Source organism: Chiloscyllium plagiosum, unplaced genomic scaffold (genome assembly GCF_037043375.1).
Source record: "Chiloscyllium plagiosum isolate Xiang-an unplaced genomic scaffold, Cpla_swu_hap1 HiC_scaffold_48, whole genome shotgun sequence".
Lineage (NCBI taxonomy): Eukaryota > Metazoa > Chordata > Chondrichthyes > Orectolobiformes > Hemiscylliidae > Chiloscyllium > Chiloscyllium plagiosum.
In genome coordinates this window covers 233,987-470,035 of record NW_028270186.1, presented here as the reverse complement: position 1 = coordinate 470,035, position 236,049 = coordinate 233,987, and the positions used below count along the sequence as shown (strand labels likewise).

The 236,049-nt window shown below is 43.9% G+C and overlaps 6 protein-coding genes across 11 annotated transcripts; 5 read left to right on the top strand and 1 right to left on the bottom strand.

Annotated features, from left to right (window-relative positions):
• Window positions 1–1,777: 1,777 nt before the first annotated feature.
• On the top strand, window positions 1,778–15,505 carry pdlim2 (PDZ and LIM domain 2 (mystique)). 3 transcript variants are annotated; one of them, XM_043681154.2, is made up of 9 exons: window positions 1,778–1,923; window positions 8,445–8,596; window positions 10,118–10,187; window positions 10,952–11,103; window positions 12,447–12,516; window positions 12,844–13,001; window positions 14,473–14,618; window positions 14,807–14,903; window positions 15,231–15,505. In XM_043681154.2, the coding sequence occupies exons 2-9, from the start codon at window positions 8,529–8,531 to the stop codon at window positions 15,397–15,399; spliced, it is 930 nt and encodes a 309-aa protein (XP_043537089.2). In that variant the 5' UTR covers window positions 1,778–1,923; window positions 8,445–8,528; the 3' UTR covers window positions 15,400–15,505. The 3 variants fall into 3 exon arrangements, with proteins under 3 accessions (XP_043537089.2, XP_043537088.2, XP_087840357.1); XM_043681153.2 differs by lacking the exon at window positions 1,778–1,923 and adding an exon at window positions 2,007–2,132; XM_087984231.1 differs by lacking the exon at window positions 1,778–1,923 and adding an exon at window positions 7,025–7,648.
• A 3,867-nt stretch (window positions 15,506–19,372) lies between these two features.
• On the top strand, window positions 19,373–28,011 carry LOC122543219 (uncharacterized). Its single transcript, XM_043681694.2, has 6 exons — window positions 19,373–21,215; window positions 23,430–23,591; window positions 23,696–23,912; window positions 24,353–24,468; window positions 25,665–25,780; window positions 27,590–28,011. Exons 1-6 carry the CDS (start codon window positions 20,883–20,885, stop codon window positions 27,609–27,611), a joined length of 966 nt encoding a protein of 321 aa, XP_043537629.2. The 5' UTR covers window positions 19,373–20,882; the 3' UTR covers window positions 27,612–28,011.
• A 1,137-nt stretch (window positions 28,012–29,148) lies between these two features.
• On the top strand, window positions 29,149–101,972 carry LOC122543000 (cell division cycle and apoptosis regulator protein 1-like). Of its 2 annotated transcripts, XM_043681150.2 has the most exons (23): window positions 29,149–29,229; window positions 35,903–36,019; window positions 36,867–36,937; window positions 38,918–39,027; window positions 39,453–39,567; window positions 42,205–42,340; window positions 44,900–45,023; window positions 45,948–46,088; window positions 53,234–53,459; window positions 54,267–54,380; window positions 56,296–56,462; window positions 58,289–58,499; window positions 61,499–61,582; window positions 64,065–64,265; window positions 69,716–69,907; window positions 70,808–71,131; window positions 79,446–79,557; window positions 80,984–81,057; window positions 83,896–84,042; window positions 96,389–96,515; window positions 97,495–97,686; window positions 100,458–100,663; window positions 101,241–101,972. In XM_043681150.2, exons 2-23 carry the CDS (start codon window positions 35,983–35,985, stop codon window positions 101,271–101,273), a joined length of 3,144 nt encoding a protein of 1,047 aa, XP_043537085.1. In that variant the 5' UTR covers window positions 29,149–29,229; window positions 35,903–35,982; the 3' UTR covers window positions 101,274–101,972. The 2 variants fall into 2 exon arrangements, with proteins under 2 accessions (XP_043537085.1, XP_043537086.1); XM_043681151.2 differs by lacking the exons at window positions 38,918–39,027; window positions 39,453–39,567 and having other exon boundaries at window positions 29,151–29,229.
• Window positions 101,973–106,669: 4,697 nt separating this feature from the next.
• LOC122542999 (caspase-3-like) lies at window positions 106,670–113,285 on the top strand. The gene is made up of 4 exons (XM_043681149.2): window positions 106,670–107,780; window positions 108,115–108,287; window positions 111,098–111,245; window positions 112,899–113,285. The coding sequence occupies exons 1-4, from the start codon at window positions 107,558–107,560 to the stop codon at window positions 113,138–113,140; spliced, it is 786 nt and encodes a 261-aa protein (XP_043537084.1). The 5' UTR covers window positions 106,670–107,557; the 3' UTR covers window positions 113,141–113,285.
• A 10,494-nt stretch (window positions 113,286–123,779) lies between these two features.
• LOC122542998 (uncharacterized) lies at window positions 123,780–132,236 on the bottom strand. Its single transcript, XM_043681147.2, has 4 exons — window positions 132,002–132,236; window positions 130,977–131,794; window positions 127,777–127,860; window positions 123,780–127,649 (listed from the first exon to the last, which is right to left on the bottom strand). The coding sequence occupies exons 1-4, from the start codon at window positions 132,132–132,134 to the stop codon at window positions 127,644–127,646; spliced, it is 1,041 nt and encodes a 346-aa protein (XP_043537082.2). The 5' UTR covers window positions 132,135–132,236; the 3' UTR covers window positions 123,780–127,643.
• A 58,780-nt stretch (window positions 132,237–191,016) lies between these two features.
• LOC122542996 (transcription factor 7-like 2) lies at window positions 191,017–235,055 on the top strand. Of its 3 annotated transcripts, XM_043681143.2 has the most exons (12): window positions 191,018–191,267; window positions 191,426–191,486; window positions 191,623–191,753; window positions 205,075–205,152; window positions 206,179–206,311; window positions 206,399–206,501; window positions 214,677–214,763; window positions 216,439–216,561; window positions 216,912–217,071; window positions 226,660–226,767; window positions 227,223–227,277; window positions 233,086–235,055. In XM_043681143.2, the coding sequence occupies exons 1-12, from the start codon at window positions 191,055–191,057 to the stop codon at window positions 233,478–233,480; spliced, it is 1,647 nt and encodes a 548-aa protein (XP_043537078.2). In that variant the 5' UTR covers window positions 191,018–191,054; the 3' UTR covers window positions 233,481–235,055. The 3 variants fall into 3 exon arrangements, with proteins under 3 accessions (XP_043537080.2, XP_043537078.2, XP_087840550.1); XM_043681145.2 differs by lacking the exon at window positions 214,677–214,763 and having other exon boundaries at window positions 191,017–191,267; XM_087984424.1 differs by lacking the exons at window positions 191,018–191,267; window positions 191,426–191,486; window positions 191,623–191,753 and adding an exon at window positions 194,080–194,895.
• Window positions 235,056–236,049: the final 994 nt, after the last annotated feature.

Genomic DNA, 236,049 nt, shown 5'->3' with positions numbered 1-236,049 from the left:
CTGACCCTGAATACTTTCCAGGTACATCAGTACTTCACTTGACGACAGAATAGCGCTCCGAAAGCTCATGATTTCAAATACATTTGTTGGACTATAACCTGGTATTGTGTGATTTCTGACAGGTACATCAGTAACTGTCAGTATCACTGTTATTTCGTGCCCTCACCCAAACTATCAACTTTGCTTCAATGTCTACTCTTCCTTCACCTTCCAAGGGTCCATTTCTGATTTCAATCCTTCCCTTCCTTCACTCCTCCACCTCCAATTCTGAAGAGACATTCTCAGTCCTGCTCTGACCTCTCTTTCCTCAGTCCTCACATTTTGCCACTGAGGCTCAGTCTCAGTTTGTAGAGCTCCCCCTTGTCTTTCCACCGTTCTGGAGTCAACATGGAGTCCAGCCACTTCAGCTGAAGACCAGCCCCATCAGCGTTGTTAATGGCAGCTTCTGGTATATAGCCAATTCTGCTGTTGCCTGTTAGCCCTTGCCTCGAACCTCCTCTTGTTTCTTACATTGTCCCATTCCCATGATGGGCCACACCACTGTCCTTTTTGGAATTTCGTCTTCCATAAGGCCTTACACCTTATCACAGACCACCATTCCTGTGCCTCCTGGTCTTGAGGACATGTCCGCAGTCAGAAATGTTTATCTCTTCATGGATACAGCTTGACCTCCTGAGGATCTCCAATACTCTCTGTTTACAATTCTGACACATGTGTGGTTTCCTAATGTTTACTTTTAATTGGCTGCTGGAATGTGGGTGGAACTGGCAAAGCCACATTCATTGCCCCTCCCTAACTGCCTGAGGGCATCAGGAAGGAGTCAGGTACATTGTGTGGCATCGGAGCAAGGTGAGGCCCAGTTCTGTCCAAGTTCCCTTCATGCAACGCTGCTTTGGGAAACAGTTGGCCTTTCCAGCAATCTTATGAGAAAGCAATTCGTGCTTGATCAGGAGGGCTGTGGAATTTTAATTTTACAACCTAAGATCTGAATAAAAACCAAAAGAACCGCTCACACTGTGAATCAGGGACAAAAACAGAAGTCACCGTTCCTTCAGTGTCGCTTAGTTAAAATCTGCAATTCCCTCCCTGAGGAACATTGCAAATCTACCTCCAGCACATGGACTGCAGCGGTTCAAGAAAGCAGCTCACCCTACCTTCTCAAAGGGCAACTAGGGACCGGCAATAAATGCTGACCTGAGGTCTGAATTTGTTCAGCGTTTAGAAGGTGGGGACAAGTAGCACGGTGCACTGGGAGCTGCTCACGATTGGCTTTGAGCTGAGTTTAGCCCTCAGCACTCCCTGTTTCTCCACATTGAAAATGAACAAAACCTCTCCACAAACGGGGGACACTCAGAGGCTGCTGGAGAGGTTTCAGAAGGCCTTGGAACAGACTGAAGAAACTCCATCTACCTGCAGAACAGACTCAATGGGCTGAATAGCCGAACTGTGCTCCAAGATCTTGTGCAAGTAAATATTGAGAGAGAGAGCTGTGGGGAGTGAGTTGAGTAACAGAGACAGGGAAAGGGAAAGACAATGGAGGGATTTCATCACCAGAGCAAACATTTAAGAATTGTGGTATTTGAATTGGAAGAGGACTGAGGAATTGACTTCTGGTTTTTAGGAGATTAATGATGAAGCAACGTTTTGGGTTTTGTGAAAGTGTTCCACCTACAACAGGGCTCGGTCAGGAGCAAGCCGAGTGGCCGTCTGAACTCTACATGCTTCCGCCTCAACTCCCCTTGAATGGAGACACGCCTGAAATGGACGGCTATTTGACTGTGGACGGCAGCACAGTTCAACTGCGACTCACCCTGTTCCTGGTGGGAGCTGGGTTGATGGTTTGTGTCTCAACCTGAGTCAGTGAGTGATAGCTCTCTGAGAGCAGAGCCAGGAGATTTGGGAGGATCCGGATTTCTAATAAAGGTGAGCAGGCAGGAGCAGCGGGAGGGAGTGTGTGACAGAGGGAGGGATATGGAAGGGTGGAGCCGGAGGTTTAAGGGGCGGGCGCCCGTCTGGATAGTTTGCAGACGCGCAGCGAGATGTCTCGGACGGTGAAACTGTGTGGCCCCGGACCCTGGGGATTCCGTATTACCGGCGGCAGAGACTTTCACAAGAAAATCACCGTCTCCAAGGTGAGTGCCCGGGGACCTTGGGGGTGGATCGAAGCCTTTTGTGGGGTGGAATTAGGCTGAGTGAGGGGCACTCTGTTGGCTGGCTCTGCTGGAACGTCAGGTACAGTGCGACTTGGGCAGGGAGTCACGTTTGCTGCCTTTGCGTAGCGCCTAGTTCACTGCCTCTGCTCTGTGTGGCTCATGGTTGAAATCTCATGGCTAGTAGGAGAGCTCTAATTGTGGAAATGGGAATTGTTGGATTGGGATAAGGTGACTTACCAGCAATGCAATGTATGTGCTCCTGGCTGGAAGAGCTAGCTCAGTGTTTAATGTGGAGAAGGATATGGAAGATATAGACTGCAGGGAAATAGATGGTGACATGTTGAAAAATGTCCATATTACAGAGGAGAAAGTGTTGGATGTCTTGAAACGGGTAAAGGTGGATAAATCCCCATGACCTGACCAGGTGTACCCAAGAACTCTGTGGGAAGCTAGAGAAGTGATTGCTGGGCCTCTTGCTGAGATATTTGTATCATCGATAGTCACGGGTGAGGTGCCGGAAGACTGGAGGTTGGGTAATGTGGTGCCATTATTCAAGAGAAGTGGTAAGGACAAACCAGGGAACTATAGACCAGTGAGCCTGACCTCAGTGGTGAGCAAGTTGTTGGAGGGAATCCTGAGGGACAGGATGTACATGTATTTGGAAAGGCAAGGACTGATTAGGGATAGTCAACATGGCTTTGTGTGTGGGAAATCATGTCTCACAAACTTGATTGAGTTTTTTGAAGAAGTAACAAAGAGGATTGATGAGGGCAGAGTGGTAGATGTGATCTATATGGACTTCAGTAAGGTGTTCGACAAGGTTCCCCATGGGAGACTGGTTAGTAAGGCCAGACCTCATTGAATATGGGGAGAACCAGCCATTTGAATACAGAACTGGCTCAAAGGTAGAAGACAGAGGGTGGTGGTAGAGGGTTGTTTTTCAGACTGGAAGCCAGTGACCAGTGGAGTTCCACAAGGTCGGTACTGGGTTCACTACTTTGCGTCATTTATATAAATGATTTGGATTTAAACACAGGAAGTATAGTTAGTAAGTTTGCACATAACACCAAAATTGGAGGTGTAGTGGACAGCGAAGAAGGTTACCTCAGACTACAACAGGATCTTGACCAGATGGGCCAATGGGCTGAGAAGTGGCAGATGGAGTTTAATTCAGATAAATTCAAGGTGCTGCATTTTGGGAAAGCAAATCAGAGCAGGACTTATACGCTAAATGGTGAGGTCCTGGGGAGTGTTGCTGAACAAAAAGACTTTGGAGTCGCAGCTAGATAGGATAGTGAAGAGGTGTTTGATATGCTTTCCTTTATTGGTCAGAGCATTGAGTACAGAGTTGGGAGGTCATGTTGCGGCTGTACAGGACATTGGTTTGACCACTTTTGCAATATTGAGTGCAATTCTGGTCTCCTTCCTATCGGAAAGATGTTGTGAAACTTGAAAGGGTTTAGAAAAGATTTACAAGGATGTTGCCAGGGTTGGAGGATTTCAGCTACAGGGAGAGGCTGAACAGGCTGGGGCTGTTTTCCCAGGAGCATCAGAGGCTGAGGGGTGACCTTATAGAAGTTTACAAAATCATGAGGGGCATGGGTATGATAAATAGACAAGGTCTTTTCCCTGGGGTCAGGAAATCCAGAACTAGAGGGCATAGGTTTAGGGTGAGAGGGGAAAGATATAAAAGAGACCTAAGGGGCAACTTTTTCACACAGAGGGAGGTACATGTATGGAATGAAGCTGCCAGAGGAAGTGGTGGAGGCTGGTACAATTTCAACTTTTAAAAGGATGAGTCTGTGAATAGGAAGGGTTTGGAGGGATGTGGGCTGGGTCCTGGCAGGTGGGACTAGATTGAGTTGGGATATCTGGTCAGCATGGCTGAGTTAGACCGAAGGGTCAGTTTCCGTTCTGTACATCTCTGTGACTCTGACTCACTCACCCCCCTCAGCACTTTAGATTTCAGTTCTCCAATTTCTAGATGTTCCTCTGGTCCTCCCATTCACTCTGTCGTCTCTTCACCCCCACCGGTGAGGCATTGTCTTTTTATCCCCACACTCATTTATCCATGGTCTCTGTCTCCCTTTCCTACATTCCCACCCTTAATGACAGGCACCATGTCTCTCACCTGCATTGAAGAGGTCAGAGACTTGGAATACCACAGTGAATAACTCCCCAAAGCCTGCTCATCATCTGTAAGGCACAAGTCTGGAGTATGATGGATTACACCCTACTTGCCTGGACGGATGCAACTCCATCAACACTTGGGAAGCTCGACATCATCCAGGACAAAACAGCCTGCTTGCGTAGCACCACATCCACAAGCATTCACTCCCTCCACCACCAGTGCTCAGTAGCAGCAGTGTGCACTATCTACAAGATGCACTGCAGAAATTCATCAAAGATCCTCAGGCAGCACCTTCCAAACCCAAGACCACTTCCAATCAGAAGGACAAGGGCAGCAGATACATGGAACACCAACACCTGCAAGTTCCCCTCCAAGTCACTCACCATTCTGACTTGGAAATACATCACCATTCCTTCAGTGTCTCTTAGTTAAAATCCTGGAATTCCCTCCCTTAGGGCATTGTGGGTCTACCTCCAGCACATGGACTGCAGTGGTTCAAGAAGACAGCTCAGCACCACCTTCTGAAGAGCAAGTAGGGACAGGCAGTCAATGCTGGCCCAGCCAGTGATATCCACCATTCACATTTAAAACAAAAGAGATAAATGGGGTTGGACATGATTGAGGGACATCAGAATGATAGCTTTGGCATTGAACTGCAGAGTCAGAGAGTACAGATACACACTGAGAGAAAGCAGCTCAAGCCTTGGGGCCTATGTGGAATAAGTCAATAGAAATGATTTCTGAACAGCCTTGAACATTCTTGCCCAGTCCCATGTTAAATACTGTTCCATCCTGTCCCTCTGTCGTTCCCTGTGCTGAAAGGTTTCTTCATATTTTCCTTTCTGTTTTCAGGGAGGAAGCTTGATTCTGTTTCCTAAATCATGAACCAACAGGAACAGTACTCCCTGGCCCCTACCTCTCTGATGCAGTGAATGGCCAACATTAACCCTTGTTCTGAGAGGCTTCTCATAATCATATTTCACTAGAGCCTCATTGAGGCTTTGTCCATATTCACTATCCCTTCCTGTCCACATGAGTTCTCCCTGTGTCACTGAATGCTCAGTGTTGGAGTTGGTCAGCTGGATATTTGGGTTTTGGCAGTCAGTAGAGGTCAGTGTCGTGGCCCATCCTGTTTTGGTTGCAGGATGGTACATCTCGGCCCACTAAATTGGGAGTGTATGGGTGCTCACTCAGTCTTTCCAATGTCTGATATTGAGGTTGAGCTGGACTTTGTGACAATGACGTGCTGCTTGCGAATGAGCAGTTTTCTGGGGTTTCTTGCTGTACTATGTCTCCTTCCTCTTTCCTGTTTATACGTTCTCTCCAATTTCCAAATCAGCTCGACATTAAATATCGCACTCTAAATTTTCCCTTATTGCCGATTGGTAGTCAAAGTGGTTAGTCTGTCACCGCTCAGTTCTTCAACCTTTTCCCTCCTCTGTAGCTCCAAACGAGGAAATTTGGTGGGAGCTTTGTTGAAGGCTGCCTCCCTGTCTCATCCTCCCGTCCCCGGCGATGTCTAGTCCTGTCCTGACCAAACACTAAATAATCCATTCATTTATCAGCTCATACTGTCAGAAAAGGTACAAGGCATTTGACACAAAGTAAAGCTTCCTCAACACTGTCCCATCAAACATTGCCAGGATTGGGGCAGCAAAAGGTTAGATTCAGAATAAAGCTCCCCCGACACTGTCCCCTGTCAAACGCTCCCTGGATGTGGGCATCCCTCCTAAAGCTGATTGGGAGGGCAGTTGAAAATTAACCACACAATGCAGAGGTGACAAAGATAGAAGCTTTGCCTCCCTCAAGGATGTGAATGGGTCTGTCAGTTCTTGCAGCAGTCTGATGCTTTGCTGACAGTGGAACTTAACATCAGGTTTTCAGTGTCGCTGTGACCCCTAGTGAGGGTGATGGTGGGGTGTTGGGAGGAGAAGGTGCATTAAGACCAATGTTATTGATTGGGGAGCAGCATTTTAGTGTCAGTGTTTAAGATGAGATTGTCAGCTTTCCTTCTCTGGGCAGACACTACAAAAGTAGCTGTGTGTAAAGGAAAGCATGACTGACACTGGCTGGACCTCATCTGGAGAGAGATGCTCCATCGAAGGAAGCAGACACTTGAGATATCAGAAGGGATTCCCTCAAATGGAGCTGGAAATGAGGAATTACACAGACGTGGAGGGCTGGGGAAACTAGCCGGAGTCCGGGGGATTGGGAAGGATGAGGAGAGATTTAATTCCGAGTTCTCAGGTCAGGATGTTTCAAGCAGGGTTGGAGCTGAATGCTGTGCTGTGCACGTTGCCCCATTTGTGGTATCAGCTGAGCCCTCGTATTGCTGCCCTGCACTCACTGAAGCCAGTTTCTGAGACACGTCAGCTGCCAGTGTTTATTTTTAAGTCATTCCCAGAAAATGGGTGTAACTAGCAGAGCGGCATTCATTAACCCCCTCCCTGCATTAGCCCTGAGGGTATCAGGAGTCAGTTGTCTGGGACTGTATGGGGATTGCTGTCACGTGTTCACAGCAGGTGGAGTTCACCAACCAGCAGTGTTTTAACAGCAGTTCCATTGGTTGACAGTCACTGCATGTTCATTTGCTCATGTACTGGGATGTGGTTAATACTTGGGGCGTTGAGATGATGAGCTCAGAGCCAGATTCCATCAGAACCCTCGATACCATTGACCTTTTGAGAGCATTTTAATCCTTCCGCTTCCAACCCTCTTCTCTCTCTCTCTTCCTGTCTGCCTGCTTCTCTGTTTTTGTCACTTCTTCTCTCTTTCTGCTATCCCTCCATCTGCTTCTCTGTCCTGTCTCTGTTTTCACGTTTTCTTTTGAAACTCTCTCACTTTTTCCCTCCCTTGTTCTTTCTCTCTGCCTCCTTGCTATCTTTGTGTCCTTTTGCCGTCCACCTCTCTGTCTGGTCAGTCGAGTACTCTTGGCGATTGAGATCTTGTTCCACCCTTTGTTAAAATGTGGAAACTGAGCTCTTTTGCTGTAGGACGTTGGAATGGTTTCTGGGTTCCACCCAATCTGAACAATTGTCACCTTGTCCTTATTCTGGCTCCTCAGTTTTGCTGTATATATTCCCACACCTTGTTTCCCTATCAATGGCAGTAAAGAGCCAGTATAATTTTGAACTGGGGTTGAAACAAAACCTTGCCTGTTTTGCCCTTTGATACTGTCTCCGCATCGATATTTGTTCACATTTCTCAACTGTCTTACCGTTGTCTGGTTGTGAGCCAGTTTGGATTCTGACTCCTACTGGCTGCCTTTACATCTAATATTTTGGCAAGCCCGTGCGGTTAAGTGGCACATGAGTGGGGCCTCATGCTGGTCTATATCCTGTCTCTGCAGTGCTGCTGAAACCAGGTTTGTTTCAACACTTTCCTGCTGGCCTACCTGTGATTGTCACCCAACACAGATCGCAGCTCTGGCCAAGCGTACTACTGTCCCTTCACCATAAAGATCTCTGGTCCTCTGTCACAATCACACTGTGCCCTGCCCCACATCATGAGGCAACCTGTGTCCATATGCTGTTTGCTGGACAATATCCAGCTTGTATTGATGAGGGGAAAGTTACACAGACTCCACACAGAGCCAGGCAACGAGCATTTGAGACGGAATCTACTCTTAAACTTCCCTTTCACATTCAGTGGCATTACTGTCACGGAATTCCCTACCGTTAACCTCCTGGGGTTTACCATTGACCAGAAACTGGACTGGACTAACTATACCTGAGCAGGTCAGAGGATCAGAATACTACAGTGAATAACTCAAGTCCTGACCATGCAAAGGCTGTCCACAATCTTCAATGGACGAGTCAGGAGTGTGATGGAGTACTCTCCACTGGCCTGGATGGGTGCAACTCTGACAGTGATGATGTATTTATCTAATTCTCTTTTGAAAGTTTTTGTTTCAGCTGTTTCCATCACTGTTCCTTTTAGGCAGCATGCCTGGGATCACAGCAGCTTCCTCTGCAAAACGAAAACAAATTTACCTGCGTCTCAATCTCTTGTCTACGCCCTACAGCCCTGCTCCTCATGCCAATTATCCGGTGTCCATAATTCACCGATCCAGCTGGCACTGGGCACCAGAAGTAAAGAGACAAACAGAACTCTTTTTTTTTTAGATTATGAACCCCTCTCTTTACCTTCTCTACTCATAGGTCACTAGTGGGAGCAAAGCAGACTTAGTGGATCTCCGGCTGGGAGACCTGATCACGAGCATCAATGGGACTGAAACCTCTGACATGCTCAACATGGAGGCTCAGAACCGGATCAGAATGTGTGAAGGGGATCTCATCCTCGACATTGAGAGGTGTGTGGCTGTGAGAGATGCAGAAGTTTGGGGACGCGGTCTGAAATGCCGAACTGTGGAAAATTTCAGATGAACAACACCAGTGTACAGGCTGCTGCCTGCCACTGAGTGAGGCAAGTCGTCAGCTATGTCTGTCGATCAATCCTGTGTTGACTGTGGCTGAGGATCCACTTGGAGGAGAGGTAGGTGAGGGATACTCTGGTGGTCATCTCTCCCTCAGTCTGACTCTGCGCATGGACATGGAGTATGTTCCAGTACCTCTGCTAATGCAGGGACTAAAGGAGAGGACAGGTTTTCTCAGTTCCAGGCTGGAGAGGAACCAGGTTGGGCTCAGTGTAATTTGGGTAAACCGTGTCTGTAACTACAACAAATGGAGCAGGAATCGGGCAATGTTTCAGCGACTTTATGACCTGCCCTTCCTTCTGTCCCATTCAGAGGCTTCGGGGGTACGAGACCTGTTAGTGTCTGTACGTGTGTTTGTGTGTCTGTTGAACTCTTCCTCTTCACCCACCCTTTCTAAATTCCCACTGACCTGATTGGCTATAACTGGGGCTGCTGCTTTAAAAGCCAGTCTGCTCCCTTTCTCCCAGTGCCTTCCTTCAGGGTTTGGGGGAAATGGGTAACGGGGTGGAATAGGCCAGAGGGGGAGATGGTTCAAGCTGATGAGGGAGGAGAATATAGACCTTAGGGAATGGGTTGAGATGAAAGGGGTGAAGGGTTCTGGGAGACTAAGAGGGAGTTGGGTCGGGAGGGTAATGTACACTGAGATGGTCTCGGAGTATTCCTCAGTTGGTACCTACGAGAAATGGTGGTAAATGCTGTCTGGCCCTATTGCATGTGGGTTAATGTGAGAGGGTCTGTCCCAGTGATTTTTGCCCAAACAGGGTAATGACGAGCAGGCCTGTTGTATCATACCCAAGTCTCGGTGTTTTCCATATTCCAGATCCAAGAGTCGGACTGCTGTCCATTTTACCCATCACTTCCTGAATCACTGGAACCTGGTCTGTCAGGTGGACATCCGGCCAGTCTGAGTCCACCCGGTCACAGTGGGACATTCTGGACGAGAATAGGACTCCTCTTCCCTGGAAGGGGAGGAGTGGGGCAGTGATGTGAATCTGGGGCCTCACTATCACTCGGGTTTACCTCTCACTGAAATTCTCAAACAGCAGCTTTCAGGATTTGAGCATGTGTTTCCATAGGTTTGTTTCGTCCATTAATGAACTCAATACTTATTCTATGTTCTCTCATCCATTTGTTCATGTATGTTATTACAGACCTTGAGCAGATGGGACATAAACCCAGGCCTCCTGGTCCAGAGCAAGAGTTGTTACCACTACCCCACAACAGCACCTTACTGTAGCACTGATAGATTTGAGTGAGATGGGGGTAATTGCAGATTTGAAATCAATGTCTTGTGTAGGGAAGTTTAACTACAACGGCTTGGCCTTCCTAATGATGGAAGTAATTTGATTTTCAATGCTGTGATGTCTCATTGTGGCTTTTTTTTTTTGTTTGTTGAAGGCCAGAGGCAGGTTCCCCTGGACCCCTTGATGGATCTCCCACAAACACTTTCCTTGCACAGAGATTCGAGGTGAGTATTGGTTGCAGGGTACAGAGGGGGTTCCAGTCTGCTTCAGCCTTGCTCCACAGTACTGCCAAATCACTTCCATTGCACAGAGTACCACACTGGTTCACTGTCTGCATTTACTCTGCCTCCAGGTTCCTCTAGATTCATATGCACTGTGTTTGGGCTGCACAAACTTAAGATGGTAACATTGTGTCTCTCCCTGTCTCTGTCCAGGTATTTCTGAATCTACTTGTATAGGGGTTGTACAGGTGGGACATGAACCACAGCCTGCTGGCTCAGAGGCAGGGATGGTACCAAGCAGCATAAACACCTTTACCTCTCTCTGTTCATCTACCTCTCAGGAATCTCGGAACATTCTGACAGTACTGACCTGGGATTGACCCCAAACCTTCAGCTGGAACATCAGGAGCAGGAAGAGGTTATGTGGCCTGTGGGGTTTTCTCTTCATTCAGCAAGATCATTACTGAGCCACCTCCGTCCCCCTTCCCAATCTATCCCCATACCAGTACATTCAGAGAATCCAAATATCACCTCAGTAATACTGGATTGCCACATTATCAGAGGGGAGGTATGGTGGGAGTACCACACTGCCAGAGGAAGGCTGCTGTGAGCAAGTTGATTGATATTGCCTACATTTTAAAAGGGAGTGTGTTGCTCATTGACTGTTAGACTATCATAATGCAGATGTTGAATTAAGGCTTGGGAGGAAATTCTCACGTTTTGAGAAATTGGACTAATTTTCCCTTTTCCTCTTTGCTCTCTCCAAGAGTGTCCTACACACGGACAAGGATGAGAATAAGAACCTTGTCGAGAGAAAGTGGAGTGCAAGCAACAGTCCACGATCCCCAAACCTCACATCTGTCCGATCCCTCTCTCCTGCACCTGATCAGAAATCCATCTCTCCCAATACTAACATGAGGTGAGTCCACTTCTGCATGGCCAATCTCTGTCACTGTTCTGAGTCAGTTGAAACCTTTGGAGGGGAATTCTATTTGAACATGTCTGTCTCCTCTGGGTAAGGTGTTTGTCCTTTGTCTTGTACAACGTCATCTTTTCTGCTGCTGTCAAGAAAACCGAGAACAATATGCATTATTTACTGCTCTCTGATTCTCCTGCTCCTTGGATGCTGCCTGACCTGCTGCGCTTTTCCAGCACCACATTTTTCAACTCTGGTCTCCAGCATCTGCAGTCCTCACTTTCTCCTCCCTGCTCTCTTCATCTGCCAACTTCAACGATCTCTGCACATAAACATCCAGTCCCTATATTCCTTCATAAAATAGGGGGTACAATTCTATTGTCTTTCACTGGTTTTCTGACCAAAGTGCACCACCTCATGCTTCTCTGCATTGAACCTTGACAGTGGATAACATGCAGACAGGATAGTGAAGAGGCATTTGATGTGTTTACTTTATTGGTCAGTGCATGGAATATAGGAGTTGGGAGGTCGTGTTATGGCTGTACAGAACATTGGTTAGGGCAGTTTCGGAACACTGCATGCAATTCTGTTCTCCCTGCTAATTGAAGGATGTTGTGAAACTTGAAAGAGTTCAGAAAAGATTTGTGAGGATGTTGGCCAGGATTGGTGCATTTGAGCTGCACCGAGAGGCTGGATAGGCTGGAGCTGTTTTCCCTGGAACGTCACAGGCAGAGGGGTGACCTTATCGAGATTTATAAAATAATTCGGGGAATGGATAGGGTAAACGGACAACGTCTTTTCCCTGGAGTGGGGGGAGTCCAGAATTAGATGGCACAGGTTTAGGTGAGAGGGGAAAGATTTAAAAGGGACCTAAGGAACAACTTTTTCACACAGAGGATGGTGCATGTATGGAATGAGCTGCCAGAGGAAGTGTTGGAGGCTAATACAATTACAACATTTAAAAGGCATCTGGACAGGTATATGAATAGGAAGGGTTAGAGAGATATGGGTGAAGTGCTGACCGCTGGGACTAGATTAATTTAGGATATCTGGTTGACATGGACAAGTTAGACCCAAGTATATCTCTATGACTATAACCTCATCTGCCACCTATCTGCCCACTCCAACAACTTGACAATGATCTTCTTGAGTTCTACACAGTCCTCAAAGTTAATAATTCTTCAAAGTGCATGTCATCTTCCAACTTTGAAATTGTCCCCTATACATCAAGATCCACGTCATTAATATATATCAGGAAAACAAGGATCCAAATACCCTTCAATATTTCAGTATCTGCAATGGTGCGAATGGTGCTGAACATGGATTGAATTCTCATTTGATTCCAGGACTGTATCCCCAGCTTGGAGCTCAGAAGAGAAGGAGGAGACAGCATTTCGGGGAAATATGGTGCCGAAGGTGAGTGATCCCAGGACCCTGGATGTGCAGAACTGCTGAGAGAGAGAGAGAGACAGAGACTATGTATGTCAGTGGGGGTAACCCTGGATCTCTGTGACTCCTGTTGAGTCTCAGGATGTCTTGCTGGTGCTCAGACACTGAAAACAGTGAGGAAGGATGATTTAACGTGGACACAAGCAATTTTGTGAGCATCAAGGCCCAAATGTATGGAGGATATCTCTTTGTTCCCAGTCTCCTGGTGAGGGGCAAAAGGCCTTTCTCCTCTTGCCCTCAGTCGGTTTGATGCTTTGGTGTCTTGATCCTTGCTGCTTCTGATTGCTTTTTCAGGGATTCCAAGCAGGGATTCAGGTCCGCAGGAGCCTCTCTCCTGTCTCCAGTTCCTACTCTGTGCCCAGAGTGAGCCACTCCACAGACTCGAGTCCCTCGGAGGTAAGGCATAGGACTGAAAGATCACACTCTCCCAGCTCTGCCGCTCTGAGCAACAGGTACGTGCCAATGTGTCCGCAGCATGCCACACACCATTAACATAAGGACTAGCTTTTCAATAGCACCTTTCACTACCTCAGGAGATTGTACAACCAGAGAAAGACTTTTCGCAGTTGATGAGTGATGTGAAAGGGGCCGGTTCAGATAGTATTCTGGGGGGCAGGCTGCGACGAGCAGAGTACGGCAAGATATCACAGGCAATATTCCCTCTCCCATCAGAGACTTGGGCCCTTCATTTTCGGATTTGCGTTTTTGGAAAGCTGACTTCCTCCTTGGTGTTTGCTCATCTGCCTCAATGTGGTGAACATCAAACTTTAACCGTTTGTGTTCCTGTGAAGGGTCTTTTGACCTAAGTGTTAGAATCCAAGAGGGGGCCATTCAGCTCATCAGGTCTTCACTGGCTCTCCAAATGAGCATCATGACACTGTGCAATTCTGCTGCTTTTTCCCCATTTGCCTGCACACTATTTCTATCCAAGTAACCATCTAATGCCCCCCCCCCGAATGCTTCAACTGAATCTGCCTTCACCACATTTCCAGCCTGTGCACTCCAGACCCTAACTACTTGCTGTGTGAACAAGTTTTTTTTCTCACATCACCCTTGCTTTGTTTGCACATAGCATTAAATCTATGTCCCTCTTGTTCTTGTTCCTTTTACCAGTGTGAATACTTTCTCCTGATCTACTCTGTCCAGCCTGCTTGTGATTTTCAAAATCCTCTCTTAAATCTCTCAGCCACCTCCTCTCTAAGAAGAACACCCCAATTTCCTTCAACATCACTGAAGTTTCTCATTCCTGGAACCATTCTTGTAAATTGCATCTACACTCACTCTCTCGTCTGCTCACTTTGTTCCTATAATGTGGTGTCTACAACTACTCACAGTACTTCAGCTGAGGTATTACTATTAAATGGGAGACAGTGAGGACTGCAGATGCTGGAGATCAGAGTCGAGAGTGTGTTGCTGGAAAAGCACAGCAGGTCAGGCAGCATCCGAGGAGCAGGAGAATCGATGTTTCGGGCTGGAGCCCTTCATCAGGAATTGAGGGCTCTGGCCCGAAAAGTCGATTTTCCTGCTCCTGTGATGCTGCCTGACCAGCTGTGCTCTTTTACTATTAAATGCACTGTAGCAAAGCAGTTTGCAAATATTGATTCAAACTTTTAATCCCATTACTCCTGAACCTGCAGCTATTTGTGTGCTGCTTGATCCAAAGAGGTTTAACAGACGGCCTGGGTGGGTGGTGGTGAGGTGGGTGCTGCTGGGCGGGGGGTGGTGAGGTGGGTGCTGCCCGGGTAGGTGGGTGTTGAGGTGGGTGCTGTCTGGGTGGGTGCTGCCCGGGTAGGTGGGCAGTGAGGTGGGTGCTGCCCGGGTGGGTGGGCGGTGAAGTGGGTACTGGGGCAGGTGGTGAGATAGTTATTAAAATGGGTTTTGACTGATTTTTGGCCACATCCCCATTTGTCCCACTGCCCCCAGGGTCCCAGATCGGCGTTCCTCAAATCATATCGACAAAGACTCGGAGGTTTATAAGATGATCCAGGAGAACCGAGCTGCAAAGGAACCTCCTCGACAATCCAATCGTTTCCGTCAGCTTCAGGAGGCACTGGATGCAGACCAGGACGGTGAGGAGGGGCAGAGCTGGCTGGTGGAGGTGGGAGATTTTGAGATGTTAGGAGGATGGTGTGGAAGAGACAGAGAGAGGCTACAGGAGCAGGGGAGCATATGACGGATGGTGGAGCTGGGGAGGGAGGAAAGTTGTTCGCTGGGTGTGACAAAGTCTCCTTTTCTCCTTCGCCTCTACCCTGACCAGGAGCAGTAGTTCAGTTCCCGGGAAGATTCTCTCCCTCCGCCCCAAACACACCAGTGCCCAAATATCGTGTGTGTGAGAAATGTGGATCAAGCATTACGTGAGTATTGTCCAGCTTGGCTCAAGGGATTGTAATTAGCCAAAGGTGGAAGGGGCAAGAGGAGGTGGGTGCGCAAAAAACAAAGCTACACGGGAACAGCAAGAAACCCACGCTGCCTGTTCTAGATCCAGTTCAATAACACATCAGCAATGGTTCCTGGATCCCAGACTAAACCACTCTGTCTTCGCAGCCTGGGATCAATCCATTTGACTTGTATGGGATGAGCCAGGGAAGGTGTCCCACTTTTCCTGACCTGCTGTAGGGGTGTGTGACTGGAGGGACAGCAGTTTAAGATTCTGTCATTGTGTCATTTCTATCGTGTCACAGGACGGAGGTGGTGAAGATTCGAGACGGCTGTTACCGGCACCAGCAGTGCTACGCCTGCACTGACTGTGGCCTGAACCTCAGCATGAGAGGCCATTTCTGGTTTCAAGATCAGATGTACTGTGAGAAACATGCTCAGAAACGGTTCCAGGAAGCAGAGGGGAGCTCATGAGCTGGTCAGATGCAAGACTGACCTCTGAAACCCTCCAGACAGCCAGTGTGGATCCCCTTTGTCAAATACCTGCTTATTTGATTGATTTAATAAAGGAATGATGGCATTTTGTGGATTAATCTTTGACCCCAGCCGAACAACAAAACAAAGATTGCAGGTTTTCTGAATCTTTGACCTGGATTTGTTTGGGGCTCTTTAGATTAGCCATTGTGAAGTAATTCTTCCCTCGCAGAATGTGAACAGTGTCACCTTTTTTATTTAAAAGGGAAATGTACGTTCACTTGGGCCTTTCATGATTGTAGCACCTCTTCAAATTGCAGGCACTGCTGTCACTGAGGAGAGACAGCAGTCACGGTCGCACAGCAAGATCCCACAGACAACACTGCAATAGCATCCAGATAATCTGCACTCAGCCTTTAATTCCCCTATTCTGCCCATTGCCACTGGGAGGTTAATTTATATGCCTGAGGCAGGTGGTACGTTTTTGTGTCCTTTCCAGAAATGTGGCAGGACAACATTCCTGTGATATTATACTGGGAGGGTCAGTCTAGGTCAGCTATTAGAGCTTCTAGACTGGGTCTTTAGACACAGGGTGCTTGGAGCAGTCTGACAGGACCATTCCCTGAGCTTTGGCACCTCACCATGATACAGGGCCCATATTTATGAGCTTAGATCTGCTTTATTACAAAGTGTAATTGGAAATCGTGTCTCTGAGAAAAAGAGTTAAATACCTTGGTCTGAGTCTTTTCAAACACACCCCAACTCTGTGTTTCATTCTCCAAAATGAATCCAGCAATCTTATCTGAGGAAAGACTCACTGGTTACAGACTCAACAATGGTGAGGGTTAGAAAAATACAGTGGGGAGCAGGCCATTCTGTCCCCTGAATCTGTACCACCATTCAGTAAGATCATGGCTAATCTTTGGTCCACATCCACGTTTTCCATCTGATGTCTTTTTGTGCTCCACATTCTGTCAATCTCAATATACTCTGTGACCCTGCACAACTTTGGTGTCAGAATTCGGAAGGCTCCCTATCACTGTTGGGATTTCTCTTCATCTTCATCTGCAGTGATTGTCCCTCTCAGCCTGAGACCCTGCCTCCCTGTTCTCGATTTCCCTGTAATCTCTCACTGCCTCTCTCTCAAGAGCTTACTGTATCATGCCTCCTTCAGGGATATGTATCTCTGAGACTGTCATCTTCTAAACTGCAGAAAGCACAGGCCCAATGTACTACCCCCTCATCCCCGGGATGGCACTGGCTAAATCTGCCCTAAATTACTCACTGTGATAGTTTCTACGTGAGCTATTCGACTGCAGTCCTGCGCCTCCCAGTGGCTGGGCATTGATAGCAGCCAGTGCCATATGCTGGCCCCTATCAGCCTCTGCTGGCACATCTTGGGACTGCAGGGCACTGTTTTCTTCCTCACACGTGACACATGCGTGTCACAGGCTGGGCCTAGCATTTGTTGCTCATCCCTAATTGTTACTTAAGAAGGTGGGGGTGAGCTGCCTTCTTGAACCGCTGCAGTCCATGTGCTGTAGGTTGACCGACCCACAGTGCCCTTCAGGAGGGAATTTTGGGATTTTGACCCAGTTGACAACAGTAATCCTAATGTTGTGCCATGAACATCCACCATCTCCATGGCCACATGAATCCCAGTATGATCACATCATGGGGTTTTTGAAGTTGGATTTCTGTTATAGGAGAAGCTTGTGCTCAGGATCTGATATTGGGGCCTGTCCTCTAATATCTACACACAAAACAAAAACACTGGTTATATGGTTCCTGATTGAGAGGTGCTGAGGGTGTTTGTACCTGCTTCCTTCTCTGTACCTTCAAGTGCTGTTTACACCCTTCCCACTTTGAATGTGTCTCAGAAACTCTGCTCCTGCAAGCACTCACATCCGACTCATTACCTATGAGCAGGTTCAGAGGAGAAGGAAGCTAGAAACTAAGCGCAAAAGAGACAGCGCTTCGAAAGTTTGTGATTTCAAATAAAACAGTTGGACTATAACCTGGTGTCGTCTGACTTCTGACTACAACTATGGCTCATGAGAGTCAGACTGAGCACAAGTTTCATTTCTCTTTCTCTCTCACACTCATTCTCTCACTCACTCACACTCTCTCTCGCACACACACACAGTCTCTCACACTGTCTTCACACACTCATGATGTGGAGGTGCCGGTGTTGGACTGGGATGGACAAAGTTAAAAATCTCACAACACCAGGTTACAGTCCAACAGGTTCATTTTGAAGTCCTGGTCAGGCAACTCCCAGACGAAAGAGCAGCACTCTGAAAGCTTGTACTTCCAGACACACCTACTGGCCTATAACCTGGTGTTGTGTGATCTTTAACTTCACACACACATTCAGTCTCTGGCACACGCGCACACACTCACTCTCCCAAACTCATGCACACCCTCACACTCGCTTCCACTCTCTCGCTCTGTCTCAGAATTTACTACCCCATCCCTGTTTTATTTCTCACTCTGGCCATCAAATGCTTGATTGCAGTGATGATTGTAATTCTCACATTGAGAGAGGTGACAGTTCTATTTTGCCCTTTCCCATCCTCAGCATAGTCTGGGTACAAACATGCAGCAATCCCAATCCCATAAACAAGGTGACAAAGAGGAAATACCAACAATAGAGCAAATGCTCAGTGACTGGAGTAAGAGCTGAGTCACCTGTATCAAGGATTCATTGTTGAGTTTCATCCAATTATAGAGCAGGTATAAAGAGACTGAGTGCTTGAATGATGAAGTGTTTGTGGCTAAATTGCCAGAGCCCATTGTCTGCTGCAGATGGTGTCATCAACTGAGATTAGCTCTATTGTCTTTTGGAGCAGGTTTCACATTCCACACGGTTCTGTCAGGTGAGCTGTCGTAACATCCTGTTTCTGAATGAAGAGGGTGACAGCACAGGACAGCCTGCCTGAAACCTGCACAGTAAGTGAAGAATACACGGCAAGTTCTCCAGGCCATTGTGTCTCAAGGTCAGTACACCTGTGAAAGCACGTGACCCAAGGGTCTCAAGATCTGAGTTGCCTTCTCAGAAAGTCGCCAGATTACAGAAAGCATGACACCCGATTGGATGTTGGTCACTCTGTGTAACCTCCTGGTTCACCAGGTCACTAGGTGCTCAAGGCATGGAATTTTTATGTACAATAGTGAGTTGCAATAAATGTCTGTTGGAATCTTCAAAACCATGATATCCACACTCAGATTCTGATGCTACAAATGAGAATATGAGCATTGCATCAGATACGACCACATGATGGAAGCAAACTTGCATCAAAGGTGACTGTCAAACGTTGATTGCTCCTTTGCTGAAAAGTGTGGTATTGGAAAAGCACAGCAGGTCAGCAGCATCTGAGTAGCAGGAGCATCGATGTTTCGGGCATAAGCCCTTCTTCAGGAATGAGGCTTGTTTCCCTGAATGCACAATCCATTCCAGACATTAAGATTCAAATACCCCCTCCAGGTTCGAACCAAACATTTCAGGACTGGAACCTTCACACTAACATCCCTTGCACTGGTGTATTCTATTTCCTAATTTCTCTGAACTAACTCCTTTTCGAGATTAGATTAGATTCCCAACAGTATGGAAACAGGCCTTTCGGCCCAACAAGTCCACACCGACCCTCCGAAGAGTGACCCACCCAGAACCATTCCCCTACATTTACCCCTGACTAATGCACCTAACACTACGGGCAATTTAACATGGCCAATTCACCCTGACCTGCACATCTTTGGATTGTGGGAGGAAACCAGAGCACCTGGAGGAAACCCACGCAGACACGGGGAGAATGTGCAAACCCCACATAGACAGTTGCCCGAGGCGGGAATCGAACCCGGGTCCCTGGCACTGTGAGGTAGCAGTGCTAACCGCAAAACTATATCGTGCATCCAACTTCAACCAGGACTTCTGTAAACTGAAAGCAAAAACTTTCCAAACCTCCCCCCCGCCCTGTGCTTTTCCAGCACCACACTCTCGACTCTGATCTCCAGCATCTGCATCCTCATTTTCTCCAAAGAAAAACCAATCCTGATCTTCCCAACTTGAGAGCAGGATGATGGTCTTCAATGTTTACCCTGTCCTCTCGTAAAGCTTTCCTAATGAAATCAAATTCCCATTCACCCTCAGGAACTTTCTGTCACACTAATTTAAATAAGCTACAGCTCTAAGACTTTGATGATTTCAACATTAGTAGTTCATACTGCTGCCTCCTAGCAATAGGGATCGGGTTGGATTCCAGCATTGAGTGACTGTGTTGGAGTTTGCATATTCTTCCCGTGTCTGATTGGGTGTGCTCCGGTTTCTCCCCACAGTCCAAAGATGTGCAGGTTAGGTGAATTAGCAATGCTGAATTGGCCGTAGTGTCCAGGGATTGTGCAGACTAGGTGGGTGTGACATGGGAAATGCAGGTTACGGTGATAGGGTAGATCTGAGTTGGGATGCTTTTTGAAGGGTCAGTGCAGACTTGATGAGCCAAATGTCGTCTTTCTGCACTGTAGGGATTGTATGATTCCAACTTCCTTCTCTTGTACATACAGGCCAAGACCCATCTACCATGATCTTGCTCAATCTCAGTTAGTCTCAATCTCACATCCTCACATTCCAGCAAACTTCTGGTATAGATGGGGATATGCTGGGATCCAGTCAGTAGCCAAATGGTCACAACCTGCCAACCTGAGAAGGACCCATTTAATCCTACTCTCTGCTTTCTGCCTATTAACCAATCCATCAACAGGCTATCACTCACTATCTCCTTTCCCACATTCCCTGTCTCTTCGTTCACATTTTCATTCGACTATTTCTTGTGTTTTTTTTTCTCTCTCTCTCACACACACTGTTTGATTCTTTCTTTTTCTGGCTTTCTTGAAAAATCTGTCCTTGCTTGAGCTTCTACTCTGGCTCTCAGGCGTGCCCCGTGTTACTGTTTGACTCAGTCCCTTTTGTCAGCCCTGACCCCTTTCTGTCTCCGTGACACTGTCACATGTCTACACATGCTCCCTGCCCTGTCAATCTCTGAAGTTAAACCTTAGTCTTTGGTTGTGAATGAAGCAGCGATTGTTTGACCAGCTCTGAGGGTGTGTTTCTCGTACAGCAGGAGGGTTGTGTAAGATGCTGTGGGTGTGACCTGCCTGCTCAGAAGATTTCAGTCAGCCTTGAGGAATTTACATTCTCCAGGTTGCAGTGACTTCAGGACACAACATTTGACTGGAGCTGCATGTATCGACAGCCTGCTGCCTACCAGCCCTCTGCTGTTTCTAGTTCCTCGGAGGAGGACTGTTAGATGGGAGAACCCTGGGTTGACACATCAACCCTCTGTCTGATGGATCCTTAGAGCGGCTCAGACAGAAGTGATCTGTCAGAGACTTTCGTCATCATCAAGTCCCATTTGGAAGAGTCTGGAGTGAAGCTCAGGCACGGGACAGTACAAGTTGTCAGTCTGTGGTAAATCCCCCAGGATCCCATGGCCACTCAGTTTACTCAGTACCAGTCGGAGCTGGAGATGAGCCAAGACTCAGAGGGGGGTGTCCAGAGCAGCCCTCTGCCCCCTCTGGAGCCAGTCCATCCGAACCTGCAGCGAGTGCTCCAGAGAACATTATCACGGAAACGGGGAGAGGCAGATCAACCCTGGGAGCCTGAGCTTGGCCGAGTCAACCACCGACACTCACTCTTGTTACTGAGGCCCCTGGCCCAGTCACAGCCTGCACTGTCCAGCTGCGGGAATGGGGCTGTGTGGAGGTCTCATTGTCTGCTTCAGAGGACCCCAGACACTAACAGCATCAATCGTCACCTTGAGGTAAGGACCACGGGTAACAATGTCAAAAAATGGAAGTGGCACTGGACCAGCAGCCATTAGTAGATGGGTGGGCACAGCAGGTGATGGGTAGGTGTAGGACTTGATGTGAATTCGGAGCCAGCATCATGGTGTGGGAGAAGTTGAAATGTTGGAAGGTGAGGGGCTGAGCAGGCTAGGGTCATCAAACCTGGCAATTCCCAGGGCAGTCCCAGATGGTGAGGTCAGAATCAGCATAGTCACAGGGCTCACTAAGAACTGAGCTGAGAAAATTGAGCTGGACAAGTTGTCCAGCTCTGCTTCCTGTAGGAGAGGTCAATATCGAAACTGCTGATGGCACTGTGCAGGAGTTTGGATGCCCAGCTCAAAGTTGTTGCAGGCAGGGCAGGGAGAATATAAACATTTTCAGGGCTGGTGGAAAGAAGGGGTTTGTATCTTACTTCTTGTCTATCATTAACACTGCATAAAACCTGCTTTAATTCCCCCCGTTTGAAATTCTTCAAGGTCAAAACCTCAATAATGGTGAACTCTTGTTGAGAAATTAACATTTCCAGAGCACCATCAGTGAGTTCCTTAAGTCTGTAAGGATTTAAGATCTGGAACGTTTATCAGTGCTGTCCCGAATACAACAAATAAGGCAGCCAGCTTACACACAGCAAGATCCCAGAAAGAGCAATTGAACATATCATCTGACTTTTTTGTGTCGTGTGGACTGAGGGATAACTATTTGGTCCAGTATATTTCACTTACTGTTCTTCCAAACTGTGCCAAGGGAGAGCCCTGAAACCAAATGCTCTCTGAGAGTGAAAACAACAAATGCTGGAGATCACAGTGGGTCAGCCAGCACACATGGAGAGCGCGAGCAAGCTAACATTTCAAATCTAGATTTATTCCTACTGTGTGAGAGTGACTCCCTGCTAGAACCAGCTTCACACTGTTTCAGTCCTTGATTGCTGGAGCTCTGACTAATCCAAACCCCTCAACCAGGGTGCACTGATCCCTCTGGAAGGAATATGGGAGACTGTGGAATCTTATCTGATCCCAACTTGCATGGTTCACATTCCAAAGACACTACCTCAACCAGGAGAAATGTTAGGAATTTCAAATGGCACTTTGTCTAACAGAGTGTCTCCCACAGCACTCTGTGTTAACCCTTCACCATGACATTTACTCCATGCTCTGATTCCACCTTGATATGTAATGATGTTTGCAGGAGCCAATGTTTTGGTAGATCAGTGTTGTATGAGAGTGTGTGTGTCTCTTATTTGTTCTTGAGATGTGAACACGCCAACATTTCCTTCCCCTCAATCACTCGGTTTTGCAGAGCTGCCTTTTTGACTATAGCCCACTGACTCCCTCAGCCATTTCAGACAGCAGGATAACAGTCATTGCCGTGGCTCTGGTCTCACGTATCGTTCAGATAGGACCAGTGTTGATTGAAGAGCAATCGAGTTGAATTAAATTTATTGTCACGTGTACCGAGGTACAGTGAAAAGCTTTGTTTTGCGAGCAATACAGGCAGACCACATAGTAAAGTAGCATAGATAGTAAATAATCTAATAATATAAAAATAGGTAGACAGCGGCAAAAACAAAAACACAGGTGCAAGCGAATGTTAGGAGTTTGTGAGTCCATTCAGTATTAAGTTAAAAAACACACAACACCAGGTTATAGTCCAACAGGTTTATGTGGAAGCACTAGCTTTCGGAGCGCTGCTCCTTCATCAGGTGGTTGTGGAGAATAACATTGTAAGACACAGAATTTATAGCAAAAGTTTACAGTGTGATGTAAATGAAATTATATCTTGAAAAAGACCTGGATTGTTTGTTAAGTCTCTCATCTTTGAGAATGACCATGTTGGTTTCAGTTCTTTCTTTTGTAAATTGCAAAACTGTTTTTAAAGTTACATTCTCAAGTGAACTTTAACAATTAGTGTCATGTCGGCCCAGATAACGTATTGAAGGTGTTAGCTTTCCTGTGTGGGGCTGTCTGAGCCACAATCGTCAGACTGTTGTTTTCTGGGTGTGTATCTGGGAATGCAAGTTTAGTTGCTGGATTCAGAGATAGGTCACCTCAGGGTCTCACATGTTAGTCTCTCCTAGTTGGAGCCGGCTCCAGAAAGGCCAGTACTTGTCTGTCTGCCTGTACTTGTCCCCTCTCCCTCTCACACTCTCAATCTTTGCTCTCTGTCTCTTTCTTTCTTTCTCTCTCTCTCAGGCCAGAAGGGAAGGATCTGCCTTAAGGGTTCCCAGCCACAAGTATCTGGAGCAAGTTTGTCGTCTGTTGGACAAAATCGCTGATCTTCAGGAAAGGAACTCACTGCTGAAACAAGACAAACTGCAGATGGAAGAGAAGCTGAGGCAGAAAGAGAAACAACTGGTAAGACATACAGGAGTCCTCAGGTGAGAGGGAGAGTTCAGTTCTTTGCTGAGCTTGGTGTGTGTGCATTCAATGCAGTTTGTGATGTTTTCTCTTCCATCTAGGAGCTCCTTCAACAGTACTGCAGCTGTGGCTCAGCGGCAGTTTTCCTACAATGGGCAGGACAACCTGGGCAAGAGGACACTCAACTGCTCACCCACAGTTTCACAAGCCCTGTCCAATGCCAACTCCCTGACTCATTGCAACATCCCAGGCACCAGCAACATTCCTCCTTACAGAAGAGGTGGGCATCAGACTCAGGCACGCTGTGGCCAGGCAATGGTGAGAGGTGAATGTGTCATTGTCCCACTATGCTGATCTTCCTCCTAGTACACTCCTAGTCATAGGGATCGGAGACTGGGCAGCCATGTTGGGCGGAAGGTTGTGCCTGAGGACAGACGAGTCTGAGGATGTACGAGACGAGATGGGTGGAGGGAGTGGGGTGGGGTGGGGTGAAGGGAGAGGAAGCCATTAAATTCCCGATAAGCATTACAGAAAATTCAAAGCTATTGGTCTTATCTCAATGTGACGTGCCCACAACCTCACCTTCAACCTTGCACACAGCCTCCTTACACTCCACACAGTACCAATGGAATAGAGAGAAACCACCACACTGTAACAGGGTCAGTACTGAGGGAATGTTACACTATCGGAGTGTAACTAAAGGCCGGACGGTGTTGTCTGTCAGGTCACTCTCTGCTGTCATTATGTTTGCCTCACAGGGAGCAGTGTGTTCCCTCTCGATGAATGTGATTCCTGTCAGTCCGAGAGTAAGGAAGATCTGACCAGTGATGTTCATCAAGGATCACAGACACACAACATTGGACAAGATACTAAGGTAACGTCTCCATAATTCACCTTAACTCCCCTGCTGCCTGCCGGGTTTTCACAGACATTGTGACCATTCTGCCCATTGTACCTCTGCTGCTATCTCTTCTCAACCCTTTTGTGGACTATTTTACAAACTGGCTTCTCAGGTTTTTATGTCCAGTTTAATAGATGCTCCATTTTCATAATCCACTAGTCATTACCCCTTTTCTAACTGAATATTGACCTGTGTGAAACCATTCCTCCAATAATTCTCCTCAATTATTTGCTCCTTGGCACTGACCTTCCCTTCTCTGGGACCTCTTTTTTTCTTCCCTGTCCCCTTACAAAATCCTTTTGAGTGTTCAACTCCTGTATGAACTCTCTCACTCAGGTTCTACAATTCTGGATTTCCCCAGTATCACCGCTGATGTTCATCCCCTTCCTGTCGATCCAATGCTAAAATCCCACCTTTGCTAATTCTGGAATATTCCTCCAATAACAGAGTGGCCTGAAGTGCACAATACTACTGCTGATGCTGCTGCCAAGACTCGTGCAGGAATTGCATCATTTTCTATCCAGTCCTCATGTCTGGACAGCAGAATTATGTTAGTCTTTCCTAATGCCAGAGTTGAAGATTCTATATTCCTGTCCCTCTCTTGTACTCTCTATTCTTTGTTCCTATTTCCCCATTTCCAATGCTATCCTTTTAACTGTCCGTTACCCAAGAGGCATGGATTTCACACCTGTACTGAACTGCATCTACCTCCTGTTTGCCCAGTCCACCCTGTTTGCCATAAAGGAGCAGCATTGGGCCACTTTGCCCTTCCTACCTGCTTTGCCATTCTCTCACATCATTGCCTGATCTTTCCTGTCTGTGTATGACAAAGCCATGAATCACAGATCTCAAATACATTCAAATAATCCATGGACGTGGACGTAAAACCTCTCTCTCTCTCTCTCTCTCTTTCTCTCTCTGTCTCTCTGCCTGTCTGTCTCTCTATCTCTCTCTCCCCCTCTCTCCCCCCTCCCTCCAATCTGCACATTGAGACATTATTGATTCTGCCAGCCAAGGCTTCTTATTGGACCAGATTAACAATTGGGGAGCTCAGATTCTATGAGGTCTGCCTGACTGACCTTGTTCCAATCATTACAAGGAGCACTCACCCACTTTGAGTTGTATTGAGGGTACTTATTGTTCTCTCAATGTTCATTTGTTTGTATCAGGCTCCCCAGGCTGGCTGGGGTCGGATGAGGGAAATCCTGCATCGTCTGACAGATACGTCCAGGACAAGGAGGACTTTTGTGACCAGGTTTAAAGGCTCTACTCATCAGAACCACCGGTAAGATATGAAGGAAGCTGACAGCATAGCTCCAGAGAGTTCCCATTGCTTGACACACAGGTCATTGCCCAAGCTCTCAGAGTGGTGCTGGGCCTGGGTTCAGTCCCATAGACAGAAGCTGCTGGAACAACAGAAAGAATTCTCTTCAGGAGATTTGTGTTTCACTTCAGTGAGGGAACTGAAGCTGATAATAATTTGCAGAAAAGGAAAGAAGCTCCAGGAGAGCACTGTGAACAGACGTCAGAAAAAGTGGCAAAATCCACTATTAATTGGCAGTAGTGTGTAGGTAATGCAGGTTTGAACAGTCCCAGTTGTGGGAATCAAAGGCACAGAGACAGCAGCTCCTCTTGTCGTTCTCCAGCAGCAGAAGTCCATCTCACTGCTAGTTCCCCAATTGATCTTCAATAGCCTCCTTCAATGTTCACTATACCACCAATTTTGGTGTCAGCCGCAAACTAATGAACCATGTTTGGCCTTACTCAGGAGTTTTTACGACAGTCGATTGGAGAGTTCCATAGTGACCGAGTTGAGACTTTGCTAACAGTTTTGATCTTAAGTGAAGTTCCAAGAGCTGCCTTGGTGAAATTTGAACCCATATCCCGAAAGCTGCAGACAGGTCGAGAGGAACAAGGAAGAGAGTGTGTAGTGGATGACGCTGTAGGTTCTGATAAAATGAGCCAGCACAAAAGGAGGTCTTTTAGCCATTGTGTCTGTATTGGCTCCTTTGATAAAATAATTGACTTTCCTGACCCTTGTCCCATTCAATATCACAGGTCTCTCACTGGCACCGTCCTGTGGCAAGATTTCAGAGCTGTACCTATTGTGGGGAACACATTGCTGCCTGCTGAGTGCAGCTCCAGGGCGCTTTATCAGTGGATATTTAACCCTCCCCTTTTGAAATTGATGAATGTTGCGAGTATGGCCCTCCGCAATCTCCGTTTCAGTTCCAAAGCTGCATTCACTCGACAGAGACCCCGAGGTTCAGTAAACGAATACCATGAACAGTTCCTCCTCCTCCTAAGTGTTGTCTGAGTCCTCAGGTCTCCCTTCGTCACTATCTGTGTTACTGACTTGAAGGACAGGCAGAGTGTAATGTATCCACATGTACTGATGATACAAAAATAGGTGGCAGGGAATATTGTGATGAGGACATGAGAAATCTACAAGGGAACTTACAAAGGTTGTGAAAGGGCAAAAACTCGGCAAATGGAGTTTAATATAGGAAACAGTGAAGTCATGCATTTTGATGGGAAGAATCACACGGATGATATTATTTAAATGGAGCGAAACTCCAAAAAGTGCAGTGCAGAGCGACCTGGTGTTTTTGTGCACAGAACACAAAATGTTAGGCAGCTACAGAAAGTAATATGGAAGACAAATAGTATGTTGACTTTTATTGCTCTGGGATTGGAGTTTAAAAACAGAAAAGTTTTGATACGACTGTCTGGGGAGATGGTGAGGCCACACCTGGAGTAGCACGTATAATTTTAGTCCTTGTATTTCAGACAGGATGTCCTAGCATTGGAGGTGAAAGAACTAGGTTGACTCCTGGTGTGCAGAAGTTGACTTGTAGAGAATGGCTAAACAAGTTAGACCTTTAGTCATCAAAGATCATAAAAATGAGAGGTGATCTTCCTGAAACAGAAACAATTCTGAGCGGCTGTTTCCACCATTGGGGCTCTGGGGACCCACTGACAGAATAAGGGGATACTTCATTAAAACCTCTCAAAGAGTAGTGAGTGTTTGGAATGCTCTTGCCCTGGAAAGTGATATCTCTTCCATCTCTATCTCTCCATATGGAAAAAATAGACAGAAAAACCAAGAAATTTAAAAGAGGGCTTCCAACCAAATAAGACCAAGGTCCACCGATCAACTATGGAAGTGAAGAACAGCCACAATTTCACAGACAACATTGCTGAAGTGAGAGACAATTTAACCCACACTTGTGATCTGGACTTTTCATCTTCAGACTTTCATCCCCCCTTTGTATTTTTTTTACCCATAACAGCTGTGTCAAACTGTCTGTGATTTGTCTGTTGTCATCATAAATGTCTGTTTATGTATGTTTGTATATTTAGGACTTTTGTAGAATATGATTGAAATCACATTGTTGTAGATTAGTAATCCTTATCTCTCTTTTTTATTAAAGTTGTGTGTGTCCACCCCAATTCAACACCAGCTCCTCCACATCATGGTTCACAATAAATAGTTATTTTCTGTGAAAGGTAAAACCTGATGTGAATTTTTTTTCCCTACATGGCAGTCATTCAGGTAGATTGCTCATATGTGTGGGTTACTTGGGTTTTCATATATTTAAGGGGTGCTTGCTGCTATAGTGGTAGTGTGCCGGGGGCACAGGTTCAATCCCACCTACTTCAGAGGGTGTGTCATAACATCTCTAAACAGGTTGATGAGAAAACATTGATTCCCACATTTGGGACAGGCTTGTGGAATAGTGGGGCTGATGGGGGGGTGTTAGAATGATGAAGTGAATCACTCAATATTCAGGTCTACTATCAACTGGTACCTGAGACCCACAGATCCAATGAGATGGGGCTGGGGTCTTTTCTTCTGAAGTGGCCTCAGGTAACTCAGTTCAAGGGCCAAGCAGGGATGGGTGAAACAGAAGAATAGAATTGTTCTGGTACAGAAGAGGCCATTCAGCCTACTCTGGTTCTATCACCTAGTGCCAATTTCTTGGCTTTTCCCATATCCTGCAAACCATTTCTATCCAAAGTTAAAAATCACACAATACCAGGTTATAGTCCAACAGGTTTATGTGGAAGCACTAGCTTTCCGAGCGCTGCTCCTTCATCAGGTGGTGGTGGAGTAAACTTCTTTACATTCTCAAAAGTGACAGAATTCTGGGATTTACAAATGAAAGAACTGAAACCAGCACAATCATTCTAAAAGATGAGAGACTTAACAAACAATCCAGGTCTTTTTCAAGATATAATTTCATTTACATCACACTGTAAACTTTTGCTATAATTCTGTGTCTTACGATGTTATTCTCCACAACCACCTGATGAAGGAGCAGCGCTCCGAAAGCTAGTGCTTCCACATAAACCTGTTGGACTATAACCTGGTGTTGTGTGATTTTTAACTTTGTCCACCACCAGCACCTCCGAATCATTTCTATGCAAGTTGTTATAGTGAACAACTGAGCAAATGCTCGCCCTGGCAGTGACACCCAAAGCCTCTGCAGGAAGAAATGAAACCATCGAGTATGTACAGTTCTTGCTTTTGGCCTCTTGTGGTTTCTGCAGAGTCACCTGCAGTAGCTTTAGGCGCCACCAGAGGGAGGTGCAGGTGGTGCTGGTACGCTCCGGGACGGAGGAGGCGTGGCGTTCTGCTTGGCGCAGGGCACACTCCTCGGTCTTGGAGGAGTCCTCCAGCGGCAGCGGGCAGCGCGTCAGGCGGCGGCGACGACGGATCGGCTTCGGGAGGTGAGAGGCCGCCTCCAGGCGTCGGGCCCTCGGAGGAGGCGGGAGATGAGGGGACGGGCGGCAGGGAGCAGGCCTCGGGCGGTTTTATTCGGGGGGTTGGAGAGAAGCCTCAGGCCCTCTCCCCGGGGAAAAGGGCGCGAGAATTGGGGCCTAGAGCCCGAGGCCCGCCTGCGGCTTCCCGCCCGAGCCCAGGGCGCCGCCGCCGGTCGAGGAGGAGGAGGAGAGTCAGAGGCTTGCCGGGCCCAGGCTCTCTTCCCGACCACGGCGTCGCTGTTTCGCTCCCGTCGCTCGGTGTCGGCCTGGCTCGTGCTCCCCCTTCTCTCTCTCTCTCTGGGCCTGGGCCTGGGCCTTCAGGCTGCGGAGCTACAACACGATGTGGGATCAGTGAGAGTAACAAAGGAAGCGCGGGCTCATGGTCATTCCTTCCCCCAGCAAATCAAATCAAAGGGCGAAGTAAAGATAAGGGGGTCTGGAAAGATCGTGGGTAAATAAAGCTAAAGACACATGGTTGCAGAGGTCAGGGTTTGTAAGGTGTGGGCTTTGCAAGATCATTGCAATATTCGTGGAAAGTCGTAATCTTCACCTCCTATTAGACTCATCAAATTGGTAACGGGGGTATATAAGTTCGTCGAATGCATTTAGAACAGTTTCTCAGCAAATACCTTATGGGGGAGGGTGAATTGATGATTTCTTGGTAAAGGATTCTCTGGGCAAGAGTGATCATAACATAGTTTCGCATCCAGTTTGAGAATGAGGATTGTGTGGGTGGGAAAGTGCAATATTACATGTTAATAAAGGTATTCAGACAGTTTTGAAGAAAGAGTCTGAAGAGGAACGAGACAATAGGTTAAAAGGTAAATTGGTAGAGAGGCAGTGGCAGATATTTCGGGGGCTGTTTTGGAACTCTGAGCAAAGATGCAGCCCAAACAAAAAGAAAGGTGTGTGAAAAGGATAACTAATTGAGGTTTTGGGTGACATCAAATTGAAAAATATGTTGTGTCAAGAAAAAGTCAAAAAATTGGGCAAATTGCAGAAACTACTAAAGAATGACAAAAAAATGCAAGCAAATAAGACAAAACAAATGATATAAAAATGGTTAGTTAGAAATTTCCAAGAACGTAGGAGCAATTAAAATAAATCCTGAGATTTGTTTTAATTTCTGGGGGATTAATGATTGGAACGAAGGAAATTACTGAAATTTTGACAGTCATAGACCCAATAAGATGCCGGAGAATTGTCAAGAGGTAGAAACAGGGAAGACTTTAAAATAATTGTGAACAATAGAGAATGAGCATTAGGAGCAGAATTGCCACTGAAGGCTGACAAGTCCAAACGTTTGTGAGGCCCATGTGAGGGTCTGAAAGGAAATCAGTGCATTGGCTGTAATCATCTTAAAATTCCTAGATTCTGGTAAGGTTCCAGTGGATTGGAAACCCCCAAATGCAACACCTGTGTTTGTGGAAGGAATGAAGTGGAAATCGGAGCCTTTATCATTTGAAAATGCCAGGGTCTTTTAGGAAGGAGGTAGTGGTACAATGTATGGAACACTCACTGTATAATCTGGCCGTGTCACTGTGGTTTTATGAGAGGGTTCTGTGGGGGGACATAAGCAGTGGAGGGGTGACTGAGACCCAGTAGAAGTCTTGATTCAGATTTCCCAATGGTGCTCGATATAGGAACATGGATATTGGATTGGTGAAAGAACAGCAAACAGAATCCAGATAAATGGATCAAACTGTGACAAGTGAACTGTTGTTGGAGTTCATGCTGGGGCCACTGCAATTTGCAAACTGTGTTTGCTACTTGAATGAATGGATTGACTGTATATCAGACAAATTTGAGGATGAGAAAGAGTAGGGAGCAAAATTTGAGTGGGCACGGAATTTGCAGAGCAAATTACTTAAGGTAAATGAGTGGGCAAGAATTTGATAGATGGACCACAGTAGTTTTTATACAGTTGATGGATGCATTTTTGTGTGACCCCGTGTAAGAGAAAAATCACATTTTAGAAACAGCGCTTACAGTGTCGGCAATGTAATTATGTTACGACCAACACAAGTTTTAAAATTTGGGTTTTAACATTCCCAATTCATCAATCGTGTTACAGCGAATTTGCCTTGACAAAACACGTTATAGCAGAAAGACATGTATAATGTTGGGGAATGTAATCTTGTGCACATTGTTCAGGGAGAATAGAAAAGTAGAGAACTATTGAAATGAATGTTGGCTTTTATTGCAAACAGTTAGTACTAAAGAAGGGTTTTCTTGCCTCAACAGTACGGGTATTGTACAGTTGTAGCAAGGCTATTGGTGACTTCACACCTGGAGTACTGTCTTGTTCTCCTCACTTCAGGAGGTAAGTATTTGTAATGGAACTTTCCGAGAAAGTTCCTAAGCACAACTCGTGGAGTGAAGGGGTTGGCTTGGGAGGAACTGTTGTGCAGCTTGGGCTTGTCGCTCTTGGAGTGTCTGTTGATTTGCCAGCATCAGGTAAGAGCATAAGACATAAGAGCAGAAATTAGGCCATTCAACCTATCTAGTCTATTCTGCCCCATTCAATAATTTCTGGTAAGTTTCTCAACCCCATTCTCCCAGTACTCTTGATCCCTTGATACTCAAGTATCAATCTATCTCAGTCTTAAATACACTCAATGACCTGGCCTGCACAGCCTTTTGTGGCAATGAATTCCGTAGATGCACCAATATCTGGCTGAAGACATTACTCCTTATCTCCATTCTAATACGTCTTCCCTTCACTCTGAGGCTCTGCCCTCGGCTCCTAGTCTCTCTGACCATTGGAAACATGTTACCAACATCCACTTTGTCCAGGCCACTCGGTGTTCTCTGACACCCACCCTACCTGATCGTTCTAAACTCCAAGTATAGACCCAGAGTCCGCAAACGTTCCTTATCTGTTAAGCTTTCATTTCTGGGACCATTCTCGTGAACCTCCTCTGAATAGGCTCCAGGGCCAGTACATCCTTCTGAAATATGGGGCCCAAAACTGTGCACAATACTCCAAATGTGATCTGACCATATCCTTACAGAGCTCAATTCCTCTCAAAATAAATACCATTGTTGCATTTGCCTTCCTAACTATAGACTCAACCTGCAAGTTTACCTTGAGAGAATACTGGGCTAGAAGTCCCAAGTCTTTTTGCACTTCAGACTGCTGAAATTTCTCCCCATTTAGAAAGTAGTCGTGCTTGTATCCTTCCTACCAAAGTGCATGACCTCACACTTTCCCATGTTGTACTCCATCTCCCACCTCTTTGCCTTGACTCCTGACCTGTCCAAATCCTTTTGCAGTCTCCCCACCTGCTCAATAAGACATGTCCCTCTACCTATCTTTCTATTGTCTGCAAACCTAGCCAGAATGACTTCAGTTCCTTTACCTAGTTCATTAATATATATAGTGAAAAGTTGTGGTCCCAGCACTGAGCCTTGTGGAACACCACTTGTCACAGCTGCCATCCTGAGAAAGACCCTTTTATCCCCATTCTCTGCTTTTTGCAAGGCTATCTATCCACGCTAGCACCTTGCCTCTGACCATGGGCCTTTATCTTACTAAGCAACCTCCAGTGCAGTGCCTTGTCAAAGGCATTCTTCAAGTCCAGATAGATAACATCCATCGGCATTCCTTTGTCTAACTTTCTCGCTACTTAAAAAGAATTCTGACGGAATTCTAACCCCCCCCCCCAGATGAAACAATGCTGACCATGCCCTAGTTTCCCATGCACTTGCAAATATTCAGAAATCCCATCCTTCACAATGGATTGCAAAATCTTGCCCACGACTCAGGTCAGCATAATCGGTGTATAATTTTCCATCTTTTACCATACTCCCTTTTTAGCCACATTAGCGATTTCCCAGTCGTCTGGGACCTTACCTGATTCTAGCATTTCCTGAAAGATCGCTACTAACTATCTCCAGTATCTCTAAGATCGCCACTATCTCTTCAGCTATCCCCCTAAGAACCCTGGGTGTAGTCCATCTGGTCCAGGTGAGTTATCTACCTTCAGGCCATTCAGTTTTTCTAGCACCTTCTCCATACTCAGCTCTGCCCCCTCACTCTCTTAAATTTGTGTGATATTACGTGAAGTCTGATACAAAGTAATGACTCAGTTCCTCAGCCATTTCTGTGTTCCCCACTAATATCTGTCTGGAGTCATTATCCAGTGGTCCAATGTCCACTTTTGCCTCTCTCCCCTTTATGTATCTAAAGAAACTCTTCCAGTCTTCCTTTATATCCAGCAACGTTGCACTCCTATGTGAATTGAGAACATACTGGTCAAGGAGGTTCTCATGAGCACAGTTGACAAATTCTTTGCTCTCCTTACCCTTGAATGCTGCTCTGACAAAGATTTCCAATATTCTGGATCTCGGAGTTGTTATGGTGCAGAAGGAGACCATTCGATCTGTCATACTTACACCAGCTCTTCAAACAGAAGCATAATCTCATGCTAATCTCCTCCTTTCCAACAACCATGCACAACATTTCTATCCACAAAAAAAATCTGATTCCACTTTGAATTTCTCAAAAGGTATCATTTGTGCATATCTTTGATTTCCCTGCAGATATGCTTCTTTATTTCTCTCCCTCTCATTAATCCAAGCCCAGCAAAGATCCCAGTCGTGTGAATCCTCCTTGCTTTCTGAAATCTAGCAAAATGGATCTGCCCTTGCCCTTCGAGGGCACACTGTTTCCAACATTATGCTGACTTCCCTCATCAGTGCTACCACCCCATTTCCTTCTCTACCTCAATTATCTTTTTGAAACACTTTCTGTCTTAAGATATGAAGTTCCCAGTCCTCACTGTGTTTCACCCTGTTTCCATTTTTTCTGCTTTTTGTGCTTGTAGTTCATGAACTGAATTCAGCACACTTTGTCCGGTTATACAAGTGCAATCAGAACCTGTTTTTGTATTCCTCCATCTGTTCCAGTATTAAAATGTCCTCCTTCCTTTTTCTTGACTGTTCAACACATATTCCTCCTTCTAGGTTGTTTATTCTCTGATTTATCTTGTTTCAGCCCCCCTTCACCAAGCAAGTGAACTTCCCTGAAAGGACATTGGTCCCAGTCTCTTTGAGGTGTACACTCACTGTCCTGTGTTGAGTAATATGAAGCCTTCTATCTTTACCATGCCTCAATCCACACGTTAAATCCTCACTATCTTCCTTCCTATATTTTCAATGGTGCGTGGCACTGGGCATAATCCAAATATTAATTTCTAACTTATTCTATATCTTCAGGGAGACCCCTCTCTCTCAAACCTATCGTTTTTGAAGTCCAGTCCTGCTCAAGGTATCAAGAGGATTTTTCTCTTGCTAGGAGAAGGAAAAAGAATTTTGTTCAAAATACCCTGAAGCTCTGATGATGGCTTGATCGCTGAGCCTGTCCCCAGAGGTTGGAGCAGGATGGCCAGCAGACTGGGGTGTACACTGAGACTGAAACCTGCCCTCCTGGCTGTGCCAGTGATCCTGTTTCCCACACACCCCTGTTGGGCTGACAGCAGAAAGTTCTTATTCCAAGGTGGCGATATTTGAAATTTCTGCTCTGTTTAATTTGGCCAGTGCTGCTTGTCTAGAGTGTGGTGCTGGAAAAGCACAGCAGGTTAGGTAGCATTCAAGGAGCAGGGGAGTCGATGTTTTGGGCACAAGCCTTTTAGCAGGGCTCATCCAAGCACCACACTCTCTACTCTAATCTTCAGCATCTGCAGTCCTCACTTTGTCCTCGTGCAGCTTGTCTGTCCTGATTCTGGCAATTGAGCTGTTTTCCTGATGTCTTTGACAAAAATCAGATGGAGATAGGGTTTGACACAGGCAATGTCAGAGGTGTTGTTAGGTTAACTGATCTCACTTTGCATTTGTACCTCTCACTGTGATATACACTGTTCCTTTATAGAGTCATAGAGATCTATAGCATAGAAAAGGTCCTTCAGTCTATTGTGCGCACACTGGTCAAAACTAACCACTGAACGATTCTAATCTCATTGTCCAGCATTTCACCATTAGATTTGTGTGCTCGGCTTTGCAAGTGCTCATCTTGACACTGTTTAAACATGATGAGGGTTTCTGCCTCTCCCACCCTTACAGGCAGTGAGGTCCAGATTCTCACTCCTCTCTGGGGGGAAAAGGTTTTCCTCACATCTCCTCGAAATGTCCTACCCCTTAGTTTAAATCTCTGCCTGTGGTGAGTGATTCCTTCGACAAGAGGAAAGGTTTTTTCTTGTTTCCCCTACCTCTGCTTCTCAAGTTTACACATTCTTATCCCATCTCAATCTCCTCTGGTCTTCCTAAGGAAACCAATCTGTCCAGGTTCTTTCTTAATTGAATCTCTTCAGCCCAGGCAACATCCTGGTAATTGTGAAATTTATGGAAAATCTCAGCAGGTCTGGCACCATCTGTAGAGAGAAATCAGCGATAATGTTTTGGGTTTAGTGATCTCCCTACCCCACCCTACCACTGTCATCATTGGCATCAATGCCACCCTTTCGAAGCTGCTGTCAGTTCTGAAGAAGGGTCTCAACTTGAAATGTTAACTCTGTTTCTCTCTTTCAGATGCTGCCAGACCTGCTGAGTTTCTCCATCAATTTCTGTTTTTATTGGTTTTAGATCCTAACATCAGCAGTGCTTTGTTTTATTTTTGTCTTTGATTCCTTCTGTTACCCAGGTGAATTTTAGCTGAATTAAACACGAGCTTCTGAAGGATTAAATCCTGTGCTTAGTTGGTGAAGAGACTCTACTAGATCAATGTGGGGAAATCAGTTTCAGTCTGCAACTAAAGCAGGTAGGTCATTGCTAGTGAGTTTGCGCTTCTGTGATCTGCTCTTGCTCTGTATGATTGATATTAACATAGACTCTAGAGTGCACTGTGTAGCATTTTTAATTCATTAAATCAGGAAATTCTCTCTCCAATCCAGCATCACTTGTCTATTTTGATCTCCAGTTCTTAGTTATTCATTCACGTCTCACCCTGAGCCTGACTTGCTGCCGAGTCCTCCATGCCTGTCAGATTCTGGTCCCAGGCTCCTTTCCCTTTCCCTCCCTGTCCCAGGCTCTCCATGCTTTGACTTAGCCCTCAGGGTCCACCCTGACATGCTGCATTCCCTTGTTTTGTCAGTCATCTTCCGATTTGACTCTGGCTTCTGTGCCGTGCTGTCCTCCTGTCTTGGCTAATGTCCCCCAGGCCAGGTATTAGTGGTCACATCCAAACTCCTGGTTCCTACTCTTGCCGCTAATATCTTGTCCTGTTCTCTTGGACAAACTGATTGCTTCAGTGTGTTTACACTTGAGGCATAAGCTGTGGATACCAGGTGCTGTGCTCACCTGAAGTAGCTATTGTGGGGACATAAAAACAATAGGAGGAGGCCATTTAGCCCCTCAATCCTGCTGTACCATTCGAGAAAGTCATGACTGATCTGATTAAGACTTTCAACCTTGCGGCCTGCCCAGATAACCCTGTCCTCCTCTCTGGGTTCTAATGGATGCTGTTCCTTAAGATCACAAATTTAAGGGTGGATGCTGAAATGATGCAGCCATGTCTTCACACCCAACACCAGTGCTGCCCTTGTTTATATTTGTCTTAAAATTCTGTGACAGTGACTAGAATTAAAATCCTGTGTTCCTCCTTGTAGGCGTTCATGGCGGCCAGCAACAGTCGCTTCTGGGGCCTGGGCCACCATCCTTACAACAGGCCTTGCTGCAGGTGAGAGACATTGTACTGACACTTTGGGTGGTGACAGTGACGTGGAAGGATGGGAGGTTGAGAAATGTCATTTCTGTGCGCAGATAGGATTGTCGGGAACCATAGTCACTGTGAGATGGATGGGAGAGGTGGGTTATGTAATGTTGGGGAATGCTGTCTGTTTTGTGAACAAATTTGTTTTGCTGCCACAGGATGACTTCAGAAGCCGTTCAGGCTCCCGGACACTGGAATTACTGAGTTCTCCCAGTTTTACTGCATGCAGATAAAATGCAGAAGGATCCTTTGTGTCTTTGAGTGGGTGAAAAGATATGATTTTCTGCTTCAATTGTGTTTCCTTTCTCTCCAGGTTTTTGTGTTCAACAAGGGGATGAGGTGCTGGTTTTGGGTCATGGAATTCCTCCCTTTTCAGGCATCTAGCCTTAGCATCAGACCCTGAATGCAGTGGCTATCTGATAGGAATTTTACACTGGGCTGGAGTAGACACAGCTCGTCTCCACAGATTCTCTTATGCAATTTCTCTTTGCAATCTTTCACCTCCTCTGTCTGACCGTACTCCCTCGCCAGAATGCGCTTCTCTTGACTGGTTTCTGTTTGATTTTTATAAAGATGTAGGTCTCAATGTGCCAACTGCCACTGTCAGATTAAAGCAAGCTGAATTCCACCCTTGTAGTTAGCCATTTCACTGAAAGCATGGAACTCTGTGTCGATAGTTTGCAAGTTAATGATCCTTGCATCAAAGCAGGACTAACAGGATTATTATATTTGAGCTGTGATGGTCTTAGCTCATCTGTTGCTGGTATTTGCCTCAGCCTCAACTATTTCAGTGATGTATTAACAGGTTCCCTGTCTCTCATTCATTGTGAAGTTCTGTGTATCCAGACCTGTTTTGTCTGTCTTGGAACTCAGTTTTACAATTCTCAAGCTCTTCTTCACATCCCTCTGTCACCGTGTCCATTTCTCTCTCTGTTTTTCTCTGTCTTACCACCCCACCCACCCACCCACTTCTGACTCTTAGAATCATCCATAATCTCTGAGCTCTTCGGTTCTGGCCGATTGACTAATTCCCATTTCCTTTGGCTGACCATTTAGAGCCAATAGCCTTCAGCTGCCTTGGCCTCAAAAGTCGAGAGTTCCTCCACAAAACCCTCTACTTTCTAGCTTCCTGTTGAGGCTAAAGTGCTTTGATGTGAGTTAGTCACATTTAATTTGGTTACCCTCCTGTGTGAAGCACCTTGGAACCTTGCATGAATGCAAGTTGTTGAAATAAAATTGCACTGTCAAGTCCTCAAGACCGTAAACAGCTTCATAACCAATTATTTGCTGATGAGTGTAGCCTCTCCTTTTACAGATCCTTTGTGCACTACAAGGTACACACAATGAATTCAGGTATTTTGTTGTTATGTTACTTGAGGGATCAATCTTGGTTATTACACCACGAAGAACTGATGAGCTGTTCCACCAGTGGATTTGGATCCTACATACTTAGTTGCATGGACATCGAGGACCTTGCCCTAATGTATCAGCTGAGCTGCACAGATCGAGATTCAGTGCCTACTTTGAATTGTGTAGAGACTTAGTTTTGAATGTTTATCAAATCGTGTGCTAGCTGTCGTCAGGTTATGAGGTCTACACTTAGTGTCCAGATCATGAATTACAGACAGATGTTGCCTGGAGTCTTGTTGGATTCATATGCCTTGAGATATCATGTCTTGGATTAAGTTTCAAGCTGGTTAGTGTTGTTGGATGAGAGTAGGATCAGACTCAGTTGGAAATGTTTTTGCAGTTGAATATCTTGCTGCCAGTTGGACAGCAGGCTTCTATTGGAAGGTAAACGTGGAGTCGTGCCATTGTGTTGTACAGACCAGGGGTGTGGGTTGGCTGAGGAAAGATATTACATTGTATCTGTCCCAATAGGGGGTCCTGCTGGGGTTTTGCTGTCCCTTGTAATCATAATGACACTGGTTATGTTGCTGTTGGCAGGGCCATGGGCAGGCGGGCCAGTCGCAGAAGCAGCGTGTGTTCACGGGAGTAGTCACGAGTCTTCACGACTACTTTGGGTTCATTGATGATGAAGTGTTGTTCCATCTGAAGTAAGTGATGCACGAATCAATAGAGAGTGCACTGATTGAATTCTCCATGAATTATTATTTCCTATGGAGCTGTGTGGGTGACAGTTGCTTGGTCACTGGTCTCAACCACAATTTGCCCCAGTGCTGCTGGGTGAAAATAGTGAATTCTATTTCCCTCAAATCCTGCTCCAGCTTATTGTAACAACTAGTTTATTATTGGTTAACCTCAGCTGGTGATGCATTCTGTCATCATATCATTCCCATGAGGAATAACCACTTTGGTGAGGTGCCAGAAGCCCTCCTACCTGTATTCCCAGCACTTCCTGTTCCATTCCCACTTGGGAATGTCCTAGGTATCCCTGAATTGTGTGTGACACGTGCTGGCAGTGCTGAGCAGTTTGAGCAGCGTGTGGAAGAGTTCTGATCTCTATGTCTTTATGTTGCAGTGTGGTGAAGGGACGGATACCCCAGACTGGGGAGCGAGTGCTGGTCAAAGCTGTTTACAACCCCAGTCACTCAGTGAAGTGGAATGCACTGAAAGTCCAGGTGCAGCCTACGCAGGTACAGGCTTTAGTGTAGTAGTAAGGGAACCAGAAAATAAGTGAAGGGCAGGTTGTCAACATCAGTGTACTTTGCTGCTTCAGTTTCCCAATGTAGAGAGCTCTCAAGGCAGTGAGGCAGGGCATGATACTGAACTTTCTAAAATTCCCCATCCCCCAAAGACCTTTTCTCTGCAGACTTTTCCTCTCTGAGCCCCCTTCCCCGCTTTCCCGTCTGTGAACTTGCTCTGACGTTTTTTCTGTGAGCACACTTGTGCGCGCTTCCATCATTTTTCTCCCTCTGTCTCTCCATCTTTTTCTCTCTCTCTCAAATTGCAGTGTGCAGGCGGGAACACATCTTCACACTGTGACAAACTGCACAGTTTCACCTCAGTATTGGGACCCAGGTTTTCCTGGGATGTGAAATCAGTTTCTCTTGGAGTTTGTTCATATTTCACTCTCAGCTAATTTCCAGCTTTGTTCTCCCTCTGTCTCTTGATGTGTGTGTCCGTCCATCTACCTAAATGTGCGTCTGTCTGTCTCTCTCTCTCTCTCTCTCTCTCTCTCTCTCTCTCTCTCTCTCTCTCTCTCTCTCTCTCTCTCTCTCTCTCTCTCTCTCTGTGTCTCTATCTCTTCTCCCCTCCCATTTTGTCCATCTCTCTCCCCCATCTTTGTCTATCTGCTTTCCCCCTTTTATCTCGCGGCCCCCATCGATCCCTCACTCACTCCCTCCACTTGTCTCTGTCTCTCGCCTACCCCTTGTCTCTGTCTCTCCCACTCTCGCTCTCTCCTTATCTGCCTCTCCAGTTTCCCCCCACCCATCTAACTTTCTTGCTTTCCCCCTCACTGCCCCATTTCCTTCCTTCTGCTTCCCTTCCCACACCTCCATCTCTCTCTGTGGTTCAAATCTGACCATGGCAGCTCATATAATTTAACCTTGATTAATAAAAGCTGGTTCTTGCTAGCAATGCCTAGCTATAAATAAAAGGAACACATTTGGAAATCATATTTTGGCTTTTACTCATCTGGCACATCCTTCTCTTTTGAATGTCTCACCTTGTCCAACGCGTTGCACTTCTGCTTTGATCAGCCTTAATCTTTGTAATCTGTCCTGATATCAATTTCTGTTTTATATCATGTTTACTCTCATCTGCGGTCTTATTGCCTGGAAATCCCCTTCCTTTATTTTCAGCCACCGCCTTGATTTTGTTATTTATAATTATCTCACTACTCTGTCTGATATGGCCATTTCTCATCATTTCCTGGTGTTAATAATTTGCATCCTCTTTCCAAAATCCAACCCACCACCTCCTGCATCTTTCCTGCAAAGCACTATACCCCAATTCACCTCTGAACTGCACTTGCAAAATTTCAAGTCATCACCCTTATTTAGAATATTTTTGCAGCCTCTGAATTGCTCAGCCTCCTTGGGACTTTACTCTTCCCATTCACCCTTAGCTGGTCTTTACATTCTGCTGGTGTTTATCCAAAACTCTGCTACCTGTATCTGAACTGAGCACAGATCCAATTCACTTGATATCCCTATACTCGTTAACCGAGGGATGCTCTGTCCATTATTGCTTTAATCATAAAATTCTCATCCTTGTTTTCAAATCCCTCTATTGCTTCACCAATCCCCATTTCTGTCATCTGCTTCAGCCTGTCAACCCTCGCAGATCTCTATGCTCCTTGAATTCTGGCCACTTGTGCGTTAAGTCCTCTCTCCGAAAGGCGTCATGCCTCCAGCTCTCCTGCAGTATGGCATACCATCCCAACAGCTCTCCATTAAAAGTGCCTGTTATTTTTTTAAACCACTTTTAAAGCTAATTCTTTAACCAAGCTTTCGGTCACCTGACCTCATGTCCACTTTTGGTTCCATGTCAAACTGTGTTTTGTGAGGTGACAAATTACAATATAATCAAACTTGTCCGATCGGGATAGGAAACTGGAATGAATATATCTTGAGTTGGTGCTTTGAGATACTGGTGGCCAGTCACACTCTATTCTCTGGACTCTGAGTCTTTTTCTCTCCCTCTCTCTCTCCCCTTCCCGCCTCTCGCTCCCCCACGTGTGCCCTGCCCCTCGCTGTCTCTTCCTCCCCCAGCTGTCTCTTTTCTCCCCCCACCCCCTTCACTGTCGCTGTGTCTCTTTCTCTCGCTCTGTCTCTCTCTCTCTCTCGCTCGCTGTCTCTGTGTCTCTTCCTGTGGTGTCATCATTATACAGGCTGCTAGACTCTCCTGAGGCTTGACTGTGCCCAGCCTCCACCCCAGCTGAGATCCTGGGACTGCTGTCCCTTTGTGCCCCACTCCCCTCCACGTTACCTGACGATGATCTCTGACCCCATTCACATCATTAGAGTTCCTGCAGAGAATCTCTGACTCCATCACCCTATAACACTCTAGTCTGGGAGGCCCTCTACAACCTGTCAATTTGGGCTTGATGGGCTGCCCTCCATTTTGTGGGGTCTCAGTTGTAGTTCCTAAAGGACTGAGGTATTGGATTTCCTATCATTTGAGCTGGATCAGGTCCTTCATCACTGCCCACCATAGCTGACTGAGATTCCATGGCACTTGCTAAACCTTCCTGGATTAGGCTTTCTGTATATCAGGGACCTGAAATTTCTCCTTCATACTGACTACTTCTGTGATTTTCTTTGCAGAGTCCATCGCATATGTTGTCTGGTCAGAAGCAAGGCATCCTTGGAGCTAAGCCACAGCCTCAGCCACTGCTTCAAGCTCCACGCATTCCCTCCTTGTTATCCTCCCAGCCACTGCTGTCTCAGCTCTCTCATAAACGTGAGTATGCATCAGTCATGCTGGTATACTGCAAGAGATTGCTTTGCCCACTGTTGTCAACAACTCAGACATTGCCCAAGGGTGTTGTCCACTTACCCAGTTTTTGAGGGAGACCATGAGTTCCATTCACAGAAACCTCATTTAAACATTGCTGAAAGGAGACAAGATGCTGATGCCCTTATCACAGGTAGGATGCAAGGATCAGATGTGAACAGAGGGACATAATTCAATTCAGCATGAAAAAAGGGTGCTGCATTTTTGGGGCATCATTGGAATGGCGACTTAGTAGGACCTCTTTAGCACATCCAATTATCTCTCCTCTCTGCCTTCGTGTACATAAACACAACTACAACACAGAAGCAGGCCTTTAACCCAAACAGTCAGTACCCCTTGTCACAATGAAATAGTCCAAATCATACTTGCTGTGTTCTTTAAGTTCCTTTCTCATCATGTCTTCATCTAAGCTTGTGTTGAACAGTTTATGCCACTACCTGTGCAAGTGAACCCCATTGCCCATTAACATGCTTTCTTTATGGAGACTTCAACCCTGTATTTTAAGTCTCTCAGATTTAATTTTGTATTAACGGCCTCTCGTTCACAAATTTTGGAGACAGTCTTCTGTTTGTGCATTTTAACCTTTCAACAACTCGCTGCCTGAAAGGGTGATAGAGGCCAAAACCCTCGTCATCCTCAAGAGCTATTTTCCCTGGAGAGAGGGAGGCTGAGTGGTGACCTTAGAGAAGTCTTTTTCCCTGGGGTGAGGGAGTCCAGAACGAGAGGACATAGATTTAGGGTGAGAGGGGAAAGATATAAAAGAGACATAAGGGGCAAACTTTTCACGCAGAGGGTGGTACGTGTATTGAATGAGCTGCCAGAGGAAGTAGTGGAGGTTGGTACAATTGCAACATTTAAAAGGCATCTAGATGGGTATATGAATAGGAAGGGTTTGGAGGGATATGGCCCGGGTGCTGGCAGGTGGGACTAGATTGGGTTGGGATATCTGGTCGGCATGGACAAGTTGGACCGAAGGGTCTGTTTCTGGGCTGTATTTCTCAATGACTCTATGACTGTATTTTAAGCACTTGTATCATATTGTTCTGTTGCCAACGGTCTTTAGAATCCCCCATTCTTCTCATCCTCCTTCCTATTTGTGTTTGTTCAGAAACAAGCTGTTTCTTCTGTAACATCTCTAAAGTCTCAATCAGGCTGGGAGAAATAATTTAAACTGCTATTTCAAGGCTCAGTGTCGTCTTCCTAATCAAATGGAGATAACGTGAAGTTTTCCCTCAATGTGAGGTGCTACCTTCAATGTTTTGTGAATGACGACCTCAAATAAGTTAGAAGCTGAGACAGAGATAGCCAATAATGAACATTAGTTTGCATTATTGGCAGCAGGGTAAGTTAGTTAAGGTGGTTGAGAGGCACATCGGACACTTCAAGGTGAAGGACAGGTTTAGAGAGAGTTTGAAATTAATTTTCACCGGACGGTGATGGGAATCTGAAATGCACCACCTTGAAGGGCAGCAGAGGTAGGAAACCTCAGAAGCTTTAAAAAGTATATGATGAGCACTTGAAATGTCATAACATTCAAGGCTATTGACCAAGTGCTGCAAAGTAAGATTAATGTAGATAGGGTAATTCAGACTCAATGGATCCAAGGTCCTCTTGTGTGTTATCTGACTCCATGAAGGGAGAGAATAAGGATGGGGAAATGTGATAGAGCACAAATTAAAAACTAGCATTAAGGTCTTCGAGTTTGTGTTTGTGTATTTCTTAGTATACATTCCTCTGTCCTTACATAGCACTTCCATTGTTTAATGCTTCACAATATCACTTTCCATCTGCTCTTGTTCACCCATTTTCCCTTTGTAGTCAAAATCCTGTCCATTAAAATACCAACACATGGTTCGGAAATCAGTTCTGTGGTGTCTGCAGGTTGGGTTCCATTGACTCAGTGCACCATTCAGCAGTCATCCAATCTGTGACATTGCTGTCAAATTGATTTCTTATTGACTAGATTTGGATGTTCAGTGGTAAGTGATAACATAGAATTGACAGAATAGGAACAATATCCTTCAGGTGCTGGGATCTGTACTGAAAACAACAAATGCTAGAGATTACGGTGGGTCAGACAGCATCCGCAGTGAGAGAGAGCAAGCCAGTGTTTCAAGTCTGGATGACCCTTCAGCTCTGAAATGCTAGCTTGGTCTCAAAACATTGGTTGAGACATTGAGAATTGGTTGAGTTTCAGATTCCCTTTGTTTTACCTGTTCATTTTTCAAATTGATTCCTGGATGTTAGCTGTGACTGGAAAGATATTTTGTTGCTCATCCCGAGTTTCTGTTGAGCAGATGGTGATGAGCTGCAGTCTTGTGGTTGAGGTCCATCCACAGTACATTGGAATTGGACCTCCTGATAATGAAAAAACCGTGACAACTCTCAAGTCTGCATGGTGTGAGAACAGCTCCATGTATTGGCTGCTTGTCGCTGTACTGTGGCCTGTGTTTACTGATAACCATGGTGTCTAAAGAGCTGTCTTCTCTCACTCTATCTCTCCAGCTGGTTTGCTGCAGCCTTTAGTTCACTTGGGTCCACATGCCCAACTTGGCCGGAGGCTGGATTTGGGACTGCGTTCAATGGGCCGCAATGGACGAATGGACATTGGTCGAAGAGGTGACAGGAGGTAAGAGGGTCTACACTGTGTGTTGGACAAGTACGTGTGTTATTTTGAAAGGACTTGCTGATGGAATAGGATGGTTTTAAGCAGGTTGGGGCGCTCTTCCAATCCTGCTGTCCTCTGTGCCTAGATGGATTGGAAGTGTTGAGAGACCAATGAGGTGATTTCTATACTGTTGACTGTTGAGCAGTTTGGGCTACCGGACCCTGTCAATGGGTCAGGTCATGAGTGCACTTGGGTGGTTTGTGTTAGACAGCTATTTGATTGTGGCAAAAGTAAGAACTGCAGATCGTGGAGATCAGAGTCAAGAGTGTTGTGCTGGAAAAGCACAGCAGGTCAGGCAGCATCAGAGAAGCAGGAAAATCGACGTTTGGGGCAAAAACCCTTTATCAGCATTTTCCTGCTTCGATGCTGCCTGAGCTGCTGTGCTTTTCCAGCACCAGACACTTGACAGCTATTTGATTGTGGCTGGCATCATAGCTGAGGAGGTGGAGGACTGAAAGATGATTGCTTCAAAGCATCAGTTATCTGTAGGAAGGCAGCATCTGAGTTTGGATGTGCTCTTGGCTGACCTAGTCACCACTATTATGTTGTTTTTCTTGAAAAGAATTTGAAAAGGTTTGGATCTGCCCTGACTTAATGTTAGTTTAACAAAACTATGCTCAAAAAGTATGATGGTAACAGGGACAGGTACTTGTCACTTTTGAGCTGCCGTCTTGGTGTGTGGACATAAGCTCAGCCAGTGCTGAAACTGATAGGGATGTGAAGGTTTTTTTTTATACAGAAGTTAAACTTGCTGAGCAATTCTCAGGACTTAGTCTTGACAAACTTCAGCAGATTTCTTTTTGTGGTTTCATGTTAGCCAGAGGAGAGGTGTGTTACATTTGAAATCTGTCTTTGGGTTTTTACATTCTCTCTTTTCTCGTACAGAGACAATTACAAGCGTCTCGGTGGCCAGGGTGGTTCCCACAAACGATACCAGGATATGGGATCAGGGGAAGGACCAGCGAAAAAAGCACGGCATTACATCCCTTCATACAGTGTGCAGTACTCCCGCTTCTCATTGGACAGGTACTATCTCTTTAAGTATGACAGTGTGTGTATAATTGATTTTGCTGAGAAGGTGAGATGAATCTGGCTGAAGGTATTGAGCCCTGATCCAGTGAATTTTTGTATCTTTCTCAGTACTTGTACAGCTGCTTTTCACTTGTATGAATCGTTGTTTTCATAGCCCGTCGCCTCTTTTCATTGTGAATTGTCAAATCCCTAAAAGCTTTGCACTGTTCAGTGTCAGATTCCTCACATGGTGATGGGGCAAGAGTCAATTTCTAATACTGTTATGATTGCGATGGGACCAATTTGCTCATAATGAAGCCCCACTTCTCCCCCAGGTTGCTGCATGTTGGAAATGATACTGTTTCCCAGATGGCTTCTCTTCTGTACCACTAACAAAAATGAAAGAATCTTGAATAAATTGAAAATAATTATTTATTTTAACAAAACCTACATTTAGAGCCAGTAGTAAACTCTGGTTCACAGCGAATTGATTCTGGATTAAAGCAATATCCCTTTAATCCCACTGCAGACACACTTTTAAACAATTCAAAAAATGACAAGCTTCTGCATAGATGATGGATTGTTTAAAAAAAACAAGCGGAGAGGACAAAACCTTGTTGGCCAATGGGGCTGGAAACTCAGCACAGATTATGAACATATACAAGGATATGAATCAGGAACAGGAGAAGGCTATCTGGCTCCTCGAGTCTCCTCAAACATGAAAGGATTCAGCTAAGATTTACAAGGATGTTGTTGGATTTGGAAAGTTTCAGCAATAGGGAGAGAATGAATTCACTGGGGCTATATTCCCTGGAGTGTCGGAGGCTGAGGGGTAACCTTATAGATCTTTATAAAATCATGAGCATGAATAGGGTGAGTAACAGAGATCTTTTTCCCAGGGTAGAGGGGTCCAAAACTAAAAGAAATAGGATTAAAGTGAGAAGGGAAAGATGGGTGGTGCTTGTCAAAGGAAGTGATGGAGGCTGGTACAGTGATAACTTTTAAAAGGCACCTGGATGGGTATGTGAATAGGAAGGGTTTTTAGGGATATGGGCTAAATGCCAACAAGTAGGACCAAATTAATATAAGATATCTGGTTGGCATATGCAAGTTGGACCAAAGGGTCTATTTCGGTGTTGTACATCTCTGATTCTGAGATCGTGGCTGACGTGGTTATAACCTCAAGTCCGCATTCCTGCCTGCTCAGTGATAACAATGGTGCTGAAGAGCTGTCTTCTCACTTTCCCCATCTGTCCATCTGGTTTGTTGCAGCCTTTAGTTCACTTGAGTCCACATGCTTTCAAACCCTTGAACAAGGGTGTGCTTCTGCATTAAAAATATTCAATGACACTGAATTCACTTCCTTTTCAGGAAGAGTGTTCCAAAAGGTCATGGATCCTCTGAATAGGAAAAAGTTCTCTTCACCACCTCTGTTTAAACGGATGACATGTAATGTTTAAACCATGTCTTCCATTTCTTGATTCTCCCATAGGCAGAAACATCCTCTCCATATTCACCCTGTCATGACTTTCCAGCGCTTGGTTTCAATCATGTTGCACCTTGCTCATGTAACCTCCCGTGGTTACAAGCTGAACTTGTCTAACCTTTCCTCATTTTAAAAAAAAAACCCTGCACATCACAGGCATGAGTCTGCTAAAACTTCACTGAACGACCTCCAATTTGCATGGAAGCATAAATGATTGGAGCAATTCAGTAGCCTAATCCTGCTTTTCTCGCATATCCTTTAATCAGTTTACTCCGTTATAATCCAATTCCTTAAAATCATGCAATGTTTTGGCTTCAACTTTCTGTGATCGCAAATTCTGGCTAACCACTCTTGGTGAAGAAATTTCTGCTCCTCTCAGTCCTAAATACTTTGCCCATACCCTCCAATTCTGGATTTCTCCACTATTGGGAGCATTCTTCCTACATCTACTGTGATGAGTCCTGTTCACATTTTATATTTGATGAGATTCCCCTCCCCATTACTCTTATCTTGAGCAAATATATAATCTTAACTGATTCAGCCTGTCCTCACAGGTCAATCCTAGGAATCAGTCTGGTAAGCCTATGCTGTACTCCCTCCATAGCAATAGTGTCCTTCCTCAGACATGAAGACCAAAACCACTCTCACGATTCCAGGTGTGGTCTCAGCAAGGCATTATATAAATGTAGCAAGACACCCCAGCTCTTGAACCGGCTATGAAGATCAACATACCATTTGCCGCCTTTGCTGCCTACTGCGCTTTCTGCACGAGGGCACCCAGGTCTCATTGTACATTCCGTGCTGAATTTATAGCCATCCAGATAATCTGCCACCCTATTTTTGCTAACGAAGTAGACAACCTCATTTATCCACATTAATCTGCATCTGCCATACATCTACCCATTCTCTTTGTCCAAATCACAGTGCAGTATGTCTGCAATCCTGTTTACGTCGCACCCTCTCACCCACCTTTACACCATCTGTGAATTTGGGGATATTGTATTTAGTTTTCCCGTCTAAATCATTTCTATATATTGTGAATAGCTGGGGTCCCAGCAATGATCTCTGCATTAACCCAGTAGTCACTCTGTTCTGTTTGGAAAAAGTCCTGGATCTCCCTGCTCTTTGTTTTGAAAGTGCTAACCAATTTTCTATCCAGTTCAATTGGCTTGTCATGCTCCCTCCCCAAAGAAATCCCATACACTTTACTTTTATACCGTAATATCTCATATGGGTCTTTGTTGAAAGCCTTTTGAAAATCCAAACAAACCACCTTCATTGGCTTCCTGATCAATAAGCTACATCCTTGAAGAATTCCAGTTGAGTTGTCAAGCATTATTTCATGAATCAATGTTTGCTCTCTCAGATTCTGCCACTGTTGTGTACATCCCTCCTTAAATAAGGTGGCTAGTATTGTATATCATATACCAGACGTGGTCTCACTGGTATCCAGTTGTGGTCTCACCGATATACTGTGTAATGGAAGCATAACCTCTCAACTTTTGTATTCAGTATCACAAGTGATAAACATTGTATTAGCTTTCCTGATTACATGCTGTACTTGCATAATTATTTGTGATTCATACACTCGGATACCCATTTCCAAATTTATCTGAGTTCTGCAATCTCTCCATTTTGGTAGCTTGCTTTTTATTTGTATAGGAGCAAATTACTGCAGATGCTGGAATCTGTGCTGAGAAAGCAAGCTAACTTTGAGTCGAGATGACTTGTGCCAGAGCTGAAGTCTGTGATGTCCAGCATTTTTTTGTTTTCAGTCCTTTATTCCTACCAAAATTGATCATTTCATGTTTTGCCCATTATGCTGCTTTTGCCATCTTTTATAGATAATAGACAATAGGTCTGGAAAATGTGTCGCTGGAGAAGCGCAGCAGGTCAAGCAGCATCCAAGGAGCAGGCGAATCGACGTTTCGGGCATAAGCCCTTCTTCAGCTGCAGGAGAATCGACGTGAAAAGACAATCGGTGCAAGAGTAGGCTATTCTGCCCTTCGAGCCTGCACCACCCATCATTATGATCATGGCTGATCACCCTCAATCAGTATCCTGTTCCTGCCTTATCTCCATAACCCTTGATTCCACTATCCTTGAGAGCTCTATCCAATTCTTTCTTAAATGAATCCAGAGACCGGGCCTCCACTACCTTCTGGGGCAGAGCATTCCACACACCCACCACTCTCTGGGTGAAGACGTTTCTCCTCATCTCTGTCCTAAATGGCCTACCCCTTATTTTTAAGCTGTGTCCTCTGGTTCAGGACTCACCCATCAGCGGAAACATGTTTCCTGCGTCCAGAGTGTCCAATCCTTTAATAATCTTATACGTCTCAATCATATCCCCTCTCAGTCTTCTAAACTCAAGGGTATCCAAGCCCAGTTGCTCCAATCTTTCAACATAAGATGGTCCCGCCATTCCAAGAATTGACCTCGTGAACCTACGCTGCACTCCCTCAATAGCCAGAATGTCTTTCCTCAAATTTGGAGACCAGAACTGCACACAATATTCCAGGTGCGGTCTCACCAGGACCTTGTACAACTGCAGAAGAACTTCTTTGCTTCTATACTCAATCCCTCTTGTTATGAAGGCCAGCATGCTATTAGCTTCCTTCACTACCTGCTGTACCTGCATGCTCGCCTTCATTGACTGGTGTACAAGGACACCCAGATCTCGTTGTACTGCCCCTTTACCTAACTTGACTCCATTTTAGGTAGTAATCTGCCTTCCTGTTCTTGCCACCAAAGTGGTTAACCATACATTTATTTTTAAACGCTCACCTAACCTATGCCTTACCAGTACCTTTTTGGCGCCTATTAGTATCTGCTTCAAAACTGATTTTGCTATCTATTTTTAGGTAAGTCATACTGCAACTCTGAGACTTTGGTCAGGTCTTATTTGAGGGACTGTGCGTAATTCTGTTTGCCACACTATCGGAAGGTTTTGGAAAGGACGTTGAAGAGGTTTACTGGAACGTTGCCTGCAGTATTAACTATAGCAGAGGGTGGACATGCTTGGATTGGTTTTGTTCGAGTGATGTCAACAAAGCAGTGACCTGATAGAAGTATATAAAATTATAAAAGGCATTGGTAGGATGGACAGTCAGAGTCTCTTTCCTCAGATGGAAATGTGAAATACCAGGAGACAAAGACTTAAGATGAGAAGGAGAGGTTTAAATAAGTTATGTTTTTAGTAAAGTGTTTTACACACTGGATAATAGGTGCCTGGAGCGTGTTAACAGGGAATGTGGTAGATAGCAAACTTTCACAGGCATTTAGAAAGGCACACGAACAGGCAGTGAACAGAGAGGTGCAGGAAGACTGGATCATTTTAGAAAAGCATCGTGATATAGAGGACATGAGGCCCTGTTCCTGTGCTGTACTGTTGTCAGCATGAACCAAATTTGGCTTCGTGTAAATCATTTGTATAAATTATAAACTCTTGGGATTGCAACAGTAATCCCTGTGACACACCACTCATTATATTTTGCCAACTTGAGGAAGGCCCATTTATCCCTACACTCTCCATACAGCTCTCATTTCAATATGCTGTCTCCATGGTATCAAGATGAGCTGGCAAGATGGATACAAAAGTGGCTTAGTCATAGGGGACAGAGGATAGCGGCGGAAGGATGCGTTTAGGAATGGAAGGCTGTGACTTGAGGTTCCTCAGGGGTCAGTGCTGGGACCTCTGCTGTTTGATCGAAATAAATGATTTGGGGGAAATGTAGCTAGTCTGATTACTAAGTTTGTGGACAATACGTAGATTAGTGGAGTTACATTTATTGAAGAGGATTGTCAAAGGTCACAGCAGGAGGCATAGAGTTGGAGGTATGGACAGAAAAATGGCTGACAGAGTTTAATCTGGACAAATATGAGGTGATGCATTTTGGAAGGTCAAGTGCAGGTGGAAATTATACAGTGAATGGTAAAAACCTAATGATATGCAGAGAGATCTGGGTGTGCCGGTCCACAGATCACTGACGGTGGCAGCACAGGTGGATAAGCTAGTAAAAAAAAGGCCAGTGGCATGCTTGCTTTCATTGCAAGGGGCATTGAGTATAGTGATAGATAAATTAGGCTGCAGCTTTACAGAACTTTAGTTGGTTCTGGTCATCACACTACCAGAGATGGTACAGAAATGTTTACCAGGATGTTGCCTGGTACGGAGGATTTTAGGTATGAAGAAAGGTTGGATAAACTGGGTTTGTTTTCACTGGAAGACATGAAGTTGAGGGGCAACCTGATAGACGTTTATAAGATTGTGAATGGCATGGATAGGAGAGAATGGAAAGTATGAGGTTTTTTCTCAGGGTGGAGAGGTCATTTACTGGGAGACACAGGCTCAAGGTGCTTGAGGGAAGGTTTAAAAGAGATGTGCAAGGCAAGTTTTTCACGCAGAGTGGTGAATGCCTGGAACATGGTGCCAGAGGAAGTGGTGGAAGCAGACACAATAGCAGCATTCAAGAATGAATATAGGAACGGAATGGAGAAGTACGGATCCTGTAAGTGAAGACAGTTTTAATATGGAAGCACAGAATGTGTCAGCGCAAGCTTGGAGGAATGAAGGGCTTGTTCCTGTACTGTGTAGTTCTTTGTTCATACTGTGAGTCTTTTACTTTCTACAGTAATGTTTCATGGCGTACCTTATGAAATGCCTTCAGGAAAATACAGTACATTCACCAGTTCCTATTTGTCCACAATGCCTGTTACTCTCCATTTGTAAAACAAGTTCCATTTGTTGCCTTCCAAATAAATGGGACTATCCACAAATCATGGGAATTTTGGAGAATTAGAATCAGTATGTTGATTATCTCACCAACAACTTTGCATGTAATGACTTCTCACACCAACTGTTTCCTGTTGGCAAAAGCTGAATTGCTGACTGCTGTGGATTGATGGTAATTATCTATTAAACACGGTCAAATTTTCAGGGTTTATCAGTTAGGAGGCAAGTCGTATTATTTGGGAACTTGTATCACTTCCCAGAGACTTCTGCTAAGAGGAGGATTTCAGGGAAGACTCTTGAGGCTGCCGTGGTATCGTTGTTACATTGCCCATTGAGTGCGGAGAGAGTTGAGAAACCATTATTAGCATAGAGGTCGCCAGTCCTTTTAAAGCCAAGCTTTCGCAGGAAATAAGGTGATTGGCCCCACCTTTTAATTCCTTGTAGTTTAATTGTTTATCCAAAGTCACTTGATTTCCAGGAAATACAGACAAACCACTGCGCACTTTACTAGCTTCAATTACAATAAATTGCATGGTTAAAAACTTTCCAATTCAGACACTGTCCAAATTGTTTCAAAATGTTCCTTTTTTCCCCAGCTTATCATGAAATATATATATTCCAAACAGTGCTCCATATGATGGTTAGGTGATGATCAGTGTGATTTTCCACAGAATGTTGGGACATGAGTTATTACAGGAGGACAGAAAACAAATTTGAGAGTTCAAAGCTGCTGGTTTGGAATGTGAATGAATTGTATACCGTTGAATGACCAGTGGGTTGGCCTTGTGGAGAGGGCTATTGTGAGTGAGTGTATTTGGAGCATTGTCTTCAATTGTTACTAGTATTTTGATGGAAGCAAGCTGCACTAAGGTCTTGGTGCTATGTTTAAATCACATAGCCAGTCTTTGTAGTAGCAGTGTTTTCTCTTTTGTTTTCCAGCTCTTCTTGTGATGCGATCGAGGTCCAGCGCCGATATCCCTGTCTCCACATCCCTGATACATTCTTTGATAGCAAGATTTGCTGGGTGAATACATTCCCAATGAGTGAGCCTTTACAATTGGGACAGAAATGCGTTTTCCATGTGATGGAGGAAGAATCGAGCCTGGATGAGGAACAAGAGACTCAAGTGGAACCTGCTGATGCAGATTCCACCTACAGTGCCAAGGTGAGATCTCTGGCAATGTGCACTTTAATTGTCCGTCAGAGTGCATATGAAGTGAGTACATATCCTAGTGCACTTGTCTATGGTATTTCTGTCTGTTGGCTCGTTTTTATTCATTCATGGGATGTGGGCACCCCGGCTAGGGCAGCATTTATTGCCCATCCCTAATTACCCAGAGCGTAGTTAAGTGTCACCCAGATTGCTGGGCCTATAGTGTTACATGTAGGCTAGACCAGGTAAGAATGGCAGTTTCTTTCCCTGAAGGACATTAGTGAACTGGAGGAGTTTGTTGGACAATCGGCGATGGGTTCGTGGTCATTATTAGACTCTTAATTCCAGATTTTTATTGACTTCAGATTTGACCATCTGCCATGGTGGGATTTGAACCTAGGTCCCCTGAATATTCTCAGGGTCTCTGGATTAACTGTCCAACAATAATACCAAAAGGCCACTGTCTCCCCCACACATGCACAGTGCTGTTCCCTGTCTCTCCCTCAGAAGCACTAACACAGACAGCACAAGTTCCCAATCTGTTCAAGTTGAAATTGAAACTGAAGGTTGCCACATCACTATGTGAACATTAGTTCACAAAACTATTCAGTAGTATTGAGTTTATCTATCAGGAAAACAGAGCAAGTACATGGTCAAGTTGTGCAGATTGCTCCAAGTGACGAGTTAATGCAGTTTGAAGAACCAAATGTTTGTTTCTTGTGTTGTAATTTCCCACTGATAACCTTGTCCGAATTTGAACTGTGAAATGAGTGTTGTTGCTTCCAGCCTTTTCACTGCTGAGTCTGATTGAAATTGTAGGTGATACTGTTGCAATGCCCTGACCTCCAGAAGCTGTATAGCCAGGCATGCACATTGGCTGAAGTCCCAAAAGAGACAGCTGATGTTCCTCAACATCCTAACAAACTGATCAAGGTAGGTTAACAGTCATGTGTTTTTGCAAAAGGGCTTCTCTCCTGTGATCTCGTGGGGATAGTGACAGCCTGCTGGGGCATATGCTCCTTTGCATCAGGAGTAGATGGAAGGTTATGTTTGTGTGAAATTAACGCTATCAGCTGTTACAGCAGAGATGTTTAAGTCAGATGTTAACTCCAGTCCTGTGGATCACCCATGTCCTATTGCTTAGGCTTGATACTGGATGGATAAGATGTGAAAAAGCCAAGTCATACTCTCTGGGCAGAGAGGTAAATTTCAGCATTCAATTTCTGTCCAGATCAATCCACCCACAAGTCACTGGTACACATTTTTGGATATTCCTTACCAAGATACAATAGTTTCTGATCTTGCTAATTGAGGTACATAGTTCAGTGCCACCAGTTGTCATTAACAACAGGTCATTGACACTATTAGGTTCACAAGAATGATCCTAGTAATCGAAGGCTGAATATATGAGGAACTTTTGAAGACTTGAAGTATATGCTCGATGAAGTTTAGAAGGATGACAGGAGAGCTCATTGAAACTTAGAGAATTGTGAACAGTTTGGATTGAGTGGAAGTTGGGAAGATGTTTATGTTGACAGGAGACACTATGACCCGAGGGCACAGCCAGAGAGTGATGAATCTATGGAAATCACTGTCCGAGAAGGCTGTGGAGGCCCAGTCATTTAGTATATTTAAGACTGAGATAGATGGGTTCTTGAGTATCAAAGGGGTCAGGGGTTACAGGGAGAATGAGGTTGAGAAACTTAGCAGCTATGATTGAATAGCGGAGCAGAATTGGTGAGCTCAATGGCCTAATTTCTGCTTCTATGTCTTATGGTCTGTACTCCATGACAACAGATCCACCACTCTGAGTGTCAGCACTTATAGAGAGCCACATTGTTGGAGGGTCAGCACTGAGGGAGGCCCGCACTGTCAGAGGGTCAGCACCATGTCATCAGGAGAGTTTTCTAATTTGTGGGGAGATAAAATGATTTTTTGTCTATGCAAGTCAATTTTACTGTTGAAGGAGTGAGTTTGTTACATTACTGAATCAGTGGCACCAGGATTTATGGAGCTATGGAAACACTGATGATGGGTCTCAGATTGCTCGAGCTACTGTTAGTTTCAGAGCAGCCCATAACTTCCAGATCCACAAACAAAAAAACACGTTTCTCTGTACCCCTCTGTTGGTGTGAATGCAATGACAGAAACATCAAGAAATGTAAAAGAGGCATTCCACCAGAAAAGACCAAGGCTCACTGATGAGTTATTGAAGTGAAGAACAGCCATTATTTCACAGACATAGTGTGTCACCATGGCTGAAATGAGAGACAGTTTTTACTCACTCTTGTGGTCTGGACTTTTCATCTTTGGAATTTTGTTTAGTCCTGCATTATATCAGCCCAACTGTCTGTGTCTTTTGTCTGTTTTAATCATGAATATCTGAGAGTGCATGTACATTTGGGATTCTTAAAGGGTATTGTTTAAGTCACAGTAATAGATTAGTAATCTTTGCTCTGAAATTGATTGAAGTTGTTTGTATCATTTTCTATGAATGACAAAATCTGGTGTGAATCTTTTGTCTACAATTCCAGTCAGTCATACAAATTGGTCACCCTTGGGGTGTGATTGGTATTTTATACATTTTGGGACGTGATGTGAAACAGTGAGGTACGATTATTCGTGCACTCTTCCTGGGTAGGTCGTGAAAAGTGCAATGGCTGCTACGTTTCAGGTATGTTCCATGGACTGTGAAGCTTTTGCGGATATCTCAAGATGTGTAAGTTGCTGTATAAGTGCAAGTTTATAGTCTCTTCACCAAGGTGCAAGTTGAGCTGCCATTTCTTCAAAGTCTGTTTTTTGGTGGATTTCATTCTTGTCATTATTTCTCTATTGTTTCATTATGCAGTTTTTGGTGGGGATGAAGGGCAAAGAGGAGGCTGTACTGATTGGAGGGTCATGGTCTCCATCCCTTGATGGCCTCTGTCCAGAGAAGGATCCTAGGGTACTCATCAAGACAGCCATTCGAACCACCAAATCCTTGACTGGCATTGATCTGAGTGTCTGCACTCAATGGTGAGTTTGCATCCAAGCATAGCAGGGTGGGGAGCATGGTGGGCATAGCTGCATGTTGCTTTATGTAATGGTGAGGTCACCCTGATGAGTGTGAGAGGAATTTCATTGAAATGAACGCCGTCCATCATCTTGAATCGCAGGAGGAAAACTAGTTCAGCTGTGCACTCAGTCATTCAGCGCTGGGGCATTGCAGGGCTTGGTGAATGAACCAGCTTCACCCATCAGTTCAACACCACATTCAAGTGTGCAGCTAACAGGAAAGATGCAGAGTCTGCTCATGATATGGCACAGAATCAAGGAGAGATGTGTCCTGTAGGGTAACACATGCACACCACAGAGGGGCCATGTCTTAGAGTAAAGTCAGATAAAAGCATCAACTAAAGCATGAGCAACTGAGTGAGAGACTGGGCAGCTGTGATGATAGTTCTTCAGAGCCATTACCCGAACAGGCATCAAATAGAATTTCATGTTTTTTGGTTTAGAAGAACACAAGGCCATCCTTGCAGTGGGCTATGAAATTGTACTGATGTCCTGTCACCTGATGTATGATGTTTCTGCTGTAAGCAGCCAGGAGGCTGACCCCTTACCTCTGGTCATTTGCTGCTGTGACCTTTGTTTGAACAGCCTCTGTCAATATTCTGAATGATAAAAAATTGTTTAATGCTGAAGAAATCCCAAACGTTCTTCAAAAGAAAAGCCCAGTTTGTTTCTGTTATGTTCAAAATATCCAACCTACTTAGAGTCTCAGTTGCGTGTTTGTAAATCCAGAACTGAAAGGAGCTCTGACAAGGAGAACATGTTGCTTCACTTGATGGCCCTGCTGGATTTGCCCAGCAGTGCAAGATGGTTCAGGTCAGCAGGTGAAAATGGCATGGGCTGTCTTGTTCTCTCTCTCTATTTCACACACCATCCCTGTTTTTCTTTGTCTCATTCACTGGCTTGTTCATTTTTTTTGTTTCTCACCGTCTCTTATTTTCCCACTCTTCCGTTCTCTCTTGTGTATTTGCACTGTCTACATCACTTTTGCTTGATTTTAGTTTTCTTCAAGCATTCTCTACCCCTCTGTCCCATGTTTTTTCTCAATCTCCATGTTCTCTTCCCTTCTCCCTCCCCTGCCTCCGTCCCCGCTCCCTTCCCCGCCTTCACTGTCTTCTCCCTTCCCAGTCTTCCCTCCTCTCCCTCCCCACCTCTCCTTCTCCCCTGGCATCCCTCCCCGTCTTCTCTCTCTATCCGTTTTCTCTCTCTCTCTCCGTTTTCTCTCTCTCTCTCTCTCTCTCTCTCTCTCTCTCTCTCTCTCCCTTCCCCCCTTCCCTGCCTTCTCTCTTTCCCTCCCCCCACCTTCTGTCTCTTTCTGTCCCTCCCTCCTCCAGCTGCGTGTGTGGTCTCTCTCTCTCTCTCTCTCTCTCTCTCTCTCTCTTTCTTGCTGACCGCAATCCCTAACCCAGAGTGTGTTAGAGAGGTGGATGGTGTTCACTCATGTTCACGTCTGTGTTCTGTGCAGGTGGGAGCCAGAGTTCCCAGTCTGTTGAGAATGGACAAGGATTAGCCCGGGTGCAACTAAATCAAGTCCTCAGATTCTCATCAAGTAGCTGTTGCCCAACTCTGAAGTCAGTGGTCCCACTTGTGCTCACTATCTCTTGAACTGTCTAGTAACTCTTGAGCTGAGTCTGTCTGCAGCTGCTGAAGAGTGCAGCAGGAAGTGAACATTTCTGGGAAAAGGGGGTGAAATTGAAAGCTGGGGAGATGATGCGGGACAGTCGACTGTGAGCATTGGATTTCTGGTCGTGTGTGCTGCTATATCCAGTAACATTCTTCCCTTGTGACAGGTTTCGCTTTGCTGAGCTTCGCTACCATCAGCCTGGAGAGCTCCGTGAAGGGCGGCTGCTCCCAGCCCGCGTGGAGACTGTGGTTGTATTTCTGCCGGATGTTTGGCATTGCCTCCCTACTCGCTTGGAGTGGGACGCACTGTCCCTGGGATACACGCAACAGCTGACTGACAGGGACCAGGCAGAGCACAAGGACACGGACCGAGATGAGGCATTTAATCTTTTTTTATTACTCCATTCTCTTACACAAACACTGACACAAACATTCCCATTCATACACACACGTGCACAGTGGTACCCCTCCACTACCATAGCAGGGATGACCAGTAGCACTCAGATGACGTGACCATTTGACGTCCTTAAAAGATTTTGTCCCTGAAATTTTCAGATGATGGAGCGGAAAATTATTGTAGCTCCTCTCGGCACTCTGTGTGAATGTGGAGGGGGGTGTCATTCTCAAACACAGCAACTGTCCATGTCTCAATTCCTTAAACAGAGTCAGGGTAACAGCTAGCATTGTAATTTGCACAGAACACCACCTGAAGGATGATTTAAACCCTCCTTCCTGGAGTTAGATTCCAGGACAAGGTTGACGTTTGTACTTCGTCAATCTATGACTCTTATGTCGTGAAGGAAACGTAAAGGGAACTCCCAGTAATGCTCAATGCTAACACAATTTGTCACTGTTTCTGGAAGGAGCTGAAACTGAATTTAAGGATTACAGTTATACTCAGCACCTTCATTCAGCTCTCAGGATGTGGCAGTGCAGTTGGATTGAACATGGTTCAGTCTGTGTTTCCCCAGGGAAATTGGGTGAGGGTCAATCTCTGGTTCCTCACAACTTAAGAGGACGTAGATGATTTGCTTGTCTTCTGCCATGATGTGACACGGACTGAGGTATATTATATCTGTCCAGTGTACTGTTGGTGCACAGTGGGGTAATAGCAAATCTGCACAGAGAATGTAAATAAAAGCCAAAAGAACTGCAGATACTGAAAGTCAGCAACAAAAACAGAAGTTGCTAGAAAAGCTCAGCAGTTCTGGCAGCATCTTTGGAGAGAAATCAGAGCTAATGTTTCAGATTGAATGACTATTCCTCAGAACTGTTTTAATTAGAGAAGGCAAGATCAACATTTACTCACTGTCTTAGAGCCGTGACTACATATTGTCTAATCTGAATACCAGACTGTGTATTTCTGCCTGAAGACTAGAGAACAAACATTTCAACTTCCAAAAAGCTCTGTTTAAGGAAATGTGAGGTGGCATGTGTGCAGAACATACGCACGCACAAATACACACCAAACACCACACCTTTGCCACACACACGCGCGCACATACAAACCTATATCTGTGACATCCTCAACACTTTCTTTAACACTGTTTATGATGCAGTTTTCCAGACAATTTATTGTTCCTTCCCCTGACGGGCTCTATCCTTTCAGCTCCCAATCTTCCATCCATGTAAGGAGCAACTGCTCTCTGTGTGTGTGTGGCCCATTTCCACATTGGATTTTCAGTCCAACACTTGCAGTGTAATTTCCATCTCATTCGACGAACCAACACTCCAAAGACTGTTACTCAGTTTTTCCAAAAGAATCCTGCTCCCAGGCTGGTGTCCATTCAAAACAGAGCTTTATACTGGTAGAGCAAGTAGTGAGTTGGGAACAAGTAAGCTTGTCCTGTTGTAGCGTTCACAGAAACTATAGACGAACATCCCGTGGACTAGGGATTCGATACATTATTAAAATATGACCTGACAACAAGAGTTCTGCAGTGATGAGAAAATGGCATGTTGGCAGATGAAGGAAGTTCATTCACCCAAAATTTGAACACTGGCTCTGAGCTTAGCAGCCAGAGGAAAAGTAATAATGAATGTGTGGGGCCATCTGTTGGCAAATTCAGTTGTGGCATAGCAATTGTTGGTACAGTATTCATAACAGCAAAAGACTGCCCCATCAGTACCGTATCACAATGATCAGCAGAGACAGCCCACTTGTATATCGACCCAGAGCTATACAGTGACCAACATCTCCCATCAGTACTGTAACCCAGTGTCATACAGTGATAGACCTGTCCCCACCAGTACTATATTCTAATGTTATACAGCCTTGTCCCCACCAGCACTATACCCCAGGGTTATGTCGTGACAGACCTGTTACAACCACTACTGTATCCCACTGTTACACAATTAGCATGTTCAACTCAGGCTGTAGTTGGGTGAGGCCTACACCTCAGCCTGAAGTTAGGATTTGCTCTACATGAGATCAAATGGTGATAGATGTTTGTCAAGTGACAAAGCTGTGGATGCGCATTGTTGAAATGCACTGTGTAGTAATCTAGCATCATGCCGATATGGCTGTAACTACTAGAGCTGCTGGATGCTGTTTGGACCATATGACCTAAAATTTCTAACAGTCAAAGTTCTCCCTGACTGTCTCAGTGCTGCGAGCAGATAGCAACATCTTCTCTGCCCCATGCGCAGAAAGATTTCAGTGATGCAGTTCAAATGTGTCCTCCTTTGTTATTATCTGTGTTCCATGTCCCAGCCAATTAGTGCTCTGGGAGCGCATCTACATCTGGGAAGCAATGGAGGAGTTGGAAGCCAGAGCAGGGATGGGGAAATGAACACCCTGATAACTGCAGATCTGTCCTGGGTCTGTTTGGGGACAGTGCATGGAGAGCTTTACCCTGTATCTAACCCTGTGCTGTAGCTGTCTGAGAAATGTTTGACATTACTTTCAGCTGTTAGAAATATGTCTCATTCCTTCACTCTGAAGAGCAAAGTTGTGAAGCATAATTGCACAAAGAGGGCTTGGTTCCCTGATGTGCACAACTACAGGGTAGGGCAGAAGGGGAGGAAAATGTGAGAAGCAGGCTGCTTTATTGATTGGATAAAGACATGGAGTTTCATTCTTATGTGTGCATGCGTTTGTGTTTGTGTGAGCACTTCAAGTTATGAATCTTCCCTTCCATTTCTGTAATGGGCCTCTTCACTAGGGAGTAGATCTCCTTGTTTAGGATGATTATGCAGACGATCTCACGTTCCAGGTGATGGCTGTTCCAGACCGTGCACAGTACAGGGACATGTCCAAGTCTTGTATGTGGCTGGTTGGTGCAATGACAATCTAGTCTGTGATATTTGATAAAAGAAGGAACTTAGTCAATATTGTTGGCTGCTCGGAGTAATGTAAGGCATGTTTCTCTCCTCAGCCTGAAGAGAAGATGGAAGAACAGGGAGAAGACTCCCTTCCCACTCCAACCCAGTGGAGCAGTTTGGACCTGAAGACGATGAAAGTGAGATGTGCTTCTGTATCACAACCCTCTGTCACACTCCTCTCTGCACGTGCCACTTCATAATGCTGTCATCATTTTTTGTTCTGGATTTGCTTCAAATCCCTTTTGATTTGTTCAATCCTGTCTTTACGTCCTAACCCTGAAACTCTGTCTTTCATGGCATTGATGGCATACTACACACAATGTTCAGTTTCAACGTATGTCACCGCTAATTGCGAAGAACTCTCAAGTCAGGAAGCTGTGGATTCGAGCTTCAATCCACTACCATGAACGCAAAGTTAAAAATCGCACAACACTTGGTTATAGTCCAACAGGTTTACTTGGAAGTACAAGCTTTCGAAGCACTCCTTATCTCAATTTTAAATGGAAGTCCCCTCACTCATAACGGTTCCTCTTTGTCTTAGTCTTGCCCAAAAGAGAAAGCGTCCTCTGGGCATCCACTGTTGTCAAGTCCATTCAGTCCTTGCATATTTCAGTATGACCACCTCTCATTCTGGTAATCACTAAACCAACACAGCCCAACCTGTCCAATGTTTCTTCATCTTCAGCAACCTGTGAAATGTTTGACCCACATTTGGTGGGTCTGTTGGCTACAGGACCTGGATAAGTGACATTAGCGCTACATGAAGGCAAGGAAGTGCCGGCCTCCCAACAAGAGAGAATCCAATCATTTCTCCGTGACATTCAATGACATTGGCATCGTGGAATGCTAGAATGTTACAGTACAGGATGAATTCATTTGACCCATCATGTCTGTACCGGCTCCCCCAAGAGTTTCCTGGCTTGTCCCATCGTCTAGCACTATCTCTGTAGACCTGTAAATTCATCACTTTGAAATATATATATTGCTCTTTTATCAAACTCCTATGGAATCCACTTCCACACTCCTAAGCAAGCACATTCCAAGTCCAAACAACTCACGAGTTAGGAGTTTTCACCTCATCTCATGCCTAATCTCTTGCTGACAGTCTTGAAATTGTGACCCCCCCCTTCTCGTCACTGACATACCAACTTGTGGAAGCAATGTCCTTCTTGACCCTGTTAAAATTGTACATAATTTTGAACACCTCAGTGTGGTCATCTTTTAATATTATTGATGTTAATATTGTGGGTATTACCGTAGACCAGAAACTCAACTGGACCAGTTTAGAACTGAACTGTGCAAGTACTGTGGCTACAAATGCAAGTAGAGCCAGTGAAGAGCTCACTTCCTGATTTCTCCAGTGTCAGTCTGCCAAGTGCAAGGCAAACATCAGGAATGTGATGGAACACTTTACTTGTCTGGATAAGCACTGCTTTAGCAACAACACACTGAGATTAACAGCATTCAGTTGAATCAGCCCCTTGCTTGGCACCTCATCCACCACCTTCCAAATCCACTCCTTCCGCCACCAATGATCAATAGCTGCAATGTTTAGCATCAACAAGTTGCACTGCAGAAATTTATCAAGTTTCCAGAGATAGCACCTGTCAAACCCACAATCTCTTCCATCCAGAAAGCCAAGGGCAACAGGCACATTGGAACACCACCACCTGCAAGTTCCCTTCCAAGCTACTCACCATCCTGATTTGGAAATATTTGGCTATTTGTTCACTGTCACTGACTCAAAAACCTGGACCTCCCTATTTTATGGCATCAGGGTGATTCAGAAGTAGCTCACCATCACCTTCTCAAGGCCAACTGGGACAATAATTGCTGGCCTATCCAGCAGTGCCTAATTTCCACAAATGAAAAAAATCAGTCAAGTCAATCTTGTCTAAACTGAGTATCATGGGTTCATTAAGATCTAGTATAACTAGCAAATGATCACTATAAATGCTAATTCCCTTGCAATACACCTCCCTACTTGCTGGACCTGCGTAACTAACTGATTTGTTTCCCAAGCTATTTGATCCCCTTCTACTCACTTTAAATGAAATGCTTGCTTTCTGCCACAATGGACAGGTTGACATTTTGTCACAATATATTTCATCTGCCAAATTACTACTCATTCATTTACCATATTTATATCCCTTTGTAGACTTCTTGTATCCTCTTTCTAACTTCCTTTTCCAACTGTCTTTGTTCCATTAGAAACTGTACATCTGGTCTCTTCATTGGAAAGTAATGGGTGTTGCTTTGAGGCCACAGCTGTGATCATTTGGCATTCCATTTGTTACATACTGCCAACCTGAAAATCATCCACTTATGCCTCCTGACTGATTGATTGCTGTTAGCTAACCCATCCCTGATCCATGTTCCACCCAACACTGTGAGCTGCTACTTTGAGAAATAACTTCTGTGGTGACACCTTGTCAGATGCATTGAGTGTGTCGACCTCTACAGGTTCCTTACTTTCTGTCTCCTCTGTGGAGGTTTCCAAAGTAAAGTTACTTGCTGTGTATGAGATGAAACTTGTATGGGTATCAGTGCATGAGCAGCAGAATGCTTTCCTGGATTCAAACATCAATCAGGCGCTGACAATTTTTCTCAAAATTTTAGGTGGAAGATTTCCGTCGAGAGCTGAAAGCAAGGAATCTGAATTCCAAGGGAACAAAGGCTCAACTTGTGAGCCGTCTGGAAAAAGAGCTGGAGGAGGAGGCAGCAAAGGAAGAGATTGAAAAGGATGAAACTGCAGAACAGAAAGAGGCAGCAGTGGAAGCTACGGAAGAAGAAAGTTCACCTGCGGAGGAGCAGAAGGAGGTGAGAATATTGACGAGGTTGTATGTATGGGACACAAATTTGAAATTTGCACATGGTTCTCAATTTAAAAGCGTATTCAATCTTGAACAAGAAAAGTATAAAAAGAAATGAACACCACCTGAATGCACAAATCTTCGAACATGACTGGGTAGTCCACATGGCATTTGTTGGAGTACAGGCATTATTAATGGAGGTACAGCACAAAGTTAGGGGCTGTGCTGAAGCTTTTTAAAACACTCTTTCAACCCTGCTTAACAAAACACAGATCAGCTTCGTGTACGCAATAATTATTGCTTATTGCAAATAAATAGATTCCAACTGCAGGTAAGCAGAAGTGGTGGAAAGAGAAATGGGGAAGTTGTGTTTTTTAAGGCTAGTATCACAGCAGTGATCAGAAATGAAATAACTGAAGAATCATCCACTGATGCTTTGTAGGTGGAGCTAAGAAATAAGAAAAGGATGGTGTTTTTTGGACCAACCCAGATCCCCTCAAAATATTGCAAGACGGCAGCCCAGACCCTAACTTTTCAAGTTGTTTTAAGCAGGTGTGTAGAGTGGATGTTCCAGGAGTGATACAGCTGACCCAAGCACTCAGTTTGTTTAAATCAAATTGTGTTTACAGACTACTGAATGAATCGTGAACCAAAGAGAACCGAATTTAGAATAACTTAATCTAAGTAAAACCCCAGTCGACTCTATGGCAACTTAATGACGCTGTTCCAAATATTTGCAAGATCCACTTAAACTCCCGCTTAGTAATAAAATGGTAAAACCAAACCTCTGTTGAATCTGGGAACTTTTCTCCCCAGCTCAAACTTGACCAGCAGCTTCAAACAGACTGCTTGCTATCACCAAACCAAATCACATCCTGAACTGGGAGAATTTGGTCATTCCCCTTTCATTGTACAAATGTTTTCATAGAAAGACTTAAAAGCTTGCTCAAGTAGATATTTCCAGACATATCGGAACCTCCGCCTTTATGACCCCTCCTGAAAAAAAACCAAGGGCAACATGACCTTGTTAAAGGGGCAGCACGGTCACAGGTGACATTATTGGGGTTTCACCATAGACCCCCAAATAGTCAATGGAAATTAGAGGAACAAATATGCAGGGAGACTGGGTACACTTGAAGGAGGAATAGAGTTGTCATAGGGGATTTTTATTTTTCTAATATCGACTGGAGTGCCGTGGCTTTAAGGGCTTAGATGAGGTAGACTTTGTTGAGTGCATTTAAGAAAGTTTCCTCAGGCAGTGTGATGATCACATTAGATTCCCTATAGTGTGGAAACAGGCCCTTCGGCCCAATCAGTCTACACCAACCTTCTGAAGAGTAACCCACCCAGACCCATTTCCCTCTGACTAATGCACCTAACACTATGGGCAGTTTAGCATGACCAATTCACCTGACCTGCACATCTTTGGACTGTGGGAGAAAACCGGAGCACCCAGAAGAAACCCACACAGACATGGGGAGAATGTGCAAACTCCACACAGACAGTCACCCGAGGCTGGAATCGAACCTGAGACCCTGGTGCTGTGAGGCAGCAGTGCTAACCACTGAGCCACTGTGCCACCCCTAGCGAGGGTCCTCCTCAGGAACGGGCAAAACTCAACCTACTCTTGGCAGGACAGGTGATGGAGGTGTCAGTGAGGGAGTATTTTGGGAACTATGACCATAGTTGTATTGATGTTAAAATAGTTATAGAGGGGGACAAAACTAGCCCTCAGGTTCTAAACTGGGGCAAGGTGAATTTTGATAGAATTAGACAGGAGCTTGGAGGGGTTGATTGGAGTGGTTATTGGCAGATCAAGGGTCTCCGGCAAGTGGGAGGCCTTTAAGAGTGAGATAGCTAGAGTTCAAGGTCTGTATGAGGGTGAGAGGCCAGATTGACAGGAATAGGGAACCCTGGATGACAAGAGATATTAAGGCTTTGACCAGAAAAAAAGAGGAGACATGGCTCAGGTATAGGCAGCTGGAGGTAAATAGATATACAAGAGCTTACTGAAAAAAGAAATCAGGAGGGCGAAAAGGGGGCACGAAACAGCCTTGACTGAAAAGATTAGGTGAATCCAAAGAGCTTATTTAAGGAAAAAGAATGACGAGAAAGAGAGAGAAAATAGGGCTCCTTAAGGACCAAAGTGAACATGTATGTGTAAAACCACAGGAGATGGGTGAGGTTCTCGATGATTATTTCTCCTGTGTTTACCGTGGAGAAAGACATGAAGACTTCGGAAGTTAGTGGTCATAGCTTGGAGACAGACCATATCACATTAGAGGAGATGTCGGGTCTGTTAGAATGTACGCAGGTGGATAAATCTCCTGGTCCTGACCAGATATATCCAAGAACACTGCCAGAGACGAGAGAAGAAATTGCGGGGCCCTGGCTGATTCATTTCTGAATCATCGTTAGGCTCAGGTGAGGTCCCGGAAGACTGGAAGGTAGCGAACGTTGTGCCCTTATTCAAGAAAAACTGCAAAGAAAAATCTGGGAGCTATTAATCAGTAAGCCTAGCATTTGTGGTGGGTAAGTTATTTGAAAAGATTCTGAGAGAGTATACATGCATTGAAAAGATGGGGTTTGTTGAGAAGCAATTAGCATGGTTTTGTTCATGGGAGATCATGCCGCACAAATTTGTTGGAGTTCTTTGATGAAGTGACGCGGAAGGTTGTTGAGGGCAAGGCAGTAGATGTCGTCTTTCTGGATTTCAGTACGGCCTTTGGAAAGTTTCACGTGATAGGCTGCTCTGGAAGGTCAAATCGCATGGAATCCAGGGAGAGCTGGCAAATTGGCTTGATGGTAGGAAGCAGAGAGCAATAGTGGAAGGATGCTTGTCGGACTGGAGGTCTGTTGACTTGTGGAATACCTCTGGGGTTGGTGCTGGGTCCATTACTGTTTGTTATCTATGCCAATGATTTGGGTGAGGATGTGCAAAGCATAATGAGTAAATTTGCAGAAGGCACTAAAATAGGCAGAATCATGGACAGTGAGGAAGATTATCAGAAATTGCAGTGGGCGGCACGGTGGCACAGTGGTTAGCACTGCTGCCTCACAGCGCCTGAGACCCGGGTTCAATTCCCGCCTCAGGCGACTGACTGTGTGGAGTTTGCACGTTCTCCCCGTGTCTGCGTGGGTTTCCTCCGGGTGCTCCGGTTTCCTCCCACAGTCCAAAAGATGTGCAGGGTCAGGTGAATTGGCCATGCTAAATTGCCTGTAGTGTTAGGTAAGGGGTAAATATAGGGGTATGGGTGGGTTTCGCTTCGGCGGGTCGGTGTGGACTTGGTGGGCTGAAGGGCCTGTTTCCACACTGTAATGTAATCTAATCTAATCTAAGACCATTATCGGTAGTGGGATTGAGTTTTGGAGCCATGAGGTCATGTTGCAGCTGTACAAAACTGGGGGGTGCAGCTGCACTTGGAGTATAGCGTACAGTTCTGGTCACCGTATTATAGGAAGGATGTGGAAAGGTTTCAGAGGAGATTTACTAGGATATTTCCTGGTATGAAGGGATGGCCTTATGAGGAAATGCTGAGGGACTTGAGGCTGCTTTTGTCAGAAAGAAGAAGGTTAAGAGGGCACTTAATTGAGACATACCAGAGGATCAGAGGGTTAGATAGGGTGGACAGTGAGAGCCTTTTTCCTTGGATGGTGATAGCAAGCACGTGGGGACACAGCTTTAAGTTGAGGGGTGATAGATATAGGATGGATGTCAGAGGTAGTTTCTTTACTCGTAGTAAGGGCATGGAACGGCCTGCCTGCAACAGTAGTAGATTCGTCAACTTTAAGGGCATTTAAATGGTCATTGGATAAACATATGGATGATAATGGAATAGTGTAAGTTAGATGGGCTTCAGATTAGTTCCACAGGTCGACGCAACATCGAGAGCAGAAGGGCCTAAGGTGTGCTGTAATGTTCCATGTACTATGACCTTGATCAGCTGGGAAGGTGGCCTGAGAAATGGTAAACTGAGTTTAATTTGGATAAGTGCAAGGTCTTCCATTGTGGAAAGTAAAATCAAGGTCAGTGTTTCATGGCAAATGATGGGCCCTTCAGAAGTGTAGTGGAACAGAGGGACCTTGGAGTTCAGGTGCACGATTCTGTGAAAGTGGAGTCACAGATAGGGCGGTTAAGAAGGCTTTTGGCACTCCGGCCTTCATCAGTCAGGGCATTGAGTAACGAAGTTGGGAAGTTATGTTGCAGTTGTACAGGATGTTGCTCAGGCCGCATTGTAGTATTGTGTTCAGTTTTGGTTACCTTGCTGTCGAAAGCTTGATACTAAACTGGAAAGAGTGCAGCAAAAATTTACAAGGATGTTGCCAGTTCTCAGTGGTTATCCGGAGAGACTGGACAAGTTAGGACTTTTTTCTTTCGAGCGTAGGAGACCGACAGAAGATCATTTTGAAGTGTATAAGATCATAAGAGGCATGGGCAGGGTGAATGCACTCAGTCTTTTTCCCAGGGTTGGGGAATCGAGAACAAGAGGGCATCAGTTTGAGGTTAGAGCGGGGGAAAAGAATAAAAGGAAACCTGAGGGGAAACTTTTTTTACACAGAGGGTGGTATGCTTTTGGAATGAGCTGCCAGCAGAAGTTGTTGAGGCGGGTACATGAATAACATTTAATAGGAATTTGGTCAAGTACATGGAAAGGAAAAGTTTAGAAGGATATGGACCAAGTGTAAGTAAATGCTGTTCGCGTAAGTAGACTTTTTGGTCAGCATGGACTAGTTTGGTTCAAAGGGCCTGTCCCCCTCCTATCGACTCAATGACTCTATCTGTCAACCTGGAAATGAAATGCAGCAACTGCCCCCACTGCTTGAAGAAAGAAGAGTGCAAACAGCACTTAAAGTGCTAGTAGTTTGCTTTTAAAAATTGCAGCAATCCCTTCGTTAGCTTTGAATCAGTTCTTTATCTATTTCACTGCACGGTCAAAAATACCGAAGCATAACAGATACAATGTTTACATGGAGTAGACACATTTCAGGCATTTAGCAAGAGAATTAGAAGTGACCTGAGCTAATATAAAGTCTCACAGTGAGTCAGCAGGATTTTGAAGTTACTTCTGAAAGGATGCCTGAAACGCTTCTAGTTGAAATTTTTAAAAGTCAGTTCGCGTAAAGTAGATTGTTCTCCCACATATGAAATTCTATGTGCACTTGAACTAACTGGATTATTCTTTGGAAGTGCAAACATACATGAGATATGCTGAATGGAATGTTTCTGGGTCTCTTGCAGAAAATCATTCAAGAGCTGGGCACCAGCCCTCGCCTCTACACTCCTTGCCTGTACTCTCTCCCATCCAAACCCTCGCTTCCTCTTACCCCTCCCCCTCACTGTGCCCCTTCTTTCTATCTTGTCCCTATTTCTCCTCTCCTGCCCCCCACCACTGTCCTGAAAAATTGTGCTAGTTTATTTATACTTGGCTAACCTGAATCTTGTTGCATTTCATGTAGGATGTCGAGGGGAAGCAGCCTGAAGATCCTGCTGTCTCGTCGAAGCAGGAGCCCCGTTGCCCCCTTCCTGCTGAGCCCGCTGTGCTTGTTCGTCCGAATTGCTCTGCCATGGGGGGTAATTTTGGCTGTTCAGTCTTATCCCTGAGTATGTTACGAAGCTACCGCAGTGATTCCAAAGGCTATTCCTTTGAGGTAATCAGTTTGTGATGGAAAATGTTCTGCACTTTTCTGTGGCTTCTGACATCAACACTCGGGTATAATGTTCACATCTTGCAGGGGGAGCTTTACTCTGTATCGAACTCCGCGCTGTCTCTGTCCTGGGAAGTATTAGATGGGGATGTTTTTAGAATTAGCTTTACGCCATGCTGTCTCTGTCATGTGAGTGTTTGATGGGGACTGTATGTAGAACTTTACTTTCACTTTAAAGTAGTACTGGGAACTTTAATCTGTCTGGAACTCCATGCTTTCCCAGCTTGGTGGGGACAGTGTTGAGGGGGCTTTACTTAATGTTTACTGTCAGTTTGAACAGTGGAGAGAGCTTTACTCTGTATCTAATCTCATGGTGTAACTGTCATGGGAGGGTATGATAGTGATGATGTGGAGGCAGCTTTAATTTTGGTTTTAAAGATTAGAGGGAGCCTTACTCTTCATCTAACCCTTTGCTGTCATTCTCCAAAGAGTGTTTGGTGAAGGTGTTTTGGAGGGAATTATATTTTCAGTTTCAAAGAGAAGAGGGGGGGTTTACATTGTCTCACCTTGCCCTTGTGCTGGGAATGTTTCATATGGACATAGTTGAGGAATTTTTACTCTGTATCCAACCCTGGGCTGAATCTGTCCTGGCAGCTTTTGTCCGTATCTAATTCCATGCTGTACCTTTCCTGGGAATGCTTGGAAATTGTGTCAAGGGGGTTTTATGCTGTATCTGTCGCCATTCTGAATCTGACCTGGGAGTATTTGCTCGGGAACTGTAGGGGGGCATTTGCTCTATATCTAACCCCATGCTTTAACTGTTTTACCATATCGGTTTTCTGCTTGGGGTGGTGTATGAATTGGAGAAGGAAGATTTATTAGGCTTTTGTGTTTTGTTCGTAGGTTTTGTGGCTTGCGGAGCTGTTTGGTGAGATGCTACAGAGGGACTTTGGCTATACCGTCTACAAAGCCCTGCTTGCATTCCCAGAGAGGAAGCCAGAGGAGGTAGTCGAGAAGCCAAAGGCAACCAGTGCCAACCAAGAGAAGGAGAAAGATCAAAAGGAAATGGAACAAGAAGAAAAGACAGATGAACTGAAGAAAGAAGCTGAGGAGGTGAAGGAAGTGGACGAGTTGATGGAAGCAGAGGAGATAAAGGAGCCAAGTGATGCACCTGCTAAAGCCACCGCAATGGAAGAGGATGAGAATTGGGATTGGGAGCTGACAAAGGTATGAATATACAATTAAAAAAGGAATTCTCCAGGAAGCCAGTGTGTTACTGTTGAGTGGGCGAGACCACCATGGATGAGACTCACTGGGTCTGATTGGAGTGAGTGGTACATCATGATTTTAGCCAGAGCCAAGTTCATGGCAATGGGATTAGCTCAGCAATGTCAGCAAACACAAAGAAAACCAGAAGATCCTTAATGGTGGGAGATTTGTGAAAGGGGAATAGGTACATAAATGCTGTGGACACAGTTATCAATCCAAGATTAATTGTTATTTCGCAGGTGCCAAGGTTACAGAGCAGAGATAGAAGGGAGAGTTAACAACCAGCAGCTGTAGTCCACATTGGAACCATTGACATGGGTCGGAAGAGGATCTGATACTGCAGTCAGAATTTAAGGAGCTACGTGGGAGATTATCATTCAGGACCTCAAAAATTTAATTTCCAGATTCAACCTTGTGTCACGCACAAGTGCATTTAGGAAGACAGGTTTAAGACAGTGAATGCCTGGTTGGAGAGATGGTGCAGGAGAGAGCTTTTGATTCTTTGGACGTTGATAATGATTGTGGGCAAGCTGAAACAGTTACAGATTGTACATCTTGCACCTGAGCCGACCCAGGATATTTAGTTAGTACTGTTAGGGTAAGTTTAAACTAATTTGGCAGAGTTTTGGGAACTTGCCAATAATATCAGAGAGGAATCTCAAAGTGGACAAAAGTTCAGGGAGAGATGGAGAGCACAAACTTTGGGGATAACAAGTGAATTTGTAGGGTCAGTGACAAAATATAAGTCCGAGTTACCGTGACCATATGTGAATACACACAGTGTGCTGATTCGGATTGTTATAGGTACGGATTACGATGAGAAGAAACGAGCAATCAGCATAAAAGGGGAGAGCAACATTTTTCTCATGTTGTAGTGATAACCGAGATCTTGCTGAAGTAAAACAGGAGTGGGTGTTAAATATTCCTGGATGCAAACTGTTCAGGAAAATTAGGAAATCATGTTAAGGGGAAGTGGTGGTGATAAATAACGAGAGCATTGCAGTGTTGGAGATAGAGGGGAACTCAAAGGGATCCAGGGAAGAATTGATTTGGTGCGAACATAGTACACCACCGTAGTCGACAGGCAACCAGATAATGGGAAGGATGAACAAATCCGCAAGGAAGTTGAAGGAAGGTACAAGAACGATAGCTGAGTTACAATCAGGGATTTCAGTGATCCAAATTTAGATTTGCCAAGTGTTATCATCCACACTAATGGTAATACTGGCCATTCAGGCTCAGTGTGTAACCTGGCTTTGGATTAGGCAAATCTTCAAGAAGCTACCACAGTAATTATAAACAAGAGCACCTCCAGTTTGCATACACAAGGAAAAAAATTGAGCTAACTTGTACCATACAAGGAATTACTTAAGATTGAATTATTTTACCCATAACAATCTTACCCCATCACCTTAAAGGTACTCAAACCTCATTGAAATTGTCATTCACTTTGAAGGTCCTTGGCAAATTTTAGCAAACCTCATTATTACCTTTGCTACTACTTTAGTAATTGATGTCTGGCTGAGACCCTTTAACAAACTGATCATGCAATTAGCCTTTTTCTCTACATGGGTTCATTAAACACTCCCTCCTTAGCTGTCTGTTTCTGATTTCTTCGTGGCATTTAACTATTCAAGACTCTGTTTCATTAGCTCTGACTGTTAGAGAGACTGCTATCTTAATGCTGGGCAGCAGGCCGTTTTTTTTGCTCTCTTGTTTGTAACATTGAATTGTTGATCACAAAGGTATTAAAAATCACATTTAAATGCATGTACAATAATTTCCAGACAACACAGCACCACTCAAAAAATAAAATGAGCTGTGACTCTGCCTTGGAATGTGCACCTATGGAATTACCTTGCAAAATTACATGGTTCTGCCCATTTCAATGCTGTATCTTTGAAACTTCAACTCAAAAAGAAGAATTTGCTCCCGAGGCCATAGACAGATGTCAATGCAGATGCTTGATTAGTTTAAAATGACAGTGGTGGTGTTAGTGGACAAGTTGTCTGGATTTACATTTGATAGGTCAGCAGAACTGAATGAGATGCAAACAAGGATGCTGGGGAAGTGAGAGTGGTAGTTCCAAAGCTACAGAAATGACTGAGTGGCAGGAAACTGAGATTAGTGGCTAATTACTGATTTTTTACATGGGGGCGATGTTTGTGGCCCAGTTCCTCACGCTTCAGTTTGGGACCCTTGCTTTCCCTAATGTGTCCTGGTCACCTCAACCATGGTGTACAGGGGACACATTTCAAACTGTGTGGATGAAATAAAATTTGGAAGCTTTGTAAACTGAGGAGGACAGTGGCCAACTTGAAAGGAGAAGACCTGTTGTTGGACTGGGCAAACAGGTAGTAGTCGTGGGGAAGTGTGAATGATAGTATAAAACATCTCTAAAGAGGTTAGAGAGGCGCAGTACACCTGGATATATTGTGTGCAAGTCTTTAAAGGTAGCAGTCAAAAAGTGTGCTTGAAAAATACAGCAGGTCAGGCAGCATCTGAGGAGCAAGTGAGTTGATGTTTTGGGATTTACCCCTTCATCGGGAATGTTGGGGGTGGGAAGTGGGCTGAGGGAAAGGTAGCTGGGAAGGCAATAGGTAGATGCAGGTTGGGGGTAATAGTGATAGGTCGGGCAAGGTGGAGCAGATAGGTGGGAAAGAAGGCGGACAGATAGAACAGGTCAAGAGGGCTGTGCCGAGTTGGAGGGTTGGATCTGGGATGAGGAGTGGGGAGGGGAGATAAGGAAACTAGTAAAGTCAATATTGATGCTGTATGGTTGAACCAAACAATCATCTCCCAGACATCCACAACCACATCACCTCAGGGGATGTCCCATCCATAGCCTCCAAGCTCATAGTCCCAGAAGCCCACACTCCCCAGTTCTACCTCTTAGGCAAAATCCAGAAACCTGACTGCCCTGATCGACACCCACCGACCCCATAACACCAAAACGAAATCCCCTCCCACCCGGTAAAACCGCTATCCCTTATTACCAAATTGTCCACCTCAGCCATATTTGCTCTCAGGAGGAGCATTTCCACTCCAAGACATCAAGGACTGCAATTTCCCCTCCCATGATCAGCAATGCCCTCCAGCACATCTCCCCGGCACCTCCGCCCTTGAACTCAACACTTCTGCCAACTGCAACTAGGATAGAAGCCCCTGGTCCTCGCCTTTAACCTCACTAATCTCTGGAAATAGTACATTATCCTCCATAATTTCCACCACCTACAATCAGACCCCACCATCAGAGATATATGGTTAGCTATTGTCCTCCTCACCCTTATCTGCATTTTTCAGAAACCATTCCCTCCATGACTCCCTCATTAGATCTACAATGTGGTTGCCTTTATATTGGGGAGACAGGATACCAGTTGAAACATCTCTGGGACATATGCACCAAACAACCCCACCGTTCTGTGGCCAATCACTTCAACTCCCCCTCTCAGTCTGCCCTGGACATGCAAGCCCTGGACCTTCTCCAGCGCCAAATCCAAGCAGCCCGACAACTGGAGGAAGAGCGCTTCCTCATCTGCCGAGGAACCCTTCAACCATATGGCATCAATGTCAACTTCACTAATTTCGTAATTACCCCTCCTCCCACCTCACCTCAGGTCCAACCCTCCAACTTGGCACCGCCCTCTTGACCTGACCAATCTTCCTTCCCACCAATCTGCTCCATGTCGCCCACTGACATGTCACTCTTACCCCTCCCCAATCTGCATCTGCCTATCATCTCCCCAGCCACCTTCCCCCTCCGCCCACCCTCCTATTTATCTCTCAGCATCCTCAAACCACCCCTCCAGTTTTGCTGATGAAGGATTTATGCCCGAAATATCGATTCTTCTGCTCCTTGGATGCTGCCTGACCTGCTGTGCTTTTCTAACAGCACACTTGTCAACTATGACCTCCAGCATCTATAGTCTTCACATTTTCCTTTAAAAGGAAAGCTGGTGAGGGTAGATAATAAAGCACACAGTCTCCTTGGGTTTTTTTTTAATAGGGGCCTAGACCACAAGAGCAAGGCAGTGATGTTGAACTTGTTTAAAAGACTAGTTCAGTCTCAGCTGGAGTATTATATCCTGTTTTCGGAGCTCTGTGTAGGGAAGCATGTGAAGACAATGGCAAGAGTGCAGGACAGGTTTACAAGAATGGTTCCAGAAGTGAGGAATCTCAGATATGGAGACAGACTGGAGATGATGAGACTTGGGGAGAACGGAAGCCTTCAAAATCATGAGGTCTGGGAAGAGTAAATATGGAGGAAATGTTCCCTCTGGTGAAAGGATTGAGGATGAGAGGGTGTAGATTTGAAGTAATTAATGAGAAACAAAAGTGATTTGAGAATATCTTTTTAATGAAATATGTGGTTAGGCTCCAGAATGGACTGTCTTGTGAGGGTGGTGATAGACTCAAGTGAGGCTTTCAAAAGGAAGACTGTGCAGAATGACGGAGAATGACAGAGTGGGAAGCTCATTTGGAGAGCCAGGGCAGATAGATGGCATTGAATGGCTTCCATCTGTCTCCTAACAATTGTCATACTCTGGCATGTTCAGCAATTCCTAAAGAATGAAGCTGCTGAGTTTTTTTGAAGTTCAGGATTTTCTGCTAAATTGTGTATCTTTTTTGAATGTTGCCATTTTACAATAAGTGAATATAGATTTAATTGAGGTGGGGGGATAAGTCTCTGGGTTCAAGTGTTCTTCACCTTGGATGTGACTCTCCATGTTTAATGGAAGATTTTGACTCTGAAGGAAGTGTAGTTCCAGTTTACTCTCATGCATGTATCACAAATTTTGGTGACATGAGAGTTATGTAGTTGCTCATTCAAATGCAAGCCGTCACCACCAAGTCTGATGACATCCTGACCTGAGACCCAGATATGAGCACAACTGTATTGCAGACTCCCACGCAACCAGAGCAGAGATGCAAGTTCTTGAATTCACTATGACAGCAGGCACTCTGTTCCCAGTGACCCAGTGTATTCGGGACTATGGTTCCTCCAGTGAGTTGTGGCAGTTCACTGATGATAAGACCTTCACCCCATTCAGCCCATATTGGTGTGTATTTCCCAGAGTCAGCGTTCAAGTCTATTCCACTAATGCCCTTCCATTTGTCCCTTGACCCTCCTTCAATACATATCATATCTGTTCTTAAATGTTGCCCTGATCACTGCTTCAGTCACTAACTCTGGGAGTGAATTCCACAGACTCCCATCTGTTTGTTTTTAAAATCTTTATCAGCTCCTCACTATGCCAAATCAAATTGTGCAAACATAGGAACAAGAGTAAGCCATTCAATCCATTGATCCTGGTCTGATATAATCCCCGAAAAGGATGAGAAGAACCTTGGTTTGTGTGCCCATAGACCCTTGAAGGCAGCCAGGTTAAGAAGCCATATGGGATACTTGCCTTTATATGTCAATTATTTAGAATACACTGAGTGGCATGGTGGCTCAGTGGTGAGTACTGCTGCCTCACAGCACCAGGGACCTCGATTCAATTCCAGCCTCGTGTGACTGTCTGTGTGGAGTTTGGACATTCTCCCTGTGCCTGCGTGGGTTTCCTCCGGATGCTTCCGTTTCCTTCCACAATCTAGAGATGTGCAGGTTAGGTGAATTGGCCATGATAAGTTGCCCATAGTGTTCAGGGATGTGTAGGTTAGGTGCATTAGTCAAGGGTAAATGTAAAGTAATGGAGCATGCTTTGGGTGGGCTAGTTGGTGTGGACTTGTTGGGCCGATGGGCCTCTTTCCACACTGTAGGGATTCTGTGATTAAAAAAGTAAGTAGGTCACGATAGCGCTGTGTTTAACATTTGTTTGCCCCCACATGGATAATGGTATGCAGGTCTTGTCACCACACTCAATGAAACATGTTATTGAACTGGAGGGGGTGCAGTGCACATTCACCAGGATATTTCCTAGGCTAGAGATATTCAGTCATTGACAGAGGAGTTAGGCTGCAGTGGTTTTCCTTCGAGCAGAGAAGGTTGAGGGGGGTATCTGGTTGAGGTGTACAAAGCTCTCATCCGCAAATACAGGGAGAAACATTTCCTCTAACTAGAAGGCACCATTTTAAGGTAAGGAGTAGGTGGTTTTCAGGGGATTTGAAGAAAAATGTTTTGAATGAGAATTGTATGTTTTGGGAACACTCTGCCTGAAAGGGTGATAGAGGCCAAAACCCTCATAACCCTCGAGAACTATTGAGATGACATTTGAAATGCCATAGAATACGGCGCTTCTGGCCAAGTGCTGGAAAGTGGGATTAGCATAGATGGATATTAAACGGCCACTGTGAACACGATGAGTCTCCTGCGCTGTTTGAAAAAAAATGTCTTCAAGGATGCTTCGCTATGAGAGGCAGGCTGCTTTGATCAGTCCCAATGATTTCCTTGATTTTGAATATGATTCAGTTATATCTTAATCTCTTAGTTCTAATTTCAAGGCATTTTACTCATACGTGAGGAATAAGAGAATGATCAGGGAGAAGGGAGGGCCAATCAGGGATAGCGGAGGGAACTTGTGCGTGGAGTCAGAGCAGATCAGGAAAGACCTAAATGAGTTTTTTGCTTCGGTTTTCACCAAGGAAAGGGAACGTGTTGGAAATGAAAACTTTGAGGAGCTAGAATACAGTCTTGACCAGATCAAGATTGATGTGCTAGAAACTTTGGAAATATTAAGATTGATAAGTCCTCAGGGCCAGACCAGATTTATCCTAGACTGCTCCGGAAAGCGAGGAAGGAGATTGTTAAGCCACTGGCAAGGATGTTTGCCTCCTCACTCTCCACAGGAGTCGTACTGGAGGACTGGAAGGAGGCGAATGTTGTTCCTCTTTTCAAGGAGGGTAATAGGGAAATCCCTGACAATTAAAGGCAAGTCAGTCTTACATCTGTGGTCAGGAAAGTCTTGGAAAGAATTCTGAGGAATAGGATTTATGACTATTTAGCAAAACACAGCGTGATTAAAGGCAGTCAGCATGGCTTTGTGAGGGGTAGGTCATGCCTCACAAATCTTATTGAGTTCTTTGAGGAGGTGTCAAGACAGGTCGACGACAGTCGAGAAGTGGATGTGGTGTATGTGGTCTCCAGCAAGGCATTTGATAAGGTTCCCCATGGTAGGCTCATTCAGAAAGTCAGGAAGTATGGGATACAGGGAGATTTGGCTACCTGGATTCAGAATTGGCTGGCTGACAGAAGGCAGAGAGTGGTTGTAGATGGAAAGTATTCTGCCTGTTGAGTGGGGTCACACAGGGCTCTGTTCTTGGGCCTCTGCTCTTTGTAGTTTTTATAAATGACTTTGATGACGAGGTTGAGGTTAGAGATGTCGTCGATAGTGTAGAGGGCTACTGCAGGCTGCAGCGCTACATAGACAGGATGCAGAGCTGGGCTGAGAAATGGCAGATGAAGTTCAACCTGGAGAAATGCGAAGTGATGCATTTCGGATGGTCGAACCCGAATGCTGAATATTGGATTAAAGACAGGATTCTGGGCAGTGTGGAGGAACAGAGGAAAATGGGTGTGCAAGTACATAGGTGGATCAAAGTTGCCACCCAAGTGGATAGGGCTGTTAAGAAAGCATATGGTGTTTTGGTTTTTATTAACAGGAGGATTGAGTTTAAGAGCCACGAGGTTTTGCTGCAGCTCTACAAGTCCCTGGTGAGACCGCACTTGGAATATTGTGTCCAGTTCTGGTCACCCTACTATAGGAAAGATACAGAGCTTTTGGAGAGGGTGCAAAGAAGGTTTGCCAGGATGCTGCCTGGCTTGCCTTATGAAGAAAGGTTGAATAAGCTCGGACTTTTCCTCTGGAGCGGAGGAGGAAGAGAGGAGACCTGATCGAGGTGTACAAAATAATGAGTGGAATAGATAGAGTCAATTAGCCAGACACTTTTTCCCCAGGGCAGGATTGACTGGTACGAGGAGTCATAGTTTGAAGATATTAGGAGGAAGGTATAAAGGAGACGTCAGAGGTAGGTTCTTTATGCAGGGAGTTGTGAATGCATGGAATGCGTTGCCAGCTGTGGTGGTGGAAGCAGGGTCATTGGGGCCATTTAAGCGACTGCTGGACATGCACATGGATAGCAGTGAGTTGAGGGGTACGTAGGTTAAGTTACTATATTTTACATTGTGATTAAACCTCGGCACAACATCGTTGACCAAAGGGCCTGTTCCGTGCTGTACCTTTCTATGTTCTATGAACCACAAATGCCCCTCCTCCATGGCCATTTCTTATTCAAAGTATGGTTTACCAGATTTTTCTGATGTTGCTTGCAGCCAGATGAGGGCGAGACTAAAGAAAAGGATGTGAAAGGGAAGGATGCTGATGATGACACACTCCTGCAGATTGACGATGTTCTGTTCTTGGAGGAAAACGAGGAGGATTTTGGTGAGGATCATTTACTGTGAGAAAAATGCAACATAGTCCCAGCCAGCCTACAAAGCAGCCTGGCAACTGCTAGACAGTCCACCAACTGGTTGTAAATGATTCTGGGTGAAGTGTAAGCCGCTCTCAGATCAGCAATTCATTGAATTTGAGGACAGTAATTGGTTTGTCACTTGTGTACGTACAGAAACACAATGATGTTTTCATGTGGTCAAGTTAGGAGGTTTATATTTTCAAACAACTTGTTCAAACTCATCATGGCATATCTTTGAGACAAGTGGGACTTGAACCTCTACCTTCTGACCCTAGAGGGACTTGACCACTGTGCCACACGACCCTTAACTTCGGAATTATGGACTGTCATTGTTCATTTCACAAATTAATTTAAATCAGGTGAAAATTGCCATTTCCATCTGTCTTCCTCTTGTCAGATGTATAACACTCAGTGCCAATCTTTGATCTTGCCAATGCCATACTATTGGCTATCAATAAATTGACCATTTCTGAATAAAACCAACGCTACGAGGCCAAAGTACATAGCACTGTGGCTTCTTGAAGCACTGTCATTTAGACAGATGGGATCTATACTCCTCCTTCCTAGAACTGTGCTCCAGAATGCCAGGCAATGAAGTGTGGAACTGGAACCTAATTTTCTCTCACTTGGAGTTCTGATTGCAGAGACAAATATTACATTTATTAATCCAATAATTGCAATTTCAGACTGTTGATGTAAGGGGTGGCACAGTGGCTCAGTGATTAGCACTGCTGCCTCTCAGCACCAGGGACCCAGGTTCTATTCCCACCTTGGGCACCTGTCTGTGTGGAGTTGGCACATTCTCCCTGTGTCTGCGTGGGTTTCATCCGGGTGCTCCGGTTTCCTCCCACAATCCAAAACTGTGCAGGTCAGGTGAATTGGCCATACTAAATTGCCCATAGTGTTGGGTGCCTAGTCAGGGGTAAATATAGGGGTTTGGGTGGGTTGCTCTTCGGAGGGTTGGTGTGGACTTGTTGGGCCAAAGGGCCTGTTTCCACACTGTAGGCAATCTAATCTAAATTCAAGTTCCGGCTGACCATCTGAATAAATCTGAACACTCAATTACCAAAAGGACTGTTTCTGAGAACCCTCTCAATCTATAATGTGTGTGTTAGGGGAGTTTGTAAGGAGATTGGAGTTTTAACTAATTGTTTATCTGTAACTGGAATCTATTTGTTTGTAATAAAACTGTCATTATTAAGGACAGAATCCTGGTTTATGTTTTCTGTCAACCTAACTCTAAAAGAGTACATGGGGCAGTTGTGTGTGCTTCTTAAAATCTTTGACTTCTGCAACAACTTCAGGAATATTGCGACTTGATTTTTCCCAGTGAGGTGAAAGAGCCACAGTGGCATCTCTTGAGTTTAAGCTAATGTTTGGTTCTGTCTCCTGCAGGTCTCTCCAGCACTGATGAGAAAAAGTCAGTTGGCAAAGGGAATGAAGCGGAAAGTGGATCAGTTAAAGAGATGGTAAGAAAATATTACAACATGAGACACACTGGGCAACCCAGACCTTTGTGGATATTGCAGACAATGCAAAAGCTGTTTAATACGGAGAGCAGTGATTAGTGGGATGGGGCAGCATGAAAAACAGTGATTTGGGAGCAGTCCAGTATTTAGTAATGGGATGTGGGTGTCACCAGTTTTTGCCCATCCTTAATTGCGCAGAGGGCAATTTTAAGAGTCAGTCTCATTGCTCTGGGTCTGGAGTCATATGTAAGTGGGAATGGTTAAGATTTCTTTCCCTAAAGGCGCATCATGAACCTGATGAATTTTGACAGCAGCTGAAACTTTATTGCTGGAACAGCACAGCAGGTCAGGCAGCATCTAGGGAACAGAAGATTCGACGTTTCGGGCACATGCCCTTCTTCAGGAATGAGCAGAGAGTGTTCAGCAGGAGAAGATAAAAGGTAGGGAGGAGGGACTTGGAGGAGGGGCGTTGGAAATGTGATAGGTGGAAAGAGGTCAAGGTGAAGGTGATAGGTCGGAGTAGGATGGAGGCGGAGAGGTCAAGAAGAAGACTGCAGGTCAGGAAGGCGGTGCCGGGCTGGAGGGATTCGGCTGAGACAAGGTGGGGGGAGGGGGGATGAAGAAACTGGTGAAGTCCAAGTTCATCCCCTGTGGTTGGAGGGTTCCTAGTCGGAAGATAAGACGCTCCTCCTCCGACCGTCGCGTTGTTGTGGTTTGGCGGTGGATGAGTCCAATGACCTGCATATCCTCGGTGGAGTGGGAGGGGGAGTTGAAATGCTGTGCTACAGGGTGATTGGGTTGGTTCGTCCGGGTGGCCCAGAGGTGCTCTCTGAATCGCTCCGCAAGTAGGCGGCCTGTCTCGCCAATATAGAGGAGGCCACACCGGCTGCAGCGGATGCAGTAGATGATGTGGGTGGAGGTGCAGGTGAATCTGTGGCGGATATGGAAGTTTCCTTTGGGGCCTTGGAGAGAAGTGAGGGGGGAGGTGTGGGTGCAAGTGTTGCACCTCCTGCGGTTGCAATGGAAGGTGCCGGGAGTGGAGGTTGGGTTGGTGGGGGGTATGGATCTGACAAGGGAGTCGCGGAGGGAGTGGTCTCTACGGAAAGCTGATAGAGGAGGGGAGGGAAATATATCCTTGGTGGTGGGGTCCGTTTGGAGGTGGCGGAAGTGACGGCGGATGATGCGCTGTACATGGAGATTGGTGGGGTGGTAGGTGAGGACCAGTGGGGTTCTGTCCTGGTGGCGGTTGGAGGGGCGGGGCTCAAGGGCGGAGGGGCGGGAAGTGGAGGAGATGCGGTGGAGGGCATCGTCGATCACGTCGGGGGGGAAATTGCGGTCCTTGAAGAAGGAGGCCGTCTGTGTTGTGCGTATTTTGAACTGGTCCTCCTGGGAGCAGATGCGGCGGAGACGAAGGAATTGGGAGAATGGGATGGCGTTTTTACAGGGGGCGGGGTGGGAGGAGGTGTAGTCCAGGTAGCTGTGGGAGTCGGTCGGTTTGTAGTAGATGTCCGTGTTGATTCGGTCGTCTGAGATAGAAACAGAAAGGTCTAGGAAGGGGAGGGAGGAGTCCGAGACTGTCCAGGTGAATTTGAGGTCGGGGTGGAAGGTGTTAGTGTAGTGGATGAACTGTTCAACCTCCTCGTGGGAGCACGAGGTAGCGCCGATACAGTCATCAATGTAGCGGAGGAAAAGATGGGGGGTGGGGCCAGTGTAGTTGCGGAAGATGGATTGTTCCACATACCCTACGAAGAGGCAGGCATAGCTGGGGCCCATGCGGGTGCCCATGGCTACTCCTTTTGTTTGGAGAAAGTGGGAGGATTGGAAAGATTCAGAGAGCACCTCTGGGCCACCCGGACGAACCAACCCAATCACCCTGTAGCACAGCATTTCAACTCCCCCTCCCACTCCACCGAGGATATGCAGGTCATTGGACTCATCCACCGCCAAACCACAACAACGCGACGGTCGGAGGAGGAGCGTCTTATCTTCCGACTAGGAACCCTCCAACCACAGGGGATGAACTTGGACTTCACCAGTTTCTTCATCCCCCCTCCCCCCTCCCCCCACCTTGTCTCAGCCGAATCCCTCCAGCCCGGCACCGCCTTCCTGACCTGCAGTCTTCTTCTTGACCTCTCCGCCTCCATCCTACTCCGACCTATCACCTTCACCTTGACCTCTTTCCACCTATCACATTTCCAACGCCCCTCCTCCAAGTCCCTCCTCCCTACCTTTTATCTTCTCCTGCTGAACACTCTCTGCTCATTCCTGAAGAAGGGCATGTGCCCGAAACGTCGAATCTTCTGTTCCCTAGATGCTGCCTGACCTGCTGTGCTGTTCCAGCAATAAAGTTTCAGCTTTGATCTCCAGCGTCTGCAGACCTCACTTTCTCCTCGAATTTTGACAGCAGTCATGTGATCACCGTAAGGTAGCTTGACAAATTTGAGTCGCTTTTCTTAAAACGGTTTCTGGATTACCAGTCCAGTGACATTAACACACTGTCACCACCTCCCTTCTGCTGACTGTCAGTGCAGAGGGCTGTAGACTGCGATGGTGCAGTACAGGCTGTGTTCAGACTGTGAAGAAGGGAGAATCTGAGAGGGTTCCAAGAAGCTAGCAGTAAGGTTGGTGAGGGATTTTCTGGCAGACAGGTGACTGCAGGCCTCAACCTATACTTGGTGTAAACTTAAGCACGGAACTGGGTGTCAAGTGGGACTTGCAGTGTTCCTGGTCCATGGTCCCAGCCCAGATGGTGTAACTGGCTTATGTAAGGACATTCTTGGTGTTGAGAATTGGAGTGATTGTGACATGACTTGGTTTTAATCTGTGTTTATGGCACAGGAGAAGGATATCAGTCAAATGGTCTCACTACGCAAGGATGTGCTGCTTGCCTTCGTCTATTTTGATCGCAACCTCTGCAACTACATTTTGGAAAAAGATCTGGAGCAAATCATCTCCACTTTGGGGCTTCATCTGTCCAGAGTTCAGGTACACCACGTTTACACCATATATACAAGTTTCCTTTGGCACTTGCACAGGTCTGTTATAGCTTCCTGGTCCCACTGGATGCTGGTCTTAATCCAGTTTAGATTGCCTTCCACTCAAATGACAGTTGTGTGTACTCTATCATCTCTCGTCATGATTTTGCTTTGAGAATGAATGGGAGGAATGATTATTTCACTGAGTGGCATCAGCCAAATTGTCATCTTTTGAAATCAGAAATCATGTCTTTGGCAATGGGAACCCTGTCTGATTTCCCATGTTGAGTATCACAACTCCTCAAAGGATGCCTAGTTTAAATCAGTTAACTGAGCAAGCACTCAAAGTTTGAACTCTCACTGTTCAGTTTGAACAGAGCAGGCAATTAGAATTTATTCTGAGGCTTCTGTAATACCTGACTCGAACATTCTTCTCAGCAAATCTGGCAGCATCTGTGAAGAGAAATTAGAGTAAATGTCTCAGTGACCCTGTCTCAGAACTGATGGTAGCTGGAAAAATGGTGGTTTATCTCCAGAAGATAGGGTAGGGAGGGACTCAGGAGTAACTGATAGCTGGGCATAGAGCCAAAAGTGAGAGAAGACAGTTGGAAGGCCAAAGGAGTGGACAGTGATCTGGCTGGGATAGCTATTCATTGCCACTGTTCATGACTATCAGTACGTGGTGTGTAATAGCAGACTGTGATAACAAGACCTGATTTGTGGGGTAGTGGGCTCGCACATAGGCGAGTTCAAACCCTAAAATTATCGAACTCAGTCTTACGTCCAGAGGGCTGCAGGGTCCCCATGTGAAAAATGAGGTGCTGTTCTTCCAGCTTGCGCTGAGCTTTGCTGGAGTACTGCAGCAAGCTCGAGGCAAAAATGTTGACCAGGGAACAGGGTGGTGTTCTCAAATGGCAGGCAACTGGATGCTCAGGCTCTTTAATGTGGGCCGAACTTTGATATTCTGTGAAGCAGTCCCCCATTGCAGAGGAGACCACATGGTGAGCAGCGAATGCAGTAAAGTAGATGGTGTTGAGAACAGGTCAGGCGTTGCTTCACCTGGAAGGGATGTTGGATTCTGAGAAGGGAGGATGCAAACAAGCAAGTGTTGGACCTTTGCCAGTTGCAGGGGAAGGTGCTGTTGGGAGTGAAGCAAGAGGAGACCAGGGTTTCTTGGAAGGAATGGCCTGTTTGGAAGGAGGACCAGGGAAGGGAATTTTCCACTTTGGGACTCTGCAGCTTTCTGGACTCAGTGTCTATTTTGTTCATTTTAGGGCTTGAACTCTCCTGTGTCCAAGCCACCCCACCCCACACACCAGGCTTTGTTGATACAATCTGCCATTACAAAGGACATGGAACATAACAGCGCAGTACAGGCCCTTTGGCCCTCGCTGTTGCACCGACACGTGAAACTAATCTGAAGCCCATCTAATCTACACTATTCCATTATCATCCATATATTTATCCAATGACCATCTAAATGCCTTTAAAGTTGGTGAGTCTACCAGTGTTGCAGGCAGGGCATTCCACACCCTTACTTCTGAGTCAAGAACCTACCTCTGACATCTGTCCTTTATCTATCACCCCTCAATTTAAAGCTCTGTCCCCTCGTGCTAGCCATCACCATCCGAGGAAAAGGCTGTCACTCTCCAACCTGTCTAATCCTTTGATCATCTTGTATGTCTCCCCTAAATCACCTCTTCACCTTCTTCTTTCCACCGAAAACTGCCTCTAGTCCCTTAGCCATTCCTCATAAGACCTTCCCTCCATACCAGGCAACATCCTGGTAAATCTCCTCTTACCAATGCATCCATGTCCTTCCTATTATGTGGTGACCACAACTGTATGCAGTACTCAGAGTGCTGCTGCGCCAGAGTCTTGTACAGCTGCAGCAAGACCTCATAGCTCTAAACTCAATCTCACTACCAATAAAAGCTAACACACCATATACCGCCTTAACAACCTTATCAATCTGGGTGGCAACTTTCAGAGATCTATGCACATGGACACAGAGATCTCTCTGCTCATCCACACAACCAAGAATCTTACCATTAGTCCAGTACTCTGTATTCCTATGAGTCCTTCCAAAGTGAATCACCTCACACGCTTCCACATTAAACTCCATTTGCCACCTCCGCCCAGCTCTGCAACTTATGTCTATCCCTGTGTAACTTGCACTGTCCACAACTCCACTGAATCATCTGCAAATTTACTGATCCATTCTTCTACGCCCTCATCCAGGTCATGTATAAAAATGACAAACAGTAGTGGCCCCAAAAACCAATCCTTGTGCACCACTAGTAACTGAACTCCAGGATGAACATTTCCCATCAATCATCAACCTCTTGTCTTCTTTCAGCTAGCAAATTTCTGATCCAAACTGCTAGATCACTCTCAATTTCATACTACTGTATTTTCTGCAGTAGTCAACCGTGGGGAATCTTATCAAACGCTTTACTGAAATCCAAATACACCACACCAATAGCTTTACTGTCATCTACCTATTTGGTCACCTTCTCACAACTTAATAAGGTTCATGAGGCACGACCTGCCCTTCACAAAACTGTGTTGAGTATCGCTAATCAAAGTATTCCTTTCTAGATGATTATAAATCCAATTTCTTATAACCTTTTCCAACACTTTATGCACAACCGAAGTAAGGCTCACACGTCTATAATTACCAGGATTGTCTCTACACTCCTTGAACAAGGGGGCAACATCTGCTATCCTCCGCTCTTCGGGCAAAATACCTGTAGACAATGACGATCAAAGCCAAAGGCTCTACAATGTCCTCTCTAGCTTCCCAGAGAATCCTTTGATAAATCCCATCCGACCTAGGTGGCAAATGGAGTTTAATGTGGAAGCATGTGAGGTGATTCACTTTGGAAGGACTCATAGGAATACAGAGTACTGGACTAATGGTAAGATTCTTGGTTGTGTGGATGAGCAGAGAGATCTCTGTGTCCATGTGCATAGATCCCTGAAAGTTGCCACCAGATTGATAAGGTTGTTAAGGCGGTATATGGTGTGTTAGCTTTTATTGGTAGTGAGATTGAGTTTAGAGCTATTTGCAGAATTGCTTGCACCACTCTTTATGAACCTCCATCCCAACTAGTCTAATAGCCTGTATCTTGGTATTCTCCTCGATAACATTGGTATTCACACTGGAAAAAGACAATGAAAAATAATCATTTAGTGCCTCTCCTACCTCTTTGGACTCCACGCACAACTTCCCACTACTGTTCTTGACAGGCCCTACCCTTACTGTAGTCATTCTTTAATTCCTGACATACCTATGGAAAGCTTTATGGTTTTCCTTGATCCTACCTGCCAAAGACTTCTCATGTCCCCTCCTGGCTCTTCTTAGCTCTCATTTTAGGTCTTTGTTGGTTAACTTGTTACTCTCAAGTGCCTGAACTGAGCCTTCATGTCTCATCTTCACATAAGCCTCCTCTTTCCTGTTGACAAGAGATTCAACTTCTTTAGTAAACCACAGTTCCCTCGCTCTACCACTTCCTCCCTGCCTGACAGGTGTGTACTTGCCAAGAACCTACAGTAGCTTATCCTTGAAAACGCTCCATATTTCAATTGTGCCCATCCTATGCATCCTCAATATTTCCTAATCACATCATAATTGCCTTTCCCCCAGCTATAACTCTTGCCCTGCATTATATATCGATCCCTTTCCATTACGCAAGTAAATGTAACCGAATTGTAGTCACTATCACCAAAGTGCTCTCCTACCTCCAAATCTCACACCTGGCCCGGTTCATTACCCAGTACCAAATCCAAAGTGGCCTTGCCTCTTGTTGGCCTACCTGCATACTGTGTCAAGAAACTCTTCTGTGTACTTTGGACAAAAATCAACCCATCTCATGCACTGGAACTATAGCATTTCCAGTCAATGCTTGGAAAGTTAAAGACCCTCATAATAACTACCCTGTTACTCTTGCTCCTATCCAGAATAGTCTTGTTATCCTTTCCTCTACACCTCTGGAACTATTCGGCTGCCGATAGAAAACTCACAACCGAGTGACCTCCCTTTTCCTGTTTCTAACCTTACCCCATTTGGCCTCAGTAGATGAGTCCTCATGAAACATCCTTTCTGCCACCATAATATTGTCCTTGACTAACAATGCCACACTCCCCCTCTTTTACCCTCTTCTCTATTCTGACTGAAGCATCTAAACCCCAGAACCTGCAACCATTTCTGTCCCTGCTCTGTCTGTGTCTCTGAAATGACCACAACATTGAAGTCCCAGGTACTAACCTATGCTGCAAGTTCACCCACATTATTCAGGATGCCCCTCGCATTGAAGTAGACACACTTTAAACCACCTTCCTACCTGTTGGTACACTCCTGTGACCTTGAAACCTTATTCAGGACCTCACCCCTCTCAACCTCCTGTACAATGGAGCTACAATTCAGGTTCCCACCCCCCTGCTGAATTAGTTCAAATTCTCCCAAAGAGCATTATTAAATCTCCCCCACCCCAGGATATCGGTACCCTTCTGGTTCGGGTGTAAAGCATACTGTTTGTAGAGGTCCCACCTACCCCAGAATGAGCCCCATGTACCCAGGTATCTGAATCGCTCCCTCCTGAATCGCTCCCTCTTGAACCATCCCTGTAGCTAAGTGTTCAACTACTCTCCCTATTCCTCGCCCCTCAAGCATGTAGCATGGGTAACAAACCAGAGATGATACTGGATTGTTCTAGCATGAAGCTTCCACTCTAGCTCCTTGAATCTTTGCCTTATATCCCCATCCGTTTTCCTACCTATGTTTTTGGTACCTATGAGGACCACGACTTGGGGCTGCTCTCCATCCCCCTTAAGGATCCCGAAAACGCGATCCGAGGCATTACAAACCCTGGCATCTGGGAGGTAATGCACCTACTGCGAGTCTCTTTTGATCCCACAAAATCTCCTATCTGTCCCCCTAACTGTGGAGTCCCCAATGACGAATGCTCTGCTCATCTCCCCCCTTCCCTTCTGAGCAAGAGGGACAGACTCTGTGCCAGAGACCCGTACCCTATGGCTTACCCCTGGTAAGTTGTCCGCCCCCACTGTTTCCAAAAAGGTACACTTGTTATTGAGGGGAATGGAGACAGGGATCCCTGCACTGTCTGCCTGTTCCCTTTCTGTCCCCTGACTGTAATCCATCTTTTTCCTGTACCAGAGGTGTGACTACCTCCCTGTAACTTCTCTCAATTGTCCCCTCAGCCTCCTGAATGATCTGAAATTCATCCAGCTCCAGTTCCCTAACGTGGTTTCTAAGGAGCTGGAGTTGGGTGCACTTCCCGCAGATGAAATTAGCATGGACACTCGTGGTAACCATTAACTCCCACCTTCTACAGAAGGAGAATGCAACTGCCCTAACATCCATACCTGCTGTTCTGAATTCCCAAAGAGACTATTGAAAAAAAAAACTAGTAACCTTGCTAAATCGGCATGCAGAAACCTTTTTTTTGGTTAGAGGAGAAGGATGGCTGAGAGACACTACCTAAGTAGGGTTTCAGGTAAAGCAACACCGAAATATATTACCTCACTTACTCCGCCGTCCCACGTCTGCTTCGCCTATTCATGAGGTACGTTTTCAAAGGATTAATTTAACTTTCCGGCAGCCCCCGTCCTCTCTCTCACTGCTCCCGCTGCAAACACGCTAGCTGTATCCGTTAACAGCTATTCACCCTCCCAGCCAGATCATTATCTACTCCTTTGTCTTTCCAACTGTCTTCTCTCTCTTTGGGCTGTATCCCCACCTAGCATTTACTCCTTATCCCTTCCGTTCATCCATCTTCTGCATGTAAACAGACATTTTCCTTGCTATCATCAGTTCTGAGGAAGGGTCACCGGACACTCAATGTTAACTTTGATTTCTCAGATGCTGCATGGCCTGCTGAACATTTTCAGCAACATTTGTTTTTGTTTCTGATTTACAGCATCTTTTGTTCTTTTGCTTTTTATGGAGCACTCTTTGTATTCACCCACGTTGTCTGCAAGGCACTTGGCCTAAATTTGCAAGTGTGCTACTGAATAATTATCACGTATAACAGTACAGCGCAGTACAGGCCCTTCAGCCCACCAAGGTCAACCTAACCTACACACTCCTCAATTTATTGCCATCCATATACTTGTCCAGCAGTCACTTAAGTGTCCCTAATGTCTCTGACTGTACTACCACCACTGACACAGTGCATTCCACGCACCCACCTCTCTCTGCATAAAGACCCTACCTTGACATCTCCCCACATCTTCCTCCAATCACCTTAAAATTATGATTCCTCCTGACAGCTATTTCTGCCCTCGGGAAAAGTCTCTGGCTATCTACTCTCTCTGCCTCTCATTACCTTGAACACCTCTATCAAGCCACGTCTCTTGCTTCTCTCGTGTGGAAAAACCCTAGCTCACTCAATCTCTCTTCGTAAGACAAGCACTCCAGTCCAGGCAGCATCCTGGTAAATCTCCTCTGCACCCTCTCTAAAGCATCTACATCCTTCCTATAATGAGGCGACCAGACCTGAACTCAATATTCCAAAGGTGGTCTAGCCAGGATTTTAGAGAGCTGCAGCTTCATAAAATAAGCTTAAAAACTCAATCCCCCGTTAATGAAAGCCAAAACAGCATACACCTTTTTAACAACCCTATCAACTTGGGTGGAAACTTTAAGAGATGTATGTCGGTGCACCCTCAGATCCCGCTGTTCCTCCACACTGCCAAGAATCCTGTCTTTAACCCTGTATTCAGCATTCAAATTCGACCTTCCAAAATGACTCACTTTGCATTTATCCAGGTTGAATTCCATCTGCCACAACTCAGCCCAGCTCTGCATCCTGTCAATATCTTGTTGTAGTCGAAGAGTGTGGTGCTGGAAAAGCACAGCCGTTCAGACAGCATCCGAGTAGCAGGAGAGTTGACATTTCGAGCATCAACTCTTAATCAGGAAATAACCTACTTCTGACATCTCCCCATACATTCTTCAATCACCTTAAAGTTATGACTCCTTGTGACAGCTATTTCTGCCCTTTCCTGATGATGAGCTTATGCTCAAAACGTTGACTCTCTCACTCCTCAGATATTTTTCCAGCACCACACTCTTCACCTCTGATCTCCAGCATCTGCAGTCCTCCCTTTCTCCTGATGTCTTGTTGTAGCCTGCAACAGCCCTTGACACAATCTACAATGCCACTGACTTTTGTACCATCAGCAAACTTCCTAACCCACCCTTCCACTTCTTCATCCAAGTCATTTATAAAAACTGCAAAGTGCAGAGGCCCAAGAATGGATCCCTGCAGGGCACCACTATTCACCGACCTCCAGGCAGAATACTTTCCATCCACTACCACATGCTGTCTTTCGGCCAGCCAATTCTGTATCAAGATAGCCAAATGTCCCTGTATCCCATGCCTCCTAACTTTCTGAATGAGCCTACCATGGGAAACCTTATCGAATGCCTTTCTGAAATCCACATACACCACATCCACTGCTCGACCTTCATCAGTTTGTCTCGTCACATCCTCAAAGAATTCAATAAGACTTGAGGCATAACCTACCCCTCGTAAAGCCATGCTGACTATCTTTAATTAAACTATGTTTTTCCAAATAGTCAAATCTTAACTCTCTGAATCCTTTCCAGTACCTTGCTCACCGACGTAAGACTAACTGGTCTGTCGTTCCCAGGGGTTTTCCTATTCCCTTGAATAGGAACAACATTCACCTCCCTCCAATCAGCAAGTACTACTCCCGGGGAGAGTGAGGATACAAAGATCATCGTTAGAGGCGCAGCATTCTCATTCCTTGCTTTCCGTAGTAACCTTGGATATAATAGGTCTGGCCCTGTGGACTTACCTATCTTGATGCTTGCCAGAATTTCCAGCACATCCACTGTATTAATTTCAATCTGTTCCAGCCATTAACCTGGTCCACAGTGTTCTCGCCATCAACAAGATCCCCCTCTTTGGTGAATACTGAAGCAAAAACTTACATAGGTCTCCCCTACCTCTTCAGACTCTTGGCATAAGTTCCCTCCACTATCCCTGATTGGCCCTTCTCTCTCTCTGATCATTCTCTTATTCCTTGTGTACATGTCGAGTGCCTTTGGCTTTTCTCTAATCCTTCCCACCAAGGCTTTTTCGTGACCCCGCCAAGCTCTCCTCAGACCATTTTTTGAGTTCTTTCCTAGCTACCCTGGGATCTTCTAAAGCCATGCTAGATCCTCTCTTCCTCAATCTTAAGTAAGCTTCCATCTTCCTCTTGATCCAATGCTCCTTCACCTTACCATTCCTTGCCTGTTTCAGTGGAACAAAGTTATCCAATTTATACTCCATCGTTCCTGTCTAACAGCAGTATAATTTCCCCATCCCCCATTAAATACCTTCCCAAACTGTGTGTTCCTGTCCTCCATGGCTATGGTAAAGATGAGGCAGTTGTGGTCACTGTTACTGAAATGCTCTCCCATCGAGAGGTCTGACTCTGACCCGATTCGTTGCCAAGCACCAAATCCAACGTGGCCTCCTCTTGAGTTGGCCTATCTACACATTGAGTCAGGAATCCTTCTTGGGCACACCTGACAAAATTTGCTCCGTCTAGACCATCTGTATGAAGGAGGTTCCAATCAATATTGGGGAAGTTGAAGTCACCATAATAACAACTCTGGTATATCTACCCCTTTTACAAGATCTGCTGTCCAATCTGTTCTTCTGTGTCTCTGCTGCTGTTGGGAGATTTACAAAAATTGACTGCTCATTTCCTGTTACTGACTTCCACCCATTCTGACTCAGTAGGCAAACCCTCTTCAACAACCTCCTTTTCTGATGCTGTGATGTACTCTCTAATTAGCAATGCTACTCCCCTCCTCTTTGACCACCATTCCCCCTCCGCGTTCTTTTTAAAAGATCGAAACACTGGAACATCCAGCTACCATTCTTGCGAAATCCGTTTCTCTCTTATGGCCCCAACATCGTAGTTCCAAGTAAAGATCCATGCTCTAAGTTTGTCACTCTTATTTAGAACATAGAACAGTACAGCACAGAACAGGCCCTTCAGCCCACGATGTTGTGCCGACCACTGATCCTCATGTATGCACCCTCAATTTCTGTGACCATATGCATGTCCAATAGTCTCTTAAATGTCCCCAATGACCTTGCTTCCACAACTGCTGCTGGCAACGCATTCCATGCTCTCTCAACTCTCTGTGTAAAGAACCCGCCTCTGACATCCCCTCTATACTTTCCTCCAACCAGCTTAAAACTATGACCCCTCGTGTTAGTCATTTCTGCCCTGGGAAATAGTCTCTGGCTATCGACTCTATCTATGCCTCTCATTATCTTGTATACCTCAATTAGGTCTCCTCTCCTCCTCCTTTTCTCCAATGAAAAATGTCCGAGCTCAGTCAACCGCTCTTCATAAGATAAGCCCTCCAGTCCAGGCAGCATCCTGGTAAACCTCCTCTGAACCCTCTCCAAAGCATCCACATCTTTCCGATAATAGGGTGACCAGAACTGGACGCTGTATTCCAAGTGCGGTCTAACCAAAGTTTTATAGAGCTGCAACAAGATCTCATGACTCTTGAACTCAATCCCCCTGTTAATGAAAGCCAAAACACCATATGCTTTCTTAACAACCCAGTCCACTTGAGTGGCCATTTTAAGGGATCTATGTACCTCCACAGCAAGATCCCTCTGTTCCTCCACACTGCCAAGAATCCTATACTCAGCTTTCAAATTTGACCTTCCAAAATGCATCGCCTCACATTTATCCAGGTTGAACACCATCTGTCACCTCTCAGCCCATCTCTGCATCCTGTAAATGTCACGCTGCAGCTTACAACAGCCCCCTATACTGTCAACGACACCTCCAACCTTTGTGTCGTCTGCAAACGTGCTGACCCATCCTTCAATCCCCTCACCCAAGTCATTAATAAAAATTACAAACAATAGAGGCCCAAGGACAGAGCCCTGTGGAACACCACCCACCACAGACTTCCAGGCAGAATATTTTCCTTCTACTACCACTCACTGTCTTCTGTTGGCCAGCTAATTCTGTATCCAGACAGCTAAGTTCCCCTGTATCCCATTCCTCCTGACCTTCTGAATGAGCCTACCATGGGGAACCTTATCAAATGCCTTGCTGACGTCCATATACACCACATCCACAGCTCGACCCTCATCAACTTTTCTCGTGACATCCTCAAAGAACTCTATCAGGTTTGTGAAGCATGACCTGCCCCCCTCAAAGCCGTGCTGACTGTATTTAATCAAGCCATGCTCTTCCAGATGGTCATAAATCCTATCCCTCAGAATCCTTTCTAACACCTTGCAGTCAACAGACATGAGACTGACTGGTCTGTAATTGCCAGGGATTTCCCTATTTTCCTTTCTTGAAGAGAGGAATTACATTTGTCTCTCTCCAGTCCTCAAGTACGACTCCAGTGGAGAGTGAGGATGCAAAGATCTTCGCAAGTGGCAAAGCAATTGCATTTCTTGTTTCCCAAACCAGCCGAGGACAAATCTGGTCCGGGCCTGGCAACTTGCCAATCTTAATGTTTGACAAAATTTTCAGCACATCAGTTTCCTCTATCTCTATCCATTACAGCATGCACACCTGCTCTTCAAAGGTTTCATTCACTACAAAGTTTGTTTCTTTCGGAAAGACAGAAGCAAAAAACTCATTTAGGGCTTCCCCTACCTCTTCGGACTGCACACACAAAATTCCCTATGCTATCCCTGATTGGCCCTACTCTTTCTTTGACCATTCTCTTATTCCTCACATACATGTAAAATGCCTTTGTGTTCTCCCTAATCCGTTCTGCCAAGCCTTTCTTGTGCCCTCTCCTGGCTCTCCTCAGACCATTTTTGAGCTCCTTCCTCGCCTGCCTGTAATCCTCTAGAGCTGAGCTTGACCCCTAGCTTTCTCCACCTTATGTAAGCTACCTTTTTCCTTTTGATGAGAAGCTCCATCGCTCTCGTCATCCAATGGTTCCTTTATCTTACCACTACTTGCCTGTCTCAGAGGGACATATTTATTCATCACTTGCAACAACTGTTCCTTGAACAGTCTCCACATGTCTATAGTGCCTTTACCATGGAACAATTGCTCCCAGTCCATGCTTCCTAACTCATGTCTAATCGCATCATAGTTACCTCTTCCCCATTTAAATATCCTCCCATTTTGCCTCATCCTCTCCTTCTCCATAGCTATGTAGAATGTGAGGCAGTTGTGGTCACTATCTCCAAAATGCGCTCTCACCACAAGATCTGATACCTGCCCCGGCTCGTTTCCGAGCACCAAGTCTAGAATGGCGCCTCCCCTCAACGTACTGAGTTAATCTGACACTCCTTGCATTGAAACTGACGCACTTATACCCATCCCTTTTGCCCTATCAACTGTGCATCTTTCCTGACATATTCTATACATTCTATTTCTGCCTGTTCAACAACTACCTCGAGTCTGTAGCTCTGGTTTCCATCCCCCTGCCAAAATGGAGTTTGAACCCTCCCAAAGTGCTCTGGCAAATCTCCCGCCCAGGACACGAGTGCCCCTCCAGTTTAAGTGCAACCTGTCCTTCATGTACAGGTCCCACCTTCCCCAGAAGATTCCTCAATAACCTACGTATCTGTAGCCCTCCCTCCTGCACCAACCCTGTAGCCACGTGTTTAGCTGCACTCTCTCCCTGTTCCTCACCTCATTAGCACGTGGCACCAGTAGTAATCCTTAGATTACTTTGCTTGTCCTGTTTTTTAGATTCCAACCTAACTCCCTGAAAGCACTTTTTAGATCCTCATCCCTTTTCCTGGCTATGTCATTGGTGCCAATGTGCACCACTTTTGGCTGCTCACCTTGCCCCTTTGGAATCTTGTAGATTTAATCAAAGACTTGCCGGACCCTGGCACCTGGGAGGCAACCTACCTTACGGGAATCCTGTTCACGGCCGCAGAATCTCCTGTCTGCTCCTCTAACTATTGAGTGTCCTACCACGAGTGTTTTTCTATTTTCTCCCCTTCAGAGCCAGGCTCAGTGCCAGAGACCTGGCCACTATGGCTTTGGTATCACGAGTGTGCAAAGGTGCATTGGTGTCATTGCATCTTGTCACTGTGGATTATTGAGGTTCATTCACACATTCTGTTCCTTTGGTATACTCAGAAAAGCTATTGTGACAGACGTGGATTGTTCACTATGCAGTGGGTCAGCCTCTGATATCTCTCAGGACATGAGTCACGCATTGGTGCCTCAGTGATCATGGGACTGTCTCTGAAACTGCACAGGGTGCAGAGACAAGGCTAGGTAAGTGATTACAATCAGTCCAGATTGCTGGGGCACCCATATCGAAGAACTGAAGTTGCATGTTTGTATTACAGATTAAGCAGCTACTGAGCAAGGTGTGCTCACAGAACATGTGTCTTTATCGAACCCTCACTGATGGCTGGGAAGGAGATCTGGAGAAACTGGAGAATAAAAGCCTCATAACTGAGGACATGCTGCTCGGTAAGAGTTTTACTATTGCTGTGTGTGGTTTTGACAATGGAATAGCTGCTAGAAAAATGAAGGACTGCAGGAGTTTAATTAATTGCCTTGCTGTCTTTCACTGGTCTCAAACAACTGCTACCTGCAGTTATAATCATCACAAATGGGACTGTGCTTCAAGTCTCTGTGCTCCCTATTTTTTTTCCCCATATTCCTTCATGGGATGTGGGCATCCCTGGCTGGACCAGCATTTATTACCCAGCCCCAATTGCTGAGAATTGAGAGTCAACCACATTGCTGTGGGTCTGGAGTCTCATGTCGGCCAAACTAGATAAGGATGGCAGGTTTCCTTCCCAAAAGGACATTAGTGAATCAGATGGGTTTTACTGACAGTAATGGTTTCATGATCATCATTAGACTCTTAATTCCAGATTTTTATTGAATTCAAATTACACCAGTTGCTGCAATGGGATTCGTACCTGGAGCCCCCAGAACATACGGGGCTCTCTGGATTAATAGTCATGCAATAATGCCATTAGGCCATTGCTTCCCTGTTTAACTGCAGTTCGCATCCTGCAGTAAAAATGCTCAGTCATTGAAGCTGTTCAGGGCCAAAATTGAGACATTTATATCTGAGGATTCACTGGATTTGAACATCAGGCAGGAAAGTGGAATTCCGACCAAAGGGCCTGCCTGGCCTTTTCCTCTTTGATTCATGCTTGTGTCTGCTAGAGACCTGGCACAATATGTCCTCCATTGCTCTGGAAGAATAGGCAGCTGGATAGCTGGTCAGTCCATCAGAGTCCATAGCATCCTGTACTTTAAACCTGCTGAATTCAGTCAAACCAAAGTTTTCTCATCCCCACCCTTCAAATCACTTGTTCACTTCCTGTTATTGTCCTGTTGCTGGGACAACATGGTGGGTTATACTTGTGCTCCTTGACTGCTTGTTCAGAGAGGGGCGGAATTTAGGTCTTTGATTGTTGTGCTTCTCCTTCAGGGAACCAGTATCTATTGCCATCTTGTCCCAGTGTCCCTCCCAGTAAGCCAAGGACCCGGTCTGGAGACAACACCCTGGTGGAGTACAATGGTAACATGGTCAATGTTGGCAACTTGATTCAGAAGCTGGAGCGAGATGAGAGAAACCGTGCAGACATGGAAAACAAACTTCAATCAATGGAGACCCAGCTTGGTGAGCACATAAAGGAATCTGGGTGAGAAGGATGTGATACTCTGGGGCCCGCAGCTGATAGGAACATACCAAGAGGCAAAAGCTAAGAGAGCTGCAGGAGAGATGGCAGAGATCTTCTCCAGGGAAGTTGGAGAACCTCAAGTTGATTTCCTGAGAGCAGAGAAGTACAGAGGAAGATTTAACCAAGATCTTTCAAATATGAAGGGTCAGTTGAGCAGGTCTTATCATTGGGAGGAGGGTCATTCACCACGCCACACAGATTGAAGGGAATTCAAGTTACAACCAAGACACATGCACGCACCCTCCCTCCCTTACTCTCTTTTGCCAACTCATTGCATAACAATATTCATCCACGATCGAGGGTTGACTGACTGGCAGAGAGTGGGGTAAAGGGGTCCTTTCTCAGGTTGGCAGCCGGTGACAAGTTGGGACCACGTCTGCAGGGGCCCATGCTGGGACGGCTCGTCTTCACATTAAACATTAACGAGATGGAGAAAGGAACTGAGAGCATTGTTGCTTAGTTTGTAAATGATACAAAGATGAGTGGAGGGACAAGTAGTGTTGAGGAAGCCTAGAGACTGCAGAAGGACTTAGACCTATACAGGTTGGAAGAGTGGTCAAAGAAATGACAGTACAGTGTGAGCAAGTGTGAGGTTATGCACTTTGGTGGAAAAACAGAGGGAATGGCTATTTTCTAAATGAGCAGAGACTTTGGAAATTTGAAGCTCAGTCTTAGGAGTCCCAGTGAAGGATTCTGTTCAGGTTAACATGCAGGTACAGTTGGCAGTTAGGAAGGCAAATGCAATGTTTCAAGAGGGCAGCAGTGTAAGAGGGGTTTGGGTGGGATGTTTGGTGTGGACTTGTTGGGCCCAAGGGCCTGTTTCCATACTGGAGGAATTCTATGATTAAAAGATGTGCTGCTAAGGCTGTTTCAGGCTCTGATCAGACTGTGTTTGGAATATTGTGAGCAGTTTTGTGCTCTGTATTCAAAAACAAAACATGAATTGGTGTTGAAGGGGATTTGCAAGAATGATCCCAAGGAAGAATGGCTTGTCATATGAGGAACGGCTGAGGACTCTGAGTCTCTACTTAATGGAGTTTCAAAGGATGAGGAATTTCATTAAAATTGAAATAATAGTGAGAGACCTAGATAGAGTGATATTGAGAAAATGTTTCAGCCAGTAGGACTAGGACTTGAGGGTGCAGCCTCCATGAAGGGATAACCGTTTAGGACTGAGATGAGAAGGAATTTCTTCAGCCAGGGGGCAGTGAATCTGTGGGATTCATGCCACAGAGGGTTATGGAGGTCAAGTCATTGAGTGTCAGTAAGGTAGAGAGAGGTTCTTGTTGAGTAAGTGGATCAAGCGTTACAGGGAAAAGGCAAGAGAATGGGGTTGAGAAACATTTCAGTCATTATCGAATGGCGGAGCATTGGCCGAATTCTGCTCCTGTATCTTGTCTTATCAATGCGATTTCTTTCATAAACAAAATTGTTGATTTATCAAGTAAAACCTATCCAATGTAACTGCAGCATTGGTTAACACAGAATTTGTAATGGCGAAGTACAAATGTGCAGTGATAATCTTGTGCACTCTCACTCTCTGATACGCACTTCCGATAAAGGCAGGAACAGATTTATCACAAGTGATACTTCAAGAAGAAATAAACTGTCTGACCAAGTTCTTGAAGTGTAGAATGTTCCAGAATGCCCCATTCTGATTTTCTGGCATGCACGCTTAAGTCACAAATCACACAGTTGTCTCTGGAATCTTAACAGACCCAAATTAGGAAATCTGATGTTCAGAAGTTCAGTCCCTCTCTCAGAAGAATGGGTTACATTTCACCCTGATGTCTCAGCTGAAGGTTCTTGTCAGAAACAGAAGAGGTCAGTTGGGTAGCTTTCCATTTGGATTCCTGTCCCCAACTAATTTCACACAGAAACAACTCTTCAAGCCATAGACTGTCGCAAACAGTAAGCTATTAAATGCACGCAGGCCACATCTAAATTATCTGAAGTCATTTTATTCCCAAGAAACTTGTTAATTTCACCAAAAAATCTCAGTGTCAGAGTTTTCAGTGTATTATTTGAACCTGATTTGAAGGTGCCAGTGTTGGACTGGGGTGTACAAAGTTAAAAATCGCACAACACCAGGTTATACGTCCAATAGGTTTAATTGGAAGCACTAGGTTTGACAACCACCTGATGAAGAAGCAGCACTCCGAAAGCTCGTGCTTCCAATTAAAACTGTTGGACGTATAACCTGGTGTTGTGCGATTTTTAAGTTTATTTGAACCTGGTCCAGATATCTACGTATGACACAAAATGGATCCCAGTTTTCAAATTCTTCAAAATTCAAGTCTTCCGTGAAATGTTAAATATGGAACTGCTTTAGAAGTTTAAACCAAAACACCAGAAGAGTGATAAGAGTGTCTTTAATGCGGAGATTGCTGTTGTGAGATGAGCTGCCTCAAGAGGCCATGGAAGCAGATTCAATAATAACTTACAAGTTGGAGTTAGATAAATAGTTGAAAAGGAGATGGGCGCTTGAAGGGGTTTGGAATAAGCTAGGAAGATTGGGGTGATTGTTTTGATTCTTTTCTGGGGCTAGTACATGAACGACACTGAACCAAATGGCCCTCTTTTCGACAATCAGATGCTATAATGCGGTTAGAATGCAGATGTTAGATTAAGTCGGGTTTCAGATGTGGGCAGGGTTTGGAGATAGGAGTACAGTGCTATGATTAACTGTTGAGAAATGTTTCCTACACAGCTGAAACTTTGGGCAAGTTATCCTCAAATGACAGTGTAAACAAGTCGCTGAGCTCAGGGATGCAGGAAATGCAGAAACAGGTCTCTGAGCTGGAGGATCGGGTCAAGGCAGCAGAGAAATTGAAGGTCTTCTATGAACTGCGGCTTCAGGATAACACCAGGAATCTTAACTCCATGATTGAGGACATCCAGCGCATCATTAAAAAGGTGAAAGACATTGAGCTGTTGTCCAGCTCTTTGCCCAAATCCCCTTGTGTTGTCCATCACCCCCTCATCCAACCTCCTCATTGGTCCCAGTTCCTTGATACACTGCAATGGGTAGTCATTTAGTAGGTCTGTGCCAGAGGGGCTGGTTTTTCTGGTGACAACACAATGTCAGCAGCACTTTGTTTGCCAGTGGGGCTCACTGATAGGGGCTGTGTTTTGAATGAAGGTGGGTGGGGGGGGGGGGGAATGGAGTTGTGGGAGCAGGCGTCACAGTTGGCTTGGGTGTGATCACTGGGGTATTTGGATTAATGGGCTATTTTGGAGATGTCAGGAGGGCCTGTGGGCTGGGGGACACTTACAGGAGAAGTGTATCATCGGAGAGTCTGTAGGTAGTGTGCTTTGGAGAGAGATTGTAGGGGAGGGGGAGGGTTTCAGAAGGTTGGTGGGTTGTTGGAGTGGAGTATTTTAGGGGTGAGTTCGTGGGGTGTCAGATATATCTGACTGAGGTGGGTGGTGGATTAGCTTGATGGTGAGTATTTGTTGAGTAAATCTGAAGATTTTATTTTTAATTTCACAGAACAACGCCGTGACAGAGAAGAAGGAGAAGTGAGGAGAGGGCCTCGTCCCCAGAGATTGAGAGTGTGGAATCCCTGATAGTATACAGTGAGCTAGCATCAGATTCGTATATTGTGACCTGCTTGAACCCTTGCTTTCCTAATCTTATTAAAGGCCTAACTCTCATACCAAGTGACTCCACAAACTGCAAGTTTGCTGAACTGTGCCGTGTGTTTTAATTTTTACATCGGTCCTGTGCATCATATTCAGGATGTACAATTGGGGAACAGAGACCGATGTGTATATTTGTGTGTAAACATCCATGTTGTAGTAGCGTCCTGACAGGGACCTCCTCTCTCTCTCTCTTTTTCTTTCTCTCTCTCTCTCTCTCTCTTTCTCCACTCACTCCAATTTCTACTGTTGGAACCAGGGGGTAACAGCATGGTCTGGGCTTTGCCCAGTCAAAGTGAGTCTGTTGAAGTTTCCTTTCTTTGTCTAACACATGGCAGGGTCATCGGAGAAAATATCATTCCCTGAACTCTTCCTGGGTGCAGGTGATTGATTGTTGGTCCTGGCCAGTTGGCAAGTTAACAAAGCAATCAATTTCAACCCCTTTCCATTTCTCCCTTTAGACTGAGGCTTGTGGGCATCTGTTTCCCTCCACAACTGACTTCCTTTAGATTCTTGTTGCCCCTTCCTCTATCAGGATGTCACAGTATTTACAATATAAAGATTCTTCACTGTTTTTAAAATGTTTGGTGTGTGTTGTGTCCAATTATTCCAAGGTTTGTTATTGACGAAAAAATAGAAGCAGACTGAGGTTGCTTGACCATATGCTGTCAATTGCACCTGAGCACAGAACATTGGTAACATGGGTGCCTGCAGCAGCTTTGGCTCACAGTGAAGAGAGACTCATTTTGTGTTCACACAAGCATTGTCTCTCCCTGTGGCAATGTCTGTACATTCTGGGCTGGGAGTGGAACAACTGCTCCACGAGAGACATAAATCCCACCTCTCTACAGGGCTGGGTGACAATTTACTGGTCTGGGCGTTATAGATTGGTGAGTGGGTACTGATTGCAGTCACCGCTCTAGTTAGTCTGATCTTTGGTGGAGCAATGTTCACCGAGCATTTCAAACTGTCCAGAGCCAGAGCCCTGAACCTCAGCTGAACTTGGGATCCAAAGTCAACAAGGATCCTCCTCATCAGCTCAAACTGGGCCACAAGTCCTTATGGTTGCATTGTGTGATATGTGCAATCACAGCACCATCCAATTAATGTCAGTGGGAGCTTGCTTTGCGTGAGTAAGCTGCCATATTTCTGATGTGCTTCACTGTTTGTGCAATGTGGTGGAACATTGAGAAATAGTCTGGAAGTGCAGGTTTTCTTCATGTGAAGGGAATGGGCAATACCACCTCTCTGCTGTCACCACTGTGGACTGGACATTTCTTTGTCATTCCATCATAATTCCAAGATTTTGAACCAGTGGTGTGTGGGAGGATCTTTAGCAGATGGGCTGTAGTGGTTCAAGAAGGCAGCTGCAAGTTTGTTAAAAGACAGTTAGAAATGGGCAGTTAATAGTGGACTTGCCAGTGACCCTTGCAAGCTATCAATGGCCTCCAGTGAAGCTGTGTCATGTGGGATGTTGCATTTTGAGTATTTAAACAATTAAGCATTAAACATCCTGCTCCTTTGGAGTTATTGTGCAAAAGCTGCCTCACCGAAAAAGAGAGCTCAGTTGACAGTATGTAAGTAATGACGTTAATGAGATTGCACAAGGTGGGTCAGTCAATAGTGTTAAGCAGTGAGTTTAGCCTATGCAACAGCTGACACTGGGATTAAATATGAATGTGTTCACCGATTGCAAATTTGGGCGTTGCTGTTGACAGGTTGAGGTGTTCCTTCCAGATGGTGGATTGTACCTTAACCAGAACTTTTGTTCGACCTTCAACTCAAAGCTGATCGGATTCTGTGCTCTGACTTCAGGCTAGCTCACACAAATATGAAACTGCCAGTACATTGAGCTTGGGTAGATCTTTGATACTAACTCTTGTATGGCATCAGGAATTGTCCCTTTGACTCCAACTATGGATTTACTCAGCTTGCTTTATATAATGCCTTTGTCATGACAGAGTGCTGATAAAAAGCTACCTGGGGTATTGGTATGTTGTAATTGAGGACATTTGGGGGAGAAGATGATCTTTGTGGAGAATGTGATTGCTTCCACTGTCGAACAGTGGCTGTTACCAGCCTTTTTGTATATGATGCCTATTTACTCATGTAAGTTGGTGCCAGGCAGCCCTGCTCAGTTTTGAGCACAGTCTCCTCAGAATGAAAACTGCTTGTACAGGTCCCATTCCAGAGTCTTTGGTCTGTAAGCCAGGCCGATACGTCAGGCAGTGCTGCGCTGTCAGAGGTGCTGTCATTCAGCTTTCTTTCACCTTCACGTGGATGCAAAGGACCACATTGCACAAATTGTGTTCGGCTGATAGTTCCACTCCATCAACATCACAAAACGTGGTGCTGATGTAATGATCACACTGTTGTTTATGGATCTTTCTGTGCACCAAGCAGCTGCCAACTTTCTTCAGTATTGAAATACAATTCTAATTTTGTGTGATCAGCTTTAATATGCTTTGGGGCATCCTGAGATATTTCAAGGTAACAAAGGATCTTTTGTTCACACAACGCTGTTTATTTTCATCTATCATACAATCTAATGCAAATATGTGGTATCCAGAAACAGGGCATTCAGCCCAAGCAATGCTTGCTGGTGTTTACACAGCATTTGTTGCATCTCCACTCTTGCCATCTGAATCTAATATCTTAACCCTGTATTTTCTTGCCCAATGGAGGCTTGTCTTGTTTCCCTGTAAATACATTTATACCATTCTTGGAGGAAAGAAGCACCTTGAATTTCTTCCTGCTTCACTCAGCAGTAAACACAGCATGCTTTTAGTGTTGAGAGTTTTGTGCTGGAAAAGCACAGCAGGTCAGGCAGCATCCGAGGAGCAGGAGAATCAATTGTTTTGGGCATAAACACTTCTTCAGAAATTCAATCAGGACAGCATGGTTTTGGTGTTTAACAATGGACGCAGCTGTTCACTTTATATATTAATGATCTGGATGAAGGGACTGGGGGCAGTCTGGTGAAGTTTGCCGATGATACAAAGTTAGGCAGACAGGCAGGTAATACTGATGAGGTGGGGAGGCTGCAGAAAGATTTAGACAGTTTAGGAGAGTGGTCCAGGAAATGGCTGATGAAATTCAATGTGAGGTCTTGCACTTTTGGAAAAAAGAAAGCAGACATGGACTACTTTCTAAACGTTGAGAAAATTCATAAAGCATAAGTGTAAAGGGATCTGGGAGTGCTAATCCAGGATTCTCTAAAGGTTGACTTACAAGTTTGAGTCTGGTTAAGAAAGCAAATGTAATGTTGTCATTTATCTCAAGAGGGTTGGAATATAAAAGCAGCGATGTGCTTCTGAGACCTTATAAAGCTCTAGTTAGGCCCCATACCTCAGAATAATTGTGTCCAGTTTTAGACCCCACACCACAGGAAGGACATACTGGTACTGGAGTGTGTCCAGCGGAGATTCACACCGATGATCCCTGGAATGGTAGGCCTAACATACAATGAATGGCTGAGAATCCTGGGATTATATTCATTAGAGTTTAGAAAGTTGAGGGGAGATCTAATAGAAACTTGCAAGATAATGCATGGCTCAGAAAGGATAGACACTGGGAATTTGTTTCTGTTAGGCAGGGAGTCTAGGACCCGTGGGCACAGCCTTGGAATTAGAGGGGGTTAATTTAGAATGGAAATGAGGCATTTCTTCAGCCAGAAAGTGGTGGGCCTGTGGAATTCATTGACACTGAGCACAGTGCAGGCTGGGGTGTTTAAATGTCTTTCAGCAGAGTTCGTGATCTTGCAAGGAATTAAGGGCTACGGGAAGAGTGCGGATAAGTAGAGTTGAAATGCCCATCAGTCACGATTAAATGACAGAGTGAACTCGATGGGCTGAATGATCTTATTTTCACTCATGTCTTATGGTCATATTATGATGTTTTGCAATGTGATGCCATCCTATCCAAACAGTGTCTAGTTTCAGGAACATTTGAGAGGCAATGCCAATACTTTTTAAAGCGCTCCACATACAGAGTCAAACCTCAGACGCTGTGGCTCAAGCATTGTCCTTTAGTGACTCTGATTCAGATCCCACTAGATAGAGCTTGACTAACACTTGAGGACACCTGTGCTGTCAGGCATGTTAAAACTGAGGCACTGTCTGCCCAATTTGAGATAGATGTGAAATATCACATTGCCACTCCTCCCTGGAGAGGGTAAATTCATCTCTCAATTGATATCCAAACAGTTGATCTGATCATTTATTTAATTAGCTATTTGAGGGAGCTTGATACATGCAATTTGGCTGTTGGGCTTCGTACCTTAAGACAGTCTTCACAAATACTTAAATGGCTGTGCAATATGTTGACATATCCAATTTGTGAAAGGTGTTTCAGAAATGCAATTACCTGCACTTTTGTAGCTGAATTACAGGGGTAGGATCTGAATCATCAGTGTTTCTCCACACAATCGGCCTGACTGTGAGAGAAGGTAATCTTGTTATCAGGTTGAACTGTGAACTATCAGCAGGGTGATTGTGGTTACGCGTTGGTGATGAACAATTTCTGTTATACAGCAAGTTTAAGGTAATAAAAAATCGTAACATGTTTCACAAGGTTAAAGTAAAACATAACACCAAACCGTGTGAGGAGCTATGAGAGCAGATTGCCGAAAGCCTGTTTTTTAAAAAATAGGCAATGGGGAAGAACATGTTCCAAGAGGAAAGAGGTAGACATAATGGGGTCAGGTTTGGAATTCTTGGATGGTTGAAGGCATGCGCTGTTGCCAACCAGGAATTTGTAAAGTCTAAATTTCAGAAATGCAGTTCCCTATTAATGGGAGGTGAACGTGCACTGGTATTGGAGGAGGTAACAGGAAGGAAGGGGAGGCCATAGAGGAACCTGAAAACAAAAAGGATGAGCATTTCACAATTGAGGTCGGCATTGCCAAAGGGGATCTGGAGGAGGTCAAGTAGCCCAGGGCCATGGGTGAACAAGTGTTTGGTGTCACTGAGGACTCAGGAAGTGGTTGAGATGGTTTGAGAGAATAGAACATGTGAACCTGCTCATAACAAGTTGGAATAGTCTCCATACTCCTGGACATTAGAGGACACTGAGCACTGAACTGGGTCGTGGTTCCCAATGCTGTCCAATCGGTTCAGCTTCCCAAACTGAACAGTTTTAGTGACATGTTGATCCAGATGATATTAAGGATACCGACATCGAATATCAATATGGACAATTGATATTGTTATGAATATTGATCTAGATTCTGGTGATACTGATGATCCTAACACTATTGATGATTTTGAGGACACTGATACTATTGTGTTTGGGATAGAGATACTTCAAAACCCGTCCAGTTTGAGTGATTGAATTTTGAACTGTTGAGCTGTTGACTGCTTGGCCAGGTTAATCACAGTGTTATCATATGACCTCTGCTGCCACAGTAGTACTAAGATTTGGGGCAGAGTCTTCATGTGACCGAAAGTGAAATGTGTCTGCAAGCAGTCAATTTTGGTCATAAAGTAATGCAGTTGTTATCTGCAATAACTAACCTTATCAACTGCACCCTGTCTGTGAGTCAACGTCTCAGTGCAACTGGAGGAATATTGCCACATCAAATAGTCAAGACCCACAGGCCCCCATCACACCAAAACCAGCAATTGGTAAAAATGTCATGGTTTCTGCCAATCCAGATTTTTTTTTTGTAAAGAGTACAACAGACTGGAAATACACTGCAGGTGAAGTAGCAGCTACAAAGAAAGCATCAGACTTGGTGTAGTCAGAGCTTAAGCTTTAAGCATTAGTCTGATAGGAACACTTCTTTCTCTCTCCACTGAAGTGTCTGACCTGTTCAGTGTAAGCAGCTTTCTATTTTATAGGTTCCATGTTTTAGGTTCTTCTGTAATGTTTTAAATATCCAGGTTGCTAGTTCGAGATGTTTGTTTAAAGTAGCATGTTTTGCTGAAACATCTGATGACTAGTTTATCTTAACCACTGCTGAAACACACCTGGACATTTGCAGAAACAAGGGCTGCATTTTCTCTGTTCACAAACTTTAAAAAAAAACATCTGACTAAACTTTATCCTGTTGTCAGCAGTATCCCTTTAAATTACAGTGTACAGGGCGGAGCCACAAATTACCTGTTTCCTGTGTTTCCGAATTGCACCACATTGAACTAATTGATTACTGTAAACTGTCTCCTGTTAATGGCTGAAATGACAGATTCTCAGACTGGTTCAGGGCATTGCCTCAAACCCAGAGTGCTGATTATAACAATACAGAAATTCAATTCACACACAAACTTCACAGAACGGGTTGGAGCTTCAAGGGACACTAAGGAACTTCACAAAGTGCTGTCCAAACTGGGCTTCCAGGTGACGTTTAAGATCGATTGCACAGCAGAAGAGATCCTGCAGGAGTACAAACAAGGTCAGTGACTAGAAGAAATGGTTAAACTGGTTGGGATATTGAAATGTATACGGACAGTGGGATTAGACAGAGTGGTACATTAATGGGTGCGACAAGTCAGAGGGAGAACAGTATTAAGACTGAATGGGACATTAAGTGAGAGGGAGAGTGGGATTAGATGAGATGAGACATTCATGGGAGTGGGTGGGACATTAAAGGATCCAGGATGCAAGAGAGTGAGTAGGATAACACCAAGTGGGATTTTGGAGGATGTGGGAAGTGAGAGGAATGAGTTGAAATGGTGAATGCATCTTGTTTGGGATTATGCTTCAAAGATAGCTTTCTCTCTCTTCAGAAAGCTTTCGCAATCATGGATCCTACTTTATCTCAGTAATCTCCAGCCACGGTGCAGAAGGAATAATTTATGGATCAGACGGTTGTCCTATAAGGCTCTCAGAGATTTATTCCATGTTTACACCACAGAGCTGTCCCACGTTGGCTGGGAAACCGAAGATCTTCTTCATCCAGGTACATGTGTGACAGAGTCAAACACCTGCCATTTCTCCTCTTCCTGTCACTCCATCCTGCGCCGTCTCGCATCTCTGTGCACTCCCACATCTGAAAGTATTTTACAGCCACAAGATAGAACAGACAAGTTGGGATGGGAATAGAGCCCCTGAAGAGGCAGACTCAATAAAAATTCCAGGTGGCAATGGTAAAACAGTAGAAATATTAATATCTGAAGGATTTGTCAATGAACTAACGGGTAGACATGACATTAGGAATGAAATTTTTCATTTAAAAGAGAATGCGAAGCTGTATTTAAAGGATTGGTCATAGAGAAGGTATGGAATGCTCTCTTTTGGAGTGATTTTGGGTCTTAAAAAAACTTTAAAGAGGTCACTGCGATGATCAGATGTGATCATGGCAAATGTCAACTATCATTATTGGACTTTCAACACTTGGCTTCAGTACTAGAGATTTATGTGTCCTTTTTAGGAAAGGACAAACTGACCTGAAATGGTGGTGCTATGTTCATCGAACAAGATAGAGCCAAGCTCCTGAATCCATCAGTAAGCATGGATCAGTCTGACCCGAAGTAAATCACACAACACCAGGGTTATAGTCCAACAGGTTTAATTGAAAGTACAAGCTTTCAGAGCACTGCTCCTTCATCAGATAGCAGTCAAGGACATTTGGCCTTGGATCTTTGGGTAACTGTCCTCCAAGGCCGACTTCGAGACAAAAACAATGCAGAGTCGCTGAGCAGCTGCCTGGTATGAACTATAAGGAGAAGCTAGAAAAACTTCGGTTGTTTCCTGTGGAGCAGCGGAGGCTGAGGGGAGACTTGATGGGAGTCTATAAAATTATGAGATGCTTCGATAGGGTTGATGGTCAGTCTTTTTCCCAAGTTGAAATGTTTAAAACAAGGGGGCATGCACTTACGTGGAGGGGGAAAGTTCAAAGCAAATGTAAGGGACACAATGTTTACTCAGAGAGTGGTAGGAGTCTGGAACGCGCTGCCAGATGGTTGAGGCAGATACGATAGGGACATTAAAGGGACTTTTAGATAAGCACAAGGATATGCAAGGAATGGAGGGATATGGACCAAAGGTAGGCAGAAGGGATTAGTTTATAGATCAATAGACAATAGGTGCAGGAGTAGGCCATTCTGTCTATTAAATTTGGTGTCAAGTTCAGCACAGCATGATGGGCCGAAGGGCCTGCTCCTGTGCTGTACAGTTCTATGTCTAATTTATTTTGTTCTTATTAATAGATCAGGCAATTTAGCAGCAAAAGTTTATTGAAGGAGTGAAATGAAAAATAGTGAGCAAGTAAAAGGAAAACACAAACCACACAGCTTTTGAAAGGGAACATCTTTCTTGAATTCATTCATAAATTCATTGCCCGCTCCAAAGGGAAGTTTGCTATTTAGCTGAAGGATTCATACTTCGGAATCAAAAGTCCACTTCTCAAATTGACAACAAGATGTCAATGACAATAAGTCACTGGGTATTGAGGGAGGGTGACATGATGATACAGTTGAGGAGGACCACAACAAGCCCATTCATCAAGTTTCAGAATGGACAGACTCCTGGGAAATAGGTTTCAACATACATAAATGTGACTTTTTAGTATTTCACTTCATATTTAGTTTTATGAAGAAAAGGAGAATATAAATGAGGATCTGGGAGAACAAATATAGTATTCCCTATTAATTGTGATGCAGGACATGAAAAAAAGCCAACCAAACGCTCTGGTTAATTTTGAGGTGGAGAGAATTGAAAGAAGGATAAAATTATTCAAAGCATATGGAACCTCGGAAAGATCACAAAACTAAAAACAGGGTGCTTTGGATGTGAAATCTGGTACAATCACAATTGGGGTATAGTATTCAGCTCTGGTCACAATTGCGCTAAAAGAATCTGGAAGTCCAGGAGAGGATGCACAAAGGTCGACACAGGTATTACCAGAAATGTAGAAGGGTAGGGTAGGGAATGATTGTGACGAGATCTGTCAACTAATGTGAAAAACTTTGATGGAGTTGCTGCAGTGAAAGTGCTTCCACTCACTTGTGAGAAAGCATGAAATTCAAGGCCATCACTTGGTGACCTTATAGAGGTTTACAAAATTATGAGGGGCATGGATAGGATAAATAGGCAACGTCTTATCCCTGGGGTCGGGGAGTCCAGAACTAGAGGGCATAGGTTTAGGGTGATAGGTCTCTTTAATATCTTTCCCCTAAGGGGCAACTTTTTCACGCAGATGGTGGTACGTATATGGAATGAGCTGCCAGAGGAAGTGGTGGAGGCTGGTACAATTGCAACATTTAAAAGGCATTTGGACAGGTATATGAATAGGAAGAGTTTAGAGGGATATGGGCCGGCTGCTAGCAGGTGGGACTAGATTGGGTTGGGATATCTGGTCGGCATGGACGGGTTGGACTGAAGGGTCAGTTTCCGTGCTGTACATCTCTATGACTCTATAAATCCAACAGGGAATTCAGGAGAAATATCTTCACCCAAAGATTAGTGAGAATATGGAACTCAGTACCATGAGGAGTAGATGAGGTGAATAATTTAGACTCATTTGAAGGAAATTTAGATGAGAGGATGAAAGGACTAAATGGATTTGGGGGGGGGCAAAGCGAGCAGAAAAGATGGGACAAAGCTGATGTGGGGATTCAATCCTAGCATGCAGCTGTTGGACCAAATGAATGGTTTATGCTCTTTAAATGTTGTTTTGAATCCCACATGCTGATTAATCCTGTAACCCAAAGTCTGTGCTTTATTGGCCTGTTTCTACTGTGGTTGCTCTAATCTGTGTGTCTGTCTCAGGCCTGTAGAGGGTTGCAGCTTGATGACGGTGTCTATCTCGAAACTGATGGAGTAGTGGAAACAGACAGTGGCTGCTCCACACAGAGTGCCTACTCACATTATGAAGCAGTGCCTGAAGACACCACGGTCCATTTCTCCACCAGTTCAGGTGGGTATCTCAGAGTAGAATACACACATTCAACAAAAACTGCGGTGGGGGCAAGAGCAACAGTGGACAAAGTGAAAAAGACAAAGAGAGAGGGGAAAAAATTGGGAAAATGAAAAGAGAGAGAAACTTGAATACAAAGTAAAGCAAATAAATGACAGCGTCTCGCATGCACTCACACCCAGTCTCAGTCCGTCCAACATTCAGCCTTTATTCAAACGCGCACAACACATTTGTATTCTCTCTCTCACTCATTGGGCTGTGGGCTAGTAGTTCTTCTGGTCCTTTCGATCAGTAGCTTGATCAAATGGAGATGATGAGCAGGACTTGAGTTTCTGAATCAGTTTCAAATGGAGTTCCTGGTGCCCCCAAACTATGTTGGGGAACTAGCAGCTAACAGTGTTGTCTACCTGAGGACATGCTAATTTGCAGGTGAGGAAGGCAGTGGGGGAGGGAGAACAAAGAAAATTTACAGCTCTTCGGCCCTCGACGTCTGAGCCGATCCAAATCCACTGTCTAAACCCGTCACCCAAATCCTAAGCATCTGTACCCCTCTGCTCCCTACCCACTCATGCATCTGTCCAGACGCATCTTAAATGAATCTACCATGCTTGCCTCGACCACCTCTGCTGGTAATGCATTCCAGGCACCTAACACCCTCTGTGTAAAGTACTTGTCGCATGTATCCCCCTTAAACTTTTCACCTCTCATCTTGAAAGCGTGACCTCTTGTTATTGAATCCTTCACCCTGGGCAATGGTTCTCTCTATCTACCCTGTCTATCCCCTTCATGATTTTATAAACCTCAATCAGGTCCCCCCTCAATCTCCTTTGTTTGAATGAAAACAAACCAAACTTACTCAACCGCTCTTCATAGCTAGCACCTTCCATACCAGGCAACATCCTCGTAAAGCTTCTCTGCATCCACTCCAAAGCATCCACACCTTTTTGGTAATATGGTGACTAGAACTGTACACACTGTGTGAAATGTGGCCGAATCAATGTCTTGTACAATTTTAACGTGACTTGCCAGCTCTTATGTTCAATACCCTGTCCGATGAAGGCCAGCATACCATAGGCCTTCTTTACCACTCTATCCACCTGCGCAGCAATCTTCAGGGTACAATGGACTAAGCGTAGAGATTTGGAGGTACTCTCGCATGGAAGGCATTGCAGCCTGCCATTTTGGAGGGGAAGCGTAGAGAGAGAGTGAGATGTAAAACTCACTATCAGCATCTTGTGAAACATTTTAGTTCTAAACAATGGTCACAGTCACAGGACCACCATCACAGAATGTGAATCCCACCCCAGACTTGCCCAAAGCCTTAACTATAGAAACAAGGCTGGAACTTGCCCTGTGCGCTGGCCTCTGGTGTATCACCAGGCTCCTCTACTATCTCTGACACAGACTCTTAGATTGACTGGAGCATTACAGGTCATTGTTCTGAATTGGCCTTGAACTTCAGCTGATATGGCTACCAGCCACTGACTGGAATTAGGTGCTTCCATTTTCTCTCTCTCTCTGCTTATGCCTCTGGGAATTTCGTCAAAGCTGAGTGATGATAATAAACTGATAGGTTGGCGAACAGCACAAATATGAACATTTGTCCACCCCATGATCACAAACCAGGCTAAGATGACGTCTGTGTAATTTCAGATCATGCTGCTTTCCTCCGACCTGGATATGGCTCCATCTTCCTGCAGAGTCTATGTAAGATGCTGATGGGGGAACAGAGACACTGGGAGCTCCTGCGGATCATGACTCGGATTAATGGGCTGGTTGCCTGGAGCTTTGAGTCCAGAGGACTGAATTTCGGGGGCAAAAAGCAGATGCCTTGCTTCGTTAGTAGGATGCGACATGAGGTTTTTCCATTTTCCGACAGACTGACTCCAGCCTGATAACCACTGTCATCCAATGAATGACCACTAATTGTACTAATGTTTCATCCAAAATCTACTTTCACTTATACATAGCATTGTTAATCAATTAAAACATCTCAAAGCATTTGACAGAATCATATCAAATAAAGAGACAATAAAGGAAGACATTGGACAAGTTGATTTAAGAACTTTACTAAGAAGTTTAGGGTAAGGACAGTGCTTCCTTAATGCCAAAATTCCAAAGAGCAACACTCCTTCAGTACTGACTGTTAAGAAAATCTAGGAGATATGTCCATTACGGTCAACAAATACTGATTCCCACTTTTTGTTTTAGATAGGTGTCCTATGCAATCAATTAAGACCTCTGCAAATGTGGGAATAAGTATTAAAGGTGCTGGTTTTATCACTGCCTGAGATTTTCTAATTCCCTGACACAGATGGCATGTCTAGGAAAATTCACCCACATACCTGTGCAGTCCAAGCCAAAAAAAAAATTTGTATTTTGGCTTTAGCTTTCCTTATTCCCAAATGATCTCCTACTGTTAACTCACATGCCACCCTCAACACCACTTTTCTATAACTCACGTGTAATACAGTTTGAACTTCTGCCCATTTCTTGACCACCTGAATATGTGATGATCTCCATTTCCTCATCAAGAACTAATTGTTAAGATAGTAACATTCCAGCATACACTCAGATTCTTTGGTGTATAATTTTTGATTCAATTGCTTTAGAGTCATAGAGATGTACAGCATGGAAACAGACCCTTCAGTCCAACCCGTCCATGCTGACCAGATATCCCAACCCAATCTAGTCCCACCTGTCAGCACCCTGCCCATATCCCTCCAAACCCTTCCTATTCATATACCCATCCAAATGCCTTTTAAATGTTGCAATTGTACCAACCTCCACCACTTCCTCTGGCAGCTCATTCCATACACATACCACCCTCTGTGTGAAAAATTTGTCCCTAAGGTCTATTTTATATCTTTCCCCACTCACCCTACACCTATGCCCTCTAGTTCTGGACTCCCCCATCCCAGGGCAAAGACTTTGCCTATTTATCCTATCCATGCCCCTCACAATTTTGTGAACCTCTATCAGGTCACCCCTCAGCCTCCGACACTCTAGGGAAAACAGCCCCAGCCTGTTCAACCTCTCCCTGTAGCTCAGATCCTCCGACCCTGGCAACATCCTTGTAAATCTTTTCTGAATCCTTTCAAGTTTCACAACATCTTTCTAATAGGAAGGAGACCAGAATTGCACGCAATATTCCAACAGTGGCCTAACCAATGTCCTGTACAGCCGCATCATGACGTCCCAACTTCTGTACTCAATATTCTGACCAATAAAGGAAAGCATATCAAACGCCTCTTCACTGTCTTATCTACCTGCGACTCCACTTTCAAGGAGCTATGAACCTGCACTCCAAGGACTCTGTTCAGCAGTTTTTCATCTTTCAGGTGTAATTCAGTTAATTTCTCTGAACTAAAAATATCAATATCCACTTTGTCCTCACCTGTTCTTAATTTTTTCTCAACTGTATGCTTTGTTTCCAGGAACAGAGTCAGAGGGAGGAGTACAAGAGTTACTAAAATCAAACTCAAAAAGTAACTTCACAGGAGGTTTGGTGACCAGATGGGCTGATAGGAAATCTGGCCTAAATTTGAACAAGCAACACTGCAAAACTAGTTCATAAATGAGTAACTAACCAGGGATTAACTAAGTAATTTAACTAACAAAGTAGAGATGGCCGGGCAGGTGACGTTTTCCAGCTGTATGATGTGGCAGCTGGCTGATCTCATTGTGAGCTGCAGTGACCACATCTGCAGCAAGTGTTGGTTGCTGGAGGAACTTGGGCTCAGCATGGATGTGCTGGAGTCCACACTACACACATCAATGAGGGGGAGAGTTAACGGAATGTTTTGTTGCAGGAGGTGGTCATGCCTGGGAGATTAAGTACCACAAATTCAGTCAGTGGCCATGGACAGCAGGGTGTGAGGGATCCTGTATTCATGAAGAGAGGAACCTGTGCTCATGATCTTATCCAACAGGTACAAGGTCCTTGCTCCCTGTGTGGATGAGGAACAGAGCTGTAGGGAGAATGAGCCAGCTGACCATGGCACTGTGATACAGGGGACCATTCAAGAGCGGGAGTGAAAAGACAAGTGGTAGTTGTAGGGGAGGAGATAGGATACTTTGTAAGCAGGATAGAGAATCCCACACCGTCTGTTACCTGCCTGGTGTCAGAGGAAGGGACATGTCTGACTGGCTTGAAAGGATATTGGAGAGGGAGGGGGAGGATCCAGTTGTGCTCCATGTCAGGACAAACAATAAAAGCAAGACGAGAAAACAGGGACTTGTTTAGGAATCATCAGGAACTAGGAACCAAATCAGAGAACAGGCCCTCAAGGGTTATAGTGTCCGGATTACTACCTGAGCCATGTGCACCTTGGCGGAGGAGCACGAGAATAAGGTCAGTAAACACGTGGCTGAAAAGAGGGCTTCCTTTTCATGGGGCACTGGTATCAGTATTCGACCAGGAATGATCTGTACCATTGGGATGGTCTCCACCTGAACCAGGTTAGGACCAGTGTTCTGGTGAATAGGGTGGTCAACACGACTTTAAACTAGAAAGTGGGAGGGAAGGAAAAGGTAATATCAACAAACAGAGTTCGACCCCATCTCCTATCCCCTGGGAAAAAAGAACAGGAAATGACATCACCAACCCAAACATATAAATAGCAGGAATTATCCACAGTGCTTCGCCTGGATGCTCACTGAAGATGTTACCTAGCAGGGTGACGAAACGACCCTTCCAGCTCAGCGAGCAAACCTACATCCAGAACCTCAACCTGCGCTACAAATCTTCTCAAAACTCGGTTATACGCCAAATAGTTTAACGGCCAATGGGAAACAAAGCTGCAGATTAACATCTATGGGGCTGGATTCGACCGCATGAAAATGTATCAAAAAGTGAAAAGGAAGGACAACTCAGGAGCAGTTATTAAAGTGTCCAGAACACAAAATAGGATGGAAGTATTTGGAAAGGGTTAGGCATCTAACATCAGGCACACTGGCTAAAGGGATGACAATGAGAAGAGGGGCATTAAATACAGGACTGTAGATGTTATGTTGGAATGCACAGAGTGTATGAAATAAGGTAAATGAGCTTATGGCACAGTTCAGAATTGGCAGGAATGATGTGGTGGGCTCTACATGTAGCTGCAAGGGGATCAGGACTGGGAGCTAAATATCCAAGGATATGCATCCTATCGAAAAGACAGGCAAGTGGTCTGAAGAGATGGGATTGTGTTATTAGTAACAAATAAAATTAAATCAATAGTACGAAATGATGTTGGGTCAAATGATGTAGAATCTGTATGGGTAGAGTTGGAAACAGCAAAGGTAAAAGAACCAGAGTTGGACTTATGTGCAGGCCTCCATACAGTAGTTAGGATTTGGTGCACAAGATATACCAGGCGATAGAAAAGATGGGTAAGAGAAGCAAGGTTGCAGGGATCATGCGGCATTTCCATACACTGATGGACTGGGCAAACAAGGTGGGCAGTGGATTGCAAGAAAAGGAATTTATGGAATGTCTTCGCGATGGCTTTTTGGAGCAGCTTGTGGTGAAGCCCACAAGGGAACAGGCAATTCTGGATTTAAAGTTGCGCAATGAGGTAGACTTGATAAGAGAGCTTAAGGTGAAGGAACCGTTACGAAGGCAGTGACTACAACATGTTAGAATTTCCTCTGCAATTTGAGAAGGTGAAGGTGGAATCAGATGCAATGGTATTACAGCTGAATAAAGGCAACCACAGAGGCATGAGGGAGGAGCTGGGCAGAATTGACTGGGAGAGGAGCCCAGCAGAAAAGACAGTGAAAAGCAATGGCAGGAGTTTCTGGGAGTAATTCAGGAGACACAGCAGGAAAAGCAGCATGATATAGGGAGGATGGGGCTGACTAGAGAAGTCAGGGACAGTACAAAAGTGAAAGAGAAAGCATATATTGCAGCGAAGGGCAGTGGGAAACCAGAGGATTGGGAAGCTTACAAAGACCAACAGAGGGCAACAAAAAAAGGGAGAAGATTAAATATGAAGATAAACTAGCCAGTAATATTTAAGAAAATTGCAAAAGTTTCTTTACATATATAAAGGGCAAAGATGGACACTGGGCCCCTTGAAAATATGCTAGAGAAGTAGGAAAGAGGAACCAAAAATGGCTGAGGAACTGAACACTTACTTCACGGTGGATGAGACGACTAACATCTCAAAGATTTAAAAGAGTCAGGGCCATCACCAAGAACAAAGTGCTAGAAATAACTTGGACCAAATGAACTACACCCCAGAGCTCTGAAGGAGATACCTGAAGAGATTAGATTACTTTTTTAGATTACTTACAGTGTGGAAACAGGCCCTTCAGCCCAACAAGTCCACACCGATCCGCCGAAGCACAACCCACCCAGACCCATTCCCCTATATTTACCCCTTTACCTAACACCACGGGCAATTTACCTGACCTGCACATTTTTGGATTGTGGGAGGAAACCGGAGCACCCGGAGGAAACCCACGCAGACATAATGGTGGAGGCATTACTGGTGATCTTCCAGGAATCACTGGAATCAGGGAGGGTCCCAGATGATTGGAAAATTGCTAATGTAATACCCCATTTAAAAAGGGAGTAAGTCAAAGATGGGAAATTATAGGCCAATTAGCCTGACCTCAGTTTTTGATAAGATTTTGGAATCCATTGTGAAGGATAAGATTCCTTAATACTTGAAAGAGTATGATAAAACAGGGCAAAGTCAGCATGGATTCATCAAGGGGAGGTCATGCCTGACAAATCTTCTAGAATTCTTTGAGGACATAACAAACAGGTTAGACCAAGGAGAGCCAATGGATGTTATCTAGAAGGCCTTTGACGAGGTCCCACACAGGAGGCTACTGAGTAAAATAAGGACCTCTGGTGTCAGAGGTAATGTGCTCCCCTGGATAGAAGCTTGGCTGTCTGGCAGAAAGCAGAGTGTGGAGATAGAAGGCTCTTTCACAGAATGGCAGCCAGTTACAAGTGGTGTTCCGCAAGACTCCGTGTTGGAACCACAACTTTTCACTTTATACATTAACGATCTCGATGACTGAACTGAGGGCACTCTGGCTAAGTTTGCAGATGATACAAAGATAGGTAGATGGACAGCTAGCATTGAGGAGGTGGGGGAGGCTGCATAAGGATTTGGACAAGTTAGGAGAATGGGCAAAGAAGTGGAAGATGGAATATAATGTGTGGGGTCTTGCACTTTGGTCGGAAGAATAGAGGCATGGACTATTTTCTAAATGGAGAGAAAATTCAGAAATCTGAAGTGCAAAGGGACTTGGGGGTTCTAGTCCAGGATTCTCTCAAGGTAAACGTACAGGTTGAGTCAGTAGTTCGGAAGGCAAGTACAATGTTAGCATTTATTGAGAGGACTAGAAAATAAAGGCAGAGGTGTATTTCTGAGGCTTTATAAAGCTCTGGTCAAACCATGTTTCGAGTAGTGTGAGCAATTTTGGGCCCCAAACCTCAGGACAGATGTACTGGCCCTGTAGCATGTTCACATGAGATTCATCAGAATGGTCCAAGGAATGAAAAGCTTAACATATGAGGAAGGCTTGAGGACTCTAGGACTATACTCGATGGAGTTTAAAAGGATCGTAAGTTCATTAGACATAGGAGTGGAAGTGAGTCCATTCGGCCCATCGAGTCCACCATCTAATCATCACTGATGGGCATTTCAACTCCACTTACCCGCACTCTCCCCGTAGCCCTTAATTCCTTGCGAGATCAAGAATTCATCAATCTCTGCCTTGCAAGACATTTAATGTCCCAGCCTCCATGGTGCTCCATGGCAATGAATTCCACAGGCCCACCACTCTCTGGCTGAAGAAATGTCTCCTCATTTCCATCCTAAATTGACCTCCTTTAATTCTAAGGCTGTGCCCACAGGTCCTAGTCTCCCCATCTAACAGAAACAAATTCCCAGCGTCCGCCCTTTCTAAGCCATGCATTATCTTGTAAATTTTTATTAGATCGCCCCTCAACCCTAATGAATATAATCCCAGGATTCTCAGCCATTCATCATATGTTAGGCCTACCATTCCAGGGATCATCCATGTGAATCTCCACTGGACATGGTCCAGTGCCAGTATGTCCTTCCAGAAGTGAGAAGCCCAAAATTGGACACAGTATTCTAAATGGGCCCTAACTAGATCTTTATAAGGTCTCAGAAGCGCATCGCTGCTTTTATATTCCAACCCTCTTGAGATAAATGACAACTTTCTTAATCACGGACTCAATCTGCAAATTAACCTTCAGAGAATTCTGGATTAGCACTCCGAGATCCCTTTGCACTTTGCCTTTATGAATTTGCTCACCGTTTAGAAAATAGTCCATGCCTGTATTCCTTTTTTCCAAAATGCAAGTTCTCGCATTTAGAGTCATAGACTCTATGACTCTGTTTATTTTTGTAATCTTCCCAATCTTCTGATTACCCAGTGTTCTTGGCCACTGTATAGGCCCTCCCTTTCTCTTTGATACATTTCCTGACTTCCTTGGTCAGCCATGGCTGTCTCATAACCCACCGACCCTGGATAATCTTTCTTTTCTTTGGGGTGGACCTCTGTACTGTGTCCTCAATTACACCCAGAAACTCCTGCCAATGTTGCTCTACTGTCTTCCCCACCATGCTCTGCTTCCAGTCGATTTTTGTCAGTTCCTCTCTCATGCCCCTGTAATTACCTTTACTTAATTGTACCACCATTACATCCGATTTTGCCTTCTCTCTTTCAAACTGCAGACTGATCTCGACCATATTATGATCGCTGTGTCCTAAGTGTTCCCTTACTTTAAGATTTTTTACAAAGCCTGGTTCATTACATTGCACCAAGTCCAGAATAGCCTGCTCCCTTGTGGGCTCCATCACAATTGTTCCAAAAAGTCATCTTGTAAACATTCCATAAATTCCCTTTCTTTGGATCCACAAGCAACATTATTCACCCAGTCCACCTGCATATTGAAGTCCCCCATAATCACCGTGACCTTGCCTTCCTATCTATTTCCCGGTTCATGCTGCGCCCCTGGTCCTGACCACTGTCAGGGGGTCTGTACATAACTCCCATTATGGTTTTTTGCCTTTGTGGTTCCTCAACTCCACCCACACAGACTCCACATTATCTGACCCTAAGCATTCAGTGCCATAGATTTAATTTCATTCTTAACTGACAAGGCAACCCCATCCCCTCTGCCCACCTCGCTATCTTTTCAATAAGTTGTAAATCTTTTAACCCCCTGCAACCACATCTCTGTGATGCCGACCACATCATAATCATTCATGATGATTTGTGCTGTTAATTCATCTACTTTGTTTCAAATACTACAAGCATTCAGATAAAGTGCCTTAATGCTATTTTTTTTATCCTCATGATTTCTAACATCTCTTGTAATATGTCCTAAGTTATCCTTCCTTTTTGCTTCATTCCTAGTCTTCCCTTGAACTTAAAGCCTGCACACATGCTAACCTGCTGCTTATCTTTCTACTTGACTCCATACTCCCTGTCGATTTCCCTTTCCCTCCACCCCGACTCAAGTTTAAAGTTCAAGTGACCACCCTATTTATCCTTTGCGCTAGAACACGGGTTCTAGATTGGTTCAGGTGGAGATCGTCCTATCGGTACAGATTCCCCCCCCGATTCCAAAACTGATGTCAATGTCCCGTGAAATGGAATCCCTCTTTCCCACACCAATCACTTAGCCATGTGTTTACTTCCCTAATTTTCTTACCTCCAGAGATTATAACTCTCGAGGTCCTGTACTTCAATTTCCTTCCTTGTGCTTAATACTCCCCAAACAAGTAGATAGGAATTGGATAGGTAGATGAAAGTGGAGTTGATTGATTGGAATGGAAGGTGGACCGGATAGGTGGGAAGGAACTTGGACAGGTAGGACAGTTCAAGAGGGTGTTGCCGTGTTGCCCCCCTACCCTCCTCTTCCCCCCCCACCCCCCACCCTCCTCTCCCCTCCTCCCCCCCCACCCTCCTCTCCCCCCACCCTCCCCCCCCAGGTTAGATCTGGGATAAGGTGATGGGAGGGAAAATAAGGGTAGTGGGGTGGAAGGTGAGGACCAGGAGAGTTCTGTCCTTGTTGCAATTGGAGGGGAGAGATTCGAGGGTGGAGTTGCGGGAAGTGGAAGAGATGCACTGGAGGGCATCGTTGACCACATGGGAGGGGAAATTGTGCTCTTTGAAGGAGGTGACCAAATTTCTGCTCCTACGTCTTTTGGTCTTGGAGACTATTAATTTAGAACAGTTCAAAACTTCACTCCCTGAAATAGTGAGAATTCATGTGGAAGAGCAGAGAGTTAAGACTGCAAGATTAGCAGCCAAAATGGCAGATGATTATAAATTGGTTCATAAATCAAAATTTGGCTTCTGACGATAACTTCAATCTGTGAGGAATGAGACATTTGGAAAAGAGAAATGCTCAGGTATTAAGGGAAAATGAGATCTCACTGAAGATAGTGAAGATATTTTAATCACAGGGTAAAAAGAAATCCCATTTCAGGAAAAGAGAAGTAAAAAAGCTCCGATGTTTTTCCTGCAATAAAGTTGGCCGCATAAATTTGCAGTGTTGGCGGTTTAGAAAAAGCACTGGGAAAATGGATGTGGGAAAACAAGATACACCAGTGAGTTTTGTTGAAAATACAAAAGGAAGCCAAGAATCTGCAAAAGAATGTACAATCTCATGAGGGGTTAGTTGAGAAGTAAATGCCAGATCCCTTGAAATAATTTGCTTATGAGGTTAAGGTTTACTCATATACGCCAGGTAAAGAAATTAAGATTTCAAGAGATGTGGAAGTCAATCTTTGGTGAGAGATGTGTAATTCAGGAGTATTGCCACAAAAGGTGATTATATGTGGAATTCACAATGAGAAGAACAATGTTCCATTATATAAAGTGAGTTTGGAGAATCTAATGAAAAATGGTGAAGTGATGGTAAGAGTAATAGAGAAATTCTGGATTCCAGGAATACAGTTTATCCTTGGTCATGATATAGCTGAATCACAGGAGGGAGTGATGCCAATGGAAAATAACTCAATTGAGGTGTTACACAAAGTATTCCATGGGATTTTTCCTGACTATGTGGTAGCAAGGTCAGATGACCATAAGACACAGGACCAGAATTAGGCCATTGAGTCTGCTCCACCACTCAATCATGGCTGATAAGTTTCTCAACCCCATTCTCCCACTTTCTCCCTGTAACCCTTGACAATCAAGAACTTATCTATCTCTGTCTAAAATACATTCAATAACTTGGTCTCCACAGTCTTCTGTGGCAATGCATCCCATAGATTCACCACTCTCTTGCTAAAGAAGTTTCTCCTTATCATCATTCTAAAAGGTCTTCCCTTTATTCTAAGGCCTGGGGCCCTAGTCTCTCCAACCATTGGAAACATTTTCCCAACATTCACTCTATCCAGGCCATTCGGGATTCTGTCATTCCTGTTGAAGGGTTAATGCCCGAAACGTCGACTCTGCTCCTTGGATTCTGCCTGACCTGCTGTGCTTTGCCAGCAGCACGATCTCGACTCAATATAGACCAGGTTCCCTCCTTAGATTCCTAAAACGTCTGTAGGCTTCTGCTGCTAGCTCAGATGCACTGGAGATGCATTTTCCACCTGATCATATTCCCTAGGTAACTCTTCAGATAGAGATGCAAATCTCTCACTAGCTTTACCCATCACCTTTGTTTGGATCAGCTATACCCACATGGTCAGCAGCCATTACATTAGTTTAGCCACTTCTCAAATGAAATGAAAAAGGCTTCTACATCTTCTTTGGTAATGCTTGGACATATTTGAACGGATTCTGGATTAGTGGTGCTGGAAGAGCACAGCAGTTCAGGCAGCATCCAAGGAGCAGCGAAATCGACGTTTCGGGCAAAAGCCGCACCAGGCTTGTGGCTATGATGGGATTGCTCCATCACTGTCCTCGGCAGTACTCCAACAGTTCACCTCTACCTCCACCATTTTCAGTTCCAACCTCTGAAGTTTAAAAGCTCTCTCCCTTTCTTCTGCTTTTAATCGTAATTCAAACTGTTTCATTTGCTTTTCATGTTGAAGCTGCTTAAGTTGCAATTGAATTTTGGCTATTTCCAAAGATTGCAATGACATTTCTGGCCATTATAAATACTGTGTGATTGCCACAATTATCTCTTCTTTCCTGCCAGACACGGGCAACTCAACTCCAGCTTGTTTACCAATCCCAAATGCTTTGCCTTGCTCACTTTCTATGAAACTTGTTAAGTGACTTCTTCCACCCCCAGGCACTCTTAGTGACTGCAAGAGCCATTATCGCACAAGGCACACCCTGTTTAAACCAACCGAATGCAACACCCAAAATAAGCAAACCACCAACCCTCATCACTTGCTGCCTCTGAGTCCAACAATCCTAAACCTAACCGAAAATTAGAGATTTTGATCCTGACAAAAACCCCCAATTTGTTATGGACCAAACCAAACCTCAAAATTAAAAATCTAGCTGAGACCCTAACTTTTACTTATTTTAAAGGCCACTGCTAGGCGTTGTGTGCCAGTTGGAATTTGATTGGTCAAACTATGAGCCTTGAAGCAAAACACACTTTATTCATACACTATAGTTAAAATACAACAAAAGAAAGAAGAAATTGGAATAACTGAACTCTATTGGAAAGCTTAACAGAGTAATAGATTATTTAACTAATAAACAGCAATTATTCCAATATAGTAACATCCCTTGGCAAAGGCAAATTCAGTAAACCGGATTATCTCACATACAATTCTCCAGGCCAGGAAGGAAAAATTCAGAGAGAGAGAGTAGCAGGGAAAGATGTCCTGCAGTTTCCAAAGCTAGCTTAAACACCCCAGCAAATACTACCAAAAAAACTGAAATTAAAAATCCTGGTTCTTTGGGAGTTTGACCCCACCCATTCAAGCTGTTTTTATTGTTCCAACTTCTTAAAATAACCCTAAAGTCTCTCAAATTATTTATTAACTCTAAATAGATACATCAGCACCTCTGCGTGAACCTTTCTTCACAATAAAAAACAGAAAATAGATCTCTTAAAGCCATATCATCACATGACCCTTCAGCCCACTCCTTCAGCACTGACCATCTTATCGATAGCCTGAAAGTACCTAACAGTTTAATCTACTCGATATATGCACACACTCATGACAGAATGTATTACCTTGAACTTCTCTGTACATTTGCAAACCAATAATCTCACTGCCTTGTCTTTACGTCAGAGACTTGGGCAGCTGGCACTTAGAGCTTTATCTCAGGTTCTATGGCCCCTCATGAACCCAGTCCAATGGGGAAAGTCCAACAAGTGAGACAGAGTCTTGCTACTGAAACTATTCTGGTTAAGTGCAATGTCACCATTTCATAGGACTTTCAGTACTTTTCTAGACATTCCATTGTGCAGAAAACAAGTTGAAGACATCTCCAGGTGGCTCTGTGTTAACTACATAAAAGAATACTTCTTCTTGACAATCAACCCTATGCAGATTACTCCCAATCAAAACAGGCTGTTTTGGACACCAGGTCTATCTTTATGTATTTTTTTCCATTTTGATTCAATTGCTATTTGTCATGTCTAATTTAACCTTAATAATTAACCCTTTATGGTCTGGTTTGGAGGTATCAATTTTTAAACCCAACACCACACCTTCGACCACTGTGGGACTCTGTCAGTGCAGCACTCTCTTGGTACTGCACTGGAAGTGTTGCCCTGCTCCTGTTCATGAGTCTCTGCAATGGGATATGACATTATAATGAGCTGACTGTGAAAGCTAGTGTGGGCTCTCTGAGCAATGACCACAAGTTAAAGATATCTGCTGGGGCTGTGATAACTATTACTGTGCCAGGACATAAGCATCGAGTGTCAGACGACATGATTCGTGATCTTTCTTTCAGAGAGATCACAACCTGCTGTTTAACTTGCAAGTATAAGGGGTGAAAAGTTGAAGAAGGTTGTAGTTCTGATTTTAGTTGGTTCTGGGCTTGCTGTCAAGCCATGACTTGGATCAGTGGACTGCTGTCTGTTGGGTTTTTTTTCTGCAACACTCCAGTGGAGAGCCAAGAGGTTCTCTGAGTTCAGGAGATTTGCTAATTGGTGAAAAAGTGTCCAGACCGGTCAGTTTGTATGTGTGCTCATGTGGTGTTTACAGAAGTGGTTCAGGTGATGTGTGATAGTTCATGGCAACTATGACACTTTTAAAACTGCTAAAAGGTGGTGTTGCTTTCCACAACTTGGTCACTTCACAGAAACTGAGGGACAGCAGCCAGTGTCAGAGTGGACGTAGTCTAGGCTGATTCCAACTCGGGATCAAGTGATACAAACCTGCATTTTGAAAAGACAGCGCCCACTGTGTTTTTTGAAATATTCAATCTTTCATATTACACATTCTCACACCACTCAGGAAAAGAATGCTTTGCAAAACAATGCAGAAATTAATGGAAATACTCACTAGATCAGAAAGTATCCACTGAAATCCACAGATGCTGAATATTTCCAGCAATTCCATTTTCTATCCATGTTTTTGTCGTGATGTTAATTTCTTGTCATCTCTTCCAAGAATGCTTAAGTTGTACAAGCTCTGCTCATCATTTATGGGATTTCAGTTTCTCTCTCTTATTCAACTTTATCGCTTACCGTTTCCCTTTGATGTTTAATTGCAGTATCTATCAAAACTCACTTTCATGTTTCTTGCTGAGCAACCACCTTTACATGAGGAAGAATCTTGATGAAGAGTCCAATCAGATTTGAAATGTTTCTTCCTCCAAAGAAACGTTCATTAGCAGAGGGATTGAATTCAAGAGTCGTGAGGTGATGTTGCAGCTATACAGGACCTTGGTAAGGCCACATTTGGAGTACTGTGTGCAGTTCTGGTCACCTCACTTTAGGAAAGATGTGGAAGCTTTGGAGAGGGTGCAGAGAAGATTTACCAGGATATTGCCTGGAATGGAGAATAGGTTGTACAAGGATAGGTGAGAGTGCTAGGCGTTTTCTCATTGGAACGGCGAAGGATGAGGGGTGACTTGATAGAGGTTTATAAGATGATCAGAGGAATAGATAGAGTAGACAGTCAGAAACTTTTTTCCCAGGTACAACAGAGTGTTACAAGGGGACATAAATTTAAGGTGAAGGGTGGAAGGTATAGGGGGGATGTTCAGGGGTAGGTTCTTTACCCAGAGAGTGGTGGGGGCATGGAATGCACTGCCTGTGGGGGTGGCAGAGTCAGAATCTTTGGCGATCTTTAAGCGGCAATTGGATAGGTGCGTGGATGGGTGCTTAAGCTAGGACAAATGTTCGGCACAACATCGTGGGCCGAAGGGGCTGTTCTGTGCTGTATTGTTCTATGTTCTACGCTGCCAGACCTGCTGAGTTTCTCCAGGGTATTTTGTTTTTTATGTTGGAAATTGCTTTAGATTTTAGTATACTGCATTTCATCGATCATCAGAGAGTATGTAAGACTTCCTCTCCCTAATGTCTCAGTATAGATTTTCCATGATCTGATTTCTAACAGGAGCACTAACTAGGCATGAGACAACAAGAAGTGATTGAACAGCCATTGAGTTTAATGCTCTTGAGAGGGATTGCATGATGGTGCGGCTGGGTCACCCCATGTTGGGTACAGCCTTCTGCTACAAGAATTTACAAACATTTCCACAGTGTAAGCAGAAAGAGACTGAGTATTACCGAAGAGATTAGGCCGCGTGCAGATTAGTCCTTTACTTGTCACAGTGACATACGCCAAGGACCAGCTGACAGACCCACATAAAGATACTCCAAACCTCCCCTGGACTTATGGCTCAGCTCCTGCACAAACCCCTCAACTCCCCTCCACCTGGGTAGAGGCTTGAGGGAGCATGAGATACTCCCAAAGTTGGTTCAGAAATTAACCTCTAAATGAATCTCAATTGGCCTGACCTGGCCTTTGGGAACAATTTCCAGTCACACCTTCTCTCACCGCAGTATTATTTTCAAGAGAAACACGTTCACTTGACCTCCACTCATCTCGAGTGACCGCCATTCACCCACTCCCAGCCACACGCACCCATCAAATCTGCCCAAACCTACTCCCAGCCCAGACCCTGACCAGCCCAACATTTCCCCACTACACGCCCCCAGCACCTGACCCTTCCCTAACCAACCCCCTACGTTGAAAATAATCAGATAGTCATCAGTTAAATCAGGATTGTCTCCCTCTGCATCCCCATCTCCCACAGAAACATATTACAAACAGGGAAATTCCATTATTCACATTGAGCAGACTGCGATCTGGAGTCGTGAGGTTGTGGTTCTGGGTCAAACTGTCTTTTGATCTGATATTCGGTGCGCTTAAAGAGACAGTCCTTGTAATTTAGAGGAGAAGATGGGTCGATGGTGGGGAGGGAGTGGAAAGAAAGTTCCTCTGCAGGGGTCCAGCCTTGTCCAAAGGCTCTTCACAGCTGGAGAGACAAAGAGAATTGGAAATTAAATTGCAGCCTTCTGTGGGGGAAGGTATAAACAGAGGGCGAAGGGAACAGAAAGGTTGGTGGACAGAGGCCAAAAGGGGTTTTGGGTAGGGCACAGTACCTTCTGTTCCAGTCGCTGGTAATCTGCTGACTTTGGGCGTCGATTGGTCTTTGACCTTCGACCTTCAATGACAACAGCAATAATCTGCAACAGAAAACCAGAATTAAGTACAGCTCTGTTGTGAAATAAAGTCCCCTTCTCCCAAACATTGGAATAACCTCACCCCAACCTTACAGGGACAAACATTCCTCCTCTCTCTTTCTCTCCCTGTCCATTCTCCAAAGACAAGCTTGAAACAAAAACAGAAATTGCTGGAAAATGTTGGCAGGTCTGTCACCATATGTGGACAGATATCGGAGTTAACATTTCTGGTCTGGTGACCCTTTTTCAGAAGTTTGACTTTGCCAGAGGAGGGGAACATGGACCAATGGATGATTCTTATTGGAAGCACTTTTTCATCCTGAGACCCAGACAACTTAAGAAATAAGAACAGGCCATTTGACCCACTTCATTTTCCTGTCTTTCTTCTGGAACCTTCAACTCCCCGCTCAATCAAAAACCCTGTCTAACCGAACCTCAAATGTATTGCATGATCTAGCATTCCCTGCTCCCAGGTAGAGATTTTTAAAGATTAACTTCCCCCAAGAGAAATTTCTCATCTCTGTCTTCTAGATAAAACTTTTATTGTTAAAACATGTCCCCGAGTTCTCAATTCCCCCTGCCCCCGCATGAGAGTAAAACAGCAGCTATCTTGTCACCCTCTTTCTGAGTATTATTTTAAAAAGATCACCTCTCATTCTTCCAAACTCCCATCAGTACACCCAAACTTGCTCAACATTTCCTCATAAGACAGCCCCTTCATTCCAGAGTCAGCAAGTCAATCTTCTCTGAACAGTATCCAATGGAGAAACACCGCATCATAGTTGTTGATATCCATTTTTAAAATTAGTCTGAAACGGTGAAACTTCTGCAGACATACACAACACTGCGTGTCCAGGTCCCTGAAGAGGTGTTTTACGATGGGTTTCATCATTTATATGAATGATTTGGACAAGAATGTTTAGTACGTTTGCAGGTGATGCCAAAATTGGAGGTGTAGTGGACAGAGAAGAAGGTTATCTCAGAGTACAACGGGACCTTGATCAGATGGGCCAATGGGGTAAGGAGTGGCAGATGGAGTTTAATTTAGATAAATGCGAGGTACTGCATTTTGGAAAAGCAAGTCAGGTCAGAAGTCACACACTTAACAGTAAGCACCTGGGGGGTGCTGCTGAACAGACAGACATTGGAGCAGGTTTCAAAGTGGAGTTGCAGGTAGATAGGATAGTGAAGAAGACATTTGATATGCTTTCCTTTACTGGTCAGTGCACTGAGTACAGGGAGTTGGGAGGTAATTAGTGCGACCATACAGGACATTGGCTTGGTCACTTTTGGAAGATTGTGTGCAATTCTGGTCTCCCTCCTATCAAAAGGATGTTATGAAACTTGAAAGGGTTCAAAAAGGATTTACAAGGATGTTGCCAGGGTTGAAGGGTTTGAGCTACAGGGAGAGGCTGAATAGGCTGGGGCTATTTTCCCTGGAACATCAGAGGCTGAGGGGTGACCTAATAGAGGTTTATAAAATCATGAGGGGCATGGATAAGGTAGATATACAATGTCTTTTCCCTAAAGTGAGGGAGTCTAGAACTAGAGGGCATAGGTTTAAGGTGAGAGGGGCAAGATTTAAAAGGGATTTGAAGGGAAACTCTGTCACACAGAGGGTGGTACGTGCATGGAATGAGCTGCCAGAGGATGTGGTGGAGGCTGGTACAATTACAACATTTAAAAGGCATCTGGATGGGTAGATGAATAGGAAGGGTTTCATGGGAAATGGGTCAAATTCTGGCAAATAAGACTTGAATAATTTGGGATGCCTGGTTAGCATGGAAGAGTTGGACTGAAGATATATACAGCACGGAAACAGACTCTATGACTCTATATCTCCTTAAGGTTAAGAGACCAAGACAATACATAGTATTGTCTCATCAATGTCCTGTATGGTGGTAGCAAGGCAACGCTACATTGATATACTCCGTCACTCCTTGCAAAAAGGCAATGTCCCATTTTTCTTTCTAGTGATTTAAACTGCATGCTAACTTTTTGTGATTCATGTACCAGGATACTCACTCACTAGGACTGTAGTGTTCTTCAGTCCCTATATTATGTTCTGCCTTCCTAATCTTTCTGCCAAAGTGAACAACCAGGTGTTCTCTCCATGATTTGCTCAATAACTTATCTTTGCAAACTTTGCATGTCCTTCTCACCAACATGATTTCCTTTGTAGAACCAGTACATTTGACTACATAAAAACAGACCCTTTATTCACATCGTTAATGTGGATCATAAATGGCTGAGACCTCTGCTTACAGTTTGCCAACTTGAAAATTAGACATTAATGTCCACTCTTGGTTTCTTGTTTCTTCGCCAGTCCTCTGTGCATGCTTAAATAACAGCCCAACACTAGAAGCTCTTCTTTGTGCAGTGATCTTTTATGTAGATGTTTTCAAATGCTGATTGGAAATTTAAATACAGTACATTTACTGGTTCCCTTTCATTCATCCACGCTGTTGTTACAATCAGAGAAAACGACAATGTTTCTGAATGGAGACATATTTTGTGGAAGTTTTCTATTTGGCGCTCAAGACAATTCACAAGAATACCAATTTAAGGGAAGACTATTGTCTACACTGATAAGAATGCTGAGTGGTTGGTAAGTGCATGAGTTGTTTTCATGAAGAATGTGCCAGTTAGTGATGACTGACAGTTAACTACCAGCCCGCAATAATCATGATCTCCCTTTCTCAAAACCATGTTGACTTTAGCTAATTGTATTTTATGATTTTTTTCTAAATGTCTGCTATAATCTCTTTACAAACAGACTCGAGCATTTCCTTGTTGGCTTAACGGTTAGGCAGCAAGGAGGAAACTTTCTTCTACAGAGCTGTTAGATGTTTCTGAATTTGGAATATTAAGTCTAATGCACCCAGTTCTTTTAAGAGCCAGGACACAGGGCAGCAGAACTTGGGCACTTCAGCTGCATTCATTATCCCAGCTAATAGTGATAAGATAATCCTTTTGAAATTCCTCCCTCCCTTTGTCTCATGATTACAAATTCTTCAGATATTTTGGCTGGAAGACCGATACAAAATACTTGTTCATAGTCTGCTATAACCTGTTCTATTGTAGAGATTTAACAGGTCAGGATGGCCCCCACCTCTTACCTTGCGCTTGTTATGATAAGCAATGTAGAGCACAGCAACAATGACTGCTGTGGTCACCAGATAGGCAAAGAAGTGGCTGCTCTCTGGCTCGTCCCTTGGCACTGACTCAGTATCAATGTTCGTCCCAGCTCCAGCCTTCACTGATCCTTCAGCAACTGCTGCGCTGTCCCCAGCCTCCTCAGGGGTTTTTGTGTCTCTATCTGCTTCTGGTGTCTCCTCATCATCCTCAACTGGCTCAGCATCATCTTCCTTGTCCTCCCCCTTATTGCTTTGGCTGCCTGCTGGCTTCTCACTGCTCCTCCCCTCAGCGTTTCCATTCTCAGACTCGGTTCCTTGCTTTTCAGCTTCTTTTGAACTTGGACCAGGACTGTGGATTCTAGTGCCAGGACCTCCTGCCTTGTCCTCAGGCTTGTCCATGTTACCTGTTCCGCCATTGCTAGTGTCAGCATCGCCAGTCCCAGTTTTGCTATTTCTGGCGTTCCCAGCCACAGCACTGCCATTCTTGGTGGTGCTAGCCCCAACGTTGCCATTCCCGGCATTTCCAGCTGCGGCACTGCCATTCACGGTGCTGCCAGCCCCGGCGTTGCCATTCCTGGTATTCCCAGCCATGGCACTGCCATTCCTGGTGATGCCAGTCCCAATGTTGCCATTCCTGGTGGTGCCAGCCACAGCACTGCCATTCCTGGTGGTGCCAGTCCCAATGTTGCCATTCCTGGTGGTGCCAGTCCCAATGTTGCCATTCCTGGTGGTGCTATTCCCGGTGTCGCTGTCAGGTTTTGTAACGGCCTCTTCCCGGTTTAGATCTGGTTTCAGTGAAGCTGATGAGATAAAGAAACAAGAGATGAATGTACCATCGGGAGGAAGCGGCAGAGCCCGGCCGCCTGGGGCTGACAGGGGAACGCTGCAGCCGGGGATACACGGGCTAAACCCGGCGTCTTTCCAGGATCCTGGCCCCGGGACATGGCTCCGTGTCTGCCCGCAGACCCCTGTCCCTCTGATGGGGGGACGGGGGGTAGATTACTCACCGATTACTGTGATCCACAGCAAAGGTAGCAGCAGCCGCACCGGCCCCATCCTTCCGCACAGACCCGGAGCGGAGGAGATCCCGGAGTGGAGTCGGCTCTGGAGCAGAGTCGATCTCAAAACGTAGTGAATCATGGAGCTGAGTGGATTCTGGAGCAGTATGGATTACACAATGGACTGGATCTCGGAGCTCTGTGGATCTAAAAGCGGAATGGATCAGACATTGTGTGGATCCCTGACAATGAATGGATCCCACAATGTAATCGACCCCAACATGGGATAATCCATGAGCAGACTTGATTGGGGAGTGGTGTTCATCACAGTACAGAGTGGATCCTGGAGCAGAGTTAATTCCAGAGTGTAGTGGATCCTGAAGCAGAGTGTGTCTTGGAATGGAGCAGATCCTGGAGCAATGTGGTTTCATGAGTGCAGAGGGTCCTGGACTGGACCCTGGGTATTGGCATAAATTAGGTTGCTTGTACCATCATGTAAATGTCAGCTCCTTTCTCAAGAAAGTCCACCAAGACATGAACTATGGTCTCAGTCCCGAGGTTACTTCAGATCAAGGTGAAGCGGATATCTGTTCATCCAAAGGGGAATGGGATCCTAGCACTGGGAATGATGGAATATGATGAACTTGGTGAATCCAGCAAAGACCTATGAGGGACTGATCATGACTGAGTGGCTAAATGTCATTCTAACTCCATCACCAAATTTGCTGACAACACCACCGTTGTACGCCAGATCTCAAGCAACAACGAGATAGAATACAGGAAAGAGCAAAAAGCTAGGTGGCGTGGTGTAAAGATATTAATCTCTCCATGTTAGCAAAATGAAACAGTTGGTCACTGACTTCAGGAAGCAAGGTGGAGGGCATGCATCAACAGAGCTGAGGTGGAGATGATCGAGGGCATCAAGTTCCTAGGAGTGACAATCACCAGCAATCTGTCCTGGTCCATCCATGTTGATGCAACGGTCAAGAAAGCACAACATTGTCTCTACTTCCTCAAGAGGCTAAAGAAATTCAGCATGTCTGTAAACATTCTGATCCATTTTTATAGGTGCACCATAGAAATCATTCTGTTGAAATGTATCATGGCTTGGTGTGGCAACTGCTTTGCACAGGACCGTATGAACCCACACAGAGTTGTGCACACAGCCCAGTCCATCACACAAACCAACCTTCCATTCATTGACTCTACCTTTCTTTCCTGCTGCCTTAGATCATCAAAGACCCCTTCCACCCCAGTTATAATCTGTTCTGACATCTTCAGTCGGGCAGAGGATACAAAAAGTGTAGAGGTGTGTGCCAACAGGCTCAAGTACAGCTTCTTCCCCACTGTTATTTGTCTTCTGGGTAGACTCTCAAATATTGAATTTAATATTGACTTCACTCTCTGTGCACCTTCTCTTCAGCCATATGCACTTGCGCAATGTATGACCTGCCTGTATTGTGTGTAAAGCAAAACTTTGACATGTATCTAGGTACATGTGACCAGAACAAATGAAACGATCTCTCTCTCTCTCTCGTGCCTCAAGGGCTCGGTGTTATTCCTGATCCATGTAATTCCATTCCACAGTTTATCACCTGCTGGGGCGGCCATCTTTATGAGGGGCAGGCGGCCGGATGTGACGATATTGCGGAGCGGAAGGCCTGCAAGTTGGAATGACGATAGTCGCTGTTTCAGGTCAACGACCATTTTGTTCAATTAATAATAAAAGCAGTTAATTTTTTTTTCTGAAAAATTGGCGGAGTGGGAGATATGGGAAGGCCATTCAGGGGTTGCACCATTCGGCCCATCCTGTGGCTGCTGGCTGGAAACCTGGGCTCAAATCCAATCAAATCAGGGGAGGGGCTTCTCCAGAGGTTGGCTTCGAGAAACTTCTGCCGCTTCCACCCCTCCCCCAAACAACCCCAAAAACCTCCAAACCCCCACTAAACCTCAGAGAGTATTCCATGCAATACACAATTTAGATCAGCCCAAATTCTGCTCCTAATTCACAGGCGATCCATTCAGTCACCACCATCAGGGATCACTGATTTACTTTGACCTGTGGTCTGAAAAGAACTGTCTTCAGGTATCTCCATGATATCTGTGACACAGGGGCTCAGTGGTTGGCACTGCTGCCTCACAGAGCCAGGTACCCAGGTTCCAATTCCAGCATTGGGCCTTTGTCGGTGTGGGTTTCCTCCCACAGTCACAAAGATGTGTGCAGGTTAGGGTGGATTGGCCATGCTAAATTGCCCATAGTGTCAGCTGCATTAGTCAGGGGAATATGTGGAGCAATAGGGTAGGGGAATGGGTCTGAGTGGGTTACTCTTTGGAGAGTCGGTGTGGACTTGCAGGGCTGAGGGTTTCTACACTGTAGGGATCTTTGGAACTCGTCCTCCACCCAAACCGCCCTTATTCTCACCCTCACCCTCTTCCTCTAGTCACCCCATTCCCTCTCTTTCCAGCGACGATGCAACATTTGGATGACAATGGTCATTGGTTGGGTTCTATGTAGTTGGAGAAAGTGAGGACTGCAAATGCTGGGGATCAGAGGCGAGAGTGTGGATAAGCACAACAGGTCAGGCAGCATCCAAGGAGCAGGAGAATCGACGTTTCAGGCATACGCTCTTCATGAGGAAAGTGGTCATTGCTTGGTCTCTCCGTTACCAAGACGATGCTCCTCTGATCCTGCAGTGAGCGGATGTTATCTCAGGAGAGAAGGATTAGTCAGTTTAGATGAGTTGGCAAGATGGCTGATTTGCAATGCAGAGTGATGTGGTTACAATGGAGAGGGTTCAAAGAGATTTACTAGGATGTTGCTGGGTATGGAAGGTTTGAGTTAAGGATAGGCTGGGATTTTTTTCACTGGCATGTAGGTTGAGAGGTGACCTTAAACTTTATAAAATCATGGGTATAGACATGGTGGTGTATTTGCCCTAGAATGGTGGATTTCAAGACTGGGGCCACATTTTTAAGGTGTGATGAGAGAGATTTAAAAACGACATGAGGGTCAAATCTTTTATACAGGGTGGGTTTACGGTGGAATGAATTTCCTGACAAAGTGAATGTGGGGACGATTACAATGTTTAAAAGACATTTGGATAAATAAATACATGAACAGTAAAGGTTTGGAAGGATATGGGCCAGGAGCAGGCAGGTGAGACTAGTTTAGTTTGGCAACATGGTTGGACCAAAGGGTCTGTTTCCGTGCTGTGTGACTCTCTGCCTCTCCTACTCAATCTCTCCCCTGACCTGAGGGGTGGTGACCCTCGGACTACATTCACTGGCAATCGTCGCTTTTTCCAATGAATGAGCAGATATGGGATTACGGCGAATTAATTGATCTGATGAGTTACAATTGTGGCTGAGAACACGGCAGTGAGCTTGCACAGTTAGCAACTTCCATTGGCAGGAAGGTCATTGGTGAAGACAAGGAGGAGCCTCCTTGACAGTGACACCTTGTATAAGGAGGAAAATGACAGCAGTGCCCAGCAGCATGAGGTTGGCATAAAGGGGTGAGGTTGAGGATGATTGGGCCACACACACTGCCTTGAGGAACATTTACAGCAGTGACCTGTGGATGAAATGATAGGTCTCCAACAAACAGAACTGTCAGAGGTTGTGCATTGGTCCATTCTTCTTGACCTGAGTAAGGCACAACAGAAAGAAACAAGGAGAATTATTTTAAAATGGAGTAGAAATAGAGACTCAAATATTTTCTTGCAAGGATTCCAGAGAGTGTGTTTGAAGGAGGACTTATTCTGAATGTTGAAGTCCGAGTCAGCAAGCTGTTGGGCTCCAGGTAGCTATGGGTGCGGACAGAATGGAGCAAAACTGACAATGGTCAATGCAAGGATTTCATATGCAATGAACTGAAGGAACCAGTAAACAGGACTTCCTGCCACTTCACTCTCCTGACTGGATTGTAACCCAGCATGTTCCAAGGGGGCTCTGATGTGCACTGGATTCAACGTACAGAGGAACCTCGATTAATTGGCATTCAATTACCCGAACAACGGATTATCCGGCAAGATCGCAAGGTCCCGATGCTTGGCTAAACTGTGTTATCCAGCATTCAGTTATCCGAAATTCGATTAACTGAATGAATTGCTATCCGCCTTTGTCCTTAGGATAGTCGTTCTCTATACGCTAGGTGGAGCCTTCTGCCACAGTAGGAAAACTGGTTGTAATTACAGCATTGAGCCACATGATGGCACTGCCAACTACCACCCAGACTTCAGCCACCAAACTTCATCTTTGAATTTTGATAGCACTGAAAGTGGCCCTTCGCCCACCGTGTCCACACCAATCATTCAACATACATCTATTCTAATCCTGATTTCCAGCATTTGGCCTGTAGCTATGAAATTTCAGTGACTCATCTCAGTAATTTTTAAAAGTCTTCGGGGGTCCTGTCTCTACCCCCCCCCCCCCCCCCCTTTAAGGCAGTGAATTCTGGATACCCAGAACCTCACAGAAAGGGAGGGTAATAGGGGCTAGAGGAGGTTACAGGAAAAGGGATGGTAGAGTGCTCGGAAAGGAATTGAACAGAAGGATGAAAAGTTTTAAAGTGAGGGATCTCCTAAACAGTAGTTCATGAGCAATTGAGTCGGTGAATGAGATTTGGGTTGATTAAAATAAAATAATATTGGATAAGCTCAGTGTTCAAGACTTGAAATCTGTTCCTTAAATGCCAATGGCTGCTTAATCAACAATGAGTTTTTGATCTTAAACTGATCAATTCTTGTTCCTTCTTTGGCTCAGTATCATCTTGTCTTTCAGGGCTCTGTGATGTTTCTTGTGAAGGGAGAGAGGAGAATAGTCCCTTAATCTCACTGTTCGATACTTTGCTCATTCAACCCAAAGTGTTCTTTGCCACTCCAACTCCCTGATCTCTTTGACTCTTACACTTAGTCGACTTTCATCCTGCTTTTCATGCTATCCCACTCTCCGTTTCTGTTTCCCTCTCTCTTATTATTCCTATCTCTCATGTTTGTAATTCTCTTTGATTGTCTCTTTCTCCCAATTTTACTTACTCACTGTTTCTCTCTATCTCACTGTCTCTATTTTTGTTGCTCACTGTCTGGTTCTCTCTGTTTGTTCCTTTTCGCTTCTCTTGATGGTTTCTGACCTGAGCATTCTGTTTCTGTTGCACTGTTTCCCAATATATTTCTGTCTTTCATGATGTGATTCTCTCTTCCTCACTCTGTCACTCTGATTGACCCTCTGTTTGTTACTGTCTCCTTATTAGACTCTGTCCCACTAACTTTCTGACCTGCATTTGCTTCTTTGACTGTCTGTGTCTGTCACATCTTTGTCTTTGTCCACTACTAGAAACAAAAGGACATTGTTTGGCTCCTTGAGCCTGCTCCACCAGTCAATGATTTGACATTCCTCATGTTCTCTGTCCCACCCTTTCTGTGTAACCCTTGATTCCCTGACTGATCAAGAATCTATCCATCTCAGAATAAATTATACACAATGACTCTGCCCCACAGTTTTCTGTGGCAAGAAGTTCCAAAGACACTCAACCCTCTGCGAGAAGAAATTCGTCATCTCACGTCTTAAATTTGCATCCCTTTATTCTGAGACAATGCCCTCTGGTCTGAGACTGTCCCATGAAGGGAAACACTTTCTCAGCATTTATCATGTTAAGCCCCTTATGAAAACTGTTGTAATGAGTTCATCTCTCATTCTTTTAGATACCAGCGAGTAGGGTCAATCTGTTTAACTTTTGCTGGTAAGTCAATTCCTCCATCCTCTGATCAATCCTAGTAAACTTTCTCTGAAGTGCGTGCAATGAAATGATTTGCAGACTTTTCATCCCCTGTCTAGGTGACATCTTCAGTGCTTTCGAGCTTCCAGTGAAAAGCCTTGCTGTGCTGTGTCTTCTAGAATTTATTTGGTTCCATTCCTGCCGCTTCTGGTTGCTAGTTCCAGTTGTTCATTGCAGTGGTCTGTATACTGGGTCTAAGTCTAATACAGAGTCATTGTGTATAATTTATTCTGAGATGGATAGATTCTTGATCAGTCAGGGAATCAAGGGTTACACAGAAAGAGTGGGACAGAGAACATGAGGAATGTCAAATCATTGACTGGTGGAGCAGGCTCAAGGAGCCAAACAATGTCCTTTTGTTTCTAGTAGTGGACAAAGACAAAGATGTGACAGACACAGATAAGTGCCATACCTCCTGAAATTCTCTGACTGTCCTCTGTTTAGCTTGTCCTATAATCATAATGTTGTCCCACTCAAACTTATGGTCCTTGTCATCTGTGTGAATAGCACAGCTGGTTGTGGCGTTTAATGGCTAGTTGGTGTACATGGATGCGGATTGCTAGTTGTCTGCCTGTTTGTGCAGTCTTTGCATGAAACTTTGTAAACTACGTTTGTCTTTCAGATGATGAGTATTGGGTCTTTTGTTCTAGTGAGTTGTTGTCTGAGCATGGCTGTCAATTCATTGCCTGTCATGAATGCGAGTGTGGAGAACACACAAATTCGACTGGGACAACACTGTGATAATAGGACCAGCTAAACAGAGGACAGCCAGAGAATTTCAGGAGGTATGGCACTCATCTATGGGCTCCATCAATAATGCATTGACTTCGACCCAATATACAGACGACTGCAGCAAACAATTGGAATCAGCAACTGGAAGCAACAGGAACAGAACCAAATAAATGTCAGAGGAGACAGCACAACAGTGCTTCACAGGAGGTTCCACAGCACTGAAGATGTCACCCAGACAGGGATGAAACGTCTGCAAATCAACTTCCCAACTCAACCCATACGCACAACGATGGCAACTGGTGTTTAGTGGCTAGCTGGTGTTTGTGGATGTGAATTAGTAGTTGTTTGCCTGCCAAGTTACAAGTCTTCACGCAAATGTTGAATGAAATAAGAGGACCAAAACTGCTCTCATTACTTCAGATGTTGTTTCACCAGCACCTTGTACAGCTGCAGTAAGACTTTCCTACTCTTATACTCCAACCTCCTTGAAATAAGGGCCAACACTCCATTGGCCTTCCTGATTACCTGCAGCTCTGGTGTGTGGGTTTACTGTGTACCCCCAGTCTCTTGGTGTTGCAATTTTCCACAGTTTTTCTCCATTTAAATCATACTCGATTCTTTTGTTTTCTTCTAAAATGAACCACCAGAGGACATAGGTTTAAGGTGAGAGGGGAAGAATTTAAAAGGGACCTAAAGGGCAACCTTTTCACGCAGAGGGTGGTGCGTATATGGAATGAGCTGCCAGAGGAAGTGGTGAAGACTAGTACAATTACCATATTTAAAAGGCATATGGATGGGTGTATGAATAGGAAGGGTTTAGAGGGGGCAAGTGCTGGCAAATGGAACTAAATTAATTTAGGATTTCTTGTTGGCATGGGCGAGTGGGATTGAAGAGTCTGTTTCATTGTTGCACATCTGTATGACTCTATAACTTCATATTTTCCCATATTCAATTTGCCAGCTTGTTGCCTCTTTACTTAAAGAATTAATTTCTCTCTCTAAACTTTGTATCACTTCTATGGGCTCCATCAGTAACACATTGACCTCAACCCAATATACCGACCACTGCAATCTTTTCATATTTTTGTGTCGTCTGTAACATGGCCACAGTACGTTCACTTCCTTCCTCCTAGTCATTAATATATGTTGTAAACAGTTGTGGTCTCAGCACTGAACCCCACTGGCAAACAATCTGAAGAAAGTCCCTTTATCCCCACTCACTGTTACCTGCCCTTAAGCCAATAGCTTATTTATGCCAATATACTACCTCCAATACAGTGAGCTTTTATCTTCTGGCTTCGTCTTTTTTTGAGGTATCTTGCCGAATACCTTCTGGAAATCTAAATACAACACATCCACTGGTTCTGTTCTGTCCACTCTGGTTGAGACTTCCCGAAAAGCTCCAATAAATTAGTTAGACATGATTTTCTTTTCATGAAGTCATGTTGACTCTGCTTGATTAGATTGTGATATTCCAAATGTTCTGCTATCACTTTGCTAATGATTGATTCCATAACTTTTCCAAAAATAGATATTTGGCTAATTAACCACATTTTGTTTCCTCCCTTTTTGAATAGGGGTGTCATATTTTTGGAAAACTACAATCAAGGCATCCATCACCTTTGTAGCTACCACTTTTCAGATCCTAGGATGCAAGCCATAAGGACCAGGAAACGTATCTGCCCTTGGCCCCATTAGTTTGTCTAATACGAGTTCCCTTGTGATGGTGATGGTACCAACTGTTGGGGGCTAACACTGACTTTTGCCTCCTTATATGCTTTTTCTTTAAACTTAATATTCTGCTGAAGGCCATAATATACAGGAGTATATTATGGCCCAATGAGTCTGCTCTGCCATTCATTCAAAGCTGATGTGTTTCTCAACCTCATTCTCCTACCTTCTCCCCATAACCATTGAGCCCCATACCAATCAAGGACCTATCAATCTCTGCCTTAAATACACTGAATAACTTGGACTGCACAGCCTTCCGTGCCAGTGAGTTTCGTACATTAACACCCTCTGGCTGAAGAAATTCCTTCTCATCTCAGTTGTAAAGGTTCGTCCCTTCATTCTGAGTGTGGGCCTTCAGGTCCGAGGCTCACCTACTATTGGAAACATCTTCACCACATCCACTCTATCCAGGCCTCTTAGATTCCTGTAAGTTTCAATGAAATCCTTCCTCATCCCACTTTACTCCATCGAGTACAAATCCAGAATCCTCAACCACTTCTCAGGTAACAAGCCCTTCGTCCTGGTGTGAATCTTGTGAATCTCCTCTGGGCTCCATCTAACTTCAGCACTTCCTTCCTTTGATATGAGGCCCAAAACCAGGGTCTGATCAGAGTCTTAACTCATTCCTGAAGAAGGGCCTGTGCCCGAAACGTCGAATCTCCTGTTCCCTGGATGCTGCCTGACCTGCTGTGCTGTTCCAGCAATAAAGTTTCAACTTTGATCTCCAGCATCTGCAGACCTCACTTTCTCCTCTGATCAGAGTCTTCTACAGCATCAGCAATACATATGAGCTGTTATTCTAGCTCTCTTGAAATGAATGCTACCATTGCATTTTCCTTCCCAACTGCTGCCTACAAAATCTATTTAGATATAACATTGAACACCATTTCCATCTAATATAAGCATTTTTCTTTTAAACTCATGATAAAGCATCTGTGATATTATTATGACCTGCAATATGTACAAGCTGCAAATTAAATGCTTGTAAAATGAGACTCAAATGAAATAATCTGGTGTTCTTGTCCCAAAATCTTTCTGGAAATGTCAAGGATTTTGATTGGGGTATACACAATCATCTCTGATGCACTGTTTGCAGCATGAACATTAAAACGTTGTGAGGCCATTACCAAACTCAGTAACTCTTTATCAATGGTTGAAAATTTTTTTTCCAGTGGATATTGAGTTTTTTTGAAAAATAACCAATTGGCCTTTCTATTCCACAACCATCCTCCTGTAACAACACAGTTCCAACACCTACATCACTTGTGTTGATGGCAACTTAGAAGGGTTTCAAAACATTTGGCATGGCTAAAACTGGTGTAATGGTTAACACTGCTTTCAAATTCTCAAATGCCTCTTGGCTTTGTTCTATCCACCAAAATTTCATATTTTTTATTAATAAATCTGACAATGGTGCCACAACACTACTAAAGTTTAGTACAAATTTCCTGTAGAATCTGCTCAATCCTAAAAACCGTAGCACTTCCTTCTTCGAGGGTGGTTTTGGGAATTCCTTAAAAGCCTTTGTCTTCACATTCCTTGGTGTCATCCGTCTGTATCCGATATTGTGCCCTAAGAATGTCACTTCCACCATCGCAACTTCTGTTTCTGCCAGGTTTATGACCAATTTTGCGGTTGTCATCTCTCAAAGAGCTCTGCCAAATGTTCAATGTGATCTTTCCATGAATGGCTAAAAGTCACTAAACAGCACAATTAGTCAACCCTGTAACAACTCTGTTCATAAGCCTTTGAAAAGTTAATGGTGCATTTTTTATTCCAAAGGGTATTACTTTAAATTGATGTCGCTCATTTGGGGTTAGAAAAACACAAACTTCTTTTGCTCACTCTGACAAAGATACTGCCAGAAACTGAAAATTTGTGATGTGAGTGGCTTGTCCTTCTTTTTCCACACAATCCTCCAGCCTTGGAATTGGCTATGAGTCAAATTTGGTCACAGCATTGACCTTCCTTTCATCTAGGCAGGATCATTGAGCACCATAAGGTTGGGAACCAACACAAACTTGAGAGAGACCAGTATCCTTGCGGAAAGGTTTGCTGGAGCTGTTGGGGAAGCTTTAAACTAGGTTGGCAGAGGGGTGGGAACCAGAGCATCAGGTCAGAAGATGCAGCAGTTGATGTAAACATAGATGCAACGAGCAGAGAAACTGTGAGAAGGATAGACGAAAATGGCAAGAGGTTGGGAGTCCAAGCAGAAGGAAGCAATGCAGAGACCAGAGCAAACATTAGAAAGGAAAAAAGTAAAATTGGGCAAAAGAATCTTATGCCAAAAGTCAGAGAGATTGCGAGATTTGAAACGGACAATGAGTATAAAGTTAGTTTATCTGAATGCCCATCGTATTCGAAACAAAGTCGATGAACTTGTTGTGCAAATGAGTACAAAGGGGTATGATTTAGTTGCCACGACAGAAACATGATTGTAGGGTGATGATGATTGGAAACATTTTTATAAATATATAAATCGAAAAAGGGTGGCTAAAGTAGACGTAGGTCCCTTGCAGGCTGAGAGTGAGGAATTAATATTGGATAATGCTGAAATGGTCAAGGCCTTCACAATGGAAGATGTGTCGAATGTGCCAAAGAATGACATTAAGGATACAATAGGAGCTGAGGACCTCAATCCACTAAAGAGGTAGTGTTGAGCAAACTTGAGGGTTTAAAGGTAGATAAGTCCCCTGTCCTCACGGAATGCACCCCAGAGTGCAAAATGAAATGTCAGAAGTTATAGTGGATGAGTTAGTGGTAATTTACCAAAATTCACTGGACTCCGGGCAGGTCCTGGCAGACTGGAAGACAGCGAATATCATGCCACTGTTTAGAAACGGGTGTAGGCAAAAGACAGCTAACTATAGGCCAATTAGCTTAATATCTGTAGTTGGGAAAATGCTGGAGGCTATTAGTCAGGAAGATAATTGTGAGATATCTAGCTGGAAAGGGTTCCATCAGGCAAACGCAGCATGGATTCAGGAAGGGAATCAGAGTGTTTGACAAACTTACTGGAGTTCTTTGAGGATGTGACAGGTGCAGCTTATGGAGGGGATGTATACTTCAATTTCCTGAAGGCGTATGAGAAGGTGCTGCATAAAAGACTCATCCTAAGATAAGAATGCATGGAGTTGTGGGGAATTACTAGCATGGATAGAAGACTGGTTAACCAATAGAAAACAGAGAGTTAGGATAAATGGGTTTGTTTTGGTTGGGGATCAGTGGTGAGAGGAGTGCCAGAGGAATTGGTGTTGGGCCCACAACTGTTCATGTTATATATAAATGATTTGGAAGAGGAGACCGAGTGTAACATATCCAAGTTTGCTGATGACACAAATTGAATGGAAAGGCAAACTGTGCAGAGGATGTAGAGGGTCTGCAGAGAGATTTAGATAGTTTAAATGAGTGGACAAGGGTCTGGCAGATTGAGTACAATGGTGGTAAATGTGAGGTTATCCACATTGGAAATAAAAATAGTGGGTCAGAGTATTACTTAAATGGTGAAAGAGTGAAGTATGCTGTTTGGCAGAGGGAATTGGAAGTGCTCATATATGAATCACTACATGTTGATTTGCAGGCACAACAGGTAATTGGGAAGGCAAATGGAATATTGGCTTTCATTGCTCGAGGGGTTGAATTTAAGAGCAGAGAGGTTTTGCTGTAATTGTACAAGGTGTTGGTGAGGCCGCACCTGGAGTATTGTGCGCTGGTCTCCTGATTTGAGGAAGGATATACTGGCTTTGGAGGTGGTGCAGAGGAGGTTCACCAGGTTGATTCTGGAGATGAGCGGATTACCCTTTGAGGGGAGGTTGAGCAGCCTGGGACTGTACTCACTAGAATTGAGAAGAATGAGAGGGGATCTTACAGAAACATATAATTATGAAAGGGATAGATAAGATAGAGGCAGGCAAGTTGTTTCCACTGGTGGGTGAGATTAGGACGAGGGGATGTGGCCTCAAGATTAGGGGGAGTAGATTTAGGGCAGAGATGAGAGGGAACTGCTTTTTCCAGAAACTAATGGATCTATGGAATTCTCTGCCCAAGGAAGCAGTAAAGACAGCTTCATGAAAGATATTCAAGACACAGTTGGATGGGTTTTTGCATGGTAGGGGAATTAAGGGTTATAGGGATAATACAGGTAGATTAATAGATAGATCAGCCATGATTTTAATGGCAGAGCAGGCTCAACAGGCCAAATGGCCTGCTCCTGCTTCTATTACTGTGAAACTATGATTGGCGAACTCCACTTGCTTTAACTCATTTCCATGATGTCTTCTTGGAGCATCACTTCCACTTCCTTCTGGACCTGTGCTCCTTTGAGGGGATTAAGCCTGCAGATCCTATAGAACAGCATTCCTGACGTCAACTGCATTTAGTGTGGCATTAGTCCTCCCCATTCTATTTCTACATAGATCCTCATAGCACTGTGACAAGTCTTTCCATTCAGTTCTCTGTTCTTGGGACAGATAGCTCACTACCTTATCCCATTCCTTAAAGACTTCCTCATTATTCAATTTATTCTGAGACACATCAAAATCCAAGTCGTCTTGTAACTAACACCTGTTTTTCTGGTTCCCTTTCCCTGTCATAGTAATGTTTCAACATGTTCACATGACATACACAATAAGGTTTTTCCTATCGAGCATCTTTACCAGATAATTCATCTGACCTAACAGATAGGGACCACTGAACCTTGCTTTGAAGGGATCTCCTAACATTGGTAACAACACCAATACTTTATCCCCCATGGGCAGACATACAAATTTGATTTCTTATCTGCCTCTTGCTTCATTCGGTTCTGTGCCACCTTCCAATGTTGTCTTGTTAATTCACTGACTCTGGTTAATCTCTCTCTCAGCTCAGATAAATAATCCAACTGTGAGATCTCTGACTTTGGACCTATCAATTTTTTAAAAATTAATTTTTAAGGCCCTCTGAGTTTATGTCCGAATATCAATTCAAATGGAGTAAATTGAGTTGATTCATTTGGAGTGTCTCTAATAGTAAATTATATAAATGGGATACATTTATCCCAATCATTTGGGTAATCCTGGCAATAAGCCTGCAACAAAGTCTTCAGGGTCTGATGCCACCTTTCCAATGCTCAAAGGGATCAGGATAGTACCCACTTGCTTGAAAGAGTTCGATGCCTAAACTATCTATGAGCTCCTGAAATAATTTGGCAGTAAAATTGGACCCTTGGTTGAATCTCCCTGGGTAATTCATAACGGTTAAAGAAAGCAACAACCCCTCCACAACCTTTTTTGACTTGACAATTCATAATGGAATTGCCTCCAGAAACCTGGTAGACACATGCATTACGGTTAACAAATACTGGTTCCCACCTTTGGTTTTAGGGAGGGGACCTACAACAATCAATTATACCTGTGTGAAAGGTTCTGAAAATGCAGGAATTGGCATCAAGGGTGCTGGATTTATCACTGCCTGTGGCTTTCCTACCATCTGACAAACATGACAGGTATGGCAAAATTCAACCACCTTTTTATGTAATACAGGCTAATAAAAATGCATCTGTATCTTAACCTGACTATTCCTCAATTCTACATGTCCGTCTACAGGTAAGTGTTTGTCTGCCACCTGCAATAATTCTTGTCTGTATTCTACCGGCAATTTAAGATTTTATCCTTCAGGTAATAGCATTTTGGAATACCCTCTGATTCCTGTCTGAATAGATTTTATGATATATATCCTTTATCGTCTCATCTTTTTGTTGTAATTCCATTAATCTTTCAAAACTAAACACCTCTGCATGATACTCTACCTGTTTTGGTTTTTCCTTTACCAGCTCATCAAATAGCATCTGTTAACTGGACCTCAACTCTTTCATCTTTCTCTTTTGTTTTCCCTTCTTGTTTTAACTTTTGGCTGTGGAATCTTGTCACCACACAGTCTGGAAAACTTCAAGGGTGTGTTTTCTTTTAACTCCTCAGTTCCCTGATTTTCTTTTCGCTTTTCCACTACAATGGGCATCACACCCACTGTGATCCAGCTATATCATTTCCAAGAGTAAACCGGATTCATAGAATAGCCAATTTTTCCACTCCCACTGTGACTTCCCCAGTCTTAATTGGACTTTCTAGATTTAGCTTACACAGGGGAACACTACTCCTCTCTCCATTTATTCCACAGATTACCACTTCCTCAGGCAATATTTCAGGAGTGCAAATATATTAGAGACAGACTAGCACCCGTACCTCTCAATATTTAAATTTCATTACCTACGTCCCCCTGTACTACCTGAGTAAATCGTACCCACACAGGTGAAGTCTTTGAAAAGATCAGGCCCTATCTTACTATCCAGTCTAGAACTAAGCTGTGCACTCTCATGCAGTTCCTCGACTTTTCTTGCAATTTCCTTTACTATCTCAACTAATCCCATTGGTTTAGCCTCTTCTACCACATCCCTTTTCCTAGTGCCTTTCGTAAACCACCAGCACTGTGATTTTGTGTGTCCCACTCTATGACAGTGAAAACATTTGAGGTCTTTCACCTCTTTTCCACCCTCTTGGGTTCCTTTTTTCACCTGTAGTAGGTGTTCCCAGTGTGGTCTACTTCTTGCTTTTCCTTAATGATCTCCCTCTTTCCCAATTTTTATGCCTTACAGAAGGAAATTGCTGTCAGAATCTGGATTTTGATTGATGCACTTGTGTATTCATCTGCAAACTCTGCAGTTCTTCTCACTGTTTTAACTATCTGTTCCTCAACATAAAATCTTATCATTTCTGAACGTGAGTTTTTAAACTCCTCCAGAAGAATAATATCTCTCAGAGCCCATATGTCTTTTCTATCTTTAATGCAGTCATCCATCTATTGAAGTGGCTCTGTTTAATTTTTTCAAACACGATAAAAGTCTACCCTGCTTCTTATCTTAAATTTCTAAACTGTTGTTGATATGCTTCTGGTAGAAATTTGTAGGGACTCAAAATAGCCTGTTTTACTTCTTCATATTCTCCTTACACCTCCTCTGGCAGTGCTACAAATACCTGGTTAGCCCTACCTACCAACTTTCTTTGGATCAACATTACCCACACAGTCACTGGCCAGTTAATTTGTGTAGCCAGTTTCTCAAAGGAAATAAAAAAGGCTTCTACATTTTTAAACAAATTTTGGCAATGTTTGGACATATTTGTCTACATCCCTACCAGGCTGTTGGCCATGGTGAGTTTGCTCGTCATCACTTCTAGCCTGTACTTTTACTTCTGTCATTTGAAGTATTTTTGTTTCAAGTTCCAAATCCATCTTTTCCAACCCAAACATTCTTTCCCTTTCTTTATCTTCTGCTTGGGTGATTCTTTCCTAATCAGTTTCCTTTGCTTTTAACCATAATTCAAACTGTTTCTGTTCCTTTCTTTTTCTTCTTTTATGTTTTAAGTTCATTTTCTAACTCTGCTTGTCTAATTTGCAAATGTTTTAAAACTCCAACGCACTTGACTGTTTCTCTGATACACCTAAATGTTTGGCTAACTCTGTTACAATTTCAGCTTTCTTATTATCCTTAGTTAAACCCAATTGTAGCCCATTTGCTAATTCCAAAAGTGTGACCTTTTCCTGTATTTTGAAACTTCCTTGACAAATTTGGGAAGCATCTTTGACCCCCAGAACCTCTTCAGCAATGTTAAGAGCTATTTCCTCACTTTTGATTCAACCAACAACAAGCAACTGGAATTAAACAGATTTTCCACTTCTCACTTAAGTTTCATTTAAAGATCCAAGACTCTAGTGCCCAAATCTGTTTAAATCTGCTGGGACTTTTTGTACCCTAAATCTGATCAACTCCATCCAAATCACAGACCCAAGCCCCTAATTTGTTACAAAATAGAGGTTGGTCACCCCCCCGAGAACTAAAATTGAAACACCCAAGGATGAGCGCCTCGCCCTATAATCCATAAGAAGAGTGTGAAAGGTTGTATAACCTGCTTTTCAGTAACTTCTAGTGGTTAAATAAAACAAATCCCCGACACTCACTTTGAAATCAACAAGTGACAATTTATTTATCTCACCAGAACAGTGAACAAATTAACTAAAGTATTAACAAACTGAACAAATCCCTTTAAACTACTAACTATTCCTGAAAAAAAACAATATTCTAATGGTATGCTGTTCCAATAAATACAAGTCCCACTTATAAATCAGAAGATAGAATTTAGTCCCTCGAAATTAAAGCCAGGTTATGTGTCTTCTTGAATATTTTGATCCTTCTTCGTCGTTCTTCTGTCAGGAATGCCTTCTTCTCTGAATATTCTGTCAAGAACGCTTTCTTTATTATTGGTACTGTTATATTTTGAATGGTGCTTTCTCTAAAATAAAAATAACTGTAAGAGCCAATTTCTCTCTCTTCTTTGGCCCTGAAGACATATCAATGACATATGTTTCATCCGATGTTGTCAAACCATCAGACTTAAAATTAATAGTTTATTGGTATCTAAGTGCCTGGTTCAAATTGTTTGGCTAAATTCAAAAGCCTGTTGACTTGGTAAAAAAATCTGCTGCTTGGCCTGTTCATTATACAATGTTATGAAGTTGAAACTGTGTAGAACATGGAACAGTGCAGCACAGTATGGGCCCATCGGCCCACGATTTTGTGCCAAGCATTTATCTTAATCTAAGATCAACCTAACATATACACCTCTCAATTTACTGCCATCCATGTGCTTATCCAGCAGTCACTTAAATGTCCTTAATGTCTCTGACTCTACGACCACCGCTGGCAGTGCATACCACACACCCACCACTTTCCGTGTAAAGAACATACCTCTGACATCTCCCCTATATCTCCCTCCAATCACCTTAAAACTATTACCTCTCATGACAGCTATTTCTGTCCTGGGGAAAAGTCTCTGGTTATCTACTCTCTCTGTGCCTCTCATTACCTTGTACACCTCCATCAAGTCACATCTCTTCCTTCCTCTCTCCAGTATGAAAAGCCCAAGCTCATTCAACCTCTCTTCATACAACAAGCCCTCCAATCCAGGCAGCATCCTGGTAAATCTACTCTGCACCCTCTCTAAAGCATCTACATTCTTCTTATAATGAGGTGACCAGAACTGGACACAATATTCCAAGTGTGATCTAACCAGGGTTTTATAGAGCTGCAGTGAAACCTCATGGCCCATAAACTCAATCCCTCTGTTAATGAAAACCAAAACACCATATGCCTTCTTAACAACCATAACAACTTGGGTGGCAACTTCGAGGGATTTATGTACGTTACCCCAAGATCCTACTGTTTCTCCACACTGCCAAGAATCCTGTCTTTAACTCTGTATTCAGCATTCAAATTCGACCTTCCAAAATGAAGCACTTCACATTTATCCAGGTTGAATTCCATCTGTCACTTCTCAACCCAACTCTGCATCCTGTTGATGTCATGTGGTAGCCTGCAACAGGCCTCGACACTATCTCCAACACCACCGACCTTTGTGTCATCGGCAAACTTACTAGCCCACCCTTCCACTTCTTCATTCAAGTCATTTATAAAATCTGCAAAGAGCAGAGGCCCAAGAACAGAACCCTGCGGGACACCACTGGTCACCAACTTCCAGGCGGAATACTTTCCATCCACCACCACTCGCTGAATTCTTTTGGCCAGCCAATTCCATATCCAGACAACCAAATTTCCCTGTATTCCATACCTTCTTACTTTCTGAATGAGCCTATCGTAGGGAACCTTATTGAATGCCTTACTGAAATCCATATACACCACATCCACTGCTTGACCTTTGTCAACTTGTCTTGTCACGTCCTCAAAGAATTCAATAAGGCTGTACTGTACCTTTAAGAGTGAGAGAATGCTGTTCTGAACTGAGAGTTTACAAGCACCTCTATATATGGCTAGATGGCAGTCCCAAAGTATATTGGAAAATTGAAAAGATGTAACATTTGGCTGTGAAATGGATAACTGAGTTTTGGTTGTTTTGACAACAGTTTGAACTAAACCAGTTTACATTAATCAGTTTGAATTATGACCAAGGAAACTAAAACCCATTCGAGTTTGGATTTATTGTTTAGCCAACATCGAGCCAATGAGATGATCCAATGTGGAGGGTGGAAATCGGACATTTTTAAAATTGGCCAGAGAACACCTACCATAGAGAGAGAGACTGCCAGAGAGTTAAATGCCTATCTCACGTCATGCTCTTAAAGAAATTTCAGAAAAACTCTTTCTGTCAAAAGATATCTTTTTCATGTAAAGCCTGTTCGCAATGAAAAGAAAGAAGACAACCCAGGGGTCATCAGCTGAAGTGTGAAGACACAGAAGAAGACAGAAACTGTGTGGTTTTAATAAGTGTCTTATAGGAACAGCATACTTTTTATAGAGTTAGAGTCAGATAGTAAGTAGCTAGGAGAAAAGGGGGCTTAGATTTGTGAAGTTTTTATTGAATGGTCACTTTTAGAGTTAGAAAATAAATTGATGTTATTTTCTTTAAATAGTGGAATTTGGGAGTTCTCTGTCACTAATATTTTAACAGATTGCAAGATGAGGTGAGCTTTTCTGGGTATTTGGTTTAATTAACAGAGGGGTTCGCTTCCATGTTGTAATAATGTACTTTCAAATCAAATGTCTCAGTTTGGGTGCTCTCTATGCACCTGCAAACACCCAAGCAAGACCTCCATTCCAAATCTCTAAGCACCAAAAAAAGTGCCATCTTTTAAAGGGACCATGCAAGGCTTCCCCCCTCCCCCCAAGCATTTTACAATTTGACTAACAAAATTCTAACTTTATACCTCCCAATGTGCAATTACTATACCCAACATCACAACAATGTTAAGTTCCCAGTTTTGATCTCCTTATAACACTGTTTCCATAATGGCTTTCAGATCATGAACGATTTACCTCGATTTGTGCTGTCTGCCTATTCCTGTGTCACCATCCCTCTCATTCGATGTCTCTGACAGTTTCAGTTTTGGTGTGGCTGTTCATCTCCGACTCTGATTGATTTTTCTCCATTCATTGTGTCAGAGATGACTTGCTTGCTTTTCCACAGCCACTTTGCCTTGTCAGGCTCAGACAAGTGCAATCTTGGTTTCAGCATGTGTTTATTTTCTGTTCATGTCTTTCACTGCTCAAACAACAACAAAAGCAACTTCTATTTGTGCAGAACCTTTAACATAATGAATTACTTCACAGGAACACTCTTAAACCAATCATGGCACTGAGACACTTAAAGACATTCTAGGGAATCTGACAGAAAGATTAAGTCTGTAAGATCGTAAGAATGAGGAACAGAGGTAGGTTATTCAACCCTTTGAGTCTGCTTCATGATTCAATGAAATCATGCTGATCCAATATTGTCACATCTACTTTGCTGTGGTTTCTCTCTAACTCTTGATCCCCTGACTGATCTAAATCTATCCATTTCAATCTCAAACAAGAAGAATAGGATGGTTATGGTCGCAGATTTTAACTTTCCAGACATAGACTGGGATTGCTATAGTGTTCATGGTTTAGATGGAAAGAAATTTGTTAAGTGTGTACAAGAGTATTTTCTGATTCAGTATGTGGATGTACCTACTAGAGAAGGTGAAAGAAAGGGCTGGTTGGTGTAGGGAATGCAGGATGACTGGAGAAACTGAGGTTTTGGTTAAGAAAAAGAAGGAAGCATATGTAAGGTACAGATGGATAGATCGAGTGAATCCTTAGAAGAGTATAAAGGCAGTAGGAGTATACTTAAGAAGGAAATCAGGAGGGCAAAAAGGAGACATGAGATGGCTTTGGAAAAAAAAAGGTTTTATAAATACATTAAGGACAAGATAAGGAGCTCCCTATGGCAACGGGTTCCAAAGACAATACCTCTGAGAGAAGAAATTCCTTCTCATTTTATCTTCAATGCCTCTTAATTCTGAGACTGTGCCCTCTGCTTCTACAATCTCCTATGAGAGGAAGCATCCTTTCAGCATTTACTCTATTAAGCATCTTAAGACGAAGATGTTGAAAGAGGTAAGTTTTAAGCACAGCTTTAAAGGAGGAAAATGAGGTGGAGGAGTTTATGGTGGGAATTTGAGCTTGGGGCCTTGGTGCCTGAAGGCATGATCCCCAGTAGTGGAACAGTTGAAATTGGGGAGCGCCCAAGAGGTCAGAAAGTCTGACTGTCAGTTTTCATCTTTTCAGCTGCTTGGGAATGGCTTCCAAAACCCAGCGGCCCTATGGGGGGAATACTCTGGATGTTTCTGCTTTTCGTACGAATGGAGAAATAGAAATATAACACTGTGGCCAGTTTGAGTCTTTACGGCTGACTCTTCAATGAATAGTTGTGTAATTCAGAAGAAACTGTGATAACAAATATCGTCCATGAATCTGTCTCCCAAGAGGGATTGGGCGGGATATGAACCGATGCCAGATCTGGCTCAAGCTCGGTGAATGTCAGTGTGCCCCAGCTGTGAGCTGCCTGCTGGCTATGGTATGAGCTCAGGCCTTTTATCAACACTTCAAAAACCTCTCATTAACATTTCAGCTCTGCAGTCACAAGGGTGTCAGGCAATAGGGCACCGTGGTTACATAGATGAGTACAGTTATTGTCACATTGCCCAATTCCTGAGCCAACTCACACTGGAACTTTCCAGCTGTTTGAAAAGATAGCATTTTCTCTTGAGAGGCACAAAAAGAACAAATCTTTCTCATTGCTGGTAAAACCTGAGCATGGTGATCAGTGAAAACAGGAGAGTGGACAGGCTGGCCATACTCCAAGATTTAATGACTGATCTGTGGTGTGCTGGTAAACCAGGAGAAATGACACTTACACTTTAACAACTATGCCTGTTTATCAAGCAGTCGGATTTACTTTAAATAGGCAAACCCCATAGATGGAAAACTCAAGGTGTTTGACTGTCCTCCAATTCAGTCCAAGAGTGAAATGTCTGATGACATCCTGATTGGTTCGTGACTAATGGTGGGAGGTTCTGTGATAAACTCCCAGGAATTTATCCAAACAGGCCTGGAGTCAGGTCAGAACCAGTATGAGACAAATGCAAGGTTTTGTTGTCTTTAAAATCCCTCTGTAATCTGAGTGCTAATGATCAAATTAGTGAAAGTCTCTTGTACCAATCTGACTTGGGTTTACAAAGGAACCAGATGATTTGGTGAGCTAGTGATAATTTAAATATAGAAGTCTTGCATTTCTTTCCATGAGGTATTTTAGAAGTCTGATAAATGGCGACTCGGCATGATAGCTCAGTCTTGCTTGGTGTGCATCGCACTTCATATATAAACTCCAAGAGGTTTCTCAGTTACTAGACAATCACGTGCAGACGGTTTTGTGAGTTGGTGAAGCTTGAAGTTTGGGTATTAGATCTTGGCTAGTGGCAGGCATCACTGTGGAGCATCCACACAGCTGAGAACAGCATGTTTCTCCAGCAATCTTCAGTCAATAAGTCACAGGGCTAACAGTGAGAAAGGCCTTTTATGACAGCTCATTCTTTCCACCTAGTTATTTTGCATGTTATTTTTGAGGTGGCTGTGTTGGAGAAGAGACTCATGTCCATCGCCTTGCGGAATGTACCTCTGCAGAGAAGGTCTGAAGAGAGAGGTAGTGGTTTTTGTCAAGTATAGTCTTTTTGTTTTTCTGGTTTTTAAATGGTGGACTGAAATGAAGAAAGAACTTTTGAATCCCATGATGGCTGGAGGAATGCTGCATGTTTTGAAAGGAAGTAACTGATGCATGCTGTAAATCGTGTGGCCACACACAGCTGCTCTGAGGGTCTCTGCATGGTGGTTGACATGCCGATGCCATTCACAGCATTGACTTGCAGAAGTCACTGCTATGCATGGACCTCAGAGTCCTGCACAGAAGAACAAAAAAAATTACAGAATGCTGGAACTAATGTGACCCTTATTGTTACTGATCGCAGCAGTAGTTGATTACAAGCTGGAGCTGAAGGTTTGTGCATAAATAGAGTTTTGGCTAGTTCTAAGTAGCTAATTGGTCTGTGGACCACTGACCAGTTATTGATGACAAAGTCCTTCCTGCCTACCACAAACTACATGATTGGTTCTTCGACAGCTCAGCACCTTTCCTCCAGCGCTTGTTTAAGCTGTGACCATTAATTAATAAATCAGACGAGTGTGAACTAGCCAATTCAACAAAGTGCAAACATCTGGAGAAGAATGACCAAGAAGCTATGTTTTGTGTGGGTGGGTATGTAAGCAGGAATTTTAATTAGTAGAGTTGCATGTTTGTTTGCAGCTACAGTCTATTTATTTGTTATAAATAGCAATTCTTGTTAAGGGCAGGAATCTGGTCCATGCTTTCCATCAAGCTGAATCTTTAACATTGGTACATTTGGAAATTCTGCATGCATTTGTAAAATCCTTAATGTTTGTCATGACTCTAGGAATAGTGGGATTGATTTCCAGTGCATTACCCCAGAGAAGCTTGACAAAACAATGTAAAAAGTTCAGAAAAAGGAATCTCTGTGAATTCTGTGTCATCACAACTGTCATGATTCAAGACGGTTTGTGAATTTATGCCATTGGTGTTTATCATGTCCAGGGCCTTCGGGTGGAATATGGCTGCCGGTGAATTTCAGTTGGGCTGAAAAGATTGGATGGAAAGTGGGAGTTCAAACAAAGTGGAAGCCAAGAAGGCAAGACTGTGAGATTGCCTGCACTGCCACATTTTGCAGGAAATAATGTTAGTAGTTGTATTGTTTTTTCTTGCATCAGCTATTAAAAGTGAAATTTACATTTCAGCTTGAATTATCCTTCACCTGTTAATTAATACTGTTGAGTTCTGTTGGTTTTACTTGGTTTGCTACAGTGAAATCTTACCTCACAATTCCTTTTTAACAAGTTACTAGTCTCCACAGGGACAGTAACAGGATGAGATGGGGATCTCCTGGCTGATGATATCTAATTGGGACACATTGCCAAATCCTATGGGACTGCCTGGGAGTGAAAGCATCTCCCTGACTAGTTGGACCATGGCATCATCATCACCTCCCTCTTTCCACTCTGCCCACCACCTTCCTTTCTCCATTGAAACACCCATCTCCACTGCCCACTCATCATCAATCAGGCAAAAAATAAATCTCTGGTCAATCGAAGCAGAAATATTCTGGTGCACTCCTGCCTGACTCCCTCAGATGATGAAAATGGATCTAAGAGAACTTTTAAGAGACAGTTGTCTTCTAGAGTATGTGACTTACCTTCATCACAGTCAAGCATTTATCCAGTTCAATGTGAAAGACAGAAATATCTGACCAACCGTCAGCATATCCTAGAGGCCTGCCACTCACTTTCACATTGAGTGGTTACAGTTTGGAACTCAGTGATTACAACAATGGTGGAAGCAAAGATGAGAAATTATTTCAAAAGTAACTTCAAGGCAGCAATGAGAGATTTATCCATTCAGAGTCATAAGTCTTTTGATCTCTTTCCCACAGATTGGTAGATGCAGGATCATTGAGTCAGAGACAGATTCTTGATGAACGTAGATGTAGTGATTGGAACAAGGTTGGCCAGGTTGGTCACGTTGAGTGTGAGTTGCCTGATGAGAGTTTTTAATCTGGTCCAGTTAGGGAGCCCTAGCAAACAGGAGTGTCAGAGGTTCTGTTCACTCTTGAGAGCTGGCTCTGAGGAGCTGGACCAGTGATGTGTACTATGCATGTGGAAAGAAAGGGTGACTTAGATCATAAGTTCATAAGACATAGGAGCAGAGATTAGGCCATTCAGCCCATTAGGTTTGCTCTGCCATTCAACCATGGCTGATAAGTTTCTCAACCCCATTCTCCCAATTTCCCCTGTAACCCTTGATCCCCTTGACAGTCAAGAACCTGTCTATCCCAGTCTTAAATATTTTCAATGATCTGGTCTCCACAGCCTTCTGTGGCAGTGAATTCCATAGATTCCCCACTCCATGGCTCAAGTAATTTCTCCTTATCTCCATTCTAAAAGATCTTCCCTTTACTCTAAGGTTATGCCCTTGGGTCCTCGTCTCTCCTACCAAACAGCTTCCCAACATCCACTCTGTCTAAGCCATTCACTATTCTGTAAGTTTCAATTAGATCTCCCCTCATCCTTCTGAACTCCATCGAGTATTGACCCAAAGTCCTCAAACATTCCTCATAGGTTAAGTTTTTCATTCCTGTGACCATTGGTGATGGGATACCAGCTTCTATAGAGTTATTTCAGTGGGAATCAAAGGTTACCAGAAGTAGGTTGGGTATGAAGTTGAGCCCACAATCATAGACTCATAGAGATGTACAGCACGGAAACAGCCCATTCGGTCTAACTCGTCTATGCCGACCAGATATCCTAAATTAATCTAGTCTCCAGCATCTGCAGTCCTCACTTTCTCCCTAAATTAATCTAGTCCCATTTGCCTGCACTTAGCCCATATCCCTCTAAACCCTTCCTATTAATATACCCATCCAGATGCCTTTTAACTGTTCGAATTGTACCAGCCTCCACCACTTCCTCTGGCAACTTATTCTATACATGCACCACCCTCTGCGTGACAAAGTTGCCCCTTAGGTCCCTTTTAAATTTTTCTCCCTTTCCCCAAAACCTATACCGTCCAGTTCTGGATTCCCCCACCCAGAGACTTTGTCTATTTATCCTATCCATGGCCCTCATGATTATATAAACCTGTATAAGGTCATGCCTCAGCCTCTGACGTTCCAGGGGAAACAGCCCTGGCCTATTCAGCCTCTCCCTGTAGCTCAAGTCCTCCAACCCTGGCAACATCCTTGTAAATCCTTTCGGAACTCTTTCAAGTTTCACAACATCTTTCCGATAGGAAGGAGACTAGAATTGCACACAATATTCCAAAAGTGGCCTAACCACTTGTACAGCTGTTGCATGTCATCCCAACTCCTATACTCAATGCTCTGTCCAATAAAGGAAAGCATACCAATTGCCTTCTTCACTACCCTATCTACTCACAACTCCACTTTCAAGGAACAATGAACCTGCACTCTAAGGTCCCTTTGTTCAGCAACACTCCCCGGGACCTTACCATTAAGTGTATAAGTCCTGCTCTGATTTGCCTTTTCAAAATGCAGCACCACATATTTATTTAAATTAAACTCCATCTGCCACTCCTCAGCCCATTGGACGATCTGATCAATATCCCATTGTACTCTGAGGTAACCTTTTTTGCTGTCCACTACACCTCCAATTCTGATGCCATCTGCAAACTTACTAACTATACCTCCTATGTTCACATTCAAATCATTTATACAGATATGATAAACAGTGGACCCAGAATCAATCCTTGTGGCACTCCATTGCTCAAAGGCCAACAGTCTGAAAAGCAACCCTCCACCACCACCCTCTGTCTTCTAACTTTAAGCCAGTTTGATATCCAAAAGGCTAGTTCTCCCTGTATTCTATGAGATCTAACCTTGCTAACCAGTCTCCCATAGGGAACTTTGTCAAACACCTTACTGAATATAGATCACGTCTACCGCTCTGCTCTCTTCAATCCTTTTTGTTATTCCTTCAAAAAACTCAATCAAGTTTGTGAGGCATGATTTTGACTATCTCTACTCAGTCCTTACCTTTCCAGATACATGTACATCTGTCCCTCAGGATTCCCTCCAACAATTTGCCCACCACCGATGTCAGGCTCACCGGTCTATAGTTCCCTGGCTTTTCCTTACCATCTTTCTTAAATAGTGGCACCACGTTAGCCACTCTCCAGTCTTCCGGCACCTCACCTGTGACTATCGATGATTGAAATATCTCAGCATAGGGCCCAGCAATCACTTCCCTTGCTTCCTACGAGATCAATTATGAATGGAGAAGTAGGGCCTGAGGGGCTGAATGGTCTACTTATGCTTGTAATTCATACGTTTGGATGTTCACTGTGGGAACTAAAGCTGAAGGGATGCAGAGATAAAAAGGGTAGGAATACCAGATTGCTGTAAGGAGGGTTGATATGGACTGAAGGATCCGAAAGGCCGCCTTCTACTCTTTTTAATGATTCCATGACCCCTCCTTACAACTCACTTCTTTAACCAAGTTTTGCTCTTCTGTCCTTATATGGCTCAGTCTCCGATTTTGTTCAGAGATGCTCATGTGAAGCAATTTTAGCTATCTTGCTACATTATAGGTGCTATATAAACTCAAGTTGTTGAGTTTCCTATTTGCAGATTGTTGGCCTCTTGCCAAGACAGCAGAGACGAATGAGCAACACAAGGCAACAAATAAGAAGGGGCAAAGAGGCTGCCTCTGTTGGTACTGTCTGTTCATTTGGAAGGAAAAGAGGTTGGCCTCATGGTGACTCTTTATCCGATGGAATGTCCTTGCCAGCTGGTCATACATATTCAGATTGGAAGGTCACATAACTCTGACTTGAGCAGGCAACTCATCTGACTGGTAATGAGAAGCTTACTGCTGTGGCTACACCAAAGGAAATCATTTCTTTTCATCTCAACAGCACAAAAATCCAGATGCACAAAGCTTGTTCAAATAGGTGCGTGGCTGACATATTATTTGCTTGGTCCTGATGTTTCAGATTGAGAGATAATTTGGCCAAAACACAAAACACTGGTGGAAACATTGATATAACCCAAAGAAAATATTCACATTCTTAAATAGTTCTTTCAGTTTTCACTGAGAAGAATTCTGCAGTCTCCAATGCCCCCATCAATGATGATGTTGCTTGTCATGCAACTCTCACAAAGTTTCCCATCAACACCTAAATCTGAGGTTTCTCATCAAAATGATTTTCTGCCGACCGCAACTCTGCGATGAAAATGCTTCACTCTGGAATGGAGACATTCAGGTCAGAATTACCAATGATGCAACTTCAAAATTCCTCGTTTGTTTAATTAGCAGCATCTCAATACCCCAGCTACCATCCTGGAATTTGGACACAAGCCTTTTCATTATTCCACTTCTGTACCCCTAACCCTCATTGTGAAACTCTGATATATTTCACATCCCTCACTGTAACACTCTGATATCACTCACACCCCTCACTATAACTTTTTAAAATCCCAAACACCCCTCACTTTAACACTGATGAAATGCAAACCCCTCGCTGTAACACTATGATGATTCTACACCCCTCACTGTAACATTCTGGTGTACTCCACATCCTTTGATTTCTCTTCAAAGATGCTGCCAGACCTGCCAAGCTTTTCTAGCAACATCTGTTTTTGTTTCTTATTTGGGAATCTTCCAGTGTATAAGGAGTCTTTTGGCCTCTCACCTTTGCTAATTCTTTAAAAGAGCTGTCATAAATCATTGGACACTTTTTGTCTGTGACTTGTCACTGCTTCACCCTCAAATGCCTGTTTAATTATCTATGTAAGATTCTGGAAGGAGCTGAAATGCGCAGCAGGTCAGGCAGCATCCAAGGAGCAGGAGAATCGATGTTTCGGGCATGAGCCCTTCTTCAGGCACGTTCCCAAAATGTCGATTCTCCTGCTCCTTGGATCTGCAGTCCTCACTTTCTCCTAGAAGATTCTGGAAGGACTCAACTTCCACAACCTCTCCAATGCAAAACTTTCCAAATGCTGACAATGCCTTTCTCATCTACCCTCTGGAATCCTTGTCAATAATTTTACATTTCTGACTCGTGGCTTTTGACTCCTTCACCAGAGGGAAGATTTTTTACCTATCACTCCAGCAAAATGTCACGCCATCATAATACTTCTGTTGGGTCATTTCTGAACCTTCTCTGTTTCAAAAAGAATTCTCTAAACATTTCCACCCTCTCCTCAAAGTTGAAGACCTTTATTCCTGAGAACATCCTTCTGTTTATCATTCCCAAATTAGATCTTCACTTTTTTCTTGAAGTTTGGCATCCTGAATTGAATGCTGCTGCTGAGGTCAAACCACTGTTTTACAAAATTCTAGTTACATTTGTAAACCCAAAGCAACCTCTAAGCTTTTTGAATCATCCGATAAATTATTGTGCTACCTTGAAAGATTTGTGTACAAAAATGCTGAGTGTCTCTATTATTTAGAGCTTTCAAAACTGTCCCATAACCAGAGTCATCGCAGCACAGAAGGAGGCCATTCAACCCACTGAGTCCATGTTGGCTCCCTGCAGAACATTCCAATCCATTAGAACATACAAACACAAGAAATAGGAGCAGGAGTGGATTATCTGGCCCTTCGAGCCTGTTCTGCCATTCAATAAGATCATGGCTGATCTTTCCATGGCCTCAGCTCCATTAACCCATCCTCTCACTATAACCTTTAATTCTTTTACTGTTCACAATATTATCTATCTTAGCTTTAAAAACATACAATGAGGAAGTCTCTGGCATGAAATTATAAAGATTCACACCCTGTGGGTAAGGAAGTTCAATTCGGTCCTAAACCTGCTCCCCCGAAATTTGAGCTATGCCCTCTTGTCGTAGTTTCACCTGACAGTGGAAACATCCTCTCTATTTCTATCTTATCTATTCCCTTCATAATTTTATATGTTTTTATAAGATTGTCCCTTCTTCTAAATTCCAATATGTATAATCCTAGTCTACTCTTAATGTTCCCTCATAAGCCAACCCCTCAACTCTGGAATCAACTGAGTGAACCTTCTCTGCACCCCTTCTAGTGATAGTACATCCTTTCTCAAGTAAGGAGACCAAAACGGTGCACAGTACTCCAGGTGTGGCCTCATGACCAGCACCGTATCCAAATGCAACATCACCTCCCTGCTTTTAACTCAATCCCTTTAACAAGAAGGACAAAATTCCATTTGTCTTCTTCATTACCTGTTGCACTTGCAGACCAACCTTCTGTGATTCATGTACAAGGATACCTAGGTCCCTCTGTTTAGCACCATGCTGCAATTTTTTACCATTCAAGTAATAGTCCTTTTTACTGTTATTCCTACCAAAATGGATGACTTCACATTTATTAACACCATACTCCATCTGCCAGACCTTTGCCCAACCACTTAAATTATCTATATCCCTCTGCAAAGTTTTCACAGTCCTCTGCAGACTTTGCTGTACCATTCATATTAATGTCATCCGCAAACTTTGACACACTACACGTGGTCCCCAACTCCAAATCATTGAGGTAACTTATGAACAATTGCAGTCCCAATACTGATCCCTGAGGCGCACCATTAGCCTCTGATCGCCAACCAGAAAAGCACTCATTTATCCCCATTCTTTGCTTCACGTTAGTTAACCAATCCTCTACCCATGCTAATACATTGACCATAATGCCATGCATCTTTATCTTCTGCAGCAGCCTTTTGTGTGGCACCTTGTTGAATGCTTTTTGGAGAATCTAGATACATCACATCTACTGGGTCCCTGTTGAACCTGGTGCTCCTAATGTCTTCATAGAATTGCAGTAGTTTAGTTAAGCATGACCTGCCTTTCATGAACCCATGCTGTGTCTGCCCAAGAGGAAAATTTCTATCCAGGTGTTTTGCTATTTCTTCCTTGATAATAGATTCAAGCATATCCTCCCGACAGAAGTTAAGCTAACTGATCAATAATTCCCCATCTTTTGTCTACTTGCTTTTTTAAACAGTGGTGTCACATTTGCTATTTTCCAATCTGCTGGAGTTGCCCACAAGTACATTTCCAATTTCATTGTTCCACTCCACCTTATTGCACTGCTAATTTATTTTCTTCAAGTGCCTGTCTGATTTGCTTTTTGAGGCATCCATTGTCTTCGATTCCAACTTCCATACCAACAATGAGTTTCCAGTTGTTTCATAAAGATTTCTTCCTTACATCCTCCCTGTATCACTTGCCAAAACCTGGAAGCTGTGATCCCAGGCATTGCCCCATCAGCAATTTTTGAAGGTTCTGACAAACTAGATAACATTAATAAACATTGCAGAGTGGGTGAGGATATGTTAAATTCATATTAATATTGATACATTTTTAACAGGATGTTAGTGTCCCTAGCTGGGCCAACATTAATCACCCATCCCCAGTTTCCTTTGAGAGGTAATGGTAAGCTGCCTTCTTGAACCATAGCTGTCTGTGTGCTGTCGATCATCAGTAAAAGTTAAAGTTGCTGTCATCCTACCAGACCTTCAAGCTACTGTTATTAGAGAGAGATGCCAGTTAGGGTTTAACTCGAGGGTCACCACGCCTCCAACAAGGGAAAGAGGTTGTGAATGAGAGTCCTTCATGGTAGCCTCAGCCAGTAATGGCACTGAACCAATTCTGTTGATGTGCACCCAATTCCAGCTCCTCGAGAACCATGTTAGGGGACTGGAGCTGAAGCTGGATGAACTTCGGATCAATCAGGAGGCGGAGGGGGTTAGTGAGATGAGTTACTGGGAGGTCGTTTCTCCACAGCCACATGAAGAAGGTAGATGGATTACTATCAGGGGTAGGAAAGGGAACCCGCAGACAGTGCAGGGATCTCCTGTGGTGATTCCCATCAACAACAAGTATACCGTTTTGGATACCGTTGGGGGTGGGGACGTAAGCAATGGGACACAGGTCTCTGGTGCAGAGTCTTCTGTCCCTGTTGCTCAGAGGGGAAGGGGAAAGAGGAGCAAAGTTTTACTCACTGTGGACTCCATAGTTAGGGGGACAGATACGAGGTTTTGTGGGGACGAGAGAGGCTCACAGTTGGTGCGTTGCCTCCCAGGTGCCAGAGTTCGTGATGTCTCTGATTGGGTTTTCGGGATCCAAGAAGGGGAGGGGGAGCAGCCCCAAGTCGTGGTCCACATAGACACCAATGACATAGGTAGGAAGAAAGGTGGGGATCTAAGGCAGAAATTCAGGGAGCTAGGGTGGAAGCTTAGAGCTTGTTATCTCTGGTTTGTTGCCCGTGCCAAGTGCTAGTGAAGCGAGGAACAGGGAGAGTGCAGAGTTGAACACATGGCTGTAGGGATGGTGCAGAAGGGAGGGTTTTGGATTCTTGGATAATTGGAGCTCTCTCTGGGGAAGGTGGGACCTCTGCAAACAGGATGGTGTTCACCTCAACCAGAGGGGTACCAATATCCTGGGGGGAAAATTTGCTAATGCTCTTCGGGAGGGTTTAGACTAATGCAGCAGAGGGATGGGAACCTGAATTATAGTTCCAGTGTACAGGAGGTTGAGGATAGTGAGGTCAGGGATAACTTTACAAGGTTGCGAGAGGGCACCGGCAATCAGGATGTTGGTTTGAAATGTGTGTACTTCAATGTCAGGAGCATCCAGAATAAGGTGGGTGAACTTGCAGCATAGGTTGGTACCTGGAATTTCAATGTTGTGGCCATTTCATGGGCATAGGTAGAGGAGGGACAGGAATGGTTGTTTTTAGATGTTTAGATGTTTCAGCAAGAACAGAGAAGATGATAAAAGAGGGGGAAGGGTGGCATTGTTGATCAAGGGTAGTATTATAGTAGCTGAGAGAACGTTTGAGAACTCATCCACTGAAGTAGTTTGGTCTGAGGTTAGAAACAGGAAAGGAGATGTCTCACTGTTGGGGGTTTTCTATAGGCCTTCAAATTGTTCCAGGGATGGAGAGGAAAGGATAGCAAAGATGATTCTTGAAAGGAGTGAGAGTAACAGGGTAGTTGTTATGGGGGACTTTAACTTCCCCAATATTGATTGGGAATACTATAGTTCAAGGAGTTTAGATGGGTCAGCATTTGTTCAATGTAGACAGGCCAACAAGGGGCGATGCCTTATTGGATTTGGTACTGGGTAATGAACCCGGCCAGGTGTTAGATTTGGAGGTAGGTGAGCATTTTAGCGATAGTGACCATAATTTGGTTATGTTTACAATAGCAATGGGCAGGGAAAGGTATATACCGCAGGGAAAGAGGTATAACTGGGGGAAAGGCAATTATAATGCGATTAGGCAAGATTTAGGATGCACAGGACAGGGAAGGAAACTGCAGGGGATGGACACACTTGAAATGTGGACCTTATTCAAGGAACAGCTACTGTGGGTCCTTGATATGTATATACCTATCAGGCAGGGAGGGAGTTGTCAAGAGAAGGAGCCATGGTTTACTAAAGAAGTTGAAGTTCTTGTCAAGAGGAAGAGGAAGGCTTATGTGAGGATGAAGCGTGAAAGCTCAGTTAGGGGGCTTGAGAGTTATAGGTTAGCCAGAAAAGATCTAAAGAGAGTGCTAAGAAGAACCAGGAGGGGACATGAGAAGTTATTGGTGGATAGGATCAAGGAAAACCCTCAGGTCTTCTATAGGTATGCCAGGAATAAAAGAATGACTAGGGTAAGATTATGGCCAATCAGAGATAGTAGTGGAAAGTTGTGTGTGGAATCTGAGGACGTAGGAGGAACACTTAATGAATACTCTTCATCAGTATTCACAATGGAAAAGGGCAGTGTTAGTGAGAATACAGAGATATAGGCTACAAGATTAGATGGGATTGAGGTTGACAAAGAGGAGGTTTTAGCAATTTTGGAAGATCCTAAAATAGAAAACACCTTGGGGCCAGATGGGATTTATCCTTGGATTCTCTGGGAAGCCAGGGAGGAGATTGCAGAGACTTTGGCGTCGATCTTTATGTCATCATTGTCGACAGGAGTAGTGCCAGAAGACTGGAGGATAGCAAATGTTGTTCCCTTGTTTAAGAAGGGGAGTCAAGACAATCCTGGTAATTGCAGGCCAGTGAGCCTTACTTCAGTTGTGGATAAGGTGTTGGAAAAGGTTATAAGAAATAGGACTTATAGTTATCTCAATAGGAATAAGTTGATTAGGGATAGTCAACATGGTTTTGTGAAGGGTAGGTCATGCCTCACAAACCTTATTGATTTCTTCAAGGTGACAAAACAGGTGGATAAAGATAAATTAGTCGATGTGTTGTAAATGGACTTCAGGAAGGCATTGATAAGGTTCCACACAGTAGGCTATTGCACAAAATATGGAATTTCGGGATTGAAGGTGATTTAGCGGTTTGGATCAGAAATTGGCTAGCTGAAAGAAGATAGAGAGTGGTGGTTGATGGGAAATATTCATCCTGGAGTTCAGTTACTAGTGGTGTGTTGCAAGGATCTGTTTTGGGGCCACTGCTGTTTGCCATTTTTATAAAAGATCTAGATGTGGGTGTAGAAGGATGCGTTACTAAATTTGCGGATGACACTAAGGTAGGCAGAGTTTTGAATAGTGCCGAAGGATGTTGCGGGTTACAGAGAGACATAGATAAGATGCAGAGCTGAGCTGTGAAGTGGCAAATGGAGTTTAATGTGGAAAGGTGTAAGGAAGAAGTAAGAAGGAATCTGGAGTACTGGCTAATGATAAAATTCTTGGCAGTGTAGATGAACAGAGAGATCTTGGTGCTATGGTGCATAAATCCCTGAAAGTTGCCACCCAGGTTGATCGGGTTGTTAAGAAGGCATATGATGTGTTGGGACTTATTGGTAGGGGGATTGAGGTTTGGAGTCACGAGGTCATGCTTCAGCTGTACAAGACACCAGTAAGGCCACACCTGGAGTATTGCGCGCAGTTCTGGTCACTGCATGATAAGAAGGATGTGAAAGCTTTGGAAAGGGTTCAGAGGAGATTTACATGAACATTGCCTGGTATGTTCCATATGAGGAAAGGCTGAGGGAACTAAGGCTGTTTTTGTTGGAGAGAAGAAGGTTGAGAGATGACTTAATCGAGACATATAAGATAATCAGAGGGTTAGGTAGGGTGGACGGTGAGACCCTTTTTCCTTGAATGGTGAAGGCTAATATGAGGGGCCATAGCTTTAAATTGATGGGTATTGGACATGGATATGGATAATAATGGAACAGTGTAGGTTAGATGGGCATCAGATTATGTTCACAGGCTGGCACAACATGGAGTGCCAAAGGGCCTGTACTGCACTATAACGTTCTACATTCTATGTGACAACATTGCAAACTAGCCATCCAACTAACTGAGTCAAGAGCGTGGTGCTGGAAAAGCACAGCAGATCAGGCAGCATCTGAGGAGTAGGAGAATCGATGTTTTGGGCACAAGCCCTGGGTGCTGCCCGACCAACTGTGCTTTTGACCCTGGATGTTTTATGCACACATTTTAGATGGAGTTCTGACTGTGTGTGCATGGATGTGTGTGTTAGTGTGAGCACAGCTCTGAGTAAACTCGTGGTCCAAATGTCGGCAAGATATGGCTCTGTTTCTGCAGTTAAATAGCTCAGTGAGCCCACTATCTTTGGAATACAATAAAAGGGCAATTTTCTACAGGCTGTTCCTGTGAGAGATGTGGTTACAAAGGGAAATAATGGGGTGAGTTTGGGCGGTGGAGAAACGTGTCACTTCTTGTCACTTCACTGATTGGATTCTGAATCAGAAGGTCCATGGGCACTCTGATCAGCTGGACTTCATGTCAGGCCTCCTAAATAGTCGAATAACCACTTCAAGGTCTCAATATACCACATCACTGATCACCTGTTTTCTGGACAGCAAGTAAAATGGCTTGTTTCCCAAATGGAAAGTCATGACCATCTTCACTAAACTAAAGGGAAAAAAGGGTTAGGTTATTGTGTGAGTCCAGAGAAGAGTGGCTGTATTTTACATTACATTGGAATCCCTACAGTGTGGAAACAGGCCCTTGGGCCCAACAAGTCCACGCCGACCCTCCAAAGAGCAACCCACCCAGACCCATTCTCCAACATTCATCCCTGACTAATGCACCTAACACTATGGGCAGTTTAGCATGACCAGTTCACCTGACCTGCACATCTTTGGACTGTGGGAGGAAACCAGAGCACCCGGAGGAAACCCATACAGACAACGGGAGAATGTGCAAACTCCACACAGACAGATGCCTGAGGCGGGAATTAAACCCAGGTCCCTGGCGCTGTGAGGCAGCCGTGCTAACCACTGAGCCACCGTGCAAACAGCAACTGGACAGAGTTCCTAATATTTTTTTTCTCTCCAAAGGGAAGGTGAGGAATAATCCTGGATGCTGAGAACCCAAACTTGGAGATTCCCCGGAAAAGAGGAATCGCTATTTCTCCAATGAGGCCAGCCTGGAGAGGGGTGCAATGGCAAGTCTGGCTCCACATTAACGAAGGTCTTACAAAGTGGTGAAAGTTTTCATTATTTTGCGCTCGCAGCAATTTTGTCTGTTGCGTGTCTAAAGCAAATAATAACTTGCAAATATGATGTGGAGGTGCCGGTGTTGGACTGAGGTGGACAAAATTAAAAATCACACTAGCCAAGTTTATTAGGAAATATAGTACTGGCTTTCAGAGCGGCGCTCCTTCGTCAGGTAACTAGTGGGGCAGGATCATAAGACACGGAATTTATAGCAGAAGATCACAGTGTCATGCAATTAAAACGATATATTGGACAAACCTAGATCGCTGTTTTGTTACCTGATGAAGCTTCTGAGAGCTTCTATTTCCGAATAAACCTGTTGGACTATAGCCTGGTATTGTGTGATTTTTAACTTGCCAATAAACAGAGTAATGCATCAGGGAAGGTATCGAGCGTTTAAGTGTCCCAGCCCCTGCCCACCCACCCCAGTCGGAAGCTTGATACTATTCCTTGCAGGTTTGGAAGCTCTGCTTCGTGTCTGTCCCTCCGTCTCGTCATCTCCATCGCAAGAAGCATATAATGTTGTTCTGGTGTCAGAAGTTAGGAATGATTGACAAATTGTCAGTCCCCGCGGATCTCATTAAATCCATGCGTCTCCGAGGTGAGTCAGGCTTCACATCTCTCGCAGTTAGTCTCACATTTCCAGCGCATTATCTCAATGACAAGAGATGGTCGGGTCTCGTGTGCTAATAGATTGGATTCAGCACTTTGCCTAGTAATAATCTCTTGTTAACCTTGCCAGATGCTTTCCCCCTTGACTGCTGATCTCCCCAGATTGTGCTGAGATGAGAGCTGGAATAACCAGTTTGTGGGAGCAAAACTGACCGAGACACGAACTGGATTATTCAGCAGCCGCATTTCTTTGGCTGCAGCAAACTGCGATAACCCCACGCATCGCACGTATCTTTTTCTCCATTCCTCAGCTCATTACCGCTACCTTTCTCAACTGAATGTCATATTCACTGCTTCAATGTACACTCCCCACCCCCTACCACGAAAGAAGAAAGTGCTTTCACTGCCTTTTACAATCGCAGGACCTGCTCTTCTTACAGTCGAGTCCGAGATATAATTTGCATCATTTCAGAAGACAGCTCCTTCATTTAACGTTTCCCAAAAGATGGCACTTATGACAGTACTGCATTCTCTCAATACTGAACCTCCGACAGTGCAACACACCTTCAGCATTGACCCTCTGGCAGTGTGGCATTCCCCGAGTACTGACCCTCTGCAGCAGCACTTCCTTAGTACAGACCCTCCCAACAGTTTGGTGCTCCCTCAGTACTGACCCTCCACAAGTGCAGAACTAACTCAGTATTGACCCTCTGACAGTACTGCATGCGTTGTTGGAGCTGCTGATTCACAGATGAGCCATGAATCCTTGGGTCTGTATCCCTTATCAGTTAGATGTAAAAGATCCCTCAGCCATTACTTAAACCAAAGTTTTACCAGCAATATTTCACCAACTAGGAGAAAGTGAGGATTGCAGATGACGGAGAGTCAGAGTCAGAAAGTGTGGTGTTGGAAAAGCATAGCAAGTCAGGCAGCATCCGAGGAGGAGAGTCAATATTTTGGGCATAAGCCCTTCATTAGGAATGACATCCTGACATTCTGCTCCTTGGATGCTGCCTGACCTTTGCTGTGATTTCCCAGCACCACACTTTTTGACTGGCAATATTTTACCTCCAACTGACTTCAGTGAATGAGAGAGAATGTCGAAGACCTTCTTCAGCTGAAAAACAACACTTCTGACTGACAACATGTCCTCAGCACCCCACTGGCAGATCAGTCTTCCTTTTCTATGTGTTTTGAGTGCTATAGTAAGCTTGAAGTTAGGACAGAGTCTAGATTAGAGTGGTGCTGGAAAAGCACAGCAGGTCAGGCAGCATCCTGATGAGAGGCTTTTACCCGAAACATCAATTTTCCTCGGATGCTGCCTGACCTGCTGTGCTTTTCCAGTACCACTCTAATCTAGACTCTGATCTCCAGCATCTGCAGTCCTCACTTTCACCTTGAAGTTAGGATATCTTCATCCTGAGGTAGAAATGCTAAACCACTGGCAGCACCAGAAACACAACCTCACTGCATCCAATTAAAAATCACGCAACCACCTGATGAAGGAGCGTCGCTCCGAAAGCTAGTGCTTCCAATTAAACCTGTTGGACTATAACCTGGTGTTGTATTTGTACACCCCAATCCAACACCGGCATCTCCAAATCATCACTGCATCCAGATTGTCTGCCTCCTTTGTGATTTTACATTAGCATCTACATGTCAAAACTATCTCATCAGCTGTAAATACTTGAGGATATTCTGTGGTTATGACAGACTATAGAAATGTAGATCTCTCTTCTTGCACTGGGTTTATGTTCTTGAGTGTTTTGGATCCTGAATGATCAGCTTATGGTACAATATCTCCAGGAATCAACTGCACTGGCAGGATGGGGAATTTTTTGTTAAAACCCTTGTTAAAGGATCTACTCACCTCATTGGTATTGATCTTCTGATCCTACCAAGCTCAACAAACTGGGTTGATGTTAGGAGAAATCAATGTGGAAAACAGAGCGGGCACCTGACAACTTCAGCTTGCTGCTTGCACCAAAAGATCCCCTTGGTTCATACAACCAAACTACATCTCAGGGCATAATTCATGGCCCTGAGCTATGTGCTTCCCTCATCCATGGACAATGGCACCCAGCATTTGCCAACCTCCTCACAACCATCATGGTACCTGCTCTCATCCACTTGCATTGTGCTTCAGAAGTACAGACCTGTAATCCCCTTACAATCTCCCCCTTATCTGCACCTACACTGAGACAGGAAGGAAAGCATAGGTAATGTGAGTGGAGGGAAAAACTAAGAAAGCAGTTCAAAGGGTCACCTGAGATGATTCTTTGTGCTGATCAGAAAACTGATTCTTAGATTTCCTTCTCCAGAGGCATTCATTGGTTTGCAGGAGACACAGAAGCTTTTCAGATCGATAATTGAAAATCACAGCTTCCAGCAAATGTGAAAAGAAAACAGATTTTCTACAGGCTTAAAGTGGCTTTTACCACAGAGAACCGAGAGAGCTGCTGAGTTCAGGGCATCTTCCAATCTTGTTTACAGCCCCAAGTTGCCCAGCTACCCAAGGACCAAGCAGATAGTTGTTGGCAGGCAAAGGGGCTGAAATGTTATCGAGGGAGTGGCAAGCCTGTAGATTCTGTGCCACTAAGCACTTGAGGTCAAAATTTCGAATGTTTTCAAGAAGGAGTTGGATATAGTTCTCAGGGCGAAATGTATCAAAGGGAATAGGGTAAAAGTGGGAACAGAGTACTAAGTCGGATGATCAGCAACGATTATATTTAATGGTGGAGAAGACTCGAAGGGCCGAATAGCCTATTCTAGCTCATATTTTTGATATTTCTGTGCTTCTGAGACATTGATAACTGGTTACTGGCCCAAGAACCAATTATTGATACAGTTGATTCCTTTCCTGCATTTGTACCTGTTTGAGTGTGTGTTAATTCCTGTCCTTTTGGAAGCAGTTTCCATGTTGCTTCCTGTCCTCTGTGTAGACTTTTGTCTGTGTAGATTTCTGTCCTTTTTGTGAGAAGTTGTTTGTTCTATTCCTCCCTGTCCTCTGAGTGTTGTCTTTTCAGCATATGTTGATTACAGTCAAAAGTGTGTAGTCATTTGTCTCTGTTGATTCCTGTACTGTGTGGTTATTAGTTTCAGTTGGTTCTTTCCTCGGTTTGTAATCATTTTAGCATGTATTGGTTGCTGTCTTGTGTATGTAATTATTTCCATTGGTTCCTGTCCTATTCATGTACTTATTTGTCTTTGTTGATACCTGTCCGGAGTCTGGACTTATTTTTCTCTGCATTGATTCATATCCTGTGCTGTGTATTTAATTGTGCTGATTCCTGTACTGTTGTGTGTAGTTATTTGTGTTGATTCCTGTACTGTTGTGTTTAGTTATTTGTGTCGATTCCTGTCCTGTTCTGTGTAGTTATTTGTGTTGATCCCTGTCTTGTTGTGTGTAGTTATTTGTGTTGATTACTATCCTGTTGTGTTTAGTTAATTGTGTTGATTCCTGTCCTGGTGTGTGTAGTTATTGTGTTGATCCCTGTCCTGTTGTGTGTATTTATGTGTGTTGACCCCTGTCCTGTTGTGTGTAGTTATTTGAATTGATTCCTGTCCTGTTGTGTGTAGTTATTTGTGTTGATTCCTGTCCTGTTGTGTGTAGTTATTTGTGTTGATACCTGTCCTGTTTGTAGTTATTTGTGATGATTCCTGTCCTGTTCTGTGTAGTTATTTGTGTTGATTCCTGTCACGTTGTGTGTAGTTATTTGTATTGATTCCTGTCCTGTTGTCTCATTATTTGTGTTGATTCCTGTCATGTTGTGTGTAGTTATTTGTGTTGATTCGTGTCCTGTCGTGTGTAGTTATTTGTGTTGATTCCTGTCCTGTTGTGTGTAGTTATTTGTGATGATTCCTGTCCTGTTGTGTGTAGTTATTTGTGATATTTCTGTCCTGTTGTGTGTAGTTACTTGTGCTGATTCCTGTCCTGATGTATGTAGTTATTAATGTTGATTCCTGTCCTGTTGTGTAGTTATTTGTGATGATTCCTCTCCATTTTGTTGTAGTTACTTGTGTTGATTCCTGTCCTGTTGTATGTAGTTACTTGTGATGATTCCTGTCCTGTTCTTTTGTGTAGTTACTTGTGATGATTCCTGTCCTGTTGTGTGTAGTTATTTGTGTTGATTCCTGTCCAGTTGTGTGTAGTTATTTATGTTGATTCCTGTCCTGTTGTGTGTAGTTACATGTGCTGATTCCTGTCGTATTGTGTGTAGTTATTTGTGATGATTCCTGTCCTGTTGCTTGTAGTTACTTGTGATGAATCCTGTCCTGTTGTGTGCAGTCATTTGTGATGATTCCTGTCCTGTTGCGTGTAGTTACTTGTGATGATTCCTGTCCTGTTGTGTGTAGTTATTTGTGTTGATTCCTGTCCTGTTGTATGTAGTTATTTGCGATGATTCCTGTCCTGTTCTTTTGTGTAGTTACTTGTGATGATTCCTGTCCTGTTGTGTGTAGTTACTTGTGATGATTCCTGTCCTGTTGCGTGTAGTTACTTGTGATGATTCCTGTCCTGTTGTGTGTAGTTATTTGTGTTGATTCCTGTCCAGTTGTGTGTAGTTATTTATGTTGATTCCTGTCCTGTTGTGTGTAGTTACATGTGCTGATTGCTGTCGTATTGTGTGTAGTTATTTGTGATGATTCCTGTCCTCTTGCTTGTAGTTACTTGTGATGAATCCTGTCCTGTTGTGTGCAGTCATTTGTGATGATTCCTGTCCTGTTGCGTGTAGTTACTTGTGATGATTCCTGTCCTGTTGTGTGTAGTTATTTGTGATGATTCCTGTCCTGTTGTGTGTAGTTACTTGTGATGATTCCTGTCCTGTTGTGTGTAGTTATTCGTGATGATTCCTGTCCTGTTATGTGTAGTTACTTGTGTTGATTCCTGTTATGTTGTGTGTAGTTATTTGTGTTGATCCTGTCCTGTTGTGTAGTTATTTGTGATGTTTCCTGTCCCGTTGTGTGTAGTTTCTTGTGTTGATTACTGTCCTGTTTGCAGTTATTTGTGATGATTCCTGACCAGTTGTGTGTAGTTATTTCTGATGATACCTGTCCTGTTGTGTGTAGTTATTTGTGACGATTCCTGTTCTTTTGTGTGTAGTTACTTGTGATGATTCCAATCCTGTTGTGTGTAGTTATTTATGTTGATTCCTGTCCTGTTGTGTGTAGTTATTTGTGTTGATTTCTGTCCTGTCGTGTGTAGTTACTTGTGCTAATTCCTGTCCTGTTGTGTGTAGTTATTTGTGATGATTCCTGTCCTGTTGTGTGTAGTTACTTGTGATGATTCCTGTCCTGTGTAGTTATTTGTGTTGATTCCTGTCCTGTTGTGTGTAGTTACTTATGTTGATTCCTGTCCTGTAGTGAATAGTTATTTGTGTTGATTCCTGTCCTGTTGTGTGTAGTTATTTGTGTTGATTCCTGTCCTGTTGTGTGTAGTTATTTGTGTTGATTCCGGTCCTGTTGTGTGTAGTTACTTGTGTTGATCCCTGTCCTGTTGTGTGTCGTTATTTGTGTTGATTCCTGTCCTGTCATGTGTAGTTATTTGTGTTGATTCTTATCCTGTTGTGTGTAGTTTCTTGTGCTGATTCCAGTCCTGTTGTGTGTAATTATTTGTGTTGATTCCTGTCGTGTTGTGTGTAGTTACATGTGCTGATTCCTGTTGTGTTGTGTGTAGTTATTTGTGATGATTCCTGTTGTGTTGTGTGTAGTTACTTGTGATGATTCCTGTCCTGTTGTGTGTAGTTATTTGGGATGATTCCTGTCCTGTTGCATGTAGTTACTTGTGATGAATCCATTCCTGTTGTGTGTAGTTATTTGTGTTGATTCCTGTCCTGTCATGTGTAGTTATTTGTGTTGATTCTTATCCTGTTGTGTGTAGTTTCTTGTGCTGATTCCAGTCCTGTTGTGTGTAATTATTTGTGTTGATTCCTGTCGTGTTGTGTGTAGTTACATGTGCTGATTCCTGTTGTGTTGTGTGTAGTTATTTGTGATGATTCCTGTTGTGCTGTGTGTAGTTATTTGTGTTGATTCCTGTCCTGTTGTGTAGTTATTTGTGATGATTCCTGTCCCGTTGTGTGTAGTTTCTTGTGTTGATTACTGTCCTGTTTGTAGTTGTTTGTGATGGTTCCTGTCCTGTTGTGTGTAGTTATTTGTGTTGATTCCTGCCCTGCTGTCTGTAGTTATTTGTGTTGATTCCTGTCCTGTCGTGTGTAGTTATTTGTGTTGATTCCTGTCCTGTCGTGTGTAGTTATTTGTGCTGATTCCTGTCCTCTTGCTTGTAGTTACTTGTGATGATTCCTGTCCTGTTGTGTGTAGTCATTTGTGTTGATTCCTGTCCTGTTGTGTGTAGTTATTTATGTTGATTCCTGTCCTGTTGTGTAGTTATTTGTGATGATTCCTGACCAGTTGTGTGTAGTTATTTCTGATGATACCTGCCCTGTTGTGTGTAGTTATTTGTGATGATTCCTGTTCTTTTGTGTCTAGTTACTTGTGATGATTCCATTCCTGTTGTGTGTAGTTATTTATGTTGATTCCTGTCCTGTTGTGTGTAGTTATTTGTGTTGATTCCTGTCCTGTCGTGTGTAGTTATTTGTGCTAATTCCTGTCCTGTTGTGTGTAGTTATTTGTGATGATTCCTGTTCTTTTGTGTGTAGTTACTTGTGGGCTTGAATGGGCGGCACGGTGGCACAGTGGTTAGCACTGCTGCCTCACAGCGCCAGAGACCTGGGTTCAATTCCCGCTTCAGGCGACTGACTGTGTGGAGTTTGCACGTTCTCCCCGTGTCTGCGTGGGTTTCCTCTGGGTGCTCCGGTTTCCTCCCACAGTCCAAAGATGTGCAGGTCAGGTGAATTGGCCATGCGAAATTGCCCGTAGTGTTAGGTAAGGGGTAAATGTAGGGGTATGGGTGGGTTGCGCTTCGGTGGGGCGGTGTGGACTTGTTGGGCCGAAGGGCCTGTTTCCACACTGTAAGTAATCTAATCTAATCTAATCCTGTTGTGTGTAGTTATTTATGTTGATTCCTGTCCTGTTGTGTGTAGTTATTTGTGTTGATTCCTGTTCTGTTGTGTGTAGTTATTTGTGTTGATTCCTGTCCTGTCGTGTGTAGTTATTTGTGCTAATGCCTGTCCTGTTGTGTGTAGTTATTTGTGATGATTCCTGTCCTGTTGTGTGAAGTTACTTGTGATGATTCCTGTCCTGTGTAGTTATTTGTGTTGATTCCTGTCCTGTTGTGTGTAGTTACTTATGATGATTCCTGTCCTGTAGTGAATAGTTATTTGTGTTGATTCCTGTCCTGTTGTGTGTAGTTATTTGTGTTGATTCCTGTCCTGTTGTGTGTAGTTATTTGTGTTGATTCCAGTCCTGTTGTGTGTAGTTACTTGTGTTGATCCCTGTCCTGTCGTGTGTAGTTATTTGTGCTAATGCCTGTCCTGTCATGTGTAGTGATTTGTGTTGATTCCTATCCTGTTGTGTGTAGTTTCTTGTGCTTATTCCAGTCCTGTTGTGTGTAATTATTTGTGTTGATTCCTGTCGTGTTGTGTGTAGTTACATGTGCCGATTCCTGTCGTGTTGTGTGTAGTTACATGTGCTGATTCCTGTCGTGTTGTGTGTAGTTATTTGTGATGATTCCTGTCCTGTTGTGTGTAGTTATTTGTGATGATTCCTGTCCTGTTGCGTGTAGTTACTTGTGATGATTCCATTCCTGTTGTGTGTAGTTATTTGTGTTGATTCCTGTCCTGTCGTGTGTAGTTATTTGTGCTAATTCCTGTCCTGTTGTGTGTAGTTATTTGTGATGATTCCTGTTCTTTTGTGTCTAGTTACTTGTGATGATTCCAATCCTGTTGTGTGCAGTTATTTATGTTGATTCCTGTCCTGTTGTGTGTAGTTATTTGTGTTGATTCCTGTCCTGTCGTGTGTAGTTATTTGTGCTAATGCCTGTCGTGTTGTGTGTAGTTATTTGTGATGATTCCTGTCCTGTTGTGTGAAGTTACTTGTGATGATTCCTGTCCTGTGTAGTTATTTGTGTTGATTCCTGTCCTGTTGTGTGTAGTTACTTATGATGATTCCTGTCCTGTAGTGAATAGTTATTTGTGTTGATTCCTGTCCTGTTGTGTGTAGTTATTTGTGTTGATTCCTGTCCTGTTGTGTGTAGTTATTTGTGTTGATTCCAGTCCTGTTGTGTGTAGTTACTTGTGTTGATCCCTGTCCTGTTGTGTGTCGTTATTTGTGTTGATTCCTGTCCTGTCATGTGTAGTTATTTGTGTTGATTCCTATCCTGTTGTGTGTAGTTTCTTGTGCTGATTCCAGTCCTGTTGTGTGTAATTATTTGTGTTGATTCCTGTCGTGTTGTGTGTAGTAACATGTGCTGATTCCTGTCGTGTTGTGTGTAGTTACATGTGCTGATTCCTGTCGTGTTGTGTGTAGTTATTTGTGATGATTCCTGTCCTGTTGTGTGTAGTTATTTGTGATGATTCCTGTCCTGTTGTGTGTAGTTATTTGTGATGATTCCTGTCCTGTTGCGTGTAGTTACGTGTGATGATTCCTGTCCTGTTGTGTGTAGTTATTTGTGTTGTTTCCTGTTCTTTTGTGTCTAGTTACTTTTGATGATTCCAATCCTGTTGTGTGTAGTTATTTATGTTGATTCCTGTCCTGTTGTGTGTAGTTATTTGTGCTGATTCCTGTCCTGTCGTGTGTAGTTATTTCTGATGATTCCTGTCCTGTTGTGTGTAGTTACTTGTGATGATTCCTGTCCTGTGTAGTTATTTGTGTTGATTCCTGTCCTGTTGTGTGTAGTTACTTATGATGATTCCTGTCCTGTAGTGTGTAGTTATTTGGTTTGATTCCTGTCCTGTTGTGTGTAGTTAATTGTGTTGATTCCTGTCCTGTTGTGTGTAGTTGTGTTTATCCCTGTCCTGTTGTGTGTAGTTACTTGTGTTGATCCCTGTCCTGTTGTGTGTCGTTATTTGTGTTGATTCCTGTCCTGTCATGTGTTGTTATTTGTGTTGATTCCTATCGTGTCATGTGTAGTTATTTCTGTTGATTCCTGTCGTGTTGTGTGTAGTTACATGTGCTGATTCCTGTCGTGTTGTGTGTAGTTATTTGTGATGATTCCTGTCCTGTTGTGTGTAGTTATTTGTGATGATTCCTGTCCTGTTGTGTGTAGTTATTTGTGATGATTCCTGTCCTGTTGTGTGTAGTTATTTGTGATGATTCCTGTCGTGTTGTGTGTAGTTATTTGTGATGATTCCTGTCCTGTTGTGTGTAGTTATTTGTGATGATTCCTGTCCTGTTGTGTGTAGTTACTTGTGATGATTCCTGTCCTGTTGTGTGCAGTTATTTGTGTTGATTCCTGTCCTGATGTGTGTAGTTATTCGTGATGATTCCTGTCCTGTTGTGTGTAGTTACTTGTGTTGATTCCTGTTGTGTTGTGTGTAGTTATTTGTGTTGATCCTGTCCTGTTGTGTAGTTATTTGTGATGATTCCTGTCCCGTTGTGTGTAGTTTCTTGTGTTGATTACTGTCCTGTTTGTAGTTATTTGTGATGATTCCTGACCTGTTGTGTGTAGTTATTTCTGATGATACCTGCCCTGTTGTGTGTAGTTATTTGTGATGATTCCTATTCTTTTGTGTCTAGTTACTTGTGATGATTCCAATCCTGTTGTGTGTAGTTATTTATGTTGATTCCTGTCCTGTTGTGTGTAGTTATTTGTGTTGATTCCTGTCCTGTCGTGTGTCGTTATTTGTGCTAATTCATGTCCTGTTGTGTGTAGTTATTTGTGATGATTCCTGTCCTGTTGTGTAGTTATTTGTGATGATTCCTGTCCCGTTGTGTGTAGTTATTTGTGTTGATTCCTGTCCTGTCGTGTGTAGTTATTTGTGCTGATTCCTGTCCTCTTGCTTGTAGTTACTTGTGATGATTCCTGTCCTGTTGTGTGTAGTCATTTGTGTTGATTCCTGTCCTGTTGTGTGTAGTTATTTGTGATGATTCCTGAACAGTTGTGTGTAGTTATTTCTGATGATACCTGCCCTGTTGTGTGTAGTTATTTGTGATGATTCCTGTTCTTTTGTGTCTAGTTACTTGTGATGATTCCAATCCTGTTGTGTGTAGTTATTTATGTTGATTCCTGTCCTGTTGTGTGTAGTTATTTGTCTTGATTCCTGTCCTGTCATGTGTAGTTATTTGTGCTAATTCCTGTCCTGTTGTGTGTAGTTATTTGTGATGATTCCTGTTCTTTTGTGTCTAGTTACTTGTGATGATTCCAATCCTGTTGTGTGTAGATATTTATGTTGATTCCTGTCCTGTTGTGTGTAGTTATTTGTGTTGATTCCTGTCCTGTTGTGTGTAGTTATTTGTGTTGATTCCTGTTCTGTTGTGTGTAGTTATTTGTGCTAATTCCTGTCCTGTCCTGTGTAGTTATTGGTGTTGATTCCTGTCCTGTTGTGTGTAGTTACTTATGATGATTCCTGTCCTGTAGTGTGTAGTTATTTGTGTTGATTCCTGTCCTGTTGTGTGTAGTTATTTGTGTTGATTCCTGTCCTGTTGTGTGTAGTTATTTGTGTTGATTCCGGTCCTGTTGTGTGTAGTTACTTGTGTTGATTCCTGTCCTGTCATGTGTAGTTATTTGTGTTGATTCCTGTCCTGTTGTGTGTAGTTATTTGTGTTGTTTCCTGTCCTGTTGTGTGTAGTTTCTTGTGTTGATTCCGGTCCTGTTGTGTGTAGTTACTTGTGTTGATCCCTGTCCTGTTGTGTGTCGTTATTTGTGTTGATTCCTGTCCTGTCATGTGTAGTTATTTGTGTTGATTCCTATCCTGTTGTGTGTAGTTTCTTGTGCTTATTCCAGTCCTGTTGTGTGTAATTATTTGTGTTGATTGCTGTCGTGTTGTGTGTAGTTACATGTGCCGATTCCTGTCGTGTTGTGTGTAGTTACATGTGCTGATTCCTGTCGTGTTGTGTGTAGTTATTTGTGTTGTTTCCTGTCCTGTTGTGTGTAGTTATTTGTGTTGATTCCGGTCCTGTTGTGTGTCGTTACTTGTGTTGATCCCTGTCCTGTTGTGTGTCGTTATTTGTGTTGATTCCTGTCCTGTTGTGTGTAGTTATTTGTTGATTCCTATCCTGTTGTGTGTAGTTTCTTGTGCTTATTCCAGTCCTGTTGTGTGTAATTATTTGTGTTGATTCCTGTCGTGTTGTGTGTAGTTACATGTGCCGATTCCTGTCGTGTTGTGTGTAGTTACATGTGCTGATTCCTGTCGTGTTGTGTGTAGTTATTTGTGATGATTCCTGTCCTGTTGTGTGTAGTTATTTGTGATGATTCCTGTCCTGTTGCGTGTAGTTACTTGTGATGATTCCATTCCTGTTGTGTGTAGTTATTTGTGCTAATTCCTGTCCTGTTGTGTGTAGTTATTTGTGATGATTCCTGTTCTTTTGTGTCTAGTTACTTGTGATGATTCCAATCCTGTTGTGTGTAGTTATTTATGTTGATTCCTGTCCTGTTGTGTGTAGTTATTTATGTTGATTCCTGTCCTGTCATATGTAGTTATTTGTGCTAATTCCTGTCCTGTTGTGTGTAATTATTTGTGATGATTCCTGTCCTGTTGTGTGTAGTTACTTATGATGATTCCTGTCCTATAGTGTGTAGTTATTTGTGTTGATTCCTGTCCTGTAGTGTGTAGTTATTTGTGTTGATTCCTGTCCTGTTGTGTGTAGTTATTTGTGTTGATTCCGGTCCTGTTGTGTGTAGTTACTTGTGTTGATCCCTGTCCTGTTGTGTGTCGTTATTTGTGTTGATTCCTGTCCTGTCATGTGTAGTTATTTGTGTTGATTCTTATCCTGTTGTGTGTAGTTTCTTGTGCTGATTCCAGTCCTGTTGTGTGTAATTATTTGTGTTGATTCCTGTCGTGTTGTGTGTAGTTACATGTGCTGATTCCTGTTGTGTTGTGTGTAGTTATTTGTGATGATTCCTGTTGTGTTGTGTGTAGTTATTTGTGATGATTCCTGTCCTGTTGTGTGTAGTTATTTGTGATGATTCCTGTCCTGTTGCATGTAGATACTTGTGATTATTCCATTCCTGTTGTGTGTAGTTATTTGTGTTGATTCCTGTCCTGATGTGTGTAGTTACTCGTGATGATTCCTGTCCTGTTATGTGTAGTTACTTGTGTTGATTCCTGTTGTGCTGTCTGTAGTTATTTGTGTTGATTCCTGTCCTGTTGTGTAGTTATTTGTGATGATTCCTGTCCCGTTGTGTGTAGTTTCTTGTGTTGATTACTGTCCTGTTTGTAGTTGTTTGTGATGGTTCCTGTCCTGTTGTGTGTAGTTATTTGTGTTGATTCCTGCCCTGCTGTCTGTAGTTATTTGTGTTGATTCCTGTCATGTCGTGTGTAGTTATTTGTGTTGATTCCTGTCCTGTCGTGTGTAGTTATTTGTGCTGATTCCTGTCCTCTTGCTTGTAGTTACTTGTGATGATTCCTGTCCTGTTGTGTGTAGTCATTTGTGTTGATTCCTGTCCTGTTGTGTGTAGTTATTTATGTTGATTCCAGTCCTGTTGTGTAGTTATTTGTGATGATTCCTGACCAGTTGTGTGTAGTTATTTCTGATGATACCTGCACTGTTGTGTGTAGTTATTTGTGATGATTCCTGTTCTTTTGTGTCTAGTTACTTGTGATGATTCCATTCCTGTTGTGTGTAGTTATTTATGTTGATTCCTGTCCTGTCGTGTGTAGTTATTTGTGCTAATTCCTGTCCTGTTGTGTGTAGTTATTTGTGATGATTCCTGTTCTTTTGTGTGTAGTTACTTGTGATGATTCCAATCCTGTTGTGTGTAGTTATTTATGTTGATTCCTGTCCTGTTGTGTGTAGTTATTTGTGTTGATTCCTGTCCTGTTGTGTGTAGTTATTTGTGTTGATTCCTGTCCTGTCGTGTGTAGTTATTTGTGCTAATTCCTGTCCTGTTGTGTGTAGTTATTTGTGATGATTCCTGTCCTGTTGTGTGTAGTTACTTGTGATGATTCCTGTCCTGTGTAGTTATTTGTGTTGATTCCTGTCCTGTTGTGTGTAGTTACTTATGATGATTCCTGTCCTGTAGTGTATAGTTATTTGTGTTGATTCCTGTCCTGTTGTGTGTAGTTATTTGTGTTGATTCCTGTCCTGTTGTGTGTAGTTATTTGTGTTGATTCCAGTCCTGTAGTGTATAGTTATTTGTGTTGATTCCTGTCCTGTTGTGTGTAGTTATTTGTGTTGATTCCTGTCCTGTCATGTGTAGTTATTTGTGTTGATTCCTATCCTGTTGTGTGTAGTTTCTTGTGCTGATTCCAGTCCTGTTGTGTGTAATTATTTGTGTTGATTCCTGTTGTGTTGTGTGTAGTAACATGTGCTGATTCCTGTCGTGTTGTGTGTAGTTACATGTGCCAATTCCTGTCGTGTTGTGTGTAGTTACATGTGATGATTCCTGTCCTGTTGTGTGTAGTTATTTGTGATGATTCCTGTCCTGTTGCGTGTAGTTACTTGTGATGATTCCATTCCTGTTGTGTGTAGTTATTTGTGTTGATTCCTGTCCTGTTGTGTGTAGTTATTTGTGTTGATTCCTGTCCTGTCGTGTGTAGTTATTTGTGCTAATTCCTGTCCTGTTGTGTGTAGTTATTTGTGATGATTCCTGTCCTGTTGTGTGTAGTTATTTGTGATGATTCCTGTCCTGTTGCGTGTAGTTACTTGTGATGATTCCATTCCTGTTGTGTGTAGTTATTTGTGTTGATTCCTGTCCTGTTGTGTGTAGTTATTTGTGTTGATTCCTGTCCTGTCGTGTGTAGTTATTTGTGCTAATTCCTGTCCTGTTGTGTGTAGTTACTTATGATGATTCCTGTCCTGTAGTGTGTAGTTATTTGTGTTGATTCCTGTCCTGTTGTGTGTAGTTATTTGTGTTGATTCCTGTCCTGTTGTGTGTAGTTATTTGTGTTGATTCCGGTCCTGTTGTGTGTAGTTACTTGTGTTGATTCCTGTCCTGTCATGTGTAGTTATTTGTGTTGATTCCTGTCCTGTTGTGTGTAGTTATTTGTGTTGTTTCCTGTCCTGTTGTGTGTAGTTTCTTGTGTTGATTCCGGTCCTGTTGTGTGTAGTTACTTGTGTTGATCCCTGTCCTGTTGTGTGTCGTTATTTGTGTTGATTCCTGTCCTGTCATGTGTAGTTATTTGTGTTGATTCCTATCCTGTTGTGTGTAGTTTCTTGTGCTTATTCCAGTCCTGTTGTGTGTAATTATTTGTGTTGATTGCTGTCGTGTTGTGTGTAGTTACATGTGCCGATTCCTGTCGTGTTGTGTGTAGTTACATGTGCTGATTCCTGTCGTGTTGTGTGTAGTTATTTGTGTTGTTTCCTGTCCTGTTGTGTGTAGTTATTTGTGTTGATTCCGGTCCTGTTGTGTGTCGTTACTTGTGTTGATCCCTGTCCTGTTGTGTGTCGTTATTTGTGTTGATTCCTGTCCTGTTGTGTGTAGTTATTTGTTGATTCCTATCCTGTTGTGTGTAGTTTCTTGTGCTTATTCCAGTCCTGTTGTGTGTAATTATTTGTGTTGATTCCTGTCGTGTTGTGTGTAGTTACATGTGCCGATTCCTGTCGTGTTGTGTGTAGTTACATGTGCTGATTCCTGTCGTGTTGTGTGTAGTTATTTGTGATGATTCCTGTCCTGTTGTGTGTAGTTATTTGTGATGATTCCTGTCCTGTTGCGTGTAGTTACTTGTGATGATTCCATTCCTGTTGTGTGTAGTTATTTGTGCTAATTCCTGTCCTGTTGTGTGTAGTTATTTGTGATGATTCCTGTTCTTTTGTGTCTAGTTACTTGTGATGATTCCAATCCTGTTGTGTGTAGTTATTTATGTTGATTCCTGTCCTGTTGTGTGTAGTTATTTATGTTGATTCCTGTCCTGTCATATGTAGTTATTTGTGCTAATTCCTGTCCTGTTGTGTGTAATTATTTGTGATGATTCCTGTCCTGTTGTGTGTAGTTACTTATGATGATTCCTGTCCTATAGTGTGTAGTTATTTGTGTTGATTCCTGTCCTGTAGTGTGTAGTTATTTGTGTTGATTCCTGTCCTGTTGTGTGTAGTTATTTGTGTTGATTCCGGTCCTGTTGTGTGTAGTTACTTGTGTTGATCCCTGTCCTGTTGTGTGTCGTTATTTGTGTTGATTCCTGTCCTGTCATGTGTAGTTATTTGTGTTGATTCTTATCCTGTTGTGTGTAGTTTCTTGTGCTGATTCCAGTCCTGTTGTGTGTAATTATTTGTGTTGATTCCTGTCGTGTTGTGTGTAGTTACATGTGCTGATTCCTGTTGTGTTGTGTGTAGTTATTTGTGATGATTCCTGTTGTGTTGTGTGTAGTTATTTGTGATGATTCCTGTCCTGTTGTGTGTAGTTATTTGTGATGATTCCTGTCCTGTTGCATGTAGATACTTGTGATTATTCCATTCCTGTTGTGTGTAGTTATTTGTGTTGATTCCTGTCCTGATGTGTGTAGTTACTCGTGATGATTCCTGTCCTGTTATGTGTAGTTACTTGTGTTGATTCCTGTTGTGCTGTCTGTAGTTATTTGTGTTGATTCCTGTCCTGTTGTGTAGTTATTTGTGATGATTCCTGTCCCGTTGTGTGTAGTTTCTTGTGTTGATTACTGTCCTGTTTGTAGTTGTTTGTGATGGTTCCTGTCCTGTTGTGTGTAGTTATTTGTGTTGATTCCTGCCCTGCTGTCTGTAGTTATTTGTGTTGATTCCTGTCATGTCGTGTGTAGTTATTTGTGTTGATTCCTGTCCTGTCGTGTGTAGTTATTTGTGCTGATTCCTGTCCTCTTGCTTGTAGTTACTTGTGATGATTCCTGTCCTGTTGTGTGTAGTCATTTGTGTTGATTCCTGTCCTGTTGTGTGTAGTTATTTATGTTGATTCCAGTCCTGTTGTGTAGTTATTTGTGATGATTCCTGACCAGTTGTGTGTAGTTATTTCTGATGATACCTGCACTGTTGTGTGTAGTTATTTGTGATGATTCCTGTTCTTTTGTGTCTAGTTACTTGTGATGATTCCATTCCTGTTGTGTGTAGTTATTTATGTTGATTCCTGTCCTGTCGTGTGTAGTTATTTGTGCTAATTCCTGTCCTGTTGTGTGTAGTTATTTGTGATGATTCCTGTTCTTTTGTGTGTAGTTACTTGTGATGATTCCAATCCTGTTGTGTGTAGTTATTTATGTTGATTCCTGTCCTGTTGTGTGTAGTTATTTGTGTTGATTCCTGTCCTGTTGTGTGTAGTTATTTGTGTTGATTCCTGTCCTGTCGTGTGTAGTTATTTGTGCTAATTCCTGTCCTGTTGTGTGTAGTTATTTGTGATGATTCCTGTCCTGTTGTGTGTAGTTACTTGTGATGATTCCTGTCCTGTGTAGTTATTTGTGTTGATTCCTGTCCTGTTGTGTGTAGTTACTTATGATTATTCCTGTCCTGTAGTGTATAGTTATTTGTGTTGATTCCTGTCCTGTTGTGTGTAGTTATTTGTGTTGATTCCTGTCCTGTTGTGTGTAGTTATTTGTGTTGATTCCAGTCCTGTAGTGTATAGTTATTTGTGTTGATTCCTGTCCTGTTGTGTGTAGTTATTTGTGTTGATTCCTGTCCTGTCATGTGTAGTTATTTGTGTTGATTCCTATCCTGTTGTGTGTAGTTTCTTGTGCTGATTCCAGTCCTGTTGTGTGTAATTATTTGTGTTGATTCCTGTTGTGTTGTGTGTAGTAACATGTGCTGATTCCTGTCGTGTTGTGTGTAGTTACATGTGCCAATTCCTGTCGTGTTGTGTGTAGTTACATGTGATGATTCCTGTCCTGTTGTGTGTAGTTATTTGTGATGATTCCTGTCCTGTTGCGTGTAGTTACTTGTGATGATTCCATTCCTGTTGTGTGTAGTTATTTGTGTTGATTCCTGTCCTGTTGTGTGTAGTTATTTGTGTTGATTCCTGTCCTGTCGTGTGTAGTTATTTGTGCTAATTCCTGTCCTGTTGTGTGTAGTTATTTGTGATGATTCCTGTTCTTTTGTGTCTAGTTACTTGTGATGATTCCAATCCTGTTGTGTGTAGTTATTTGTGCAGAATCCTGTCCTGTTGTGTGTAGTTCGTTGTGTTGATTACTGTCCTGTTTGTAGTTATTTGTGATGATTCCTGACCAGTTGTGTGTAGTTATTTCTGATGATACCTGCCCTGTTGTGTGTAGTTATTTGTGATGATTCCAATCCTGTTGTGTGTAGTTATTTATGTTGATTCCTGCCCTGTTCTGTGTGTAGGTACTTGTGCTGATTCCTGTCGTGTTGTGTGTAGTTATTTGTGTTTATTCCTGTCCTGTGCTGTGTACTTATTTGTGTTGATTCCTGTCCTGTTGTGTGTCGTTATTTGTGGTGATTCCTGTCGTGTTGTGTAGTAATTTGTGATTGTTCCTGTCCAGTTGTGTGTAGTTATTTGTGATGATTCCTGTTCTGTTGTGTCTAGTTACTTGTGATGATTTCAATCCTGTTGTGTGTAGTTATTTCTGTTGATTCCTATCCTGTTGTGTGTAGTTATTTCTGTTGATTCCTATCCTGTTGTGTGTAGTTATTTGTGATGATTCCTGTCCTGTTGTGTGTAGTTATTTGTGTTGATCCCTATCCTGTTGTCTGTAATTACCTGTGAATATTCCTATCCTGTTGTGTGTAGTTACCTGTCATGATTCCTGTCCTGCTGTGTAGTTATTTGCGATGATTCCTGTCCTGTCCTGTGTAGTTATTTGCGATGATTCCTGTCCTGTCGTGTGTAGTTATTTGTGTTGATTCCTGTCCTGTTGTGTGTAGTTACTTGTGATGATTCCTGTCCTGTTCTGTGTAGTTATTTGCGATGATTCCTGTCCTGTTGTGTGTAGTTATTTGCGATGATTCCTGTCCTGTTGTGTGTAGTTACTGGTGATGATTCCTGTCCTGTCGTGTATAGTTACTTGTGATGATTCCTGTCCTGTAGTGTGTAGTTATTTGCGATGATTCCTGTCCTGTCCTGTGTAGTTACTTGTGATGATTCCTGTCCTGTTGTGTGTAGTTATTTGCGATGATTCCTGTCCTGTTGTGTGTAGTTTTTTGCGATGGTTCCTGTCCTGTTGTGTGCAGTTACTGGTGATGCTTCCTGTCCTGTTGTGTGTAGTTATTTGCGATGATTCCTGTCCTGTTGTGTGCAGTTATTTGCGATGATTCCTGTCCTGTTGTGTGTAGTTATTTGTGTTGATTCCTGTCTTGTTGTGTGTAGTTATTTGCGATGATTCCTGTCCTGTTGTGTGTAGTTATTTGTGTTGATTCCTGTCCTGTTGTGTGTAGTTGTGTTTATCCCTGTCCTGTTGTGTGTAGTTATTTGTGTTGATTCCCGTCCTGTTGTGTGTCGTTATTTGCGATGATTCCTGTCCTGTCCTGTGTAGTTTCTGGTGATGTTTTCTGTCCTGTTGTGTGTAGTTATTTGTGTTGATTCCTGTCCTGTTGTGTGTAGTTACTTGTGATGATTCCTGTCCTGTTGTGTATAGTTATTTGCGATGATTCCTGTCCTGTTGTGTGTAGTTATTTGCGATTATTCCTGTCCTGTCGTGTGTAGTTACTTGTGATGATTCCTTTCCTGTTGTGTGTAGTTATTTGTGATGATTCCTGTCCTGTTGTGTGTAGTTACTTGCGATGATTCCTGACCTGTTGTGTGCAGTTACTGGTGATGCTTCCTGTCCTGTTGTGTGTAGTTATTTGCGATGATTCCTGTCCTGTTGTGTGTAGTTATTTGCGATGATTCCTGTCCTGTTGTGTGTAGTTATTTGCGATGATTCCTGTCCTGTCCTGTGTAGTTACTTGTGATGATTCCTGTCCTGTTGTGTGTAGTTATTTGCGATGATTCCTGTCCTGTTGTGTGTAGTTTTTTGCGATGGTTCCTGTCCTGTTGTGTGCAGTTACTGGTGATGCTTCCTGTCCTGTTGTGTGTAGTTATTTGCGATGATTCCTGTCCTGTTGTGTGCAGTTATTTGCGATGATTCCTGTCCTGTTGTGTGTAGTTATTTGTGTTGATTCCTGTCCTGTTGTGTGTAGTTGTGTTTATCCCTGTCCTGTTGTGTGTAGTTATTTGTGTTGATTCCCGTCCTGTTGTGTGTCATTATTTGCGATGATTCCTGTCCTGTCCTGTGTAGTTTCTGGTGATGTTTTCTGTCCTGTTGTGTGTAGTTATTTGTGTTGATTCCTGTCCTGTTGTGTGTAGTTACTTGTGATGATTCCTGTCCTGTTGTGTGTAGTTATTTGCGATGATTCCTGTCCTGTTGTGTGTAGTTATTTGCGATTATTCCTGTCCTGTCATGTGTAGTTACTTGTGATGATTCCTTTCCTGTTGTGTGTAGTTATTTGTGATGATTCCTGTCCTGTTGTGTGTAGTTACTTGCGATGATTCCTGTCCTGTTGTGTGCAGTTACTGGTGATGCTTCCTGTCCTGTTGTGTGTAGTTATTTGCGATGATTCCTGTCCTGTTGTGTGTAGTTATGTGCGATGATTCCTGTCCTGTTGTGTGTAGTTATTTGTGTTGATTCCTGTCCTGTTGTGTGTAGTTATTTGCGATGATTCCTGTCCTGTTGTGTGTAGTTATTTGCGATGATTCCTGTCCTGTTGTGTGTAGTTATTTGTGTTGATTCCTGTCCTGTTGTGTGTAGTTATTTGTGTTGATTCCTGTCCTGTTGTGTGTAGTTATTTGTGTTGATTCCTGTCCTGTTGTGTGTAGTTATTTGCGATGATTCCTGTCCTGTTGTGTGTAGTTATGTGTGTTGATTCCTGTCCTGTTGTGTGTAGTTATTTGCGATGATTCCTGTCCTGTTGTGTGTAGTTATTTGTGTTGATTCCTGTCCTGTTGTGTGTAGTTATTTGCGATGATTCCTGTCCTGTTGTGTGTAGTTTTTTGCGATGGTTCCTGTCCTGTTGTGTGCAGTTACTGGTGATGCTTCCTGTTCTGTTGTGTCTAGTTACTTGTGATGATTTCAATCCTGTTGTGTGTAGTTATTTCTGTTGATTCCTATCCTGTTGTGTGTAGTTATTTCTGTTGATTCCTATCCTGTTGTGTGTAGTTATTTGTGATGATTCCTGTCCTGTTGTGTGTAGTTATTTGTGTTGATCCCTATCCTGTTGTCTGTAATTACCTGTGAATATTCCTATCCTGTTGTGTGTAGTTACCTGTCATGATTCCTGTCCTGCTGTGTAGTTATTTGCGATGATTCCTGTCCTGTCCTGTGTAGTTATTTGCGATGATTCCTGTCCTGTCGTGTGTAGTTATTTGTGTTGATTCCTGTCCTGTTGTGTGTAGTTACTTGTGATGATTCCTGTCCTGTTCTGTGTAGTTATTTGCGATGATTCCTGTCCTGTTGTGTGTAGTTATTTGCGATGATTCCTGTCCTGTTGTGTGTAGTTACTGGTGATGATTCCTGTCCTGTCGTGTATAGTTACTTGTGATGATTCCTGTCCTGTAGTGTGTAGTTATTTGCGATGATTCCTGTCCTGTCCTGTGTAGTTACTTGTGATGATTCCTGTCCTGTTGTGTGTAGTTATTTGCGATGATTCCTGTCCTGTTGTGTGTAGTTTTTTGCGATGGTTCCTGTCCTGTTGTGTGCAGTTACTGGTGATGCTTCCTGTCCTGTTGTGTGTAGTTATTTGCGATGATTCCTGTCCTGTTGTGTGCAGTTATTTGCGATGATTCCTGTCCTGTTGTGTGTAGTTATTTGTGTTGATTCCTGTCTTGTTGTGTGTAGTTATTTGCGATGATTCCTGTCCTGTTGTGTGTAGTTATTTGTGTTGATTCCTGTCCTGTTGTGTGTAGTTGTGTTTATCCCTGTCCTGTTGTGTGTAGTTATTTGTGTTGATTCCCGTCCTGTTGTGTGTCGTTATTTGCGATGATTCCTGTCCTGTCCTGTGTAGTTTCTGGTGATGTTTTCTGTCCTGTTGTGTGTAGTTATTTGTGTTGATTCCTGTCCTGTTGTGTGTAGTTACTTGTGATGATTCCTGTCCTGTTGTGTATAGTTATTTGCGATGATTCCTGTCCTGTTGTGTGTAGTTATTTGCGATTATTCCTGTCCTGTCGTGTGTAGTTACTTGTGATGATTCCTTTCCTGTTGTGTGTAGTTATTTGTGATGATTCCTGTCCTGTTGTGTGTAGTTACTTGCGATGATTCCTGTCCTGTTGTGTGCAGTTACTGGTGATGCTTCCTGTCCTGTTGTGTGTAGTTATTTGCGATGATTCCTGTCCTGTTGTGTGTAGTTATTTGCGATGATTCCTGTCCTGTTGTGTGTAGTTATTTGCGATGATTCCTGTCCTGTCCTGTGTAGTTACTTGTGATGATTCCTGTCCTGTTGTGTGTAGTTATTTGCGATGATTCCTGTCCTGTTGTGTGTAGTTTTTTGCGATGGTTCCTGTCCTGTTGTGTGCAGTTACTGGTGATGCTTCCTGTCCTGTTGTGTGTAGTTATTTGCGATGATTCCTGTCCTGTTGTGTGCAGTTATTTGCGATGATTCCTGTCCTGTTGTGTGTAGTTATTTGTGTTGATTCCTGTCCTGTTGTGTGTAGTTGTGTTTATCCCTGTCCTGTTGTGTGTAGTTATTTGTGTTGATTCCCGTCCTGTTGTGTGTCATTATTTGCGATGATTCCTGTCCTGTCCTGTGTAGTTTCTGGTGATGTTTTCTGTCCTGTTGTGTGTAGTTATTTGTGTTGATTCCTGTCCTGTTGTGTGTAGTTACTTGTGATGATTCCTGTCCTGTTGTGTGTAGTTATTTGCGATGATTCCTGTCCTGTTGTGTGTAGTTATTTGCGATTATTCCTGTCCTGTCGTGTGTAGTTACTTGTGATGATTCCTTTCCTGTTGTGTGTAGTTATTTGTGATGATTCCTGTCCTGTTGTGTGTAGTTACTTGCGATGATTCCTGTCCTGTTGTGTGCAGTTACTGGTGATGCTTCCTGTCCTGTTGTGTGTAGTTATTTGCGATGATTCCTGTCCTGTTGTGTGTAGTTATGTGCGATGATTCCTGTCCTGTTGTGTGTAGTTATTTGTGTTGATTCCTGTCCTGTTGTGTGTAGTTATTTGCGATGATTCCTGTCCTGTTGTGTGTAGTTATTTGCGATGATTCCTGTCCTGTTGTGTGTAGTTATTTGTGTTGATTCCTGTCCTGTTGTGTGTAGTTATTTGTGTTGATTCCTGTCCTGTTGTGTGTAGTTATTTGTGTTGATTCCTGTCCTGTTGTGTGTAGTTATTTGCGATGATTCCTGTCCTGTTGTGTGTAGTTATGTGTGTTGATTCCTGTCCTGTTGTGTGTAGTTATTTGCGATGATTCCTGTCCTGTTGTGTGTAGTTATTTGTGTTGATTCCTGTCCTGTTGTGTGTAGTTATTTGCGATGATTCCTGTCCTGTTGTGTGTAGTTATTTGCGATGATTCCTGTCCTGTTGTGTGTAGTTATTTGTGTTGATTCCTGTCCTGTTGTGTGTAGTTATTTGTGTTGATTCCTGTCCTGTTGTGTGTAGTTATTTGTGTTGATTCCTGTCCTGTTGTGTGTAGTTATTTGCGATGATTCCTGTCCTGTTGTGTGTAGTTATGTGTGTTGATTCCTGTCCTGTTGTGTGTAGTTATTTGCGATGATTCCTGTCCTGTTGTGTGTAGTTATGTGTGTTGATTCCTGTCCTGTTGTGTGTAGTTATTTGCGACGATTCCTGTATTGGTGTTTCGTGTGTCCATGGTAGTGCTTATTTTCGGGTCATCCCGAATATGTTCCTTTCCACGCCTGCTTTGATCTCGTTTCGTGCCTGCAGTGAGTTGGGACTCTAAGGTTTTTCGTGGTGGTTTGAGGAATGAAATGCGTCCGGAGCTGTTACCTGAGGGACTGTCCGCGTCTCCCCTCAGCCCCGATCGCATTCTCTGTCCAGAGTGGAGCTTGAAACACGAGTCTGAAGCAGTTGCAAAAAGTGAGCCTGTGGGGATGCGAAGCAGTGTGGCTGACGAGTTGGTGTGGAAATGAGGATGAGGGGAATGCGTGGGATTGGGAAGGAAGGGTAGGAAAGGGGGTGGGGGTGGATGGCGAAAGGGAAGGGTCATTCCTGGGATCGAGTCCATTTCAAGGCGATGGTCCCGCCCTCGAAGGGGCTGCTGATTGGAGAAAGCTTTGGAAGTTTGGTGTCCATCAAAATGTCAATCAGAGGGTGGTCAGAGAGAGGGAAGGAGAGAGAAAGAGGGAAGGAGAGAGGGAGCAGGAGAGTGCGAGCCAGCGAGATGCCGCAGCTTCCAGGGGGCGATGATCTGGGGGCTAACGATGAGCTGATTTCCTTCAAGGACGAAGGCGAGCAGGAGGACAAGCGGCCGGGCAGTGTGTCCGCAGACAGGGACCTCGCCGATGTCAAGTCGTCTCTGGTCAACGAGAGCGAGCAGACGGCGCCAGGCGGCGGCGGGGGCAGCAGCAGCAGCAGCGGCTCTCCGGAGACCGAGGTGAGGTGGTGAGGAGCCGGGCTCGCTCCCCTTCCCCTTCCCCTTCCCTGGGCTGCTCAGGCACGGGAGGTGGGTGGGGACGGAGGGAAGGGGCCCCGGCCCGGGCACTTTCACAGCTCTTTCTTTCTTTCTTTCTGCCTGTGTTTTTTTTTGTGCAGACTGAGCGCAGACACACGCCGAGTTTTGGGGAGAAAGCTCGGGATTACCAGCAGCACGGAGGTGAGTGAGGGAGGGAGAGCTTGGAGCCAGAGCTTTCTGCATTCACAGCTTTGCAACATTCTTGGCAACTCGCAAAGTTTCACCAACTTTTTCCCCCCTCCCCTTCTCTCTCTCGGCCATGTTCCCAAATTCCCAGGCAAAAGGCAAGATGGAGGGTTGTTCAAGGGAGCTGCTGCTGCTGCCGCCGCTGCTTATCCGTTCATCATGATCCCGGAGTTGGCTACTCCTTACCTCCCCAGCGGATCGCTCACCCCCGGGGCCCGCACGGTAAGACGATGCAAACTTGGTTTTTCTCGCTGCTGGCGGCGCTCAGTTTGTTTGCTGGGGGAGGGTACAGGAGCCTCTCCTTTTCCCATTGCTCTTCCCGTTTCCTTTTCCCCTCGTCATTCCTTCTTCCACATGCCCCCCCCCCCCATTGGCCTCTCAGCCTTTTGTTCTGGGCTGGGGGGTGGGCAGGCACTTTTCCGGATTCTGTGTTTTTCTCCCTCTCTCTGTCGCCTCCCAACATTTTGCCAAGTTTGGCAGAACTTTATGCAGTTCGAAAGGAGCTCCCTCACGGGCAACTCTTCGCCGCCCAGTCTGTCTCTGTCTTTTTCCCCCTCCCCCAGCAGGGGCTGACTGCAGACACCGAGCTGGAGGTGCAGAGGAAACACCCAGGGCGAGAAGTCTTACAGTCTCTCCCTCTAACAGCCTCTCTAACGCTACACGGCTGTAGCTGCCAGTTCCTCTGGAAACCCACTAAGCGATTATCTGCTTGAAAAGCCCCTCATCCCCCAACCTGTGCTGAGTCATAGGATCCGCTCGGATTTTGGTTCTCTTCATTGTGACCCAGAGATTGAGTCAACAGAGCAGCGTCGATTTACAAGATGTGTGCATCCTATCTATCTCTGGGAGGTTTAGTTGGAGAAGAGTTGATGGTTGTTTTTGTGCTGAAGTTCGTGCCCTGGTCTACATTCGGCTGGAATAAGCTGACAGGACACTAAGAATCTTGAATTTGCTTGACGAACACCTTAAAAGACAAATGGTTCAAATAATTTGTCCCTTGAACAACTTCCGTTTCTGCTGCTCATCATCCTCAATGTGTCTGAAAGGAGCTTCAGTAAAACGTACCATTAGATCACTTCAGGATTCAGTTCTTTAACTGACACCATGCTGCAGTAGATTTTAATAAGCGTCCTAAAGGAGGAGGAGAGAAAGGCAGAGGGATTTAGAAAGGGAATCGCAGAGCTTGGGGTCAAGGCAGTTGAAGGCACTGCCCCCAATGGTGGAGAGGTTAAATTTGGTGTCTATGCAGGATGAGAAGTCTGCAGGGCTCAGGTTGTAAGTTTTCTCGCTGTTCTCAGTTTGTTCTCAGACTTGTTTTGTCACCATGCTAGGTAACATCATCAGTGAGCCTCCAGTAAGGCGCTGGCATTCTGTCCCGCTTTCTTTTGTGTGTCTTGGTCTCTGAAGGTGGGTCATATTGTAATCTGTGGGGCTATACTGGAGGAAGTTACAGAGATATGAGTCACTATGTCTGGTAACTCTTAGCTCTCTCTGTCCCTCATTTGGTTTCTCCCACTCCCATCATAACAGAGACAACTTGACATGAACTAAATCATAGAATCCCTACATAGAATCCCATTTGGCCCAACAAGTCCATAAGAAGTACAGTTAGTAAGTTTGCTGATTGCACCAAAATTGGAGGTGAAGTGGAGAGCGAAGACGGTTACCTCCGATTACAACAGGATCTTGATCAGATGGGCCAATGGGCTGAGAAGTAGCAGATGGAGTTTAATTCAGATAAATGCGAGGTGCTGCATTTTGGGAAAACAAATCTTCACAGGACTTATACACTTAATGGTAAGGTCCTAGGGAGTGTTGCTGAACAAAGAGACCTTGGAGTGCAGGTTCATAGCTCCTTGAAAGTGGAGTCGCAGGTAGATAGGATAGTGAAGAAGGCGTTTGGTATACTTTCTTTTATCGGTCAGAGTATTGAGTACAGGAGTTGCGACATCGTGTTGTGGCTGTACAGGACATTGGTTAGATCACTGTTGGAATATTGCATGCAGTTCTGGTCTCCTTCCTTTCGGAAAGATGTTGTGAAACTTGTAAATCTTTTCTGAACCCTTTCAAGGATGTTGCCAGGGTTGGAGGATTTGAGCAACAGGGAGAGGCTGAACAGGCTGGGGCTGTTTTCCCTGGAGCAGCGGAGGCTGAGGGGTGACCTTACAGAGGTTTACAAAATTATGAGGAGCATGGACAGGATAAATAGACAAAGTCTTTTTCCTGGGGTGGGGGGATCCAGAACTAGAGGGCATAGGTTTAGGGTGAGGGGGGAAAGATATAAAATAGACCTAAGGGGCAACCTTTTCACACAGAGGGTGGTGCGTGTCAGGAAGTAGCTGCCAGAGGAACTGTGGAGGCTGGTACATTTGCAACATTTAAGAGGCATCTGGATGGGTACATGAATAGGAAGGGTTTGGAGGGATATGGGCCAGGTGCTGGCAGGTGGGACTAGATTGGGTTGGGATATCTGATCATGGAGATATCTGAAGACAGTTCTTTTCAGACCACAAATCAAAGTAAATTAGTGAGCCGAGATGGTGGGGATTGGATGGATCAGCTGTGAATTAGGACATAGTGGGCAGAATTTGGGCTTATCTAAATTTTGTATTGCATGAAAGTTGATAAATCAGTCAAGACTGCATTTCGGAACTAAGGGAAGCAGTAGTGAGGGCATAGTTACCTTCGGAATATATTAGTAGGCGCTTAGAGTCGTAGAGGTACACAGCAAGGTAATAGATTCTTTGGCCCAACTCATCCACATCAACCAGATTTCCTCAACTGAACTAGTCCAAATTGCCTGTGTTTAGCCCATAACCCTCTAAATGTTTCCTGTCCATGTACCCGTCCAAAAATGAGGGGATTGTGCTGAAGGGAGCTGCAGAGATAAGTCAATTTCTGCTGCCCTTCACTTTCTCTTTGAAACCTCCTGTGGAATTTGCCTGTGCCTTTTGCCCAAGCCGCCCATTCTAAATCCTAACAACACCAAATAAAGGCGTTTCTCTTCATCTAAATCCTAGCTCTCTTGTTGATCAACTTTAAATTGTGACCCCTAGTTACCGACATTCTAACCGTCAGAAACAGAGAATCCTTCTTTACCCTGACAACATTTTGATTCCATTAAAAAGCCTGTCTCTGTGACTGTGATTGTCATATTGCCTGATTGTTGTAAATGCTCATCTGGCTCCTGATAGTCTTGGTCGAGGGAAATCGGTTGTCCTTCTCTGGTCTGACCTGTTGCTGACTGCAGACCCATGTGACTGACTTTGAACTGTCATCTGAGATGTTCCAGAAAGCCATTTCGTTCCAATCAAGGAGGTAGTTCACCACCACCACCTCCTGCAATTAGGAATGTTCAATGAAGGTGAGTCTTTCCAGTGATAACTACATGCAGTGAGTTCATGAAGAAAAGTGAGTGAGTTGATCAGAATGGATGATGTTTGCAGGGGATTGGGTGGAAGTGGCCACATGCTCATCCTGCAAATCAGGAATAACACTGCGTTTGTGAACCATTTAGCCCAAGATGTTTGCCAGGAAGAAGGATGGAGCCGGTGGCTTGGGAACAGAGTTTTTGATTGGTGTGTAAAACATTGCCTTCAGTCTTGCTGAAATTTCATTGGAGGAAATGCCTTCTCTTTCTGTATTGGATTTCCGGTGCGCATCTGAGGGCGGAAAGTTGACAGAAGTGTATGTGAGGGAAAGCTGGCTGTTGTCAAACATTGTTCATGTTGTGGATTTGTGATGTGACAACGTGATGATTGGGGAGTAATTTTATGAACCAAGACATTAGATTGGAGGGTTGTTAGAGAGGGATGATGCTGGCAGACCTCAAAGAAGTTGTCGGGGAGGGGGGGGGCAGGGGCACACCTAAGACTTGAGGAAAGGAAGCCATAAATAAAATGAACTAATACGGAGGCTAGGAAGGGATGATCAGCAGTTTGCTCAAAATGTGGATGAGAGGGAGAAAAGTTTCGAGGCTTTTGGAGTTTTAAATTTATATATGGGCCGTGAGAAAGCTGGCCAGGCCAGCTTTTATTGCTAATCCCAGACTGCTTTAGAGCAAGTGGTCTTGTAGAGCCACTGTTGGTAATATTAAGGAGGATGCTGCAGGATTTTAACCAAGCAACACTGAAGGAATGATGATGTATTTCCAATTCTGAATATTGACTGGCTTGGAGGGTAACTTTCAGGTAGTGGTGTTCACTTGTATCTGCTCCCAAGAGAGGATCTAAGGATATTGGTCGTCAGCACAGACTTACCAGTTAGATCTGTACTGTTTAAGGTTTTAGAAATAAAAACTGGGGGTCAAAACAGTCACAGCTTTGTAAAAGACACACCATAGTCAACAAATCTAACTGATTTTGTTTTGATGGAACCAACAGAGGACCTTGCGGAAGGAAATCCAGTGAATGTTGTCTGCGTGGATTTTAATAAGTGTTTCAGAGTGCCACATAAAAGGATGGTTAACAGAATAGGGAGTGGCCCTGGAGGTGAGATTTTCACTGAATTGATACAGTACAGAAGGAGATTGTTTTGCCCATCGTGTCTTTATAAACTCTGTCAATTTACCAACTTCATCTCGGCGGCACTGTGGCTCAGTGGTTAGCACTGCTGTCTCACAGTGCCACGGACCCAGGTTCGATTCTAGCCTTGGGCGACTGTGTGTGGAGTTTGCACATTCTCCCCGTGTCTGTGTGGGTTTCCTCCAGGTGCTCTGGTTTCCTTCCACAATCCAAAAATGTGCAGGTTAGGTGAATTGGCCATGCTAAATTGCTCATAGTGTTCAGGGATGTGCAGCAGTTAGTGGTAAATGTGGAGTGATAGTGGAATGGGTCTGGGTGGGTTGCTCTTCAGAGGGTTGGTGTGGACCTGCCAGCCAAGTGGCCTGTTTCCACACAGTAGGGATTCTATGATCTCCCCTGCCTGTTTTCCTTTTTCAGATAGTGATTAATTTCTCTCTTCAGTGCCCTAGTCAAACTTGCTTGCCCCACACTCTCAGGCAGTGCATTCCAGACCCTATCCACTCACTGTGTAATGGACTTCTCATGTCATCACTGCCTCTTATAGCAACCAGCTTAAACCTCTTTCACCTTGTTCTTGATCCTTCTATGACAACTATGGGAGCAGTTTTTCACTATCCATTCAGTCCACATCCCCATGACTTGGAATATCTCCCTTGAGGTCTCATTTCAGCCTTCACCTCTCCAAGGATGCCATGATGTGGAGGAGCCGGATTTGGACTGGGGTGGACGACATTTTTTAAAAAAAACACTCTCCAAGGATAACAGTCCCAAATCCTTCCATCTCCCAGAAATGAAGTTACTCTTCAACAGAACCATTCTCATGAAACTTTTCTATACTCTTGTGTTTCCTTAAAAGATGCAATGATGTTGAAATAACTGCACAGAGGCGATATCCTGTCACCGAGTCAGCCTTTTTTGAGACATATGCACTGTGCGTGGGCTGTGAACAGGCCAGCTCAAAGTCGGTCCCTAGAATTTTGTGCTACATCTGCCAGACAGCGCTCTCTGGCCCAGGTTAACAAAACCTGATCAGGAATCTCACAGTCAATGAGATCCATGTGGCAATGGTTCCAATCACTGTAGAGAGCTTTTGCAATTGCTGTGTTTAACCAATTGCTGTCACTTAGCCATAATGACTAAGGACCCGATGGTAGTGTCCTTATCTTTAAACCCAGAGGCCAACGTTCAAGATGTGTCATAATATTTCTCAACAGGTTGATGAGAAAATATCTTCCCTTGGTGAATAGCCTGTCCCCTGAAGTAGTGCAGTTCCCAGGCTGAAGTTACTCAGGTGATGACCCCATGCAGACAAATGGAGGATTTGATCCATGAACAGACATTGTTGTTCTTTGGGCTAAATATAGTTTAGTGAATAGATTATGGAGGCTGGACACTTCTCTTTCAAGAAGACAAAAGTGAGATGAGACTTGATAAAGGTGTACAAAATCCTGGGGGAATCTGGACTGAATAGATGGGGAAAATTTGATTCCACTGACAAAGAGGTAGAGAACCTAAAGGCACTGATTTAAGATGATTGACAAAGCAAGTGATGGTAAAGTGAAATTGCTTAAATGTAGTCGTGGTTAGGATTAGAAATGCACTGACTGAGAATGTGGTGGAGACAAATGCAACTGTGGCTTTCACAAGGGAGTTGGATAATTATCTGAAGAGACCAGAAAATCTGCAGCTCTGGGGGGAAAAAGGAGAATGTATGTTTTTACACAAAGCCTCCTTTTGTGCTGTCACCATTGTGTCTGTGTGTGTGGATAAGATAGACAAAGTTAAGCTGTTGTCCTGCGAGACAAGAACTGGAAGACACAAATTGAAGGTGCAGGACAAGAAGTGCACAGGTTTGAGGAAGGAATTTATAATACATTATGTGGTGCTTGGAATTTGCTGTCCATAGTGATGGTGCAAGTGGAGACTATTCGTGACTTCAAAAGGAATATGTACAGATATTTGAGGGAAATAAACTTGCAGGACATGGGGAGAGAGAGTGGATTGCTTGAACTGCTCCACATATGGACATGAGATGAATTACCTCCTGTGATGTTATGAGTGTGGTTGCCAATGCTTTTGTACTTGTGTTGGTCTCTGCTATTTTTTAGTTTACTCACAAGATGCAGATGTCACTGGCTAGGCCAGCATTTATTGCCCATCTCTAGTGCCCCTTTACAAGATAGTGATAAACTGTTACCTTGAACCATCGCAACCCTTGGAGAGTCAGTGGTGGAGGGAGAATGGGGGTGTTTGTCATCATGTCATCTTCTGAAGCAGATTCAGCAGCTGAGTGATCGGGGAGGTTGGTCATCAGTGGGACATATTCTAGGTCCATCACTGACCTGATGCAATTAGTCTCCAATGTCATTCAATAGTGAGGGCTCACGCTATCCTCCTGTGAGTCTGTCAAGTTGATGGGAAAGGACACATCCAGGATGGTGGTAGAGCCTAGTGAGATCAGAACAAGTTGACAGTACTCAGCAGATGTGCCAGCATCGATGGAGAGAGAAATGATCCATCACAACTGATGCCGTCACTCACTTTCTGTCTCCAGAGATGCCTTGCTGAGTATCTCCACATTTTGTGCTTCTATTTCAAACTAATGCTCATGAGGTTTGGGACTTCATGAGCATTAACTTGAGGTCCCAACTGGAAGGTATGTTCAGCAGAGTATGAATAATATTTGAGTATGTCTTGGTCCTCTGAAGTTGCCGAAAGCTAGCAGGGAGGATTTTGAGGGTTTGACATGGCATGCTGTGTCCCATTGTCCAAATATATTCTCATTGTTGCTTTTGTTTTGTCAAGAATTGAGGCTATTTCAGACAAGTTAGTTTCACCCTGTAATTCAAAATCTGATTGAGACTTCACCAGTAAAAATAACCGTATTTTCTTGTGGGATGAACATCATGAGCCGGTTGGACTTTGACAAAGTGTTAGGTTTATAGGCAGCTTTTCAAACATTTTGTTATTATTCTACATTGAATTCAATGATTTTAATTTCTGTGGCATTGTGGGATTTGAACTCCTGTCTTCATTGGAATAGTTTTGGTCTTTTTGAGTGAGAAACAGTCCAAAGTGGGGTCCATCCCAGCTATGTTACTGGAAAGAGTTTGGAGGAGGGCAGGGGAAAGTATTGAAAGATGTTTAGACCACTCAGTGTAAAGTGGGAAATGCCCCTCAGTTGCAGCTGCAGAAACTTGGCTAGTAATCCAGACTGGGATCACATTGTGATCCTGAGGAAGCATTGTTGTATCACAACTACAGAGGGAGCACTGCGCTGATGTAGAAGGTAGGAGCTCATGGTGTATGGGGTAACATGTTAGCATTGATAGAAAATTGGCTGGCTGACAGAAAACCGAGTCGATGTATAAATGAATGGTAGGGTACGATGATTGGATGCCCGCTGTGGTCTGCTCAAGTCTCAACTATTCACTGTTTATTTCAATAACTTAGACGAGGTGCTAAAAGTTATAACGGCTCAATTTGCAGATTAAACAAAAATAGGTAGGAAAGTATGTTGACAGGGTGACATAACTAGGTTGCAGACCAGTTATGGATAGATTGTTGTTTCCTCATTTAACCTGTCAAAGTGTAATATGGGAAAATATGAAGTTGTTTGCTATGTCTGGAATAATAATACTGAAGCAGAGTATTGTTTAAATAGGTAATGAGTGTAGCATTCCAAGGTGCAGAGATAATCTAGGTTTTCTAGTTCATGAGTCACAAACAGTGACTACACAGTTACAACATGTAATTGGGAAGAGGAATAGATTCTATTCGTTCTTAAAACATATTGAACATTAAAGGTGTTATTGTTACACCTGTGTAGGGCACTGGTGAGACCACATCTCGAATATTGTATTCGGTTTTGACCTCCTTATTTAAGGAATGATGTAAATGCGTTGGAGTTAGTTCCAACGAGGTTTATTAGATTGAAACCTGGAAATGAGTGGGTTATTGTATGTGGAAAAGTTGGACTGACTGGCTTGTGTTTTCATGACTTGAGACGAGTGAGGAGTGATTTGATGTCAGATCCTGAATGGTTGTGACAATTCCTGCCGACTTTCCTAGTCTTTTCCCTTGACTTAACATTCCCCTGTGCATTCCTAAAATCAGGCATGCTTTTTAACAATAGGCATTGGATGGGCTGTCTGTTTGCCAGTGTACAATGTAAGTGGAGGAAGTTATCTATCTCAGATTTAACATTAACAACTGATCCTGCATCCCATTGCTGTTTGAGGAAGAGAGTTGCAAACATCTATCTTCCTTGGGGTGTGGAAGTGCTCCCCCAGTGGGCGGCATGGTGGCACAGTGGTTAGCACTGTTGCCTCACAGCGCCAGAGACCCGGGTTCAATTCCCGCCTCAGGCGACTGACTGACTGACTGCGTGGAGTTTGCACGTTCTCCCCATGTCTGCGTGGATTTCCTCCGGGTGCTCCGGTTTCCTCCCACAGTCCAAAGATGTGCAGGGTCAGGTGAATTGGCCATACTAAATTGCCCGTAGTGTTCGGTAAGGGGTAAATGTAGGGGTATGGGTGGGTTCGCTTCGGCGGGTCGGTGTGGACTTGTTGGGCCGAAGGGCCTGTTTCCACACTGTAATGTAATCTGTAATCTGTAATATGTCTCCTGAATGTTTTGACCCTAGTTCTCAGACTAGTTGTAGAATTACCGAACCAGTGGAAATAATTTATCCTTATCTATCCTGTCTTTTCCTGTTAATATCTTGAAAACTGCAATCAGATTACCTCTTAACCTTGTAAATTTGAGAGAAAACAGGCCAAAGTTGTATATGTTCTCCTCACAAATTAATCCCTGAAGTCCTGGTATCACTCTTATTACCAATGCTGTATTCCCTGAAAAACCAATACATGTAGATCCTTCCTAAGGTGTGGTCCCAGATTTGCTCACCGTACACTAAGTGGGTCTGAGCCGGGTTTTGTATAACTGCGGCATAACTTCTGCATCTTTGTACTCCAGTCCTCTCGATGTAAAGGCCAGCATTGCATTTGCTTCTGCTGAGCAGTTGGGATTGGCAATGTGTAGGATTGGAGAGATGTGATAAACAGGCGGTTTACAGGAATATTTTATTACGATGGTGAGTGGGCAGAGAAGGTGTTGAACAATATGTGGATCCTGTCCTTGATCTCTGTCAAGACAATCACACCCTCAGGTTCATTTGTGTCTGTATTTCTGGCTATCATTTGGTTCGGTATTGAATGATGGATTGTATTGGGTGACTCTGATTGTTCAAGGTGTGCGGAGCCAGTTATAAGCGCCTCTGGTTTTGGGTCTCCCTTTATGCAGTGGATCTGGGGAAGGTTGATTACAGGATGATTGTTTAAATTCTGGGTTCCTTGTCTGCACAGCATAGTTATGCCACCTTTATAATGCAGTTAACTACATTAAGTGAGTGTTTCTTGGAATACCAAAGTAAATGCAAGACTCTGTGTGACGCCGTTGCATATCCTGTTGCTTTTTGACACTCACACAGTTCACACTCTGTCCCCTGTTAAACTGATGGTCTGCCTGACATTGCCTGGCCCACCATCAGTAGTTGCAAACTGGTTTGAGTCAGTGACGAGTTGCTCTGTTTGTTTTTATTACAAACATTTGAAGTATGTAGTGGTGAGTGGCTGCATCACAATCGCCTTTCTGTTTCCAGCCCAGAGTATGGAACTGAGCTGCCACCTTCTGGTGGTTTGTGTTCTGAGTTGCTTCTTGCCCCTCCCCCTCCTGTTCAACCCAATCATGCAACAGACCATAAACGCAGCCGTTGGGATTGCAGAATTAAGTAGTATTAAGTTGGATCGCAGTTTGGAGATGCCCTGTGACCTTTTGTTTTTTGAATGATCCTCCCCAATCTTGCTCCCACCCACTATGCTGAGTGATTCTCCCTTTAAATTATTTGTGCGATGTGCAGGCAATGGTTGTACAGCCTATCTCTCGTGCACCAAATATGCCCAATTAAAAATGGGAAATGGGTATAGGATCTAAAGGTGCCATAGTATTGTCCCTACCTCTGAGCGAGGGAGTCCAGGTTCAAGTCCCCCTTGCCCCAGAGGTGTGTCACAGTATATATGAACAGGCTGATTAAAGATGTCTTAGGAAGAGGATTGGTGGCAGCACTCATCAAGTCACAGGTTCATCATAGAATCATAAGCCAGTTGGCTCCACAAGTCCACACTGACCCCCCCCCCCCCCCCCCCCAAAGAGTATCCCACCCATTCCCTTACCACTCTACATTTCCCCTAACCAATGCACCGAGCCTACACATCCCCGAACACTATGGGCACTTTAGCATGGCCAATTCACCTAACCTGCACATCTTTGTACAGTGGGAGGAAACTGGAGCACCTGCCGGCAACCCACGCAGAGACGGGGAGAATGTGAAAACTCCACATTTGGAGTTTAATTTGGATAACTGTGAGGCATTGCATTTTGGTAAAATGTACAAGGGCAGACCTTATTCAGTCAATGGTAGGGCCCGAGGGAGTCCTAGGAGGTCATGACATAATTCTTTGAAAGTTGCCTCATAGGTAGACAGGATGGTTGAGAAGTCATTTAGCATGCTTGCCTTCATTGCTCAAACCTTCGAGGATAGGAGTTGGGATGTCATGTTGTGTTTGTACAGGATGTTGGTGAGGCACTTTTGGAATACTGTTGTGGTCATCCAGCTATAGGGAGGTTGAGGGGTGACCTTTTTGAGATTTATAAAATCATGAGGGACAAAGGTAAAGTGAATAGCAAATAATCTTTTCACAAGGGTGGGTGAATTCAAAACTAGGGGGCATATTTTTAAGTTGAGTGGAGAAAGTTTTAAAAGGGACTTGAGGGGCAATGTTTTCACAAAAAGGGTGGATCACATGTGGAATGAACTGCAGGAGGAAATGCTAGATGCATGTACGGTTCCAACATTCAAAAGACATTTGGATAGTGTTATGAAGGTGTAGAAGTGTACTGTACCTTCAAGAGAGTTAAAAGCTAGCAGAACATACCTGACAGCACCAAGTGTTCTGAACAAGGTACAATGTAACCTTTTGGTCTGGCAGCTCGTGTAGCTGGTTGCTTGGAGACAAAAACAAATTCGAATTAGGCCAAACAGTTTAAATTATACCCCCAAAAATACCAAACTCCAATCAAGTTTGAATTTAGCATATGGAGAATATTAAAAGCCAATGACACAATTCAATGCTTTGGGGTTATAAGACCAGGAAAATGTGAACAGTCGAGAGAGAACGGCCAAGCCACCGACACATGTAGACTGCCAGAAACACAGCTCTCTTAAAGGTACCTTTATCAAGCAGTGAACTGTGAAAGAGAAATCTCTAAGAAGAAGAAAAGAAGACGGAGGAAGATATAAAGAGAAGATTCGACTGCTGTCTGGTTTTGAAATTTGAACTTTTGGTAAATCTTAATTGGGGGTTTTAACGGACTAGTATCGTAGAAGAGGAAGGTAAAAGATAAGTTAGAGAAAGAATTGTAAATAGTTGTTAGTTAATTATTCTCTGTTAGACTTTTAAAAAAGAAAATAAAGTTGTTAATTTTAACTTTAAATAGTTCTCGGCTTCTCAAATTTTCACAGGTTACTGCACAGGATAAATCTTTTGTGTTGCTGGTTTAAATTAAGCAAGAGGGTTTACCTTTGTCATAATGAATAGGTACATGATTAGGAAAGGTTTAGAGGGATACGGGCTGAGTGCAGGCAAGTCGGACGTGTTCACTTTGGGAAACTTGGTCAGCGTGGACAAGTTGGACTGAAGAGGCTGTTTCCATGCTGTATGACTCTGCTTCTGTATTAATACTGTACCTTTTCTTTCGTGAACTCCAACTTGGCTCATGTGTCTCTTATGCCTTTGGAATTCGCATTTTTGACTTCAAGCATATTACCCCCATGAGCGGTCTATTTTCTTTCATCAAAAAACTCAACCAAGCATTTTAAAGGAGAGTTTCCTTGAAAAAGTTGCTGGATTTCCTTCATTCATTCACATTTGTCTACACGATCATTTCTCAAAGCTTTCTCACCAGTGAGGTTTTGTGAGCAGGCTTGTAACTGTTGTTTATATCCTCTCACCTGTTTGAGTCAGGGTGTAACAGTGGTGTTCTCCATGTCACTGACCTCATGCCTACATGAGAGCAGAATTGGAAGAGTATTGCCAGTGTCTGTGCAATTTCCATCCTTCCTCCCTCAATATTGTCATATTCTCTGGTTCTGGTGACTTGCCGAGTTGAAATGCGACCAGTCTAATTGACAGACTCCACCTGGTCAATACTTATCCTTCATCCAAATTGTACGTGACCGCAGTGACCACACTTGAATGGTACATCACTGGTTGTAGGGATGTGTACTGGTCATGAAAGTGCAAGTCTCTTTTTTTTTAACATGGAGAGGCGAATGATTCCCCTCTGTAATACAGGGTCGTCACTCAGTGAGGAGAAAAGGAAAAACATGCATTTATAAGGCATCTCAAATGACCTCCGAGCACCCCATATTGTTTCATGACCATCAAGTACATCTGAGCTGTAACAATTGCTGTAATGTGGGAAATTCAGGAGAAAATTCTGGAGCACATACTTCTCAAACGGCCGTAAGCTGATGACTGGCTAATCTGATTTAGTAATTGCTCATTGAAGAATTAATTTTATCTCAGGACATGAGGGAAATTCTCCTCTACTTCAGATGCTCGTGGGGAATCCTTTTATGTTTAAACAGAGGAAAGAGAAGGTCTTTATTTAAAATCTTGTCTGAAAATTGATATCTCTGACAGTATAGCACCCTTTCAATACTGTGCTGGGAGAGTCTGATGTATTCTGAGCTCAAGTATCTGAACTGGAATTGATACAGGGCTTTGGGGAGAAGACCAGGAAATAGGTTTAGTTTAGGATTTATGCAGGGCTGTGGAGATTAGTTTGGAATTGTTAAATGGTGATGCAGGGAGAGAGAGAAATATTTCCTGTCTGGTTAAGATTGACATCAATTTTGATCTATCGGCTATATTCTCATTCCATTCTGATATTTCCAGTATCTGCAGATGAAGTGGCCCCTGTTGGACGTCCAGACTGCCAGCTGCCTCAAAGACTCTCCAGCTCCCATCCACCTTGTGAGTAACATCAAATGTTCGGAGAGTTAGCTGGGCAGTGAGCCAAGGGCCAACCATCTTGAGTAGTGCAGTCTATTATTTCTCGGTGAAATGGAGTGCCACTGTAAAAGTATGGCAGGCGGACTGAATGGAGAGAAATTTTGAATTTATCTGTTTGGACTTGAGAAAGATGACTCTTAAAAAGTCAAAATGGTTGTAACTGAGGCAATGTTAATTGTTTAGAGGTCCAAGTACAGAAATCATCAAAATGTGAGGCGAATGTTGGTCTTCATCTCGAGTGTGTCGGAATATGAAGGGGAGGAAGTAAGTTTGATTATACAGAGCTCTTGTTAGTTGCCAAGTGGAGAAATTCTTAATTTCTGGCTGCACATCTCAGGAAAGCTGTGTTAGCCTTGGAAAGTGAGCACTGCAGGTTTATAAGCAAAGTACTGTAGCTAGAAGTGTTCCTTTGGTGAGGTTAAGCGGAACAGATTAGCTTTGTGATCCCTTTAGTATAGCCGTTCAAAGGAGAACTTAATAAAAATGTTTGGCATGATGCAAAACAGAAAAATTATGAACATGAGATTAAACAAAAATTTTTAAATTCGAGGCAGGCCATTGAGGGGTGATGTCAGGAAAAGTTTCTTCACAGGTGGACTGCAGGAATTCTGGAATCATCTTCTTGAAAATGCAGTAAACACGAGGGTTTTGTTGACTATTTCAGACTGAGCTCAATAGATTGTTGTTGAATCATTGCATACAGATTTACAAAAGAAAGACCGGTGCAAGGTGTGGAGTAACAGGTGAACCTTCCTGTCGCTCTCCTACCACTCCCCCTTGAACCACCTCAAAGTCCACTCCCATCTTTAAAAACTCTCACCCTTCAGCCTTGTTTACTCTTGGAATATTATTTATTTCAGGCTGGTTACTAAAAGTGTAGGGGATTCTGGAATGTGAGGAGATAAATGTCTTATCAGTGAACCGTGAGGATAGGGGAGTCCTGTGGAAACGTGCTGACTGCTTTGTGTGTTTTTTTATTTCCTGTAGGCCAACAGGTTGCCTTTGGTGCAGCATGCTCATCACATGCACCCTCTTACTCCCCTCATCACCTACAGCAATGAACATTTCTCACCCGGGAACCCAACCCCACATCTGTCCTCTGAACTCAACTCCAAGACTGGTGAGCAGTTACACTGACCTCATCTCAGCTGATCTGCAATTCTGACCACCATCATGACTCTTTCCTCTTTTCTTCCCATTGTTGCAGGACTCTCTCGGGTTCCATACCCCTCCGAACTGTCTCCGTACTACCCGCTGTCACCAGGCACCGTGGGGCCGATCGCTCACCCACTGGGCTGGGTCATGCCACCGTAAGATGTTCTTTCTCTTTCCTGCCTCCCTCCAGCAGCCCTGTTATCTTTGTCTTGCTCTGGGAATTGCAGCAATGGGTTGTGTAAATGATGGCCATGTCCCATCCTCCTATCTGTGGCACTGTGCCCACTCGGGCACATGTGATCTCCAAAGAAGAGTAGAAAACAGGAGCAGAAGTAGGCCATCCAGCTCTTTTAGCTTGCTTCACTATTCAGTCTGATTATGGCTTGATCCTCCAGGCAGTTAGAGTCTGACATTGACCGTAAAACCTCAGTAACTTTGCATTCAGCAGTGAGTCATGGTACAAATTGGTAGGCTGTCTGCTGTGGCAAGAAAGCAGCTCTGACAACATGCCTGTTAGGTGGGAGAAGGAGGTATCTTCATCAGGATCACTTCATGATACTCCAAACTGCTTTACAGCGAAACCAATAGCACTCTCTTTGAGTTGTAAAGTCATGGATTCAAGTCCAATTCTTGAAACCTGGTGATATTGTTTTGGTTGAGACAGGGACAAGACTGGCAGTTTTACTTTCCGGGACTTAAATAATTCAGATATGAGAAGAATGTAGAAGAGGTGGGGGAGTTGCTTTGGGAGAATATCACTGCTACTGAGGAAGGACACTTTGGAGGGCTCATTCAGCAAGGCGTTTTGAGTAGAGCTCCCGAATAGGTCGGGTGCAATCACTTTGGGATTGTACTACAGGCCTTGTAACAGCTAGCAGGTGATAGAGGGACAGGTGTGTGAACAGGTTATGGAAAAATATGAAAACATCATGGTCAGTGTAGTGGGTGATTTTAACTTTCACGACATTGACTGGGACTTGCTTAGAGCTTGGGGCCTGAATGGGGGTAGGTTTTTTAAGTGTGTTGGGGCAGTTCTTTGAAACAATATGTAATCTGGCCAACTTGGTAAGGGGCCGTACCTGGCATTGGGGAACGAGTCTGGCAAGGTGATCGAAGTTTCAGTGGAGGAGCACTTGGTGAACAGGGACCATAATTTTATAAGTTTTAAGTTACTTATGGCTGAGGTTAAGAGTAGTCTTCAGGTGAAAATAGTAAACTGGGACAAGGCTAACTACCATAAAATGAAACAGGGACATGGGGAAATTTGAAGAATTTGAGTCCTTGAAGAATACAAAGATAGCAGGAGAGAACTCAAACAAGAAGGGCGAAAAGGGGTCATGAGATGTCCTTGAGGTTTTCCTTAATGCTGTTTGCCAATGCGTTTTGAACATAAATAAGGAGCAAGAGGGTGACTAGGGGAAGGGCAAGTCCACTCAAGGGAATTTATGCAAGGAGTTGGAGGAAGTAGGTGAGGTTCTCCACAAGTGTTTTCATCAGTATACACAAAGGAGAAGAAAATAGTGGGTGGTGAGACCCGGGAGGGATATATTTATATTTTGGGGCATGTCAATATTAAAAATGGAGGCATTGTTTTAAAAAGCATTAATTCCCCAGGATCTGATGGAATCTATCCCAAAATGCTGAGAGATGCAGGTGAGGAATTGCTGGAGCCATTTGTGAAATGGTTGTTTCCTCTTCAGTCACAGGAGAGGTCCCAGAGGACTGCAGAATAGCCAATGATGTTCCTTTGTTTTGGAAATTACAGACTGGTGGGCTTTGTATCAGTGGTAGTGAAATTATTGGAGTAATCCTTTGTGACAGGATTTACTCACATTTAGAAAGACATGTACTTAGTGGCAGTAGGCAGCATGGCTTTTTGCGAGGAAGGTTGTGTCTCACAAACTTGATTGAGTTTTTTGAGGAAGTGACAAAGATGATTGATAAGGGCAGGGTGATAGATGTTGTTTATTTGAACTTTAGTAAGGCCTTTGACAAGGTCCTTTATGACAGGGTGATACAAAAGATGAAATCACATGGGATCCACAGTGAGCTGGTTAGATGGATAGAGAACTGGTTTTGTCACAGAAGGGTATTTCTCTGACTGGCGATCTTGTGACCAATGATGTTCCGCAGTGATCAGTGCTGGGACCTGTATTGTTGAAACATACATAAAGGATTTGGAGGAGAATGCAGATGGCCTGATTTGAAAGTCTGTGGACTGGGACTAGTGAAGAAGATGGAGATAGGCTGGAAACTTGGGCAGATGGAGTGTAATCTGGTCAAATGGGACATGATGCATTTTGGGATATCTAATGCAGGAGGGAAATATATAACAAATGGCAGAATCCTTCATCGCACCAACATACAGAGGGACCCAGATGCACATGTCCAAAGTTCCGTGATGTGACTATACAAGTGGATAAGATGTTCAAAAAGGCTTATAGCATGCTTGCCTTTATCGGTCAGGGGATAGAATATAAAAATTGGCAAGTAATATTGCACCTGTGTAGAACTTTGGAATATTGCATAAAGTTCTGGTCACCACCATACAAGAAGCATGTGGAGGCTTTGTAGAAGGTGAAGAAATCAGGTTGCCTGGTTTAAAGGTGTTCACTATGAGGAGGGACTTGGTTTGTTTTCACTTGAACATTGAAGGATGAGGGGTGATCAGATAGAAATTTGCAAAACTATTTGAGTTATGGATAACGCAGATGGTTGGACTCTCATAATTACTGAGGACTTGAGTCTAAGGTAAAGTAGGATAAGTGTTTAAAAAATGATGTGAGAGGCAAGTTTTGTTTTTACACAGAGCATGGTGAGTGCCTGCAATATACTTCCAGAGGAGGTGGAAGAGGCATTTCGATAGATACATGAAATGGCAGGGAATAAAGGGATATGGACTGCATAAAGGCAAAAGGTTTTTAATTGAGAAAGGCATCATGCATTGGCACAGACTTGGTGGACCGAAGGGCCTGTTCCTGTGCTGTATTGTTTTCTGAGAAGTGAGGAGGTGTTTGTAGATGTTCAACTGAGGTAGCCATCTGACCACTCAGATGGATGTGAAAGATTCAGTGGCCAATAGTGGACTGAGATTCAGGGTGTCTTGCGTTAGGGCTAAAGTCAAGAAAACAGATTAGTTTGATGTTGCCAAGTTGCTGTGTGTAAAATTGACTGTGAGCAAATTTACTTCAATATCATCAATATTAGACAGCATAGTACTGTATTCAGTGCAAAGCCCATTGAAAAATAATAGAGACACGAAGAAAGAAATTTGCACACATCTAACCCCATGCTGTCCCTGCATTGGGAGTGTTTGATGGATACAAGAGATCTTTACTGTCAGTTTAATGGAGTAGAGTGAGTTTGAGTCTGTATTAAGTCTGCAAGGGAGGTGATAACCTCATGGTGGTGTTACTGGACTGTTAATCCAGAGACCCAGGTAATGTTCTAGGGACCCTGGTTCGAATCCCACTGTGGCAGATCTTGGAATCTGAAGTCAATAAAAATCTGTTTTTAATAGTCTAATGATGACATTGAAACCATTGTCAGTTGTGGGAAAAACCTATCTGGTTCACTAATTCCCTTTAGGGAAGAATTTGCCGTCCTTTCCTGGTTTGGCCTACATGTGACTCCAGACCCACAGCGTTCTGATTGACTCTTAACTACCTTATGGGCAATTAGAGAAGGGCATTAAATGCTGGCCTAGACAATGATGCCCTCATTCTGTAAATGAATACCAAATAAAAATTAAGCTATACCTATCCTGGAAGCATTTGATGAGAACAGTGTGGAGGCAGCTGTCATGGCAGCTTTACTCTATCTAACCGTGTTCTGTCCTGTCCTTGGGAGTGTTGGATGGGGATACTGCCAAGGGAAATTTACTTTTTCTTTAAAAGAGTCAAGAGAGCTTCATCAGTATCTGGCTGAGTGCTATATCTGTTCTGGGAGTGTTGAAAGACAGTATGGAGTGATAGTTACAGTATAACTAACTACATGCTGTGTCTGACCTGGGATTATTTGATGGGGACGTTGTAGACTAAGCTTTACTCTATATTTAACTCGATGCACCCCCAGTCCTGGGATTGTTTGATGGGAACAGTATAGAAGTTTTACTCTGTATCAAATCCCTTGCTGTAACTGTCCTGGGAGTATTTGAAGGGACAGTGCAGAGGATGCTTTCCTTTCAACTAAGAAGAGTAGAGGTAGTATCCAACTCTGTGCTGACCCTGTGTGGGGAAATTTAATCTTTATCTAACCAGGTGCTGTACCTCTTCTGGGAGTGTTTGGTGGGGGCAGTGTGGATCACTTCATAGTGTGAGAATAAGAGTTGGTGCAAGGACACAATCAGAACGGCACGGTGGCTGAATGGTCAGCGCTGGGGACCCAGGTTTGATTCCAGCCTCTGGCGACTGTCTGTGTAGAGTTTGCACGTTCTCCCCGTGTCTGCGTGTGTTTCCTCCAGGCGCCTTGGTTTCTTCTCATTGGACCTGATTGGGTATACCCGAGAACTCTGTGGAAGCGAGAGAAGTGATTGCTGGGCCTCTTGCTGAGATATTTGTATCATCGATAGTCACAGGTGAGGTGCCAGAAGACTGGAGGTTAGCTAACGTGGTGCCACTGTTTAAGAAGGGCGGTAAGGACAAGCCAGGGATCTATAGATCTGTGAGCCTGATGTCGGTGATGGGCAAGTTGTTGGAGAGAATCCTGAGGAACAGGATGTACATGTATTTGGAAAGGCAGGACTGATTAGGGATAGTCAACATGGCTTTGTGCGTGGGAGATCATGTCTCACAAACTTGATTGAGTTTTTTGAAGAAGTAACAAAGAAGATTGATGACGGCAGAGCGGTGGACATGATCTATATGGACTTCAGTAAGGCATTTGACAAGGTTCCTCATGGGAGACTGATTAGCAAAGTTAGATCTCATGGAATACAGGGAGAACTAGCCATCTGGATGCAGAACAGACTCAAAGGTAGAAGACAGAGGGTGGTGGTGGAGGATCATTTTTCAGACTGGAGGCCTGTGACCAGTGGAAGGCCACAAGGATCGGTGCTGGCTCCTCAACTTTGTTATTTACATAAATGATTTGGATGCGAGCATAAGAGGTACAGTTAGTAAGTTTGCAGGTGACCCCAAAATTGGAGGTGTAGTGGACAGCGAAGAGGATTACCTCAGATTACAACAGGATCTGGACTAGATGGGCCAATGGGCTGAGAAGTGGCAGATGGAGTTTAACATAGAACATAGAAAAGTACAGCACAGAACAGGCCCTTTGGCCCATGATGTTGTGCTGAGATTTAGTTCTAATGTAAAATATAGTAACTTAACCTACACACCTCTCAACTCACTGCTATCCATGTGCATGTCCAGCAGTTGCTTAAATGTCCTTAATGACTCTGCTTCCACCACCACAGCTGGCAACACATTCCATGCATTCACAACTCTGTGTAAAGAACCTACCTCTTATATTTTCCTCCTGATATCTTCAAACTATGACTTCTCGTACCAGTCAATCCTGCCCTGCGGACAAGTCTCTGGCTATTGGCTCTATCTATTCCTCTCATTATTTTGTACACCTCAATCAGGTCTCCTCTCTTCCTCCTTCTCTCCAGAGAGAAAGTCCGAGCTTATTCAACCTTTCTTCATAAGGCAAGCCAGGCAGCATCCTGGTAAACCTTCTTTGCACCCTCTCCAAAGGCTCTTTCCTACAGTAGGGTGACCAGAATTGGACATAATATTCCAAGTGTGGTCTCACCAGGGACTTGTAGAGCTGCAGCAAAACCTCATGGTTCTTAAATTCGACCCCCCTATTAATGAGAGCCAAAACACCATATGCTTTCTTAACAACCCTATCCACTTGGGTGGCAACTTTGAGGAATCTACGTACTTGCACACCCAGATCCCTCTGTTCCTCCACGCTGTCAAGAATCCTGTCTTTAATCCTATATTCAGCATTCGGGTTCGACCATCCAAAGTGCATCACTTCGCATTTATCCAGGTTGAACTTCATCTGCCATTTCTCAGCCCAGCTTTGCATCCTGTCTGTGTTGCACTGCAGCCTGCAGTAGCCCTCTATACTATCGGCGACACTTTCAACCTTAGTGTTATCTGCAAATTTACTAACCCACCCCTCAACCTCCTCATCCACGTCATTTATAAAAACTACAAAGAGCAGAGGCCCAAGAACAGAGCCCTGTGTGACCCCACTCAACACCCTTCTCCAGGCAGAATACTTTCCATCTACAACCACTCTCTGCCTTATGTCAGCCAGCCAATTCTGAATCCAGGTAGCCAAATCTCCCTGTATCCCATACTTCCTGACTTTCTGAATGAGCCTACCACGGGGAACCTTATCAAATGCCTTGCTGGAGTCCACATACACCACATCCACTGTTCGACCGTCGTCGACCTGTCTTGACACCTCCTCAAAGAACTCAATAAGATTTGTGAGGCATGACCTACCCCTCACAAAGCCATGCTGACTGCCTTTAATCACGCTAAATTCTATCCCTCAGAATTCTTTCCAAGACTTTCCTGACCACAGATGTAAGACTGACTTGCCTTTAATTGTCAGGGATTTCCCTATTACCCTCCTTGAAAAGAGAAACAACATTTGCCTCCTTCCAGTCCTCCGGTACGACTCCTGTGGAGAGTGAGGAGGCAAACATCCTTGCCAGCGGCTTAACAACCTCCTTTCTCGCTTCCCGGAGCTGCCTAGGATAAATCTGGTCTGGCCTTGGGGACTTATCAATCTTAATGTTTTCCAAAGTTTCTAGCACATCAACTTCATCATTCTTGATCTGGTCAAGACTGTATCCCAGCACCTCTAAGTTTTCATTTACAACAATTTCTTTGGTGAAAACCAAAGCAGATTGGTTTCCCCTATCTGCTCTGACTCCACACATAAGTTCCCTACGCTATCCCTGATCGGCCCTACCTTCTCCCTGATCATTATGTTATTCCTCACGTATGAGTAATTCAGATAAATGCGAGTTGCTGCATTTTGGGAAAGCAAGTCTTAACAGGACTTATACACTTAATGGTAAGGTCCGAGGGAGTGTTGGTGAACAAAGAGACCTTGGAGTGCAGGTTCATAGCTCTTTGAAAGTGGAGTCGCAGGTAGATAGGATAGTGAAGAAGGGGTTTGGTATGCTTTCCTTTATTGGTCAGAGTATTGAGTACAGGAGTTGGGAGGTCATGTTGCGGCTGGAAAGGATATTGGTTAGGCCACTGTTGGAATATTGCGTGCAATTCTGGTCTCCTTCTATTGGAAAGATGTTGTGAAAGGGTTCAGAAAAGATTTACAAGGATGTTGCCAGGGTTGGAGGATCTGAGCTACAGGGAGAGGCTGAACAGGCTGGGGCTGTTTTCCCTGGAGCGTCGCAGGCTGAGGGGTAACCTTATAGAGGTTTACAGAATTATGATGGGCATGAATAGGGTAAATAGGCAAAGTCTTTTCCCTGGGATCAGGGAGTCCCGAACTAGAGGGCATAGGTTTAGGGTGAGGGGGGGAAGATATAAAAGAGACCTAAGGGGCAACTTTTTCACACAGATGGTGGTACATGTATGGAATGAGCTGCCAGAGGAAGTGGTGGAGGCTGGTACAATTGCAACATTTAAGGGGCACGTGGATGGGTATATGAATAGGAAGGGTTTGGAGGGATATGGGCCGGGTGCTGGTAGGTGGGATTAGATTGGGTTGGGATATCTGGTCGGCATGGACAGGTTGGACCGAAGGGTCTGTTTCCATGCTGTACATCTCAATGACTCTATGTGCAGGTTAGATGAACTGGCCATGCTGAATTGCCCATAGTATTCAGGGATGTTATAGGTTAAGTGCATTAGTCGGGGGTAAGCGTAGAGTTACAGGGGAGAGGAATGGGTCTGCGTGGGATACACTTTGGAGGGTCGATGTGGACTTGTTGGTCCAGGTGGCCTATTTCCACACTGTAGGGATTGTATGATTCTAGAATGTGGAACATCACAAAGTTTGCCCCAATTCAGTGATGATTTTAATTGAGCAGTGGGAGTGGCCTTTGGATCCGATGTGCTTGTTCTGCAAATGAAGCTCTCCGTTGCCTGGAATGTAGAGGTGGTGTTGGCTGCACCGGAACATATTTGAACATTGGGTAGTGGGTGATGTGACTGTGGCTGAGCAGTTGAGTGGATGGCAGGAACTGATCCCTGGCAGTTGGTGGAAAGAAGTGGGAAGTGACTATTGAATGGCTGGGGATTGGTGGTTTTCCTTTTGTGACATGTCACCTGTTTTTTTTATGTTGGGTTGGCGGATGTGATTCCAGGTTGTTCACTGAGCTTCTTGTGTCGCAGGCAAAGTCCACCGCTCTATCCGATTGCAGCAGGAAGCTTCCGGCCCTCCTACCATACTGCACTGACCGTCAATGCTTCAATGTCCAGGTCTGTGGAAGGTTCTGTATCCTCTATGTTCCCTGCTGCTTTGAGTGTCCCATCAGAACAGAACAGTGTCCACCTGACAGTGTAGCTCTTTACCACCTCCAACCAGCTGAGGTTATTACTGGACAAGTAATCCCAGACTAAAATGTAATGGATTATGTTTTGTTTTTGTTTTAATGAGGTGGCCTCTCAAACTAGGGGTGATCGTTTAAAAATAAGCGATCACTCATCTAAAAGAGAGATGTGGATACATTTTATATTTGCGGCCTCAGTGTTTTTGGATTCCTTTCCAAAAGTACGCAGAATCTTTCAATATTTTTAAGGCAGAGGTAGACCAAGAGGATGAGAAGTTGCCGGGATATGCAGGAATGTAGAGTTAAGTTTAAAATCAGATCAGCCATAATCTTGTTGAAGGTTGGAGCAGGCTCAAGAGGATGAGTGGCCTACTCCTGTTCCAAATTTATGTCTTTCAGTGAAATATTAGCATACAATGCTGCAGATTCTGTTTTAACAAGAAAACAGAAGTTTCCTTTTCAAAAGGAACAAAGATGAAGTTGATTAAGCCAATTGTTCACTGAGAACACAAGCTTTAAAGGTGTTGGAACACATGACACTCATTGAAATACAATTCCACTAATCCCAACAGTACTCGTACCAGAGTGAATTCCCTTCTCTCTCACTCCTGTAGGGTTTATTTTAATGGTGGTTTCAATTTCGGATGAATTTGATAGTCTCTTCCTTACGATGACTCGATACAACTGAGCTTTGTCTTTCTTAACTTCAAATAAATCCTTCAGGGTTATAACCAAATACTTCTGGTCTGGACCTTTCAAACTAAAACCCTTACACTGAGGTAACCTAGTTCGAAATGATCTCCATTCTTCAGGAGTTTTGTCTTGGACATTAGGCTTTAGTCAATTCTGGAAACCAATTCTTCAAACTGTGGGTGCTTCACCAAAGCAGAGTACAATTCCAAATACTTCTGATCTTCCTGTCTTCCTTGGTCCCTTTCCGCACCTTTCCCACTCATTTAACATATCTGTATCCCTGTCTAGACTCCTTGTGTCTTCACTCAAATTGCTTCACTACCTATTTTGATATTGTTGACAGATCTGCCAACAGTTTGCCTCTTCATCCATCTGATTCATTTTGGCTGTGAATTGTCAAGAGTCCATCACTGCCCACTGTGGCACTCTGTAGTTACAGTTTTAGTCACCGAAAATCAATGATTTATCCCAACTCTGTTTCCATGCAGGCATACTACCCCAACAGCATAATCTTTCAACTCTGGGAAATCACCTTTCATGTAACACCTTCTTAAACATCTTAAGACAACTGGAGTGCACTACATCTGGTTTTCTTTATCCAGCCTGCTTACGTTCAGCACTGTAATAAATTTGACAGATGTGATTTTGCTCTCACGGTGACTGGGTGGTGTGGGTTTGGAGGGGAGGATCAGACATGGTGACACAGCTGAGAAAAGCAAGAAAAAAATGATTTTCATACTCTCCTGGTTCTGTTAATTGTCTGTTGCATTCATGCCTTGCTACTGACCAAGCAGTAATTGAAAGTCTAGTTGAATGAGCTGCATGTACTGACCAATGGAGGGTGCTGTTCTGGTCACCTGCCACGGTCCTTTGTCCATGGATCTTCTTGACTGTTGCTTCTTCTTTGGAAGGTTTTCCCCACACATGGCTCCACCACCACATTCCTCTCACGCAACCGGAATTCCTCATCCAGCTATAACAACAGGGATCAAACAGGAGCAGCTTCACAGTCAGCCCAGTCCCAGCGAAACCCCGTAAGTTCCTTTCTAATGGTTGTTCCTTCCAAGGTTAAGCAGTAAAATGAAAAATGTGCATCTGGTTTAGCTGTTGGTCTTAATTTGGGGGCTTGACAATGGGAGGAGGTGTGATATCAAGGCCAGATATGAGCGAGGTTTCGATCTTCACTGCCTGAAGGCTGCCTGAGATATTGGACTGTGTATTGCTTGCACCTGGAAAGGAGCTTGCTCCATTGGATTTGTGTTCTTTGGGCTTAGTCTTGCTCTTACAGGAGTTGGGAAGCACAGGTGGAGCTTGGGAGGGGGCTTTTGTGATAAATCTGAATCTCTATTCTTGGCTTGTTCTTCCCAAACGTGACTCATTTCAGGAAGCCCCTGATGGTGAAGAAGGAAGATGAGAAGAGGAAGCCTCACATCAAGAAGCCCCTGAACGCCTTCATGTTGTACATGAAGGAGATGCGGGCCAAAGTCGTGGCCGAGTGCACACTAAAGGAAAGTGCTGCCATTAACCAGATCCTTGGACGCAAGGCAAGTGAGGGGCTGACTGTGGATTGGATGTTGTCAGTCTCACTGCATGGTCACTTCCATGTCATTTGAAGATAGAATCATGGAATTTTAGAGTACAGAAGGAGACCATTCAGCCCAGAGTGTCTGAATCCACTCCTGAAAAAGCTACCCAGGTAGTCCCCATTCTCCAGCCCTCTGAATTCATCTCTTTTGAAATTAACTCCAATAGTCTCCCTGATGGTGCATTCCAACTTGTCACAACTTGAATAAAGTGAGTTTGTCCTCCTCTAACTCCCAGTCTCTTGCTGATGATCTTGAAATTGTGACACAAAATTACTGATATGCTAGCTGGTCATAGTCATTATTTACCCTATCAAAATTGTTCACAATTTTGAATATCTCAGTAAGGTCTCCTCTTATTCTCCTTGGAGCAGAAAAGATTAAGCCCAATGTCTCTAATCTTTCAATGTATCTAAAATCCCTCATTTATTCATGGTATCATTCTATTCAATCTCCTTTGCACTCTCTCCAGGGCTTTAACATCTTTCCTTTGCTAAGGTGCCCAGAATTGAACACAATACTCTAAATGTGGGCTGACCAATGGTTTCTTTTTAAAGAGGTGCAGCATCACTTCCTTGCTTTTATACACTATGCCTCTATTTATTAACCCAAGGATTGAATAAACCTTCTTGATAACTGTTTCAACTTGCCTGGCCACCTTTACAGAATTATGCATGTGGATTCCCTGTGTTCCTGTACTCCCCTCAGAGATGTACCATTAGCCTGTGTTGTCTCTTCATGTTTCTTTTACCAAAATGCATGACTTCACATTTCTCTGCATTGAAATTCATCTGCCAGGTGTCAGACCATTTGGCCAACTTGTCAATGTTCCTCAGAAGCCGCTCAGTGTCATCCTCACAATTCACTATTCTCCTTAAATTGGTATCATTTGTAAATTTAGAGATTTTGCCTTCAGCACCCATCTCCAGATCATTTCTATAAATCATTAAAAGCAAGGGTCCCAAAGCCAATCCCTGGGGAACACCACTTTCAACCTGTCTCCAAACTGGAAAATATCCATCTATACCGATGGTATCTTTTAGCCAACTTCTAAACCATGTTGCCAAGGACCCATTCATTGCAAACATTCCTAATTTGCTAACCAATCTGCCATATGCTACTATTTCAAATGCTTTCTGAAAGTCAAATATACAACATTTATGGCACTACTCTCATCCATTTCCTGTCACACCTTGTCAAAGTACACAAACAAATTTGTCAAACGTGACCGACCCTTGACAAAGCCATGTTGACTTCGAGTACTAACTAGTTTCTCTTTAACTGAATATTACTTTGTCAGTATTATGGCGCCTGTCAGTTTTTCCATTATTGACAGCATTAGTTTCCTGGGTTAGCCTTTGTCTGTTTCTAAGGCAACAGTTTTACCTTTGCAATCCTCCAGTCCCTCAGGGCCCATCCTGTGTTCAGAGAGGCCTTGAAAGTTGATGATACAGTAGTTCTTCTATACCGCGATGGTTGTGTTCTTGTGTAACCTTGCATTGTAGAAAAATTGCATTTTAGAAACAGCGCTTAAAAGTTTGGGCAATGTAATTGTGATATGGCCAACATGTTTAAAAGTTAATGCTTTAGGAACAGTGTCCCCAATTCAGCAATTGGGTTATAGCGAATTCGCAATAACGAAACATGTGTTATGCTAAAATGACCTGTAGCCAGAATTGTGGATGGAGAGGACCGTGGCTGTGAGAGATGCTCTTAGTTTTGTAGTTTTTTTTAGGGCTCAGCTGGATTTACTCACTTCCTTGGGGTAATAGTTGCTGTGTTTACAAGCTTTGCATTGTTTATGAAACTTTTTTTTATAAAAATCAAAAACAAAGCTACTTTAAAGAGTGGGAGAGCGACTGTGTGGCAAGGTCGGAGACTGAACAATTACATATGCCTCAGTGATCGCCTTTTTACCAAGCAGCCAACTAGAGTAGTTTCACAGATGTCAGATTGAGAAATTGAACAAGCTATCTGGAGATGAGATTTCACTGAAATAACAAACAAGCAATGCAGTTTCATAATTGACTAAGAGGTCTGATCTCCAGCTTCACGTGCGGCTGTGGAGGTATCAGTGATTTAAAAAGAAAATCACTGCCTGAAATGACAGGATAAGAGGACAACTTTTGGTTTCTTTGAGTCTGATCAGCTAGGCATTTGATTGTAAGGTTCATAAACTTCTAAATTTTAATCTATTTTTAATTACAAAGATAGGTGAGGACCTGGAATCAATCATCCTCATTGAAGAGGTAGTGTTGGGCAAGCAAATGGAGCTAAGTCTCCTAGCCCTGATGGAATGCATCTTGGGTACTAAAAGAGATAGAGAAATAACAAGAGCCCTGGCGGTCATTTTCCAAAGTTTGCTGAACTCTGGGATTGGAAACAGCAAATGTGACGCTACTGTTTAAAAAGGGAAGTAGACAAAAGTTGGTGAATTATAGACTGGTTAGTTTAACCTCGATAGTGGGGAAGATGCTTGAGTCTATTATCAAGGAAGAAATAACAGTGAAGCTGGAGACACTGAAGATACAGTCAGATACATGGTTGACAGCTAGGAATGATAGAGGGGTAACCAGGTAGTGCAGGAGTCTCCTATGGCTATCCCCATCTCACGCAGGTATGCAATTTTGGATATTGTAGGAGGGAATGGTTTCTCAGAGGAGCATAACACTGACCGTCATGTTTTTGGTACCATGACTGGCTTGACTGTACGTCAGGTTCCAAATGATCGATTGTAACAGGGAAATCTTCAGTCTGAGGCACAGACCGACATTTCTGCGGCTGTCAGCAAGACATCAAGATGGCGTGTTGCCTCCCTGGTACCAGAGTCAAGGATGTCTTGGAGAGAGTGCAGAATAATCTGAAACGGGAGAGTTACCAGCAGGGAGATATTGAGCATGTTGGTACTACTGACATAGGGAGGGAAAGGAATGAGATTCTGCACAGAGAATATAGGAAAGGAGGCAGAACATTTAAAAAGTCAATCCTTGCGTGTCGTAATATCTGGATTACCATGAGTGCAACTTGCTAGTGCCAGTAGACTGGATAAATGAGTGGCTAAGGAGCTGATGCTTGGGGCAAGAATTCACATGTTTGGACCTTTGGGATCTCTACATGGGTAGAAATTACTTGTAAAAGAGTGACAGGTTACACCTGTATTGGAACGGGACCCAATATTTTTGCGGGGAGATTTGTTATTGTTACTCGGGAGGCTTTAAACTCTTAAATTGGGGGTGTGGGAACCAAAGCGATGGTGAGAAAAGGCTGAGGCTGGTACAACAGATAAAGGGAGCAACTCAAATAGTCAAGGTAGACAAGGGCTTGGCAGAGAATGAGTTAAGACTGATAAATTAAACTACATTTACTTCAATACAAGAGGCCTGGCAGCTAAGGTAGATGAACTTTCGGCATGGCTGGGAACATGGGACTGGGATATAATAGCTATTATGGAAATGAGGCACAGAGCCGTACAGGACTGGCAGCAAAACGTTTTGGGGTTTCGATGCAATAGGAAGGATAGAAAAGGAGGTAAGAGCGGAAGGGGAGTGGTGTTTAATTTGATTTGGTTTATTGTTGTCACATTTACCAAGATATCGTGAAAAGTGTTGATTTGTATGCTATCCAAGCAGATTGTAGCATACCAAGTGCGTCAAGGTAGCAGAACAGAGTGCAGAATACAGTATTACAGCCACAGACAAGATGCAGAGCGAGAAATCAACATTAACATTCGAGAGGTCTGTTCAAAAGTCAGATTGCAGAGGCGAAATAGCTGTTCTTGAATCTGTCCATATGTGGATTCACACTTGTATATCTTCTGCCCAAACAGAGAAGGTGTCAATACATTGGAAGAGGTTATTTTCGGGTAGAGGGATGATTGGGAAGTGGGAGGCCTTTTAAAAATTAGATAACGAGCATTCAGAGACAGAATGTTTTGGTCAGTGTGAAGGGTAAGGCTGGTACATGTAGGGAATGCTAGATGACAAGAGAAATTTAGGCTCAGCTCAAGAAAAAGAAGGAGGCATATGTCAAGTGTAGAGTGGAGTGTGTGGTGCTGAAAAAACACAAAGTCAGGCAGCATCCAAGGAGCAGGCGAATCAGCGTTTCGAGCATAAGCTGTTCATCAGGAAGGAGGCTTGTGAGTCAAGGGGGCTGAGAGATAAATGGGAGTGGGTTGGGACTGGGGAGTGTAGTGGAGGGAGGTAGCTGAGAAGGCGATAGGTAGATGGCGGTGGGGGTGATAGTGATAGATCGGTGGGCAAGGTGGAGCAGATAGGTGGGAAGGAAGATGGACAGGTCAAGAGGCCAGTGCTGAGTTGGAAGGTGTGATCTGGTATAAGGTGGGGGGAGGGGAAATAAAGAAACTGGTAAAATCCACATTGATCACAAGTGGTTGGAGGGCCCCAAGGTGGAAGATGTGGTGTTCTTCCTCCAGGCGTCAGGTGGTGAGGCTTTGGCGATGCAGGAGGCCGAGGACCTGCATGTCCTTGGGGGAGTGGGAGGGGGAGTTAGTGTTTGGCCATGGGACAGTGGGGTTGTTTCATGCGTGTGTCCTGGAGATGTTCTCTGAAGCATTCTGCAAGTAGGTGTTCTGTCTCCCCAATGTAGAGTCCTCACTTTCTCCTAAGATTTCACCAGTTTTATCATTCCCCTCTCCCCACCTTATCCCGGATCCATCCTTCCAATTTGACACCGCCTTCTTGACCTGTCCTACCTGTCGTCATCTTCCTTACTACCTATCCACTCCATCCTCCTCTCTGACCTATCACCTTTAACCCCACCTCCATCTCCCTATCACCTTCTCAGCTACCTTCCCCCAGCCCTACCCCCTTCCATTTATCTCTCAGCCCCCTTGGCTCATCAGCCTCTTTACTGATGAAGGGCTTATGCTCAAAACATCGATTCTCCTGCTCCTCGGTTGCTGCCTGACCTGCTGTGCTTTTCCAGCACCGCATTCTCCGTCTCTGTTCTCCAACATCCACAGTCCTCACTTCCTCCCATTTGTCAAGTGTAGACAGCTGATCGAGCGAATCCAGAGAGGTGTATAAGAACAGTAGAAGTATACTTAAGAGGGACAGTTAGAAGGGCAAAAAGAATTAGGTTCGTTGTCAAAAGAACAGGAATACAGTGAAAAGTGTACAATGTCACCAAGACACAGTGACATCTTCAGTACAAATCTTAAGTACAAAAAAACGGAGAAAATAAAAAAGATATGCATAGTATAAGTAAGGAAAGTAAGAGATAAAGCTAAAAAGGTAGAATTTACATTCTTTCTATAACGGCTTCCATGTGGTTTAACCAGGCTCACCAGTGCCCAATCAGTAGCCATCTTGGCTTTGGGCCCATTGGTTGCTGTACCCATGCTGCCCGGGACTGCTGGCTGCCCCTGCTTCGCTAGGCAGCTAGGCACCCTGCCCTTGCTCCTTGGCACTTGCCCACCATGTGTCGTTATTCTAGAAGCTGTGAGGAATAGCCAGGGAACTATAGACTGAGCCTTAGGGTCCGTGGTTGCTCAGTTGTTGGAAGGGAGTCAGAGGATGGAGTTTACATGCATTTGGAAAGGCGAGGACTGATCAGGGATAGTCAACATTGTTTTGTGCCTGGGAAATAGTGTCCCACTAACCTGATTGAGTTATTTTCAAGAGGTGACAAAGAAGATTAATAAAAGCAGAACAGTAGACTTTGCCTATCTGGACTTCAGCAAAGCATTTGACAAGGTTCCGCATGGTAGACTGGTTAATAAGGTTACATGACATGGGATCCTGAGGGAGCTGATCAATTGGACACAAAATTAGTTTGAAGGTTGGAGACAGAGAATGATGGGAGAGGCTTGCATTTTGGACAGGAGGCCTGTGATCACTGGTGTGCCACGAGGATCGGTGCTGGGTCCATTGATATACATCATTTACTTAATGCTTTGAATGTGAATAGAAGAGGCATGTTTTGCAATTGACACCAATATAGGTAGCGTGGTATACAGTAAAGAAAATTATCTCCGAGTACAATGGGACCTTGGTGAGATGTTCTTTTGAGTACAGGAGTTGGGACATCATGTCATGGCTGTATAGGACATTGGTTAGGCCACTTTTAGAATGCTGTGCACAGTGTTGGTCCCATCCTCCTATACGAAGGATGTTAACCTGAGAGTGTGCAGAAAGGAATTATATAAGGATGTTGCTGGGACTGGAAGGTTTGAGTTACAGAGAGAGGCTGAATGCTGTTTTCCCTGGAATGTCAGTGGCTGAGGGGGGAATGTCAAGGTCTTTTTCCTGGGGTGGGCAAGTCCCAAATCTGGGGTGACACAGGTTTAGGGTGAGAGGGGAAAGATTTAAAAAGAACCTGAGGTGTAACTTGTTCACACAGTGATGGTGTGTGTATGGAATGAATTGCCAGAGGAAGTGGTGGAGGCAGGTGCAATTATAACATTTAAAAGGGTATCTGGATGGGTATATGAACAGGTAGGGTTCAGAGGGATATGAGCCAAATGCTGGCAAATACAACTTGATCAGATTGGGATGTCTATTTGGTGCAGATAAGTTCAACCAAAGGGTCTGTTTCCATGTTATATGACTGTATGGATCCACTATTTGCTCCCTTACCTGTCTTTCAGTAATCTATAATGCAATCCATCGGTGCCTGGCGACACGGTGGCTCAGTGGTTAGCACTGCAGCCTCACAGCACCAGGAATCCCAGGTTCGATTCCAGCCTCGGGTGACTGTCTGTGTGGAGTTTGCACACACTCCCTGAGTCTGTGTGGGTTTCCTCCGGGTGCTCCGGTTTCCTCCCACAGTCCAAAGATGTGCAGGTCGGGGTGGATTGGCCATGCTAAACTGCCCGTAGTGTTAGGTGCGTTAGTCAGAGGGAAATGGGTCTGGGGGTGTTACTCTTCAGAGGGTCGGTGTGGACTGGTTGGGCCAAAGGGCCTGTTTCCACACTGTAGGGAATCTAATCTCTACCTGGAGTCCTGGTAGCCTCTTTAGCAACTCTTGTTTATTTATCACTGTACTGCTTAGTTGCTCAGCACCCACATTTTCAACCAGGCCATTGTCACCCTTTTCTGATAAAAACAGAAGCAAAGTACTCATTTGCGACATCTGCTGTACCTTTTGTTTCATTGATCAACTTACCCCGTTTGTTCCTTCTGGGCCCACGTCTATCCTTCATTAACCTTTTACTATTAATATGTTTGAAAATATTTTATGACTTGTTTTAGCACAGCCTGCCATCCTTTTCACATGCTTCCTCTTAAGCATTCCTTCTTTCAGCCTTAGCCTCTGTCCTGCATTTCAGATACTCTTCCTGATTTCTGTTGTGATTATTATTCTGGAATGTATTATATGCCTTCTTGCTCTTGCTCCTTTTCTCATCAGTATCCTTTGTTGTCCAGGGTACCCTTGCTTTGAATACACTATTTATTTCTCTTAGGGATGTACCTAGCTTGGACCCTATTCATCCAGGGTACCCTTGCTTTGAATACACTATTTATTTCTCTTAGGGATGTACCTAGCTTGGACCCTATTCATCTTTCTTTTGAAATTCTCCTGGTTTTCATCATTGTTTCATCCACCAAAATTTGTTTCCAATCAACCTTCTCTAGTTCAATGTTTGGACCCCTAAAATCTGTCTTTGTCCAGTCTGGATCTTAATCGTTGACTGATTTTCATTCTTTCCTAACCTAATATTTAATCTTATTATATCCTTATGACTATTTCTTAAAAGCTCTCCCATTCTGATGTTCTCCAATTAACATGCCTCATTTCCTTGGACCAGATCCAGAACATCTTTCTCCCTAGTGTTACAATACAGGGTAAACCCTCCTACTAATTTTAAACCATGCACACAGAAAAGCTCACTTCGCGCCATCATCTGTTAAATTTCGAGAGGCAAAGAACTGTCCCAGATTTCACTATTTAAAGAAAAAAAAATTTTATTCTTTAAGTCCAAAACAGAACATTAAGGAAGAACTATTTACAACTCCTTTCTCTGAAACCTAATTGTACATCCCACTCGACAATACTGATCCAATAAATTTCCTCTTAAATTTACGGCAAATCAGTTCCAAAAACCAGTTGCTGCCTTCGGATGTCAAACTTTCTCTGTAGGTTTCTCTAGGTTGGCTTTGGTGTTCTGCTGCACAAATTTCTTGTGGACAGTTACCTTTCAGAGAGCTGTTCTCCTAGCTGTTATGTTGGTGCTTCGCAGCTTTTTGCTGTTCTCCCTCTGACTGTTCAAAACGTCTGATTTTATACCCCAAAATATCGGATCATTTCTTTGGTTTGATGTCATCCAAAACAGTAAAATTCAAATTTGATTGGATTTTGGAATCTGGGGCATAATTTAAATTGATTGGCCAAATTTGAATTTGTTTTGTACCATGGTAATGCAGCTCCATCTGTTTGTGTCAACCAAATGTTACACTTTTAAATCTTTCAGCACAATCTGTGCCAGCCAGAAATTTCAGCTCCCTTAAAGGTACAGTGCACGTCTACAACTTCATTACGCTAGTAGGACTGGAAATGTACTGTTCCAGAAAGTTCTCCTGCACGCGTTTCAGGAATTTCTCCCCCTCTGTGCCACACATTTTTATTTTCACAGTCTGTCATCGGTTAATTGAAATTACCAACTATCGCAACACTACATGTCATGCACATTTCCATAATCTACCCACAAATGCTGTCTCCTACTGTTTCCCCTCCTTTATTTGAAAGTCTGTGACACGCTCAGAAAAATCACTGCTTCCGTCCTGTTTCTCACCTCCAACCAAATAGATGCTAATGCAGGAACTGCATCACGTTCAGGAACATAGATACTGTCTTTAACCAAGATTGCGAAACCTCCTCCCTTTTTAAACAACCAGAGTTTTACTTAAAAGCCATATGATCCAGGATGTTAAGTATCCAGACCTATTCTGGTTTGAGCCAAGTTTCTGTCAATGGTACTATGTTTTATTCCCCTCAAGTAATCTTTACTTCCAGGTTCTCAGTTTTATTCATGAGACTCCATGCATTTACATACACAGAATTTAATCTTGCACTTATCTCTTTCTTGCCGATTGGAAGGTGACCATTTCCTTGTTCACTTTCAACATTCAAGTCTTCCCTCATTTATTTTTCCCTGTTCCACAAAATCTCTCGTTGGCTTTCTCTGATACTTGCAAAATTAGGTCCTTGAGTCAATCCATCTCCTGCCTTACAAGATTAAATCCACCCCCACTGCCCTAGTTACTCTGTCAGCCAGATGTTCTGCATATCACTTGCTTTTGTTATTTGATAATTGTTCTTGTGAAATGTTTTGTGACATTTGACTATATTCAAGGTGATATTTGAATACAAGTTGGTTTGATTGTATTGGGTTTCACTTGGGTCAGGATGCTGAACAAAGCTGCTTCTTGAAGTCCCATCTGTTCACTGCCTTTCTTAGTTTCTGGCTTGGTTGAGATAGGAATGGTGGGAGTAGGTTTTCATTTGTTGGTGAGGAGGAATGAATTGTTCGGTCCCAGGATCTCCTCCTCTGCTTTCCTGCAGGTAAACTCTCATTGTGTCTCCTGACAGTGGCATGCTTTGACAAGAGAGGAGCAGTCAAAATATTATGAACTTGCAAGGAAGGAACGGCAACTCCATTCCCAGCTCTACCCTGGGTGGTCAGCGCGAGACAATTATGTGAGTATCTACGCTGAGTTGTGCGAATGCAACCTGTGAGATGGGAAGAGATGAGATTTCTGTTAGAGGAGTGTGACAGTAACTGAGAGCCCTCACTCCATCCAGTGCCAGCTGGACAGAACTAGGGAAAAGACAAGAAAGGTGAAAGTGAGGACTGCAGATGCTGGAGATTAGAGTGGTGCTGGAAAAGCAAAGCACAGACCTGCTGTGTTTTTCCATCACCAAAAGACAAGAAAGGCCTGCTGCCTCATCATCTACTCGCTCTGACAGTGTGATTTCTCTCTCATGTCACTGTTATCACTGGCTCATGTGGATGATCACAGGGCACTGCACTGCCTTTGGGTTCATATCATGGGCATGTACCTTGGTCTCAGTTTTTGCCATGCCCTGCCCACCACAGGCTGTCATCGATTGGGTGTAAATGACTGACTCATTCCCAAGTCTCTGTTTGACAGGGGAAGAGGAAGAAGAGGAAACGAGACAAGCAGCAGCCAGAGAGAGACAATCGAGGTGAGTTCTTAGCTCATTGTGTGTTAGTGTGTGTGCACAATTGCAGGTTGATTGTTCAGTACTGTTATTTGTGTGTGCTTCTGAGGATCTACTGGCTGTTTGAGCAGCAAGGAGCCCACCATCATCTCTTTTGTCTGTCCTTCTCTGATTTGGGTCATTGTATGTTTGCTGCCTCAACAAATAAGGGTGAATAGTGTGATTGTGTGCACAGAGTATTTGGGGATGATTCCATGGTTTCCGCCACGAGTTCCATGAAGCAAAGTCTGAACCAGTTGATTGGAAAAAAGAACTCGCTTCTTTATTTGGAAGCTTCAATGCCTCACCATGTCCCAGGGCTGTAATCACTGTAGAATGTAAAAAGCCTGGGAGACCAACTGTGCACAGAAATAAACCGCAAAGGGCATGTGATACAGTACTCTGTTTGACTAATGTTGGTTGACGGTGAAGACCTGGTTTGGACACTGCTGGGAATTTGCTTCCACTTATAATTGTGACCATGAGATCTTTCACATCCACATGACAAGGGAGCTGGGGACTGTGCAATGCTCCCTCAGCACTAATGCTCTGACGGTACAGCACTCTGTCAATGCTGTTCCTCCAACACTGTGGTGGTCCCTCAGTCCTGACTCTGACAGTGCAAAGCTGCCTCTGTACTGACTCCCCAGCATGCACTGCACTGTTGGTCTAGTTAGTGAACTTCAAATGGAGGAGAGGTTTGTTTTGCTTTGGTTTTCTGTTGACATGTTTTGTACTTCATGAATAAGCAGACAGTGTAACTATGATGTGAACATATACAATATTGTTTAGTTTTAATGCTTGCGTTTAGAAGCACTAACTCTCTCCTATGCCCCCCCCCCCCATGCCTCTCTCTGTCTCCTCCCTACCTTATGTCTCTCTAACTCCTCTTGCCCCTTCCCTCTTACCCCACCTTATGCATTCAGTTTGTGATGCCCCTTGGTAGTCTGTGCAGGTAACGTCTTTTCTCTCAATCCATTCTTATTCTTCACTTATCAGTCCAAACATGTGGTGCCTGGTTTGACTGCTCTTGGTGTTTATTGGCTCTTTTTGGGCTTCCATGCAAGTGACAGGGGCTCAGGAACTGAGCACATTTGAACCCAGCTCACCTGTGCTAGTGAGGCTCATTACCTGGAAAACCAGGAATAGGAAGAGGCCATTCAGACTGTTCAGCCATTCAGTGAGATCATTGTCTGATCTACAATATATATGTGTGCCTCTTTACCCCATACTATTAACACCTTCACTCAATACACATTCAAGCATCTAAAATGCTTTGGCATCACTTCATGTTTGTGAAGAACATTGCAGATTACTCTTGAAATGAAGAGTTGTCTGGTCACACTGCTTAAAGGTTTGGTTTTTACCTTTTAGACTCCTTTCTTCCACTTACCCTTGCTGCACCCCTTAATTTTTTGGAAAACTTGGATTAATTTGGCCTCAGCCAACTAAATAAATATTCCAAGGTGCACAATATTTTGGAGAGGCGGACAGTATGGGAAAGGGAGTATCCCTGATGGTAAACGATGATATAAAGCACATTAAGGTATGGGTGGAAATTAGGAATCACAAAAGTCAGTGAACACTGCTGCCTGCTGAAAAGTTTGGAGCTTGTAATACGAGCCATGTGGGAGACTTCAATCTTTATATGGACAGAGTGAATCAAATTGGCAAGAGTGCTCAACAACGTGTCAGTAGTATGTTTTTGTAACAGTTTCTTGGAGCAATATATTTGGAACTGACCTGATACAAAGCTATATGCGATCAAGTATTCCGTCATGAAGCATGGTGAATTAGTCATATGAAAGCAAAAACTCCTCTGGGAGTCATTGATCATAATACCATTTAAGTTCACAATAAGTTTGAGAGTGACATACACTCAACATAAAAAGCAAGCTTAAACTTGAACACGTTAAATTCTATACGTATAAGAGAAGAACTGCCTTTGGTTATTTAGGTAAATAGATGAAAAGGCTGAACAAGAACAGTGGTCCCATTTAAAGAAATTATTGGAATGCTCAACACATGGAGATTGCATTGAAAAGTGGAAACTCAGCAAAAATCTTTGGCTCACTCAGAAGCTTAAGCATTGTGTTCAATTTAAAGAAGAAGACTTTAATATTACAAAAAAATGTAGTTAGCTGGAGGATTGAGTGTGTTTCAGAAACCATCAATGGCCTATCAAAAATGAAACCAGGAATAGGTTAAATATGAGAGTAAACTAGGTGACAGTTTGTGAGTACTTTAAAGTTTTATGAAAAGGAAGAGTACTTAAAGCAGAGATTGGAGAAGTAACTGTGGAAATGAAGAATTGGTGAAGATATTGTGGGCACTATAGTAGCTCAGTGGTTAGCATTGCTATTTAACAGCGCTAGGGACCTTTGTTTGATTCCACTCTCGGGAAATATGTGTGTGTGTGTGGAGTTTGTACATTCTTCCGTGTCTGTGTGGGTTTCTCCCAGGTGCTCTGGTTTCCTTCCACAGTCACAAAGATGTACAGGTTAAGTGGATTGCCCATCGTATCCAGGGATGTGCAGTCGAGGTGAGTTAGCTATGGGAAATGCAGATTTACAGGAAAAGGTTTGGGTGGGATGCTCTTTGGAGGGTTGTGTGGCCTCAGTGAGCCTGCTTCCACACTAAGGAATTTACGATTGCACAAGCATATTGTATCTGTCTTTAAGATAGAATATGCAAGTTTCATTGGAGAAATGGGCACTAATCTGGAGGGAAAGAAAGTGGGGAATGCCTGAGAGTTCATGTCAACTGAGAAACAAAATTGCAGAAAGTTGAGACTAAAATTTGACCAATGTTGCTGTAGGATTGTAAAAGACAAAACCAGAGATTGTGGATCCACTGGCTCCTTTCTTAGATTCAGGAACAGTCCCATTAGATTGGAAAATAGCAAATATTACATGGCTTTTCAGGAAAGGAGACAGTGTCAAAACATGGAGTTGATCAGTTAGCTGAATATGGGACCTGTTTCCCTTCCATTGATTGTTAGGAAAATCCTGGCATCTATTGTTGAGGAAGTCATCTCAAAAAACTTATAAAAAACCTATTATGATTGAAACATCAATGTGATTTTATTCTGGGGAAAAAGCTGCTTAATAAATTTCTTGTAATGTATTGAGCATTTATCTAGTAAAGTAGATGAAGGGGATCAATTGATATAGTTAACCTGGATTTCCAAGACCCATTTAATAAAGTGCTGCGTGAAATGTGAATAGGCACAATGAGGGCTCGTGGAGCTGGGGTACCTCAATGTTATTATTAGAGGTTTGAATAATGAACAGGAATCAGAGAGTGGGTGTAAATAGGTCATTTTCAAGTTGGCAGGCAGTGAATAGTTGAATGCTGCAAGGGTCAGTTCTGGGACCTCAGCTATTTACAGTTTACTCTGTGTCTCAGCCAGAGATTTTACTGTAATGTTCTGTGAACTTTAGAAAAATGCAAGGTGATCTCGTTGAAACACAAGATCTTAAAGAGGCTTGGACCAAGTAGACTGAGAGATTTTGTTTCTGCTGGATTAGGGAATGATGAGTATGGGGCATAGTCTTGGGATTAGGAGGGGTATCATTTAGGTCGGGATGAGGAGAAATCTTTCCACATGGTTGTGAATCTCTGGAATTCTCTGCCCCAGAGAGTTAATTCACTCTCCATCTTTGAATACATTTAAGATTAGACAGGTTTTTGGTCTCAGGGAATCAAGGGATAAAGTGGAGTTGTAGCCTGAGATCAACCATGATCGTTGAGTGTTGAAACAGGCTTGATGGGCCAAATGTTTTACCCCGCTCCTATTTCATATTAATCCAGACAGCACAACATGAGTTTATGCAATCTTGTCCTCAAATTTAATTCTTGCATTCCAAATGTCATTTGAGTAAATCTATACTGCGCTCCCTCCATTGCTAATTCATCCTTGTGAAGGCCTGTGACCCAGACACTGCCATTGCTCCAGCTGTGTTTAGCCAAGACATTGTACAGTTCAAGCATGACTTCTAGCCTGTTGTATTCCATTTCTGTTCAAATAAAGGCCAGTGTTCCATCACCTTTCTGGTTATATTCTGTATTTGCCCATAATGTTTGCATGACCTTCTTACGTGGTCTGCATTTGGCTGCTCTGAAATCTGTCTGCCAGTTTTGTCTGTTCACTTATTGCATCAATTTCACTTATTTCCAGTGACAAAACTGAGATTAACACTAATCATTGTGTCATCTGTCGCTTTGGCTTTTCAACTAAATTATTGATAAACAGTGAATAGTTGAGGCTGTAAGACGAATGATTGTGAGGCAGCCCTGGTCACTTGCTGTCATCTGGCAAACTCCCCTTTGTCCCCAAACTCTATCTCCTGTTTTGCAGCTACTCTCTGAACCAGGTCAATCCTTGACCTTCAATTCCATAAATTTCAATTGTAACTAATTGTCACGGAAAGTCCATTGCATTCATACACATTCCCCTGTCCACTCCTTCAGTCGCTTAGTCAAAATATTCGACAGAAATGAACCTTCCTTTTACAAATCCATGCTCGCGCTCTCTGATCAGCTGAACAATTTTAGTCTGTCAGATTCCCCCCATCTTGAGCAACTCAGTTTCTTGCTGACAAATAGTTGTCGAACTGGTCAACATTCCCTGGTTTTCCTTAGTTACAATCATTAAATAGCACAGAGACATACAGTTTTCCCATCTAAGTTTCCAAAGTAGTGAAGAATGTCGTTACCTTTTGCTACCTTGAGATAAGGCACAGAGGATGGTCATTTGGCCGATGGAATCCTTGGCAACTTTCCACCTAGTTCAGTCAGTCCTGTTCCCCTGCAGGTTTTGCTTGCTCAAGTACCCAATTTAACATCAACTCCACTATCACCACCACTGGCAGAGTCCTGGTCAGAACCAATGGCCACATTTTTAATTAAAAAGGTTTCTTCCTTGTGTTCCGCAGCATCTCTTCCCTCATCCTCAAAATTCTGTTCCCCAGTCCTTGCAATGTGAGCAAATGGGACCACTTTTTCTTTTTCCCGTCTAAACCTGTCATAATCTTTTCACCTCCATACAATCTCCCTCGACCTCACCCAGCCTTGTTATCTTTTAGTTTAAATGCTGAATTGCAAGTCATTTGATTCTGGAGTTGTGTTGTTCTTTTGTGAAATCCTCTCTCCAATATTCTAATTCTGGTGAACTCCTGTCCCTGGCTTGATATTTGTTTCTTTGGGATATCGAACAGACTGACCTGATGCAAAATAATTGGTCAACATATTACTACTACTTTGTTGTTATTGGGAGGATCAGTGTTCAAATTTCTCCTGATTGCACTATTTTTCAAATTTTATTTTCCTGTATTGAGTTTGGCATTAAAAAAAATCCTTTTTCTCAACTCATATGTTTGTTTTCCAACTTTTACAGTTCTTTACCGAAAGTAAGGATCTGTGCTGTTTTTGAATTTTTAAAAAGTTTTTGTGTTCCCTCTGACCTATTTAGAGTTGTTCTGTCTTTTTTGGCAACTAAATCTCTTGAGCCATGTGATGATAAAATGTGTTTGCCATAGGAGTTTAAACCCCAATCAGTCCTGCCCCCCACAACTTGTTGCTCTTGAACTCCACCTACTCCTGGTGACTGTGCTGCTGGGATTCGATTGTCCTCCTTTTCTACCTCCACAGCTTGCTGTTTAGGAAGAGGTAGGATCATTGTTGGTATGGAATGGGTGACTGTGTGTGTGAAAGGTTGATACTGTGTATGCTTCACGTTGCTGTGACATTCTCACTTTCGTCTCTTGTTCTGATGCCTTATCTTCCTTCTAGATCTGTCCCTGCCAGTGTCTCGCCGGAAACTGAAGTGTGTACAGTACCTGCGGGCAGATGGGAGTTGTGGCCCACCTGTATCTGCCACCGGCAGTGTCTTGGACTCACCGCCTTCGCCATCCACTCTGCAGCTGCAGCCAGATCCTCCGGTCTCTGAGCAGGCACAGCCCCTCTCGCTCAGCACCAAGCTGACTGCCCTGTCCGCCTCCACCCCAGCTGCCACCATTACAGAAAGTAGCTCCTCACCTGCCAGTGCACGACACCTCTCCTACACCGCCATCCCCACTTTCCTGTTAACTCCTCCTTCTTCAGTGGAGGCAGCTTCGCATTCCCAACATGCTGTACCCGCTGTGCAGACACAGCCATTGTCTCTGGTGACCAAATCAACGGAGTGATTGTATTTATAGCCTGTGTTTCAGAACTGCAACCTTCCACAGAGACTGTCAGATGTTCTTTGGTCAATATTTGACCCAATTTTAAATGGAAACCTGTAAATATGTTTTTTCGTTAATGCAGCTGGAGGGAGGAGCTGAGTCAAGGGAGGCATTTCCAAGACGACAGATAATCTCTTTATCCCTCTGTCCAAGTTTGAACCACCTTCATTCCATTTGATGTGTTCATTACAGTCGGCACAGGTACAGTGTGAACTCTCACTGCTCTGAGAGTGAGAGTCAGGTTTAATCAGGGTGGGAACAGGACAGTGTACTGAGTGCTTGCAATTTTTTTTGTGCTGTGGCGGATATTAGCCTATTTAAAGACAAGGGGCAATATTGGCCAGGGGCTAGGCGGGAGGGAAGGAAGACCATGTGAGCTAGGCTAAAGCAGGAGAGCATTTTATTGAAGTCAGGACAGGGTATCCTAAGAGGGGGGCAGATGTGGGGGGTGGGGTGGTGTGTGTTGGGAGATTATGGAATGTAGTTGGCGAACAGCTTGAGTTCCTGTGCAAGGCTAGTCAGGATTGAAGCAGATGCCAAACTAGTTTCACCTGAATCTCTCTGTTGTGGGGAGGGGCATCAGTGGGATAGATGAGACTGTGCGAGCAAGCGAGACAATCATGCCACCAGTGCCCCCTCGTTCCCTGCCTCTGCCTGGAGGCGAATTCACCTGGTGACCTAATATCCTGGTTCTTGGCCAGGATCAGAGACTTAAGGAGCAGTTCCCTGTGAGGCAGAGGTGAGTTGCTCCTACCAAAGGGAGAATGGCACAACTGAAATTTAATTCTGTGGAAGATGATTCGATTTTGTGCCACAGCTAGCATTTCAGTTCTCTTGCCTTTTAAAAGGAAGCGTTTGATGAGAAAGTGGGGTTTTAAGGAGGCCATTGGGTTTACTGGCAAGAGTCAGTGCTCTGTGTGCTGGCTGAAAGGAAGTCCCACCTACACGATGTCATGCGAAGGGTGCAGTGTTCTGGAGTCAAATAGCCCAGTTGTCTACTAACAGACTGAAGAATGAGGAGTAGATCCAGTTCCAAGTTGTGGTGAAAGCAGACAGCCATCACCTGCCTTACTGGGTACCACATTGACATGAATGGTCACCCCAATTGAAGGCCATGTTGTCTTTTAAATAGCTCAGGGGTGAGAAGGACTTTGTGGAAGAGGTTGCAACAATCCTGAACCTCAGACAAGAGGCTTGAACAGTTCTTTAGCTGCATTGTTCAGCTTCTTGTCAGTTGTCAGCCAAACCCCTCTTTTCCATTTTCAACATCCGTCTTTTTTTTTCAGTTACCTTGTCTTTTTTAAAAAATGTAAAAAGGTTCTTACATAAATCTTGTACATGAAAGTCTTTTTGTATTTAGGGTTTTTTTAACAGGACTACAGTTGGTGGCTTTCTGTTGTGAGAAACAGAACCTTCTAGAATGTTTTACATTTTGAAATGTGTGAATAAACTGAACGAATACATGTACATTTTGGGGGGGTGAGTGGAAGAAAAATGAAGATTCTCCAAATAAAATTGTTTCCTTTTTGAATCAAATTGTCGGGTGATCCTGAGATCTCCAGGATGACTAAATAAACAAGGGTAAGTAAATTTTGGGCATTTGGCAGGGGGTAGGAGTTAAAGTTAGAGTGAGAGAGTGTTGACTGGGCAGGATGTTAGTGGAGCTGGCATTTCAGGGATCAAGGGGAGGGCTTCTAACGAGGGAAAGACTTGACATCAATGGGTAAAATATCAACTGCTTTTGCTTCAAAATCAGGGTGAGGGGTAAAAGCTGCAGTCTTTACTGAAGCTCAAACCAAATAACTCATGAGTGAAAGACTGATGGGTTTACACGGTCGTTCCCAAATGAGTTATTGGGCATGTGAAGAGTGTGTTGGGGGAGTGATATCTCCGGGGAAAGATGTATGTGCAGTCAGCCACTGGGTAGCGAGGTATTAATATGAATGAAACCATGTACATCAACCTTTGGTGAAGGAGTCAACAAATTGTACAGGTCTCTGATGGGCTAACAAGCGGGCCCTGCTTACATAGAGACACAGCAAAGTTCAGAAATGAAACTTTGGGGTGTGGTTGTCTGGTGTGAAATGTGGACAGGAAGAAAACCTTCTTCGCTGCCCACTACACCTCCAATTTTGGTGTCATCTGCAAACTTAATAACTATATCTCCTGTTCATATCCAAATCATTTATGTAAATGACAAAAAGTAGATGACCCAGCACCGATCCTTGTGGCATCCACTGGTCACAGGCCTCCAGTCTGAAAAACAACCCTCCACCACCACCCTCTGTCTTCTACCTTTGAGCCAGTTCTGTATCCAAATGGCTAGTTCTCCCTGAATTCCGTGAGATCTAACCTTGCTAATCAGTCTCCCATGGGGAACCTTGCAGGTAGTGTCTTTACTCAGAGTAGTAGAGGGTGTGAAATGTTCTGTCTGCAAACATAGTAGCTTTGCCAACATTAAAGGCATGTAAATGGTCATTGGATAAACATATGGATGAAAATGGAATAGTGTGGGATAGATAGGCTTCAG

Coding starts and splice junctions, on each gene's coding strand:
- pdlim2 (XM_043681153.2), top strand. CDS start 2,040: ATGTCTCGGACGGTGAAACTGTGTGGCCCCGGACCCTGGGGATTCCGT. Junction 12,517..12,843: donor GGGGAAATATGGTGCCGAAG/GTGAGTGATCCC, acceptor TTGCTTTTTCAG/GGATTCCAAGCAGGGATTCA. Junction 14,904..15,230: donor AAATGTGGATCAAGCATTAC/GTGAGTATTGTC, acceptor ATCGTGTCACAG/GACGGAGGTGGTGAAGATTC.
- LOC122543219 (XM_043681694.2), top strand. CDS start 20,883: ATGGCCACTCAGTTTACTCAGTACCAGTCGGAGCTGGAGATGAGCCAA. Junction 24,469..25,664: donor ACATTGGACAAGATACTAAG/GTAACGTCTCCA, acceptor TGTTTGTATCAG/GCTCCCCAGGCTGGCTGGGG. Junction 25,781..27,589: donor TCTACTCATCAGAACCACCG/GTAAGATATGAA, acceptor TGGAAAAAATAG/ACAGAAAAACCAAGAAATTT.
- LOC122543000 (XM_043681150.2), top strand. CDS start 35,983: ATGTGGGGAAATCAGTTTCAGTCTGCAACTAAAGCAG. Junction 39,028..39,452: donor GAAGTGTTGTTCCATCTGAA/GTAAGTGATGCA, acceptor TTTATGTTGCAG/TGTGGTGAAGGGACGGATAC. Junction 79,558..80,983: donor GGAAAACGAGGAGGATTTTG/GTGAGGATCATT, acceptor TGTCTCCTGCAG/GTCTCTCCAGCACTGATGAG.
- LOC122542999 (XM_043681149.2), top strand. CDS start 107,558: ATGGCTGAAATGACAGATTCTCAGACTGGTTCAGGGCATTGCCTCAAA. Junction 107,781..108,114: donor CCTGCAGGAGTACAAACAAG/GTCAGTGACTAG, acceptor CTCTCTCTTCAG/AAAGCTTTCGCAATCATGGA. Junction 111,246..112,898: donor CCATTTCTCCACCAGTTCAG/GTGGGTATCTCA, acceptor GTGTAATTTCAG/ATCATGCTGCTTTCCTCCGA.
- LOC122542998 (XM_043681147.2), bottom strand. CDS start 132,134: ATGATTCACTACGTTTTGAGATCGACTCTGCTCCAGAGCCGACTCCAC. Junction 131,795..132,001: donor GCTGTGGATCACAGTAATCG/GTGAGTAATCTA, acceptor TTATCTCATCAG/CTTCACTGAAACCAGATCTA. Junction 127,861..130,976: donor CTTATCATAACAAGCGCAAG/GTAAGAGGTGGG, acceptor TTTCTGTTGCAG/ATTATTGCTGTTGTCATTGA.
- LOC122542996 (XM_043681143.2), top strand. CDS start 191,055: ATGCCGCAGCTTCCAGGGGGCGATGATCTGGGGGCTAACGATGAGCTG. Junction 191,268..191,425: donor GCGGCTCTCCGGAGACCGAG/GTGAGGTGGTGA, acceptor TTTTTTGTGCAG/ACTGAGCGCAGACACACGCC. Junction 226,768..227,222: donor GGTCAGCGCGAGACAATTAT/GTGAGTATCTAC, acceptor TCTGTTTGACAG/GGGAAGAGGAAGAAGAGGAA.